Source organism: Grampus griseus, assembly GCF_964374135.1.
Source record: "Grampus griseus genome assembly, chromosome: 13".
Taxonomy (NCBI): domain Eukaryota; kingdom Metazoa; phylum Chordata; class Mammalia; order Artiodactyla; family Delphinidae; genus Grampus; species Grampus griseus.
Window position 1 is genome coordinate 70,191,406 of NC_139007.1, and position 288,358 is coordinate 70,479,763.

The 288,358-nt window shown below is 37.6% G+C and overlaps 1 protein-coding gene and 2 pseudogenes across 4 annotated transcripts; all 3 read left to right on the forward strand.

Moving 5' to 3' along the window:
- Positions 1 to 7,022: 7,022 nt before the first annotated feature.
- Positions 7,023 to 176,034, forward strand: ADGB (androglobin; the record flags this gene model as incomplete). 2 transcript variants are annotated; one of them, XM_082669389.1, is made up of 36 exons in its annotated part: positions 7,023 to 7,096; positions 37,624 to 37,780; positions 42,407 to 42,499; positions 45,463 to 45,534; positions 47,490 to 47,699; positions 58,441 to 58,580; positions 61,524 to 61,610; positions 73,027 to 73,274; positions 77,333 to 77,473; positions 81,295 to 81,389; positions 86,823 to 86,997; positions 89,882 to 89,972; positions 94,660 to 94,789; positions 101,493 to 101,526; positions 102,398 to 102,581; positions 103,775 to 103,838; positions 107,520 to 107,622; positions 110,033 to 110,174; positions 111,522 to 111,636; positions 113,745 to 113,912; positions 121,123 to 121,258; positions 121,885 to 122,022; positions 123,776 to 123,869; positions 128,454 to 128,588; positions 129,135 to 129,288; positions 135,096 to 135,283; positions 141,673 to 141,857; positions 149,678 to 149,874; positions 151,949 to 152,060; positions 160,854 to 161,026; positions 165,514 to 165,690; positions 166,423 to 166,529; positions 168,397 to 168,527; positions 173,989 to 174,079; positions 174,772 to 174,955; positions 175,849 to 176,034. In XM_082669389.1, the coding sequence occupies 36 exons, from the start codon at positions 7,023 to 7,025 to the stop codon at positions 176,032 to 176,034; spliced, it is 4,911 nt and encodes a 1,636-aa protein (XP_082525515.1). The 2 variants fall into 2 exon arrangements, with proteins under 2 accessions (XP_082525515.1, XP_082525514.1); XM_082669388.1 differs by having other exon boundaries at positions 166,423 to 166,525; positions 168,312 to 168,527.
- Positions 27,593 to 29,258, forward strand: LOC309831952 (copine-4-like; annotated as a pseudogene). The gene has a single exon. The product of its transcript is annotated as a copine-4-like (transcript).
- On the forward strand, positions 161,913 to 163,579 carry LOC309831818 (calcium-independent phospholipase A2-gamma-like; annotated as a pseudogene). The gene has a single exon. The product of its transcript is annotated as a calcium-independent phospholipase A2-gamma-like (transcript).
- Positions 176,035 to 288,358: the final 112,324 nt, after the last annotated feature.

Below are 288,358 nucleotides of genomic sequence, written 5' to 3' on the forward strand. Positions count from 1 at the left end.
AGTTTTGTTTAGGGTGAAATTTTCACCACTACGGACGGGGCAAAACTCCATATTCTGTCTCCTGTGAATTCTGAGGTTTTTCCGGTCATGCTGGTGAGAACAGGCCCCTTGTGAGCTTATGCCCCTTCTAACCCTTTCATGTGGTTCTTTCCATGGCCTCAGGGCATTACCACCTGTGCTTGTGCAGATCAGTGCTCTGACAGACACTGATGGCCTACCCTCTGAGTATCTCCTCTTTGTGCTTCTCTCTCCTCCACATACTCTGCTCTGAGAACTTCAGCCTCCTAGCCCCCCTGGATTCCACTTCCATTTCCCTAAACCGGGGACACCATCAGGCTCTGCCTGGGCTCACTTGCCCTGTGTCAAGCCCTCATAGTAGGCTGAGACAATTATAAAGTCCATCAGGTTTTTTTGTTTGTTTAATTGAAGTATAGTTTATTTACAATAGTATATAAATTACAGGTATGCAATATAATGATTCACAATTTTTAAAGTTTATACTCCATTTATAGCTATTATAAAATATTGGCTATATTCCCTGTGTTGCACAATATATCCATGTAGCTTATTTTATACATAGTAGTTTGTACCTGTTAATCCTCTACCTCTATATTGCCCCTCCCCACTTCCCTCTCCCCACTGGTAACCACTAATTTGTTCTCTATGTCTGTGAGTCTGTTTCTTTTTAGTTATATTCACTAATTTGTTGTATATTTTAGATTCCACATATGAGTGATATCAGAGTATCTTTCTTTCTCTGACTGACTTATCTCATGTAGCATAATACACTCCAAGTCGATTCATGTTGCTGCAAATGGCAAAATTTCATCCTTTTTATGGCTGAATAGTATTCCAGACACACACACACACACACACTACATATTCTTTATCCATTCACACACACACACACACACACACACACACACTACATATTCTTTATCCATTCATCTGTTGATGGACACTTAGGTTGTTTCCATATCTTGGCAATTGTAAATAATGCTGCTATGAACATTGGAGTGCATGTATCTTTTTGAATTAATGTTTTTGTTTTTTCCAGATATATACCCAGGAGTGGAATTGCTGGGTTATATGGTAGTTCTATTTTTAGTTTTCTGAGAACATTCCATACTGTTTTCCACAGTGGCTGCACCAATTTACATTCCCACCAACAGTGTAGGAGGGTTCCCTTTTCTCCACATCGTCACCAACACTTGTTATTTCTGTTCTTTTTGATTGTAGCCATTCTGACAGGTGTGAGGTGATATCTCATTGTGATTTTTATTTGCATTTCCCTGATGACTAGCAATGTTGAGCATCTTTTCAGATGCCTGCTGGCCATCTGCATGTCCTCTTTAGAAAATGTCTATTTGATTTGATTTGATTTGATTTATCTTGCCGCATCACATGGCTTGCAGGATCTTAGTTCCCCGACCAGGGATCGAAACTGCACCTTCAGCAGCGAAAGCGTGGAATCCTAACCACTGGACCACCAGGGAATTCCCTATTCATATTTAATTGGGTTGTTTGGTTTTTGATATTGAGTTTTGTGAGCTGTTTATATATTTTGGGTATTAACCCCTTATTGATCATGTCATTTCCAAGTATTTTCTGCCATTCAGTAGGTTGTCTTTTCATTTTGTTGATGGTTTCCTTTGCTGTGCAAAAACTTTTAAGTTTAATTAGGTCCCATTTGTTTATTTTTGCTTTTATTTCCTTTGCTGTAGAATAAACATCCAAAAAATATTGCTATGATTTATGTCAGGGAGTGTTCTGCCTATGTTTTCCTCTAGAAATTTTATGGTTTCCACTCTTACATTTAGGTCTTTATACATTTTGAGTTTATTTTTGTGTATGGTGTTAGGGAATGTCCTAATTTCATTCTTTTACATGTAGCTGTCCAGTTTTCCCAACACCACTTATTGAAGAGACTGTCTTTTCTCCATTGTATATTTTTGCCTCCTTTGTCCGTAAGTGCATGAGTTTATTTCTGAAAAGCTCACCTTTGTTTGTTTTTCATCTCTGGGATCACTGATTTCATTGCCTGAAAGCCAATGTCTTCGTATATTTTATTCATTTTATCAGCTATTGCGCGTGAGAAGGTAAATTCATTCCCTGTTATTTCATTTTGTTTGGAAGCTGAAGGCTTACCAAGTCTCATTTTAGAGTCTGCTTCCTGCAGTCAAACGTGCTATTAACTGTTCTAGGGTAGTTCCCAGGAAACAGACTCTCACACTCTGAGACTTGTGTACACGATGTTTATTAGTGAGTGTTCTCAGTAGTATCTCTAAGAGGCTAAGACAAGAGGGACTGGGCAGCAGAAGTTAAACTGCAATGCTGTTGTGAAAGAGGTCTCTGCCAATAATGAGGGAGCTCAAAAGGCAAAAGGATCTTTCAGAGTTGTCCCAATTATATCCCTTTCCTTACACATACACCACTGAGGTGCAGGAAGCTCTCAGGGAGAAGACATAACCTTGCGTTGAGTGAGGAGCTTTCTCTGGTAGGGAAGTGAGTATCTCTGTCCAGGCTGAGTACCACCACATCCAGTGCCTAGGTGACTGCAACCTTACACAAATGCACATCAGTTTGCGTCCTGATGAAGTGTTTTATTACAGTCAGGCAAACTTGTTTCTTATTTAAACAGCTTATCGAGATGGAAAGTATTTTTCAGCTAGTATCAGGAAAATATCTTTTCCTTATTATCCCACTTTTTACGCATCTCTCTTCAGAATTTCCTTTCAAAGACAATTAAGACTGTAAGTTAAGGTCTGCCCAGCATGACGAGGCTTTCTCTGGCAGGGACAGGGAGGTTTCATATCTGCCGGATCCAAATCCTCGATAACTAGAGGGCTCTGAAGAGACTGAACATTAAGGGACAAAACTGAATCTAAGTTGCAATTTATAATAATTTTTTCTAGGACCGATAGTAAACATTTTTCTGTACTCCTTCTGTTTGAAGGAGGCAATGTAGCATAGAACTTGAGAGCGTACACAGAAAGTTTCAGTGATGCAAGATGAATAAGCTCTCGAGATCTGCTGTACAACATTGTGCTTACAATTACCAACACTATATTGTGCTCTTAAAAATGTATTAGAAGGGTAGGTCCTGTATTAAGTGTTCTTACCACAATAAATAAAATAAAAATCATAAAATAAAATAAGTGTGCACTCTGAAGCCAGATGGCTGACACTTACATTCTGGCTCTGCCCCCTCTGTGCTTTGGACTTTGGGCAAGGTGCTATGCTTTTTAAAGCTCACGTTCCTTCTCTACAAAATGGGCTAATTATAACCCCGGACAGCGTTGCCACCACTGAGGCAGTCAGAAGCGGAATAAGGTGGTTATAAAGAGTGTGGATCTGCCACCAGACCACATGGGCCTGAATGCTGCCTGATACTTACTAATTTAATTTAACCTCTGTTTTCTTATTTAAAAAAGAGCGATTGTAATCATAGCACATCCCTAGGGTGTTTATGGGGATTAAGTGAGTTATTACAGAAAAAGCGTTTAGTAGTGCCAAGCAGATAGTAAGTGCTCAATAAATGTCAGTTCTGATTACAAGATGTTGAGGAGGTTTGCAAAGGTTGTTGTGAATTTGGTGAAGAAAAGTAGAACAGGTCCTGCTTTAAGTGCCCTTACAGTTTAGTAAATGAGAAGGTCCAGGGTCTAAGTAATGATAAAAATAAGGTGGAACATTATCAGAATTTTAAAAAATGAACAAATAAAGCTCTGTGGAAAATAAAGGAGAAGGATATTAATTTCTAGTGAAAAGTGGCAATTGAAAGACGGAACTTGTAAAGGCAGTTAACCTGAACCATAAGCAGAGCAGGCAGAATTTACGCTTCCTCATTTATTTGGTTAAAAGTAGGCAACTTCATAATTGACCTAACTGCAAAAAGGGGGCTGGGCAGCACCATCCGTGTAATTTCCTGAGGCTGTGGGACCAAGTGTCTAAAGCTGCCCAGAGCTATGACTTTAAGAATCTGAAACACTGCCCCTCTCCCTGCCCTACCTCCTACTCAACTCCAGTCATCTAGGGCTCCCAAGGTGGGTAGAGAAGTGGTTACCAAAACTCACTTCCCCATGCAGTCCAAAGAGAGAGCCCCTGGCGATTCTGTTTCTGCTGGCATGAGGAAGTAAGTATTTCTCACCACTTCCCTATGGAGCCGGGGTTACTGTTGTCTGAAGTCATAACTCTTCCTCAAAACGTTAAGTACAGACTAAAGAAAGGCTCCACTCTGTGTAGCGCTAATGAAATACAAGCCCTGTTTCTCAGCCTTTGAAAGTGGTTAAACAGCAAGAGAACTTGGACATCCCTAAGCTGAGCAGCAGGGCAGTCATCTGAATTTGCTGTGCTCAGGAGCATCTCCGTAAGATTACAGCCTGGATGTTAGTCTGGAGGATTGCAGAGGCAAAGGCCGTGGAGGCAGGCTACTCTTGCCGTGCCACTGGCCCCGTGTCAGACAAGTCCCTTTACCCCGCTGCACTTCAGTGTTTTTACCTGTGAAATAAGGAAAGTATTAGCTGTCGTTATTTGAGTGCTGATAATGTTCTAGACACAACATTTCAGGTAAGCAGTAGTATTCTTTCCTTTTCGCAAATGAAGAAAATGGAATTCAGAGAGTTTAAATGACTTACCCAGGGTTACTCAATAAGAGTCAGTATTTAATTTTCAGGTCTGTCTCTAAAGCATGTGCTCTAAGGAGCTAGCAGCCCTCCCTAAGCCTGGCATGTCATAGGAACTCAATAAATCACAGCTATTATTAACATTTCAAAATGACATTGACCATAATTACCACCTGCACCTAAGAATATGGATTTAAAAAAAGATAGATATAGGGCCTATTTTCCTTTTTCCACTGGCACGTACAAATGCCATCTTATGGTTTATAGAGGAATATATTTGCCTCTTAGAATCGTGACCAGAGTTTGGCTTCAGAAAAAAAGAGAAATTCCATTTCTGCATGCTGCATGCATAATGTAATAATGGAGAAAAACACTGGACGAGGAATTAATAAGCGCTTCATACTTTAAAAACAAATTTTTATTATCTCATTATATCCTGATACCAACTCCCTTAATTTATTTTTGTCCTAATTTAACAGATAAGAAAACAGTCTCTGAGTGGAGTAGTAATATGTCTGGTTGAAACCTGTGCTTCTGTTTTTAATGCCTCTTGTCCAAACTCTACCACTAAGTAGCCAAGCAGCTTCTGGCAAGGCGTTTCTCTTCTCTTTGTCTGGGGTTCTTTGTCTGTAAAATACGTGTGGGCTGTAGATCACCTGATTTCCAAGACATTTCTTCTCTAATGGCCTTGGCACCTTTCAACCATTAACTGTGGCTTCAGGGATGGCCTCTTGTTCAAGAGGAAACTCACCCGTCCATGGGTTGGTTGCTTAAAATTGTGCTATGTTTACCCAATAGTCTTTGTGTATGCAACGCTTATGGCATTGCATTGATGACTCTGATTAGATTTAGTATTAAATAGTATTTTCTTGAAGTTTGATCCTTTACTTTCATTCAGGAGAGCTCTCTGGAAATCTCAATCCTGGGATAAATGAGGCAGAGTTCTCAAGGTGTCTTTACTTTCTTCACACATACAGCTATTTGTAGGGCATTTCTTCAGTCATAACATTAACACTGCTGATTTACAAGTTATTTATCTTGCATATAGAATACAGAGAAGTTGCTCTCTGATTGTCATCTATGTAACACCCAATAATAAGATTGGGATAGTCTGACAAGGGAAAAGCTACGCTGAGCAGAGTGGGCTAGGCATTCATTCCTCAGAGCAGTTGAAAGATTTGCTTTGCAGGAAGCTGCTTCTCCCTTGTAGAGTTGGGCCACTGAACAGTTCCAAGAACAGAGGGAATGTCTTTATTTAAAGATGGTTAATTATCTCTAGGCTAATGGAAGAGACCACCTGGTGATAGGGGTTCTAAACCTCAGGCCTGTGCACGGTTAAATCTCTCTGAAGTGAGGTTGTATTGGGCCGGAGCAATATTTGGTTTTATTTTAATGCACTTAAAATTCTTCCCAGTCTAAGCATTTCTCAGCTTCATTTATTCATGTTATCTGCCTGCTCCTCAAAGTCATTTTGAAACAGAGGCCCCTACTTTCTGTGCTTTCATTATGTTCTAAATATTTTACATACATCTTATTTATCCTCAAGATAGAATTGTGTTAGCTATTAGCATCTCCTGTTTACAAATGAGTAAACTGAGGCTCAAAAGGAAGGACTTGCCCAAGGCAAGATAACTTATAGATACCATCAGGATTGGCTGACCATTAAGCTAGAGGCTTAATGGGTCTTGTTTTGCTTGGATTCGTGTCATCTGGCTCCAGTGCCTTCTCAAGTGAGCTTATCAAGGGCCGCTCCATTCCATGACCTGGATTTATTCTTTCATGTGAACAACCTAAACCCACAACTTATTTAAACACAGACACCATGATTAGCGATACTTAAGCCACTGAGGGTGTCATGGTCTTGCCTTTGCTACAGGGATCCCCCTGCACCCACCGTATTCACTACTGAACCCACGATTTTCAAGCCATTGGCAAATTACTGTGTCTATAATAGTCTCTTTAATTATTACTAAAGGAACTCGTTCAGCAGAGAGAAGACCTGGGGAAAGGGGACTTGCATAGTACACGTCTTCAAATCCAAAAGAGAGTCGATATATGTCCATGGTTCCGAAGGGCAAAGCCTGGCAGTCAACCTGATAGAAAAACTCCAGTTTATCAGAACTGCCCATCAATCGTACGGACAAATCCATGCCAGGGGAGCCTTCCTCCCCGGACACTCAACCCCTAGGTTACCACCCGCCTGTGGAGCGCCCGAGCTCGCATCCCCACTGCGACCTAAAGCCACCTCCCCGAGAGCCTCCCCTGCTAAAGCCCTGCCAGCGCCTGCCCCACGGCTGCAGGAAGCTCACGGCCGTCTCCTGGCAACCGCAGACGCGGAGCCAGGGTCGCAGAGCCGGCTCCTAGCTCAGAGCTCAGCCGCTGCCTGGGTCCGCCTCTGCCATGAGCACCAAACAAACCAGAAAGAAAGAGGTGCATCCTATCAGCTCGGCGCACGGATCGGATAAATCTAAAGAGTAAGGGACCTCTGCCTGCCCATCCCACCCCTGGCCTGACCCCTGGCCTGACCCCTCGTCCTGGCGCTGCTTCCTGTAGCGAACCATGCCAGGACGCGAGTTCAGATGGCCTCTTGGGAGCTTCTTTCCCTTCTGTGGTAACCCAGACTCGGGAGGTTCTTGCCCTCATTCTTCCTCCATGCCTGCCTCGATCCACCTCCTCCCAGGTTTCCCTATTTCAGCTGCTCGGCAGCTGCACTCTGGCTGCCATCCATGAACCTCCCACCCCTTCCTGCCCCTCCTCTCCTTCAGAGTCCACCCAGGCACTTGGAAAGGCTGCTGCTTCCTTGCCAAAGAGGCGAGGCTCAAAGTCAGGACCACATCTGCATGGCCCCAGTACTAGCAAAAAGAGACAGAGACAGAGAGAACTTTCAGCTCAGTGATGATTGCCTAGTTTGTATCTGCCCCTGTCCAACAACTAAAGACTTTTAGTCAGATTATATCAGACATAAAATGGTTTTTAAAAGTTAAAACTATATAAATATGTAATTCACGTTACTAATGTTTACTCCAAGAAAGTGTACAGACTTTAGCTCATGGAATCTACATGATGCCTCTCTACCTGGGGTTTGTCGTGTCTGTGTATGTACCTCTTTATTACTTTTTTCCCCCTCTAAAAATACCTAGTTATTAATAACACAGATTTGGGGCTATTATTTGAACTTACAGATTTCTAAAATGTATCCCAGCTATAAGAGAGTGCCAGCTGCTAAACCTAACTCCGTGGGGTCGTTCGCGTTTTCCCACTGTGCCTGTGAGGGGTGGACAGGCAATGCTATTTAGTTAGGTTTTTCGATTTCGGTACTCCGTGGGGTCGTTCGTGTTTTCCCACTGTGCCTGTGAGGGGTGGACAGGCAATGCTATTTAGTTGGGTTTTTCGATTTCGGTACTCCGTGGGGTCGTTCGTGTTTTCCCACTGTGCCTGTGAGGGGTGGACAGGAAATGCTATTTAGTTGGGTTTTTCGATTTCGCTGGCCTAATTCTTCATCTCCTTCTTTACCTTGAGAACCCCACATTGAACTTCTGTTCACCGATGCCTAGTATTTAAACTCTTTCCCTCCCTGAACTCCTCTCCCGCACTTATTCCTATGTCTGTGAGTCTCTCTTCCTAGTTCTGTTTTCTCTCATAAGCAGGCTTCCAGCTTCCTGGCAGATAATCCATTCATTTTTATTAGTAACTTAAATTGCAGATCCTATATTACCTACGTAAGTGATTTTTAACAGAATTGCTCTCCTGCTACGTACCAGTGTAGGGCAGGTCATTTCAGTATTTTCTAGTTGCTTCCATTCTTATAGGTCCAAGTTCTACAAGACCCTACAGGATCAAGGTCTTTCCCCTTTTCCCCTATTCCTTTTCTGACTTTACCTCCCCCTTGTTCATGTACTGTCCTCCTTTTCACATCCTGGAGCACCCCAGGCTTGTTCCTGCCTCAGGGCCTTTGCTTTGCTATTTCCTCTGCTAGAAAGTCATTTCCATATGGTTTTCTCCCTCATCTCCTTTAGGTATTTAGCTCAATGCCATTTTCTCATGTCAGCTTCTTTGGCCAACTGGTTTAAAATTGCTATCCCCACTTTCCTGCCAAAACCAGAAACTCCCCGTTTTTCTTTTGCTGCTTTATTTTTTGTCATTAATTGCTTTGCTCATTAACATACTATATATTTTGCTTTAAAAATTATGTTTATGCATATGTCACCTTAATAAAATGTAAGTTCCATGAAGGCAAGAATTTTTCCTTTTCTATTTTATACGCTGTTGAGTCCTTAGTCACCTTTGGGTCATATGTAGTAGGCACTCAAAAATGTTTATGTAATGAATAAGTGAATGACAGTGATGAAATAAAAGACTATAACAGGGTTGCAATACACCAAAAATAGAAAAGCAAACTTAGTAATGGTTATAATTAATGTACATCAAAGGCTCACAACTCTTAAGGAGCTTTGATTTTAAAGAGTTTATATCCTGAAAGAGATGAGATTGTTAACGCCCATTAAAAAAAAAAAACTGATCAAACCAGATACCATAAAACACAGTACCTGGCCTGGTTTTGTGGTGATTTTATCACATGATAGAGATAAGATCCCTGCTGATAAGATGTTAACCCTTTCCTTACTGGGACGTCCCATTTCTTTTTGAGATGATGTTATTTCTAACAGTTTTTTTTTCCCAGAAAATGTCTGAATTGAATTATATCAATAAAAGTACATGTGTATATTTATGAAAATACAAGAGTAAGGGCAAATAGTTATACAATATCTAGGCTTTGCTAGAAACTAGCTATTGAGTATTAAACATCAAATCATTAGGTTCTGCTGTAGCATTATACGATAGAATGTGAAGTCCGCTGTAAATCATGTTTATCCTCTAAGTTTTACTGAAGAACTAATTATAGATATCAGGCTAAGTCATAGATTTAGGTGTCACCTAGCCTGGGGCCCAGGGATCAAAGTCTAGCAAGGCTCCAGTGTAATTGTCATTTGAAATATACTGGGGACATTTAGAGTAAGTTTTTATATGTCATTATTTTACCACACCTTGTGGTTATACATCCAATAAATGCAACTAACTCTACATAGTCCTGAGTACGGAAATGAGAGAAAAAGTGTTCGGAGCCTTGAAACTGGCTGTCCCATAAAACCTTATTCTCCTACAGCTGCCGTCTGTAGCATATCTCTTGTATTCCGTAAACTTATGTGTCAAATTGGGTACAGGACCAGGTCTGGCTTTTGCCTAGTCTGGTGGCTGGCACATAATAGCCACTCACGATTTGTTTATTAAATGAGTTCATAGTTTAGTTACCTAGCTTGGTTTTCATTCCTTCTAAATTTGATTGAAGCCTGGTTCTCCCTCCTTTTCTGATTTGATCCACTGTTGGCAAAATTCAAAAACTGAGATGTTTCAACTGAGAAAGCAGAACCATCTATGTCCAACTGTGACCAAATTCATAAGTAAATATGACTTTGAATTACCAAGAATAAGTATGCCAGGTAACTGAGCTGACAGTTTTTACATTAGATTAAGGTATTTCTATTTTATGTATTCTGTATTTCTCTGTATCAGCAAGAATGAAATCTCTGATATAGGGTTCACCCTTGCACTATTTTTTGTGACATTAGATATGTCATTTTTTAATTTTGACATTCAATTTTTTCTTCTTTAAATGAAGGACCATCTACTTAAAATTGTTGCCATTCCAACATTCCCTGTCCTCCCTTCTCTACTTTATTTTTTCCTACAGCTCCAAACTATCATGATTCTTTCAGCATTTTTTTTAACTCTGCTAGATCCATAAGTGAGAGAATTTTGTTACAGTAAAGTGTTCAAAACTTAGATTTAACTTATTGTTCTAATTGGGGGTGTCATCTTTTTAAAATTTCATCTTTGAGAATAGTATTTTTTATTGTCATAGCAACTGTCACAAATTATATCTTTCATTAGTAGTACCTAATGATAATTAGAAATTACAAACCAATTTAAATTAATCAATTTGAAAACTAATGTGTACTGCAAAGATACCATGGAAGGATTTGTAGTGACAGCAAGACAAAAATTTGATCTTCTTTGACGTACTGAATATAAGTCTTGGTGTAGATGATAGACAACTTAAAAGAGGGAAGAGAAGGCATGCAATTTAAGTATTAAGAGTTATTAGAAGTGTTCATGCTTACACTTGAAATGCTAAAATATTTGAAACTTGAATGGGAAGTTTGAGATAGGAATACAATTTGGTGTTTATAGTCACAAAGTTTTGTTCCACTTCCAATAGCACATTAAAATCAAGATCAAACAGATAATTTGAACTAATAAGAATTATGCAACCTTCTAGATTCTTAGAGATGATGAAATATCATTAGACCTCTTTTTAAAAAATGTATTTTATTGAAGTATAGTTGATTTACAATGTTGTGTTACTTTCTGCTGTACAGCATAGCGATTCAGTTATACGTATATATATATACGTTCTATTTCATATTCTTTTCCATTATGATTTATCACAGGATATTGAATATAGTTAGACCACTTTTAAAAACAGAATGAAATATATTTCATAAAGCTCAAGTTACTCTATACTTACTGAAGTGTACATTTAAATTTCATAGAATTCTCAAAAAAGATCAACATATTTGTCTATACAAAACTTTGAAAACAAGACTATTACAAGAGTGGAATCATGATTAGTACTATGAAAGCAACATAAAATAGAAGAATATATATCTTACTGAGGATTAAATTAAGTGAATTCTTGGTTATACCAGGTCAAAGAGAGAGCTGCTTCAATGAAACCATGCAACAGTGGTTAATAGAAAATAGATAATCTATTCCTCTACCAACAGAAATCAAAAAGGAAAAAAATGTGTGTGTGCACGAGAGAGAGAGAGAGAGAGAGAGAGAAGGGAGATGCCTTTTGTAGCTCTAGGTATAGTCCTTATAGCTCCACAGAAGAAGGCAGAGAGGGAAGAGGAGAAGCGGGGCAGGATACAACCCAGGGTTCACACTCAGTTTTGTGACTTACCCAGGTCACCTCTGAGAACCTCAACAACTAAGGTCATAAGTACTCACAATTTAAAAGGTGATCTCTGGTGACAAAAACTTCCCTAGAGGAAAGCCAATTCTTTATGTTCATTTCCCAATGATTCACTGAGCGCTTCTCATGCCCAAGTCACTGGTTGGCTTGGGAGAATAAGGAATTGCAAAACAGGGTACAAGTCCAGGGATTTGTAATCTAGGGGAGAAAAACTAAGATTCAAATAGAAATAACTAGGAAATACACAGTAATGTCAGATTTGTCAGGGAGAACTTGTTGGAAATAATGGAAGGAACCATGTATTGGCATAGGGTTAGATTAGAGAAATTATGACATTTCTAAAATGATGGTTATGTGAGTTAGAGGATAAGAGGGTCACTTCCAACTGGAGCTGGTCTTTCATCATCCCCCTCTAACAGCCACTCTCCAACTTCGAAAGGCACAGCTAGTGAGATGGCTAGGGCAGGTGATGGAGATGTTTGAGGCACAGAAAGTCATCCAGGTTGGCTGGAGAAGAGGGATTTCATATGAATGTACTGGCACAAAGAGCATCAGAGGTGAGTATGCAGCACGTGAGAAGGACAGATTAAGGAATTTGAACTCTGTGTGATGGGGAAACATAGACTGTTTTCAATGTCAAAATGATGATTTATGAGGTACAGTTTAACAATTGTCTGAATGGAATTCATGCTGAATTAAGAATCAGGGTAGCAAGGAATGAGTGATGATAATGGGAGATAATGGGGGGATGCTTGCTTCTGGGAGCTCTCCATGAGAGTGAGGAACTTTTTTAAAGAAGGGTGAGTGGGTACAGAGCAGACCTGTAAGATGATTGTGGTCAAAGACCACAAAGCCAAGTTACTGACCTTCAGTGGCAGTGGTGATGGTGTCCAGGTGATGATGCCACCATGTCTGAAAAGGGAAGGGAAAAAAGCTTAAATGAAATTCAATGACAAATTTCTGAGGGCCTTCCCTGGCTTATTTTTGCCTTTTCTTCAGGGCTTGGCACGATGTGTGTTTAATAAGGATGTGTGTACTTTGAGTTAAAATAGAAACCTGGTGTGGCAGCTTGGCCATAAAACCCTCTGTCTCAGAACCAGAGAGAGACTATGAGACCCAGAGGGAAGAGGCCCTGTCAATCATCCCCAGGACACCAGGCAACACTCAGCACGGATTAGGGCATCATATAAATGTCTATTGCATATTTCTTAAATATAAAAATCTCAGCCAAAAAGCCCTGCTTAATGAGGCTAGGAATAACCTGTTAGTCTTAGTGGGATCTGTCACTAGTTCTTCCTTTGAAATAATCTTAATCTGAACATTTGTTTAATAATTTGTTAAAACTTGACATGGGTTAACAATTATTTCTGGCAATGAAAAAAATTTTTTTAATCAACCAATTTTTATTTTGTTTCCTTTTGGAGGAGAAATGGTTCCTCCTCAGTTTACTCTGTAGCATTATTAGAGGAGTAGAAGATGTTAGATTAAAAAGATTTAAATTTACAAACTCACGGAATTCGTACTTCAGCGTTACCTAAAAACAAAATCAAACTTATACTTTGAAACTCACAGCACTGTTGCTAGTGCTTCAAATGAGCAAAGTAATATTGCCTCAATCAAAAGTGATTATTTAAAAATATTTTAGTTGGCTTTACTATTATTTTGACATTTCCAGGTCACAGATTATTGAAATTAAGGGATTAAATAATCTATAAACTGATTAGGCTACTTAATGTGAGATAAGAATGACTAAAATGACTAAATCCAAGATGTTAAAAATATACCTTTGATATGATTTGTATAATTTGATAAAATTTGTATAATATGAAGTATTGGATAGAAATATTCCTAATCTTTCTTACTTTGACCCTTGACAAAGAAGACGTGCATATGTTGTCAGAAGAAGTATTCAACTAGGTGCTTTGAAATTTTATTACATTCTTTCGTAGGGTAGGTTCAGGCTAATTAATTCCAGGGTCTAGGGCTATAGGCGTGCTGATTTGTATAGCTGAATTAACATATGGTACATTTTAAAAGTAGACTTTATATATAAAGTATATATATATATATATATATATATATATATATATATACACACACACACACACACATGTATAAAGTATATATATAAATATATAAAGTATATATAATATATATATTTATATTTTTGCTGGTGCCAAATGAATACCATAGTCTAAAGATTTTGTGATTATTTTCATTCCATCCTCTGACATGATGGGCATCAGAATTACATACATTACTTCAGTTGAAGTCCTCAAAATGTCAATGTGCCCTTTCTGCTCCCATTTCTTCACCTTTCAGTCTTCAATTCAGGGAAGAAATATGTCTAGTTTAGTTATAAATTAATAAAAAAGGCTACTACAGGTCATCAAACCTTGTGGATACACAGGCAAAAGGAGAGGAAGCAGGAAGAACTGTGGCCTGTTTTGCCTGCTTTCATCCCAGGTATGAGCCAGAAACACCGTGAGAGTTTAACCAGGTGAGGTCATGGTCAAAGGTGAAGCCTGTGCTGTACAATCTGCTAACAGAGCTCTTTCCACATACTATTGTAACGAATTAATTAGAAATTGGAGACAAAGCCACATGTTTGCTCCACCTTGGATCAAAGTCTAGGAGGGATTTGTGATCAGTTTGCTCCATAGACAAAGAATAAGTTTAGGAAGAAAATAGTTGGAGTTGTATAAAAAGAAGAAAAAAAAATGTTTAATTGGAGCTTGTGCATGTACTCACCCAGGGTGCTGAGGACCTGTTGTTTCTTTCATGGATTTTGGTTAAAGTCATTAAGGACATTATCTCATGTATTTGCATATCATGTTTTGTCCTTGCTCTTTAAAATATCAACTTTGCTGCTGGACAGTGTTAGATCCCGGTAAAAGGCAGAAGCTTCAGATACTAGGGGCCTGTGTTCATTGGGATCAGAACAGCAGAAGAAGCCCCCTCCTATTCTGCTCTCTCCCTTTGTTCCTCCGTCTCTCAAGAGGGCTCAGGGGAACATGTGTCACTCCAGCTAAATCTATCCTCTCTTATCCTTTCCTGGAGTTCTCCTTTCCTTCTGACCTGCCCCTGCTTTGTTTTCTTTCTTCTACCCCCCAAATTAAGTCATTCTCTGATGGTCTTGCTTCACTCCCCTCTCCTTTATCCCTTTTGATTATCTAAAACAATGATGATTAAAGATGACTGAATTAGCACCCGTGGTCCTTACCATGTAATTGAGCTCAAGTTCAAGGGGACAAATCCACTTGGATGTACTCTCCTACTCCAAGTTAAATATTTCCAAGATGGAGGTCATCATTTTCTCTTCCAAATGTGTAGATTTCCCATGTTTATTTTAGAGAGTCTTACTACCATCTTCCCTGCCACGTTGAGTGTCAAGCAGCTATCTTTGACCTTCACCCTCCTTTGTCTGTTATGTCCAGTTGGTTTCCATGTTCTTTTGATTTTCCCTTCAAATTGCTTCTCTACCCTGGCTCAGTGTTCATTTCATAATGATTTGACTTACATACGTCATGAAATGATTACCATAATAAATTTAGTGAACATCTGTCACCTCATGTAGATAAGACATTAAAGAATTAGAAAAAAAAATTTCTTCCTTGTGATAAGAACTCTTAGGATTTAATCTTTTAACAACTTTCATATACCGAGTTGACCAAAAAGTTTGTTCAGGTTTTTCCGTAACATCTTATAGAAAACCCTGAATGAACTTTCTGGTCAACCCAATATAATGTACAGCAGCGTTAATCATATTTATTATGCTGTACCTTACATCTCTAGTACTTATTTATCTTATAACTGGAAGTTTGTAACTTTTGGCTACCTTCATCCAGTTCCACCTCTCCACCCCCACCTATGGTAATAACAGATTTGATCTCTTTTTCTATGTGTTTGGTTTGTTTGATTTTGAAGTATAATTAACCTGCAACATGCTGTTATTTGCTGGTACACAGAGTAGTGATTCGATATTTCTATACACTTCAAAATGATCACCATGATGAAGATGTTACATAATTATTGACTATACTCCCCACACTGTACATTTCATACCTGTGACTCATTTATTTTGTAATTGAAAGTTTGTACCTCTTAATCTCCCTCACCTATTTATGTTCGTATTCACACAAGCACAGTATATTAAAAAAATAGATAAATGTTGAACTTTTAAAGTTAAATGCCTAATTAAATAATTTTCATCAAACCAAGAGAGTAAAGGTTGGCATAACAATCTGACTTTAACTCTTTTTAATTTTTACATTTTTTAGAGGTTGCAATTTATTTCTTCACGTATTTAATATTTCTGAAGAATATGGCTCAGAATGCCCCTAATGCAAATTAAGTCAATTGTGTATTCTGATTCCTTCAGGGTATTAGCTGATGCTACTTCATAAGGCATGCTGATTACACACTGCGTAAATAAACTACCTCCCACTATGAATAGATCATGTCTTTACCCTGAGCAGCATGCTCAAAGAAAATAATAGCAAAATTCCAGATCCTCACTTTATTGAAATTTTAACATCCTCGCAGGGGAAGTAATCTAATTAAAGCATATATAGGAGTGTGTATGGCCTGTGTGTAAATAAGATTCTGCTTCTTTTAAAACTTTTTCTTAGAAGTGTCTAATGATTTTGTGCCAGCTAAAGTTTTCTTTGGTTTTCAGCTCTTATATATATTTTTCTGTTGTATTATATAATCTTGTTAACTGACCTAAGAATTTTTTAAAAATCATTCTGTCATCTTTGCTAGGGATGTGATTAACAAGGGCTTTTAAGTTTTAAAAAGTTATTTCATTAGTGTTATTAATAACCAGATTATAAAATATATATTAATGCAAATATGAACTACTTTTATTACATATAAAGACAATTTTGACTTTTTCGCAAGTCCAAATTATACACGGTTTAATTTACCAGGAATAGGTATACATGAAAGACAGACAAAATACATTTTGTTGAATATGACTTGGCAGTCAAATATATCACAGAATCTAGATTTAATTTAACTATGTATTATGACTCTAGGAACAGATAATACTGCTATCACAACGTGATGTTTGGATTTTCCTAAATTTGCCTTTTAAAATCCCCAGCTTTTCTTTTTCTTTCTTTCTTTTTTAATTTTTTATTTTTTTTGCGGTACACGGGCCTCTCACTGCTGTGGCCTCTCCCATTGCGGAGCACAGGCTCAGGACGCGCAGGATCAGCGGCCATGGCTCACGGGCCCAGAGGCTCCGCGGCACGTGGGATCCTCCCGGACTGGGGCATGAACCCACGTCCCCTGCATTAGCAGGCGGACTCTCAACCACTGCACCACCAGGGAAGCCCTCTTTTTCTTTCTTTTTAAAAAACAGGTTTATTGATGTACATTTGACATACAATAAATTGCACATATTTAAAGAATGCATACTGATAAGTTTTGATGTACATCCACATACATGAAAGCATCAACACAATCAAGATAATGAACAGATCTACCGTTCAAAAAAGTTTCCTTGCCTTCCTTCTGTCTTTCCCTGACCCCAGTTCCCAGGCAATCACTGTTTTATTTTCTGTCACTATAGATTAGTTTACATTTACTAGAGTTTTATATAAATGGAATAATAAACTTCCTTTTGTATGGCTTCTTTCACTCATAATTATTTTGATATTCATCCGTGTTGTTGCCAATAATTAATGTAGAATTAGTATTATTTCTTCCTTAAATATTTAGTAGACTTTACCAGTGAAGCCATTTGGGTCTGGAGTTTTCTTTGTAGGAAAATATTTAATGCTAAGTTCACTTTATTAATAGATACAGACAAGGGTATTCAATATCTCTAGTCCAATCTACCTCCTCTTTACCAAGGATTCTTAGTTTGTATTCTTCAGGGAACTGATCCATTTCATCTAAGTTATCAAATATATGGACATAGAGTTGTTTGTAATATTTCCTTATTATCTTTTTAATGTCTATGGGATCAGTAGTGATGTCTCTTTTTCCATTCTGATTGGTAGTTTGTATCTTCTCTCTCACATTCCTGATCAATCTGACTAGAGTTTGATCAGTCAGAGAACTGGCTTTTTGATTTATTGATTTTTCTCTGTCATTTTTATGTTTTCTATTTCTATTAACCTGCTCTAATTTTTTATTAATTTACATTAGATTTAACTTGCTCTCTTCTTCCTAGTTACTTAGGATGGAAACTGAGTACATTGTTATGAGACTTTGATTCTTTTCTAATGTAGACATTTTGTGCTATAAACTTCCCCTATCTATTGCTTTAGTGGCATCCTATACATTTTAATGTGTTATATTATCATTTTTATTCAATTCAGATATGTTTATAACTTCTTTTTTTATTTCTTCTTTGACACATTGGTTAATCATAAATATTTTATCTAGATTCCAATTATCTTCAAATTCTCCAGGTGTTTTGGTTAGAGATTTCTAGTGTAATTTCCATTGGTCAGGTAACATATCTTGTATGACTTGAATTCTTTCAAATTTATTGAGACTTGTTTGATGTCTCAGATTATAGTATGACTTGGCAAATAAAATGTATGTTCTGGAAAAGAATGTTCATCTGAAGCATGAGGGGCAGAGCCTCAGGTGCTCCAGCATCATCACAAGTTGTGGCAGAGATAGGGGAGGATGGGGGAAACGGCTGCTTCTCCTGGGCACTAGGGAATGCAGCTAGACCTGGATCCAAAGCAGGCTCTCCATATCGACCAGGCTCAGAAGACAACGTCTGGCAAGAGGACCGAGCAGATGCAGAAGGCCAGCCACCCTGTACCTTTGGATTGGAGAATTTATTTAACACATTTACATCTAAGCCGTGTGGCTGACAGGGTCTTGGTGCTCCGGCTGGGTGTCAGGCCTTAGCCTCTGAGCTGGGAGAGCCGAGTTCAGGACACTGGACCACCAGAGACCTCGCAGCCCCACGTAATAACAGTTGGGGAGAACTCTCCCAGAGATCTCCATCTCAACGCTAAGACCCAGCTCCACTCAATGACCAGCAAGCTACAGTGCTGGACACCCCATTCCAAAAAACTAGTAACACAGGAACACAACACCACCCATGAGCAGAGAGGCTGCCTAAAATCATAATGAGTTCACAGACACCCCCAAACACACCACCAGACGTAGTCCTGCCCACCAGAAAGACAAGATCCAGCTTCATCAACCAAAACACAGGAACCAGTGCCCTCCACCAGGAAGCCTGCACAACCCACTGAACCAACCTTACCCAGGGGGGGCAGACACCAAATACAATGGGAACTAGCCTGTGAAAAGGAGACCCCAAACACAGTAAGTAAAGCAAAATGAGAAGACAGAGAAATACACAGCAGATGAAGGAGCAAGGTAAAAACCCACCACACCAAACAAATGAAGAGGAAATAGGCAGTCTACCTGAAAAAGAATACAGACTAATGATAGTAAAGATGATCATTCTAAATCTTGGAAATAGAATGGAGAAAATACAAGAAACATTTGACAAGGACCTAGAAGAACTGAAGAGCAAACAAATAATGATGAACAAAACAATAAATGAAATTAAAAATTCTCTGAAAGGAATCAATAGCAGAATAATAGAGGCAGAAGAATGGATACCTGACCTGGAACATAAAATAGTGAAAATAACTACAGCAGAGCAGAATAAAGAAAAAAGAATGAAAAGAATTGAGGACAGTCTCAGAGATGTGTCTGGGACAACATTAAACGCACCAACATTCTAATTATAGGGGTCCCAAAAGAATAAGAGAAAAAGAAAGAGACTGAGAAAATATTTGAAGAGATTATAGTTGAAAACGTCCATAATATGGGAAAGGAAATAGTCAATCAAGTCTAGGAAGTGCAGAGAGTCCCATACAGGATAAATCCAAGGAGAAACACACCAAGACATATATTAATCAAACTATCAAAAATTAAATACAAAGAAAAAATATTAACAGCAGCAAGGGAAAAGCAACAAATAACATACAAGGAAATCCCATAAGGTTAACAGCTGATCTTTCAGCAGAAACTCTGCAAGCCAGAAGGGACTGGCAGGCCATATTTAAAGTGATGAAGGAGAAAAACCTACAACCAAGATTACTCTACCCAGCAAGGATCACATTCAGATTTGATGGAGAAATTAAAACCTTTACAGACAAGCAAAAGCTGAGAGAGTTCAGCACCACCAAACCAGCTTTACAACAAATGCTAAAGGAACTTTTCTAGGCAAGAAACACAAGAGAAGGAAAAGACCTACAATAACAAACCCAAAACAATTAAGAAAATGGTACTAGGAACATACATATAATAATTACCTTAAATGTAAATGGATTAAATGCTTCAACCAAAAGACATAGACTGGCTGAATGGATACAAAAACAAGACCAGTATATATGCTGCCTACAAGAGACCCACTTCGGACCTAGGGACACATACAGACTGAAAGTGAGGGGATGGAAAAAGATATTCCATGCAAATGGAAACCAAAAGAAAGCTGGAGTAGCAATTCTCATATCAGATAAAATAGACTTTAAAATAAAGACAATTACAAGAGACAAAGAAGGACACTACATAATGATAAAGGGATCAATCCAAGGAGAAGATAGAACCATTGTAAATATTTATGCACCCAACATAGGAGCACCTCAATACATAAGGCAAATGCTAACAACCATAAAAGGGGAAATCAACAGTAACACAATCACAGTAGGGGGCTTTAACACCCCACTTTCACCAATAAAAAAGAAAACACATGCTTTAAATGACACATTAAACAAGATAGACTTAATTGATATTTATAGGACATTCCATCCAAAAACAATGGAATACAGTTTCTTCTCAAGTGGTCATGGAACATTCTCCAGGATAGATCATATTTTGGGTCACAAGTCAAGTCTTGGTAAACTTAAGAAAATTGAAATCGTATCAAGTATCTTTTCTGACCACAACGCTATGAGACTAGATATCAATTACAGGAAAAAAAATCTGTGAAAAATACAAACACATGGTGGTTAAACAATACACTACTAAATAAGCAAGAGATCACTGAAGAAATCAAAGAGGAAATCAGAAAATACCTAGAAACAAATGACAATGAAAACACGGAGACCCAAAACCTGTGGGACACAGCAAAAGCAGTTCTAAGAGGGAAGTTTATAGCAATTCAATCTTACCTCAAGCAACAAGAAACATCTCAAATAAACAACCTAACCTTATACCTAAAGCAATTAGAGAAAGAAGAACAAAAAAAACCCCCAAAGTTAGCAGAAGGAAAGCAATCATAAAGATCAGATCAGAAATAAATGAAAATGAAATGAAGGAAATGATAGCAAAGATCAGTAAAACTAAAAGCTGTTTCTTTGAGAAGATAAACACAATTGATACACCATTAGCCAGACTCATCAAGAAAAAAGGGAGAAGACAAATCAGCAGAATTAGAAATGAAAACAGAGAAGTAATAACTGACACTGCAGAAATACAAAGAGTCATGAGAGATTACTACAAGCAGCTATAAGCCAATACAATGGACAACCTGGAAGAAATGGACAAATTCTTAGAAAAGCACAACCTTCTGAGACTGAACCAGGAAGAAATAGAAAATATAAACAGACCAATTACAAGCACTGAAATTGAAACTGTGATTAAAAATCTTCCAACAGAAACCCAGGACCAGATGGCTTCACAGGTGAACTCTATCAAACATTTAGAGAAGAGTTAACACTTATCCTTCTCAAAGTCTTCCAAAATATAGCAGAGGGAGGACACTCCCAAACTCATTCTACGAGGCCACCATTACCCTGATACCAAAACCAGACAAAGATGTCACAAAAAAAGAAAACCACATGCCAATATCACTGATGAATATAGATGCAAAAATCTACGACAAAATACTAGCAAACAAAATCCAACAGGACATTAAAAGGATCAGACACCGTGATCAACTGGGGTTTATCCCAGGAATGCAAGGATTCTTCAATATACACAAATCAATCAATGTGATACACCATATTAACAAGTGGAAGGATAAAAACCATATGATAACCTCAATAGATGCAGGAAAGCTTTTGACAAAATTCAACACCCATTTATGATAAAAACCCTCCAGAAATTAGGCATAGCAGGAACTTAACCTCAACATAATAAAGGCCATATATGACAAGCTCACAGCCAGCGTCATTCTCAATGGTGATAAACTGAAACCATTTCCACTAAGATCAGGAACAAGACAAGGTTGCCCACTCTCACCACTATTATTCAACATAGTTTTGGAAGTTTTAGGCACAGCTATCAGAGAAGAAAAAGAAATAAAAGGAATCCAAATCGGAAAAGAAGAAGTAAAGCTGTCACTATTTGCAGATGACATGATACTATGCATAGAGAGTTCTAAAGATGCTACCAGAAAACTACTAGAGCTAATCAATGTATTTGGTAAAGTAGCAGGATACAAAATTAATGCACAGAAATCTCTGGCATTCCTATACACCAATGATGAATAATCTGAAAGAGAAATTAAGGATACACTCCCAGTTACCATTGTAACAAAAAGGATAAAATACCTAGGAATAAACCTACCTAAGGAGACAAAAGACCTGTATGCAGAAAACTATAAGACACTGATGAAAGAAATTAAAGCTGATACAAACAGATGGAGAGATATACCATATTCTTGGATTGGAAGAATCAATGTTGTGAAAATGACTCTACTACCCAAAGCAATCTACAGATTCAATGCAATCCGTATCAAACTACCAATGCATTTTTCACAGAACTAGAACAAAAAAATTCACAATTTCTATGGAAATACAAGACCGCGAATAGTCAAAGCAATCTTGAGAAAGAAAAACGGAGTTGGAGGAATCAGACTCCGTGACTTCAGACTATACTACAAAGCTACAGTAATCAAGACAGTATGGTACTGGCACAAAAACAGGAAGATAGATCAATGGAACAGGATAGGAAGCCCAGAGATAAACCCACGCACATATGGTCACCTTATCTTTGATAAAGGAGGCAAGAATATACAATGGAAAAAGAAAGCTTCTTCAATAATTGGTCCTGGGAAGACTGGACAGCTACATGTAAAAGAATGATATTAGAACACTTCCTAACACCATACACAAAAATAAACTCAAAATGGATTAAGGAGCTAAATGTAAAGCCAGTCACTATAGAACTCTTAGAGGAAAGCCTAGGCAGAACACTCTATCACAGCAAGATCCTTTTTGACCCACCTCCTAGCGAAATGGAAATAAAAACTAAAATAAACAAATGGGACCTAGTGAAACTTAAAATCTTTTGCACAGCAAAGGAAACCATAAAGAAGACAAAATACAACCCTCAGAATGGGAGAAAATATTTGTCAGTGAAGCAAATGACAAAGGATTAATTCCAAAGTATATAAACAGCTCATGCAGCTCAATATCAGAAAAACAAACAACCCAATCCAAAAATGGGCAGAAGACCTAAATAGATATTTCTCCAAAGAAGATATACAGATTGCCAACAAACACATGAAAGGATGCTCAACATCACTAATCATTAGAGAATGATTGCAAATCAAATGCAGTCATTTGATGCAAATCAAAACTACTATGATGTATCACCTCACACCAGTAAGAATGGCCATCATCAAAAAATTTAGAAACAATTATTGCTGGAGAGAGTGTGGAGAAAAGGGAACCCTCTTGCCCTGTTGGTGGGAATGTAAATTGATACAGCCACTATGGAGAACAGTATGGAGGTTCCTTAAAAAACTAAAAATAGAACTACCATATGACCCAGCAATCCCACTACTGGGCATATACCATAATTCAAAAAGAGTCATGTACCTCAGTGTTCATTGCAGCACTATTTACACTAGTCAGGACATGGAAGCAAGCTAAGTGTCCATCGACAGATGAATGGATAAAGAAGATGTGGCACATATCTACAGTGGAATATTACTCAACCATAAAAAGAAACAAAATTGAGTTATTTGTCTTGAGGTCGATGGACCTTGAATCTCATACAGAGTGAAGTAAGTCAGAAAGAGAAAAACAAATACTGTATGCTAATACATATATATGGAATCTAAAAAAAGAAAAAAAAATAGTTCTGAAAAACGTAGAGCCAGCACAGGAATAAAGAGGCAGATGTAGAGAATGGACCTGTGGACACGGGAAGTGGGATGGGTAAGCTGGGATGAAGTGAGAGAGTGGCATTGACATATATACACTACCAAATATAAAATAGATAGCTAGTGGGAAGCAGCTGCATAGCACAAGATCAGCTTGGTGCTTTGTTACCACCTGGAAGGTTGGGATATGGAGGGTGGGAGGGAGACACAATAGGGAGGGGATATGGGGATATATGTATACATATAGCTGATTCACTTTGTTATACAGCACAACCAAACACAGCATTGTAAAGCACTTATACTCCAATAAAGATGTTAAAAGAAAAAAAAAAGAATGTTCATCTGTTGTGATGAAGTGTTCTGTAAATGTCAATTAAAGCAATTTTGATGGACAGTATTCAATATTTTATATCTTCTACAGCCCTGATTGATTCTACAAGCTGACTTATTTTTGGTCAGCTTGTTCTATCAGGTATTATGAATGATATCTGTATCTTCTATTATATTTATGAATTTACCTATTGATTCTTATAGGTCTGTTTTTGATTCATGTATTAACAGAAGTTTAGAATTGTTATTTCATCTCAATGGATTTTCTTTTTTATCATTATGAAATTTAAAATTTTAATCCCTGATAATATTGTTTGTTCTGGAATCTACTTTTCAAAACATTTGTTTTTGTTAATGTTAACATGATAAACATTTTTACATCTTTTTATTATTTGTTTATATATATAAAATATTTCTTATAGATAGCATATAGTTGGATTTGCTTTTTATCTAATCTTACAACCTGTCCCTTTTAATTCGGGTATTTAGACTACTCACATTTAATGTGATTACTAATATTGCTAAATTGAAATCTGTTATCTTGCTATTTGTTTTCTCTTTGCTCTATCCTTTGTGTTCCTTTTTTTTCTTCTTCCACAATATTTTGGATATTTTTAAAATTTCTATTTATCTCCTTTGTTGGCTTCTTTTGGTGGTCACTATAAACTCTTTACTGTTTATAGTACACATTTTTAACTTATCCTCTACCTTCTTTTGATATTGTATCAATCAAGTCACATTTAATATAAAAAATTGTAATAATGTATGCATTCACCTCCAAACTTTAAGCCTTTGTTTTCATACATTTCACTTTTATATATGTTATAAACCTTATACTGCATTATTTGTGTAAGTAATTTCATTACAAAAATATTTAAATAGTAGGATAACTTGTATATTTAGCCATGTAGTCACTACTACTGATTTTCTTTTTTCTTTGTATAGATCCATATTTCTATCTAGTATCATTTTTCTTCTGCTTAAAGGCCTTCTTTTATTTTTTATTGTGGTGAATTTTTCTACTGATGAATGCTTTTAGTTTTTTTATGTCAGAAAAAAATAGTGTTTATATCACTTTCATTTAAAAGAATATTTTCACTAGGTGTAGAATTCTAACTTGGCAGATTTTTTTTTTCTTTTAGTCTTTTAAAGATGTTGCCTATTCACTTATATTGTTTTTAAATGAGAAATTTGCTGGTTTCCTTTTCTTTGTTCCTCTGCATGTAATATGTCTTTTTTTTCCTCTGGCTCTTAAGGTTTCTTTTATTACCACTACTTTTGAGCCATTTGCTTATGTTGTACCTTGGCATGATTTTCTTTATGTTTCTTGAGTTTAGGGTTAATTGAAATTCTTGAATTTGTGGGTTTATAGTTTGCATCAAAAATTTTAAAATTTTGATCATAGCTTCTTCAGATATTTTTTCCTGTCTCCCATCCTTCCTTTAATAAGAACAATAATTATTAGACTGTTAAAAGTTTTCCCAGAGTTCACTGATACCTTGCTCATTTTCCATTTGTGTGTGTGTGTGTGTTTCATTTTGGATCACTTCTATTGCTGTCTCTTCAAGTTCACTAATCTTATTCAATCTCTAATTTACCACTAAAACCCTTCTTATGTATTTTTTTGTCAGACATTTTAGTTTTCATTTAAGGTATTTCAATCATTTTTTTAAATCTCATGTGCATGAGATTTATAAGACCAAAGAAAAAAGTACCCAAAAGAATTGGAAGACTTACATAGGGCCAGGACTAGTCCTATTTTTATCAGCTTGAAAAGCCAAAGCTAGCAGAAAAAAAGAAATAATAAAGATTACAGCCAAGATAAACATAACAGAGAATAGAAAAATAATAGATAAAATAAAAACTCAAAAGTTGGTTCTTTGAAGAGGTCAACAAAATTGACAAACCTTTAGCTACATGGACTAAGAAACAAAAGAGAGAAGACTTAAAATCAGAAATGAAAATGGGGACATTATGACCAATTCTACACAAATAAAAAGAATTATAAGAGTTCTATGAACAAGTGTATGCCAACAAATTAGATAATTTAGATGAAGTGGACAAATTTCTAGAAACACAAAATTTACTAGACTAAGTCACGAAGAAATAGAAAATCTGAATAGGCTATAACTAGTAAGGAAATTGAATCAGTAATCAAGTATCTCTCAACAACAAAAAATCTCTGGACCTGATGGCTGCATTGGTGAATTCTATCAAACATTTAAAGAGCTAATACCAATACTTCTCAAACTTTTACCAAAAATTGAAGAGGAGGGAATATTTTCTAGCTCACTCTATGAGGCCAGCATTACCCTGATTCTAAAGCCAGATAAAATCACTACAAGAAAAGAAAACTACAGATCAATATCTCTTAAAAACACTGATACAAAATCATCAACAAAATCGTATCAAACAAAATTCAGCTACATAGTAAAACAATTATACACTATGGCCAAGTGGGATTTATTCCTGGAAAGCAAGGATGGCTCAATCCATAAAAATCAATAAATGTAATACACCATATAAACAGAATGAAGGAAAAAAACCACATAATTATCTCAACTGATACAGAAAAAGATTTTGACAAAATTTAACATCCTTTCATGATAAAAAAAAATACTCAACAAACAGGGATAGAAGGAAACTACCTCAACATAATAAAGCCATATATGAAAAATCCACAGAGGGGCTTCCCTGGTGGTGCAGTGGTTGAGAGTCTGGCTGCCGATGCAGGGGACACGGGTTCATGCCCTGGTCCGGGAAAAACCCACATGCCGTGGAGCGGCTGGGCCCATGAGCCATGGCCGCTGAGCCTGCGCGTCCGGAGCCTGTGCTCCGCAACGGGAGAGGCCACAACAGTGAGAGGCCCGCGTACCGCAAAAAAAAAAAAAAAAAAAAAAAAACCCACAGAGAATATCATACTCAATGGTGAAAGACAAAGTATTTGTTCTAAGATTAGAAACAAAACAAGAATGCTCGCTTTTATTATTTCTATTCAACACAGTACTGGGAAATCTAGCCAGAGCAACTAGGGAAGAAACAGAGATAAAAGGCATACAAATTTTGAAGGAAGGAGTAAAAATATCTGTTTGCAGATGATATGATTTTATATGTAGAAAAATCTAAGTATTGGAGCCGGCAGCGCGCGGGCGGCAGGGCGCGTGGGTTTCGACAGACGGTGGAAGCTCTCAGCGAAGCCACGGTCCCCGGCTGCCTGGGTAGCGATCCGCTTCCTCCCTCCCGCTCCGCCCCTCTCTCTGGCATCCCCACGTCTCTCCCCAAGTGACTGAGGGCCAAGCGGCCCTGCCCTCGCCGCCCGGGTTGGGGTCCGTGTCCCCGCACAGCGTCTCTCCCCTCCGCGGTCGCTGAGCTGCCCCCGGAGCCCAAAAAGAGGGCGGCACGACCCCCTAGGCCGACCGTGGGCCTGCCCACCACCGCGTCGTTCTGGTTGGACCCCGCCGGCTGAAGGCCAGTCTGCCCTCATGTCCCTGCGCCAGAATGAAGAAGATGAGCAACATTTATGAGTCAGCTGCCAATACACTGGGAATCTTTAACAGCCACCAAAGTTGAGCTGCATGTGGCACGCAAAGGCACTTCCGACAGAGATGCCCTTTCCAAACCAGACCCCTGTGTCATCCTCAAGATGCAGTCCCATGGGCAGTGGTTCGAGGTTGACAGAACAGAGGTGATTCGCACCTGCATCAACCCAGTGTATTCAAAACTGTTTATGGTGGACGTTTATTTTGAGGAGGTGCAGCACCTGTGGTCTGAGGTCCACGACATCAGCAGCAACCACGATGGGCCGAAGAAGGCTGACTTCCTGGGCGGCATGGAGTGCACCCTTGGCCAGATTGTTTCCCAGAGAAAGCTGTCCAAATGCTTGTTGAAGCACGGGAACATGGCAGGGAAATCCTCCATCATGATGATTGCTGAGGAATTATCTGGTAATCATGACTACATTGAACTTGCCTTCAACTCATGGAAATTGGATGACCAGGATTTTTTCAGTAAGTCTGACCCATTTCTGGAAAATTTTCGAATGAATGATGATTCAACTCCACAGCTTGTGCACCGAACTGAGGTTGTGATGAATAACTTAAGCCCAGCCTGGAAATCATTCAAAGTATCAGTAAATTGTCCATGCAGTGGAGATCCCGACCGCCGACTGACATGCATAGTATGGGACTGGGACTCCCATGGCAGACATGACTTCATTGGAGAATTCACCTCAACATTCAAGTAGATGAGAAGAGTGATGGAAGGAAAACAGGTGCAGTAGGAGTGCATCAACCCCAAGTACAAAGCCAAGAAGAAGAATTATAAGAACTCAGGCATTGTGATTTTGAATCAGTGCAAGACCCACAAGATGCATTCTTTCTTGGACTACATCACGGGTGGCTGCCTAATCCAGTTTACAGTAGCTATAGATTTCACGGCCTCGAATGGGTACCCCAGGAACAGCTGTTCCCTGCCCTACATCCACCCCTGCCAGCCCAATGAGTACCTGAAGGCCTTGGTGGCTGTGGGAGAGATTTGCCAAGACTATGACAGCAACAAAATGTTCCCAGCCTTTGGGTTTGGTGCCAGGATACTGCCAGAGTACAGGGTATCTCATGACTTCGCAATCAACTTTAATGAAGACAACCCAGAATGGGCAGGGATTCAAGGAGTTGTGGAAGCCTACCAGAGCTGCCTTCCCAAACTCTAGCTCTAGGACCCCACCAACAGTGCTCCCATCATGCAGAAGGTCGCCAAGTCAGCATCAGAGGAGACCAGCACCAAGGAGGCATCACAATACTTCATCCTGCTGATCCTGACCGACGGGGTCATCACAGACATGGCCGACACGCGGGAGGACATTGTCCACGCCTCCCACCTCCCCATGTCGGTCATCATCGTGGGGGTGGGCAATGCAGACTTCAGCGACATGCAGATGCTGGACAGAGACGACGGGATTCTGAGGTCACCCAAGGGAGAGCCCGTCCTTCGTGACATCGTCCAGTTCGTGCCCTTCAGGAACTTCAAACACGCATCTCCAGCTGCCCTGGCAAAGAGCGTGTTGGCTGAAGTCCCAAACCAAGTCGTGGGCTATTACAATGGCAAAGGGATTAAGCCAAAATGTTCATCAGAAATGTATGACTCTTCCCGGACACTGGCTCCATGAACTCTACACACTTTTACAGAGTCCTCAAATACTATTCCTGCTGATATTTAATACTTCTATTATCCTGTACTTAAAAAAAAAACACAGGTACACACTTAAAAATAGCACATTTTGGTGATTTTTAACTAACAATTTTTTTTGCATGTGTAGCCCTGAGGCCTGGATCTGCTAAGCCCTTGTATTGTTAAAGACGTTTTACAAAGAAACACAGATAATTATAACTTACTCTTTAAATTACAGCATGTCACCTTGAAATAAAGTGTTATCTGTATCTGTTTTTTATACAGGTTTGTTGAAATTTTGCTAAATTTCTTATTATCTTTACACTGTAAAGCATTTTGAAACATTTCTTGAACGTTGATAGCCAAAGCATATTTGGTTTTATCTGCTACAGGATGAGAAACTTTTTAAAATGGCAGATGCATGGACTGTATTTTACATGTTTTAAAGAAAAAGAAACTCCAAAAATCTAAATATTCTGTAAAAAACTGTTAGAACTAATAAATGAATTCATCAAAGCAGGATACAAAGTCAACACACAAAAAATCAATTGTATTTCTATACACAAACAATGAACAATCTGAAAAGTAAATTACAAAAACAATTCCATTTACATTAGCATCAAGAAAAATAAAATACTTATGAACTAACTTAATCAAGGAGGTGAAAGACTTGTAAAGTGAAAACTACAAAACATTGCTGAAAGAAATTAAAGACATAAATGGAAACACATCCCATGTTCATGGATTGGAAAACCATTTTAATGTCATTACTAGCCAAAGCAGTCTACAGATTCAATGCAATCTTTATCAAAATCTCAATGAATTTTTTACAGAAATAGAAAAACTCATCCTAAAACTTATAGGTTTTTATTATTTTGTTATTATTTAAAAATTATTGATTTTTAAAATTCTACCTTCTAAATCATTAGTTCTCTTCAGGTTTATTCAGTCTACTCTTTCAACATTTGAAATTTCCATTACTAAAATTTTCCAGTGTCTCTTTTTTATATTGGTCTTATTTTTTTGTTTTCTTGTTTGACATCTTCCTGTTCTCATTGCAAAGAAGAAATTTTATTCCTTTATCTTTTTGGTAATTCTAAATATACTCATTTTAAACACCTTTTAAGTTTGCTACATTATTTCTCTTTCCTTGGGTGTGATTTCTTTCTTTTGCTATATTTACTGACTGTCCTTTCAGTTTTAAGTTTCTTTTTTTGCTTTGTAATGTTAGTTCTTTAGTTCATATTTTAAACTCATGCATGCTATTTTCTGCCATGAGGTTTGGATGGCTTTTAGGATGATTCCCTCCCTACCCATTCTGACATCCAGTAGGGATGCTCTAGTGAAAAGGACAGGATAGTTGTTACATTATTGAAATACTTCCTATCAGTTGGCAAGTAGCTGCTTTTCCAAACTCCCTGAAGAATATTTCTCTCCCATTGAACGCTGACTCCTTTTTGAGAACCCCAGGACCTATCCACAATTCAGTTACTAAATGGTTAAAAACCAGCTCAGGCGTCTAGCACTCTGTTCCAATACAAGAGCAAAGTCCTTTCTGATTGGTGGGTGCATTTTTATATCACCCCTGCTTCCACTCAAGTCTTAACATGGGGAGGTTGGAGGCTTTTCTCCCATGCAGGAAGTGCTATCCCTGATACCACATCCATGGTGGTAGAGGGCCACCCCCATCCCCATTTTTTCCCATTTGGCCAGCCGATTTCCTCATGGAATCATAGGAAAGTGGCATATTGCCTCTGACACCATAAACTATAAGGGGAGTTATTCCAGCCTTAGTTCAGTGCTAGGAGTTCATGAATACTCTAGCCACTTGCTCACTCACAAAGCCTATTTCTGGTCTCCTGACATTTGCAGGGTGAATTCAGCTTCTTTTCCAAAATAGACTTTTAAGCTTGCTCAATTCCAATTCCCAGTACCTGCTTGTGGGTTACACTATTCCAGCCCCCAATCCACCACTACAGGTTTAGTCCATTGACTTTTTTAAACTGAGATATAATTGACATATTGTTTCAGGAATATACCATTATGATTTGATATTTGTATATGTTTTGAACGATCACCACAATAAGTCTAGTTAACATCTGTCACCATATGTAGTTGCACATTTTTTTCTTTGTGATGTGAATTTTAGCAACTTTACTCTTTTAACAACTTTCAAAGATACAAGTGTATTATTAACTACAGTCACTATGCTGTATTTTACATCCTCGTGACATTTATTTTTTAACTGGAAGTTGGTACCTTTTGACCATTGTCACCCATTTTGCCCAGCCCTCACCTCCTGCCTTTTGGTAACCACCCACTTACATTTTTCAGTGGCTTCCAATCATGATCAATTCGCTTTAGTAATGAAAACTGTATATATATAATTATTTTAACACCTGTGTATCTGTTGCTTACATTATGCATCATTTTCACGTCAGACTATTCTGTTTGACTTTGCCCGCTGTTATAAATTTGCTTCTTTTACGCTTCCTCTCTTTTCCCCTGGAGTACCTTTATATTTTATATTTCTACTCTGGAAATCAGCCCCTTGCCTGGCTTTCTGGAATTTTTCTTCCCTCTAAACATCGGTTTCCTCTGGAATATAATTTGGCATTTGGAATATACATATTTTATATTTTCAACATTCCTCACTGATTTTATTAAATTTTTTTGAAATAACTTTCCACAATTATGTTTTGTTTATAAATTGCTAGCCTCTCCTAAATGCATCAGCGACACTTCACTTATCTCAATAGCATATTTAGACCTACTATGTGGAAGAGAGCATTTAGCCATGTAGCAGAGAATATACTTATCTTCAAAATCTTTTATACAACTTGTAATTTTAATGAATTAAATCATTTACTAGTACTTGGGTATATTGCTATACAAATAGAGTAACTCTGTATACTCCTGAGTTTTTTCAGGGGACGGTTTGATTTCTTTGCATGTTTGAATTTTCTAAATGTTCAGCATTTATTTCCCAATATTACCAGTTCCTAAATCTTCAAAAGTCCTGGGTTACCTTTGTGTTGAAAGATCATCTTGTTTTCAGAATTGATGAAATCAGGAATAATGTGATACGAATATTTTAAAGGATCCTGACTATGCTAGAACAGTAGGTACATTCTGGCAATGAAATTCAAAGAGATACCGTGCTGAGAGCTTCAAAAGCAGCAGTTGTACATGGTCATTTGAAGTTTACAGTATATTTGACATTGGACTGTATTTGACTCTTGCTTGTACTGTGTGTGTAGCACAATAGGGGAGCTACTGAGCTGGTGTAAGATACCTCTAATGAGATTCTTTTTAAGTGATCTTCAGTATAGATGGAAACAAAGTTGACATGTTACAAGGAAAGTAGACCAATTAGTAATAAGGCTTAACAGTTTGAGGGAGTCAGAATATACTTACACTTGACAGAATGAAGAGGAAAGCAAAACAGTCTCAACAGAGCCCTTATTTTTTAAGAAATTAAATCTTCCTTTTACAAAACAGCCTTTAAGATTTTTGAGCTTCCTGAATGAGGTAATTTTATCATGGTTTTGATGGATACAAAATCACTAATTTCTTTTTATCTGTAAGGTTGTACCAACACTCAATAAAACAGAGGTACTATAATACACTAAGTTATGCCTTGATTTTTAAAATTAATACTATGAAAAATTGCCCTTTTTCCCTGAAAACTGTTCTAGTCTTCCTTCGCTTACATGTTACTTAGGACCACCCCTTTACGATGTATATATTATCAGACTTTCTTTTCCAGCAAGATGGTGGATCACAATTTTTAAAAATAACAATAATACCTAGAAACACCTACATAAAGAAATAAAAATGTTCAGGATCCAGAAATAAGGATGGAACTGAAAGTCAGAATGGCATGGCTCTGAGGTGAAGCTGCTGCATTGCCTTATCAGTTGATGAAAGTGGACTCTTGTTTTATCGCATATAAGGCAAGATCTTGAGCCCAAATGAGTAAATGGATTGCTCCCACATTAGATGAAGGCATGGCTTTTCACGAGTTTAATTCTCGGTAAAAAGGTGAATGAGAAAAATCCACCCAAGCACAGAGAGATTGATAAGAAAGCTAGCATTTCTCTGGCTGGTGTCTGGCTGAAAAAAAAAGATTTTTTCCCTTGAGAAATGGAAACCCTTGGACTGAGACTTACATTAGTTTGACGTCTGATTTTAAAGTACCTGTAAGTTTCTGGATGGCTTATTCATTTGGGGTCTGTGAAAGAAGAAAACTCAATACTGCATGCAAAGAACATTCTTTCAACACAGGATTGTCTTGGAGGAAGGAGATTGGAGGGAAAGAAAACCCTTATCCTAATGAGGATAAGTTCATTATAAATGTGTCCTAAAACACAAGAATATAGAAAAGATAGGCAGAAGTTACAACAAACAAGAGAATCAGGTGTCACAAATTTGATAATAGAAAAATGATCTTTATGTAATTTACCATGTATATGTTTATAATAATTAGAGATATAAAGGAAGAAATCCAAACCCTAAGAAAAGAATTACACTCTATGTTAGTCAATGTTAGTAATCAATGCTAGCTGCAATGACAAAGTAGCAAATAGGAAGTACTCAATGCTCGCTTCAGTGTCAAACAATCCCCAAATCTCAGTGACCTTACACAGCAAAAGATATTTCTCATTCATACCAGAGTGTGATCAGGAGTTTAGTGGTGCCTTTGCATGTGCTACCACATGGATTCTTGGCACCTTCCATCTTGTGGTATTACCATTTTCTAAAGTCTTCTCATAAGGACTGAGCCATACATCAAGCAGGAAGAGAGTAAGAAGTATCTCAGGAAATGTTTTAGGAGCATAAAGGTGGGATACAACACACTCCCCACATGCTATTTTCCAAAACACCATCACAAAATACCAGCCAACCTGCAAAGGAGTATGGGAAACATAGGAAATGGAAAACAGGACTGGTGAACATCTGGTCAATCTCTACCTAAATATAAAAATTTGAAACAGTTCTAATTAGAAATTGTAGAAATATAAAGACATATATTCTTCTATTTCATGTAAATAGGTAGATGACAGAGAAATATATAGATTGCCCATGTTGTCCAGGCACTGTTCTAGTTGGTGGAGATAGAGGGAGTGAAGAAAAACCCAGTGTTCCTGCCACTGGAGAACTTACAAACCCTATGTTTGGAAACATACAATAAGCACATAAATGATTAGTGAGAGAATTGTCAAGTGCTATTAAAGATGAAAAGATGCACAGAGGTGAGGGTTGCTATATTAGGTAGGGTGTTCAGGAAAGTCCCTCCCAAACTTGACCTTAGAAGATGAAATTTGCAGAGACCTTAACCTTCTTGTTGCTAAGTTCAATATTTATTTGTTAATAATTCATCTTGTTTGATCTGTTAGGAGCATTTGGATCTGTTGCTCATTCTCTCATTTTTTAAAAACTCGCTTTACTTGGCTTCCAGGGCGTCACCCTCTACTGTGTTTTTCCTACCTCACTGTTTCTTATTGCTGCTGTAAGAAAACACCACAAACTCAGTTACTTAAAACAGTACAAGTGTATTATTTTGCAATTCTGGAGGTCAGAAATCCAAAATGGGTCTCACTGAGCTAACAAGTGTCAGCAGGGCTGCATTCCTTTCTGGAGGTTCAAGGAGAGAATCCATTTCTTTGCCCTTTCCAACCTCTTGAAGCTGCCCACCTTCCTCAGCTTGTGGTCTCCTTCCTCTGTCTTCAGAATCAGAAGTTTTGCATTTTTCTGTCTAGTCTTCAGGAGTCACATCTCCCTCAGACATCTTCTGTCTCCTTCTTCCAGTTTTGAGGACCTTATGATTCCACTGAACCTACCCAGATAATCTGGGATAATCTCCCCACCTCAAGGTACTTAACTTAAGGATATCTACAAACTCTCTTTTACCATGGAAGGTAACATATCCACTGGTTCTGGGGATAAGGATATGGACATATGGACATATTTGAGGGACCATTATTCTATCTACCACACTCACTGACTGCTTTTCTCAGTTTTTTGGTTTTTTTCTTCTCTTTTAATATGGAGTACTAGGGCAGATATGTAGCTGTACTGTTTAATAGAATATTGAAATGTTTTTATATTGATTCGTGAGTAGCCTTAACAATAACCTCACCAATAACCCTGATCCCCAGTCTTTTCTGATTCTTGCCCTGGGTCCCTGACCCACCCTGAGGACCTTACATCCCCGACCCTACTACTTAGTAAAGAATAAATGTCTGGTGGAGCTGGTGGCTTTGAAGACCCTGATCCAGGATCATGGACAGCATCTATTTAGACCAGTCAATGCTCATTCCTTCCCCGTTGTTAGGCATTTTGAATAGCACCCGTGGGACTGCCTCTTCTTTATGTATGATCATTTTCTTGGTGATTTCACCAAATCTTAAGAGTTTAGATATCATTGAAATGCTAATGACTCTCAAATTTTCCCTTTCAGTCTATTTCTTTCTTCCAAACGTCAGAATTCTATATCTAACTACCTATTTAATATCTCCATGAATGTATGATAAACATCTAAAACACAACTCATTCAAAAGTGAAATGTTGCTTTATTGCCTACCTCAGTTTTGTCCCATGCCATAATCTTCTGTCTTCCAGGCAATATCAACTCAATATCTACTTGTTCTGCCTTTAAAATATACACAAGGGACTATTTCTTGCCTCCTCTACTGTTACCAACCTGGTCCAAACCACCGCCAGCTCTCACCTATTGTTTCAATGCCTTCTGAGTTGTCGCCCTTGTCTTTTCTGACCATAGCAACAAAAGTGATTATAAAATTTCAGTTATGTCATGTTATATCCCTGCTCAAAACCCTCCTTTGGTTTCCTGTCTTACTCAGACTAAAGACCCATGTGCTTCCCTTTTTCAGATCACCTTTATTATCTTTGCCCCTCCTGTTACCTCTCTGAAATCATCTCTTTTTAACCCCCTCTTCAGCCTCACTGATCTCATTATTATTCTTCAAATAAGTTAGGATGCTCTTTGCATCTGGAATACTATTCCTTGTTTGTGGAACATTCTTCCCACATGTATCCACATAGCTTGATCCTTTATTTTCTTTCACTATTTACTTAAATAGAACCCTATTATAGACATTTTCCATTAACTACTGTATTAAAAATTGTGCAACTTAACTCTTCAGGTCCCCTTTCCTCTTTTATATTTCCCTTTAGCATTTTTCACTTTATAATATACCATTTATTTTACTCAATTTATGCTGTTTATTTTGTGTCTCCACTGCTAGAGTATGAACTCAATAAGGGTAGAGATTTTAGTCTGGTTTGTTCACTGCTTATCCCGGGGTCTAGAGCAGGCTTCCAGCCTCACAAGTAGCTAAAAACTTGAATAATTAAGAAGATGCCTTTTTCAGATTTTACAATTCATAAAAATGTAGAAAAAGCAAAAGAGGTTTAGAGATAGGAAAACACCAATATACTCACAGTGAGAGTATAAAGTAAGTCCAGCTTTTCTGCAGAAAATTACTCAAAATATATCACAGACTTTAAACCTGCATATATTTTGATTCAGTAAGTCTCCTTATTAAAATCTATCCTAAGGAAATAATAATGTATGCAAAGATTTGGCAACAAGGATAGCCATCACAGTCTTGTTTATAATTGTGAAAATTTTTTTAAATCAAACCCCTCAAATTTCCAAATATAGAAACTTAGTTAAATGAAAGACAATATATCATACAATGGAAGATTATGCAATCATTCAATTAGTATTTAAACACTTATTGGCATGGGAACTATCCACTGTCAATGTACTGATAAGTGGAAAAAAGCAATCTGTAAAAGAGAATATGATGAATGATGTCATTTTTGAGGAAAGATGTATATCCTTGTACAGTGATCTGAGAGGATGGATAATTTTTAACAGTGTGGTTTCTAGAATGAGGTGAGTATGCCTTTCTTATTTATCTGACTTGTATTTTTTAATTTTCTTTTAAAATGATGATCATATAGCACTTTTATATTTGGGAACATCCAAATTATATTTTCACTGATCTTCAAAAAGCAATCACTATTATACATGTAAAGGATTTTCGTTGGGTATGGTTTGTATATAAATATTCCCCTTCGTGGCATCTTCTGTGTTTATGATGAATGTCCTGCCTTAATAAGTAGGGGCTAATGCTCAAAATTTGCTTACAGAATAATCTCTGGGGTATTTCTGTCTTTAGAACCTTAACATGTGGAAGGTGTCCATCCACTGTATTGAAAAATATGTTTAACATGATTGCTAACCAGATAATTAAATTTACATCATGAAATTAATCCAGTATTTTACCTCAGAGATCTGAATGAAAACCACCTCCCCGCTCTGTCTCTAGTCAGTTCCCTTTTGGCAGTAATGTGCAACCCAGTGAACAGAAGAAGGGGAAGTTTCCAATCTGGCCAGAATGGAGCGAGGCAGACATAAATGCTGAGAAGTGGGATGCAGGCAAAGGTGCAAAAGAAAAGGACAAAACAGGGAAAGGCCCTGTACTTGTAAGTAGACTTGACTATGACTAGATTTCATTTTGGTGTTTAATCGTATAATGGAATAGGATTTGTTAACGTGTGCACGTGCTCCCTCTTCTCCACAGCCTCCACTCAAAAGATAAATTTTGTCTTTGTCCACCATGCCTCCCCCCATCCTACCTTGTCTTTCCAAGCCTTAGTCCTGAGCTTTGGTGAATCACATTTGAGTAAATGGGAGGAGAGAAATGACCAAAGAGTCATAATGAAAGAAAGGGAAAACTGATAGAACAGGCTAGCAAGTGGATTTTGAACAGAATTGGGAACGAGACATTTAGAGATGGTGGTTTAGAAAATGAGAGCCCCCCACAAAACTGTGAGCTGTTATTTGGAGATTACAGGCAAGATAAATCTTTAAGAGATGTTACTATAAGAATTGAATCCTTCTTAATATCTGCACCCCAAGATATTTGGGTAAAAATCTAGGTTACTCTTCATTTACCTGTAGCTTTTAAACATGTTGTGTCCCTGAGATTGGAGCTGAGAATGGGGTTCCTACATTTTCCAGTTAAATTATTTTAGGTTCTTTTGCTTACTTAAAAATGTCTTTCTTCTAAAAACTTCTTTATAGAAGGTACCGGTCTAGGTTGCATTTTAAATATAACCCATTTATTTGGTACAGTAATTCATTCAACAAAAGTACTTTTAAAACACAATACACGGAGAGGGAGGGGATATGGAGATATAGGTATACGTATAGCTGATTCACTCTGTTATACAGCAGAAACTAACACACCATTGTAAAGTAATTATACTTCAAAAAAGATATTAAAAAAGAAAACGCAATACAATTTTCAAAACACAAACAAAATTACCGTAATGGCTAGGTTGAACTCTAGTGTTTTTATTTGCATAAAGCACTCTGAAATGGTACTTATTAGCATTTACATTTTGTTCACAAAATGCAGTCACCAACTGCATGATTCATATCAGTAATTTGTTTACAAAAGATGCTCAATAATTATAACTAATTGCTGACACTGTTACTATTTGAACAATTTCAAATAACAATATGTGAGGGACTGCATTCTTTGTACCATGCCTAAGGTGATTATGAACTTTTAGATGCAAAGGACTTTTGAACTCTCTGGGTTCAAAATAAAATGGTCATATTCTACATATTTTATAGAAATTCAGATCTTATGGGGATTGTCTGTGAATTTTCATCAGTAAGATAGATTGTGTAGATCCTCAGTTGAGCAGCTGAGCTCTGGAGGAGATCCAGAGATGAGTCACTCCAAATTGTGAAGGATCAACAGGGAAGGGAAAAGCAAAAGTACCTGAAAACTTTGAAATAAGAAATAGCATATAAAACAACATTTTAAGGACCTTAGAATACAAACATATCTTTATTAGATGACTATGAAAAATTCTTACAGATCTCTGGAAGTTCAGGTATCAAATTCTTGAACTTAATGTTATTGAAACAAGGGCAAGTCTGTTAGAAGAACATTTGTTGGAGGAAAACCATTGAGACTGGAGCAGTAATAAGTGCGCTGGTCAAATGGACAGTTGACGTCCATTTCATTTGGGGTCAACATATAGGACTATTGCTAGCTGCTGTATAAAACTGCATGATTTGGGAAGCACTAGCCCTACTCCTGCTGTGAATAGGGGCTATTCCAATAGGGGGTGACACTTCAGAACCTTAACTAACACCCCATTCTGCCACCACAGCTTTCACAAGGTAGGAGAGCACAGCTCAAGTCCTGGTTGTTACGACGGTGCAGAGTGATGCCATCTGGGATAGAACCTTGCTTTCCACCCCCGGTTCTGTTCCACAACCTCAGCATTCGTGGCTCAGGAAGCAATAGTTTCCCCACTGGAGTGAGTCATGGACCCTCCAAGCACTGTGACTGCATTTCTATGATATGGTGGCACAGTAGCTCTGAGCCATGATTTGCAGCATCCATATTTTACCAGGATAAATTGCCTTAAGCATGTAACCATGGCAGTTATCCTTGGAATTTTACAAAGGCCACGTCTTTAGATGTGAGGCTAGTGATCAGGAAATCAGCCTCAGATGCCCAACCCTCCCCTATAAGTCCAGCATTATGTCTCACTTCCTCAGCAAGAAAAGGGTGAACCGAATTAAGACGTATACGATAAAGTACTGTAAGGTGGATGTAAGAAATATACCTAAAGCAAAATGACATGGAAAGATTAGCATTAACAATAAGAGGGGCTCAAATCCTGGAGAAAAGGGAATCACAATGGGATGAGCCCCACTATTTTTTTTCCTCAAAGACATTTATTAATTCAAGGCATGGAAATTAGAAAGCAAGCACAGAGTAGTGGCCTGGAGCTTATGTCAGTTTTTCTGGGCTGAAGGGAAGGAGGATATTGTCTGGGACTGCGAAAGCAGCCAGAACTTGAACCCAAATCTCAGAGTAACTACAGAGAAGTGATCTGTAAATTTTGCATTCAATTTTATTTTGAGACATTTGTCTACCTCCTAAGCTGTGAGTGTGAAGCTTTTGCTGCTGAGCAAATGAGTAAAAAGCAGCAGCCTGGAAGCTTAATAATTGAGAAAAGATTTCAAGATGATAGGTAGAGAATGGGATTCAATGCACACCAAGTGAAGGGACCTTGCTAAACACTCCAGACTTTTATAGTGCCTCAACATGGCTACAGAATTCCACATTGAGTAAGAACAAACCAAAATCACACCAGTCCTGCCAAATCCTAAGACCCAGTGTTGATTAGGTCAAATTCATCTTGTGCTCTGCCTGTCAAAAGGCAATAAAATCCTCCTCTCTGGATGAAGACATCATCATTTAGAACGTGTATAAATTTTTATATCCAGCATATATCATACAATCAAAATTTACCAGACATGAAGAGAAACAGAACCAAGTGACTAAAAATCAAGAGGAAAAATCAGATAATAGAAACAGATCCAAAGGAGACTCTTTTGGAATTGTCAGATAGGGGACTTTAAAATTACTAAATTAATATTTGCAGGGAAAAAAGCAATGTGAGAGAAATCCGGAAGTCTAGTACAGCTCCTGAAAAAACATCAGTTTGTCTTTTAAGGACTCATTTTTCCATCATTTTGACTAGATGTTAGGGTGCCTTTATCGTCATTTGAATTATTCCAGTATCTTAAATTTGACAATAAACCACATGCTCCAGATATACATAGACACTTGTTATGTTTAACGCTTAGACAATGCCCTAAACATATACCCTATTTCTCAAGCCACACCAGCATTAGGGTAAACACATAATTATGATGAAAATCACAAAACAGTATATTTTCCCCTGTGCCTATTAACTGAGGTGAAATTTGATTACGTTTCTTTTTCCCATACAGGTAGTTTATGTTCCTTTAGCATTTTGTTTGTAATCCTAGAAATTGTCGTGTTATTTCTTGTAAAGATCCCCCCATCCCCTACCATTTTATGAGCTATGAGAATTTTTACATAGCAGCTACCTGAAGTCTCTCTGACTTGCTAGACTGCTTGCATATGGATATCATTCTTTCTCCAGAACTCACTAATTGACCCATAGTTGGGGCTCAGAAATTAAAGAATTAATTGCATTCTTGAGCATTTATCCCAGAAAAATGGAAATTCACATTCACACAAAAACCAGTAACCTATACACAAATGTTCATAGCAGCTTTATTAGTAATAGCCTCAAACTGGAAACAGCCCAGATGGAATTCGATGGGCAGGTGGTAAACAAACAAATATCCATAGCATGAAATATTACTCAGCAGTAAACAACAAACTATTGATACATGCAACAACTTGAATGGATTGAATCTCCAGGGAATTAGGCAGAGCGAGAAATAAAGCCAATCCAAAGGGTTATAGACTATATGGTGGGTTCCATTCATATAACATTACTGAAATGGCAAAATTATAAACGTCAAGACTAGCGATTGCCAAGTGGTAGGGATTAAGCACAGACTGGGGAGTTGGAAGGTGGGTGTGGCTATAAAAGGGCATAAGAAGGATCCTTGTGCTGATGGAAATGTTCTGTATATCTTGGCTGTGTCAGTGTCAATATCCTGGTTGTGTTCTATAGTTTTGCAAGATGATACTGCTGAAGAAATTGGGTAGAGAACATAGGAACTCTCTGTATTATTTCATGCAATGGCTTATGAATCATGATTATCTCAAAATAACAAGTTTAATTAAAACAATAAATGAAAGTCAGATCAAAGGTACAGATTTCATTTACATATCATCTTTTTTATGATTCTAACTGAAAAATAAGTAAATACTTTTCAATCTTCTCTGCTCAGATTAAAAAAAAACATTTTCAGTGGAAAATGTGGCCGTATCTGGCCCATCCAAAATCCCCACCATACCTAATTCACATTCCCAAGCCACTCATGCTTGTTTGGATTGCTTCCTCTGCAGTCAAACTGCTACTCATAATCAAGGTTTCATTAATTAAATACAGTATTGTTAATTTCAGTATTCTCCAAGTACTGCATGAACTCGCTCTGAGAACAAACACACAAATTACTCTAAATGCTTATTTATTGATCAGATCAATGCACGTATTCATTTTTATTAGATAGAGTTGTTTTTGTTTTAATAAAACTATATGGAGAAAATACTCAATACGTTTTTTATATAGCATTTTTTTGAAGACCCTGAAGGAAAGATTGAATTACCACCATCATTGAAAATTTATTCCTGGAAACGTCCACAGGATTTTTTAATTAATCAGGTAAGAGATATTTTTACTATTATAATACGTATTAACTATGAGATATAATATCCTAGTTATGAAAATTTGCATTTTAAAAGCTGTTTAGGGTAATTTTTTCTTGGTATTTAGTAAGAAAAAGTAATTACTTTTTGGACTTTAAATTAGAAATAAATATTTATCGATATAGTTTATATTGGTTTCCAAGAGAATAATGAAATTTTGTTCAGGGTCTCAAGTTTCCTTCTTCTCTTCATGATGTCAAATTTTAACCTAAAATGTTGCAAAAATTTATTCCTTAATTTCTGACAGACTTTCTCCTTTCTGCTTCTTACATGGTGTAGGTCTGTTTACTCTAGTGTTAATAAGCATTTATTTTCAAGCCCAAGAGATCTGCACTTGAATCTCTCTATTCCATCTATAAGTACAGAGTTTATATTCCATGCAAATGAAGGATATGAATTCCATGAAGTGAGTGTTGTAAGTTTGAATAAGTAGGAAAGTTTTATACCTTTTACTCTTTTAGCATACCTTAGTTCTGGAATATACACTTGTACTAAAAATAAATTGATTCATTGTTGTTAATGACACTTCCACCTGTATTTATCGAAATGCTGCCATTCATCCCCTTACCTCTCCTCTCCCTCTGCACTGACTCCTTCTCTTGATCCATCATGCTGAAGTGTGAACCAGAATAGCCCAAACTGAAAGTCTAGCTAAGCAGGAAAGTTTTAGAATAGTGCTTGTCAAGTTTTAGTGTATGAGACCACAGTGATAAATACATTTTACATTGAGATTCATTAAATATGGACATATATAGGGCTTCCCTGGTGGCGCAGTGGTTGAGAGTTCGCCTGCCGATGCAGGGGACGCGGGTTCGTGCCCCGGTCCGGGAGGATCCCGCATGCTGCGGAGCAGCTGGGCCCGTGGGCCATGGCCGCTGGGCCTGCGCGTCCGGACTCTGTGCTCTGCAACGGGAGAGGTCACAGCAGTGAGAGGCCCGTGTACCGCAAAAAAAAAAAAAAATATATATATATATATATACATATATATATATGGACATATATAAAGTTTAGACAAAAATATTACAAAACAATAATGACCTTTCTATATGAAATTTACTCTATTTCATTATAGTCCATATATATAAAGATATATATATATATATATATATATTCCTGATACATCTTATAGATATATCTATGTGTGTATATATATATATAGTCCTGACCCATTAAATGATTTCATGATTCACTAAATACTTGCAACCCACAATTTAAAGAGCACTAGAAACATACCTCAGAACACTAAGTAAAATATGAAGTCAAAGGACATGATTTAAGTCAAAGAGAAGCTAACTTACTAAAAAACTTAAAAGCCTAAATTTAAGATATCAGAGTCAACATGGACCATTCCAACCAAGGGGGTTCACAAGCCCTAAGAGCAGAGTGAATAACCAGATTGGTTTATTTCTGAGAACCAGATATTGGTGGCCCAGGTCCTTCAATATTGATTATATTAAACAGATGTAAGATGTCTAAAACTTTGTCTTGCCCCAGGTATAGGTGTAGGGGATAAAGATGCTAAAATACCATTGCAGAGACCTCTGTCTTAATATTTGTTGTCTTTTAGAAACTTTCAGTTCCTCCTTTTCATTTGTCAGCAGATGACTATTGTCTAACCCGTCAAACCTTAGACATCTAATACATATTTAATCTGTAGTCAATTTTAATGCATTTGGTACATACTGAAAGGTATAGGCATTTTAGAAGTGTTGCATCACAATCAGACAAACCAGAATAATATATATATATATATATATAAACATAAAGTTATATATATGTAATTTTATAAATTATATAAATTATGTTTATAAATTATGAACATAAGAGTCAATTCAGGCCTTCAAGGTAGTTTTAGGTAAATTTTTCTCAGACATAAAAATATTTTATTGAGTTTTCAAGATGCTAGTAATACAGATGATTGAGAGTAATTGATGGCATTAGTTTCTACAAAAATCTAGTTTGGGGGCTTCCCTGGTGGCGCAGTGGTTGAGAGTCCGCCTGCCCATGCAGGGGACACGGGTTCGTGCCCCGGTCTGGAAGGATCCCACTTGCCGCGGAGCGGCTGGGCCCGTGAGCCATGGCCACTGAGCCTGCGCATCCGGAGTCTGTGCTCCGCAACGGGAGAGGCCACAACAGTGAGAGGCCCGTGTACCGCAAAAAAAAAAAAAAAAAAAAAAAAAATCTAGTTTGCTAATCAAAGCAACTTTCATTTTATTTTGATATGTTAAATATATAAGGTTGATATTAATTGTAACTAATTTTAAAAACTGTTACAAGTCATATTTTGGTCTAAATATAAAAGGTGGTCTAAATATAAAAGCAAACTTAGATATATACCAATTAATTAATGACCACCATATTAACTTTAAAAGACATAGCAATATTTAAAGTTGAGCAAGATTTTAATAAGCTGTCTCAGCTAATATTTTTTATCCAAGATGAAGACATTTTTCTAGCTACCAGATGTTAACTAAACTTCAGGTTTAACTTGAGTGGTTAATTTAAATTTCAAATCAGGTTTTAAACTTTCAGTTTGTGAGTTTATGCATGCTAAATTTATCTGCATATATCTTACAACATTTTATTATATTTTAAAATACTGTATTTTATAGGTATTACATTATTAAATTAATGTCACCTACAGCTCTAACAGGGTTATCTTACGGAATAATATGCTTATTTTTTTATTTCTTCTAATTCCTCCGGTTGTGAGAAATGAAATCGAGTTTGGCCTGTTTGCAGCACATGAAACTATTTCATTAAGCTACATTTCCTTTACTTTTCCTAAATAGTAATCTCTCTCTCTCTCTCCCTCTCTCTCTCTCTCTCTCTCTCTCTCTCTCTCTCCCTCTCCCCCTCTCTCTCTCTCTCTCTCTCTCTCTCTCTCTCTCTCTCTATATATATATATATATATTTCAGGCTCCAGTGGTTGTGAAAAACGAAATCCTGTTTGACTTGTTTTCAGCAAATGAGCATTTACTCTGCAGTGAGGTAAGTAGGGGAGTATCAACCTAAGAAAAGCCTGGCTGCAGAATGCCTTTGGGACCCGCCCTTAAGCAATTCCCAGTCAGTCAGTTTCATTGCTGTCTTGCTCACCTTTAAGTTCTGGTATAACTGAATATTTCATAAGCCAGACACTCAAAGAGGAAGAGAAGGCTCTTTAATTGAGTAGAGAGAGAACAGGTGGGGAAGATGTTAATATTAGCACTGCTTATGCCCCTGTTCTCCCGCCCATGGACCAGGGTAGCCCAGTACACACCATCTAGGCATTTCTCCTGCGGATCCATGTGCCTAGCAATTGACATAAAGTTGTTGCCAGTCTGGCCCTACATCATGTCCAAGAGTAAGGTGTTCGGTGTTGTTTGGCTTGCTAATGTGGAGAAATCGGGGTGCAGCTCAAATGCAACACCTCATTGAAACAAACCAGATTTTCAGTGCAGCAGTCTTACAGCACGTGGGAACACACCTCCCCACTCTCCACCCGGGGTTCTATCCATCAGAAGCAGACCTGTTCCACTCCCCTAAGGTAGTTACATCAGAAACAGGCTTTTTGATTATTTTCTCCTAAGGTCCAGTCAGAGGAGTGGGGCATAGTCATTATCCATTTAAACATTTTGTCTTTCTGATCTTTAACATCTTGACCAATATTAAAATCAAAATATGTTTTCTTCAGCCAGGTTGTACTGATTAGTATAAAATTATCTCTGAATTGTTTTATGTTTTATGGTTTAGTCTAAAATACGCTTATTTTATGAATTCTAAACCTACATAGACTTTAGCATATCATTTTTCAAGGGAAGTGTAAAATATTTATGTATTGAAATATAGTTGATTTACAATGTTGTCTTAATTTCTGTGGTAGAGCAAAGTGATTCAGATATATATATATATATATATATATATATATATTCTTTTTTATCTTCTTTTCCATTATGGTTTATCCCAGGATATTGAATATAGCTCCCTGTGCTCTACAGTAGGACCTTGTTGTTCATCCATTCTGTATACAATAGTTTGCATCTGCTAAGCCCAAACTCCTACTCCATCCTTCCCACATCCCCCTTCCCCTTGGCAACCACAAGTCTGTTCTCCATGCCTGTGAGCCTGTTTCTGTTTTGCAGATCGGTTCGTTTGGGTCATATTTTGGATTCCACAAAGGAAGTATAAAATAATTCGGTAGTAAAATCTCCAGGTATACAGGAGGATATCTGATTTGTCTTTTTCAACTTCACCAAACTTTAAGAAATTTTCTAGATAACCAAATTAAGGAAAACATAAATCTTACGATGTTAGTCTCAAGTATTTAATCTCCTTACAAACCAGGCAGTAAAACATACTCTGAAGTTCAACTCTCCACTGTTCCTTGCTGCCTGTTGAAAACCCTGCAGTTGGGAGCTTTACTTGGAGCACTTCTGCACCTGCAGATCAACACATGAATATGAGACTCAGAGTAAAGTGTGTGTGTAATTTTAATTCTTTCCCATGTCTCGTTGCTTGTCTAATTGGTTTTATAGACTTAAAGGGATCATTTCCTTCTCAAACTTCTCAACATTTACAGAAGAGTAGCTCAATCCTTTATATAATGTTAATTCCAAAATAAAATCATCATTGCTCTCAGAAACATTGTCTCCCTCTCTCCTCCCTCCTTTTCTGTCACACACATGCACGCAACTAATGTGGAGGTCAATGTCAAATCACTGACGTTTACTCTGGAAGACAGCTCTTAGCTAAGACTTTTTAGCTTGTATTATGACTATATTTTTTGAAAATAAAAGCAAGATCTATGACCATTCTGTAGGTCAGAAATCAAAATGTGGGATATACTACATGTAGAATCTAACATTACCACTGAAAGTAGATTTCCAACTGTTCTCCCCACCCCCTTTCAAATTACAGTGCCAACAACTGAAAAATAACTAATGAACTCTACTGGCTTTTATCTCTAGCTGATGAGATGGATTATCAGCGAAATCTACGCCATGTGGAAGATATTCAATAGGGGTGCTTTGAACAATTATATTAAAGGGACTGCAGGGGAACCTCCTCTTCTGGTCTGGAAGCCCTGGGAACACATTTACTCTCTGTGCAAGGCTGTGAAGGGTCACATTCCCTTGTTCAATAGCTATGGAAAGTATGTTGTGAAACTTTACTGGATGGTAAGTTTGTGTTCACATGCATTAAAAATTTGTGTGTCTCTCATATTGAAATATAGTTTTCTTACATGCCAATAATGAAGCTAGTGGAAGATGAGGCAGTTTACGAAGGCTATCCGCTGAGTACCTACTGGGGGGATGTCCTGCATATGTAATTTGAGATTAAAAACAACACAGTTGTATCCCCTGTGATGCTAGTCCCCTGTGCTTTTTAAACTGATGCTGCGAGGACCATGGAGGGGTGGCCCTCTGCTGCCTCACCCGTCCCAGGTAGGCGGGCTGGGTAGGCAGGTGGACGCACAGGGCTCTCCCCTCTTTGATGTGGCATCAGGGTCATGGACAGGAGAGAGAGCTTGAGCTTGAGCGTGGTGCAGTCCTCTCTTGGTATATGCTACTGACAGGCCTGATCCGATCCGTTTTTTGTCCTGAACTTGAGATGTGTTTTAGTGTTAGCAAATCTCACTCTGACACAGGAAGTATTTTACCTCTGCCTGAAAAGAAGCAAACGGGATAGTAAGAAGCACAAATAGAAAATTCAAAACCTCTTAGTTAATACGGCAAAGTAGACCCGCACCACATTTAGCAATGCTAGGTTACATGAAACACCTTTGGGTTCTTAATGGTGGAATGAATGTTCTTTTCTAAAGGCCCAGAGTCACAGGCAGGCCCAGCCACATGATTTGCAGAGCGTTTTGTTCAAAAATTGTTAAGGATTTCAAGACAGTGATATCAGCACTTTAAACAAAGCATGAGGTCCTTCTGAGTGTGGGCCTCCATGTGACTGCACAGGTCACATACCCATGAAGTTGGTCCTGGTCACGGAGAAAGAATCTTTGAACATTTGAGGGCATGAGGAAAGGGGATCGTTCCATTGTGTATTTCTAAGAACATGACTTTTTCCTTAATGAGCCGGAGCCATCTGTCTTCCTGGGATGGGGACTGTTGAAAGGCCAATGCTTAGGAATTAATAGGATCACCTCAGTGGGAAGGTAAAGAAGGTAATCTTAGCCTCTGATACCCAAAATAGGAGTTTTGTTGTTTTTGATAGTCACAGAAAGACCTTGAAAGTCAAAACGTTGTTAGGAGAGAACATAACTTCCTAATTTCCTTTATCTTCGCTGCTTACCAGTCAGGAGGCAGGTTTGGCCGAGTAGACTTTAGAGTATTAAGTGTGTTCGGAGGAGTGACAGGGAGGATATGGCATTAAGAGCGTGGGTACACAGAGGACAGGTTGTAGAAGGAAAGTAAACGCGGGAGGAGTGACGAGGTCGGATGCCTGGGTGTTTGGATCCACTTCTGCACATTTGCCTAAACTTGAGGTGGGACGAAGTTCAAAATTATTAAGACTTTTAAAACAGCATAAGCAGAACATTAAACCAACCCTGTTAGTTTCTCCCCCATCACCCTCCTCTCTCTCTGCTTCCTGACATCCTTCCTTCTTTTCCAATTTCCTCCTGGATAGGGGTCGACGTTTATTAACAGTATATTCCATTTTGCAAAGAATATGTGATTTATTTCTCTTTAACTGTACTGCTTCCTCGGAAACCCAAACCTACCTAGATTCAGAATTTTTTTTTAATGTATTTAGTCCAATTTGGAAATGTCAGTCTGCTGCCGTCATTTAACCTGTGATAGTGTAGTCCTTGAGCGAAGAGGTCTGGGAGTCAGAAAGACTGAACCTCATGTCCAGTGGCTTCTTCTGGTTCCTCTTTGGTCTCACCTGAGGAATGGCCTGTGAGGGATGCTGCTAGACTGCTGAGCACTGAGTGATTCAACTGATTCCGTATGAATTATTTTGCAGGCCACTTGCTGGCACTCATCACTGAAGTGCATGGTCGTATTCATGCTCACTGAGACTTGACAGAAAGCTTTGCTGGCCCTCTGCATTTCTAGAGCCACTCGTAGGGCCACATGGGCCTCTCAGGGTTCCTTGCACGCAAAGGCAAAGGGACCTCCTCTCTCAAGAGAACAGGCATGTAATATATCATGGTACAAATACAGGTGACAATAAAATGTGGTAATCACGTAAAAGAACGTAGCAAAGGTCCTGACAAATAGTAGACTCTCAGCACTATTAGTTTCCTTCCCTCTTTTCCTGTGTTCTTTCCTTCCTTCTCTCTCTCCCCACTGCTGCCTCCAGTTGTGGAAGCCAAAGAGATGGTTTGTTCTTCCTCCTGCCCCTTGGTAGAGCCAGGGGAAAAGCACATGATCGGCTTCCCAGACGCTCTCTTGCCCAACAGTGGTTCTTAAGTCAAGATGCAAAAATAGAGGGGATGCACAGTGATCATAGGCAACGCTCTGCCTGATTCTCCTGAAATACGACTTTGCTGTGGTTCCTTTGCCCAAACTTGCTTAGTTCTTCTGGTATCCCATCAAACGTGTACATCCTTTATATACTTCTTAAATTGCCTATATCTTGCCTACTTATAAAACAGGTTATTTAAAGTTTTGTTATGGGATTGTAAGTGTTCTTTTATATGTTGTAGGTAATAATATATGTGAATATAAAGGAAGCATTTTTTAAATTGGTCTTTTAGCTATGTGTCTTGCACCCAACGGAGACTTGTAATTTTTATGTAGTCAATTATGTCATTGTTTTTCTTTACAGAGTCTAGGAATTTTTATCATTTAAAGTAAGATACTGTTTCAAGAAAACAAAAAATATTTCCCCTTAGTTTTATTTTAATGTCTGGATCTTTTGTTTTATCTACTGTGAGAAATGAAGAACTGGTTTATTTTTTATTCCAAAACCTCAGCCAGTTGCCCCAGCATTACATACTGAATCTTCTACCTTTTACCCACTGATTTTAAAAACCATTTTTATCATAAACTAATTTCCAATTTGACTGTGTTTGGTTTTGGATTCTATTTTCTTTCACTATCTTCCTTATCCTATTCAGATACCATATTGCTTTAATTATTATGAATTTATAGTTTGTTTTGGTTTTTTAGAATAAAATCCACCTAATACTCTTATTTCAATGTTTTCTTGGTATATATGTTTTTTGAGTAAACATTTTTTCTAATATTTATCTTTGAACACATAATTATTTATCCCTTATTCTATATATAAAAGGTATGTTTTTTGAGTAAACATTTTTTCTAGTATTTATCTTTGAACACATATTTATAATTATCCCTTATTCTATATATAAAAGGTATGTTTTTTGAGTAAACATTTTTTCTAGTATTTATCTTTGAATACATATTTATAATTATTTATCCCTTATTCTATATATAAAAGTTATGTTTTTTGAGTAAACATTTTTTCTAGTATTTATCTTTGAACACATATTTATAATTATTTATCCCTTATTCTCTATATAAAAGGGTTAGTCCTCATCATTGTTTGTTTTTTTTTTTAATACAGTTTCCTCTCTCTTGAGTATTTTATTTTGATTCATCTTTCATTCAGATGGAGTATGCATTCCAAAGTTTTATTCACTTAGAATATACATGTGATTTATTTGGGGTAACTTAATATTGAGGTCTATTTTCCTTTATGTATGATTCTTATGTGAATGATAATTTGGTTACATATGGAATACATAGATAACAACCTTTCTGTTTTAGAATGCCCGAGTATCTCCTGGGTTTAGTGTTTCAGACACTCATTCTGAGCCTTTACTCTCCACCCTATCTGAAACCGTGACACTCTCTCCCCTGTCTCTGCTTCATTTTTCTCTATAGCACTGAGTATGAAGCATCCAGCATCCCATCCACTTAGTGTATTCATTAGTATATGGAAATATATATAAGAAGCTATTACCTTATAGATGTTTTCTTTTTCCAGGTCTTTTGTCCAAATATATATTTCTTGTTTTCACAGTTGGTCCAATCTGCAGTTCTTTTTGTAAAGTAAATACACACAAGCCAAATTACAACACTGTACTGCTGGTCCTCCTCTCCTTTGATGCATTCTTCAAAATTGGGACTGTAGTCCTAGAAGGCTATAGAAGAGCACTGATAGCAATGATAATAAATAGATAGACAGATGCAATTGTTAAAGGGACCAAAACAAGAACTTTGCTGTTTCAGAGGCTGTGTTCATGTGATAGATATGGCTACCTGGTTTTCTGGCTGGTAGAAATCTGTTCTCTCTGGGCTAGGAGCAGACATTTCTACCTCTCTCTCCCTAATTCCCAGATGGTGGGGCTGAGTCAACACCTCTTTGCAGATGAGGTGTAATAAAGTATTAGAGTAAATTATTTCCGACAAGATAAAGTATATTGCTACTTTCTTTTCTTGTCCCTTTCCAGACACACAATTTAATTTTTGATTTTTTTCCTCTTCCAATTCTAATTCACTATTTACATGTATATCCTTTGGTTTTCACTGCAAATATTTAATAAAGGTGTTCGTAAGAATATTCTTTGTTACCCTCTACTGCTTGATTCAGGATAATGTACTGGAGGTACATCCTCTACCCTACATCTATTTTCCTTCCACTTTCCCATCTTGTACACCTTAAGGCATACACCTCACTGTTTGTTTTCTTCCATTTATTGCTACCTTCTCATTTGTTTCTTATTGGACATTGATTTTTTCCTTCTCTGCCTTATTACATATATTCTCCCCCTTTCCTGTTGTCTCTTGAAGCAATCACCTTAGTCATTTCTTCAAAGTAAACCAACCAATGAGAGCCTCTAGGCATAACATTTAAAGTTCAGATTTTTACACCAGCCTATTGTTTCTTCTGTAACAGTTTTTCCATTTTTTCCAGTTTGGATTGTAAGTAAATAGCCTCAAGTTTCTTTGATGTCAATCAAAAATTTATTGGGTAGCATAAAAACAGTATTATAAAACAGAGGTTTTCTCTCTTCCTTCACCGGGCAGTGATAACACTGCTACTGGGCCACATGTGGTCTCCTCAGGTGCTTTTCAATGTCAGCATTCCCTGGGCTCCTTGAAAGAAGCAGTTAAGTTATTGCTCTCCACTTCAGATACGTATTGCTCTTGGCAGCCTTTCTCTGAGTGCTTTCAGTTATCTCTGAGTAAACAGAGAAACTCACACCTTGACACCAATCCTTTTCCCCTGTTGCCATCTGTCTATCCATATAAAAAACATATTATCTTTTATTTCTGATTAACCTTTGTTTAACTTATTAAGTGCTTAACCCTTTAAGCACTATATTATCGTAGAATTCAGAGTTCTCAAACTGTGGCGTGCAGAACACGCCAGCATCAACATCACCTATCCTGTTTCCCATACCCCCCACCCCGCGGTCTCTGGGCGGAGCCTGCCATCAGCATTTGAAACAAACTCTCTCCCACCCAGTGACATGCCATGACAAATTATTTTTCCATCCTTCAGTTACATTTTTCCAAAATGGAAATGTTTTTGTTCTCAGTTCATTATTATTAACATTATATATGCTTTTATTTAAAAAATTCAAACATTATTAAAATGTTTAAATTAGCCAATGGAAGTTCCCTATGACTCTACCTACCCAGACAATCATAGTAAATGATTTCTGTATACCCTCCTAAACTTTTTTTTACAAATATATGTAAACCTACTATATATAATCTCTACCGACAGTAAGATCATACAGTACTCATCATTCTGTATTTTTTTTCCTAACCACGGACATTTTTATGCTAATATTTATTGATCTACCTTGCACTCCATTGTTTAAAGATGACAATAACTATAGTTGACCTTTGAATAACATAGGTTTGAACTGCTCAGGTCGACTTATAAGTGTATTTTTTTTCAATAAATACAGCAGTATGGTTATGATCTGCCCTTGGTTGAATCCTCAGATAAGGAGGGTCAACTATGGGACCTGAGTATCCCCAGATTTTGGTATATGTGGCTGATTCTGGAACCAGTCCCCCACAGATACCAAGAGATGACTCAATACGTATTTTGCTAATTTCATATTGACAGACATTTAAGTTATGACCAGTGTTTTACCAATACAAACAATGCTCTAAAATAGCGTCTTCGTGTATATATTTTTTCCCATTTGTGTGACTTTTCTCAGCTTTCTACATGTGTAATTTTTCTGTCAACATATATGCAAATTCTTAATTTTGATAAGTATATCCAAGTTACTCGTGTATTTTGTGTGTAATTTATATTTGATACAGTTGGGTCTTGTCCGCAATTTTGTCTACTCTGTTACTTGTTACATTTTATACATTTCCTTTTTCTGTGCTCTTATTCATTTCCTGAACATTCTGTAGGATTCCATTTTGTTTATCTCTGGTGTTTTTTTTTTTTTAACTATAGTTATTTACAATATTGTATTAGTTTAAGGTGTATAGCAAAGTGATTCAGTTATATATGTATATATATATTTTTTTCAGATTCTTTTCCATTATAGGTATTGAAGATGTTGAATATAGTTCCCTGTGCTACACAGTAAATCATTGTTTTTTATCTATTTTATATATAGTAGTGTGTATCTGTTAATCTCATCCTCCTAATTTATCCCTCCCCCTGTTCCTCTTTGATAACCATAAATTTGTTTTCTATGTATGTTTCTGTTTTGTAAATAGATTCATTTGTATTATTTTTTTAGATTCCACATATAAGTGATCTCATATAATATTGGTCTTTCTCTGTCTGACTTACTTCATGTAGTATGATAATCTGTAGGTCTATCCATGTTGCTGCAAATGGCATTATTTCATTTTTTTATGGCTGATTAATATTCCATGTATATATGTACCACATTTTCTTTATCCATTCATCTGTTGATGGACATTTAGGTTGCTTCCCTGTCTTGGCTATTGTAAATAATGCTGCTATGAACATTGGAGTGCATATATTATATCTTTTAGAATTAGTATCCCTAGTGTTTTTGAGTATATCTCTTTGTATAAATTTTTTTGTAGTGGTGGCTCTAGGGATTAAAATATACATGCATAGCCTATCACAGTCCATTAATATCAACATTTTACCTCTTAAATTGGACTATAACTGCTACCTTTTAGGCCCCTTTACACCCCTCCCTCTTTAGTATCATTGTCTTAAATGTTTCTTGAACACATATTGAGACCCTCATGAAAAATTTTGCTTTTAAATGTCAAAAATAATTTTAAAAGCTCAAGAGGAAGCTAATACTCTATCATTTAGCAATGTGCTTACTCTTTCCTTTGCTCTTTCTTTATTCCTAATGTTCCATTTTTTTTTCTTTTTTTGCCTTTGAAGAATTTCCTTTTGCCACTCTTTTTGAGCCAGTCTCCTGGTGACAAATTATTTTATCTTTCCTTTACCTAAAAATATTTTTGTTTCACTTTTATTCCTAAAGAATATTTTCACTCAGTACAGAGTTCAGGGTTGACAGTTTATTTCTTTCCGCATCATGTGCTACTTTCTTCTGGCCTCTGTGGTTTCTGGGGAGCAATCTGCTGTTCTCCTATCGGTAATGTGTCTTTTCTCATTGGCTGCTTTCAGGCTTTTTTCTTTGTCTTGTTTTGTAGGATTTTGAATTTAACATGTGTAGATTTCTGGGTGTAGATTTCTTTGGAATTATCCTGTTTTGGGTATTCTGAGCTCCATAAATCTGTAAGATTATGTTTTATGATAAATTTGGGAAGTTTTCAGCCATTATTCCTTCAAACCTACTTCAGCCCTACATTCTTTGTCCCTCTTTTTTTTGGACTCCAATGACTTGAATGTTATATATATTTGCATTGTCTGAGGCTCATATTATTTTTTCAATCTATATCTCCCTTATTGCTCATAATTTCTATTGATATAACTTGCAGTTCACTAATTTCTGTCATTTGCATTCTGCTATTAAGGGGTTTGTTTGTTTATTGTTTAATTTTAAATTCAAAATTACTATTTTTTCCTCTTTCATATTTTCTGTTTCTTTGCTGAGATTTTCTATTTTTCATTTGTTTCAAGAGTGTCCATAATTACTTGTTGGAGCATTTTTATAATAGCATATTTACAGTTCCTACCTAAAAATTACAACCTCTCTGTTATCTTGATTTTGTGGTCTGTAGATTGTATTTTCTCATTGAAATTGAGATGTTCCTGGGTTTTGGTATGATGAGAAATTTTGGACAGTTTCCTGGACATTATTTGTGTTATGTCTTATGACTGTGGTTTCTAATTAAAATTTCTATTTTAGCAAGTAGTCAGCCTGTTTAGTTTTGGAATGCACACCCTGGATCACTTTTGTGGGCTTTGTTTCAAATCTCAATTTAGTTTGTAACACCTGTATAGTGCTATTCTGTTACCCAGAGGATAGGACTCCATCCCACAATCTCCTTATCACCACCTGAGGAGGGGGAAGTGTGCTTCATTACTGCCTGGGTAGGGTGTGGAAATAAGAGTTCCTCCAATAGGTTCTACCAGGCCAGGCACCTCCTCTTTACTGCAGGAGGAGGATGGAAGTCAGTTCTTCCCACTGACTCTTCTGGGGAGAGAAACTGCTTTGTTAACTTCAGAGCAAGTGCAGAAGTCAGAGCTCTACCCTGAGTGGGAAGGTACCACCTATTACTGCAGTAGAAGTAGGGAAGTGAAGTCAGAATTCCATAGCATTCATATAATTATGACCATTCAGGTTTTTGCTGAAATCTCTGTCCACTTATTGCTCTTTTCTTGATCTTTTGTAATTGTGATTTGAAATTGTGATTTATATTATTTATAAAACAATTTTTTCATTTTCCTTTCAGGGTGGTCATAGGAGGAAGAGGGTATAAATATATGTAGCCATTTAGTTATTGTGACCTGGAATTGAAGTACGGAAAATAATAAAATTTGAACATGACTGTATTCTAAAGTATCTTTTATTAATCTGTGTTTATCTTAACAAAAAGGTATCTTTCTTTACAAGCATTCTATAATTAAACATTGTGATGGTCTTTTAAAATTACGTGGCACTAACACAGTAAACTCAGTAAAAATGTCCAATATACATCATTTACATGCAGTGACAAAAAAATACCAAATCCAATAATAATTCAATGCCCTATGATGAGGTTTCAAAAATTATTTGTGTTTATGTATACATAACATTTCATTTACTCATAAATTTAAAGGAGACAACTAACCAATGTATTAATATCAGTGAAAATTATAACCTTAGTCAAATTATGTTTTAGATATGTAATGTTGAACATTCATCCTTGTGTATTTTTATGTAACAGCTTTATTGAGATACAATCCACGTACCATACAATTCACCCATGTAAAGTATACAGTTCAACAGTGTTTAGCAATCAAAGCATTCTGTATTGAAATATGTAATCACTGATCAGCTGGAAGCAGATGATACTTGTTAAACTGGTATAACAAAGTTCTTATGGCTACTTAAAACTTTTCCTTTGTAGGAATCCAGATAGCCCCTTTGAAATTTTTTTTCTGAAAATCAAAGTGTAAGAAGGGACCTACTATTGCTATTTTTTACTGTGGTAAATTATACATAACATTTTAAGCATTATAAATGTACAATTTAGAGACAGTATGTACTTTTACAATGCTGTGCAATCATCACCACTATTTATTTCCACATTTTCATCATCCCAAATAGAAATTCTGCATCCATTAAACAATATTTTCTCATTCCCCTCTCCTCCAGGCCCTGGTGGCCTCTGTTATACTTTTTGTCTCTATAAATTAGATATTTCCTGGTACTTCATGTAAGAGGAATCATACAATATTTGTCTTTTTGTATCTGGCTTATTTCACTGTGTATTCTTTTGGGTCGTTTCACTTAAAATTAGAAGAGAGAGTAGCTAAACACCTGTGACTTTAAACCTGTCTTGCCCTACATCATCCATAAGGAAATAAAGAAAAAGTCATATAACCACTAAATAAGGCAGTATGAGTTCAGTTACAGGTGTCATAAAAAGAAAGCATTTTTCACCCTATTGTTCCTATCTACCTGGGAAAATTATACTGTTCCTTGAATCTTGAGTTCAAATGTCACCTTCTTGTGAGGACATCCCCCAAGCAAAACTAGTCACACTTTCCTTTCTGGTCCTAGAGCATTTTAAACATATTACATTTTATATTTGCCTATATGCCTTCCCTCACTAGTCTGTAAGCAATTCAATGGTATAGATATAAGCCATGTGTTACAGATCTTTGGGTTCACAATGCTTGCGTCACTGCTGAAATATTTCTTGGGGGAAGAAATGAATTCAAACTAAAATTTCACATGTAAAACCAAAGTTTAAAAAAATATTTGAGTTCACAATCATTAATTTTATCGTTTACCTCAAGCTTTTAATAATGAAATAATATATATACAGGTAAGTATATAATGATTTTATTAAATAAATTATTAATTAGCTTTATGTTAAAACATAGATCTTTAAACAGGAGTAGGAGTAATATGGTAATTGGAAGTATAAGATCACTGAGGATATAAGGATAAAAAATAATTACTAAAGTTACATTTGCAGAATTTGCATTATGACTGTATTAAGTTATTTAATCATGTCCAAACTTTCCATGATTGTGTGGTATTTTGGTTTTGCTATTTGAAACGCTTCAATTTACTGCATTATGTAGGATGGGGCACCCTAGAATGTGCTAAAAGACCTCATAAATAATCATACTATTGATATAGATATAGGCATGCTATAATTACATTAAACAATAAGGTAAAATGCTCAGACAGAGTAGTATTGAATACCAGTATGTCAGTCATTAGATGTAAAATGCTAAAATAAAATTATAAAACAGTAAATAATAATGTCAGCAGTGTACAATAATGTATGAGAAAAAATAGTGTTAATCACTGATAATATATTCCTTTCTTCTCATCTTTAGGGTTGCTGGAGAAAGATAACTATTGATGACTTTCTGCCTTTTGATGAAGAAAACAATCTATTGCTTCCAGCTACAACCTGTGAATTTGAACTTTGGCCAATGCTTTTGTCTAAAGCTATCATTAAGCTGGCAAATGTGGAGTAAGTAGAATAAAAAATTATCGCTCACTTGTATAAAAACAAACAGGCAAACAACAGCAACGACAACTGTAGTTCTGTATTGCATAGCTTTATTTTTCAAAAACTCAATTTTAAGAAGCCTTTTCTCCAAACAATGTAAACTTTCTAATATAAAAATAAATATGCCAAAGCCACTGATGTGAAATATTGCGTTAGCCACAATAAGACAAAGTTCCTCCAGGAAAAATACGAAAAACTGATTCTACATCCAGTGTTTCCTTATAATGAATGGAAAGTCAGTCATGGAAAATTAATCTTCAGCTTAATGAGAGAAAGAAGTTGTTTTGTAGGGGAAACTATTGGTTCATGTAAATACTGAATAATGTACACTGGAATCCAGTTAAAGTTTTAGGCTCTGTACATGCAGCAATCATTTACTAATCTTGAAGCCCTGAACTCTTCTGAAGGATGTCAGTGTACTCCTCATACTTTTGGTAACATTGTTCCTTTTTATACATTCAGGATGAAAATTACTCATGTTTCCTTCAATATTCTTGTGAAATCTGCTTGTGTCTTATATACCTGCATGCCTTGTAAACTGCAGACATGTATGGGACATGTCTGCTATGTTTATTCTCTTAGCTTCCACTTGTAGAGACCTGTGGTCCTTCCGTTCTGGCCTGAATGATGCAAAAAATCTTTGATGCCTGACTTGCAAATGCATGGCAGCTGTGTGTCTCTGCTCAGTGGGAGAATTCTCACACACAGTGCACCAGCTTGAATTTGACACCCTTCCCCCTCCTGCAGTGTGTCACCGCTGCTCCTTTAAGAGGCCACTCCAGCCATTTGCTCAAAGCTCAGCCCCCTCCCCTTCTATTATTACACATAGCGCTGTCAGTCAGTAGCCTGGTCTGATTTTTTGTGGATTTTCATTTAGCTCAGCTTCCTTTTTCTCTCCCAAAGCCACACAACGAAAACAACCCCTCCTACTGCCATCCTTTTCATCTCTCTTTTCTCTTACCAACCCTCAATTTTCTATTGGAAATTTGTTTTACCCAGCTTGCAACACTTAATTGCAATCATTTTTAAAAGCTCAGCTCAGATCATTTTAGGTAGCTGAATACTACCAAGTGTTCAAAATGGTGACAACTATGTTTGTTTATTTTTGAAAGAAAATAATGTTCCTAATTCTCAGACCTAACTTGAAGTTCTGAGAATTAGAGCCGCAAGGCCAGTGAAGCAGTAAATGTGTGACCTGGATAATTGGAGGAGCATTTTATCTTTCTTAAAGCTACAGTTCAGTAGAATTTTGTAGCAACTTGAGTAATAGAATTATTGTTATTTTTGAAAAATAAACAAATCCAACTTGAAAATAAAGGACCAGACTTAATGTAAGACATTTCTTAGGCTTACCAGTGGAAATCACTACATGGTCCAATTTATATTCGTCCAAAAGTTTTTCTCAGATTTTATAGTAGATAGTAAATATTTTATGGGAGTTTTAGCTTTCTACATTAAAAAATTAATATTTAGTAGTTATTTAAATACCACTAGGAAATATGCAAAGGAAAAAGAGTTACTTTTATGGGGTTTGCACCGTCACATCCTGAATATTAATATGATTATTCAAAGAGGAGTTTAGACTGTGAATTATCCCACAGTCTAAGATATTAGTTATCTTAGACTTAGCCTATAACTTAGTTATATCTTAGACTTAGACTATAACTTAGTTATAACTAAGATATTAGTTATCTTTGAGATATATAGACATATCACAATTTATAATCTGTAAACTAGAAGCCAGTGTAAATTTTTAAATGATGGAGCATGTGACTAAGATAGTAAGATTTCTTTCTGAAGAAAAAGACATGTATGCCGGTCAATACCATCAGTCATCACCGTTGGCATAAGGTGGACTGAAGCTCTGATTCCTGAGCAAAACATAGATATGGCATTTGTGTGTGTTAATGAAAATAGACTAATCACTTCAGAAAAAAAATTTTTAACAAAAGGATTAAAATGAGAAGAGCAATATTTGATCAATCACGGCCTCATTTGACTTTATGCTATGGTGGCAGATCCACTCTTTTGTACAGGATAGAATGGATGTTTCTGGTTCTCTGAAATTATCTAAGGATTTTATTAAAGATGTCTGATGCCCATCTTGTCCTGCCATGTGTGAGACTGACTTAATACACAGCCTCATAGGAATCTTAGAATAATTACCGAAACTAGAAAGATGAAGGACACTGCCCTATTTTTAAAAGACCATGATAATATATTGAATATATAGAATAGATTATATATCATCTATATATATTTCCCGATATATAATATGTATGGATATGTTTATGACGTTATGCTTTATATATATGACATTTTAAAATAAAGCTTGTGGGCTTCCCTGGAGGCGCAAAGGTTAAGGATCCGCCTGCCAATGCAGGGAACATGGGTTCGAGCCCTGGTCCGGGAAGATCCCACATGCAGCAGAGCAATTAAGCCCGTGCCACAGCTACTGAGCCTGCACTCCAGAACCAGTGAGCCACAACTACTGAAGCCCGCGCACCTAGAGCCCGAGCTCCACAACAAAAGAAGCCACCGCATTGAGAAGCCCGAGCACCGCAACGAAGAGTAGCCCCCACTCGCCTCAACTAGAGAAAGCCCGCACGCAGCAACGAAGACCCAACGCAGACATAAATAAAATAAAAGAAATACATTTATAAAATAAAGTTTGTAAGCATGTTTTGTAATAGATATGAAATTTTATCTTTGGATCTATTTAAGTGCCTTATCAAAACAAGTCATCTGACTGTTGGAAAAGTATATTCTTGTGCTCTAATGTATAACCAGTAGGACCCCTACATTTATTATTATATCACTGCTTATTAGAGATTCCTGTTTTTTATAGACCTCTCTCTGTTTTCAAATGTTATTGACCATACTATTGTGTATTTGCTTTTTTAGCATCCATGTAGCGGAGAGGAGAGAACTGGGAGAGTTCACAGTGATTCACGCACTCACAGGATGGTTACCAGAAGTCATTTCTCTCCAGTACGTTTGACCATTAAGTACTCATATATTTTTTTCTCTCTTCCCCAGTAAGGTTTCTTTAACTAAAATATTCTTAGTTTTTAAGAAAATTTTAAAAATTGTCACATTTTACAAAATGTTTGGAGAATAACATGTTATAGTATTATAAAAAATTCCTTGAGAATACCAGGATAAATTCTGTTTCCTTATATATAGTAAATTTAATCCTTAAATATCTGAATTACAAATATTAAAACAATGTTAATTATTTATTATGATAAAATATTTACAGGTGTCCCTTTCTACTTATACACTTATTCAATACAGAAAAGTACAAGCGACTTTTAATTAGCTACCCATACTAGGGAATGAATAATATTAAAATGCCTATTAGGCCTTAAGCACTTTAATATATTATTCTAATTAACACCCACAGTCCTGAAAAGATTATCTTATTTAATTATCCATATGACCCTATCAGCTAGGTGTTATATGTCATTAGAAATGAGAAAACTGAAGCTCAGAGTGGTTGAATTCCCTAAAGCTGTGTACATTGTACCTGGAGGTAATATTTGAATGTAAATCTTTCTGGGTCCAAAGCCCACCGTCTTTCTCTCATATGATTCTAGATATATAGATATTGTTTGTCTATGTTCAAAGAGAGAGGATTTAATTTAATACTTACTTAAAATTTCACAAATATTTTTTGTTTCATGAATAAATGTTATAGCCACATAATTTGATCATATTACCATTGATACTGGAAATTAATCAGGTTAAGTACATAAAAAATAATTAGATCAATAGATCTGAACATGCCATCAATCCAGATGCTGAGTTTTATAAGATCAAATCCACAGTACAGTTATCAATTTGGATCATCTCTGATCTTTGGTGTTAGAAAGCTACCATTCCCAGTGTCCAGGTTAAAGGAGACTGAAGACAAGTCCTAGTGACTTGGATTCTACCACCTAAAGCGTCCTTTCAGCAGGATAAACTAGCCATTGTTTAGTTCAAAGAAAATATATTTGCAGGGAAAAAAATGGGAGGGTAGACAAACTCCTCTAAGGACCACTTTCCTGAAAGAGAGCTGATTTTGCTTTTTACCTTTGGGAAAGGTCCAGATAGCACCCTTTTAGATCGTCTCATGGAAAATCCTTTTCTGATATCTAAGAGAAGAGGATATTTATTGACATGATATGGTCAATGTTAGTGGAGAGAAATAAAGAGAGAATGGGGTTTATAAGTATGGACTTTTCTAAATTTTTATCTTCAGTGTTGATGGAATGCTTAAAATTTTGCCTTAATTTTCCCTGCAATAAATAAACCAGAGACGTGAAAACATCAGAAGTCTATCAGAGGGTGGTAAAGAAACAGGAGATCAAAATGATTTGTGACTAGAAAAGTAGTAAATTAAAAATTGGGAATTGTCTCTTGCTAGAATCATACAGTGAAATCATACATGAAAACTGAAAACACTATTCATATACTTTCATGATTATAAGACCAGTTTATTTCTTTTGTTTTAAAGACTTTTTTTTTTATATAGACCATTTTTAAAGTCTTTAGTGAATTTGTTACAATATTGCTTCTGTTTTGGTTTTCTGGCCATGAGGCATGTGGGATCTTAGCTCCCCAATCCCGCACCCCCTGCACTGGAAGGTGAAGTCTTAACCACTGGACCACCAGAGAAGTCCCAAGACCAATTTAATAATTAAATGAAAATTTTGAAGGATTTTAGATGCTCAATTTGCATCAATTTATGGTTGCTTATAAAATGTCTATGAAAATGATATAAGGGGAAAAAGCTTGAGCTTTGGTGTCAGAACTATATAGCTAAACTTACATTCTTATAATTCCAATTTCAAGCTGTGTGAATTTTGCAAGTAATATAACATTTTGGGGCCCTAGTTTTTTCATATGTAAAATGCAGGTAAAAACGACCTGTCTTATAGGGTTGTTCTCAGGATTGAGTAGGTCAGAGTGTCAGAAAAAGTAACTGATGTATGGTAGAGACATAATTAGTGCAAGTTTCTTTCCCTCTAATGAGTATCACTGTATTATTTAATATTATATAGATATATGTATGGTAGTTAATAATCAACCTTTGGAAACAGAGAAAAGTCTAAAAAAATGAGACTGACTCAGATGTTCAAGTTTATCATTTTACTTCTAAATGTACCCAGAAAGTAAAAGATATATACTCTCTTTGATTTATGTCATGATTTGTAGGATTTTTTGTTATGAACATTCTGCTACACTATGCATGTAATTTAAAATTACAATTACACTATAAAATCACAGTGTTAACTCATGTGTATATAAGTGTATAATTTTAAATGAAAAGAATGTCATGGAACAGTATAATAGTGATTGTCAAGAAATGTTTAATTTGAAATCACCATCTGCCAAGGATGCAGGTGGAGGTCACGTATGGCATCATGGAGAAAGTTCTGACTTGATCTGAGCCTTTACCATTGACTGGGTTTGATTTGAGGGGACGGAAGGAAAGGGACAGGGAAAGCAGGAGAACAACATGATCAAAGCCATGGCATGTTCAGAAGTGGGATGTCTCTCTTCCTACAAAGGATTCGATTGTGCAGAGACAGCCCCTGAGGGGCTTCGCCTGTCATGGTCATGGTTTTACAGAGGTCCAGGAGAATTAGAGTACTCAAGTTTCATACTTGTGTTCACTACTGACTTTTTCCATATGAAAATCAATTAGGGTGAAAAGTGTTTTGTGGCATCTTCAACAGACAGCCTTTCCCTTCCCTCTCCCATAGAAGTACCAAAGGGAGACATTGCTCTATTTGCAACTGTTGACCTGCCTCTTATGTTTTCCTACAGTTAGCACTGTTTTATCATTTGGAAAAAAAAAAACACCTTCTAACTCTCCGTATTATACTAGAAATACAGAGTGGCTATTAGAAGTCTGACAATTTCAAATGAAGAGATGATGCTTTTCTCCACAAATTTCTCTGATCTTGGTGTAATTCATTTGTGAATAGAGCGCTCCACCACCCCATATTTAAGCCTAACTGTCCAACATGTTGTATAGTCTCATCCTTTGGTGTATGAATATTTCTTTTTCACAGCATAACATTTTTTACATTGTAGGTGGGAAAAAACACAGGGGTTTTGGATTCAGAAAGATCTATTTTAATCCTGATTCTGTCATTTGGTAGTCTATCATTTGTGACTGCATAAAATTTATAACCTCTTAAACTTCAATTAGGATTGTACTACCTATGTTGCAGAGCTGTTATGGGGTTAAATGCAAAAATGAAAACTGTCTTGGCAACCACTAGCTGGCCACCCACATCTTCATTCTGTTTCTCAAATGTGCTAAACTCATTTCCCTTAGGGTCTTTACATGAACTGTTCTTTGTTTATGCCTGGAATGATCGTCCATCAGATATTTACTTGGTTGGATATGTCATAACATTTAGATATCACCAAGCTTAACTATCAGCTCCTCAGATAGGCCTTCTCAACTATCCCATCTAAATTATTTCTTTCCCGAATGACTCCATATCCCATTGTTTATTATTTTGTTTTCATCTTGAAAGTTATAGCTGCCTGTTATCTTCTCTCTCTCTCTCTCTCTCTCTCTCAGTTGTATCCATCCACTGGGATGGTAAGATGCATGAGAATAGGGACCCTTTTTGTCTTTCTCAATGTTGAGACTTCTGTGCTTAGAGAAATGACACTGAATGGCCATTACACAGTATGTTCTCAATAAATGTTCGTTGATAGAGTAATTTCAAAAATATTTTAAAAGGCTAAACTAGAAGTTTGTAAAAGATTCTTTGGGAATCCAGGACAGGAATGTATAGCTTAATTTCCCTAGAAGTAATGCTTAAACTGACCTCAAAGGATTAGTTGAAATTAGTGCAGCTTATTGAGGTAGGAAAGCCAACTCAGAGAAGAAGGAATAGCCTGAAACTACAAGGGAGCAGGGTGTAGTCCCAGAAAGGCACATTGTCCTGCAGGACTAGATTATGTGCTGGGTTCTGGAGGATGGATGGATATGGGGTGGAGAGGTATGCTGGAACCAAATAGAGAAAGTTAAGAAATCTTCACAACAGAATGTCACTGAGGGATTTTAGACAGGAGGATGATCTTATCAGACTTGTGATTTTGGAGGATGGCTCAGGACTGGAGCAGGGGAACTGGTTTGTGCAGTATTGCAGAAGTCTTTGCCAAGGGCTTCTACAGAGAAAGTGGTGATAGGAATGGAGAAAGGAGATTAATCCTTTGTCAGTTGCTTTGTTTGCAAATATTTTCTCCCATTCTGAGGGTTATCTTTTTGTCTTGTTTATGGTTTCCTTTGCTGTGCAAATCTTTTAAGTTTCATTAGGTCCCATTTGCTTATTTTTGTTTTTATTTCCATTACTCTAGGAGGTGGGTCAAAAAGGATCTTGCTGTGAATTATGTCATAGAGTGTTCTGCCTACGTTTTCCTCTAAGAGTTTTACAGTGTCTGGCCTTATATTTAGGTCTTTAATCCATTTTGAGTTTATTTTTGTATATGGTGTTAGGAAGGGTTATAATTTCATTCTTTTACATGTAGCTGTCCAGTTTCCCCAGCACCACTTATTGAAGAGGCTGTCTTTTCTCCACTGTATATTCTTGCCTCCTTTGTCAAAGATATGGTGACCATATGTGCGTGGGTTTATCTCTGGGCTTTCTATCCTTTTCCATTGATCTGTATTTCTGTTGTTGTGCCAGTACAACACTGTCTTGATTACTGTAGCTTTGTAGTATAGTCTGATGTCACGGAGCCTGATTCCTCCAGCTGCATTTTCTTTCTCAAGATTGCTTTGGCTATTTGGGGTCTTTTCTCCAAAATATACAAGCAGTTCATGCGGCTTAATATCAAAAAAAACAAACAAATCCAAAAATGTGTGGAAGACCTAAATGGACATTTCTCCAAAGTAGACATACAGATTGCCAACAAACACATGAAAAGATGCTCAACATCACTAAACATTAGAGAAATACAAATCAAAACCACAATGAGGTATCACCTCACACCAGGCAGAATGGCCATCATCAAAAAATCTACAAACAGTTAATGCTGGAGAGGGTGTGGAGAAAAGGGAACCCTCTTGCACTGTTGGTGGGAATGTAAATTGATACAGCCACTATGGAAAACAGTATGGAGGTTCCTTAAAAAACTAAAAATAGAACTATCTTATGACCCAGCAATCCCACTACTGGGCATATACCCTGAGAAAACCATAATCCAAAAAGATACATGTACCACAATATTCATTGCAGCACTATTTACAATAGTCAGGATTGGAAGCAACCTAAATGTCCATCAACAGATGAATGGATAAAGATGTAGCACATATATACAATGGAATATTACTCAGCCATAAAAAGGAATGAAATTGAGTTATCTGTAATAAAGTGGATGGACCTGCAGTCTGTCATACAGAGTGAAGTAAGTCAGAAAGAGAATAACAAATACTGTATGCCAACACATATATATGGAATCTAAAAAAAAAACGGTACTGATGAACCTAGTGGCAGGGCAGGACTAATGATACAGATCTAGAGAACGGACTTGAGGATGTGGGGGGGAAGGGGAAGCTAGGGAGAAGTGAGAGTAGCATCGACATATATACACTACCAAATGTAAAATAGATAGCCAGTGGGAAGCTGCCCCATAGCACAGGGAGATAAGCCCTGTGCTTTGTGACCACCTAGAGGGGTGGGTTAGGGAAGGTGGGAGGGAGGCTTAAGAGGGAGGGGATATGGGGATATATGCATATGTATAGCTGATTCACTTTGTTATACAGCAGAAACTAACACAACATTGTAAAGCAATTATACTCCAATAAAGATATTTTAAAAAAATAAAAGAATGGAGAAAGTGTTGTCAATTGCAGTAGGAGGAGGTAGGATCTAAGGGACGTACTTTTTATTTGATGAGAGTTTCATGGAGAGAGACTTGGTCATTCTCAGTTTTCTAACTTGATTGAAAACTAGAAGATGGTGGCAGGATATTTTAATTGATTGATTTGTTTGTTTTTGATTTCTTTTCTATAAATTTATTTTATTTTTGGCTGCATTGGGTCTTTGTTGCGCTGCGCAGGCCTCTCATTGCAGTGGCTTCTCTTGTTGTGGAGCACAGGCTCTAGGCACGTGGGCTTCAGTAGTTGTGGCAGGGGGGCTCAGTAGTTGTGGCTTGCAGGCTCTAGAGCGCAGGCTCAGGAGTTGTGGTGCATGGGCTTAGTTGCTCCATGGCATCTGGGTCTTCCTGCACTAGGGCTTGAACCCGTGTCCCCTGCATTGGCAGGCGGATTCTTAACCACTGCACCACCAGAGAAGTCCGAGTTGTTTGTTTTTGGATAGATGTCTATTAGGTGGTTGTACACAACCTCTTCTCTTCTGGAGAGAGGTTTGAGCTGGAGCTAATGATTTGAGGGTTACATAAAAGTACAGGTGAACCTAAAATATGGTTGTGCTTATTAACTCACTGAGGAAAGGCTATAGGCTATCAAGAGCATATTGAGGAGAACTCTGGGGAAGCAGCCCTAATTGGTCAGCAGTGAGCAGAGGAAAGGGAGTGTTCAAAGGAGTCTGCAAGTGATTTCTATAATAATAGAAACTAGAAAAGAATGATGTTGTAGAAGCCTCAGGAAAGAGTTTAGAGAATGTAAAAATATTGTTAAATTCCACAGAGAAGTAACATAGAGATCATTTATTTAAATGATAATATATAGGAAAGTGCCTGGCACTTAACAGATGCTCAAATACATATTCTTTCCGTGTCATGTGTGTGACATGCCTCTCTCCCCTCCCAGACTGAGTGAGCCTTGAGACTAGGGCCATATGTTTGGTCTCTTTGTTTATTTTGGTTTCTTTGTTTCTTTGCTTGTTTATTTATTTTTATTGAGATGTAATTGACATATAACAATATATTAGTTTCAGGTGTACAACATAATAATTCAATATTTGTATATATTGAGAAATGGTCAACACAAATCTAGTTAACACCCAGCACCACACATGGCTATCATTTTCTTTCTTGTGATGAGAACTTTTAAGACCTACTCTCTTAGCAACTTTCAAATATACAGTACAGTATTGTTAACTACAGTCACCATGCTGTGCATTACCACCCCATGACTCATTTATTGTATAACTGGAAAATTTGTACCTTTTGAACACCTTCACCATTTTGCCCAAATCCTACCCCTTGCCTCTGGCAACCACTAATCTGTTCTCTATATCAGTGAGTTCATTTTTGTTTGTTTTGCTGTTTGTTTTTAGATTCTGTATATAAGTGAGATCATACAATATTTGTCTTTCTCTCTCTGACTTATTTCACTTAGTATAATGTCCTCAAAGTCCATCCACATTGTTGCAAATGGCAAGATTTCCTTCATTTTTTATGTCTGAACAATATTTCATTGTGTATATGAATACCACACTTTCTTTATTCATTCATCCATCCGTAGATACATATGTTGATTCTATGTCTTAGCTATTGTAAATAATACTGCAGTGAACATGGGAGTGCATCTGTTTTTTTGAGTTAGTGTTTTCATTTCCTATGGATAAATACCCAGAAGTGGAATTGTGGGATTATACAATAGTTTTATTTTTAATTTTTTGAAGAAACTTCATACTGGCTGCACCAATTTACATTCCCACCAACAGTGAATGAAAGTGCCCTTTTCTCCACATCCTTGCCAACACTTGTCATTTCTTGTCTTTCTGATGATAGCCATTACAACAGGTGTGAGGTGATAACTCATTGTGGTTTTGATTTACATTTACCTGATGATTAGTGATGTTTAGCACGTTTCATTGTACCTGTTGGCCATCTGTATATGTTCTTTGGAAATATGTCTATTCAGATCCTCTGCCCATTTATTAATTGGATAGTCATTTTATTGGGTTAAATTAGTTCTTTTTATATTTTGATATTAACCCTTTATTAGATATATAATTTGCAAATATTTTCTTCCATTCAGTAGGATGTCTCTTCATTTTGTTGTAGGTTTGTTTTGTTTTTTTGCAGAAGCTTTTTAGTTTGATATAGTCCACCTGTTTATTTTTACTTTTGTTGTCTTTGCTTTTGGTGTCAAGTCCAAAAAATTATCACCAAGACTGATGTCAAGGAGCTTAACATCTATGCTTTCTTCTAGGAGTTTTATGGTTTCAGGTCTCACTTGTAAGCCTTTAATCCATTTGGAGTTAATTTTTGTGTATAGTATAACATAACGGTCAAGTTTTATTCTTTTGCATGTGACTGTCCAGTTTTCTCAGCACCATTTATTGAAGAGAATGTACTTTTCCCCATTATATTCTTGGCTCCTTTGTCATAAATTAATTGACCATATATGCATGGGTTTATTTCTGGCTTCTCTATTCTATTCCATTGATCTATGTGTCTGCTTTTATGCCAATATCATCCTCTTTTGACTACTATGGCTTTGTATTACAGTTTGAAATCAGGAAGTGTGATGCCTCCAGCTTTGTTCTTCTTTCTCAAGATTACTTTGGCTAATCAGGATATTTTGTGGTTCCATACAAATTTTAGGATTGTTTATTCTACTTCTGTGAAAAATGTCATTGGAATTTTGATAGGGATTGCATTGAATATGTAGATTGCTTTTGGTAGTATGGACATCTTAACAATATTAATTCTTCCAATCCATAAGCCATGTATATCTTTCATTTATTTATGTCTTCTTTAATTTCTCTCATTAATATCATAGTTTTCAGTGTACAGGTCTTTCACCTCCTTGGTTAAGTTTATTCCTAGGTCTTTTTGCTGCACTTGTATATGAGATTGTTTTCCTAATTTCTCTTTTAGATCATTATTAGTGTATAGAATGCAAAAGATTTTTGTATATTGATTTTGTATCCTACAACTGTACTGAATTTGTTTATTCTAACAGCTTTTGGGTGGAGTTTCTTAAGGTTTTCTATATATATAATATTATGTCATCTGTAAATATGACTCTTTTACTTCTTCCTTTCTGATTTAAAAGCCTTTTATTACCTTTTCTTGCCTTATTGCTCTGGCTAGACTTCCAATACTGTGCTGAATAAAAGTGGTGAGAGTGGCTATCCTTATCTTGTTCCTGATCTTAGAGAAAAGCTTTCAGCTTTTCACCATTAAGTATGATGTTAGCTGTGGGCATGTCATATATGTCTTTTATTATATTGAGGTGTGTTCCCTCTAACCCCATTTTGTTGAGCATTTTTTATCATAAATGGATGTTGAATTTGTCAAATGGTTTTCTGCATCTATTGAGATGACCGTATGATTTTTATCCTTCATTTTTTTTACTGTGATGTATTACACTGATTGATTTATGCATGTTGAATCATTCTTGCACCCCAGGAATAAATCTCACTTGATCATGGTGTATGATCCTTTTAATGTATTGTTGAATTGTTTGCTAACATTCTGTTGTGAATTTTTTGTGTCTGTGTTCATCAAGGATTTTGATCTGTAGTTCTCTTTTCTTGTGATATCCTTGTCTGATTTTGATATCAGGGTAATGCTGGCCTCGTTAAATGAGTTTAGACATTTTCCCCTGTCTTCTATTTTTTGAAAGAATTTGAGAAGTATTGGTATTAATTCTTCTTTAAATGTTTGGTAGAAGTCACCAGTGAAGCTCTCTGATTCTGGACTTTTCATTGTTGGGAAGTTTTTGATTACTAGTAATCAGTCCATTCAGATTTTCTATTTCTTTGTCTTGGTAAATCATATGTTTCTAGGAATTTATCCATTTCTTTTAGGTTGTCCAGTTTGTTTTGTATATTTGTTTATAGTAGTCTCTTATGATCCTTTGTATTTTGTGGTATTAATTACAATGTGTCTGTTTCATTTCTGATTTTCTTTATTTGAGTATTCTTTTTTTTGTTGGTGAGTCTAAAGGTTTGTCAATTTTGTTTATCTTTTCAAAAAACCAGTTCTTAATTTCTTTGATCTTTTCTACTGTCTTTTTAGTCTCATTTATTTCCACTCTGATATTTGTTATTACCTTCCTTCTACTAACTTTAGGCTTCATTTGTTCTTTTTTTCTATTTCTTTTAGGTGTAAAGTTAGGTAGTTTGAGATCATATTTCTTAATGTAGACATGTATTGCTACGAACTCTCACAGAACTACTTCTTAGAACTATCTTTGCTTTGTTGTATTTGTTGTCGTTGTATCTGTTGTATTTTTGTTGTGTTGTACTTCCATTTTTATTTATCGCAAAGCATTTTTTAAATTTCTTCTTTGACCCATTGGTTGGTCAGTAGCATATAGTTTAATCTACACATAGCTGTGAATTTCCCAGTTTTCTTCTTGTAATTAATTTCTAGTTTCATACAGTTGTGGTTGGAAAAGATGCATGGTATGATTTCAGTCTTCTTGAACTCATTAAGAGTTGTTTTGTGACTTAACACATGATCTGTCCTGGAGAATGTTCCATGTACATTTGAGAAAAATGTGTATTCTGTTGCTATTGGGTGGAATGTTCTATATGTTCTAAGTCCATCCTATTTGATGTGTCATTCAAGGCCAATGTTTTCTTTTTTTTTTTTTTTTGGCCATGACACGTGACATGTGGAATCTTAGTTCCCTGACCAGGGATCAAACTCACTCCCCCCGCAGTGGAAGCACGAAGTATTAACCACTGGGCTGCCAGGGAAGTCCCAAGGCCAATGTTTTCTCATTGATTTTCTGTCTGGATGATCTATTCATTGGTGAAAGTGGGATATTAAAGTCTCCTACTGGGTGCTCTTCGATGGGTGAGTCCTGGGATGGGTGAGTCTGTGACAGCCCTTTAAGAACTCTTTCTGAGTTTGCTATAGCCTTGTGGGCCTCATGGATGCAAGCCCTGCTGGCTTTCAAAACTAGATGTTTTGGGAGCTTGTCTCTGATCTGCAGGTCTTAAAAGTTGGGGTGCCATTATGTGGGGTTCAAACCCTTCACTCTTCAGGGAAAAGCTTAGGGATGTGAGCTCCCTCCAAACTGTGTGTGCCCACACTGTGTGAGGTTTATGGCAAGACTGTGTCTCAGCCTCTCCTAGCCATTTCACTATGTTTTTTTTTCTCATTTGCCAGATATGAAGGAATTCCTCACCTAATTTTTTTTATTATTTTCAGAGGAAATTGTTCTGTATGTAGCTGTAGATTTGTTGTGTCCATAGGAAGAGGTGAGTTCAGAATCTTCCTACATCACCATCTTTAATTGGAACTCTGTGTTTGGTCTCCTTGCATCAGCAAAGCCCACCACAGAGGAGGCACTCAATCAAAGCTTGTTGAATAAATAAGCACATAATGGTGTTTTTAACTAACATGTGAAGAAACTATTGTAATTGGTTTTTTGAAGTAGCAAGTTAATTTTTTTCTGTCAGCAATTCTTGATGTGGAATACAAAGCTTAATTTGGAAATTAATGTTGTTTTTTACCTAAGCCCAGGATATATGGACAAAGTTTGGGAGCTCTTGAGAGAAATATTGCCCGAGTTTAAGCTGTCAGATGAGTCCAGCTCTGAAAGCAAAATAACAGACACAGATGCCAAATTAAAAGAACAAGGAAAAGACATGAAGGATGGGAAAGAAGTGAAAGATGGCAAAGAAATGAAAGATGGCAAGGAATTCAAACCTGAAGTTTCAGCAACAACACTAAAATTACCTGAGAAAAGTGACAGAGTTTTAAAGGGTAAGACATTCTATATCATGATGTTATTCAATATGGGTATTATATATAAACACTTTATAGTTTAGTCATTGCTTAATTTAATGATTATTTATTGTCATTATATTTATATAAGTGTTGTGAAAACAGTCATGTAATTAAGGTCCTTTCTAAGATATTAGAACTTGCAATGGTGTTTACCATATGTTAATTATTCTACTATATTTTGCTCTCCTTAAAAATCAAAGGCAATTATATATTTTGATGATACTCAATTAATATATTTATTAATATAGAAAAACACATTAAGTTTTCAATTTCCCTTAAACACATCTTTCTTATATGTTATATGTAGAGTGGAAAGGACCAGAATACCAAAGGAGAAAAGTTGTCCTGTTTTCCTTTTCAGGAAGTGTGAAATAGACACAGATTAGATTATGCTTTGCAGGTTATTGTAAGGTGAAAGTTAAAATCTGGAAAAAAATTTTTTGCGTTATTTTACAGAGTGTAGGAGCATTTCTTCTTAAGTGGGAAATATATTTAATCATTATTTATTTTATATTTTCTAAAATATTTCATATAGTCATACATATGAACAATAATGCTTGTATAGTAGAGTTAAATATACTAGAAGATACTCAGCTTTTTTATGTACTGTGATAGCATCTATAATGATCTTTCAAATGTTTATGTTTTATAAGATATTGATATTTTGTCCTTATCTAGATCTTATCAACCAGCATTTCTAACCATATACTGCCCAGAAATAATTACTGTAAATGTTCCTCAAAAATATACAAAAAAATTGTGTGTGTGATATCTGCCTATCATCAGTGCCATTTAAAATGATCTAATGTGCATTAGTTTATAAAAGAAAGCAAAAAAAAAGCCAGTTTAAATTCGTTTTACTCAGTGTATCCTAAATTAATTTGAACCTGGAATCCCTTTCTCATGTATCACAAGTTAACTTCTGTCTATCCATCCCTCCATTTAACAATCCATTCAATATACTACTTGCTGAGAATATCGGTTAAGTGTTCCAGGAATTAGTGATAACTTGATGAACAAAATCAGGTGTGGAACTCACTTCCTAGAACTAAGGTTTAGTGAGTGGGACTAACATTAATTTTAAAAATCATAAATACATACCAATACATGAGTCTTGAAGGGAAATACAGGAAACTTTAGGAGTTCATATGAAAGACCTAGTCTGGGGCATCAAAGAAGAATTCCCTAAGGAATTTTGAGCTGTGTTTGCAAAGATGATAGGGATATCTGGAGGAAGATTAAGGACTGAGAAGGGAAGAGCATTCTTAGGTAGAGGAGACAGCAGATATAAATATTATGAAGAAGTAGCAGGAATGACAATGATTTGGAAGACCTGGTAGAAGATATGTTTAGCTGGAGGAGAGGATGTGTGGAATAAAGTGGCTTAAGAAGAGCCTGGAGAAGTAGATAGGAGACGATCATGTCAAATCCTCCAGGTCATGTTAAGATGATTGATCTTTACCAAGGAGCAATTGACGGCTAATGAAGAGTTTAGGGTTGAGTCATGATCTATTTCACATTTTCAAAAGGATATTCTCGTTCTCTGAGAAGAAAATAACTTGGTGTGCACATGGGGGTGGAGAGTCAGTGACATGAGTGGACATAGAAAAAACAATTTGGAGACCTTTGCATCAGCTCAGAAAAAACAATTTGGAGACCTTTGCATCAGCTCAGTTCAGAGACAATAGTAGCTTGGCGTAGGGTAATAGGACAGTCATAGTGGAGAGGCAGATAAAGTAAATGATTGAGAGATATTTAAAACGTAAAAAATGGCAGAATGTGGCAAAGATGATGTGTAAAATTCTGACTTCCAAAACTGGATAGATGGTAGTACCTTTTATTGAGAGGGGTAATGCCAAAAGAGGAAAGGCTTTATGAGGAGAGATCACAGAATGACTCAGAACATATTGAATTCGAAGTGCCTTTAAGAAATCAAGTGTACTTTCATGTCAGGAGTTCCAGGCTGGTGATATACTTTTGGGAATCATTGACAAATGCGTGCCAAATTAAACAATGAATGATATTCCCAAGGAGATGGCGTAAAGTGAGAAGACTAAGAAGCTTAAGACTCAGCCTTAAAGAAGCTAAATATCTGAGAACTGGGTACCAAATAATGAGCTGGCAAAAGAGGTTAAAGGATGACCAGAGTAACAGGAAGAAGACCAGCAGAGCATGTTGCTACTGAAGTCAAAGGAAAAGAGTGTTTTAAGAATCAGGGAGATTGTGTCAAGTAGTGTTGAGAGTTGAAATATGAGGAGAATTCAAGTTTCTCTGCTGGATTTTGTGATATGGAGGTCACTGGGCACTGGTAAGTGATGGGAGTGGAAGACACGTTGGAGAGGTTAAGAAATAAGTGGGAAGTAAGATAATTTATAAACACCCCTGTTAGGAGTTTGTCTGTGAAGAACAGGAGAGCGACAATGTGGAAGCTGACAGGGAATGTAGGGGACCTGTGAGAGATATTTAAATTTTTACCTGATGAAGTATTTTTAAGTGATTGGGAAAATGCAGTTGAGATGACAGCCATAGTGTAAGTTTCCAGAGAGCCCAGGTGAAGGGATTGGACCAAACCAGGGAGCAAAGTCTCCTCCATCCTAATGGGTGGGCACAGGGCATGGGAGAGGACAGATGCACATTCAGTGGATGAATGGGTTTGATAGGGAGAAGCTGAGGGTTTCTGACAAAAGGCTTCTATTCTCTACAAGCTAAGAGTGAAGTGGAGGTGGAGATGAAGGTTCTCGTTGTTATTTAAAATAGATGTGGCAGAAGCTTGCAGAACTAGAGGAAGGCCATGTCCAGTAGGACTCAGCTGCTACTTTTATTCAGAGGGGTTGGCCAGATGGGTGAAATGACGTGACAGAGGAGCAAGAGATTTACTCATGGTATTGGCAAAAACACATTTTGGTAAACATTTTTGCATACTTTCCAAATTTCTATGTGAAAAGTGTGTTTTTCTATTTATAATTTTTATTATATATATATTATATTTTTAAAATTATGAATTCTGAATAGGCATTTAAAGGCTTTTAAAACCCCATTTTTAAATCATACATGAAGTCATATATTATTACCTATAATTAGTTTTAAGGCAAATATTTATAGAAAAGCCACAAAATAAAATTCTGATGTTTTTGGACTTGTTTCCCAATAAAATATCTCATCCTACACTTATAGTTATCTTTGCCTTTGTATCTAACATAGATGTTAAATCTACTATAAAAGCTATGAGATAGATTTACTTTAGAAGCTAAGGAGCAGTACAAGTTGTTAATGTTATAGTTTTCATTTATGCAAATTTAAAAAAAAACAAACAACCTGATCAATGGTGATTACAAGTTTAGCAAATGATGAAAGAATGAATGGCAGAAATTTGAAATTTCTGTTTTAGAATTGGAAGGGATTTATTAGGAAATAAAAAAGCTTAGGGGTAAGTTGAAGGAGAACATGTTTCATAGAAATGTAAATGTGAATGGAAATTCAAATGATGGACGGTTCTGGGTACTGGGTTTTACTACACACAACATGTGGACAATCAGATGTTGGTTTGTGGACATTGGTTCGTAGCCAGTTTCCACCAGAAGATATTCTGGAGGCAGAAAGCTGTGTTTCTTGAAATGCAAGCCCCAAGTAAAGAAGATCTAAGAGGGCTCCACATTTAGGACTCAACTTTAAGCACTTTCTTTGCTGGTTTTTCTTTTTTCTTTTTTAAATGAGAAAATCAGCCTGACACCATGATTTTATATGAATAAATTATATTCAGCTGATCATCTACATTTAACATAAAATTATGTGTAGTCAATAATAAATAATGCTGCATGTCTTTCACAATACATGTCAATTTTCAAAGTTTTGCTTTATTTTGATGTTACTAATTTGAGGTGAGTAGTACTTGGGGAAATTTATGGCTATTGTTTTACATTTAAATAAGTTAAATACTACTACTATTTAACTTTCTTTTCAACACAATGACTTAATAAGCGACATACACTGAGGTTTTGTAGTTAAAAGATTTATTACATTTTTTTAATATGTTGGAAAAGCCGATGCAAAAGACCTTGGAAAGAAGAGGAGTAAAGATGGAGAGAAGGAAAAAGAAAAGGAAAAATCCAAATGGTCTCTTCATGGTTCAAGGCCCTCATCAGACGTACAATATTCTCTACAGTCTCTGTCAGATTGTAAGTTCTCAGTCTCCTAGAATAATAATTATTGCACTTATTTCCTAAAATGCTGGAAAACACTGGAGCATAGAAATGTATTTCCTGTTTAGACATGTCTAAATAAGCTTTTCAAGGTTGCCCATAATTGTTAGGCCCTCAGGATGGTTATGCATAACAGAGCAAGATCCTACATATGAGACAATGTTATCCAAGTTCTTATGGTACAACAGTCACAGAAGTGTTTACATGAAGGAGAATATATAATACTAATAAAAATATATATTATATGTTAGTACACATATTTTTATTATAAAATATATAAATATATTTATATAAACATATAATTATATATTAATGTGTATTAATATATGTCCTCCTCTGTAAATTTTATATATATGTTGATATATAAAATATATATTTTAAACTTTATAGTCCTAACATTGGATCATCTGTCTTGGTGCTTCCAGAGTGTATATCATAATTCTCAGTTCATCCTTCTTTACATGAAAACATGTCCATTTACCTCCAGCACTATGCTTTATCTAGTTGTTTTTCTTTTCATTTTGTCTTCTTTCTTAATACATTACTATGCTTTTTTGTGAGAGCATTTTCATAGTTCTGGCTTTGTATTTTTACAGAAACATGTCTGGTGGTTTGGTAGAGAAAATACAAACACTAGTCATTATATTTTTAATTTTATACAAAAACTTGTTTTCTTATAGTGATGCCTTAAGCAATCTTTGTTGATACTGGATGACATAACAGTCCCAAAGTTACTGATAATTATTCATGTTTGTGAGAATGGCTAAACGTTTCTTTGAGTTTCTTTCTTTGTGAAAATGATGGTAACAATGCCTCTTTTTCTACCAAACTCATAGTTAAGTCAACCTCTAGATACAGAATGTGGTTCAAAGTTTGGGCTGTGGAGTAAAATTGCCTGGGTTCAGATCTCTGCTGCATGAAAAATATGTTAGAGAAGGAAAAAATTTCCCTCTACTCTCTCCAGGTTCTTCTAGCTGGTGTAAGAATTAAATTGACATGAGACAGATTAACAGAAGAAAAAGAATAATAATTATGTATGTATGAGGCCTCATAAGAAAAATGAAACCCAAGGACAAGTTAGGCAATTGAGGCTTATCTACCATCTGAGAGAAAGAAAAGGGGGTCGGGGGTTTGTGACTTCAAAAGGGAGGAAGGCAATTCACCTGGAGATTGAAAAGCAAATGTTTGGTAAACACATGTTGGCTCTACCATGCAGAGGCAGTGGGACACAGAGAGGACTCTTGTCTCTAGGCCCTGCCCTACCACACTTAGCCCATATTCTTTGTAGGTGTCTCTGGTGGTAGTGCTCTTCCTGGACCAGGCCCTTTATCTGAATTCTTTTAGGCAGTTAAGGGGGAGGTAAAAAGAAAGAATTCCTGAGTACTCTGTTCTTAAAAAAAAAAAAAAAAAGCCCAAAATAATCCTCATGACAGAGAGATACATTTTAAGGTGACAAATTTTGCTCCCCTACATATACAAAATTTACTTTTTAAATGTAAAAACATATTTTTACAAGTTGGGCATAGTTCACATCTTAATCCATTTTAGAGTGATCCAGGGTTAACATCTAATTTATATATTGCGGTTCTAAAGATATTATTCTTCAATAAACATATTATCTAGTGCAGTGAAATGTAAGTGCGTGAATTTTTTTTTAACATCTTTATTGGAGTATAATTGCTTTACAATGGTGTGTTAGTTTCTGCTTTATAACAAAGTGAATCAGGTATACATATACATATGTTCCCATTATCTCTTCCCTCTTGCATCTCCCTCCCTCCCACCCTCCCTATCCCACCCCTCTAGGTGGTCACAAAGCACCGAGCCGACCTCCCTGTGCTATGTGGCTGCTTCCCACTAGCTATCTATTTTACGTTTGGTAGTGTATATATGTCCATGCCACTCTCTCACTTTGTCACAGCTTACCCTTCCCCCTCCCCGTGTCCTCAAGTCCATTCTCTAGTAGGTCTGTGTCTTTATTCCCGTCTTGCCCCTAGGTTCTTCATGACCTTTATTTTTTTTTTCCTTAGATTCCATATATATGTGTTAGCAAACGGTATTTGTCTTTCTCTTTCTGATTTACTTCACTCTGTATGACAGACTCTACGTCCATCTACTGCACTACAAATAACTCAATTTCATTTCTTTTTATGGCTGAGTAATATTCCATTGTATATATGTGCCACATCTTCTTTATCCATTCATCTGTCGATGGACACTTAGGTTGCTTCCATGTCCTGGCTATTGTAAATAGAGCTGCAATGAACATATTGGTACATGACTCTTTTTGAATTATGGTTTTCTCAGGGTATATGCCCAGTAGTGGGATTGCTGGGTCATATGGTAGTTCTATTTTTAGTTTTTTAAGGAAACTCCATACTGTTCTCCACAGTGGCTGTATCAATTTACATTCCCATCAACAGTGCAAGAGGGTTCCCTTTTCTCCACACCCTCTCCAGCATTTATTGTTTGTAGATTTTTTGATGATGGCCATTCTGACCAGTGTGAGATGATATCTCATTGTAGTTTTGATTTGCATTTCTCTACTGATTAATGATGTTGAGCATTCTTTCATGTGTTTGTTGGCAATCTGTATATCTTCTTTGGAGAAATGTCTATTGAGGTCTTCTGCCCATTTTTGGATTGGGTTGTTTGTTTTTTTCATATTGAGCTGCATGAGCTGCTTGTAAATTTTGGAGATTAATCCTTTGTCAGTTGCTTCATTTGCAAATATCTTCTCCCATTCTGAGGGTTGTCTTTTGGTCTTGTTTATGGTTTCCTTTGCTGTGCAAAAGCTTTTAAGTTTCATTTGGTCCCATTTGTTTATTTTTGTTTTTAGTTCCATTTCTCTAGGAGGTGGGTCAAAAAGGTTCTTGCTGTGATTTATGTCATAGAGTGTTCTGCCTATGTTTTCCTCTGAGAGTTTGATAGTGTCTGCCCTTATATTTAGGTCTTTAATCCATTTTGAGCTTATTTTTGTGTATGGTGTTAGGGAGTGTTCTAATTTCATACTTTTACATGTAGCTGTCCAGTTTTCCCAGCACCACTTATTGAAGAGGCTGTCTTTTCTCCACTGTATATTCTTGCCTCCTCTGTCAAAGATAAGGTGACCATATGTGCGTGGGTTTATCTCTGGGCTTTCTATCCTGTTCCATTGATCTATATTTCTGCTTTTGTTAAGTGTGTGAATTTTAAAGGAATAAATCAAAACCTTTTAATTAAAAATAAAAACAATAGAGGAAAATAAATTCTATTATTTTGGCCAGAATCTTTAAAGAACAAAAGCATCATGAATCAAATGGGGTAATTTCAGGGGTATTAAGGAACACATGAATAAATATTGATGTTCAGGAGCAAATCTACAGGCATTAAACATTCCAAACTAAGTTACCTTCTTAGTTTCCATTCTTCATGGGAGGATTAATTTATTTATGTTTTCTTTCTACTTGAAATGACACAGAAACTCTCAGAATTCCTTAAATTCAAAATTAAGATTCTATGAAAGGTAAGTTACATTGACAGATAGCTAGAGTGAGTTTATGTAATAAGTGTTTTACAATGAAGTAAAATGATTTCTTAATGAATTATATGGTACTATTGTGAAGGTAAAACTGATAAGACATTCTATAAAATAGATGTACATTTGAGATTTAACATTTATTATATGCATGCAGAGTTATTTACCTATATTTCATCAGCAAAGATAAGTTCATTAAGGAATTTGAACAGTCTACTAAGACCTGCCAGTTCCATTTTGTCTAGAATTTCCATGACGCAGTATGTGTTTGGTTTTACAGGTTCTTCAGCAATACAGTCCCCTCAGGTAGTTGTATATGCTACCTTTACACCTCTCTATTTGTTTGAAAAGAATATCTTTTTATTAGAGAAGATGGTAAGTACTCAAGGCCAAGAAATTCAGTATAATTTATGGTGTGTGTGTGTGTGTGTGTGTGTGTGTGTGTTGTAGTAAAAGGTATATCAGAATTTAATCAAAATTTCATTCCTGAATTTCAGTCCTGTTATCTCTATAATTAGGCACTTAGGTACAGGGACCTGGAACATCCAAAATTTTCTTAGATGACTGCAATAGTTTTAACTACAAAAAAAAAAAAAAACAAGGATGTAGTCTCATAGATTTTTATCAATTCCTTTCATTGTAAACAAAAGGCATCAAATTATGTATTTCAGTGAGAAGTGTGTAAGCCATTCCTAAGTAATAAATCATCTTTCTATAAACAGGTCATACATATTTTCTTAACCTAAGACAACTTAAATAAATGCATATTGAGGGCTAGAAAACCACTGCTATGAGCTCCTTGTATCTTAAAGTAATACACACAAAAATGTTAATTGCTTTTTTCTTATAAATCTAACAACTTATAGAAAACTTAGAAAATATGGACAAAGATAATAAAATTAAGCTATTCATAGTATAAACACCTAGTCATAGACACTATTAACATTTTGGCGTATACACTTTGACTGTTTTTCTTGTCTGCATATTTTCTATGTGTACATGTGTATAAACGTTTTTACTCAGGGGAATTCTATTTTACTTTCTGTTTAGAAACCAGCTTTTTCACTTGACACTGTATCATTAACATTTTCCCATGATGTGAAATATTTGACAACATAATATTTAACAGTTACATGGGATGCATTGGTTTGCCATAATTTTTTAAGTTATCTTTGGTTCTGGGACATAAAAATTATTTTTCTCCTTCCCTTTTAAAGAGTAAAGCCAGATTACTCTTCAGTCTACTTAGAAAACAGCCTATTGTATTTGTATTGATTCCTAACACTTTGGGGAACTTTTAGACATCCAACACTTTATTGCTAGAATTTTATATGTTCTGAAATCACTACATCAAAGTATGAGAAGACATACTTCCTCCCTCCCTTCCTCCCTCCCTCCCTTCCTTCCTCCCTACCTTCCTCCCTCCCTCCCTTCCTCCCTCCCTTCCTTCCCTGCTTCCTCCCTCCCTCATTTCCTTCCTTCCTTCCTTCCTTCCTCCCTCCGTTTCACCCTCTCTCTCCCGCCCTCCCTCCCTCCCTACCTCCCACCCTTGCTCCCTTCCTCCATCCCTCCCTTCCTTCCCTCCTCCTTCCCTCCCTTCCTTCCTTCCTTCCTCCCTTCATCCCTCCGTGCCTTCCTTCCCTCCTTCCTCCCTCACTTCCTCCCTCCCTCGCTTCCTCCCTCCCTCCCTCGCTTCCTCCCTCCCTCCCATCCTCCCTCCCTCCCTCTCTTCCTCCGTCCCTCCTTCCCTCCTTTCCTCCCTCCCTCCCTCCCTTCCTCCCTCCCTTCCTTCCCTCCTTTCTCCCTCCCTCCCTCCCTTCCTTCCTCCCTCCCTTCCTTCCCTCCTTCCTCCCTTCCTTCCCCCTTCCTCCCTCCCTGCCTTCCACCGTCCCTCCCTTCCTCCCTCCCTTCCTTCCTTCCTCCATTCCTCCCTCCCTTCCTCCCTTCCTTCCTTCCCTCCTTCCTCCCTCCCTCCCTCCCTCCCTCCCTTCCTCTCTCCTTTCCTCCCTCCCTTCCTTTGTCCCTCCCTTCCTTCCTCCCTCCCTCCCTCCTTCCTCTTCCTCCTTTTCCTCCTCCTTCTTTCTTTTTAGATAGGAAGCATTCCTTCCTGTGAAAATCTGTAATATAACAAGGGTAATATTGTCAAGACAACAGAACATAATGTGCCATTATGAATGTAGAGAAAGGGGCAGTGTCTCTGTTTTTATTTCAAAGTTATTTACCTTTAGCCATGGTTAAATCCTAGTGTGCTTCCCAGGCTTCCGAGTCTTCCGAGTTAGGATTTCAGCTGCCTGTGTCAGCCCTGATTTTTTTTTAATCTCCTTACCCAGCCTTGGCCTAGGTGTTGTCTTAGATATTCCAGTAGTCTAACATCCTAGACTACAAAAGAACATGAGCCGTGCTTTATGGAGTGTCCTGGCCTCACGTATGGGAAGTACTTAAACACTTCTTAAAACTGAAAAATATAAAGATAGAATTTACATCTTCATTACACAAAGAAGGTGCAAAATAATCCACTTGAACTTTTTGCTGTTCTACTGAAAAATTAACCTGTAAACACAAAATTTTTAATTGAAAAAACAAAGAAACTCTCATGTTTATTCATTAATTCAACAGATGTTTATTAATTGTTTATTAATTGAATTACCCCACATGTCCTAAACAATGAGCTGGGATCTGAGGACACCATGATGAACATGATTAATAAGGATGCTCCCCACAAAGTTTAGAGTCAATGAGAAAGGCAGTAATAAAGTTAGAAGACTCTCATGATAGAGAGTGCCTGGAACATGGTAGATGTAGCATTAAAATAAAATAAAGTTGAATGAGTGACCAAATAAATGAATTAATGAAGGAGCGGATAAATGAGTATTGGACACATAGCAGAAACACATCTTTCTCTCCAGTGGGTGACTAGGGAAGTCTTCCTAAAGGGGGAAAAAAAATGTTTAAGCAGTGGCTTTAAGATGTTAGCCTGGAAAATAGGAAAAAGTGTGCTTGAAGCAGAGGGAAGCTTATGTGGGAAAGTCTGAAGGTGAAGGAGAACCCACTGGGTTCGAGGGACTACTAGAGGTTGAACAGATTGCAAAGGGAGAAGTGTTAGAGGCAGCTTGAGATGTGGGAGGGAGCCAGGATGTGCAGAGTATTATAAATCCTCCTTTTGGGGGTTGAAATGACTTAAAGGGCCCAGAGTTTCAGAAATGAGCCCAGTGTCTATAACAGTAATGAAATGAACTTCAAGGCTGTAATGAATTGACTACAGTGTTACAGTCTCCTGCTGATTCTTTTACATTATTTATTAGGATGAACACATTCTCCTGGTAAAAATCAGAATGTAAAGATGATATAATATTTTCAAGCTAAATCTACAGAAAACAAGTTCTGTTCTCGTGGAATTTTGTTAAATGGAGTACATTGCAAAAAATTCTAACCCCAAAGACAATGAGACCAGGCTGTAAAAATAAAGTCAATACTTTTATTTAAAGAATTGGTAAAGAATGCAAGAATAAAAGAAAAAAAAATCTTGGGAAGAAACAAAGTGTTAAGAATTACCCCACATTTTCCCCCATCCTCTTTCTCCTGGATCTTCTAAGTGGTTTTAGTTTTATTTAAATGGGTGAGCTGGGAGTTCTAAAAAAGCCTCTCCTATCTACTCAAAATCCTACTTTTAGAATGTCTGAGGTGGGATGGGGTAAGGGAGTGAAAGGGTTTTATGGACAAGGAAACTTCTAGTTTGTCTTACATAATGAATTATTCAAAAATATTTCTTGAAGGCCTATTCAGTATTTCACTAGAATGTTTCACTATTCTAAATTTCTCTGTCCCTAATTCTAATCTAAGGAAATTTGTGCCCCTTGAACAAAGTTTCTCAATATCAAACTATAACTATTATTAATAGCATTACTTTATGTCATTCAGAAGTATTGTGTAGTATGTTGGAAATAAAATGAAGTAAGAGAAACTGGCTTACATACCTTACATCCAGCTAGTACTTTTGTGGATTATTCAAACAATACAATAGGTGAAAATACCATACTTAATTATTTGACACAATATCTTACATTTTCTAAATGCCTTAAATAGTTTTATTTTCTGATGCTCTGCAGCTCAAAAAAGAAAGCAAACAGACTACAATTGTGATTGCAATTGTAAGAAGGAGTTGAGATGTGTAGACCAAATTTTTGAACGGTAAACTCTCTGGGAATTATTCAACTTATAAATACTACTTTGGATATTATTTAAATGTAAATTTTACAGTAATGTATTTTTATTACTATACCGAGACATTAACTTATTGAATAACAGCAGTGTATTCTTCCATAAATTCTTATTGGAAAGGGTTCCTTTCAGGTGTTGGGAAACTTCTAAAATTTGACAGAGTTAAAGTTTAGCCTTTATAGCATCTATACAAAAAAGGTTTAGCCTTTATAGCATCTATGAAAAAAAATTTTTAAGCCACTCTAAGGCGTAATTCCAGGGGTTTCTGAATTTTTCAGTGAATTGTTAACATTCACAGATGGGATAAAGGGGATGTGGCATTCTCCTCTCCTTTAAATTAGGCCTTTTTTAAAAAAAAAAACACAAAAACATTGAAGTGCTTTCCTCTTTATTTCACATACTTACAATGCTTTTAAGTGGCTCTACTGGACTTAATAATGCACTGATTAACTCTTTCTTACAATTATTAATTATTACCGTCATAATTAATCTCTGGATTCAGGAAGAACTGTTCTAGCTCAGGGATACCCCCGCCTATTTTGTGCCTCAACTATAGATTGAGCTACAGTTTGAGCTATAGAAAAACAGCCCCAACAGCAAGGCATGTTGTAGCTGAGGCAATAATTTAGAATAGGCTAAAAGGTGGGTTTCTGATCCCAATTTAAATGACTGCTTTATAAATTTACATTTTCAAACATTGGTATTTGCATAGAAATCAATGATGCAAAATCACTAGGAAGAAAAATAGTTACTGGCAAAACTGACTTTAAGGTAGTTAATATTTTATTTTACTTTAAATGTTTCAACATTTAGACCGTGAACATGAGAATCCGACTACAGTGTACATTACTTTAACTTTCACATACTTTTTGATTACTTATGGCATATTTCAGCCATCAGTCAGTAACTGAATTTCTACTTAAATCTTATCCTGAATTGTTCCAAAGCCAAGTGGCTTCAGGAGATCTGAACCGTCAAATATGGAAAGCATCTGCCTGGGAAACGACTTGATCTGGCAGGACATAGGGCAGCCTCTACCCTCTGTCCTTCTGTGAATGCCTCCATTGTCAGGCGTGATCATGAGGATTTCGTGTGGGCGGAGCAACCGCCCACAAGGCAACCACTTACCCTCATGGACCTGACGCCTAAAGGCAGTGGGTTTTTTTGAACACTATGTAGCAATTGCTGGTGCTTAAAAAACAAACTAACAAAGACTTTACATGTTAAGGACTGCATCAAAGCTTTAACCTATAAAAATAGTAGCTGATTAATTTTGGACCAAAACTGATATACTAAGACTTCTGCAATCTCATAGAATCTTAAACTCTTAGAACTGAGAAGTGGCTTCTGGTTCTAGTCTCTCATTTTGTAAATAAGGAAAGGGGGCCCCAGATAACTTAAAAGATGGAAAGAAATACAAAGAGTAATAGTGCTTATGTTAAGGGATGTAGAAATACGGGTGGTTATTTTTTTTCTTATTATCACTATGTCTCTCTAGTGGTGATAGTATTTTTATAATGACAAAAAGTATTATCTTAAGTGCATGAAGCAAATACAAGAATCCTTTTAAATCTGCCTTCTACCTTTTAGGCTGATTCTGCTGAGAAGCTTAGGGAATATGGGCTTTCCCATACCTGTAGCCATCCTGTGCTGGTGACAAGAACTAGGTCTTGCCCCCTTATAGCACCACCAAAACTACCTCCTATACCTCCGTGGAAACTCCTTCGTCAAAAAAAGGAAACTGTTATAACAGATGAAGCTCAAGGTATGAATAAATCTTATTAACATTTCTCTCTATGAAGTTCTAATAGTTTCATTTGTAATGAGATACATATCAAGGCAAACAACTCAACATTACAGTTAAAACCTTCATTTAATTTTATGTCCGAATTTTATGTCTTTAAAGGATTAATTCTGCACATCTCAGACGCCAAGCAGTTTGGTTTTCATGTCTAAACTGGCCAGATATATAAAGGCCATTCTTTGGGTGATGGCATTGTGATTATAACTGTGATAAAAAAGTGGTTTGTAGTAAATAACATAGAAGGTTAAATAGCATATACGTTAGATCACTGGTGTGAATTTCTAACATGGGCATCATTCTACAGTGCCCTGTAGGACATAATCTTTGAATTGACTGATTTCTGTTTGAAACTCCTATAGGAATAGGACTTTTACCCTGGGCTGGTTCCTGTGTCAGTGTTGTCATGTAGCCACAGTGAATGGCAGTAGTGCTCAGAAATACACAGGTTCACACAGGTTGAGAATGGGGCAGGGAGACTGTTCCCACCTTGTTCTTATTCTCACCTTTTATTTCTAAATTCCTCATAATCCATGTCTAATTCTTCGCTCCTTCAATCATTTTCTCGACAAGTCTTCATTTTTACTCCTTTTTCCATGAGCACCACGTTTGAATGGAAGAGAGACCAAGATGGCAAGAGAAGAAATGAGCGAGACCATAAATGAAAAATCAGGAGGAGAGGGGATTAGAAAAGAAAAATAATTAAAAAATTATGGCTTAGAGGAATAACTTAATTTGTTTATATTAATTCAACATAAACATATGGCCTTTCCGTAGCTAGTTTATACTTAAGATTTTTAATGAAGGGTGATAGAGAATTGTGGTGCTATGGTCTACATATGTGTATGTGTGTATATATATTTCCCATTCCGAAAAGTTTAAATTATCTTTGTTCAAAAACAGCTTTTTTTGTTATCTTTTTTGTGTTCATTTCCTTGCTTTCGCATTTTCTTCCTTTGTCTTTTCCAATACCTCAGTATCTTCTAATTGTATCCATCCAGTAACAGGTCATCCCATTCTAGAAGTTATTGCATTAGGGTTCACAGGCCTGTCCTTGAATGAACAATGAAGACAAAGCCATGATGAACATACCTAGTGCCAGTTTACTAAAGGCATCCCCGAGAAGCATATAAATAAGCTTTAAGTGGCTGGGCTCATGAACCATGGCTTGTACCCTTATTGATGGTGCTTGCTGTGGCTTCTGCTACCAATTCAAGTGTTGCTGATCCTTCAGTGCAGGGGAGAGGAACCATATCTCAGTCACAGGGTAATACGTAAGTCTCGTTGGTACTCAGGATCCTAAAACCGCATTAGCCACAGAGATTGGAGTATTCACCTGTTCCTTGCCTCCTACTTCCAACCATAATTTACACGTTTTTAAGATATAAATAACAACTGTTAACCATGTAATTTTCCTCACATTTGCTTTCTGCCTACGTTTAAACAACCAGTACAGCTGGTGGCAAAGATTTTCTAGCACAACATGTTTTATCCTGGCCAGAAAAGAACAAAGATTAAAGAAATATCTGGTTTAGATATACAGGAGAAATGGTCAGTTCATCTCTTTTTTTTTTTATTAGACTTGTCTGCCTCTCTCCCTCCTGCTTGATTATTTCAGTTACTTCCTTACATTCCTTGAGTTTCTGCAACAGGCTGCTTGTGCCACCAAAGTGCCAACTGTTGCTTTGGATTCCAAGAACTTTCCAGTTTCCTCCCTCCCTCCTTCCCTTCCCTCCTTCCTTCCTATCTTCTTCTGTCTTTCCAACCAAAGATCAGCATTCACATGATGCTTGAAAGAAAATCTTTTACTACTGAATGCTATATTTTAGTTAAATGCATAGAGCCACACAACCGTTCTTCATTCAGAACATCAGGAATAGCTGAATGAAAGGAAAAATATTGAACATTCAGCTACTTCCTGATTTTGATATTGACTGTTGTGTAATTCTGTGTAATCTGATAGCTCCATTGTAAGCTGGGAAAGAAAACCTACGGATTGATGGGATTCCATAACCGCAGTGTCCTGCTTTGAGGCTCACCACATCATTGTCTTTCTTCTCTCTATTGGATTTAATATTTAAAGTGAAATTAAGAGGAAACAGAGAGAGAGAGAGAGAGAGAGAGATCAATATAGAGGTTATCACAGAACAAGCACAGAGAAGTCATGTGCACTGTGTCATAGTCTCACTTCTCTTCGTCCTGTGGTCATCCTTTCTACTGCTATAGGAGCTTATTTAAAATAATTATACCTAATGTTTAATTTCAATGTTCACCGTGTTAGTGCATGGGTTGTGTGCTATATCCATTGAGAATTTACATCTGTGTCAGCTTCAGATGTCTTTAGGAATACCCACAACATTTTTCTTGACTACTGCTTTCTTTTCTACTTATGACCTTTACTTTGTTACATTTTCTGTTCTTCCACTATCTCCATGTATTAGTCCACATTTTTTTTCATGTCTTGAGCAATTGTGTTGTAGAGGTTAACTAAAAGAACACATTTTTAGCAAAAGACTTTTATAGAAAGTCTTTTGTGTATGTGAAATAGCAGCAAATGCCAAGTAATAACTCTAGAAGACATTGCTGACTTTCTCCCTTGAGACTTCATTGTTTCACGTTGTAAATCTGGAAAGCAACTGAGAAGTAGACTAAAGAAATCTCATATTGGTAGGATCTATAAAGTCCTTTTTAATACAAAACTTTATGTATCGTAGTACATTTCTATTTAACTCTATTGAAGTTTGCTGGGTAAATAGTTAATCTAATCAGTACTGCATTAAATGTCAAATTTTACATATAATCTTGGAAAATTTTAAAAAAGTACATCACACTACCTTTTTCTTTTTAGAATTAGTAGTAAAGAAGCCTGACCAGTTTCTTGAGATTTCAAGTCCGTTTCTGAATTATAGAATGACTCCATTTACAATCCCAACAGAAACGTAAGTATAGAACATTCTTTCCCATGAATTCATCTTGTTAACAGATGAAGCATTTTGTGATTTGTGCAGTTAAAAATGTATCCCTTGGTGACAAATGTATGAAAGTTTGTGTCAATGCACTGATCATAGGAAAATAAAATTTTTAGGTACTATTTCACAGTAATAAACAGTTAAGATAAATTTTGAATTGGTCGAAATGAGGCCTAAATATGTCTGGCTTTACAGTTTTGGCTTCTGTTTCAGAACAACACAGTATTTTGTTATACTTTAAAACTTAGCACTGGGGAATGTTTCTGGTTATTACCTGATAATTAAATCACAAGATCAAATGATTGTCATAAAAACCTGGGAGATGAAGTCTGTCACTCTTAGAGGAGAAAAAAAGAGCTAACTAAATACAACAGCAAAGACAATGAAGAAGAAAAAGGAGGAAGGGGAGGAAGAATCCAAATTTACTAATATTTGAATGTGACAATAGGGGTAGAAATAAAAATTATCATCCTGGGTCTAACATTTTTAATGAGTTCACAGTGGTGAAAAGGAAGTCCACAGATAGCAATAATGAGAAGGAATAGTGGTGATACGATTATTACCACTAAAAGTGTGGTGATTTGTTATGAAGCAATTGACAACTAACACATGAATATATACATAATCAAGGATTATCAAAACTATTCTTTAAATTTGTGCAGTTAAATGTACTTCAATAATCCCTCAAAGTTGTAAAATATAAAAATAAATACTAGTATTTAAAATGGTTAAAAAAAAATAGGGATTCTAGAACCAAGGAATGTAATGACTGAAATTTTAGAATTCAGTGGATGTGTTTAATCACAGATAAGATACAGCAAAAAAAAGACAATTAGCAAAGTGGAAAATAGGTCAAAAGATAATATCCAGACTGAAGTATGGTGACCAAAAAAAAAAAAATGAGGAAAAGTATAATAAAAGACATGTAAGAAAAGTTGAAAAAGACCAACATACTTGCAAGTGGGTCTCAGAAGTAGAGGAGAGTTTGGGGATAATCATGAAATAAAAATATAATGGCCAAAATTATCCCAAAAGTTAAGAAAAATCAAGTCAAGATTCAGCAAGTTCTGAAAAAAAGTCAAGTAATGTAAATGCGGAGAAAACTGCAGCTAGATAATCATAGTAAAACCATAGACAAACATAATACAATAATATATAGATATAAAGCAAAAGAAATACTGCAAAAAAATCAGCATGGATAAATGTCACACACAAACATATTAGACCAAAGAAATCTGGTATAAAAAGTATATAGTTTAATTATTCTATTAATATAGATTTTAAAAAGAAAAGAAAAAGCAACATATGGTGTTGGAAGTCTTGATAGTGGTTACCTGTGGCGAGGAGCGCTAGCTGTGATTGGGAAGCACGTCTGGCAGGGTTTGTGGAGTGCTGGTAATATTAGTATCTCTTGATCTGAATCTGAATATCTCTTGATCTGATATGGCCATATTTACTTGGTGATTTTTCAGCAAGTTTTACATTTATGATGTGTGTACTTTTTTGAATTTTTTTTAAACTTTACTAGAACATCATTAAAATTTTTGAATGGCTTATAGGTCACAAATATAATGACAATTAGATGTGTTTCATCCTCCTCTTGGATATATTAAAATCCACGATAAGAATATAAGCTGATGGGGTTTCCCTGGTGGTGCAGTGGTTGAGAATCTGCCTGCTAATGCAGGGGACACGGGTTCGAGCCCTGGTCTGGGAGGATCCCACATGCCGCGGAGCAGCTAGGCCCGTGAGCCACAACTGCTTAGCCTGCGCGTCTGGAGCCTGTGCTTCGCAGCAAGAAAGGCTGCAATAGTGAGAGGCCCACGCACCACGATGAAGAGTGGCCCCCGCTTGCCACAACTAGAGAAAGCCCTCGCACAGAAACGAAGACCCAACACAGCAAAAATAAATAAATTAATTAATAAACTCCTACCCACAACATCTTAAAAAAAAAAAAAAGAATATAAGCTGATGAATAAAAGCAATCAAAATTTAGATCAGAATTCTGTTCATTGTACTGTCCTACTTTTAGAGCTTCTTTACATCATAGCCTGTTAATTTAAATTTTATGGACTCTAGTTAAGTTGAAAATATTAGAAACATTATTCAAATGTTTTAACTTAAGCCTCCTGCAGTTCTATGCATCAACGATTAAACACTGAAAAGTGGGTGAAGAGGGACCCCCTAGGCAGCACTGGTAGACAAACATGGCATTTAGCCATGTCAAGCTTTATAAACAGAAGAAACAATTTGCTGCTTCTTTGGTTTTAAAAATTTGTTCTGTTATGTATTTGCAAATCTAGTTTTCCTCAAACTTTCATTTTAACTTATAAAAAATCTTATTTTATACATAAATTATTAATTTCTATAAAAGTTTTAAATAAATTTAGTTAGCTGAATTTAAACATTTTAAATTGCATTTACAACCGTACTATATATTATTTTTGCTTTAAGTAATTCTTGAAAAGCCAAAAATCATCATAAATAAAATCTTGCCAATTATATAAATCATCATTAAAAGTTCAAATAATCAAAATGTTTTTTGGTAACCTTGGTTTTTCCTATGTACACTACTGGTTTTTACAAACCAAAATTTTCTTATACCTATAACTTAATTATAAACCTAAAATTAAATATAAAGCTACACATTGTATAGCCTAATTTGTTGGATTATGTAACATGCTACACTTCTTTCACCTGTTACAAATACAAAATACCACATAAAGACAGAATTTTCTTAAACTTAACATAAAAATACTAATGCTTTATACTTTTTCCAATTAATTTTATAGTTAGTGTTATCCACTAAGATGATGATTTTACCATATTCCAAATAACTTCTGATTATCTCTTAGCTTACTGAGATTGCATATTACTCAAATATTTTGCGGATTGTATGAACCAGAGCTGCATACCACCAGGACAGATTTTCTCAGGATTCAAACTGTCACACGCAGGCTTCTAGAATCCCTATGCCCAGAGAGACCACAAATGCGTTGGTTTCATAACCTGAACTTCCGACATTGACTCTCTTACTTAATTTTCGTATGCTTTCTTTCAGCGTTTTTACCTAATTAAGTTGCATGAAATTCTTTAACCCAGGTCTAGGTGACTTCAACACTTGATTGGATTCAATCAAGTGATTGGATTCAGTGAACTAATCTATCCACTGCTTGAACCTGTTATGAATTCCCTAGTATATCCATTTTATCTGGCAGAGCCCAAAGCAAAAATATGTGAATGGCATTTCCTTGCACCTGACTGCTGGACAGAGTTCTCAGGTCAGCATAAGAGCAAGCCGGTTTTTTGGCCAGCCTTGGAGAATGAGTGCTACACAACTGCCTCTCCTTGGAACACTGTCACTGTAGTAACAACATGCCCGGTTTGCCCAGTCCTGGCTCCTGGCCTTGTTTTAGAGAATCAGAGCCTCACAGATATGTTTGTGCTACCCTCTAGTGGCAGTTTCAGAGACACTTAGCTTGAGGTGAACCAAGTTTTACAGAACACGAGCAAGGAAAAATCCAAAAGTATGGGAAGTTCTGTATACATGAAATTTAATACTATCTTTGAAAGACCTAATATATTTGTACTATAACAAATATCTTTTTATTGTACCCATAAACTTCTAGCTGTGGCAACACTGATTTGGGGTCATGTCAGCAATAACTTGAAAGAAAATACTGTACGCTTGGGTAGCTAGTATAAATATCACAGTTGTAAACGTAAGGGCTCAACATGCATCATTAAATTTTTGACTCTAAGCCCTATTTCACTGCTACATTACTCTGATACTTAATTAAATCACTTCTAAATGCCAGGTTCCTATGTGTTCTGATCATCAACATTCAAAGATGGCCACCATAGCTTTAAAATAAATAGCGTTCCAGAAAAGTTTTACACCATTGCAGTGACTGATAGAGAATATTGCTCCAGTAGTATATATAGCAATTAAATATTTTTTAACATGAAGCAAAAGAAATTACTGGTTGTAAAGTAATGAGAATGATAAAATGAAAAAAATCAGAACTTCCTATTGTTGACCAAACATCACTATGCAACGGAATATTATTCAGCCATTCAAAAAGAAGGAAATCTTGCCATTTTTGTGACAACATAGATGGACCCTGAGGACATCTCAAGTGAAATAAGTCATACAGAGAAAGACAAATACCATATGATCCCACTTATACGTGGAATCTAAAAAAGACAGACAAGCAAACATACTCACAGATACAGAGTACAGGAGAACAGACTGATGACTGCCAGAGGCAAGGCATGGGGGTGGATGAAATGGGTGATGGGGGTCAAAAAGTACAAACTTCCAGTGGTAAAATAAGTAAGTCCTGGGGCTATAATGTGTAGCATGGTGACTATAGTTAATAATACTGGGTTGTATATTTGAAAGTTACTAAGAGAGTGGACGTTAAACGTTCTCATCACAAGGAAAAAAAATTGTAACTGTGTGTGGTGACCTACGTTAACTAGAATAGTGGTGATCATTTTGCCATATATACAAATATTGACTCATTATGTTGTATACCTGAAACTAATATAATTTTATATGTCAAGTATATCTCAGTAAAAGCTGCAGTTATTTATTAGTAGCTTTAAACAAGAGATTAAGATAACAAAAGTTTTTTTCTTTTTTTTCCATTAGTCATTTTGTACGAACTTTGATTAAGAAAGGGGTGCTTCCAGGATCTGGTTTATCTTCCCTTACTGAAAATGATGAAACTACAACCGTTAGCCAGACAGACTTAAGTCAATTGACAAGAACTATGTCTCAGGTAACTATGTTACTCTTATTATTAGCCTGATTCTTAACTATAAAAAATTTTTTTCTTAAATTGTGAAATATATTATACATAAATGCATTTGAGCAGAATAAAGAATACTGAAACTAAACTTCTTACGTACCCATCTTCTAGATTAGAAAGTGGAATATTTACCTCTCATAGATGTCTCCTGTGTTCTCTTTTTTTTGGGAGTGTGCACTGCATGGCATGTGGGATCTTAGTTCCCCAACCAGGGATTGAACCCGTGCCCCCTGCAGTGGAAGCACAGTCTTAAACACTGGATCACCAGGGAAGTTCCACATGTGTCTCTTCTGAATTGTATCTCCTATCTGCCATACAAGGTCTGGTATTTGTCAACTGCACGCTCTTCTAATTTTGTCAGTTATGTACACGTTTATGAACAATATATAGCTTGGTTTCATTGTCATCCTCATTTTATTTTTGTGGGCTCTTGTATTAATTCTTCTGGGATTTCTTAATGTTGCTTATGAGATTTGTCTCTTTTGCCACATGTTACAGTTCATTTATTTCACTGGCCAAAGGTATTTAATACATAACTAGTCTACCATTTAAAAACATCTTTCACAGTGTTAATGGCTACATTCATTGCTTTTTGTTTCTTGCTATTGCAAGCAGTGGTACCATGACTCATCTTGACTGTCCCTGTACACACACGCAAGAGTTTCTGTAGTTCCAGGGTTTGTGAACTTTTATGTGTTATGTCTCCCTTTGTCAATTTTCTAAAACATATGATGAATACAATTTATCTCTTTCTGCATATGAGCTGAGTATTGGCAACAGGGAACAGTGGAAAGCAGAACAGCTGTCTGGGTTAGCACTGTGTGAACATACAACTTCACGATTTGGTGGTTGAAGGTATACTAAAGGATAGCTCCCAGATAGTTGGGCAGTTCAGGTTACAAGAGTGTCTGTAGACAGGAAGATGTGACCACATGGAATCTGACAATGGGCCTAATAACTGCTGTAACTTCAAGCATATGTGACATTTTGGATTTTGCAACAACTCTAATATAATGTAAAATATTGTGATTTTTTTCATGGATAAAGTCACAGTTATTGCCAATAACACTGTAGCTACTCACCTGCATTGATAAATTGAAAACTGAAGAAAACTGAATGCTGAACTTCAGCTAAAGATGAAAATAATCTTTCAAGCAGCCATGTTCATGGATTCCTAAAATCTTACCATGGGCCCCAGTGGATACTAGCCTAGGAAGCTCCGTTCTAGGATATGAATCTGGGAGCATCACTGATGGGTAATAGGACATTCACCTTTTAACCTTACAATAAAATGCACTGGATGAGAATTTTCTCTGCACCACATTCTGGCCAACCCATATATTGTCTGATGTTTCAACTTCTGTCAGTGTGGTAGGTGGGAAAGGGTTTTAATGCATAATATATTTGCATGTTCAAAAATAAAATTATAAGGCACACATCAAGAATTCTTGTTTCCATGTAAGTACTTCTCCCACTTTCACTGCTTTGCCCTCTGTAGGACACTTTCAGGGTGTCTTTATGTAAATATAAAGAAACACACAATATTCCACCTTTTTCTACTCAAAACTTAATGAAATTTTTTAAAGTTTTTACTTAGTAAATACTGGAGATAATTTCACTATGCCTAAAGAGCGTCTTTATTCTTAAAGTCACATACTCTTTCATTATGTGAATGAACCAGAGTTGATTTCTGCCAACCTCTATAAATGGTATAAGATACATTGGAGGGCAGAGAATCACATGCAGGTAAACACATTTTTTAGAATTAGTTGAAAAGGAGAGACTAACAGATGAGAAATCTTGCAAGAAGAATGAATAGACTTAAACATTGTTAAACTTTTTTTCTTAATTTCAAAGTATTGTATGCAATAGTTTTAAAGAGTCAAAAGTTACCAAAAAGATAATCATAAAATAACCAACCTGTATTACCCCTCCTCATTCTTTAGCCTTCCTCCCCAGAGTCAGTCACTTTTATTTAAGCGTTTCTTCTGCTATGTGTCTCCATATTTCTAAGTAGCAGAGGCTTTATGAAGGCAGAGATCTTGATCTTTTATCATATACTGTTTCTCCCTCAGCACCTGCAAAGATGCCTAGCACATGACAGACACTGTTACGTATTTGTTGAATGGCTGAATTCCGTTCTTTCTCCATCTATCAATGAAACATTATCTCTCGACCTCTTGCTATAGAAGATAAGGATTTAGCACTCCTGTATTCGCTTACCATCCCATACCTCCACTTTCCTCTGTCTTCAAGATTTTTTCACTTCACAAGTTTTTGTCCAATCAGTACTCTAGCTGTGAGGCTGGATACCAGAGCAGACCCCGTTGAGATTTCGTGAGCTGTTACGTAATGCTTCTCACCTAACAGGGATGAAACTGTTGGGGAAGCTAAGAGTTCTACGAGCCGTAAGAGCTGGAGCCCTAACGGTGGAAATGAAGGGCTCTGCATTGTGGCTTGATTGGCAGGATCTCTGACTGAGATGCCACTGCCTCCTGGGAGTCTCAGTGCCCCCTGTATATTTCCCAGGCCTCTCACAGGTCTGGCTCCTGGCTCGTAACTGGGACTGGCTGCATAACTTGTGGAATGAAAATGCAGGGCCCCTTGTTCAACAGTTATTAAGAATGTCAAGAGAGTGACAGCAGAGCATTAAAACAAACACAGGGCCCTTCTGAGCCCAGCGCCCTGAGTGATCACACACTCATGAAGCCGGCCCTGCTCTTGATCTTGCCTTCGACACACAATCTGGCTGATAGACCGCAGGCATTAGTGACGTGTGCCATTTCAGGCCGAAGCACTTAATGAGTCTGCACGTGGCTTTGCAGCTCTCTGCTTCTCCCACAACCATCAGGAAACTGCGTATCCCAGTGGCAAGGCTACATGGTACAAGTTTCTAGATCCCTACATCACAACTGGGAAAGGAATCCCTTGAAAAGGAGCCCCCCAAAATAGGCTGAATATGAGGGAGAAGTTAACCCTATGTGTTAAGCCATTGAAATTTCAGGATTGGTTTGTTATCTCAGACTAGCCCAGCCTAATATAGTTCATGTTTTTAAACAGCAAAATTACCCTACCTTTGCCCTTAAGATAGATACAAATATTAGGGACAATAGGCCTGTTTTCAGACCTTCCTTAGGAATTAATATTTAGTGCAAGTCAGGCATTAATTATTTACCTGTTTCCTTTTCCACCTTCATCATTACTTCAAGCTGTAATAGAAGGATGGTAATAAAGAAAAGTATTCTTCCGTTAAAAAATATTCTAGCTGTGGAAGGATTTTTATTGGAGAGACAAATTTCTTTTCTTACACAACTTTTTGTACAAACCAATTACTTCATTTTTTTTCTATGACACATTAGGAAGCCTTCCCAAACACTCTTTTTTAAGAAAAAGGAACACCATTGAACAAATACCTTTAAACCCCATTTACCACACAAACACATCAGATTACCAATGCCACCTGTTTTCCTGGAGATATCACCCTCTGGAATCCTTTGCTCTCTTGCTCTTGTTCCAGCTGATGGAAACTTGCGCCTGTCATCATTGGACTTTCTTTTCTCTCTCTCCTCTGATGGATTTTCTAATTCTTGGAAACGATGCTCTCCTGCTACTTGATACCCTCATTTAGGTGGTGCACATCTTCTAGTACTCCCTGAGAAAAACTGCGTGGGAAGTGAAAATGATGAGGGGTTCGTATGCCTGCAGATGTCTGTATTCCACCCCCTCCCCTGGTTTATATTTTGGCGTGTTGTAGGATTACAGTGTAGATGTTCTTTCTTTCAGAATTTTAACTCTGTTCCTTAACTTTTGTCTTTTACCTTCAACCATTGCTCTTAAGAATACAGATAACATTTTGATTCTTGATCTGTTCTGTATGACTCTTGTTTTTCCCCTCTGGGAATGTTTTAAGACATTCCTTCCATTCTTGAAATAAGAAAAATTTACAGTGATTGGCCACGTAAATGAGTCTGTTTACATGAACTGTGCTAGGTACTCCATGAGCCCGTTCAACCTGGATACTCAAGTTTTTCAGTTCTGCAGAATTTTCTTATACTTTTTCCACAAGAATTTCCTTTTCTGAGAACAGTAATATTGAATACATTCACACTGCTGTGCCACTAACCTCCAGAAATCATTTCATCTTACAAAACTAAAACTTTATACCCATTAAATCATTCTGCATTCCTGCCCCTTTTCAGCCCCTTAAAACCACCATTCTACTTTTTGTCTCTAGGATTCTGATTACTCTAGGTACTTCATATAAGTGAAATCATACAGTATTTGTATTTTTGTGGCTGGCTTACTTCACTTAGTAAAATGTCCTCATCCATGTTCATGTGTCCATGTTCATCCATGTTGTACCATGTGTCATAATTTCTTTCCTTTAAGGCTGAATAATATTCCATTGTGCATATACATATACCACCTTTTGTTTATCCATACATCCATCAATGGATACTTGGTGAATAATGCTGCTATGAACATGCGTGTATAAATGTTTCTTTGAGATGCTGCCTTCAGTTCTTTTGGGTATATACTCAGATGTGGAATTGTTGGATCATACGTTAATTCTATTTTTAGCTTTTTCAGGAACCACCATACTGTTTTCCATAGCAACTGCACCATTTTATATTCCCACAGAAAGTACAAAAAGGTTCCAATTTCTCTACATCCTCACCACATAACAGTAACAATAACACTTGTCATTTTCTGTTTTTTTTTCTTTTTTCTTTAACAGTAGTCATCCCAGTGGCTGTGAGAGGGTGGTATCTCATTGCAGTTTTGATCTGTATTCCCCTAAGGATGAGTGATGTGGAGGACGTTTTCCATGTGCTTGTTGGCCATTTGTATATTTTCTTTGGACAAATGTCTATTCAAGTCCTTTACCCGTTTTTAAATTGGTTTTGTTTATTTTATATTGTTTTTGTAGAAGTTCTTCATATATTCTTGATGTTAACCCTTTACTAGACATATGAGTTGCAAATAATTTCTCTCATTCCATAGGTTGCATTTTCACTCTGTTGATTATGTCCTTTGAATGACAGAAGATTATTTATGTAGCCCTATTTATTTTTACTTTTGCGGTCTGTGTTTTTATTGTCATATCTAAGAAACCAATGTCAAATCCAATGTTGTGAAGATTTTTACCTATGTTTTCTTTGAAAAGTTTTTTAGTTTTCTTCTCTGAGTCTTTTGTATCAACTTTACATCCAAACTTTCTATTGAATTTATTTCACTTTCCTATTTTTAGTTTCCAAGAACTGTCTCTTGTTCTTTATTGTATTTTTATAGTTTATTTGATAAATGAATATCTTCTTAACTTTCTGATATTACTAACTTAAAAATTTCTCCCTATATTATCATTTCTGATTCCTGTGACTCTCCCTACCCACACCCATTAGTTTATTTCTTTTATATGAGACTTTTTCCTCAATTATCTAGCAATTCTTTGTTGTACACATATATTTAAGGAATTTATGAAATTAAAGAGCTGCTGATTAGAAGAAGCTTTATGGCATGGATAGAGCTTGTCAACTGGAAGCTTTAATTTGAGATAATTGGGGGTAAATGAGCCTCATTTGGGGTGGGACTAGCTCCAAATATCAGATTCCCTGAGGATTTTCCCTGGCTCTGTTCAGTGTCTCAGGTTAAGGGTCCTCTAATCTCCCTGCTGGGGTGGAATGTGGTCATAAGGATTGTTATATCCTTACCCACCAGAGTTATTAAAGCTGAGCAGCACAGGGTTCCTGAGAGTCTCAAAGTTCAGCATGTGGATGTTCACTTAATTCCTCTCCTCTCTGTGTAGTAAACTTTCTTGCTTCCCACAGTATCCGTGAACCCAGATCTGGAGACTTTTCATTTAATTTCTCTACTTGAAGCAACTTCCAGTGTCCTATTTAAGCAGAAGAAGGATAGATGCTAAACCAGAAGGGATTAGGGAGAAGTGGGGATTTGTCTGTTCCTTATATAGACATTCAACCCATCCCTGTATTTCAACCTGTATCTCATTCTGTCCTTCCCAGTGCCCGCTAATTGTTTCTGGGGTCCTAAGGTGTGGAAGGGCTTGCTTCTCACCAGCACTTAGTGTTCAGTTTTGTCTACTCTGTTGTCTTCTCCATACACTTTACATCGTCCAAAATATCACCCATCAGTCTGTATAAATTTATACCATTTTATCTTTTATACTTATTTTAATTGTGTCCCAGAGATAACAGAGTTATACATGTGAAGCTTATTTTCCCTGTTAAAAATTTGAGAAAACATTTTTATAATTTGAAATAATCCTTAGGTTCCATACACTAATTATCAATCATAATCTCATTTTACTCAATCTGTATTAATTATAGGTGCCTCATACCAACTAGTATATCTACTCGGGGATATTACTGTTTTTATTTAACTTTTATTATAAGATTCAAAGGTTTAATACACTCATATCTTCTGTATTTTAATGTCACAAACTTAAACTCTCAGCCAAATTCACATCTTTTGAATTTTAAGGTTAAAAACAAATTTCGTTTTGCTGTAGGTTTTAGTAAGTATTTGTAGAAATCTATTTCTTCAGTGTTTAAAAGACTGTATTAACTCTTTTAAAAACTGTGGTGCTTTAGAGAGCTGTAATGTTTTGTCGAATTTATAAATGGTTTCTTAGCGTGTTCCTTTCATCTCACAGGGTAATGCTGCTTCACAAGCTATACTCAGAAAAGGTAAATTAATAATCTTCTCGTGACTTTTTTTCACAGACATCAAAGCACAAAGGGGTCTCTGCTTCTTGACAGCTTTTTGCTCTCCCTCCTCCTGGCTCTCAGCAGCCTCCCTCCAGTGCTTTCTCTGATGTGTTGAGTCTAATCTGCTCTGGGCTAGAAAAATCAGATAATCTCACTTGTTAAATTCAAGCTTAAAGTCAAAATAAAAGACTATCTGATTAAAGTCCCATGAGTAAAGTTCTTGTGTCTTAATGCATGCATGTTATGATCAAAGCACTGAAACCACTGCAAATTCCTCAGATCCTAAATAAAGACTTGACCAAGGCTAAAATCCAAAAAAGTGTTATGTGGCGTGTGTGTCTATAACATTTTGGTTCAAGAAAAGTGTATGAGAACTTTATGCCATTTCTTGATAAACATAAAATAAGATTATGGAATCACTGACTGCAGGGCTTACAGAAATACATCAATCACAATAGATCTTTCAAGTTTTTGCTTCTCCTTCTGTTGTCTGCGTTAGCCCCTCTTACATGAATATGTCTGTTTACAGCAGATTTTAAATACATAAACCAGCTAACTTCTGTTATAACTTTAGTCTCTAAAGAATGTGTGCACAAATTTATGAAAGTGATTTCAAAATTTCTGGACACCCTGCATGTAAGTTATGATTAAATTCTCCTGAGGGTATGAAAATGGGTCTTTGTATGGACCTCTACAAATTTGAGGCCTGCATGTGAATTATTATCTCAGTAAATATTTTCTCAAAAATAGATTTTGATATGTGAGCTCTCCTCTACAGTTTTTCATATCTTAATAATTTAATATTTAACAATTAGGTATGTTTGACATGGCTGTCTTCTGCTGTACACAGATGAACTACCAGACTATGGATTGAATGATGCAGCCCATCCAGCTGAAGGAATCAGTCTGGAAAGAGATTTGGTCAGCCAGACAACAGCAACACAGGAAAAATCGAAGGAGGAACTTGCAACAGTAAATAATGGTGTTTCTAAAGAAATATGGTTAGATTTTGAAGACTTCTGTGTGTGCTTTCAGTAAGTATACATTTTTGTGTGCATTTACTACAGTGGGTATATAAGCTATTCATTTTTAGCTTTCATTTAAAAGAGTTAAGCCAATATTAGTCTAGTGTTGATATAATATCAAACAAAACTATTAGAAGGATATTTACAATAGCCAGGTCATGGAAGCAACCTAAATGCCCATCGACAGACAAATGGGTAAAGAAGATGTGGTACATATATACAATGGAGTATTACTCAGCCATAAAAAGGAACAAAATTGGGTCATTTGTAGAGATGTGGATGGACCTAGAGACTGTCATACAGAGTGAAGTAAGTCAGAAAGAGAAAAACAAATATCATATATTAATGCATATATGTGGAATCTAGAAAAATGGTACAGATGAACTGGTTTGCAAGACAGAAATAGAGACACAGATGTAGAGAACAAACGTGTGGACACCAAGGGGGGATAGTGGGGGGGTGGGGGGATGAATTGGGAGATTGGGATTGACATATATACACTAATATGTATAAAATAGATAACTAATAAGAAAAAACAATATTAGAAGGAAATATGTATGAGTTGATTGTCCACATGAAACATGAATAGCCAAACCAGTCTCAGGCCAGTTTCAGCTTATCCTCAAAGACTTATTTGTTTATTAAGATGAAGGCAGTTTATCCACTGAAGGAGATCATTTTTGTCCCTTTCAGACAACTAATTCAATACAGTTATTATTTTTTCTCAGCTTTATTGAGATGCAATTGACAAATAAAATTGTAAGTATTTAAAGTGTACACGGTGATGAATTGATACACATATATATTGTGAAAGATCCCCCCCATCAAGTTAACTAACATATCTATCACCTCATATATTTATTTTTTTATTGTGTGTGAGAACATTTACGTTCTATTCTCTTAGCAAATTTTAATTATACAATATAGTGTTATCAATGATAGTTTCCATGTTATACATTAGATCTTCAGACCTTATTCATCTTATAACTGAAAGTCTGTGCCCTTTTTACCAATCTCTCCCTGTTTTCCTCACCTCCAGCCCCTGGCAACCACTTTTTTCCTTTCTGAGTTGTTATTATTTTTTTAACTTTCATCTGTCTTTACCTGTTTTGCCTATAATTATTTGCTTCTGAGAAACTTAGCATGTAGTACTGTTTTGTTGCATATGATGACAATAACCTGTTATAAATAATGTTTTTCAGGAATATATATATTTTCCACAAGCCAAGTTCATATTGCCTTAACTTTCAAAAATCAGAATTCAAGGTAAATAGATAATGATCTCTTTTCTTTCCCTTCTTAAATTTTTAATGGAATCATGCTAGTGAAAAACACTTTCAAATTTATCAAGCATTTCTAAACTTCTAACATAATTATATTTAAAAATTTAAGGGACTTCCCTGGCGGTCCAGTGGTTAAGACTTCGCTTTCCAATGCAGGGGGTGCGGGTTTGATCCCTGGTTGGGGAGCTAAGATCCCACATACCTTGCGGCCAAAAAAACAAAACATAAAACAGAAGCAATAGTGTAACAAATTCAATAAAGGCTTTAAAAAATGGTCCACATCAAAAAAAAATCTTAAATAAAAAATATTTAACTCTTAGGGTCTTCTGCTAATCTCTGATACAGACAATAAGCAAAAGTCCTCTACCTCACATCCCCAGGTGTGATCCATCTGACTGTGTTGCACTGGTTCAGTGCTGAGCCGCATTATTATATAAATTCACATAAAGGAAGTTTTGACTTATGAATAAATGAAGGAAAAGCACAAGTAAATTCACTACATTTGATTTCAATTAGTGTTTACTGACTTGCGCGCAATTCCTAAAATATAAGCACATTTTCACTAACATTTCTGTTATTTTTGTCCACGCTCTTCCCTCTGTCTGGAGTTCATTCTTCTTCATCCTTATGGCCTTCATCTGGCTAACACCTAGAAGTCCTTCAGAACAGCATGGATGTCCTTGACCCTGTGAGACCTCCTTCCCTGCCTGTAGAGTCTGGGTCAAGTACCCTGACTCCATGCCCTCTGTATGACTGTCCCCACCCAGACACTTCCCTCCCTCCATCCTAACTGCATGGTCACTTCTCTGTGCCCCTCTACCTACCCACCCACTTTCTGTCAGCATCTTAAGGACAACTCTGTCCTTTTCTTTACTTTTGAAGTACAGGTCCTGGTATGAAGTAGGAAATTGGTAAAAAAAAAAAAAAATTGTTGAATGAATTAACGAACAAATGTCACATTGAGTGGAATTTTGTGGAAAACTATGAAACATATCCTGGGAAACTAAATTGCGCTGAAACTTGCATGTCGCTTGTATGGGGCCCTGCAAGCCCCCAGCGATACTTCCCCAACATCTCCATGAGCTGCATGCAGAGCTGGAGGGGGAAGTAGGAGGTTTGGTGATGACTTCTCCCTTTGCACTTGTACTAGATGAAAATGCAGGCAGAGAAAACCGTTTGTGCATCCCTCAAGAGGTGCTCTGTAGCTGGTTGCCTGCTCTGAAAGTAAGAATCAGGTCTGTAGTAGTGACTGGGGTGGGGTTTGCAGGGGTGGCAGAATGGGTGACCAGGTTCTGAAGTCTATCTATAAAATCACCCAGAGGAATGCTTTGATTTTATGAATTTTACAAAAAACAAAACAAAACAAAACAAGCCTGTTAATTGGGAATAGCAGAACCCAGAGTACAGTATGAGAATAATATACCGTTTACAGTTAACTTAGGAATGTTGTCATATTCAAAATATTGGCAATATTTAAATGATAGTCATTTATAGGTGCTGACTCTGTTCCTAGCCCTGACCTAGGTTCTTTATTACATCAACTCCTCATAGCAAACTCAATGAAAGGACAATTATTATTATCAATTTTCAGGTTAGGAAACTGAGGCAGACCAAGTTTGGGTAAAATGCCCAAGATCACCAAATTAGTAAGTGGCGCAAGCATCACAAGAACTGCGTTTATCCGATGTGAAACCTGCGCGTTTCTCACTAGCACACCTTTGGAGGAAGCAGATGAGTGGCTCTGGAGCTAGACTGCCGGGTTTTGAATCTAGATTGCATCTGAGGTGGGACTCTGAGCAAGCTATTTAAGTTCTCTTTGCCTCAGTTTTCTTATTTATTCAATGGCAGGGACAGACCAACATCATAGAGTTGAGAAATAAATGAAAGAACATGTGTGAAACACTTAGAAGACTGCCTAATACTTAGTAAGTGAAAATAAATGCTGGCTGTCGTTGTTATTACTAAGAGCAGTTAGCATATGAGTTTGTTATACATCACCACCCTAACATATATGTGCATGTGTGTTCGGAAAATGGCCAACTGTTCTTTGTTCCGATCCTATTTTTATGAAGTGATGGTAAAAGGAGAATTTTATTTTCCTTTTAAAGTCCCAGCTTAGCAAAATAAAATGACGGCATCCATTATGAGTCCCTTCATTCCCCTGAATTTTTTTTTTAACATCAATGGTCTGAGAAAATGATGACTTTTTCTTAGAGGATGTTTTTGGTACCCAAACTTAATGGCCTTTAATATGGATTGTTCATGGTCTGAGGCCAGACAGTCCTGATTTTAGTGGCCACTGGCGCTACCAGCTGAGCTGGAGACACAGAGCCTGAGGCCTGTCTGCCGCACATCCCTTAGCTGTCCCCTGGGAGATGTCATGGCGGTTGGCAAGGGGCTCACAAAGGTGTCTGGTCCCTGCACCAGAGCAGAGCCCCTGAATGTGGCCTCGGGGGCCATCTCACCCTCAAATTCTCAGGCTCTTTAAAATGACAACAAATGATCTCTAGGCAGAATCCCCTCCTCAGCCACACAGGCTGCGCTGGCAAATGCAGGGCCCTTCATAGTTTTAGATAGTGTTTGAAACAACTGCCTCTATCACCAACATGTGGCAGCCAAAAGAAAACAAATGAAATAAAGTCTAATGCTAACTATTGGAAGACACTGAGCGAAGCGATCATCTTCATTAGTTACATTGTACCAAGCATTTCTAGAAATCTTGTTATATTTGATTAATAAGGATTTCTTTTTTCACAGTATTGCTAGAGATTTTTCTTTTGTATTGCAACTTGTGATTTAAATATTGTTGTTCAATAGTATAGAAAGCTTTTAAAGTATAATGACAAATTAACACATTTACAATATATCATCAGTCAAAATTATGCTGAAGCACTGGGAAACTGAAATGCAATAATAGCCCAAAAATTGTGATCAGTATTGGAGTCAGGTAGATAGACAGACCTACTCTTGAATCTCAGCTTTTCTACTTGCAAGTACTGTGACCTTCGGCAATTTACTTACCCTCTCTGTGTTTCAGTTTCTCCGTCCATAATTATGGATATTAACGGTACCCACATAAGATGGATTAAAATCATATTCATGTAATCCTTATGTGGCTGTCCACTAAAGGACATTCCAGTTGTGCTCAGTGCTTTCTTGCATGCCCAAAACAAAAATCCAGTTTGGTTCATTAGCGTACAATGGGTATATTTCTGAAGATCTTGTAGAAAGAAGGAATAGAGGGTTTATATCAAAAACCACCAAGTAGCATACATTTCCATTCTCTGCCAAAGTTACTCCATGGACTGTTTGCTTATTAAGGACCTATCCTCTGAGTACTGCTCAGCTCTGGGCTCAATCTCTTCGTCTATTTGTCATTTCTGGAATAAGCATATCCCTTTTCTTTACTCACGGGGAAGAGCTTTGGCTCTCTCTGATATGGTGGCCAGTCTCACACAGGCCCTGCAGACCCAGCTTCCGTGGACTGCTGCCAACATTCACCGGTGTGATTTTCTCCCTATCATTAAACCTGTAAAGTACTTATCATGGTGTCTAGAACACAGTAAATTCTCTATAAATGTTAGATATTGTACTTTTAATAGAAGTGGAAAATACAGCATTAATAGGCTGATATGAAATACAATGATTGGTCTCATTTCTGCAGTTCTCAGATGAACGTGTGTCCTACTATCTATTTGTGGACAGTCTAAAGCCCACTGAACTACTGATTTGCTTTTCTGCATTGGTACGCTGGGGAGAATCTGGAGGTAAGAAGGCTATGAGAAAATTACTGTCTGAGATCCCAACTCACTTTCTGTTCAGGGAAAATGTATAATGTGTGAAGGAACTTATTCCCTCTCCAGACCTCCTAAGATCTTCCTACTCCTCTGACATCAAGGATTATACTCACTCTTGCCACCTGTCCCTCTCTGTGTTGTGGTCTTATGGTCACCTCTTGAGCACACCTGGTCCCTCTGTTTTGCTTTCTACCTATACAAGTCATCATTCTTTTTTTTTTTTTTTTTAAGATTTTTTGATATGGACCATTTTTAAAGTCTGTATTGAATTTGTTACAATATTGCTTCTGTTTTATGTTTTGAGTTTTTGGCTGCAAGGCATGTGGGATCTTAGCTCCCCGACCAGGGGTGAAACCTGTATCCCCTGCACTGGAAGGCAGAGTCTTAACCACTGGACTGCCAGGGAAGTCCCACATGTTATCATTCTTGATTCTTTCAAAATCTATTGAAAATCATGAACTCTTTCTTCTTTGATTTGACAATTCCAAAGATCTTTTCCTCCATCCCACCTTGGCCCCCTAATTTCATGGTTATATTTTAGACGTTATTATACCAATAACTGTATTATCCTAATCAAATTTCAAGTCCTCTGACCCCCACCCCTGAATCTCCAGTTCGCTCTCTCTAGAACTCCCACCCCTACAGGTCTTGGACTGAACTGGGATCTCCATCCCTCAGCCTTACCACTTCTTTTGTGTCCACTCTCCCCACATCTTTATTTCTCTTATTCCCAACGTAGTTTCCATGGTCCATGATTGTATTTATATCCTCACATATGCCCTCAACACAAGTGCTCTTCTTACCCTCTCATCTTACACTCCTGGCAAAATCCTAATATTGGTTGAAGGTATCTCTGTGCCTAACCTGGGGTTTCATCAGAACAGCTGAGTGTAACTGGAGAAAAAAAAATCCTACTACCTAGCCCCACTTTAAATTGAGGACCACAAATCTCAAAGCAAAGCCCCTAAGCACTGCCAACATTTCCTGAGTTCATTCATTCTCCCAGCTCTCATTCTCATGAGTGACTATTTCAAACCTTCAAATCTCTCTCTCTCTCTCTCTCTGCCTTCAAATCTCCAACTCCCACTCTCATCCTTCCTCATTTTCAGCTGATGACCTTGCTGCTGTCTTCACTGAAGAGATAGAAGAAATTGGAAATGACCCACTCATCTTCTCATAATGAACTCTCCCAAGCTCTTGTCACCCTTCCCTCCTGTTCTAACAGATGGACTGTTCCTTCTCTTCTCTAAGGCCAGCTTCTTGCAAACACACGCACATATGCACAAAACAGCATTCTTCGTTTGGCTTATTTTACTAAAGCATTTATATTTAACTCAAATTAGCAGTACCTCACACTGTACAGGTACAAATATTTGCTGAATGCTTAGTATTGAATTTTTTGCCCACTCTGAGGGCACAGACTATGATTTTCCATCAGGATGTACCCAATGTTTTGAATGGTGTCAGATGTGCAGCAAGTGGACAATAAATATTTGTTGAATAAACTTTCCAGACTTCAGTGGTGTGAGCTTAGTATGTCCACTTCACCAGTAGCTCCTAAGCCACACCACGTCCTAGAACACTGAAACTCTAAATGCATAGAGGTATTTCAGGTCATGGGTGGCCTTGCATCCCTAGCTGGAGTGTTATCTGGAAACAGGGTAAGAAGTCTTCTGCTCTCAGCTGCTGATGAAGAGGAGTCATTATTTTCTATCAATTTCAAGATAAAAAAATTATTAATTAAAGTTTAATTAGATAAAATTTTAAATTTATAAAAAATAAAAGTTTTAATTAATTTAAAATTTTGGTAATTATTTTTCTACACAAAGCTAAGGATCAAAGCTCAAAACTTAAATAAACAGTGGCATCTTTTGCCCTTGCTTTGCCACTATCTTAGGAAAATCTCTCATTTTCCCAGATGTGGTATTTTTCCTCCTTTAAAATTGTATCTAATGGGATATTGTTATTACTGCCCTACATAAGAAAAGCAGTGGTATACTACAGTGAAATACCCCTATCTGTCCTCTTTTTCCTAACTTTGTCATTCTTGGTTTCTTCAGCTGAGGGGATGGCTATGAGGAGAAAAGTAGGCTAGGGAGGGAAGAAGGTCTTGATTCCTCTTGAGTATTATTTCCAGTAATTATTTACTCAGGTAGTTTCTAATGTTTTATGAACGTCTTCAGAATAGGTGTAATTCTTGGTTGTTGTTGTTAATATTATTGTTATTATCATATTATTAATGTCATTATTGGTAAAAAGCAATACCAGTGAAAGCCAACTATACTCTCACAGTCAAATTTCTGTGTGTATATATATATATATATATATATATATATATATATGTGTGTGTGTGTGTTTTTTCTTTTAAATTTTCCTAAAGCTTTAACAAAGAACAGCCCTCCCATACAGCCTGGACTACTTACAGTTGAGAGAGTTTCTTGGAAATCTCTGAGGCCACGTGATCTTGTTGTGACAGTTCACACGTATGCCACCAAGGCTACAGTGGTTCGCCTGCCTGTTGGGTATGGAGTGACTTCATTTTTCCTATACTAAGAATCATTTGAAGACTTGTAAACTTTTGACTACTAAATAATGAAACAATATGGAATCTAATATGTTGTTTCCTGAAGCAATTTCATAAAGCAGAGGTCTATCATCATGATTCTTGAGAAAAATAATTCTGTGAACAAATAAAGTGAAGAAATGCTGTACCTTTTGGAAGATTCATAATTGTTAAAGAATCTGGTTGTTTCTTTAGTAAAGAATACAGTTTAAACTTGTTTAACTCAGCATTTCCTAAAATTAATTTATTAAAAGATCTTTTTTGTTTTATTGTAAAATTTATTCAATTCCTTAATAAGAACCATGATTTTATTTAAAAACAGATTGAGAAACAGCATTTTCCCCTACAAATCTGTAGTTTTACCTGTAGTTTGTTTTTAATTTTACCTGTAGTTCTATTTTGAGTTAAGATAAAATTGGTTAAGCACATCACATTTTTCATTTTAAAGAAAATGTGTATAATTGAAAAGTTTTCATGATTTTGATAAATAAAATTCAAAATATTACCTCATATTTCAGATGAAATAAATATTTTTGCTGAATTTCCCAAGATCAATCATGATAATTCTATGTGATCAACGAAAAGCTATGGCTCTTGTACAAAAGCAAAGCCCAAGCAACAAAATGAAATGCTAGGATAATCTGTGGCAAGCGTCCAATATTTCTAGAAAAATAATGAATTTTAAAACTTCTATACTTTCACATCTTCCCTAAAAACTCTGGTATGGAGAGATTCTCCCAGAAATCATTATTCTGTCTGAGTGCTCATCCATCAGGACAACCAAGGATGGGGAACTGATAAAGAATCTAGTATTTTTATCTGCTTTTCCCCCGACAGAGCCTAAGCTCTGTCTAAGCTCTAGACAGGTGGGTTTTGGACATGCTCTCAGTATTCTCCCTGATGCCGCAACCTTGGTAGGAGAGACACAATTAACACACATGAAATTATGCATTTGTGAGAAACTATGAAATCTACAGAGCACTAGGCCAACATGAATTATTACTGTTGTTAGGGGAAAAAGCCAGACGAGTGTTTCGCAACGTGTCCGCAGCTTATGGGAGATGTCTCCAACACGTGCAAGTTTGTCATTTACTGTAATCGTTTTTTGTCCAGCATAATCAGTGAGATATAGATTCCATGATCTCAGAGGGTTCTTTCAAAGTGAAAAATTCATCAGTCTTTACCTCATCTGTGTTACAAAATTCAGCCCTTAATAACGTTTGACTTATTTGAGCACAAAGTATCATCAAGAAGCTAACAGAGGCAAGGACTACAACAAAGGAAACCCTCGGTCCTCTCTCTTTAGGAGACACATGCTGCTCTTCACCGCATACTCCCCCGTGGGGCACTCCATACACATCTGCAGCATGGTGACCTTTGTCGTCGGGGATGAAGATGTCGTGCTACCCAACTTTGAACTGGTAAATCTTTGAGCAACTGTGATTTTTTTTGTGCCTTATTTTCAAAGATTTTGAACTAAATCATATTGCTATTTTGTTTTCAACTTACCGATTTTTTACTTTTTTTTTTTTACGTCTTTATTGGAGTATAATTGCTTTACAATGGTGTGTTAGTTTCTGCTTTATAACAAAGTGAATCAGTTATACATATACATATGTCCCCATATCTCTTCCCTCTTGCGTCTCCCTCCCTCCCACCCTCCCTATCCCACCCCTCTAGGTGGTCACAAAGCACCGAGTTGATCTCCCTGTGCTATGCGGCTGCTTCCCACTAGCTATATCACACCTTCTTTATCCATTCATCTGTTGATGGACACTGAGGTTGCTTGGCTATGGTAAATAGTGCTGCTATGAACCTTGGGGTGCATGTATCAAACTTAAATGCTTTTGCACAGCAAAGGAAACCATCAACAAAATGAAAAGACAACCTATGGAATGGGAGATAATATCTGCAAATGATGCGACTGCCAAGGGGTTAATTTCCAAAATATACAAACAGCTCATACAACTCAATGTCAAAAAAACAAACAACCCAATCAAAAAATGGGCAGAAGACCTAAATAGACATTTCTCTAAAGAAGACATACAGATGGCCAACAGGCACATAAAAAGATGCTCAACACTGCTAATTATTAGAGAAATGGAAGGCAAAACCACAATGAGGTATCACCTCACACCAGTCAGAATGGCCATCATCAAAAAGCTTACAAATAATAAATGCTGGAGAGGGTGTGGAGAAAAGGGAACCCTCCTACACTGTTGGTGGGAATGTAAATTGGTGCAGCCACTATGGAGAACAGTACGGATGTTCCATAAAAAACTAAAAATAGAGCTACCATATGATCCAGCAATCCCACTCCTGGATATATATCCTGCACATTTATTCAAAAAGGCACGAAAGGACACGTGCACCCCGATGTTCATAGCAACACCATTTACAATAGCCAAGACATGGAAGCAGTTTGTTTCCTTCTTTAGGTGATTTAACTCCCTAGGTGTTTAGTTATTTTAGTCTGTGAACTCATATTTCCCTGGCGTTACCAACTCCTCCATCTTATAAAAATTACTGGGGCTTACATCCAGGCCCCAGTATTCTTCAGTTCTAATGAAGAAGCAAAAGGGGATATAGACTGGCCCAAGAACAGAGAGACTCAAGCTCCTCAAAGCCATACATGATCATTCCCAAAACTACCATTTAACCAGACAAGTTTTCTGGTCATGGTTTTATCTCAGGGAGAAACACCGTTAAGAAGAGAGTTTCCCTAGGCTTCGGGGAGGTTGGGAGAAGGTCAGCAAGAAGTAAATGTGTTAAGGTGGCAAGTCAGTTTCATCTGTTCTCAACAGTTTCTCACCCCATTTTCATACCATTCCTCAAAATTTCTGCAGGGAACCGTGGAGCAATGATTGCACCATGGTGCCCCTAGGAAAGGGCAAAAACAGACTTTACAACGTTTTCCTCCTACTTGACCCTCGTCGTGCTTCCTTCAAGCACCCTCTGCTCTGAGTAAGTTCTCCACCAGCCACCAACTACCCACCACACACAAGTCAAGATAATCTGCAAACACCTCAGTGTTTTCTCCATTTAAAAGAATAAGTTCCTTCCTGACATCCCTATCTCCTTGTTTTTATCGCTTCTTCAGAGTTTATAGCAGAAGGGAGCCAGCAGCCCATGCTAGTTTACCCTCTTGTATTTTTTATTTTATTGCTCTCTCCCTGAACACTTCTCTGCCCTTCAGTCGTCGAACTCCACACAGCTGTCAGACTAATTCCTAGACACTCTTCAGAACAAAGGCTGGATATTCATACTGTGGGGAAATTTCCCCTGGCCCCCGAAGTGAGGTAGGTGTTGTTTCCATGCGTTCCTACTAGAGCAGGAATCATGTTCCTTGTTTTATATCCCTCAGACCATAGCACCTAGCAAAATGCTTTGATCAAGTAGGTCCTCCATATAACTATTGAGTTAGTCATATAACAGATGTTTAATATATTAACAGAAATTAAATTGTTGTAAACCTAGTTACACCTAAATAAGCAAAAGGGAGGCTGACCGCTATGCTTTGTCTTCACAGGAGAGCTACCGATTTACAGAGCGGGCTTTAACAATTTTGAAAGCTGTTGGACATGGCATCGCTAATTTCGAAGATAAGGCTAAACTTTCTGCAGCCCTGAAGGATCTACAAACAGCTCACTACCCTATTCCCCTCCAGGATAAAAAACTAACTGCACAGCACTTCCGGGTAAGCGTGTTCAGGCTGTAATGTTCCTAGAAGAGTATGTTCTGTTTGTAATCATGTTTCACATATTCGATGACCCCCAAAATCAGCCGAGAAAATGTTCTGGATGAAGACAGTTTATTTGGGAAGTGACGTCAGCAAGCAGAATCGAGAGAGTAGGAAGAATGAAATGAGAAAGAGGAGAATATTCATGAAAGGACGTGGTAATTATTGCTGTGGGCTACTGGGGCTCAATGCTCCAGGGAATCCTGATAAACTGTGTAGGACATCCCTTAGAAAGGTCCCCCTAGAGGATGAGGCGATTGTAACGTTTATCCACTGATAGATGGGTGCTCTCAGGGGTATGTATTTCCTCACACTTTCTTGGGGTTGAGTAGCATCCTGGCTTTACTGAAAGCCTTGAGGGAGTGAAGCAAAACGCCTTTGTGGTACCCCCTGTACACTACTGACATTTTGAGCCAGATGATTTTTGCTGTGGTCCTGACCTGTCAGTGGCAGCATGGCTTGCCTGCATCCTCTAAATACCAGTTGTCACAACTAAAAATGATTTCAGACATTGTCAAGGGTCCCCTGGGGAGCAGTGTTGCTAGAGTTGGAAATTAAAATACAGGACACCCCGTTAAAATTTGTTTTACTAAAGACTTAATTTTTAGAGTAGTTTCAGGTTCATTGCAAAATTGGGCAGAAGGTATGGAGAGTTCCCACTTATCCCCTGACGCCACACGTGCCTTCCCCATTATTTATCAACACCCCCCATGAGTGGTACGTTTGTTACAATCGATGAACCTACATTGATACATCAGTCACTCAAAGTCCACAGTTTACACTAGAGTTTACTCTTGGTGTACATTCTGTGGGTCTGGACAAATGTATAATAACATGTATCCATCATTGTAGTATCATATATAATAGTTTCACTGCCCTAAAAATCCTGTGTGTTCTGCCTAGTCATCTCTCCCCTCCCCCAAGCCCTGGCACCCATTGATCTTTTTTATTGTCTCCATAGTTTTGCCTTTTCCAGAATGTCATAAAGTATGTAGTCTTTCCAAATTAGCTTCTTTGACTTAGAAATACACATTTAAGTTCCCTCCATGTCTTTTCATGACTTCATAGGTCACTTCATTTTCATGCTGAATAATATTCCATTGTCTGGATGTACCACGGTTTATTTATTTATTCACTTACTGAAAGAAATCTTAGTTGCTTCCAAGTTTTGGCAATTATGAATGAAGTGGCTATAAACATCTGTGTGCAAGTTTTTGTGAAGGCATATGTTTTCAGCTCATTTGGGTAAATACAAACGAGTGTAATTGCTGGATCATGTGATACGAGTATGTTTAGTTTTATAAAAATTATCAAACTGTCTTCGAAAGTGGCTGTACCATTTTTCATTACCACCAAAATGAATGAGAATTTCTGTTGCTCTATATCCTAGTCAGGATTTGATGTTGTCATTGTTCCAGATTTGGGCCTTTCTAATAGGTGTGTAGTGGTATCTCATTTTAATTTGCATTTCCCTGATGACATACGATATGGAACATCTTTTGATATGCTTATTTGCCACCTGGATATCTTCTTTGGTGAGGTGTCTGTTAAAGTCTTTGGCCCATTTTTAATCAGGTTGTTTGTTTCCTTATCATTGAGTTTTAAGTATTCCTTTGCAAATATTTTCTCCCAGTCTATGACTTGTTTTCTCATTCTCTTGACATTTTCCTTACAGAGCAGATGTTTTTAATTTTAGTGAAGTCGGCTTATCAATTCTTTCTCTCATGGGTCCTGGCTTTAGTGTTATATCCATAAAGCCATTGCCATACCCCGGTCATCTAGATTTTCTCCTATGTTATCTTCTAGGAATTTTATACTTTTGCATTTTGCATTTCAGTCTACTGTCCGTTTTGAGTTAATGTTTGTGAAGGGTGCAAGGTCTCTGTCTAGAGTCATTTCACCCAATTAAATTTTAATTTCATATAAACAAACAGTATGTGCAATATATAGCACATACTTATGTTAAAAATTACACTAAAAATTTATTTTCCCTGTTATTCCACTTTAACTGGGTATAAGGTGTTGTTGGGGATAGATAATTAAAAACAGAATTAAAATAAATTTTAATTTCATATAAACAAACAGTATGTGCAATATATAGCACATACGTATGTTAAAAATTACACTAAAAATTTATTTTCCCTGTTATTCCACTTTAACTGGGTATAAGGTGTTGTTGGGGATAGATAATTAAAAACAGAATCTCCTTCAAACCAGGAAGACCTCCACAAAGGTAGAAGAAACAGAAGATTGTTGAATAAGCGTTAAACCAGAATGTGATACCCGTCAGGGCAATCTGCTAAAGAGATAGCAAAGAGCCAAAGAAACCTTACCCTTTTGTATAGCCCAGCAGATACTGCCCACTACCTACATGTTCTCAAGATAAATGATAATTAGTCCCTTAAGTAAAGGGATTTGATAGCACCATTTGTTACACATAGTGAATCCTAAATTCACCTGCTATTTGGAGTGACCATTTGCATTACCTAACTGGGTTTATCCAAAAGAAACATAAACTTCTCATGCCTTTATGGCAGGAGGTATTTTTCCAAGTTGGTGGGAGCCTTCCACCAAGGTTAGGTTCCTCCCCTTCCACAGAAACTGGGGGATTGGGGTGCTATCTTCCTTGATGATTACATTTCAAAGAGATGACTTCCAGGTCCTTGAGAAAGATATTCCTGGATCTTAAAGCTGGCAAGATAGCTATTTAGCCTTTAAAAATATTTACATATATTTCAAAGAAGAAGAGAGAGCGAGAACTTAAAATTATAAGTTTTCTAAAGTGAATGCTCTAAGAAAAGGGAGGGGAAGAGTCTCTTCCCTTATTTTCCATAAGGAGAATTGTCTTTTGTTTAAACTGGTATTTGCCCTTACAGTTTCTTGTATCTTATCTGTCAACCCTACCTGGGACACAAATCATTCCCAGTTGAAAACCACTCACCTCGGGCATGAGCAGTCTCCAAAAATCTGCCATGACTTACCTCTTTAACTGTCTGATCGGTCCTTAAGTTAATTCTGTCCATCCAGTCCTCAAGGTGGTGGCTCTAGATGGCTCTTGGTGGTGGTCACAAGCTCTAAAAATAAATAAATAATCAAATTATATATAACAAGAAAGCTGTAGTATCCACTGCTACAGCTGGCCCTAAGGCCAGATTTGGTAGTCAACATCTCTCCTCTACCACCTATTCTAGATTTCCCTTTCTTCCAGCTGCTCTAGTTGCTTGCCTGGTTGGTGCCCCAGACCTTCAATCTTGATGGGTACAGACCTTGATTGCCTTATTCTCATCAGGCTGAGATGGTTGTAATTAAGCATTCACTGTGGAAGCACCAGGAAGTGTCCCAGCAAATCCAGACATAATTCTTCTTGTACCCATTATGTAGCAAAAACCTAGCCCCTCATGACAATGAGGATGAATTCTCCCACCACTCCATTATATTAGTTTCTTTTTTCCTGCTTGTCCACCAGGATGAGGATCTCAAAGCAACTAGGAATATATCAGAATTTAGGTTTATTGTAAATCATACTGTGTTCCCTGGTGAAAATATTTCCTGCTATCCACCCCCAGGAATTAGGTCCTCCAGTACAGAAAGTCCCTGTTGTGGGGACAGAGAACACTAATTATTGAAAGTGGATCACTGGAAATGATGGTGAGAGAGGCCACTCCTACTTCTAATTTTTGAACCTCAGGCCAGTATATTATAGCTATTACAGTCATAGTACTGTGTATTGATCTTTGGTTTTATACAAATATTCTGTATTCTGGAGGATACTGCCTCAGTTTTGCAGGATGTCATCACCAGGCTGGCTTCTTAGCTGAGCCTTTTATATGCCTTTCCAATCTGCCAGGAATTTTATCAATCCTTTCTATGGTATATGTTAGGACCAGTGAGTCTCAAACATTCCCCAGTGATTAAATGTTCACTGTATTACTTGATCCTTGGTCCAAGGGGAATGTTAGGCTGGATCCATGTCTCTGTAACCCCTAAGATAACAATGCTGGCAGAGGCACCAAATACAGGGAAAACAAACTCATATTTTAGGTAAGTCTCAATTCTAGTAAGGATGAATCACCGCCCACCCCTCCTTGACAGAAGTCCACTGATATCAACTTGTCATGAAGTAACTGACTGTACACCCCGGAGGATGATACCATATTAAATAATGAGTCAGTTTTTGCGACCGACAGTTGAGACAGCTAAGCCTGGGTGAAAGAGAGCCCATACTGTTGGGCCCATTCGTCGTCACCATCTCTGCTATGAAGATTACTTTTGTATAGGCCTTTTGGTGCTAGCCCAGATCTAATATGTAAGGGGTCTTTGTGCATGTATCACTTACACAAAAGGGAGCTATTTTGGTAATGAAACATCTCCATTTTATACTTGTATATTACACAGTTACATGACATTTTTCAGAGAGCCATGCTCCATAAATCGATTCCAAATTTGTCTACTGTAAACAATTCTAGACAGATGAGGTGCATCATACTATAAAGATCCCATACATAAGGACTCTCTCAGTAGTAAATAACATTTGTGCATCTGCTGGGAGGTGTTTCAGTGGTATGTTTACAACAGAATTGGACCAGGTGATCTTTCTTTCTTGGGATGCTCAAGTTTCCTGCAGATGCCGCTCTTGCATTGGATCCCACTCAAAGCTGATGGTCTTCAGAGTCACTCAATGAATGCACTGAAATAATACTCCCCAAAGCAGAATATTCTACTGCCCAAATGCAGAGAGGACCAGCAAACACTGGCCTCTTTCTTAGTTATGTCTTAGCCTTTACCTTAGAGAGGATGTCCCAGCATGCCTAGCCTTCTGGACTCCTAAAATCTCCACGGATGTGGTAAGTCCATGAATCTCTGTAAGATTTATTCCCCACTCTCTAGCATGCATGTGTCTTAATGAAGGATTAAGAGTACTGGCCACTTACTGCCCACGGTTCTGAGTTCACTGTTGTCACCCATATTCACGTGTAGACCAGACTCAAGCACTACCAAATGTCAGTATCACCAAAGACTCTGAACACTAATTTGTAACAGAGAGTATGAGGATTAACATTATCATGATTTTTTCAAAAAAATTTTACCTTAGGTGTTGAACTATTTAGGGCATTTTATTAGGCATGTCACGAGGACACATCTAGCTTATTTAAGCCACAACGAGGAGCTGGATGTGCTGATTTGTTATAACAATACAGGGACATCTTCTGGACACATAAGAACAGGAATGACTCAGTGAGGAACTTTGAAGAGGGAAAAGAAGGCCCTCAGAACTTGTCTTCTCCATTTTTTCTCTTTATAAACATGTTTTCTCTCCTCTTAAGTTCACATCATGGAAAACATGGCTCCTGAATTTTATATTGTTTTCTCATACAAGGCCAGTTTAGAATATCTTGATCCTGGTATCAAATTACTGGCCAAAGCACAGGGAACTCAATACTCTGTAATGACTTATATGGGAAAAGAATCTAAAACAGAGTGGCCATATGTATATGTATAACTGATTCACTTTGCTGTACACCTGAAACTAATACAACATTGTAAATCAACTATACTCCAATAAAAATTAAAAAAAAAAAATATTGGCCGAAGTGACAAAGATTTGCTCAGCTTGGGTTAGATGCTTGCTCGCAGGCTTGTCCACCACTGCTAGCTGATGGGGCAGGTACAGATACAGACTGTGGGACTAGGTCCCTGTTTCTATACATATGAAGAGAGGTGAGGAGTTGTCAGAAAATGTAGACTAAGCAGGAAATGCAATAGTCATATGCCTTTGCAGAGCACTGTATTTCACCAATTCTAAGACGAACATTGCTTTTCCCCTTTAATATCAGAATGAAATCAGAGTGTCTTATCATTGGTGGTTCCTTACAATCATTGCTAGCCAGGTGACCTCCAGAATTCTCTGCACACACATGGACATGGACTTGTTCATAAGAATTCATATCGTCTCCGTTTCAAAAGAAATATGTTTGACAAAAGCCTAATCCTTAGGGTAAGAGAATTAAATGGCATGGTAGAGCCTCTCGAAGAAATGTGAAGGGAAAGGGGTTCTCCTCACACCAGAATGACTCCCCCATGGCTCAGGAAAAGAGAGAGAGGGAGAGGTATGACTGGCTGAAAGTCACCACAAATAGTGCCCCAGGAGCCCTACCTAATTCACCAAGCACTTTACTCCCTGTGAACATGTAAATAGCTACAAGTAAGCAAGCAGAAATGTGCAAGTGGCTGGTTGTTATTCCCAGTGGTATGACTGGATATATGGAATCCATCAGCATTTCAGGATAAAAGCCATGAAAAAAAAACTTGGAAGAAGGGATATGTGTTCTGCATGCAGTCTAAAAACCTTCCAGTGGTCCTCTTTGGTGAGATCAAGAACAACTCAGCATCAGCACTTCCTGAATGAGGGTTGGTGGCTTGAGAAAAACCCCAGGAAGAAAAGGAGAACACTCTTTAGGCAACGGTGCATTTTCAAAGCCTTTGACAACACGAAGGACAAAACTGCACAGAAAAACACACGTTTAAACAAACAAACAAACAAACAAAACACACGTTTAGTGTTTACAAAAAGTGATTTACAAGAGTAGGAGTTTGAGTATGAATAAGTTTTCAGAATACTTAACCAATTTATGTAGTTTATTTTTTCATGTACGTTTAAGTGTGATACATGATGAAAAAGTTATGCCTAAATAAATTTAAAAGAGCTTTTTCAATAGGAATTAAATACTCGTAAGTGACACGAAAGTGATTAAAAACTTTGAGTGGCATATTTTCTTTCTTGAAGCACAGGAACTAATAGTGTGTCTTATAATGGGTGGCATCTTGGGATAAAAGAAATCTGGTATTTAACTTGCTTAGGCATAAGAACCTTATTTTTTATCTTACACTATATCTCCTCAATCCATTTAATGTTATATTTTAATTGAATGTACATTATAAACGTTGTGGTGATTAAAGCTTATTAAGTTAAAATTAGTCAAATGATAAATAATTTTCATCTTTTACCAGATGAGGGAGTCTGCAAAGAGTTTTCTGCTAGATGGTGTGTATATCTGAGAAATACATAGTTTTTATTTTTAGAGTATCTCAAGTTTTTTAGAGCCTCTCTGGCCAGGTAAGGGTATTTTCTTGATTTAAAAAATATACTAGTGCATTTTATCTTTTTCAGGTTTTTCATATTTCTTTATGGCATTTAATGAAAAAAGCTCAAATAGCAAAACCTCTTCCCAACCTCAAATTTGCATTCCGTGCTATGGTTTTGGACTTGGACTTACTTGATTCTTCTTTGGAAGAGGCTTCTTTAGGTACTGATTAATTTTAGATATTTATGTGACAAAGGAATTCCTAGCCTTATATGGACTAAATAATTTGAGAAAAGTATACTCAAAATTTTTGTGGAGTAGGTAGAATGGGTCTATATTAACAGTTGTAGAGTTCAGGCTATGCCCTGAGAAGCTCAAAAGGTTCCAAAGATCTGACGTGTGTCCCCTGTCCCACATACATCCAGGGCAGCCCAGAATTTCCCAGTTTTATTTGTTCCTGACCTTAAAGAGCATGACAATCACTATATATACAGTAGCACTGGAGTAATTCAGGGAAGATTCTCTGATCTAAGTAACCCTCATTTCCTCCTCTTCCGATGTTCTATTCCCACCATTTTAACATTTTCTTTCAATTTTAAAGAACCTTCATGCTACTTTCACATAGGAATCAACACTAGATCACTAAAGTGTCAATATTTAGTGTTTCCCTTCTCCAGAATGTTTATATTCTAAAAAAGAACCACCTGCAGAAGGCAATGTTAAATATAACAACAAATCTATCGTTGTGGCACTTTATACATTAGAGGGCTTTAATAGTTAAAGGCAGTGAAAATTGGGGTAGAGATTAGATATAACTTTCAGTCCAAAGTTTGTTTTTCTCTTTCCAGCGGAATGCTTAGATGTTAAATGTAATGTGCCAATAAGTGACAAAGAGTATTCTCCTGAGGAAGTAGCAGCAGCAATTAAAATTCAAGCCCTGTGGAGAGGGACGTACGTCAGATTACTTATGAAAGCTAGAACACCAGGTATACTCTTTCAATCATTTATAAAATGAACTTGCATAAATAAGGATGAATATTTGTTTACGTGCTAACAAAAAGCATTTTAGAGTCATTCTACTTTACGGCTCAGCTGATTCTTTTTAATTCTATCAATATTGAATTTCCTTGAGTTCAGGATGCATGTCAGTGCACTCGTGCTTTTTCGTTCCTGGAATATAGTGCAATGCCTGGCACAGACTGAGCACACAACAAATACTGGCTGAAGGAATGAAGGAATGAAGGAATGATCAGCTGGATTTTCCCAATCTGTCATGCGTTCTTTAAAAAACAGGAAACTGGCCTTTTTCTCCATCCATCCCCTTTGCCTAGCAGAATGCTTTAGCAGTCAATTTCAGCTAGGTCATGGACAGTTTTTACATTTCTAGACCATTTTTCAAAGAATTGAATGAATGAATGAGTGAATGAATGAATGAATTTAATGAAGAAGCTTCCACATATGCCTGTGGTGACATACATTTAGAAGGCATAAAATGCTTTTAAAGTATATTATTATATTTATTAAATCAAATATATTTATGCATATGAAGTAAACTTTCGTGAGGTCTATTTTAACAGCTCAAAATAATACATGCAGAGGCAAAAAAATTATATTCAATTATTTTCATTCTGCAATTTTTGTTAACGCTTTTAGAGAAAGCGTTAGAATTCTTTGAGTTAGTTAGTTAGTATTCTTTGAGTATTTTGAGACATTTTGTTGTAAACATATCTCTGAAACATTTAATGAGAAATATCAAAATGTTCATCTAAGCAGTAAAAACTATAGATACACAAGTGTAAAAAGAAACAAACTATATTGCATAGTTTTGTGGTAGAAAAATATTGCTGTCGCTTGATTTTTATATTTTTTTCTATCAGAAAAAAACTAATTATAAATTCATCCAATTAAATATGTGGTAACATACACATGTTGTCCATATATGCTGTAAAAGTTATATTCATACAATGATTGTTTTCTCTTTATAAAGACAAAAATCAGCAGCTTAATAATATTTCAATAGCATTTGCATTCTTTCACTCAACACATTTATTGAATAATTTTTGTGTGCACAGAACTGTTCTAGATTCTGGCCTTATAGAAAGAAATCAGTAAAACTGACAAGGTTTCTGCTCTGATGAATCTTGTGTTGTAGTGGTCACAGGCATATAGCAGAAAGTACATATATTAAGATACTGATTTCAGATATGAGTAAGTACTGTGAAGAAATTAGGATAATTAGAAAAACAGTCAGTTTCTGACATGTTAAATTCGAGGCACTTATTATGGATTTGCATTTTTCTTGCCAAATCAGCTCTTAAGCCATTCGTGGATTATGCTTTAGATTAAGCTTCAGTGAGATCCTATTAGCCATTGTTTTTTAGAAAAATTGGATGGATTATTTTTTCTGACACAAGAGCTTTCATAAGGTTTTTTTTGGTGTGATAAATTATCTCTCATTGTAAATGCTTTGATGAGTATCTTCAATTAGATCAAAGAGCATTTTATAATTTTTAAACTAAAGATGAAGGGAAACAGTATATAATTGTGAGCAGAGCTCTTGACTAGAGGTTCATAGCTTTATGTTTTAAACATGGTTTACTGCTAGTAAAGCTTCAGACTTTGGATATTACCTTACTGGTGAGTTTCAACTCCCTCACCTGTAAATGGAGGGCTTAGAACAAAATGATTTTTCAGGCACCTTACAGCCTTGATATTGCTATTTTTTATTGTTATTTTTAGGCACAAAGGAAAATACCAGTGTTGCAGATACTCTTCAGAAAGTTTGGGCTGTACTGGAACAAAATATAGAACAATATGCGATTTCTCTCTTAAGGTAAAGCAGTGTAATGATGTTTCTTATTGTAACCTTTCTTATTGTTTCTTACAGTAACCTAATGATGTACCTTTCTTAAGGTAAAGCAGTGTAATGATCTTACTATAAGTTCCAGTTCAAATGCTACTATATTTGTTGAGTTTTTCCTAATCATCGCAGCTAGAAACATACCATTGCTTCTGAACTTCCACACTTCCTACTTTTTGTTTGTCTTCATTGCACTTATCTAATACCCTAAGCATAAAACCTCTGAGAAGCAAAACAGAGTTTTTTTGAAGTCTTTTGGTGCTAAAGAGATAAAAGTTAGAGTTTAGAACCTGCTAGGGGAGAGGACTCCAGTAAACAATGAAAGTTGTCAGTTGAAATCCCTGGAGGACAACATTCTAGAAACAGGGACAAGTGTGAAGTAGATTGAGCCTTAGGAAAACTGCATTTTAACCACAAACCATGTTCAAAGCAGGATAATCTGAAAAAACTAAGAGAAAATCATATATATACATATATATATATGTGTGTGTGTGTGTGTATATATATATATATATATATATATATATATATATATATATATATATATAAAAGAAGCAGACCACTTGGTGATGTAGGAGCTAGCAGACCAAATCTCTAAAGGTAAGTATTATGGAAATGCCCAAGAAAATAAAGGTTAAAGAAAGAGAAAATAAATTAAAAGTCTAGATTAATAAAACACAGTTAAATGGAAATTACATAAATAAGATTTTTAACAACTGAAATTTAAAACTTTTTAATTAGTTAACAGCAGATCAGGAAGAATAGAGGAAGAGATTAGTGAAATGGGAGATAGGTCAATAGAAAAATAGTGGAAAATAAGGAAAGAGCTAAGGGACATGGGGAACATGCTTAGACAGTCTAATATTTGTATCATTATAGTCCCAGAATGTAAAAAGATAATAGCTGATAAATTTCCAAAACTGATAAAATACATCAACCCATATTTTCAAGAGACTCTGCATGCACACTCCATGCAGGAAGGACACGAAGAGAACCATACCCAGGCTCATCGTAGTCAAATTGCTGAAAACCAAAGGCCAAAAGAAAAACCTTCAAAGTAACCAGAGAAATAAGACACACTATTTTCAAAGGACAATCACACTAAGAGCCATATGTACGAGTAAATTCTTAACCTTAGCAATGCAAAACGCAGAAGTTGGGTAATAAGCTTTAAAGAGTTCTAAGGTTCTAGCATTATTGCAGAAATGGTAAAAGTAATAATCTAGATGAAACACTGGTAGGGCAAGGATACATAATACATTCGCTAGCAATATGCTAATGGATCCACAAGTGAATTTAAGAAATAAAATTAATCTTATACATATTCCAGAGAACAGAAAAAAAGAGGAGACATTTACCAACTCATAACCTTGATTTAAAAAACTCAACAAGGACAGTAAAAAAAAGTGAAATTGCAAACCAAATGCCCTCGTGAAATTAGATGAAAAAGTGTAATAAAATATTAGCAAATCAAACTCAGAATTATATTAAAAGAATAATACCTTATAACCAAGTGGCTCTCCCAATCTAAGACGTGTAATAGTGGTTTAACATTAGGAAATTCATCAATTTGGCGCATTAACAGGGAAAAGGAACAAATCACTCGGTTCTCTGGCTAGGTTCAGAAAAAAACATTTGAAAAAATTTAACAAAAATTCAAAAATTTTAAATTTTTTAGCAAACTAGGATTAGAGAAGACTTTCCTTAATATGTTATGGTATCTACTATTTTTAAGCAATTACTACAAACATGATTAGTGGTGAAATTTTGAAAGCTTTTTCTTAAGTTTGAGAATGAGACAAAGACACCTGACCAAACACTTCTATTCAAGATAGTCCTGGAATTTTGTGAAGGGCAAAAAGGCAATAAAGCAAAATAAAATCACTAGAGTTTGAAGGGAAGAAATAAAACTACTGTTTACAGGCAACATGGTTATATATGTAGAAAATGCCAGAAAACCTACATGAATTTATTAGAATTAATGAGAAAATTAAAGAAAAGTTTCTGGATACAAGGTCAAAATGAAATAACGATTGGACTTATATTTATAAGCAAGAGACAAACAGAAAATTATGCATGTAAACATATAAACCTAAAGTTAATGAAAAAAATTTCATGATGAGCCAAATGTCAAAATTTTTAATCTGGAAAAAATCCAAATTTGTATTTTCCCAACCCTGAGAGTGAGTACCTCACTCACCTCACCCAAGTCCTGACCTGTGGATACTGCTATCACCTGATAATTCAGCTTGATTAAACTTTTGCTCCAGAAGCCTGTTTTCTAAAACGGGTACTCTTCTGCCTAAGACCCCAATTGTTTGGACAGACACAGAGAGCATGAAGAACCTCCTTCTCCAAACTGCTTCAACATTGTGAGGAAGATTTCTGGCCCAGAAATTACACCTAATTTTCATGCAAATGGAGTGCTAAAATCATGTGTTGCCCTATTAGGGACTCAGGTCAGTTCACTATGGAGGTGTATTTGAAACACAGGCATAACTCCTTCAGGGAGCTGGCTTTCCTCTCCATGTGTTCCTTCTACCATAGCCAAGAGCATTTCCCAGAAAGAAACTCAGCGAATATCCAATGCAGATATTGGCCATGCTCTTTCAATAGTTTGAGTTGCACACCCCAATCTATTGAACGGATGAAACTCACAAGTCTCACCCATCTTTAAACTTAAATGTCAGGAGCATCCAAAGCTACCTCCTCATCCTAGAAGGCATTAATTACACGGTCAAAAGCACATCTTTTAGTATAAGACCTAATGCTAACCCCACTTCTACTAATTATCAGATGTGTGACCCGGGGTAAGTTTCTTATCCTCTCTGAACATAAAATTAAGTTTTTTTCATCTGTAATATAAGGATAATAATATCTACTTCATTCCTTTATAAAGCTGAAAAGATAAATTAAGGTAATCCTGGAAAATTATTTAGCACAATGCTACAGACTGAGCCATTACACAACATTAGCTATTATAAATATTGCTATTATTAGTAGTAGTACATGAGTAACTTTGAGGTCCTTGAGCCTAGCCTTGCATTCTCAGACCTGTAGGGGCACAACTTCAACAGTTGACTTTGGGCAAGGCTCAGTTTTCCAATATAACTTTCTCTCTGTCCTAGGATGCAAAGTTAAAACTAAATCTTTTGATTATGTCAGGGATATCTCTCTATGGGTCATTTAAGATATTCCACATGGTACATCAGGATTTTGATGGTCCTATACTCATTAGAATTTCCTGAGGTATATGAAAAATAGTAGAACGTGTGATGGAAACAGTGACAGTCTGGAAAGCCTTTAAATTGCACCCTTCTCTTAGAATCGTGGTGGGACCCACGATTGCACTCAGTTCCCTATGTGGCCTGCTTAGTTCCTGTACTGGCTCAGCCAGCTCCTGCACTTAGACTCAGCCAGCCCCCATATGATTGACAGGGGTACTCTGCATTGACTGACCATCACCTCATACTTCCTAGTGAGGGTGATCAGGTTATTTATCAACCAACCTGGGACACTTTGACAGGGAATGAGGGAGCACTATTAATAATTATGCCAGGGATATGAGCCTACACCAGGACTGCCCCAGAAGAATCAGAATATATAATTGCCCTGGTCTTTGTTCTTGTCATTATTTTGAAAAGCTTTTAAAAATCCTTCCGAATATAAACCTGTCATTTTCCTCCCACCACCAAAGACCAGTGATCAAATGGAGCATGTGAATCCTATCCTCTGTGAGGATCTCTATGGCTCTGCTTCCCCGTGACAGTACAGTTGAGCCATCCACCTTCTGGAAGCCAAGAGCACCTCTAGCTCTGTCTAGACCTCTAACAGAGAACCATTCCTATGGCCATTATAGCTTCTGTCCCAGCTAATACCCAAGACATTGTATAAAAGACCTGAGATTCCTGGTGCTACTGAGGCTGGGTCCGGTTCCTGGCAGAGTGGGAGGTACAGGACCTGGAGGATCTCTCTCATCACTTCCATCGTGTTCTGGAATATGCCACAGGCTTCCAGGGGTCAAACATGGAGAAACCTCAGTTGCACCAGAAATCATGTAGAAGGAAAACTGGCACTATCCCCTTGTTTGTGGCCTCTATTTTCAGGGGTTTTTTTAGTCTTTTTTTCCAAATCCATTCCTCACTTTAAACTCCATTCTAGTATTGAGTCTCCAGTCAACCCCAGACCTTCAGTGGCTTCCACCCAGTTTTATTGCTAGTTTGCCTGCTTCTGGTTTCATCACCCTTATAGGTTGAACTTTAGTGCTGATTTCCCATCTATAAATTTCAGTTACTCCTCAGATCATGAATTAGGTTCTCTCTTGACTAAGAACTTCAAATAACTTTGGGCACCTTTGATAGACATCATGGTTAATCTGGAATGGGCTCTCCTGCTTTGGTGCCGTGCACCACGAGCCCCCATTTGATGAAGGACTCAATCTAGCCAACAATGTACTACGATATTTTATGCTGTTTTTTGCCTATTTCTTTTTTGTAAATAGAATTTATTTTAAAAGTTGTTTTGCCATTGGTACTTAAATTATTTTTACATTTTTAGACTAATGTTTAAAAGTAAGTGCAAGTCTATGGAATCTTATCCATGCTATCAAGATGAAGAAACTAAGACTGCTTTTGCTGACTACACTGTGACTTACGCAGACCAGCCACCAAATACTTGGTTTATAGTATTCAGGTGAGGCTATCACATTGGCAAGTAATATCACTCTTAAGTGGCATGAAATATTCATATATACAGAGCTTTCTTTATGAATCTTTATGATAGTAGTAAAAGTATTAATATGAACGTTTAAGTTGCTTTCAGAAGTTAGTTAAAATTTCTTCCATATCTGCTATGCATAAATGAGATATTATAGAAATTTTTATTCATGTTTCTTTAAACAAAATATGAAGACTATGAAGTGTTGTTAGATCTTTTTATGAGTATGGAAAACATAATAAAATAAATTGAGACGCTTTCCGTATATAAATAAATTTACTCATTTTGAAGCAACAGCCTATTAGGTAAGAGTCACAAACTACTTATAAATGGGATTTCTTAAAAGGTTTGCATCTGCATGACAAAATAGTGTATCAATAAGAATTTTAAAGGAAAACAGTATGCACGCTTTTAAGTTATTTGCAACTTTAAACTTATGTTTTTATTTCTTAGCATCAAACCTAATTTCAAACTTTCTTTATGATTCATGTCAAGGGAAAGTTCATGCTTTTGTAATTACAGAGAAACATTTTTGGTTCCTCAAGATATGACTTTGGTTCCCAAAGTATATACTACACTTCCAGTCTGTATGCTCCACGTTGTTAATAATGACACCATGGAACAAGTGCCAAAGGTATTCCAAAAAGTGGTGCCTTATCTTTATACTAAGAATAAGGTAGGTGTAAAATTTATTCTCCTCATATGATAGAATAGCAGTGAGAAGTCAGCACCCTGAGAGGTTCCAACAGAAGGTAGAACAGATGTGTTTTCAATCTACATAACAGAGGAATAGGGTCCTGGTCTTTCTCCATGGAAGTCCCATGTATTTGACAGCAAAAGGTAATTAATGCGAGTGCTAGAACATTCACCTTTTAGTCCTCCTTCTTATCTTTTATCCAAAGAAAATATGACAAAAGGAAAAGTTAGAAATTCTCATTATTAAAATCATAAAATCATACAAACCCTTAAAATGAAAATAGAGGTAAAGAGCACATTTATTCCTATCCCTAAACCAAACCAAAGCAGCAGGTTTTCTCAGTTTCCCAGTGGGTTTTTTATTCTATTCCTAAACATGTCAGAAGATTGTGATTACACAGCCACTCACCATCCCAGCAGCCCCAGTCTTTTCCAGGGCTACCCAGATTCCTTCAAGAATAGACACTCTTGGCACATTACTCCTGCTGAATACAGACCCTGATGGTTGATGTCCACGCAAATCATGTTACTTCTCTATTTACCTGAACCTCATTTTTGTGTTTCCAGTCATTCCTTCTAAGAGGGAAGCACGATAAAAGCTAGTGTATACCTGCACTGTAAATCAGATCTCCTGTAGCTCTGATGTTCCATTCTCTAGCTGTATGGCTTTGAACCTCTTTATTTTTCTCTTCGAGCTGTGGTTGTGACTGACTTCTATGGTTCTATGCATTATTTTGTATAAATTTAGACATATCTACCTGATGAATACTGGTTTATAGGAATAAAAGATATAGAATATCATTCCTTAAAAGAACTCGATAATTCTTTTGAGTTATTTTAAGAATTTTTAAAAATAAGACTTTATTTTTTAGAGTCAGCAAAATTGAGAGGAAAGTACAGAGATAGCCCTTATACCCTCTTCTCCCCCACATGCACAGCCTTCCTCATTATCAACATCCCCTACCAGAGTGGTGCATTTGTTACAGTTGCTCATTTTACATTGACACATCATCATCACACAAAGTCCATAGTTTACATTATGGTTCGCTGTTTGTACCTGTGTTGTACCTTCTATGGGTTTAGACAAATGTAAAATGACATGCATCCATTATTATGAGATCATGCAGAGTATTTTTACTGCCCTAATAATCCTCTGTGTTCCACTTATTTATCCACCCACCCCAAGCCCTGCCAACCACTGATCCTCTTACTATCTCCATAGTTTGTTTTTTTGTCTTTTCCAAAATGTCATAAAGTTGGAATCATATAGTACATAAGAAAACTTTTCAGATTGGCTTCCTTCACTTTAAAACTTGCATTTAAGCTTTCTTCGTGTCTTTTAATGGCTAATAGCTCATTTATTTTTAACGCTGAATAATATTTCATGTCTGGATATACCACCGTTTATTTATCCATTCACCTACTGTAGAACCCCTTGGCTGCTTCCAAGTTTTGGCAATCATGAACAAAGTGTGCATGTTTTTGTATGGACATAAGTTTTTAACTCCTTTGGGTAAATAACAAGAAGCATAATTTCTGGATCATATAGTGAGAAACCGCCAAACTGTTTAGTTTTGTAAGAAACCACCAAACTGGCCTCCAAAATGTCTGTAACGTTTTTCATTCCTGCAGCAATATATGAGAGCTCCCATTGCTCCATACCCTCCTCAGCATCTGGTGTTGTCAGTGTTCTGGATTTTGGCCATTTTAATACCTGTGTAGTGTTATTTCATTGTTGTTTTAGTTTCTCTGATGTCATATGATGTGGAGCATCTTTTCGTATGCTTATTTGCCATCTATATTTCTTCTTTGACGAGGTGTCTGTTAAAATATTTGGCCCATTTTTAAATCAGGTTGTTAGTTTTCTTATTATTGAGTTTTAAAAGTTTTTGTATATTTGGGAAACAGTCCTTTATCATATGTGTCTTTTGCAAATATTTTTTCCCAGTCTATGGCTTGTCTTCTCATTTTCTTGACATGTTCTTTGACAGAGCAAAAGTTTTTAATTTTAATAAAGTCCAGCTTCATTAAAATTCATGGATCCAGTTTCGTGGACCATGCCTTTTTTGTTGGATCTGGAAAGTCATTGCCATACCCAAGAGATTCCTAGGCTTTCTCTTATGTTACCCTCTAAGAGTTTTATAGTTTTGTATTTTACATTTTGGTCTGTAATCCGTTTGGAGTTAATTTTTGTGAAGGGTGAGGGTCTGTGTCTAGATTCTCTTTTTTGCTTTGGGTGTCCAGTTTTTCCAGCACCATTTGTTGAAAAGACTGTTTTTGATCCATTGTATTGCCTTTGCTCTTTTGTCAAAGATCCGTTCACTATATTTATGTGGGTCTATTTCTGGGTCTATTCTATTCCATTGATCTGTATGTCTGTTACTTTGTCAAAATGACACTGTCTTAATGATGGCAGCTTTATAGCGAGTCTTAAAGTCGATTAGTTTCAGTTCTCCAACTTTGTTTTTCTTTTTCAGTATTGTGTTGGTTATTCTTGGTCTTCTCCATATAAACCTTACAACCAGTTTGTTGGTATCCATAAAATAGCATGCTGAGATTTTGATTGAGATTGCATTAAATTTATAGATCAAGTTGGAAATAACTGAAATATTCACAGTGTTGATTCTTCCTATCCATGAACATAGAATATCTCTTCATTTTTTAGTTCTCCTTTGCCTTTGTTCATCAGAGTTTTATAATTTTTTTCATACACATTTTGTACATATTTTGTTAGATTTATATCTAAGTATTTCAGTTTTGTGGATGCTAATGTAATTTGTTTTTAATTTCAAATTCTACTTGTTCACTGTTAAACTATTTTAGAGATTTTAGGATTTTAGGAAACTTTTTAAAAATCAGGGCAATTAAATTTTTCATGAAATCATTTAATCCATTTATATCTATACATAGAGGTGTGTGGCTGTGTATCACTATTGTTAAAACTTTATATTTTACTAATGAGTTTTTATACTATTTCATTATAATTTAAAAACTCTTATTAAAAGCTTATCATTTTTTCCTATTTTTCATGATACAAATTTTCTCAATAATGCAGTCTGGTTTTACTAAATTTGAAGATATTATCAAATTGTAAACTGGACTTGAATCATTTTTAGTTTGTATTAAATTTTGCACATTTACTTCACATTTACATTTTATTAGAAAATCTGATAGACAATATTTTTGTGTGCAGTTATGTATGTTTGGAGTTATATACTTAAATGTAATTTTTAAAAACTCAAAGCCTGTGCACCAATATGTTATTTTTCTCATTGCTTTGAAAGAGTATTTATATTTCAATTAAAAATAGAAGAATTTGCCAATAAAAGACAATTTCTGTACATCAAACAGGTACTCAAAAACTGAATTTATTTGACCCTAATATAATTTGACCCTCCATACAACTCCCTTTTGCACTATATTTATTCTCCCTTATGTCCTAGTAAATAGCAATTTATTAAAAATTATAGCTTGGGAAATTTATTGATAAACCTTGCCTCTCTCCAGCAGAATATCTTGGGTTAAACCAAACCCTATAAGAGATAACTAGTTCTTTGTTAACAAACTTGTCTTCACACCAGGAACAATTGATGGGTTATTTTTATAATGTCTGTTTGTCAAGTTTGGCCTAGATTTCCTTTTGAATATAAAAATTTATTTCATCTGTGATTGGAAATCAAAAGTCCCAAAGATCCATATGAAAAAGATGATATCATTCAAAGGGAGACTCTATCAAGATCATAGATGTCATTAAATTCTAGAGATGAGCTCTTTACTTCACTAGATAAGTATACTAATATTAATATATTAGCCACTGATACTTAATTTTTGTAGCGATCTTTAAGGATATTTAGTTGAACCACATAAGAATCTGATTCTTGTTTATATCTAGCATATAAACAAGAATCTGGTTCTTGTTTATATCTAGCATATAAATTTTGGGTTTGGTTTGGGTTTTGTTTAGTAACCCCAGTGAAGACTTCCCTTTCTAGACTAAACTTGAATTTGGGGGGTAGCTTTAAATGACACATTTTGAGTCAGTATGCAGAAAAACACTCTATCTCCATTTAACTATTATTTCTAAACTGTAAATTTAGGATTGCAACAAGCATAGCCATTCCCTCTGTCAAATACCTCCTTCTTCTAACCTCTCACTGTGGGTCTTTTTAGAATAAAATAGAATGAGGAGGAGAATATAGAGCTGTATGAATACAAGAATAGCTTCAGTCATTCTTCTTGTAGTATGGTTTTCCTTTCGTCACAATTCTTGATCTTTGAACATTTCTCCAAATTATCTAAGTCTCCTCTAAAATGTAGTTCCCAGAACTAAATGCAGCCTCTAAAGGGAATTCCAGCCCATCTGAAGGAGGATCATTACTCCATTGTTTTGTAGCCCATGACTGCATTCGCATTTTGGCACTTGCCAGGCATTTGCCACATATGTAGCCTATTTTAGGTCAACTTTTTCTAACATATGTCCACAGAACTAGTGTCTAAGGTTAAAAAAAAATAAAAACACCTGGTTACACAGTTAATTCTTTAGAATTGTTTGACATATATTTTTTCATAATTTTTCAAAGACCATAACCTGTGATTTGAAATACTTATCTATGAGGTTTCTCAGTACTCAGTACTCGATTATGTTACTCTTCTATTACAGGGTCTTGAGGTCGGTTTAGAGTCACCAGGTCCTCTCAAAATCCTATCACTGGTTTAGCTTTAGACTTTCACTTACCAATATCTATCCTACCATTTTATAAACTTTTATTCCTCTCAAAACTGTTCTCTGAGTCTAGACAAACACAAGATCAGAGTCATGTAACTTTATTTTGCTTCTTTAACAGATTACTACCACAAGCCCAAATAATAACAAAAACAGCAATAAATCTGCACTTTCCTGATAAAAACACTTTAGCATACATGATTTATCTTCCTTTTCTTCTTGCCCCAAACGTAATGTCAAAGGTCCTTATGGGTGTTGCAATTCTGATCTTATTACAGGTTTTGGAATTTTGGTTAACATTCCTAGGTGTTTTTTGCAATGTTATGAATTCACTCTGTCTTGTGTATTTCTAATTTTTGTTCCTAAAAATCTAGACACATTGGAGAGCTTCCTCTGCATCAGAGAGCAACTGGAATACAAATCTATATTCTTCTGTCTTGTTAGAAATGTATGGAATTATAAACTCAGAATTACTTTGAACTTTTGTCTGTTAGCACTTTCCCAGGTTCCTTAACCGCTTCTTTTCTCCAACCTAAAGAGCTCATCTCCAGGCTCACATCTGGGTTCCATGGAACCAGATCTGCTGCTAATTTGATAGCTTTACCTGCTAATGGTCATCCTAAGGGCACTACATTTCCATAAACTCTTCTGCCTTTTTCATCTCATATTTAGAAAGATGATACTGAGAAGACAGGGAAATCAAGTAGGAAGCTATTGGGCTAATCCAGGATGATATAATGATAAAAATCTGCCTTAGGAAGCATTAGGAGAATTAGCAGGAAATGTAGTAATCATCTACCACAGTTAAGCACTTTTTTTTTTATAGCTAGGGAACCATACGAACAAAAGTGTTAGAGTTTTCCATTTTCTCCAAAAACATGTAAGATAGCAATTTTTGAGAGGGATTTCAAAACATGCTAGTGATTTGTTGATTATCAATAGATTTTAGGATCTTTATGTATATTAAGATAATAAAGACTTTTAATACTGTGAAATCATCTGTTGTACCTTTGAGAGACTAGTGACAATGTCACTTACTTCTGTGTAATTCTTTTTTCCTGTAGAAAGGATATACATTCGTGGCTGAAGCATATACTGGTGATGTGTATGTAACATCCTCACGATGGAAAATGCGCCTCATTGGTTCTTATCATCCACTCCCATGTCTGTCTCGAGATCCTCCATGTAATACCTTTACCATAAAGGAAATCAGAGATTACTACATACCCAATGATAAGAAAATTGTATTCAGGTATGTGACAGAAAGGAAATGCATTCCTTTGAAAATATTAATAATTTTTGTATTAAAAATTGACTTTAAATTTAAATATTTTATTTTAAATATTAATATTACCAAAATCAATAAATTTTCTGTAAAATCCTTGGTGAATTTTGAACTTCACTTTTATACTCTTTTGGAAACAACACAGAGAGTAATGTGATTATATAAATGTTATATAAGATCAAGCCTATGTTGCACATAATGGTTTCTTAGTCCTCATCGTATTTGACTTTCATTGAACATCCTAACACTCTTCCCTCTTTTTACTCTCTCCTCGTTCTGTTCCATCTCTAACTCTTCTCTTGTGTAGGTTTCTCCTTATCTGCCAACTCATCCTTCTTTTCATACATATTTATATATTCTCCATAAATAGCCTCATCATGGACTCCACTCTCTTTCATTAATCAGCCCTTCTGATTCTCATTCCCTCATACCTCTCATCTCTATGCCCTCCTCTTTATTCTCAATGTCCTCCACTACTTCAGGGCCTCATTATATTTTGTCTATAAAAATGCTGTGTCCATGTCTCCATTATATTCACTCTTCATTTTTAACTATTTCTCTGTCTCTCTCACCTTATTCATTTACATATCCATCCTTTACTACCAGAGTAGTTATCTAACAAACACATTTAAATATGTGATTTCCCGTCTTTAAAATCTGGACAAATTTCCATTGGCTGTAAAGTAAAATCCAAACCACAAACACTCCTGCCCAGCCTCCCAACACACTGTGCACTCTCTTGATGGAGCTATGGACCAACTCCTGACATATTTGTGATGTGATTTTATCTTGCCCATGCCTTTCCTCTTATCTTGTTATATTCTGTCTCCATTTTTCCACCTAGCAAAATTTATCACTTTTAAGGATCAGTTTCAAGAGTCAAATCTTTTATACCCAAACCTCCAAATATAACTAGTTAGTCCTGGTCGTGTTTCTATAGTCTTTGGTTCTTTCTAAGAATGTGACATATCAAATTTTATCTGGTTAATTTCACATCCACCTCCATGAGAATTAACATTTATTGGAGGCAGGAACCATGTCTTATCAATACAGGACGTATTGATATATGCCTGACACGTAGTTGGCCTTCATTAAATATTGTTAAATGTTCATTAAATGAGTTGTTAGAATACTTGTCTTCTCTTTTCATATATTTTTTCTATGCAGAAAGTTTGGCAAATATGTTATTAAGGAAATAAAAATCACACATAACCTAGAAACTATCATTGTTAGTATTCTATTGTATTTTCTTAGAATGTTTTTTCTATTCACAGTTTAACATTATTAAAATCATAACATAATTAAAGTTTTATAATCTGACTTTTTACTTAACATTATAGTGTTAACATTTCCCAATACCATTAAGACATTTTGTGAACTCTTTTTCATGATTATCTAATAATTATTCATATGAATATACAAGTTTTTTGGTTATTGGTTATTCCCTGTTGTTACAAATTTCCTTTTCTACTTTTTCTATAGTATTAATAGAGATATGATGGGCATATTTTATTGTAAATATTAAAGAAAATTTCTGATTATTGTCTAAAGATTTATTGTTTTAAGGAGATTAAATATTTTAAAGAAACCATACATATTGGTAAATTGGTTTTCAAAAGTAAAACCCAAGTCTTTTTGACAGTATAGGCACAAATAATAATTCATTGTATTCTGGCTGATTTTTCTCTATAATTAATATTTATTTGCTCCTTAAAACCTTTTTCCCTTTAACAAACATGCTCACATTTTTTGCAAAGAAAGATAATCAACAACAAAACTAAATTACAGAACAATATATACAGTATATCCCAAGTATATTTTCTTTTTTTTTTCCTAATATCTTTATTGGAGTATAATTGCTTTACAATGGTGTGTTAGTTTCTGCTTTATAACAAAGTGAATCAGTTATATATATATGTTCCCATATCTCTTCCCTCTTGCGTCTCCCTCCCTCCCACCCTCCTTATGCCACCCCTCTAGGTGGTCACAAAGCACTGAGCAGACCTCCCTGTGCTATGCGGCTGCTTCCCACTAGCTATTTTACATCTGGTAGTGTATATATGTCCATGCCATTCTCTCACTTTGTCACAGCTTACCCTTCCCCCTCCCCATATCCTCAAGTCCATTCTCTAGTAGGTCTGTGTCTTTATTCCCGTCTTGCCCCTAGGTTCTTCATGACATTTTTTTTTTCTTAAATTCCATATATATGTGTTAGTATATGGTATTTGTTTTTTTCTTTCTGACTTACTTCACTCTGTATGACAGACTCTACGTCCATCTACTGCACTACAAATAACTCAATTTCATTTCTTTTTATGGCTGAGTAATATTCCATTGTATATATGTGCCACATCTTCTTTATCCATTCATCCGATGATGGGCACTTAGGTTGCTTCCATGTCTGGCTATTGTAAATAGAGCTGCAATGAACATTTTGGTACATGACTCTTTTTGAATTATGGTTTTCTCAGGGTATATGCCCAGTAGTGGGATTGCTGGGTCATATGGTAGTTCTATTTGTAGTTTTTTAAGGAAACTCCATACTGTTCTCCATAGTGGCTGTATCAATTTACATTCCCACCAACAGTGCAAGAGGGTTCCCTTTTTTGCACACCCTCTCCAGCATTTATTGTTTCTAGATTTTTTGATGATGGCCATTCTGAGCGGTGTGAGATGATATCTCATTGTAGTTTTGATTTGCATTTCTCTAATGATTAGTGATGTTGAGCATTCTTTCATGTGTTTGTTGGCAATCTGTATATCTTCTTTGGAGAAGTGTCTATTGAGGTCTTCTGCCCATTTTTGGATTGGGTTGTTTGTTTTTTTTGATATTGAGCTGCATGAGCTGCTTGTAAATTTTGGAGATTAATCCTTTGTCAGTTGCTTCATTTGCAAATATTTTCTCCCATTCTGAGGGTTGTCTTTTGGTCTTGTTTATGGTTTCCTTTGCTGTGCAAAAGCTTTGAAGTTTCATTAGGTCCCATTTGTTTATTTTTGTTTTTATTTCCATTTCTCTAGGAGGTGGGTCAAAAAGGATCTTGCTATGATTTATGTCATAGCGTGTTCTGCCTATGTTTTCCTCTAAGAGTTTGATAGTGTCTGGCCTTACATTTAGGTCTTTAATCCATTTTGAGTTTATCTTTGTGTATGGTGTTCCAGGTATATTTTCTTATGTTTATAGTTGTTTATATATTTTATATACAGGTAAAATTTTAGAGAAAATACTAAACAAAAGCACATAAACTGAGGGCAATAAAAGGGTTGAAGAATTCTCTTTTTAATCTATCTGCTTCTTGTAATATATTTGCATACTGCCTATTAGAAGAAAGCAAAAAAAAAGGAGAGAAGGAAGGAAATGTGCCAGTAACTAAAAATAACAATTGTGATAAAGTATTTTAACTACTATGATAGGAAACCATTGTATCACACAGCAGGGCCAGTATTAGACTCAGTGATATTGAACCCAATACCTAAATTAGTCATAGCAGCTGGTCCTAAATCTGTCAGGATGAGTTGAGAGGAAGGTGAGGAGAGAACTGCTTGACTAGCACATGTAAAAATTCAGAAATTAGAGAGAATATGACCTTTTCAGTATGATCTTTGTTTTGTTTGCAAAATGGGGTTCTAGGGTGCTATAGCAAGAAGTAAGATCCAGAGGTTGGCAGGGCCCTTTCCTGAAGGGCCTCAAGGCAAGAGGAGATTCAGATTTTACCATAGAGGCACTGAGATGCTTTGGAGGATTTTAAGCAAAATGGCATTAATAGACTGTGTTAAAACATTATGTCTGCAACTATGAATTGAAAAAGTACTCTAAATATAATTTCTAAGAACAGAAAAAATGTTAGAACCTTATTGTTATGAAATTATATGTAATCATAAAAGGTACAAAACATGAAAAAAAAAGGAAAAAAAGCTCACTCGGAAGACTGCAGTGTGTTGTATGGATGAAGGGAAACATAACTGGAGAGAGGGAAACCAGCCACGTAGAAGTTGCAGAATAACCCAGGTGTGTGATCATGGCAAGTGAAATAAGTCAGTGTATTTGTTTACCAAGGCTGCCATAACAAAGGCCCACAAACTGGCAACGTAGGTAGCTTACGCAACAGAAATCCTGACTGCCACAAGTCTGAGATCAAAGTGCCAGCTGGACTGATTCCTACTGAGGGCTGAGAGGGAGAAGATACTCCATGCTTTCTGCTAGCTTCTAGGGGGTTCTAGTCATTGGCATTCTTTGACTCATAGATTTATCACCCTGGTCTTTCTGTTCCTCTTCACGCACCATTCTCCCTGTGTCCCTCTGTCTCCAAACTTCCCCTTTTCATAAGGACCTCATTTTAACTTGATTATCTCTGGGAGATAATCTCTCTAAGAATGGTGACATTGTGAGGGGCTGGGGGTTAGGACTCCACCATGTTTTTGAGGGGGACACAATTTAACCCATAACAGGCAGTGACAATGAATCTAGAGGAACGAGAAAGGATTTTAAGGTACCAAGGAAGTAAAATTGAGAGCGTTGGTTGATTGGGGTTTGACTTGGGGAACTGTTGGACAGTAAGTGTCATTTACTTAGTTAGAGGTTACAGGAAGAGAACCCCATTGGCTGGTTGGGCAACAGAAAGACAATAAATTCTTTTTTTCTTTTTCTTTTTTTAAAATTTTTTTGGCTGCACTGAGCCTTCCTTGCTGCGTGCGGGCTTTCTCTATTTGCGGTGAGCGGGGGCTACTCTTCGTTCCAGTGTGCGGGCTTCTCATTGAGGTGGCTTCTCTTGTTGCAGAGCACAGGCTCTAGGCACACAGGCTTCAGTAGTTGCAGCACATAAGCTCAGTAGTTGCAGCAAGAGGACCCTAGAGTGTGCAGGCTTCAGTAGTTGTGGCTCACGGGCGCTAGAGCGCAGGCTCAGTAGTTGTGGTGCACGGGCTTAGCTGCTCTGTGGCATGTGGGATCTTCCCGGACCAGGGATCGAACCCGTGTCCCCTGCATTGGCAGGCGGATTCTTAACCACTGTGCCACCAAGAAAGTCCTAAGTCATTTTTAGGTGTTAAACATGGTAGGCCAGTGAAATGTCCAAGGGATACTGCATAGGGGAGTCGGGCTGGAGACACAGATTTGGAACTCATTATGCTGTTTCTGCCCATGAAGTGCCCAGGAAAGTTTGTACAAAGAGAGTCAGATCCAGGACAGAATATTAAGATTCTCTGATATGTATCAGTGAATGTCAGTGTGAGAGAAGTCTAAAAGTAGCACCTCTGAAATAGGAGGTACAAAAGTTATTATGCTCATGGAGAAAAGTTTTTGAAGAAAGAGAAAATGAGGGTTGATTCGACTTTGTCAGATTCTCCTAACAGTTCAGGAAGATGAGAACTGAGGTTTCTATAGGGTGGTGACAAGGTGCTTGACACCATGGCAAGAGCAAGTTTAGCACCTTGGTTGGGGGCAGAGTGGAGCGCTGTGAGCGAGTGGGAGGTGATGAGCCAAGGACAGTGGAAGTTGACAACTCTCCTTAGATTGTTAGCTGGGGAATAAAATAGAGCCGAGACTGGTCAACAGGGTTGATTGAAGATTTTTTTTTTTTTGGTTTGTTTTTTGTTTTGTTTTGATCTGTCTTTCAGTGGGTGAGAACTGCACAGGTACAAAAGCCAATATCAAGGAGAAATAAAGTGGGGAAATTTAAGATAAGGAAGAGAGAAGATAGAAAAGCAAGTTTCTAGAGAAATTGAAAGTTTTTATAGGGTCCTGAACATTTGCAAAGATTCACCTAAAGTAGGAAAGAACCTCAACAAAACAAGAAACCTCTTAGACTGCATTAAGGGAGGAGTTGGGAAGGAATTAGACTGCACATTTCCAGTCTTTTTTGTAAGAGGTTCCCAACCGGCTTGGTTAAAGGGTGAGAGCACAAGCGACAGGTACTACTTCTGACTTCTCTGTATTTTTGTGAAAGAAAATACTGTTAACAGTATTTAACAAATGCTGTTAACAGTGAGGTTTTGAAAGCTGCTGCCGGTTGTGCTTTTTGTCCCACTAGAGAGGAGGGGCGTGATGGAAAGGTTTGATGTGGCAGTAGTTTGCAGTCTATCAAGTTTTATAAGTGAGTGCTTATTATATCTAAATAAAACGTTACATTTCCTGTTTGGGATATGATGATAATAAACATCCGATATTTAACTTCATTTTACCACAGCATACTGGGATCTTTTGCCAAAGTCTATAATAGCACTACTATTTCCAGGATTTTAACTGACTTTATAAAGTGGTTTTACTTGTAGATTATCATATCAGAAAATGATACAGTTTCTTTTAGCTATTTGAAGGAAAGACCAGCATACTTGTTTATAAAAGTGAATGTTTTTCTTTATAGGTATTCAGTTAAAGTTGCATTACCACATCCTGTTACAATACAGGTACGCACATCCAAACCAGATGCATTCATCAAGCTACAGATCCTAGAAAATGAAGAAGTTATCGTGAGCTCCACTGGGAAGGGCCAAGTTATCATTCCAGCAATTAACCTCTTGGGGAATGAGAAAGCCTTGAGCTCCCAGTGTAAGTGTGGCTTTTAGAATTGGTTATTTAGATTCATAAACAGATATTTATGTTTATGTAACTGATTTTCTAAATGTTTTAAGATAAAATAGCAAGTAAACATTTAATTGCTAAAATTTGATATAATGGGAAATATTTTTTAAAAACTATTGCTTTTGTGTGCCAAATTAGTCTCTGAAGATCAATAGATTTGTTATAACTGTGCTTTAAAAATTATTACCTGAACCTTCTTAGACTTCTGAATAAGAAATAGATTTTTATTACTTTGAAAAATACTTTTATTACTTTTATTCCCAATTAATTATTTTTAGAAAATATTCTACTTATTAAAATTAACAGAAACTTTGAAGTTATTACTTGCAATGTAATAGTCACAGGAGCTTTTTTTTTTTTTAATGGCGGTATAATTGCTTTACAATGGTGTGTTCGTTTCTGCTTTATAACAAAGTGAATCAGTTATACATATACATATGTTCCCATATCTCTTCCCTCTTGCGTCTCCCTCCCTCCCACCCCCCCATCCCACCCCTCCAGGCGGTCACAAAGCACCAAGCTGATCTCCCTGTGCTATGCGGCTGCTTCCCACTAGCTATCTACCTTAGGTTTGGTAGTGTATATATGTCCAGGCTTCTCTCTTGCTTTGTCACAGCTCACCCTTCCCGCCCCCCCATATCCTCAAGTCCATTCTCTAGTAGGTCTGTGTCCTTAGTCCTGTCTTACCCCTAGGTTCTTCATGACATTTTTTTTTTCTTAAATTCCATATATATGTGTTAGCATACGGTATTTGTCTTTCTCTTTCTGACTTACTTCACTCTGTATGACAGACTCTAGGTCTATCCACCTCATTACAAATAGCTCAATTTCGTTTCTTTTTATGGCTGAGTAATATTCCATTGTATATATGTGCCACATCTTCTTTATCCATTCATCCGATGATGGGCACTTAGGTTGTTTCCATCTCCGGGCTATTGTAAATAGAGCTGCAGTGAACATTTTGGTACATGACTCTTTTTGAATTATGGTTTTCTCAGGGTATATGCCCAGTAGTGGGATTGCTGGGTCATATGGTAGTTCTATTTGTAGTTTTTTAAGGAACCTCCATACTGTTCTCCATAGTGGCTGTACCAATTCACATTCCCACCAGCAGTGCAAGAGTGTTCCCTTTTCTCGACACCCTCTCCAGCATTTATTGTTTCTAGATTTTTTGATGATGGCCATTCTGACTATTGTGAGATGATATCTCATTGTAGTTTTGATTTGCATTTCTCTAATGATTAATGATGTTGAGCATTCTTTCATGTGTTTGTTGGCAGTCTGTATATCTTCTTTGAAGAAATGTCTATTTAGGTCTTCTGCCCATTTTTGGATTGGGTTGTTTGTTTTTTTGTTATTGAGCTGCATGAGCTGCTTGTAAATTTTGGAAATTAATCCTTTGTCAGTTGCTTCATTTGCAAATATTTTCTCCCATTCTGAGGGTTGTCTTTTGGTCTTGTTTATGGTTTCCTTTGCTGTGCAAAAGCTTTGAAGTTTCATTAGGTCCCATTTGTTTATTTTTGTTTTTACTTCCATTTCTCTGGGAGGTGGGTCAAAAAGGATCTTGCTGTGATGTATGTCATAGAGTGTTCTGCCTATGTTTTCCTCTAAGAGTTTGATACTTTCTGGCCTTACATTTAGGTCTTTAATCCATTTTGAGCTTAGTTTTGTGTATGGTGTTAGGGAATGATCCAATCTCATACTTTTACATGTACCTGTCCAGTTTTCCCAGCACCACTTATTGAAGAGGCTGTCCTTTCTCCACTGTACATTCCTGCCTCTTTTATCAAAGATAAGGTGACCATATGTACATGGGTTTATCTCTGGGCTTTCTATCCTGTTCCATTGATCTATCTTTCTGTTTTTGTGCCAGTACCACACTGTCTTGATTACTGTAGCTTTGTAGTATAGTCTGAAGTCAGGGAGCCGGATTTCTCCAGCTCCGTTTTTCGTTCTCAAGATTGCTTTGGCTATTCGGGGTCTTTTGTGTTTCCACACAAATTGTGAAATTTTTTTTTTAGTTCTGTGAAAAATGCCAGTGGTAGTTTGATAAGGATTGCATTGAATCTGTAGATTGCTTTGGGTAATAGAGTCATTTTCACAATGTTGATTCTTCCAATCCAAGAACATGGTGTATCTCTCCACCTATTTGTATCATCTTTAATTTCTTTAATCAGTGTCTTATAATTTTCTGCATACAGGTCTTTTGTCTCCTTAGGTAGGTTTATACCTAGATATTTTATTCTTTTTGTTGCAATGGTAAATGGGAGTGTTTTCTTGATTTCTCTTTCAGATTTTTCATCATTAGTGTATAGGAATGCCAGAGATTTCTGTGTATTAATTTTGTATCCTGCTACTTTACCAAATTCATTTTAGCTGTAGTAGTTTTCTTGTCACATCTTTAGGATTCTCTATGTATAGTATCATATGTCATCTGCAAACAGTGACAGCTTTACTTCTTCTTTTCCGATTTGGATTCCTTTTATTTCCTTTTCTTCTCTGATTGCTGTGGCTAAAACTTCCAATACTATGTTGAATAATAGTGGTGAGAGTGGGCAACCTTGTCTTGTTCCTGATCTTAGTGGAAATGCTTTCAGTTTTTCACCATTGAGGATGATGTTGGCTGTGGGTTTGTCATATATGGCCTTTATTATGTTGAGGAAAGTTCCCTCTATGCCTACTTTCTGCAGGGTTTTTATCATAAATGGGTGTTGAATTTTGTCAAAAGCTTTCTCTGCATCTATTGAGATGATCATATGGTTTTTCTCCTTCTATTTGTTAATATGGTTTATCACATTGATTGATTTGCGTATATTGAAGAATCCTTGCATTCCTGGAATAAACCCCACTTGATCATGGTGTATGATCCTTTTAATGTGCTGTTGGATTCTGTTTGCTAGTATTTTGTTGAGGATTTTTGCATCTATGTTCATCAGTGATATTGGCCTGTAGTTTTCTTTCTTTGTGACATCTTTGTCTGGTTTTGATATCAAGGTGATGGTGGCCTCGTAGAATGAATTTGGGAGTGTTCCTCCCTCTGCTATATTTTGGAAGAGTTTCAGAAGGATAGGTGTTAGCTCTTCTCTAAATGTTTGATAGAATTCGCCTGTGAAGCCATCTGGTCCTGGGCTTTTGTTTGTTGGAAGATTTTTAATCACAGTTTCAATTTCAATGCTTGTGATTGGTCTGTTCATATTTCCTATTTCTTCCTGATTCAGTCTTGGCAGGTTGTGCATTTCTAAGAATTTGTCCATTTCTTCCAGGTTGTCCATTTTATTGGCATAGAGTTGCTTGTAGTAACCTGTCATGATCTTTTGTATTTCTGCAGTGTCAGTTGTTACTTCTCCTTTTTCATTTCTAATTCTATTGATTTGAGTCTTCTCCCTTTTTTTCTTGATGAGTCTGGCTACACAGGAGCTTTAATAAACAAATTATTTCTGAAATAATGGACAACAGTGATACTCTGAGATATATTCAGTTTTTTGTTTTTTGTTTTTATGGTACATGGGCCTCTCACTGTTGTGGCCTCTCCCGTTGCGGAGCACAGGCTCCAGACACGCAGGCTCAGCGGCCATGGCTCACGGGCACAGCCACTCTGCAGCATGTGGGATCTTCCCTGCCCAGGGCATGAACCCGTGTCCCCTGCATCGGCAGGTGGACTCTTAAACACTGTGCCACCAGGGAAGCCCTATTCAGTTATTTTAAGAACTTGATTCTGAGTATAAAAATAACACATGTCCAATGTAGAAAATTTGAAATATAGAAAATTTGAACAATGCAACAAGAAATCCCTTGTAATCATGCAGAAAAAATACTGTTAGTATTTTAGCTTTTATGCCTCCATTGTCTATTTTTGCATTTTCATTTTAAACAAAACTATGATTTTACCAATTTTGGTAACGGGTATTTCTTCTTAAAAGTCTAACTTTTTATTTGGCATTGGTTGGGAATCTCCAAACCTATGTTAAATAAGAGTGATGATGATATATTTCCTTTTCTTAAATAGAAAGGCTTATAACATTTAAGTATTATGTTTGTTGTTGACTTCTAATAATTGCCCTTTTTAACATTTAAGAAAGTTTTTCTACTGACAGCTTAGAATTTTAATATGGGATGGGTTTGGAACTTTATTAATTACTTTATTGTTGTTTATAGAAATCATCAAATGTTATCCCTTTGAATTTCATAAATTAATTTTTAATTTGGAATCATTCTTGAAATAAAACGTATTTGTCTATAATATTTTAATAAATTCCTATGTTTAGAATATACTGTTTTATTTAGTTTGTTAGATCATATTTTCTCTTTAACTTTTAACATTTATAATATTTTTACAATTTCCAAGTAACTCTTTTGGCTAGTCTTTTCTTGTTAACATCTTAATTAATTTTTTGGAGTTAGAAAGTGTGGCTGTATATTTTCTATTTTGAGGATTGCGTAGATGTTTTTACTGTGGTGTAATTCAAATCAGTTTTGGTTAGTGTTACACTTAGGTTTATAAAGAACACATGCTCTATTTTGAAGGTAAATAATTTGATGTCTAAATACACACACACACACTCTCTGTACACTTATATATGTACATATATATATAAAATAAAACTTGGTAGCTGAAATATCTAAAAATTTAAATTGTCATTTACGTTTCATCTTATTGGCTTGTAAATTTCTGAAAAAGTAAAAATCTATCTCTAATATTTTTCATTTTACATATTTCTATACTACATTGCTAGTTGCATAAAGTTCTACATTTGCTTTATATTTATTGATATGTTGTATTTTTAAAATGAATGTAAAGCAGTCTTTTTTCAACTTTAATAGATCGTCTGACATTAACACTTGTTCTTCCATTTGTTATCATTTGCATGTTCATTTTGGTTCATACATTTAGTTTTTCAACCTTTCTCTTATAAATGGGTATTTTTTTCCACTCAATCAAAGACTCTAGTCTCTGAAATAGAGTAATATAATCCATTTACATTTTTCTCTCTTTTTTTTTTTTTTAGAAGATGTTGGGGGTAGGAGTTTTTTGCTGTGTTGGGTCTTCGTTTCTGTGCAAGGGCTTTCTCTAGTTGTGGCCAGCGGAGGCCATTCTTCATCGCAGTGCACGGGCCTCTATCGCGGCCTCTCTTGTTGTGGAGCACAGGCTCCAGACGCGCAGGCTCAGTAGTTGTGGCTCACAGGCCTAGTTGCTCCGTGGCATATGGGATCCTCCCAGACCAGGGCTCGAACCCATGTCCCCTGCATTAGCAGGCAGATTCTCAACAACTGCGCCACCAGGGAAGCCCCTCCATTTACATTTATTTTGATAAATATGCTTTTTCTGAATTCTGTCATCATGTTTTGTTTTAAAATTTATTATATCTTCTAGCTGACCTTTACCTAACTATTTGGTGGCCGGTACTCTTCCTGATCTCTCATTTTTCCCAATATTGTTTATGCTGATTATCTCAAGTATATAAGCAAATTACTGAAAAGAACTGTCTTTTACCTATTTTCTGTCTAATATTGATACCTTTTCTTTTTTTCCTTTCTAAAATAAATGCAAACAAGGCAGGGCTCTTTTTCTTCTCTCTTATTGACCCTGGAAACAGTGTTTGAGTTGTCATTGCAGCCCAAGGATATTCCTTTTCAATAAGAAATAAGAATTTGGAGGAGCGGAGAATTGAGTCCATTTAGGACTAAGAATACACATAAATTTTATCATTTGATAGCTATATTCATTTACTAGGGCTGCTGTAGCAATTTACCACACACTGGGTGGCTTGAAACAACAAAGATGTATTCTCTCACAGTTCTGGAAGGCAGAAGTCCAAAATCAAGGTGTTATCAGAGCCATATCTCCATCAAAGCCTCTATGAGAGAATCCTTCCTTGCCTCTTCTAACCATTGTTGGCTCCTGGCATTTCTTGGCTTGTGAGAGCATATCTGTGCCAATGTCTGCCCCTGTCTTCACATGACTTTCATTCTGTGTATCTGTGTCTTCTCCTTTTCTCTTTTAAGGATGCTCATCATAGGATCTAGGGTCCTCTTTAATCCAGGTTGATCTCATGGTGGAATCCTTACCTTAATTATAGCTGCAAACACCCTTTTGTCAAATGAGGTTACATACTGAGGTTCTAGGTGGACATATGTCTTTGGGGGGGGGGTCACTATTCCACCCACTACAGCATTGTACCATGGGTCACTTAGCCTCTGTTCAGTTTTTTTTCTTTATTCTTTGCTTCCATTTAGATCATCTCTATTGCTTTTTTTCAAGTTTACTAATCTTTTCTTCTAAATTTGACAATGTTTAAGTCGATCCAGGAATGTCTCATTTCAGTTATAGTCAACTCTAGAATTTCTTTTTATTTTTTATATAGTTCATTTCTCTGTTAATATTCACCATTTGTTCTTTCATTATGTCAACCTTTTCCCTTAAATCCTTAAACACATTTTTAATCACTATTTTAAAGTCCTTGTTTGCTAAGTCCAACATCTGTGTCAGCTCTAAGGGTATTTCTATTGACTTTTTTCTATTGGTTACATTGTGCACTGTCCATTGTATTTGCTACGTTACCAAGACTCTAGATTATGCTGTCTTCATCAAAAGAGTGTTGAATTTTGTTCTGGCAGACAGTTTACTGACAGTTTAGCTTAATCCTATCAAAACTTTGTTCTAAGCTTTCTTAAGTCAGGTCTAGAGTTTCCATTACTCCAGGGCTAGGGTAGCTCTAAAGAATACCCTTTCTTGAGTTTCAGCTGAATGCTCTGTGTTTTCATTAAATTTTCTTCATTTTGGCAGAACTCCAATGTCTCTCAACTCAACACTGCAACCTTCAGAATCTCCATTAAACTCACAATCTTCCAGTAATGTCTACCAGGCATCGTTAGGTATTTGTACAAACGAAGTTTAAAATTCAGCTAAAGACTCAAGTAGACCCCTATGCATATTTGTGAGTTCCTTTGCTGCTCCGATGCCTGCTTTCTGGTACCCTGCCTCACAAATTCTAATTGTCTCAGGAGCCTCAAATTCCAATCTTTGCTTCCTAAATCTGACAACACAGCTGTTCACTGTTTGAACTCTATTTCCCTGTGCCATGGGTGAGAAGATCTTCACGGGCAGAAATGTGGGAAAGTGGAGAGATCATCTTGAATATTGCCCTTCTCTCAAGGATCACAGTCCTGGGCTGTCTATTGTCCTCCGGCTTAAAGCAGTTGTTTTATGCATTTTGTCCAAATTTATCATTTTTATGGTATAAAAATAAATCCAATGCCCATTATTCTGTCATGGTTGGAATCCGAATTTCCCTGTGTGCTTCACTTATGTTTCCTCAATACATGTTTGATGAATTAATTAACATCCAGCACATATCTATTTGTATCCCTTCCAATGGTATTTATATTATCTGTTAATTAAGAAATAATGACTGTAAAAATTAAAAATTACAGTAACATACACACACATAGTATTAAACGCTGAAGAAGTCAGAGTGTGTGGTATTAGTTTATTGTCATTCGAGCGGCACAGAATGAATGAGAAATTGTTGAATTGTTGTATAATCTTTTATCAATCAGTGGTGGCTCAGAATATGCATTGCTCTATGCAAGTCATATACCATTACACTAAGTTTCTTTAAGACCAGAATATTTTCAAGAAGCCAGTGATGTTGGTTTTTATCTCATTAAAACAAAACAAATTGACCTGTCCCTTTGAGTGTTCTATAAGGATATAACTAAATAACACAGTCAGTAATAACTATGCATTCCACATATCTTAACTTAATCCTAATATTTCTCATATTCAGCTAGCAAGCAAGTTCTTTCAACTCATGCTTCATTCAAGAAAGAGCAAGAATTTTACGTTAAGAAGAAATCTGTCCCAGGAGGTCATAAATCCTATAAAAGACCTGGAAGTGCAATAGTAGACACTGGTCAGCCTATTTTGGATGAGGAAACTATCTCTGTACCCACTATAGAAGAAAATGCTAGCACACCACAGCAGGTAATTTACATTTAAAAGAATTATTTAATGGTACTGCTCATAAAAATTTAACGTAAATTGCAACAATTATTTTCCTAAAAATTGTTCATGTATAATACTTTTTATAAGTAGTGCCACTAGTGTATAACCAGAATTGAAGAATTATTGAAAATTTTCTCTGTGCCAAGATTTTAAAATATGTGGCAAATTTAATTTTTACACTAACCCTATAATGTAGATGTTATTATCTTACATTATATATGAGTTAGTGGTTATGAGACTTTGGAAAAGTTCATATATTAAGAAAAACATATTTGCATGTGCCTTAAATTGAAGAAATAAAGGACAATGCATATAATTTAAGGCAGCAAAAGAAAACATGATTTATCCATTGAAAACCAAGAAAATAAATTAACTAATTAAAAGAAATAAAAACAAAATGCCAAAAATAAATCCTAATATGGCAGTAATTAAAATAAATGCAAATGGATTATTAATCAATTAGAAGGATAAAATTTTAACGTTAGATAAAAAATAAGATCCAACTGTAAGTAGTCTAAAGGTGACACTTTTAAACAAAATAGCACAGAAAGTTTAAACTTCAACCAAAAGAGAGCTGTGATGATATTTTAATATCTCAATACATAGGATTCATGGGGGATATTATATAAAAATAAAAGGAAAAATAAAGCAGTATGACCATAACTAACTGACATATAGGCACCTCACTGCCTAGACTCAATAAATAAAAAGCAAAACTATTAGAGCGGTAGAGAAAAATAAGTTAACAATTGAGTTGAATATTTTAACACATATCTTTCAGAAACAAGTAGATCAAGCTGAAAAACAATATATTTGATCATTAGGATATGAAGTATTAAGTAGAAGCTTAATCTTTTAGATATCTATATAGAACACTCCACCTAATAAAAGAGAATATACTTTTTCATAGAACACACAGGAAGCCTCAATAAAAACCAAACTATACTGTGTAAATGTTATCTGAACATAATGCAACAGTAATTAGTAATTAACTGCTTAAAATCCCATAAATGTGAAAACACAGTGAAATATACTAAATAATTCTTTAGTTTAAAAAAATCATTAAAAAAGAAACTATTAAATACAAAGGACTCCATAAAAATAAAAAACTACAAATCAAAATTTGTAAGCCACATCTAAAGTAGCATTCAGTGGAATGTTGACTTTCAAATTAATTCGTCAGAAAGTATGAATGATTAAACAAATGAACTAAGCTATTAAAACAAAAGGTTAGAAAAAGAGTAAAAGAATAACTCAAAAATAAGAAAAAGTTTTAATAAAAATGAGAGTAGAAATTAATGAAATGGGGAAGAAAATTTAGGAAAATTAATAAAACCTATGCTTTCTTATGATTAATAAAGTAAACATGCTTCTTGTAAGACTAATCAAGTAAGAAAAAAAGAAAGAAAATATAAATAAATCAAATACAGAACAAAAAATTAGGATAGAGGTATAAATGCAAACAACAGGTTTTAAAAAAAGTTTTATTATATACAACTCTATACTAGCAATTTAAAACTGACAAAAATTGTTTCAAATGTAAAATTCCTGGAGTTGGGGGAGGAATGGCATACCTGCTCCAGTAAAAAAAAAGAAAATATAAAATAATAAGAATAAATAAGAATAATAAAACTGAAATGATAATCAAAGTCTTACCTTTCCAAAAAGCTATAGGCCTAACTGCTTTACAGGATAGATCTAACAGACTTTTGAGGAGTAAATTGTTCTAGAAAACAGAAAAAAAATACAAACCTTCCAATCCTTTCTAAGAGATTAATGTAATTCTGATTCCAAAACTGATAAGTAGCAAAAGTAAAATAAGTAAATTTCATTTATAAACATGAATGCAAAAGTTATAAATACTAGAATATATGATGGTAAGTATTCGTGGGGTTGTGAGGATAAACTTTTATAGACTGTGGTATTATAGAATTTTGGAGAACATCTGACAGTATCTAATTAAAGTATTATTATATGATCCAGAAAATATGCATTTATTATGTGCCTAAAATCCTATGTTTATTTTTATTGTTTATTGAATTTTATTTCCTAGGTATACAAGTATATTATACAGTGTTTGGTGTTGTATAACAGTTGGCCTCTCACTGAAAGTCAACTGATGTTTGTTCAAGCACAAAAAGACTTAGAGAAAAATGATAACAAAGGTATGTCACCCTAAATGTTATTCATGTGTTTTATATCTTCTAGAAATATTTAACAATAAATTTATCATGTAATTATTAAAACCTTATTGCTTACAATTTGTGCTTTAATCCAGTGGCATTTCCTGTTCTGTTAATTGATTACATGTTTCAAAATCTTGCTGTTTGGTTTATAAAAACCAAAAATATATGATTGTTTAGGGCTAGTTTAAACAAATCTGTCCAGTTAGTAAAGATTACTAGATGATTATCTAACAAAGGTACAGGAAACTTTTCTAGTTATAAAATTATGTTTGTCCAAGTTTGGGGGAAAGTATAACTTTAAAGATAAGTTTTTAAAAATATTTAAAAGGAGGAGAATCTCCTACTGAAAGAAGATTCAGGTTTATTTTTTAAAATGTAAACTACTCTTAATATTCCTGAGAAGGAAATGATAGTTTGATGCTTTAGACTAAAAAAAAAATTTGAAATAGCCTCTACTCCTAAGCACTATATCACATTATGCAGTATAATAATTAAATCTGAAGGAATGAGTATTTTCAATGTATATTCTTTTCAAATTTTAAGCAAGATTGCCTAATCATAAAAATTAACATATGTACATTATTTTTAAAATAAAACTATACAATACAAAAGAGCATACTACAACACCAAAAGCTGGTGAGGATACAGAGCAACAGGAATTCTCATACACTGATAGCGGGAATACAAAATGGTACAGCCAAGTTGGAAGACAAGTTTCAAGGTTTCTTTTCTTTTAATTAATTTTTATTGGAGTATAGTTGATTTACAATGTTGTGTTAGTTTCTGCTGTACAGCAAAGTGAATGTTATACATATATCCACTCTTTTTTAGATTCTATTCCCATATAGGTCATTACAGAGTTTTGAGTAGAGTTCCCTGTGCTATCCAGTAGGTAGGTCTTTGTTGATGATCTATTTTATCTATACTAGTGTGTATATGTTAATTCCCAACCCTCAATTTACCCCACCCCCACCCCCTTTCCCCTTTGGTAACCATAAGTTTGTTTTCTATATCTGTGACTCTATTTCTATTTTGCAAATAGGTTCATTTGTATCATTTTTTTAGATTCCACATATAAGCAATATCATATGATCTTTGTCTGACTTACTTCACTCAGTATGACAATATCTAGGTCCATCCATGTCACTGCAAATGGCATTATTTCATTCTTTTTTATGGTTGAGTAATATTCCATTGAATATATGTGCCACATCTTCTTTAACCATTCATCTGTCGATGGACATTTAAGTTGCTTCCATGACCTGGCTATTGTAAATAGTGCTGCAGTGAACAATGAGGTGCATGGTTTCTTATGAAACTAAAAATGCATTTACTGTTGTGAAATAAAATTCACATTGTATGGCATGACAAGAAATATGTGAACATAAAAAATGTTCTCTGCCCTTTGGTCTCCTCTCTCCCCTCTACTGTGCATTGTGCATCTGCATTATACATCTACCAAACCTCCCCCATCAGCAGAAATACCTTCTCAACCATAAAAAGCAACATTCTCCTGGCATCAACAAGACAACTCCTAAAGGATAACATTCCTTCTTGATCTTGTAAGGGGACAAGATGACACTTAGATCTGGATTGTGTAAACTGTCAATAATTCATCATTTAATGTACAGCCCTCTGTCTCAAAAACCTTATATAACTATGCCTTGGCTTCTAATGGGTGGAACAGTTTTCAGAGCTTTCTGAAATGCTGTTCCTGGGTTATAATCCTCAATTTGACTCGAAAAACTTTTCCATTTCTTTCTTAGATCAACTAATTAATTTTTCATTGACACTATGTAACCAGTAACTGTGCTCTTTAGTATTTACACAAAAGAGTTGAAAACTGAATTCTGGTTTAAGATGGTGACACAGGATGCTCCTGAATTTACCTCCTCCCATAGAAACAGATACACAGCTGATTACCTCCTACACATCAGGCAAATGGAAAAACTCACACCAAAACGTATCGTAAAGGTTGAGATATACTCTCGCCATAAACCCCACACCCAGCATAGTGACATACAATTGGAAGGGAACTCACAACACCCAAAGCAAAGGGTTTGGACTGAACGTCTAGTGCTCCAGCTATTAAAATTTCCACATGAGTGACTGGCACCCAAAACACCTAGCTCTAAAGGCCAATGGGGTTTTGTCCACCAAGACCCATAAGACTATATAGCAAATAGTTCTTAGTAGGCTTCCAAGGATGCTCTGGCCTCCAGGGCTCAGTGCAGAGACAGCAGACAGAACTGCCCATCTCCCAGTTTTTCCCTGAAAGGTCTATCTGCATACTTTAAAAGCTACTGCCTGAAGGTCTGGCTTCTAATCCAATATATTTTTTTAATGTTTGTACTACCCACAGACATGTGTACATTCAATGTCGTCTCTATCAAAATTACAGTGGCATTTTTCACAGAAAAAGTAAAATCCTAAAATTTGTATATAACTACAAACTAGAAGAAAACATAGGGGATAAAATCCTTGACATCAGTCTTAATGATAATTTTTTGGCATCGATACCAAAAGTATAAGCAACAAAAGCAAAAATAAACAAGTAGGACTACATCAAACTAAAAAGCTTCTGCACAGCAAAGGAAACCATCAATAAAATTAAAAGCAAGCTATGGAATGGGAAAAAATATTTGCAAACCATATATCTGATAAAAGGTTAATATCCAATATATATAAAGAATTCATACAATTCAATATCAAAAGGAGAAACAATCCAATTAAAAAATGGGCAGAGGACCTGAATAGACATTTTTCCAAGGAATACATACGGATGGCCAACAGACACACAAAAAGATGCTCAACATCACTAAACATTAGGGAAATGTAATTCAGAACCACAATGAGATTTTACCTCACATTTGTTAGGATGGCTATTATCAAAAAGATAAGAGGTAGCAGGTACTGGCGAGAATATGGAGAATGGGGAACACTTTGTACACTGTTAGTAGAAATGTATATTGGTGCAGCCATTATGGATGGAGGATGAAGTTTCCTCAAAAAATTAAAACTATAACTGCCATATGATCTAGCAAATCCACTTCTGGGTATATATCCTAAGGAAATGAAAACATTATCTCCAAGAGATATCTGCACCTACATGTTCATTGCAGCATTATTTACAATAGCCAAGACATGCAAACAGCCCAAGTGTCCATTGATTGATGAATGGGTAAAGAAATTGTGGTAGGTATGCACAATGGAGTATTATTCAGCCATAAAAAGAAGAAAAACCTGTCTTTCACAACAACATGAATGAAGCTTGAGGACATTACGATAAGAGAAAATAAGTCAGACAGAGAAGACAAATGCTGTATGATCTCACTTACATGTGGAATCTGAAATAATGGAACTCATAGAAACATTGAACAGATTGGTGGCTGCCAGAGAGGTGGCTGCGGGACATAGAAATTGAGTAAAAGTGCTCAAAAGGCACAAACTTCCATTTACATGATAAATAAGTCCTGGGAATGTAATGTACGTTTCTCAAGTTCAAATTGTCCGACACAGATGGATTTTCAGTAACGGAACACGGTAGTATAATTTATGAACTAGAGTAATGTAAAATGTAGATCTTGATTATGGTACAAAATTAATAATATGAATTAAGTTTTTAAAAGGAAGTTAACATTAAGTGGAGAAATAACAGTAGAGTGGCTAACTACTGTACATTCCACTACCTGAAACTGGGTTATCACCTGCAAAATTAGAATAACCCCTATATTATATAATAACTCCTCTATTTCAAAGTTGTTTGGAAGATTCAAGATAATATATATAAAGTTCCTAGAACCTAGTAGCACTTCAGAAAACGGCTTTATCATTATTGTGTATTCCAACTAGAAAATAAGTCTTTAGGAATAATTATATGTCTTCTTTTTTGACATCACATTTGACAAGTTTATGTGTGAATGATCAGCTGCTAAAATTAAATGACACCTTGTGTCACCTAATACATTTTTTGCTGAAAGTAGAAAAGCAATTCAGGATTGAATTGTATTTAAAATGAACCAGGAAAATTATCTATTTGAAAGAATATGTTTCAATCTGTTTGAAAGTTAAGTGGCTTTTGAATTCAGAATAATCCTTCTCTAATTTCATGTTTATAAATATGTTTTTTTAGTTAGCCAATTTGTTTAAATTAAAACATATCAATATGCCCACTTCCACTTGTCAATTATATTTACAACTCATAACCTACAAACTTTAACCTTAAGAGTGTGATATATTTTAGAGAAATTAAGTTATTAATGTCTTAAAATTATTCACTTAGCTTGCTTTTCAATTTAAAATATATCAAACATAAATTGGTCAAGTGTTTTTTTATTTGTACATTGATGACCCAATTTAAAATTTTATGTAGATTAAATGGAAATGTTGCCCTATTTACTGATTTAATTTATATGAGAAATAAAATATATAATTTTTTAAAATATATAATTTAATTTTTTTCAAAATTTTACATCTTTATAACTCATGATAAAATATAAGGCCTGAAACATGGTACAACCTAGGCTATTTCTATTATAAAATTTTAGGAAGTTTGGCCTCTGGTTAACATGAAGCAACAGTGCCACCTTTAGTATATTTCAATACTTAAGTTTCAGTAAAAATTGCTTACTTTCACTTAAGAAAATAGAAAATGGAGAACCTTGAGCAGGTAATACTTAGTGATATCATCTGCCTTTATACATAATTAGCGGTCTTGTTATTTTGAGTCCTTTTGTTTATATTGCTGGCCTGCATACTTGAAGTTCTAATCTATTCGCATTAAACTTTATCATTCTCAAAAGTGTTTGGTTTCAAGTCCCACTGCTAACTTTGTTAGCAGGATTATAACATTATTTCCTGAACTCTAATAAATATTATATTATTGCTTTTTCTTAGGCACAATACATGCATGGTGTATCCAGTTCAGAGTATTTGAAGAAACCAAGCATTGTAGATACTATATATATTTACTATATATATTTATATATTCATATATACATGGCGTTTCTGTTTACATTTACCAAGTGTGATTGTAGTTGGTAAATGTATACTTTGTTGTAAACAAGTTTTCTAGTTGAGAAATTATATTAATGTTCAAATCCCAACCACTTTTAGTTTCTGGATATATAAATCTAAGCACTGAATTTTAATCATAAAATCAAAATTATATTTCTGTAATTCTCCTAATTACATGACTATGCAAAGCAGGGTCACATTTTTCACAATTTTGACCTACTAGGGTATTTATTCTTGCATCTTACTGACATATATGCTCCCAACACATACAGATTCCCTATAAAGCTTTACATATTAAACTTAGGCAATCTGATAATTAATACATACTATGAGTTCAGCCCTACACTAGGTGAAATTAGGAATTTAAAATGAAGTATGTAATGATATCCTCACCTTTGTTGAACTTGTAATTCCTGGAAGAAAAAGTTACCATATTGTAAGCCATTAAATAATATGGAAATTATTTTACTGTATATATTAATAATGTAAAGAAAGAGGATGGTATACACCTGCTGTGTGCCTCACACTCTAGTAAATGTTCACATATGTAAACTTGAATATTAGAGTATGTTAATTTGAGTGGAATCAAACATGCCTAAATGTATGACTCAAACACTAAGAATTATGGGTAGTGAGAAAAAGAAAGCACCAGAAATACCTAATGGAGCAGCTTGAGATTCCATTTCATCTGACATCTGTTAACATCTTAAAAACCTGGGGTGTATGATACTAGGTAAGATCCTATTTTAAATGTTTTTTATTGATTTTTTTTAAAGCCTGTGGCACAGTCTTAGGTTTCAAGTTTTATGAATACAATAAACCTGCCAAAGTTAACCTACAGTGGCTGATCCAGGATTCACTTCTAAGTCTTTTGATTATTTGACCAAAGGATTTTCCCTAGCACAACACTTCTCAGCAGGCTGGGATTGTTGGCAGAAAGGCAAGCTGCCCCCTTGTAAAATCACGGTGCTTACAGTCCACTTGCGGTTGTGCAGTTGCTCTGTGCCCACTTTGAAAGCAGCCAATAACTGGCACCAAGTGAAATAAGATCTGGATTCTTCGCAATTACTGTTTTACTTTGCTGATGGGGTGACTTACAAGACTCCGATTTTGAAAGGGACTGACATGTCCTTTGAACTGTTACTTGAATGCTGATTCAATTTATCAGTTGGGAGAGTCTGAGTAAATTACATAAACTCTCTGAACCTACCCTGCTGGGATTCTTTGAGAATTAAAAGAGAAAGAACATCGTAGGGATTCAACAAATATCATTTGCTCTCCCAATACTTGGGTATTTGTTAGAAAAAATAATAGAACATAAAGCGAAATCCTTCATATTGGGAAAAGGTAATTATACCCTCCTAAATGTAAACCCGTGTTTCTCTAAGTGCAGTCCTTGGACCAGCAGCCTCAGAACTACCTGGGTACTTGTTAGAAAGCAAATTTGGGGGCTCCGCCTCATACCTTCCAAATCAGAAACTTTGGGGGGTGGGGTCCAGAAATCTGTTTCTTAACAAGCCCTTCAGGTGGTTCTGACACAGGCTAAAGTGTGAAAACCACTCTTGTAAAGGAACCTTCAGCTTCACTGAACTCTAATTCACTGGTATTCTTCCCTTCCGCCCATCCCCTTGCAACATTTGCTTCCAAGGAAAGGGAAAACTGTATACATTTCTTAAAGCAGTGTTTCTCTCAGTATGAATCAGAACCACCTGAGATAGTTTTTAAAGCTGTACATTCCTGGGCCCCATATCAAACTCTAAGGGGTTGGACTCTCTGGGGTTTGGGCTTCAAGACCTACATTTTCCAGACTCCCTAGTGATTCATACATTCATCAAATTTGTGAACTGCTGCTTTACAGTAAGCATAGCATAACTGGCAACACAGCTGTCTGGCTGCACAAGATAAAAAGAATGAATTCTTCTACTCCGGTTTTTATGAGGTACTATTATGTAGCATTGGCCACAGATAGATCTCTAAACTGTAGTTAACTCCTGATTTTGCTGGCATTGAGATCTCTGGGACCTGGATTTAAGTGAGGTGGTAGCTGTGGCCACTGAGACTGGTCGAAGCCCAGTCACCTCATATTGGGCAAGATGAAGAGCTGGTACTGCACCATCTCTATATAGCAGAGACAGCATGAGGAGCCTCTGCAGGGAAGCGGTGCTGAAATAAATGGGCTTCCATTTCTGTGCAAATAGTGTTTCTTCAACCTCAAAGTTTTTGGTTAACAAAGGATATCAAAGAACCAAAGAGAAAATATGTCCTTTGCAGCCTCTCTACATTCTATCCTGGGTTTCTGATAAAAGGTGATTTTACTGTGTGGCTTCCTATAAAAATCTTTGTCTTCTTTTCTTCTTTCTTTTTCTCTTGATTCAGTTTCTATGGCTCATCATTTCTACCCTTGTGCCTCATTCTTACTCTTAACCTTATTTTCATTCTGTGGTCTCATTATTTTCACTTTTCTGCTCACAAGTTAAATCAGTCCACTTTTTTCTTTGCCTACTCATCACACTCAAGAGCTGAGCTGTTTAGTATGGAATCTCACATACTCCACAGAGTTTTTTGATATTTCATGCTCTTATGACAAGGTCTCCAGGCAGCTGTGAGAGACCTGGCCTATGTGAGTTCTCCGTTCTCTCAGGACTCTGCCCCAGGCAAACAGCATGCAGAGATAACTCAGAAGCTTCAAATAAGAAGAGAAATCCAGGAGGACACCAATGGAAATAGCAGGAAAAAGGACTCCAAAAATTTACTCCTCCATAAAAACAATGAAAAAACTGGCAGAGATGATCAGAATCAACTTTTCAGAATTCTGGAAATTAACAAAGGCTTTATTCAAGAAAAACAGCCATATCTCTTTAAGAACAGTAAGCTTTATGACATTTTTACTTGCCCCAGTCCCATCCCCTGGTCTCCAGCCAGCAGTAACCTTAAAAACTAACAGCCTGTATTCCTGGTACAGGAAAATGGAACTGAATCTCTTTCAAAGCCTCATTCCCAGAAAAACAAAAACTGAAAAAATTTGTCACTGACAAACTTGCCCTATGAGAAATACTGAAGGAAATCGTTCAGGCTGAAATCAAAGGACACTATGCAGTAACTTGTATCCACATGAAGAAATAAAGTGCACCATAAGGGAAATTTAAAAATACTTAGAGATGAATGAAAAACAACTAACAACATACCAAAACTTATGAGATACAATGAAAGCAGTACTAAGAGGGAACTTTATAGCTATAAATTCTTACATTTAAAATGAACAAAGATCTCAAATCAATAACTTAATATTCCACCTTAAAAAACTAGAAAACTGGAAAAGAAAGAAAAGAAGTAAACCCAAAGTAGGCAGAAAGAAGGGAATAATAAATATTAAAGCAGAGAATAATCAATTCAATATTGTACTGGAGATACTAGCCAAGGCAATTAGGCAAGAAAAATGAACTGAGAGCATCCAGATCAGAAACAAATTAGATAGTAATGATCATTATATAACCTTATGAATAAACCAAAACCATGATTTATACATTTCAATGAGAAGTTTATAGTATGTGAATTATTTCTCAATTGTATAAAAGAGAGTCACACAGATCTTTATAAAAGGGCTGTCTGCTTGTTTGCTCACCTGCTTGTTTAAAAAAAGAAAAAAAATCCAAATGCCTTAGACTAACCATTTTTCTGACTTCTTCCCTTTTGCCTACATGACATGATTTTATTATTATATCATAACTCACTGGTTTCCTTTTTTTGTTTTTCTAGCACATGGAGAGAAACATGAGGAATTAATTACCTTTGGAAGTCCAGATTCCCACACTATTAGTGAGGGACAAAAATCTTTAGGAACTTCCAAAACAACAAGGAAAGGCAAAGAAAAGTCTTCTGAGAAAGAAAAGATAGCCAAAGAAAAACAAGTGCCTCGCGTTGAGCCTCAGGTGGGTGTGATGCTTTTTTTATTGGAGTCATTTAATAAACTTAGATTCATTGGGTCCCTATTTTCCCATATCTTTTGAGTAAAACCTGAAAAATTCCATCTCCCTGTTTCCAGCAATCATCTAGATACCTTAAAGACATTCCTTGGGCACCTTCTGTAAGCAGTCTTCCTTAGTTTAGTGTCAAAAAGTGTTAACTGAGCTTTTAATATGTAAGACACTGTTTTGGGGACTTGGGTTTCTAATATTAATATTATAAAGTCCCTACCTTCAAGGAACTCACAGTCTAATGGAGGAGACTGAAAGTAAAGAGAGAGTTGTAATGTTAGATATGGTATGCACAGGGTAGAAAGGATAGGTACCTATTTCAGCCTCTGCCTAGAGGAGTCCTGAACTGAATCAGTGAGCAAAGACATTCAGAGGCAAAAATCCAACACAATTTGGTTTTTGAGCCACTAAGGTATGGGGTATGAGGCTGGAAGGGTAAGTAAGGGTCAGGTGGAGGGGAGCCTTTTAGAAAGCCTGGTTAGAAAGCTGAGACTCTATCTACAAGCCAGAGGTCCTGAGTCCAAATTTTTTCAGGACCAGATAGGTAATCCCAATGATTAAGGGTAAGGAAGAGTATGTGGGTGGCAAGTTTGAGGAGTGCAAGCAGAGTCCTAAAGATACTCAAATTCAAGTTATTTTAAAACACTGAACTCAAAACAAATTACCTGTGAGGACAAAAATCTTCCTATCATTTGTGATCACAGCTTAGGCTACACAGGGCTGGGAGGTGGGACTTTGAGAAGTGTACTGACTTTAAGAAGTGTACTGACATGATCAGATTTACATTTCAGATACCTTGGTGACTTTTAAGGGTATGAAATTAAAGGGGAAAAGATAAGAGATGGGAAAACCACCAGAAAGCACTGCAATAGTCCAGACAAAAGAGTACAAGCTGTACCAGATACAGGTCAGAGGAAGGAAGAAGAGGACAAATGAGGTTCTAGTTTCTACTAAACAAAGTACAGCTAACTCTCTTTCTCATCCCACTGAAGGTGTACAAACTTTAGTGTAGGTGGTTAAATTGGTGGATACATTCCCAAATTAAAGTATGATTCAGTCCAAAGAACAGGAAGAGGCAGTTAAAAACTGAGCAGACTATTAGCAAAGACAAAAACGGAGAGAAGAAAAAGCGTTTATCTCTTCAACAAGACAAGATTGCCAGGATGAGTACTGATGACAGAACCTGGGCATTTATTCAAGCATTAAGAAAAACTGAGCCAAAGCTCTGCATTAATAGGGTTGAACAACTGACTTTTCATCTTCAAGAATTTCCTGAGGGAAAAGGAGTGGCTGCCAATGAAAGAATTATTCCATATTTATTATGACTGAGACAAATTAAGGATGGCATTCTTCAGGCTGCAGTTAGAGAAATTCTGGCCTTAATTTGGTTGCATGAATCCAGTGAAGAAAGAGGAATCCTAATGCGCACAACTGATGATGGAAGAACAAGGGGTGTGGTTGCTTTTTAGACATTGCGGAAATCAGGTGAACTCACTCAGAAGCCAGTTCACCAGCCCTCTGACTGCATTTGTGGTGGAAGTACAGGTGCCATATTAGCTTTCATGTTGGGGCTGTTTCATATGCCCTTGGATGAATGTGAGGAACTTTATCGAAAGTTAGGATGAGATGTGTTTTCACAAAATATCATTGTTGGAACAGTCAAAATGAGTTGGAGCCCTGCATTTTACGACAAACTTGGGGAAATATTCTTAAGGATAGAATGGGATACACACCAATGACAGAAACAGCAAGAAATCCCAGAAGTCCTAAGGTAGCTGCAGTAATTACCATGGTAAACAGAGGGAAAGTGCCAACAGCTTTTGTTTTCTGAAAGTATGGTCATTTTCCTGGAATCAACTCTTACCAGTTGGGAGGCTGTCAGTATAAGATGTGGAAGGCCACTAGAGCCATATCTGCTGCTCCAGGCTACTGTGCAAAGTGTGCATTTGGAAAATGATCTTCATCACAATGGAGATTTGCTTCCGAATAACCCCTCAGCATTAGCAATGCATGAGTGTGAATGTCTTTGGCCAGACATACCATTAGAGTGCCTATGACATTGGACATCATGAAAGTGATGTGAGAAACACGGTGACATACACAAGCTTGAACTGTCTAAAGTTATCAACAGTGCTACAGATAGAGAAGAAGCCCATATAATACTTGATGATCTATTATATTACTTCCTGACACCTATTTTTAGATTCAGTCTTGCCATGCGTAAAATCTTTACCTCTAGATGAAAGTTAAAATGAAAAGCTGGATAAGCTGCAGGTAAAAGAGTTGAAGTACATAGAAAGAAATGAAGAAAAAAAATTTAAAACTTGCAAAAATATTGTCAAGAAAAAAGTTCTTCAGAAAACTAATGATTGGATGAAACTAAAAACTGACATGTGTGAAAGCCTCTGTTCTTTTCAAAATTTTGAAGAATGTATGCATATTCTCCAAAATGAAAGCCTGCTCAGAAGATCCACCAAATTTAGTAAGGAATTGTGGGATTCAGTTTGAGTTAACTTTCAAATACTCATGAATTCTAGGGAATCCTGAAAGAGACAATGTTTAGAATATCTTGTGAAGCACAAAAGGTATGTTTGGTTACAGAATTCAAATGGGAATTGGGTTTTTATGACATTAAAAATGAACTAAGCTTTAGGAACCTTAATATTGTGCTAGTTGGTTTTAGTAGCTATTAGTATTATATTGTTTGATGTTTGAAAGTTTAACATATGGGCCAAACAGGAAACCAAAAACTATAATAATATACTTTGTAGTTTTGCTTTAGTCACCAGAATCATGTTGAATTTATTTGATCCTTTATTTTATTTCATATGGAAAAGCTAATTTCTTCTTAAATTTATATTACTTATGTTCTCACTAGCTACATTCTACAGTCCAAATACTGCCTTTTAGTGTAATATCATCTAAACAAATGCAGACAAATGGAACGCTCTCTGTCAAATTACAATTACGTTTGAAATATGAAAGAGCCAGATAAAATTTTCTATTCAAAATGTGTTTCTTTCAACATTGTTTTGCTCAAAAACATAGGTGAAGTTCCAGTCAACCACTTTTTTCCCCTTGAAACTTCAAGATAATGCTGTGTGTTAACTTTTCTAGATGTAACTCCAGTTTATAAAATCAATTATTTGAATTTTCTGAGAAAACAGTCCTATCATTAACAACAACAAAACCATTCAAGTTTAAAGCAAATAAGCTAAATTCAATCCATAAATTCTTATAGACATGTGGCCTTCCCTTAGTTCTTCATAGTGCTCCCTTCCCTAATCAAAACTTGATCCCAGAGAAGTTTCTGAAAAACTCACTTATCAAGCAATATAAAAGGTGGTAAAAGCTTATGTACTGTGTTTTAGAAGGAAGAAATAAAAGAATATCCAATTGTGAGATTTAAATTTTCATCAGAATATTAAGGGAATATTGTAGAAAGCTAGGAGGTCTTTTGATAACCTTAAAACCAAACTACACGTGAAAACTTTATTCAGTGGCCCCCCAATCTCCACTTCCCCATCTGCGTTATGTAATATGGATTACTGACATTGTCTCAGTCTTATGTAAAATGCTAGTAACTCATCAGACTCAAGCTCGTCTCCTTAACAGACTGCTACCAATAAGCCTCACTTATCTAGACATTTTCAAGTCCTATGTCAATCTGCTCCCAGCCTAAGGTCCATGAAAGTGATCCTACAAGACAGCAAAATGTTAACTTTCCTAATGAATATATATCAAGTATATCCAGGCTTGGAAATGATCAACTATTCTTGCCCTCATTCTTGTAAAGAGATGGTATGAGTGAGCCTAAGTGCAATTTAGGATTATTTTTATTTACAGTTTTTAGGTGAAATTTGCATAGAGTGATATGCAACAATCTTAAATGTGCAATTCAGTGAGTTTTGACAAGTGAATTCACCATGTAACCCACATCTCTATCAAGGTTTAGATTATAGACCATTTCCATAAGCTTAGAAATTCCCTTAAACCTCTTTGCAGTGGATTCTGTCATCCCCATACCTCTGCCCCAGGCAAGTTTTGCCTGTTCTGGAATTTCATACAAATGATTCATACAAGAAGTACTCTTTTGTGCTCAACTTCTTTATTCCTGTATAATGTCTGTCTGTGGAATTCAACCACACTGTGGTATGCATTAATAGTTTATTACTTTTTAATGTTAAGTAGTAGTCCATGTATGAACATACTACAATTTGTTTATCCATTCATCAGTTGACAGATATTTATATTGTTTCCCCTTTTTAGGCTAATAAGAATGAGGCTATAATAAATATTCTTTTCAAATCTTTTTGTGAATATATGTTTTCCTTTCTCTTGGCTTAAATACCTAAGTGAAATTATGGGTCATAGGGTAAAATCTAGATCCTTTTGAAAGGAGGAAAGCATCTGACGCCAAGGTTTTTACTTTACTTTGCCAGATACCCACTGCTCACCCTCAACAAGAAGACCCAAATAAACCCTACTGGATTTTGAGGTTGGTCACTGAATACAATGAAGCAGACTTTTTTGAAGTGAAAAAAGATACAGAACGAGCAGATGAAATCCGAGCCATGAAGCAGGCCTGGGAGATGACTGAACCAGGAAGATCGATCAAGGTTACCTGAGTTTGAAAAGTTGTCCTTTTACCTTTCATTCCTGGGCGTGGTCTGAAGCAAGAGCCATATTGGTGAAACAACATAGTCTTTCCTTTAGGAAATATCTGGAATTTTGTCAGGCATCAACTAACTAAATATTAAGACCACATTTGAACACATAGTGAAATGTTATTATCCGGATACCCAGATGACTTCCAAAAGCAAAGCACATAATGGTGCCACTTATGGCCCAAACTGTAGGTAGCCTTGTCCTTTCACATCATCTGGGATTAACACTCTGTCCTTAACACTCCCAACTAAGAAAGCATAAAAATGTTTAATATGTGCTTTCATGTGCTTAGATAGAGAAAAATCATGTGCTGCCCTTGTGGAATACACATATCTCATGATTCCTCCTCTCTATATTTTAGATAAGAATCATTGCCATAGTGAAACATTATTATTTATATGTGCTTCATGTCCCCAACTCAGGGTTATTGAGGCAGATGAAAAAGGTTCAAGAGCACCTGGATCTAAGCTAGCATGCACAGCGTATGAGTTTTAGGACTTCTTCATTAGTTCTCACAAATCACTGTCAAGATCATGGATGGTTCAGAATTGGAGTTTTTCTTTGGTAATTCATAAGAGCCGGTCTGGTTCAGACTGCCGTATTCATTCACATTTTCCTGTGTCTTTTGAGTACTGTTGAGATGGTGTTGCCTGTAATGTGTGTTGATAATGTCTGTCCTTTAGGCTGCCCAGGCGCGTCTCCATTATCTCAGCCGGTTCATTAAGAAAACACCTGATGCTGAGTGTGTGCCTATGTCTGAAAGCCAAACCAAAGAAGGGGAAGAAGGTCAGTGAACTCTACCCCAGCTGCCCCAAGCACGGAGCTGTTACTTGCACCTCTTCAAAGCTAGTCAGCAAGTCATGCTTGGTAAAAAGAAAAATTTCAGAATCTATTTCATTATAGGATTGTAAAGTTATAGACAGTTTTGTAAGAAAATAGATTCTCAAGCATTTTCTTTTTACCAAGCAGGTGTTCACTTTGTCCCCAAGTAGATATAATCTTCCCCATTTAAGAAAAGATGAAACCAGAAATAAGATGAAAAAAAGATGAAACCCTCATTAGAAGGTAGCAGTATGTGAACTTGAAGGCAGGCTCACAACTATAAATCTGGCACCTTTCTAATCGCAATAGCAATAAACAATAGCAATAAGAATCAAAGTAAGAAAGCTAACTACTTTCAGTGAACAATTTGCCATGGGCCTGGAGCTATAAAATACTAATTATTTCATCCAATACTCACATCAACTCACTGATATAAATATTATTTCCAACTTGCCAGTAAGGACCCAGGCCCAGAGTAATTTGCTAAATTCACAAGCTACCCAGGGACAGAGGCAGCATGCAGACAGAGCTCTCCATCACCCCAGGGCTCTTCCCACAAACACTTGGCTATACCTCCATCTATCACCATGCTGAGTTGTCCAGGGAGGCTGAAGACATTCACATCCCAAATCGTGCTTTTCCACTTTTACATCTTCAGGAGTATAACTCAATAATTGTTATAAAAGTAATGTCCCTTAACATTTCATGTGAAGGGGATAAAAAATAAATATCACCCCAATCCTGTTATTCTGGGATGGGCACTGCTCAAAGTGCTTTATGTTTATTATCTCACTTTAACCTACAGCAACTATGAGGTAGACCTTACTATTTCCATTTTGTAGATTTAGAGACCAAAGCTCAGATGGTCACCTTATTCTTCCTATGCCATACATCTAAAAAGTGACCAAGTTGGGATTTGAAATATTTCTAACTCCTAAAGTACTCACTCCTCTAATTGGTAGAGTTTAATGTAATGTTAGGAATATAAAGGTGAATAGAATATAAAGGTGAATAGAATACAGTTCTTTTTCTTTAGGCTCTAGATTTTATTATTAATTTTTTAAATGTTGTGCTAATTTGTATGTAAAAGGAAATTTATTGCACTGGACACGTTAAAAATGTCAAAGAAGATTTTATTTATGACTATTGCAATAGGGGAGAGATTGAACTCAACTCTGAAAACAACAGAAACAAGTGAGGATTTATAACTAACTAGCAGGGAGTGGATGAAAAATTACTTACAGGAATTTGGTTAGGTATCAAACGTCAGGGAAGAGAAATTTGATTAAATATCAAGTGTGGAGGAAGAGGAGTTTAATTGGATATCAAGAGTAGGGGGATTCTTGATAAACTAGTTCGGCAGGATTCCTGGCTAAAACTGGGATTCATCACAAGTCAAGGACAAAGCCTAGTGGAGAACAGAGCTCAGAGAAGGCTGACCTTATCATGTAACATACAGGCAAAAAAGGTACAAATCTTAATTGCACAGCTTGATGTATTTTCATATGTGTGTATATTCAGGAGCCACCCCATTTAGATCAAGATAAAAAACCCTTAATACACCCCAATAGTCCTCTTCATTCTCTTTCCCAGCCTTTTCCTTCCTGAAAGTAACTATTTGATCTCTATGACCATGAATTAATTTTTCCTGTTTCTGAGCTTTACGTATTTATGTATTCTATGTCTCGCTATTTTTGCATGTGATTTCATAGAATGCAAGTTTTTTCGGTAATGCATATATCATATTTAGTAGAAACATCTTCAAGTGCCATAAAAGAGTCAGATACAAAGAGTTCCATGAGTTTAGATAACAGAGAGACTGTACTATCAGGGAGTATGCTGTGGAAGCAGTGGCAGACAAACAAGGGCTTCAAGGATCTGGCAAAATCAACAGGTAGTGAAAGTGAAGGATCATCCCCCACAGGGAAGGAAGAGCGTGAGCAGAGCATGCAGAAGGAAAATATCAGTAAGTATTGCTTTTATTGGTAGGATAAACACATATCTTAAAATAAAAATTCTGGAAAAGATAGTTAAGCACATGATGGCTAGGGTTAAACATAGAAAAATATGTGTACAGGTCTTCATTTTGATTATCAGAGTTGGTAATCTGCTCAAGGACCTGATTACTAAATACTTAACCTAAAGATAAAAGTGGGAAATTTATTTTTAAATTTTTAAGTAGCAGTTATATTTTCACATAGTTTTAAGTAGCAGTTATATTTTCACAGTTTTCTGTGTCTACGAATACTAAAAATGCACAGATCGCATATACAGTTGTCACTAAAAAGTTTGATCTATAGTATACTACATCTTTTATAACAGATTTTAAATATTTGGTTTCTAAAATGTTCTAAAATCTCTATTCTAACACAAAGTTTTCCATTATATATATATATATATATATATATATATATACACACACACACCCCACATCTTCTTTATCCATTCATCTGTTGATGGACACTTCGGTTGCTTCCATATTTTGGCTATTGTAAATAATGCTGCTGTGAACATGTGCATATTGGGGTGCATGAATCTTTTTGAAATAGTGTTTTCATTTTCTTCAGATATATATGCAGGAGTGGAATTGCTGGATCATATGGTAGCTCTATTTTTAGTTTTTCAAGGAACCTCCAGACTGTTTTCCACAGTGGCTTCACCAACTCACATTCCCACCAGCAGTGTACAAGGGTTCCCTTTTCTCCACATCCTTGCCAACATTTGTTATTTGTAGTCTTTTTGATGATAGTCATTCAACAGGTGTGAGGTGATACCTCATTGTGGTTTTGATTTGCATTTCTCTGATGATTAGCATATTGAGCATCTTTTCATGTGAGTGTTGGTCATCTGTATGTCTTCTTTGGAAAAATGTCTATTCAGGTCTTCTGTACATTTTAATCAGGTTGTTTGGTTGTTTTTTTTATATTGGGTCGTATGAGCAGTTTATATATTTTAGATATTAACCCATTATTGGGGTGTATTTTGGGGTAATAAGGAGGGGTCAGGAAACAGAGAAGAAAGATAAGAGTGACCAGGGGTGGAAGACCTAGAGGCCAAAGCAGCCTGTCCTCAAGCAAAAAATGCTTCAAAGCATTCTTAAGTATGTTTTATTACAATTTTATTTTAATATATTTTAATTTTATATTTTAATATTTTATTAGTTTTATTTAATATATTTTATTTTTATTTTAATATAACTTAAGTATGTTTTATTACAATTTTATTTTAATACATTACAATTTTATTTTAATTTTTTGCTGTCCTCAAGCAAAAAATGCTTCAAAGCATTCTTAAGTATGATTTATTACAATTTTATTTCAATATATGATAAGTTGAATTACACACCATCAACAAGAAATTTACTCCCCCTCCCACCAAGAAGAGGTGTGCTATTGTATGGTTCTAGTACATCCTATGGCACTGAAACACTGCCATGGACCCCACGTACTGTTGCTCTAGAAGGAATCCTGCTTGAAAATCATGGGTCCGGCTATCTAGCTGTTCTCTGGAACTTGGTGTGTTGCTCTCACCTCTGCTGTTGGTGCACCACAGATTGGCCCTCACTCCTGAGGAAGCATCGCCCATAGGCAATTACAGTCCTTGTGAGAGATTTACATGCTCTGGCCTCTACATTTATATACATATATACATATATGTATATTTATGTACTCATTTATTTGTGACTCCCAAAATGCTACCTTATTCTTGCTACTTTCTATTTTCATATATAGTAGGTAACTTAGAACAACCTCCTTCATAATGCCAGAGGACAGGTAAATAATATCATTATGGATTTCACTCTTATGCATTCTTTCTCAACACCAAGCCATCATCGAGGTAAAGAGTTCAAACTTTGCTTTTTCAACTTCCCTTTTATTTCTGGAGGCCTCTGGAAAGTGCCTCTTCCAACGGTTGGAGGTGATCTTTGTCTTTAGTCCCAATCTTTTCCCCAGGCTTCACAATCAATCAGTCAAACTATTCTTCACCATTTCTTTTAAACAGCTATTTTCTTACAATCTATGATGAAAGAAGTTTTCTGCCGATTCTGTTGCAAACTGAAACTTTTATAAAATATAATAAAACGACCCAGTGATGACCAATTGCTGTAAAAATATCTCTAAATGTATACTCTCACTTTCAGAGCTTATCCCACAGAGTACCAGTTGGCAGACGGACGATGCGTGCACACACACACATGCATGCATGGGCACACACTTGGAGTTGCACTGTTCTAGAGGTCCAAGATCATACTACACTTACACCCTATTCTGATACAACAATTTTATAAGTGAAAATGAAGATTAACCTTCTCTTCCCCTTTCATACCCTCCCTGTTTAAATACATATTATTTGGCAGGATGCAAGAGAACACAAATATCCAATTAATCAAAAACATTTTCTTTCCAGTCAGAGTCAGCGGAGTTGGTGTCTTTCAGAAACAATTCAAGTTTGAAATGCCAAAAATATATGCAACAAAAGTAGATAGGTTCATAAGAAAAACAAATGAACTTTAGAAATCTAAGATCACAGAGCAACCATGATGAAAAAAGAAAAGTTATTAACCACTGGTTTCTAGAAGAGTCATATTGTATATAAGATGCAATATTTCAGGAATGTTTTATTTAATGTTATAAAGTGAAAAACATGACTGAATTTATGTTTCAATAATGGTGCAGAGTTAGGGTTTGTCCTACTATATTCTTTATTTCTCAAGGGTATCATGCCTATAAAAGCATGATATTTTTGAAAAAATAGTTTTGAAAAATTTGATGTTACTGTTTTTTACATTTTTAAAGTTTTACATTAGATTATATTTCTATGAATAATCCCTTTTAACAAGTTGTTATAAATTAAACACTTTACAATATTCCTGGAGACTATTCCAACCACACGTGAAAAGCAAGATTAAACAGCCAGTGGGAGGGCAGGATTTTTTGCATGGCAGAGTGAAGACTTGACATATCCTCTCCCCAAAAGCAATGATAAATGGGAAAAGATTAAGAAACATTTCAAAATTCTGAGGGTGTACAACTAAATGAAAAATATTTATTAAACAAAAAAATAAATTAACTTAGTTGGATAAATTTCTTGTTACTTCGGTAAGAAATAACCACAAATTTAGTGACTTAACACAAACTTCTTGCAGTTCTAGAGGGCAGAAATTCTAAAGTTAAGCTGTTGGCAGGGCAGCATTCCTCCTGGAGGCCCTTGGAGAGGATCGGTTTCCATTTTCAGCTTCTAGGGCCATTGACTCTGGCTTACGGCTCCTTCCTTATATTCAAGGCCAGCAGCAGAGCATCTTCAAATCCCTCTGTCTCTCTTTCCTTCCCCCTCTCTCTCTTTCCTCTATGACCATCACTTCATCTCCTTCTTGGATTCTATCTTTTCTACATTCCTCTCTTTCCCTTACAAGGGTTTAGTCCAGCTGACTAATACAGCATTATCGTCCCATCTTGAGATCCTTAATTGCATCTGCAAAGTCCTTGTATGGTAGCATATTCATAGGCTTCAGAGGTTAGAACATGGATATCCTCGGAGGTCCATTAGTCTGTCTACCACAGTTAGCCTACCAACTATTGCATATTAACGTGGGGTTCCCTCAGCAGCCCCAAGGTCTGTAGCGTGGTAGCCAGGAGAACCAGCAGTCTTGCTGCCAGTGCTAAAAAGGATTTACCTGATTTGAGGCTCCATGGAAAAGTTCTATGCCCATGGATATTGTTGCAAGGAATAGTGAACTTGGTGGCAAACAATTGGAATAGCCAACATCACAGCTGCTTGAGACTGTGACACTGGTCAGGAAAAGCAAAAAGTAAGCCAAAAATTAAATAAAGAGATCTGTGTAACAAAGCAGATATAGTGATTTCAACCTTCAGGAACATAGGATGTCCACTTTATCCATACATCCATATCAGAAAGGAAGAAATAAAACTGTGTTGTCAGACAAATTGATCCTGTATATTGAAAATCCTAAGAAATCATGGGAAAAGAACCAAGAATATCATCTAGAACTAACAAGTGAGTTTGGTGAGGTCACATGATAGAAGATTAATATATTTTTATTTCTACATTTCAATGAGCAATCAAAAAATGAAATTAAGAAGACAATTTCATTCACAATAGCATCAATAATAAATATATGGAACTAAATTTAACAAAAGTGCAAGGCCTGTATACTGAAAATTACAAAACATTTCTGAAGGAAATTTTGAAAGATCTAAATAAAGAGAGAGGCAGTCCATGCTTTGGGGCTAGAAGACTCAATATAGTAAGATATTAATTCTCCCTAAATTGATCTATAAATTCAGTGTATCTGAATTTAGATACTGAATTTAGATAGATCAAATTTATAGTGATCTATAAATTTCTATCAAAATCCTAGTAGACATTTTACAGAATTTGACAAGCTGATCCCAAAACTTATATGAAAATGCAAATACCCAGAATGACCAAAATAATTTTCATAAAGAACCAAGAGGAAGGATTTTACCTTCATGATTTCAGAATTTATTATGAAGCTAACAATAATCAAAACACTATGATTTGACAGTTTCTTAAAAAGTTAATTTTTTGATTCCTACTTGCATGAAATATCCAGGAAAGGCAAATCTACAGAGACAGAAAGCCTGGGGCTTGTGGTGGGAATGCAGAGTGACTTTAAGAGGGCACAAAAGAATTTATTTGGATAACTGAAATGTTTTGAAACAGGGTTTTGGTGCTGGTTGCATAACTCTGTAAATTTACTAAAACATATTGAATTATACTTTTAAAATTGGTAATTTTTATGGTATGTAAATTACACTTCAATAATTTTTTAAAAAGAGAGACTAAATGGGCTGGAAAGGCTGAATGGTTAATATCTTAGTCTCTAAAATTTCTTTCTTAAAACTATTCTTGTGGGTTCTTGAGTCCGTGGGGTAAAAATCTCCTGATATTTGATTTTCAGCGTTCACCTGTTATATATTGCCTACTCTACTGGACTAAAACTTTCTTGAGGATAGGATACTGTGTCTGAAAACATTTTTATATCCCACCCCACATAGCTTTCACGGATATACCAAGCTCTTTAAATATTAGTTTATTTAACTTGTTTATAATGAAATTTTGTAACAAAATATGACCTTTTTAGGTCTCTGCTTTCATTTAACTGTAATTAGAGTAATTTTGTTACTCTTCTTATAGAGCATATTTATCTTTTTCTGTATTCATTTTGTCATCTCCTTCATTTAACTGTAAGTATAGTTACACCAGCTAGAGGATAAACATAAAATATAATTATGTTTCAATAAAGTCATTAAACCACATTAAAATCGTATTAAACAAGGCAAGTCCAAAATATTGTCAATTTAAACAAGATATACAATCGTTTAGTTAGTCATTATTGATTCTTTCTTGAAAGCCTAGGACTTTTTTTTTTTTTTTTACAACAGGGCCTCGTTCACGATCCCCAACAATTTTGGAAATGCCTCCCCAACTTATTCGAAAAAAACTAGAATGTGTAGACTTAAGTCAATATGTACGGTAAGTTTTAATAAACATGGTTAATGCACACATCTGTGTTCATAGAATTTTGGATAGATTGTCAATAGGCAGTTGCTAAACAACAGAAAATTTGAAATTAAATGCTTAATATATTTTAAGTGTATTTGAATTTTTAGAAGTACAGAATTTATATATTAAATTTAACAAATGTTTTATTAAGTCAGTTATAAAAGCATTTAAATGTTTTCTGTAAAGATTTAATTTGTAGCCTAGTTAAGGTGAGTTGAGCTGCAGAAAAATCCCATCATACCTGCTGCTATTATTTAATTAGATTGAATTTTCTTAAGAACTAAACAATAAGATTAATAGAGATAGTTACTCAAGCACATTTATCAATTTGAAAACATTTTCAAATCTACTTAGCTTCATAAATTAAAAAGAAAACACCTACAAAATATTCTCATAGCTTCGCACACCAATTCCACAAACACCTCTTCAAATAGTACATCTAATTTTGCTGGTATTTTCCTAAAATAATTTCCTAAAATATTAGTGACTTAATAAATGGAGCCTAGCCCATGTAAAAATAATGATTTATTCTTTCTGTTCCTGATATTTGATTTGATTCAGACCACCACCCTACTGATATGATTTTAAATTATTTGAGTGCTAAAGTTCATGCTAGAGTTCCCAAATGACTTATGTATCTCTTTTGATGTTTTTATATCAAGAAAAACAAATACTGATCCTCTGCTGCAAACGGATGAGCTGAATCAGCAGCAAGCAATGCAAAAGGCAGAGGAGGTCCATCAGTTTCGACAATATAGGACCAGACTCCTTAGCATTCGTGATATTGAGCAAGAAGAAAGGCTTAAAGTAAAGGGGCGAGTTCTGGAGATGTACGGGGAGATGCGGGTGAGTCTAAAAGGGCATATACTTGGATCACAATTGACATATTCTTCTGTAATATTAAAAAGGTGTCATAGAATCATATTGTAACCAGGTAGAAAGAAGTCTTGAAAACATTTAGTTCCCAACTTCTCAGAAAATTGGCAAATTAATTATACAAATCTATTTTACTCACTCCCTAAAATCCCTCTAAAATACACTATTGAAAATTTATCCACAAAATGGGAAGAAGGGAAGCAGAGACAATAGCAAAATATTTGTGAAGTCGGAAAGTAGCTGAAGGAAGATTGCATTAACAGGCTTGAAGTAGCCAAATCCTAAGCTGGCAGTAGAAAAACTCTTAAGAGTCAACCCAGTTTGCTACACAGAATGCCCCAAAGGCTCAGAAATCGCTGGCACCAGCCACGTTAAGAAGTGAAGCTGAAGTAAGTGAGAGGAAGAAAAAAGATACCACCTAAAGTTCTTCAAGTACAAATCAGATATATTTTGTCAGGGTTAGAATACGTATGGGGAACTAGTAATTTACTGAGCACAGTTACTGTGAGAGACACACCGGCTGCATATTTTATACAGATTAGGCCTGAATTCATTTAAAGCAGATAGTTGCTTTGTCAAAATCCCTGCTCATTTCTTTCTTCACCTTTCTCTTTATTTTTCTCCTACTGACTCTTTTATTTACCATTCTGTAAAATCTCATGTGCCCTTTGATATCTCACGTTTTATGCACTAAGAAACATTTGCGACCATAACCTAATTTTCATCTTTCTTCAATAATTTCCTACATGATTCTGTTGGCCTGAGGAAAGGGAGTGCAGTTTTTTATGGAACCATAATAAGGCTCTATCAGTCGATCATATTTGCTTGGGTTTTTTGTTTATTTGTTTGTTTGTTTGGATTAGGACTCCTTAGATGAAGCCCGGCAGAAGATCTTCAATATCCGGGAACAGTACAGAAAAAAGTTACTGGAAGCTGAGCGGCAAAGGTTGGAGTCTCAGGCTGCGGAGGAAGCCGCGATCCGGCTAGAGCCAGAAAAGAAGGTCCCGGCTCCAGACACACAAAAAAAACAGAAAGGAAAGAAAAAGTGACCAGGACATGCCCAATACTCCCTTTCCTCCAAAGAGGGAAAACCTACTTTTAATTATCTATAACTTTGCCTTTTGACGAGAATAAGGTATTAATTAGGCCAAATGAAAATAGACGTTTTCCCACCTTAGAAGTACTTTCTGTGTTTTGACGTTAACTTATTGGTTGTTCCCAGAGAGCTATGATTTGAGTATAAAATTTCAATAAAAATAGTCTCAAAATATTTGGAATGTAATAAAATGTAAGTGTCTCACTCTGAATTGCTTCATTTTTAGTTAGTGCCAGAACAGGATCATAAGTGAACCAATAGGATTGCCTTTGAAAAATTCAACAATGAGAAAAATAGCTATTGCTCTTTCATCTCTAACTTTAAAGACTTTAATATATTAAAAAATATGTTTCAAAATCATTAAATAGGGTAGAGATGATGCTCTGTATGAGTTTAGATTCAAGGATGAAAAACACACTCAAAAAAAAAAACTTCCAAAAATAAATAAAACTTAAAAACAAATTTTAATAAAAAGTATGCTTCAGACAGCCACCCCCACCTCTGCAGGAGACCTTCCAACTCTAGCAGCAAAAACAGAAAGAGGCTGGTCTCTGATGACATTATGGAGCTGCCATACTGACCCTGTGCTGCTCATTTCTGGAGTTCTCACTATATGAGATAAACAAAAGAACAAATTTATTTCAGGAAAACTAAGAAGGAAAGAATGGCAGTGGATTTGCTGCCTGCTCAGGTGGCACTGTGTGGATGAAAGGCTCTTGGTGCTCCAGCCAGGAGTCAGTGCTGTGCCTCTGAGGTGAGAGAGCCAAATTCAGTACACTGGTCCACAAGAGACCTCGCAGCTCCACATAATATCAAATGGTGAAAATCTCCCAGAGATCTCCATCTCAACCCCAGCACCCAGCTTCACTCAACGACCAGCAAGCTACAGTGCTGGACACCCTATGCCAAACAACTAGCAAGACAGGAGAACAACCCCACCCATTAGCAGAGAGGCTGCCTAAAATCATGATAAGTCCACAGACACCCCAAAACACACCACCAGACGTGGACCTGCCCACCAGAAAGACAAGATCCAGCCTCATCCACCAGAACACAGGCACTACTCCCCTCCACCAGGAAGCCTACACAACCCACTGAACCAACATTAGCCACTGGGGACAGACACCAAAAACAACGGGAACTATGAACCTGCAGCCTGCAAAATGGAGACCCCAAAAAAAGGAAGATAAGCAAAATGAGAAGACACAAAACTACACAGCAGATGAAAGAGGAAGATAAAAACCCACCAGACCTAACAAATGAAGAGGAAATAGGCAGTCTACCTGAAACAGAATTCAGAATAATGATAGGAAAGATGATCCAAAATCTTGGAAATAGAATAGACAAAATGCAAGAAACATTTAACAAGGACCTAGAAGAACTAAAGATGAAACAAGCAACGATGAACAACACAATAAATGAAATTAAAAATACTCTAGATGGGATCAATGGCAGAATAACTGAGGCAGAAGAACGGATAAGTGACCTGGAAGATAAAATAGTGGAAATAACTACTGCAGAGCAGAGTAAAGAAAAAAGAATGAAAAGAACTGAGGACAGTCTCAGAGACCTCTGGGACAACATTAAACGCACACAACATTCAAATTATACGGGTTCCAGAAGAAGAAGAGAAAAAGAAAGGGACTGAGAAAATATTTGAAGAGATTATAGTTGAAAACTTCCCTAATATGGGAAAGGAGATAGTCAATCAAGTCCAGGAAGCACAGAGAATCCCATACAGGATAAATCCAAGGAGAAACACGCCAAGACACATATTAATCAAACTGTCAAAAATTAAATTCAAAGAAAACATATTAAAAGCAGCAAGGGAAAAACAACAAATAACACATAAGGGAATCCCCATAAGGTTAACAGCTGCTCTTTCAGCAGAAACTCTGCAAGCCAGAAGGGACTGTCGGGACCTATTTAAAGTGATGAAGGAGAAAAACCTACAACCAAGATTACTCTACCCAGCAAGGATCTCATTCAGATTTGATGGAGAAATTAAAACCTTTACAGACAAGCAAAAGCTGAGAGAATTCAGCACCACCAAACCAGCTTTACAACAAATGCTAAAGGATCTTCTCTAGGCAAGAAACACAAGAGAAGGAAAAGACCTATAGTAACACACCCAAAACAATTAAGAAAATGGGAATAGGAACATACTTATCGATAATTACCTTAAATGTAAATGGATTAAATGCTCCCACCAAAAGACACAGACTGGCTGAATGGATTCAAAAACAAGACCCATATATATGCTGTCTATAAGAGACCCACTTCAGACCTAGGGACACATACAGACTGAAAGTAAGGGGATGGAAAAAGATACTCCATGCAAATGGAAACCAAAAGAAAGCTGGAGTAGCAATTCTCATATCAGACAAAATAGACTTTAAAATAAAGACTATCAGAAGAGACAAAGAAGACACTACATAATGATCAAGGGATCAATCCAAGAAGAAGATACAACAATTGTAAATATTTATGCACCCAACACAGGAGCACCTCAATAAAAAAGGCAAATACAGCCATAAAAGGGGAAATCGACAGTAACACATTCATAGTAGGGGACTTTAACACCCCACTTTCACCAATAGACAGATCATCCAAAATGAAAATAAATAAGGAAACACAAGCTTTAAATGATACATTAAACAAGATGGACTTAATTGATATTTATAGGACATTCCATCCAAAAACAACAGAATACACATTTTTCTCAAGTGCTCATGGAACATTCTCCAGGATAGATCATATCTTGGGTCACAAATCAAGGCTTCGTAAATTTAAGAAAATTGAAATTGTATCAAGTATCTTTTCTGACCACAATGCTATGAGACCAGATATCAATTACCGGAAAAGATCTGTAAAACATACAAACACATGGAGGCTAAACAATACACTACTTAATAACGAAGTGATCACTGAAGAAATCGAAGAGGAAATCAGAAAATACCTAGAAACAAATGACAATGGAGACACGACGACCCAAAACGTATGGGAAGCAGCAAAAGCAGTTCTAAGAGGGAAGTTTATAGCAATACAATCCTACCTTAAGAAACAGGAAACATCTCGAACAAACAACCTAAACTTGTACCTAAAGCAATTAGAGAAAGAACAAAAAAAACCAAAGTTAGCAGAAGGAAAGAAATCATAAAGATCAGATCAGAAATAAATGAAAAAGAAATGAAGGAAACAATAGCAAAGATCAATAAAACTAAAAGTAGGTTCTTTGAAAAGATAAACAAAATTGATAAACCATTAGCCAGACTCATCAAGAAAAAAAGGGAGAAGACTCAAATCAATAGAATTAGAAATGAAAAAGGAGAAGTAACAAATGACACTGCAGAAATACAAAAGATCATGAGAGGTTACTACAAGCAACTCTATGCCAATAAAATGGACAACCTGGAAGAAATGGACAAATTCTTAGAAATGCACAATCTGCCAAGACTGAATCAGGAAGAAATAGAAAATATGAATAGACCAATCACAAGGACTGAAACTGAAAAAAATCTTCCAACAAACAAAAGCCCAGAAACAGATGGCTTCACAGGCGAATTCTATCAAACATTTGTAGAAGAGCTAAAACCTATCCTTCTCAAACTCTTCCAAAATGTAACAGAGGGAGGAACACTCCCAAACTCATTCTACGAGGCCACCATCACCCTGATACCAAAACCAGACAAGGATTTCACAAAGAAAGAAAACTACAGGCCAATATCACTGATGAACATAGATGCAAAAATCCTCAACAAAATACTAGCAAACAGAATCCAACAGCACATTAAAAGGATCATACATCATGATCAAGTGGGGTTTATTCCAGGATTGCAAGGATTCTTCAATATACGCAAATCAATCAATGTGATACACCATATTAACAAATTGAAGGAGAAAAACCATGTGGTCATCTCAATAGATGCAGAGAAAGCTTTCAACAAAATTCAACACCCATTTATGATAAAAACCCTCCAGAAAGTAGGCAAAGAGGGAACTTTCTTCAACATAATAAAGGCCATATATGACAAACCCACAGCCAACATCATCCTCAATGGTGAAAAACTGAAAACATTTCCACTAAGATCAGAAACAAGACAAGGTTGCCCACTCTCACCACTCTTATTCAACATAGTTTTGGCAGTTTTAGCCACAGCAATCAGAGAAGAAAAGGTAAAAGGAATACAAATCGGAAAGAAGAAGTAAAGCTGTCACTGTTTGCAAATGACATGATACTATACACAGAGAATCCTAACGATGCTATCAAAAAACTACTAGAGCTAATCAATGAATTTGGTAAAGTAGCAGGATACAAAAGTAATGCACAGAAATCTCTGGCATTCCTATACACTAATAATGAAAAATCTGAAAGAGAAATCAAGAAAACACTCCCATTTACCACTGCAACAAAAAGAATAAAATATCTAGGTATAAACCTACCAAAGGAGACAAAAGACCTGTATGCAGAAAATTATAAGACACTAATGAAAGAAATTAAAGATGATACAAATAGATGGAGAGATATACCACGTTCTTGGATTGGAAGAATCAACATTGTGAAAATGACTCTACTACCCAAAGCAATCTAGATATTCAACGCAATCTCTATCAAACTACCAGTGGCCTTTTTCACAGAACTAGAACAAAAAATTTCACAATTTGTATGGAAACACAAAAGACCCCGAATAGCCAAAGCAATCTTGAGAATGAAAAATGGAGCTGGAGAAATCCGGCTCCCTGACTTCAGACTATACTACAAAGCTACAGTAATCAAGACAGTGTGGTACTGGCACAAAAACAGAAAGATAGATCAATGGAACAGGATAGAAAGCTCAGAGATAAACCCACGTACATATGGTCACCTTATCTTTGATAAAGGAGGCAGGAATGTACAGTGGAGAAAGGACAGCCTCTTCAGTAAGTGGTCCTGGGAAAACTGGACAGGTACATGTAAAAGTATGAGATTAGATCACTCCCTAACACCATACACAATAGTAAACTCAAAATGGATTAAAGACCTAAATGTAAGGCCAGAAACTATCAAACTCCTAGAGGAAAATTTAGGCAGAACAGTCTATGACATAAATCACAGCAAGATCCTTTTTGACCCACCTCCTAGAGAAATGGAAATAAAAACAAAAATAAACAAATGGGACCTAATGAAACTTCAAAGCTTTTGCACAACAAAGGAAACCATAAGCAAGGCGAAAAGACAACCCTCAGAATGGGATAAAATATTTGCAAATGAAGCAACTGACAAAGGATTAACCTCCAAAATTTACAAGCAGCTCAATAACAAAAATACAAACAACCCAATCCAAAAATGGGCAGAAGACCTAAACAGACTTTTCTCCAAGAAGATATACAGACTGCCAACATACACATGGAAGAATGCTCAACGTCATTAATCATTAGAGAAATGCAAATCAAAACTACAATGAGATATCATCTCACACCAGTCAAAATGGCCATCATCAAAAAATCTAGAAACAATAAATGCTGGAGAGGGTGTCGAGAAAAGGGAACACTCTTGCACTGCTGGTGGGAATGTGAATTGGTACAGCCACTATGGAGAACAGTATGGAGGTTCCTCAAAAAACTACAAATAGAACTACCGTATGACCTAGCAATCCCACTACTGGGCATATACCCTGAGAAAACCATAATTCAAAAAGAGTCATGTACCAAAATGTTCACTGCAGCTCTATTTACAATAGCAAGGAGATGGAAACAACCTAAGTGTCCATCATCGGATGAATGGATAAAGAAGATGTGGCACATATATACAATGAAATATTACTCAGCCATAAAAAGAAGCAAAATTGAGCTATTTGTAATGAGGTGGATGGACCTAGAGTCTATCATACACAGTGATGTTAGTCAGAAAGAGAAAGAGAAATACCGTATGCTAACACATATATATGGAATTTAAGAAAAAAAAATGTCATGAAGAACCTAGGGGTAAGAGGGGAATAAAGACACAGACCTACTAGAGAATGGACTTGAGGATATGGGGAGGGGGAAGGGTAAGCTGTGACAAAGTGAGAGTGGCATGGAAATACATACACTACCAAACTTAAAATAGATAGCTAGTGGGAAGCAGCCGCATAGCACAGGGAGATCAGCTCGGTGCTTTGTGACCACCTAGAGGGGTGGGATAGGGAGCGTGGGAGGAAGGGAGACGCAAGAGGGAAGAGATATGGGAACATATGTATATGTATAACCGATTCACTTTGCTATAAAGCAGAAACTAACACACCTTTGTAAAGCAATTATACTCCAATAAAGTTGTAAGAAAAAATAAAAACTTTAGGTACCAAAAAAAAAAGTAGTCCTGTCTTTTGAGCAGTAATAAAAAAAAAAGTATGCTTCAGACTTCTGTCTTTCTTTTTCAAAGCAGAATGCCAACAAACTCCCTTCACTGGGCAAGAACTTTTGTAGGTTAAGCACACACTCAAAGTGCTAAAAGTTAAAATCCTAAGAATGAGTCAGAGCAACCCAGGCATAGAGAATGTGATCACACACATCCTTTGTTATGTGTACCAGCATTGAAGTTTTTGTAACATAGAGCATGTTCTTGTATGCTAGTTTAAAAGAAAAAAATACAGTGAGTGCCTTAACTGAGACACATGGTAGGAAACTGCCCCCCAAGCACACTTCCGATTCATGACTTTCTCAGGTGAAGATTCCCATAGTATTTCTGAACCAGTCAAAGCTGTTCCACTTTGATAGATCACTTTTTTCATTTATTTAAATTCTTTATTATTAAAATTTTAATTCTTTATACATATGTATGTGTAAATCTACTTATTTAAATATGCAAACACATGCATTTTTCCTCTATTACTCTTTGCCTGCACTTCCTTCACAACCCTCTGATCTACCAGCCCCTCCCAAATAATCCATGAGAACAACCTAGTGTGGATGTTACCACACTTTTCACTTATCTCATGTCATTATACATCAATATTTATATTATACCATGGCTTGTTTTACAAACTGATATTTTATTATACATACTTCACTTTATTTTGATTTTTCACACCATACAATACAAAATCTAGTCAAAAGTAATTTATTATTTTTTAACTGCTGTGCAACATTCCATAGTATAAATATACCATAATTTAACCAGCTAATTACTTTGCTTTTAGATTTTTACTATACAAGCTATCCACATGAAAATGTGTGTGTATGTGTGTGTATCAGGACATTCAAGTACAGTTGACCTTCAAACAACACAGGTTTGAACAGTGCAGGTCCACTTACACATGAATATTTTTCAATAAATATATTGGAAAAATTTCTTGGAGACTTGCACCAATTTGAAAACCTCACAGATGAATTATATAGTCTAGAAATATAAAAAAAATTAAGAAAAAGTCAGATATGTCATGAATGCATAAAATACATGTAGACACTACTCTGTGTTATCATTTACTACCATGATGTCACAAATCCATTATAAAAAGTTAAAATTTATCAAAATAAACACTTGAAGATCATACCTGGTGCCTTTGGCAGTCAAGAGAAATATAAACAAACATAAAAAGGTAGTATTAAATCATAACTGAATAAAATTATCTGTAGTATTAGTTTGGCCAAAAAGTTCCTTCCAGTTTTTCGTAACATCTTCCGGAAAAACCCGAAGGAACTTTTTGGCCAACCCAATATTTACTGTAATAATTTTGTAGCCACTTCCAAAAAAAAGCAATTTTGTTGCTTTTGCAGTGAGCTCAAGTGTTGTATCTGCTTAAAATGCCATGTGATGCTAATCATCTCCATGTGAACAGTAGTCTCTCCAGTAAAATGCATATGGCAGTAAAAAATGATCTCTCATGGAATTTGAGTATTTTTCACTGCATTCAGCGCAATACTGTAAACCCTTAATAACATCAGGGGACCCATACAAAGTGTCACTAGTGATGCTGAAAGTGCTCCCAAGAAACAGAGAAAAGTCCTGATGTTACAAGAAAAAGTTGAATTGCTTGATAATGTACCATAGATTGGGGTCTGCAGCTGCAATTGCCCAACATTTCAAGATAAATGAATCCAGAATAAGGACAATTGTAAAAAAAAAAAAATGAAATTTGTGAAGCCATTACTGCAGCTATGCCAGAAGGTGGGAAAACTTTGCAGTTTTTGAGAAATACCTTTTTATTTTGTATTGACAAGGTAGCTTTTCTGTGGGTGCAGGATTGCTCTAAGAAAGGCATACCTATACACTCTAATATGATTCAAGAAAAAGCAAAATCATTATATGACGACTTAAAGCAAAAGGAAGATGAAGGATCTAAAGCTGGAAATTTAATGCCAGCAAAGGATGGTTTGATAATTTTAGAAAGAGGTTTGGCTTAACAAATGTCAAGATAACAGGAGAGCAGCTTCTCCTGACCTAGAGGCAGCAGACAAGTTCCCAAAAGCCATTAAATAAATGAACAGAAAGGATATCTGCCTGAACAGTTTTTAATGCAGACAAAAGTATCTATTCTAGGGGAAAAAAAATACCACAAAGGACATTTATTAGCAAGATAGAGAAGTGAGCACCAGGCTTTAAAGCAGGAAGGGATAGCATAACGCTACCGTTCTGTGCAAATGCAGTTGGGTTTATCAGGACTGCCCTATATAAAGCTGCTAACCCCCAAGCCTTGAAGCGAAAAGATAAACACCAGCTGCCAGTCTTGGTTGTATCACAAGAAGGCCTGGACACTGGAACCCCTTCTTCTGGATTGGTCAGTCAGGAAGTACCTTGCCAGTAAGTGACTGCATTTTAAAGTTCTTTTGATATTGGACAATGACCCTGGCCACCCAGAACCCCATGAGTTCAACATCGAAGGTGTTCAAGTGGTCTACTTGCCCCCAGGCACAACAGCTCTAATGCAGCCTCTAGATCAAGGGGTCATAATGTAACAGAGGAAGAACAGAACTAACACCCTGTTGAAACTGCCTCCCTCATTCTTTAGCCTATATATTCTATTACTTTAGTCCTGCATGTCAAGAGTTAAACATTAGAGAAACACTGCTTGTGCCCAAATAGTTCAGTAAGTTTCCCGAAGAAAGTTCCCATCCCGCGGTCCAGCATTAGTTATGGCTATTACTTGTTGTCGATAAGGTTTCAGCCTAGAAACCTTGCAAATAAGCAGATATAAGAATGGTAAAGTAAAAATAACTGCTAACAACTTGAAGTTTTTGCAGGAGCCTTGTGATCCGGCCTACATGAGCAAGCAGAAGCACAAAGAAATGTCATGCTTCCCTTGAAGGCCAGGCATCTCCAAAAAGTCTGCAATCTGCCTTTACCCTTTAATCGTGAGCCCTCCCATTTCCCCTTTTCCCTTAGCATAAAAGAAGCCTGAATCTACTCCAAGTTAAGATGGTTCTTTAGGACATTATTCCACCACCTTCTCGGTTTCCTGGCTTTCTGAATACAGTCTCTAGTCCTTGCCCCAGCACCTCGTCTCTCAACTTATTTGCCTGTCGTGATGTGAGCAGTACAAGCTTGGACTCGGTAACGATAAGGAATTTAAAGGCTTATTACACACAGGACTCTATGGAAAGGATTATTAATGCTATGGAAGAGAACTCCAATAGAGAGAACATCATGAAAGTCTGTAAAAATTACACCATTGAATATGCCATCGTTGTTACAGAAGAAAGCTGTGAAAGCCAGAAGGCCCAATACAATAAATTCCTACTGGAGAAAACTGTGTCCAGATGTTGTGCGTGACTTCACAGGATTTACGACAGAGCCAATCAAGGAAATCATGAGAGAGATTGTGAATATGGCCAAAAAAAATGCGGTGGGGTGGGGTGAAGTGTTTCAAGATAAGGATCTTGGAGAAATTCAAAAGCTAACAGATACCACACCAGAGGAGTTCACAGAAGACAACTCGGTGGAGATGAGTGCTTCCAAACCAGTGCCAGATGAGGAGGAAGAAGACACAGAGGAAGCAGTGCCAGAAAACAGATTGACATTAGACAATCTGGCAGAAGGGCTCCAGTTATTCAAAACTGCTTCTGACTTATTTTACAACACAGACCTTTCTATGATACAGGCACTGAAACTAAAGCAAACGGTAGAAGGCGGCTTGGAACCATACAGAAACTTTTAGAGAAATGAAAAAGCAAAAAAGTCAGACAGAAATTAGAATGTATTTCTGTAAAGTTAGACCTAATGTGCTTGCCCCGCCTCCTCCCCTTCCACCTCCTCCAGCGGTGCCGCCTTTGAGACAGCGAGACCAACCCCTCCTCTTCCTCCTCAGCCTACTCAACGTGAAGACGATAAGGATGAAGACCTTTATGATGATCCACTTCCACTTAATGGATGGTACATAATCATCATGCCTTACACTTTTTTTTTTTTTTTTTTTGCGGTACGCGGGCCTCTCACTGCTGTGGCCTCTCCCGTTGCGGAGCACAGGCTCCGGACGCGCAGGCTCAGCGGCCATGGCTCACGGGCCCAGCCGCTCCGTGGCATGTGGGATCCTCCCAGACAGGGGCATGAACCCGCGTCCACTGCATCGGCAGGCAGACTCTCAACCACTGCGCCACCAAGGAAGCCCTCTTATACTTTTTAACCTTTTAACTTTTTTTAAACCTTTTAACTTTTTAACCTATTGCTTTTCTGAGCTTTTCTATTTTTCTATTTCTGATTTTTCAAAGGTCTAAAATTAAAAAAAAATTTTACTATACAACATTTTTCTTCTGATTAAGACACACTTCTCTGGTATGTTCTTATTTTCTATCTGAATGTTATTTGCTTCACCTGAATGTTATTTGCTTCACTTTCATCTCATTACCTTTAATAACTTATATAGAGTTAGACAGATTTTACTCACTATTCTTTTTTAAGCTTCTTATGGTGGTCTTTATTTTTCTTTTCAAACAACTTCACTGCTTTGTCTATTATAACTATACATGTCCACTTTAGAAAAGACTTAAAGCATAACAAGTATAAAAGAAGGGAGAAAAAAATCATCTGAAATCCTGCCACTCAGATAAACTACTGACATTCTGCTGATCATCTTCCTAGATATATTTGTGTGCATATATACACACAGAGATGTCCAGTTTTATACATATTAAACCATACTATACATGTTTTTTAAGAGTCATGTTGAAATGTTCTTTAACATTTTATGTCAACAGAAGTTTTTTAAAATACATCAAACTATTTTCCTTCCTTCCTCATGTTTAACAGCTTACTGAGGTATAACTGACATAAACTGCACATACTTAAAGAGCACAAGTTGTAATAGGTTTTGATGTAATAATAAACATATCCATCATTCACAAAACGTTTCTTCCTTTTTGTTATGCTTCCCTTTTGCTCATCCCTGCAACCACTGTTCTTTCTGTTACGATAGATTAGTTTGCATTTTCTAGTTTTTTTATATAAGTAGAATCATACTATATGTACTCTTTTTGTCTGGCTTCTTTCACTTAGCATAATTATTTTGAAATTTATCCACGTTGTTTTATGTACCTATTAGTTCATTTCCTTTTATTGTTCGGTAGTATCCTATTATATGCTTATAAAACGATTTGTTTATCCATTCACCTATTGATGGACATTTTAGGCCGTTTGCAGTTTTTGGCAATTACAAATGAAGCCATTGTAAACATTCGCGCTTAAATCTTTGTATGCACATATGCTTGTATTTTTCTTGGTGAATACTCGGAGTGGAATGACTGGGTCATGTCATATGCATATGATTATTTTGTTTAACTTTTTACCTGTATTCCAAAGCAGTGGGATAATTTTATATTCCCAAAAGTTACAGTTCTCCCACATGTCCACCAACACTTGGTATGGTCAATCTTTTTCATTTTCGCTGTCTAACAGGTTTGTAGTGGTATCTCTTATGGTTTTAATTTATATTTCTCTAGTGACTAATAACATTGAGCATCTTTTCATGTGCTTATTTTCCATTCACATAACTCTTTTGGTGATGTGTCTGATCAAATATCTTGCTTATTTTTCATCAACCTGTTTTCTTATTATTGACTTTTTAGAGTTCTGTATATATTCAGGATACAAGCCCTTTGTTGGACAGATGATTTGCAAATATTTTCTCCCAGTCTATGGCTTGTCCTTTTATTCTTCTGATAGAATAAATAAAAACTTTTTAATTTTGATGAAGCCCAATTATCAACTTTTTATGGATTATGCCTCTGTGTCACACCTAAGGAATATTTGTGTCATCCAAGGTCATAAATATTTTCTCTTACGTTTTCTTCTAGAACTTTCATACTTCAAGTTTTATATTAAGGTATATGATCCACTTTGAGTTAATCTTTACATATGGTTAAGGTAAAACTGCATTTGGTTAAGGCCTAAAGTTAATATGTAAACATGAACTTATGTTGGATAGTAAAATTAAAGGTGGTTTTCCTTGTTTCGATTTTTTTCTTTTAGAATATTATAATGCTAACTTTTTAATGAACATACCATTATAAAAAGGAAATACTATGGGGTCAAGATGTGTTCCTAAGCTGAGCCCTAACCTAATCCACTGAAATGCTGACTTGATAAATGCAGCTGATACAGTAGGGACATCAGCTGCCTCTCAGAGAGAGTGAGTTAGATAACCTGAAACGTATCTGGAAACAGTGACATACTGTCTTATTGGTGGAAGACAGTTCTCCATGGGTTTCCCATATTTCTGAATATATTGTGAGCAGAGGAACTAAACTACCTTTGTTCTAGACTTTTTTTTTTTTTTTTTTGATTTATAACAACAGGAATTTATTTCTCAGTTCTGAAGTCTGGGAAGTCCAAGTTTAAGGTGCTAGGAGATTTGGTTTCTGGTGAGGGCCTGCTTTCTGGTTCACAGACAGCTGTCTTCTTGCTGTGTCTGCACTTGGTGAAAGAGACCTAGACTATCTTTTTAAGGATGTTTGTACTGAGAACAGCCCTGGGAAATAGAGAATATTTCCCTTCAGAGGACAGAAGGTTTGTTTGCTTTCCAGCAAAATAATGTTTCCCTCTGGCACAGAGGTTTGGCAGATTTGCTTGTATCTCACTATAAAATATGGGTGTTGGATTTTCTAAATTTGGGATTCCTCAGCTGTGACACAAACCCACCAAGTGCATAGCACGTATCTGTGCCTTCTGCCGCCCCCATGGAACTTGGGGGCCAGGGTAACGGACATGAGCTTGAAGCTCATCAGCTTGCCATGCCATGAGTAGCAAAGTCTTTTGTGCCTGACCCAAGAGTCCTGTATATTCTTCTAGGCCACCTTGATAATTTTCAAGTAGGGTAAAGTCTCAGGCCCTTCATAGCTCTTGACACTTACCTCTACTCTTTAGGCTTGAATACAGATCCCCTAAGAGCATATCTGAGTCAGTTTACTGTCAGTGATTCTATCCCACTATTTTTAAAAAGATTTGTTTTTATGAACTATTAGGAGAAGTTTCCTATGTATGATCGATAGTATAGAATAACTTTCCCAACTTTATAGATGGAGGACTCCCTCCCCTATTGTAATCATCAACTATGGCCTTTTATCTAGCTATAATGCTCTATCTCAGAGATAAGCTTGGCTTATGAAGGTTTTTTTGTTTTGATTTGGTTTGTTTTTTGCCACTACACCTCTGTTGCCTAACTCTCTGTAAACCTTGGTTTTCAAGGTAGAACTCTCATGTTTAGATATTTTATTTTGCTGCTACAATACTCTGGTCCCCCACCATTGTGCATTGTTGATGGGGATGTAAATTGGGGCAGCCACTATGGAAAACATTGTGGAGGTTCTGTAAAAAATTAAAAATTGAACTACCCCATGACCCAGTAATTCCACTTCTAGGTATATATCCAAAAAAAAAAAGACAAAATCACAATCTCAAAGAGATATTTGCACCCCCTTGTTCATTGCAGCATTATTCATAATATCCAAGATATGGAAACAACCTAAGTGTTCATCGACAGATGGATAGATAAAGGACAGATATATAGATAAAAGGACATTTAAAGAAAATAAAAAATATATATACATACGTATATTTCAGCCATTAAAAAAAAGGAAATTCTACCATTTGTGAAAACATGAACCTAGAGGACATTACGGTAATTGAAATAAGCCAGACATGGTAAGACAAATACTGTATAATCTTACTTATATGTGGAATCTAAAACTCGTAGTCAACTAAAACTACGAGTCAAACTCGTAGAAGCAGAAATTAAAGCTGTGGTTACCAGGGACTGGGAGGCAAAGGAAATGGGGAGGTGTTGATCAAAAGGATATGAACTTTTAATTATAAGATGAATATGTTCTGGGGAATCTAATGTACAGCATGGTGACTACAGTTAATAATATTGTATTGTATACTTGAAATTTACTAAGAGAGTAGACCTTAAGTGTTTTCACCACAAACCAAAAAAAAAAAAAAAGGTAACCACGTGAGGTGATGGATACATTAATTAAGTTGATTATCATTAAGTTGGTTATCATTTCACTATACATATATGTGTACATATATATAATCATCAAAAGGACAGGGAGGGCTTCCCTGGTGGCGCAGTGGTTGAGAGTCCACCTGCCGATGCAGGGGACACGGGTTCGTGCCCCGGTCCGGGAAGATCCCACATGCCGCGGAGCGGCTGGGCCCGTGAGCCATGGCCGCTGATCCTGCGCGTCCGGAGCCTGTGCTCCGCAACGGGAGAGACCACAACAGTGAGAGGCCCGCGTACCGTAAAAAAAAAAAAAAAAAAAAGAGCACAGGGAGATAAAAGTACACTACTGTAATGTTCTTACATAATACACAAAGTGTTAGAATATTATTTGAATGAAGGCTCCAACAAGTTCACAAAGTATATTGTTAACTTTAAAACTTTAAGCAAAAACTAAAACAAAGGAAATAAGCTATTATTGAAATGAAATAATAAAAATAATTCAATTAACCCAAAAGTAGGTTAGAAAAGAGAGAAAAATAACAAAGAAAAACTGGTAAGGAGAGAAAATAGATAACAAAATGGTAGATTCAACAAAGTATTTCTACTAAATAAAAAATAAATATAGAGTGCAATCTTTAAAATAAAGGAAAAATAAAATCAAAATATTTTGTAATAAGGTACTATGAATATTGATGTATAAATGCTTGGAGTGACTATACTAGAAATACGTGGTACATGAAACACTAGTTACGATGTTCATACCTATACGTGAAGTCACTGAAAATGCAACATGTACAACTTCAGACTGATATACAGGTGGTGTGTAATTGTCACTCAAATATTTGGAATGAGGTTGCCATTGGTGATACATTTTCCTAAACAGTGAACAACACTTTTCAGAGATAACAGTGTTTAGTCTGCCCTTACAGTACACAATGGTTGCATTCCTGAAATATTCAGTGAACTTTAAACCATGCAAGAGACACTTTGGTTTTATTTATCTTACAAAGTTAGGTTCTTGGTTCACCAACTTGCTTTTAGACTACATGAATGTTGGGCCATTCAAATCATTTATAGGAGGAAAGATAATTCTTTGTTCCATGTAACTTTAAAAAATTGAGGGATGTCTAACATAGTTTGGTTTCAACCAATAAATAGCAGTAGTTCTCTCCTATTATTGGGACAACCTGAAATGCCCCCCACCATATATTTCCTAAATATTCCCTAAAGGTGGCATTTTCCCCACTCAGATCATCCTCATGTAGAAAAATAGTAAAGACTGCTGGGACGGTGAAGATAGTAATGTCTGTGGATCACAGTTAACAAATAACTCTCTTAGAATACATAGCCATATAAATATTCTCCGTAGTGTGGAGTTAACCAGGGTAGAGCTATAAAGCAGATCATCGTTCCTACGATCCTTAGGCTGTTGTCTTTGACAAAGTATATGGCTTACCATTCAGTTTCTTTCTCCTTTGTTTCTTACCATCTACCTATTTACAACACCCCCAAGTACTTCAAGGTCAACCCCTCCTTTCTCAGAACCGCTTGTGAAAGCAGAGAAAACAGTTTTCCTCTTCTGCAGTCACAGGCTTGCCTCTGAGTCAATAGTAATAATCCCCAGGGTGCAATTCCGGTGATAATGAAACATCATTATCAGAGCAATGTAATTCCTCAGTGTCTCCAACACCTCCTCTGAAGAATAGCATTGTGGCTTTTCCGTTTGCAAAATCAAAGCATCCATTAAAGTACTTTTTGAAATGTAACCAGGGACAGTCTTCATTTAAGGGGATCAGAAAATTGCTAACAACTTCAATAGACTTTTAACTGGCTTCTAGAAATCAAGTTTCCAAAAACATAAAACATTGACTTCTAGTCTCGAGCCCCCTGTTAATATAAACTATTGGCACATATTGGATATATTCTGCATGTGAAATGTTGCATATATTCTGATATGTTAACTGATATTTACCTTGTGTCTCTGTCTCATTCAAAAGAAGCCCTTGCATCCACTGATTCTTGAAAATGGGAAAATAGAGGGAGAAGTGGCAAGAAGAGCCACACAGTAATGGACTGCACCCCAGAGAAGAAACACTGTGCTGCCACCCTCGACCCCTGGCTTGGGTCATATCCCAGGTGGGATTATTTATACCATATTAATTAAAATTTTCAATGACCTTCGCAGAACAGTTCTGAAATTAACATTATGAAAGAACTTTGTTTCAAGCTGTTGTTACAACATTTTTTGTCTAATCAATTATAAAACAGATTTTATTCAGCCTAATTTAGATAAAGTAGTTTCCAACCACAGGTGTGTTTTCATGTAAGAGCTTCATTACATACTGAAGGCTTTGCAAGTGCTTGGAACTTTAGGCTAAACATCCCTGTTTTTGGTATGAGCACAGATGGCGGTACCACCACACAGTACGATTTGTTTTTGAAATGAACCTATATAATAAATCACTCTACTATATATATATATATATATATATATATACACACACAGAGAGAGAGAGAGACAGAGAGAGTATGGTATATATATATACGTGTGTGTGTGTGTGTGTGTATATATATATATATATATTCAATCTATAACTTTAGACAATTCTAACTTATTCAAATAAGCCCAACACTTCTAATACATTTTGTAATTATAAAAATTCACTAATCTGTAAATCACTTCCCCATCTGCTATATAATATAATGACACTTTTTAATTTCAATGTTTATCAAACTGTTGATTCAGAATCACCAATTCAGATAGCATATGGATGTCTCTTTCATTCCACTGTAGGTGGTTGATATATTTTGACAGATACAAAGAAAACATAAAAAATGATGTTTGCTTTAGTGGAAACTATTCCAAATTAATATGTTACATAGTAAAGACTTATCAGTTAATATAAAAATGGTTAAATAATATAAATCATGATTATAGCTCATGGGTGAAATTGGGCTAAGTCGGTTATCATCTTTATAACATTTTATGAATTTGAGAAAAAATTTACATGCCATTTTCACCAAGAATATTAAACTTGTACAAATGGCCAAAATTATATTAGATACAACCTCATCATTGACTATTCCACTGATTAATAATATAATACGAAATTGTTCTTATGTGTTTTTTTTCTCACGGACCTTTGAGGTTTTCATGTATTTCTCCACAAACTCAGCCAATTTTTAATTCAGTTGCTTCTGAAGTAGCATGTGCCCAAAGTCTGCATATTCTACAATAAGATGTGTGGAAAACAACCTTTGGCAAATAATATAAAAGGCTGTATAAGGACCTTCCTTTCCATAGCAAATCATTTGAAGTCATTAAACTTTTAAAGTTACACTCTATGAAAACAATTTTTAGAATAGTCAATTTGAATTCAAAAGATGCTTTTTTCCAATTTACAATTCATACAGCTCCTTATATTTACCCTTCCTTTTTCATTTATGAACATTTTAGTCATCTCTGTATCCATAAAGACAAAGAAGAAGAAAGCAGGAGAAAATCCAAAGAGTTTCATGTGTGGTTTACTGATTATGATTTAAAAATTTCCTGAAGGGAAGTGAAAGTGCCTTATGAGAAGTTCATGTATCATCCGCACATTTTAATAACCCTGGACCTTCAGTACCAAGGATACTTCAAACTTGGCCGATAAGCTTTATTTCTTCAGCTGTGTCATTATTGTTTAACTAGCCTGTCACATTAGGATCATTTATAATACTTTATAGAAAGACTTTTTCTCTGTTATCTAATGGTTTATAGTCTCCTGGAGTGCCAGAACTACATCATAATTGTCATATATTAAGCATCTTAATTATCCACAGATTATAGCACAAAACTGTACAGAGTAGGCTCTCAGTAGATTATAGTTGAATAAATGTGTATTTGAGCTATTAGGCTGATGTTAAAATGGGCCTATATCAATGCTTATGATCATTTTCAAAAATGTATCAGATTGGCCTTCAAGTGAAAATATTGAAAAATACAGTTTACAGAGCTTAAAAAAAGATTTACACCCTTAAGAGACTGTGATAAAACCAGATGGCAGGTTGTCAACAATGGAATTTTGCAACGTTCACAGAAGACATGTATTATAGGCTAGTTGAGACAGCTTCATTCTCCAAATAGGATCTTAAATTATACACCACTAAAGCAACCAGGGAACTCATATTCGTGCAATTAAAATGAGAATGTTCTGGGCTTCCCTGGTGGCGCAGTGGTTGGGGGTCTGCCTGCCGATGCGGGGGACACGGGTTCGTGCCCCGGTCCGGGAAGATCCCACATGCCATGGAGCGGCTGGGCCCGTGGGCCATGGCCGCTGAGCCTGCGCGTCTGGAGCCTGTGCTCCGCAACGGGAGAGACCACAGCAGTGAGAGGCCCGCGTACCACAAAAGAAAAAAAAAAAAAGAGAATGTTCCAAACTTACAACAGCATATATCTTTTACTGATGTCTTTGTCTAGAAGAGCATCCCTTTATTTGATTTTTGCCCCTTTCCCCCACGCAACTCCAATATACAACTATATGCAAGTGTGGATCGGAGAATAAACAATGAATGAAAATGGAAGAACAGGAGACACACCCATCACTGCTTCATAGCAATTCTGAAATCCCTCAGGGTAGACATTGTGAAGGCCCCACCAAGCAGTGGGAGAGATCCTTGATCAGGTCTGATTTTGCACCCCAGGAAGACTTTGCTATTCAGTTGATCTCCATGATACCTGGTTCAATAGAATTTCTTCTTGTCTATTATACTCTTTGGCTATAACTGAAGTGACTGTTTGAAAGTATGTCCTTCTTGGAAGCTGACCAGTGTTTGTATCCTGGTTCCTCAAAATTCCTATGGATTTTTTGTATATAGATATAAATTAATAAGAATAGAATAATTGGGGCCATAATAAAAATAGCAAAGGCAGTTAAAATAAGGGATAGCAATAGTTTCCATTCCTATCTTCTTAGGAGTCTGTGGATCCTACAATGTACATTTCATTTCTTGTTTCTGCCTGCCCTGAATCCCCTCTACTGGTGTGTGTGTGTGTGTGTGTGTGTGTGTGTGTGTGTGTGTGTGTGTGTGTGTGTGTGTGTGTGTGTGTGTGTGTGTGTGTGTGTGTGTGTGTGTGTGTGTGTGTGTGTGTGTGTGTGTTTTAGCAGCAACAAAAGAGCTAAAGCTGGGTCATGAGCATCTCAAAGGGACTGTCCATTATATTAGTATCTGCTACCTCACTTTCTGTCTTTTCTGGTCTGGGTTTTTCTTCAAATCTGTGAGTTATTCAAATATCTCTCCAATGACATTTTTTCTTAAGATAACCAGAGTTTGTTTCTGTTATATATAACCAAAAGAACCATAACTCATATACTCAAAGCTCACTTTTGCTTCTACTCCCTGAAATAGTTGGATTCTGAAATTTAGAAGAGACCCTTTAGAAGTTTTTAAAAAACAATGACCTCATTCCAGAGCAAGCATTCTTAACCTGGGGGGTTTTAGGTGATCCCTGAGCCTCCTGCAATTATATATGTTGTCTTTTGATGAAATCTATAGCTTTCATCATATTATTAAAGAAGTCTATAACCCATAAAATTCTAACAACTACTGCTCTAAAAACTTATTTCAGTTTTCATTTAGCATAAGGGATAGTAAAATACTTAAATATTTTCTTTTAGTGCAAATTATTTTTTTCTTTGAAGAATAGCTTAATACCTAGTCAACTTGGAGACATTTATTTCAAAACAGAGTTATTCAACATTAGAATGTGTCTGCAATAGTTATCATGAAATTTACTCCTCTGGAGGTTCTTAAATCTAGTGTAAGTTGTTTAGTTTAAATTTGTCCTCCTTAAAAAGACTGAGTTGGACATCTTTTGAATATATAACTCTTTCTAACCCTATATTTTTAAGATTCTGTATTTTGAAAAAAAGGAATGGCATCTAAATACAAAATACTGTATGGTGTCAGAGCTCTGGGCCAGCTGTTATTAAAGAAGGAAGTAAGGGCAAAGAGATTTAACTGTAAGATGTTCAGCTGAGAAGTAGAAGTGGAGACTCTTTCTGCAGTAGAACTATCACATGGGAGGGTAAAGAACTGGGGTGTGTACAGATTCATTGGCAGGAGCTAATACATTCATCCAAATGTTGCACTTGAAAATGTCAACATGATTTTTTTTTTCATCAAACAGATCTCTTTATTTTCATAAAAGCATTAAACAGATTCAAAAACAATGAGAAGAAAAATAAGAGGGTTTCAATTAGAGAGAAAAACAGAGTGCTGATTCAAATACACAGCTTGGTGGGCTTTGGCGTTATTGCAAATCTGGTGGGATAATTAATTGGAGGGTGTTTCATCTCTAGGCAGCTCTCAGTAGAACTCGGCATCTATCTCAGTGTGCACAGCCGTCTTTTCAACTAGCTAAGGACAGCACATGAAGAAAACTGCATGTGATTTACACTGCCAAGGGAATTTGGAAGATCAGTATACTTATTCAAATTGGAATTTAGCCCAGACTCTATTTTTGTCAAAGGAAAAAAAGAAAAGAAAACAAGTTTAAGCATTTTAATAAAGGACAAGAACACTGGTTCATTGGGGATATGGCTCAAGTTCTCCAGGCTCTGAAATTTACATTTCATTCTGCATAAAGGTTCAAGTGGTGCTCTTGATATACCAGTATCTTTTTTATTTAAATAAGCAGTTGCTTATCTTGTTGGGTTTTTAAAAAAATATCTGTTTGATAGAACCTGGCTTACAGTCTTGCCCTTGCTCTACCCCACTAAGCAGACCTCTAAAATCTGGAAAGGATGCCAGAGACAACCAAGGAGATAACTGGAGTGTCGTAAGAAGGTGAACTGGTTTTGGACGCCAAGGGGTGGAGGGAGAGTACAGAAGCAAGGCTATCCTCCTTCTCCCCACACAACAAGGAAGATTACCCAGACCCCTTGTTCTCTGATCACCAAACTAGCAAAAGAAGGCAATCAAGGTAGGTTCATTTTCTCCCAGTTAGAATGGGAATCCTTCTGACAACATCAGGTAAGCTGACACCACAGGCGAGAATGATCAAATGGGAGCCCCACCACAAACAAGCAGCTAGAGAAAGCATTATACTCCTTGCCAGGCCTGTAACTCCCCTTTTTCACTGAGATACTGAGGCAGGCCAAGGGATCTGACAGGAGGAACTCAGCTAGCTGGTACCTGGTTGAGGAAGCATCTTTGCTCCCAGGGGCCCAAGATTCTCTAGGGCATAATCCCTAGGGTAGCTGAAACTATATTGACAAAGGAGGAATTACTCTACCCAATATTAAGGTTAACTATCTAGCTATTATAATCAAAACAATGTAATATTGGTAGCATGATAGACAGTAGATCAATGGAATGGAATAGAGAACCGAGAAATAGACCCACACAAGTATGCTTAACTAATTTTTTTCTTTTTTTTTTTGCGGTACGCGGGCCTCTCACTGCTGTGGCGTCTCCCGTTGCGGAGCACAGGCTCCGGACACGCAGGCTCAGCGGTCATGGCTCACAGGCCCAGCTGCTCCGCGGCATGTGGGATCTTCCCGGGCCGGGGCACAAACCCACGAACCCGTGTCCCCTGCAAAGGCAGGCGGACTCTCAACCACTGCGCCAGCAGGGAAGCCCTGCTTAACTAATTTTTGACCAAGATGCAAAACGCTTTCAATGGAAGAAAGATAGCCTTACAACAAATGGTGCCAGAGCAACTGCACATCCGTAGGCAACAAAAAGGAGGAGGAGAAGAAGAGGAGGAGAAAGACAAGAAAAAAAGAAAAGAAAAAGATAAATGAACCTCAGCCTAAAACTCTTGCCTCAAACAAATTTTAACTCAAAATGGATAACAGATTTAAATTGGAAACATAAAACTATAAAACTTTTAGAAAAAACATAAAATAAACTCCTTGGGATCTTTGGCAAAGAATTCTTATATCTGATATCAAAATCACAATGCATAAAAGGGAAAAACTGGTAAATTGGGCCTAATCAAAATGAAAGACTTTCTCCTCCAAGCATCATATGAAGAGATGAAAGGTCAAACTATACACTGGGAGAAAATATCTGCAAACCACATATCTGACAAAGAACTAGTATTTAAAGTATGTAAATAAGTCTCAAAACTCAACAGTAGAAATTAGAAAATGGGCAAATGACATGAAGAGACATCACCGAAGAGGGCAAAGAGATGGCAAATAAACACAACAAAAGTTGTTCAACATCATTAACGATCAGGGAGATGCAAATTAAAACCACAATAAGATATCACTTCATAGTTTCAGAATGGTTAAAATAAAAAATATTGACGACACCAAATGCTGGTGAGGATAAGAAGAAACTAGATCACTCACGTATTGCTGGTGGTAATATAAAATGGTACAGCCACTTTGGCAAACAATTTGGCCGTTCCTCGAAAATGCTAAGCATACAACTGTCATATAATCCAGCACTTGAACCCTTGGGCACTTATCCTAGGAAATGAAAACTTGTATTCACCCAAAAACTTACATGAATGTTCACAGTAGCTTTATTCACAATAGCCAAAAATTGGAGTCAGACCAAATGTACTTCAACAGGTGAGTGATTAAACAAATAAATGCTGCTAGACATACACCTTGGTTATACTATTCAGGAATAAAAAGGAACAAATAACACACAACAACTTGGATAAATTTCCAAGGAATGATATTAAATGAAAAAAGACAATCCCCAAAAGTTACATACTGTATGATTCCATTTATATAACACTGTAGGAAAGACAACATTTTAGAAATGGAGGACAAATTCATGGTTGACAGGATTTGGAGAGGGGAGCTTGGTTTCATTTTAAAATGGCAACACCAGGTACCCTTATGGTGTTGAAAGTGCCTAGCATCTTGGCTGTGGTAGTGGAAACACAGATCTACACAGAAGATAAAATTGTATAGAACTAAATACACACACGGAGAGTTGAGTACAAGTAAAACTATAGAAATCTGAATAAGGTCGGTGGATTGTATGAGGGTCAATATCCTAAATGGGACATTACATTACAGCAGAAGACTACATCCTTGAGGGCTTTGGGGTGTGCGGCTTGTTTAGAGTGGTCCTGACTAGCTCTGATCTTCTTGCTTTATTTCTGTGCATGAACAGGGTGGGTAGACAGGCACCAGGCTGACACCAGTAGTGTGTGCCGCTCTCACGAGCAGTGAGCAGTGCAATGCCCAAGCAGGAGCTTGATACCTGGGGTGGTGATGATGATACAAGATGATCATGATAAGGAACCAGCTGAAATGGGAAGATTTGCTTACAGGCTATTTTCAGTCCAATACCTATGTTCCAAACTCCAAGGATTTGAAATGAATCCTCAGTTATTTGAAATCAGTATATTAATCCTAGCTTTCCAAGGGGAAGTGAAATTGCTTCACTAGTGTTCCTTTCCAAGTGACTTTTCCCATCTGTTGTACTTTAATTTGGCTGGAATTTCATGTGTTAAAACACACAGTGGAGACAAGTCAATTATGAGATAACTTGATGCCACATTTAAAGCTCTGTTGAAGTGTGAAATGATTCCCAAGCCTCAGATACAAGGCTGAATAATACAGCACCCAGAATAACTGCTAATCTGTGATGACCTAAAACTAAGGAAGGCTAAGGGGAAGAAAGTTTGATGTTGCAAACTGATTTACTTCAATTCCCCACAAAATTAGACTTCCTTATGTAAATTTTCTAATGAATGAAACAGGGGGAAAAAGCTACATCTTTATAAATCTGCAGTGATTCAGAGTCCTTCCCTCAGCTCTCTCAATAGTCTTCCCCTTTTAATTTTCACCTTCCATCCATTCTCCTCCTCACAATTGCTCGGGGACAATATTTGATTATATTTTAAGGCAAAGAAGACTTCTTTGCTCTTCGAGTACTTCATACATAGACCACACTCTACCAAAGGATGTTGTCACTGGGTAGATACTTGAAGTCTAGTATTATTTTGCTTTCCCTTAACCCTCAAAGTTTGCTATCGCATTTCCAGGAGCTTCCCAGCTTCCCCCAGCACCAATCTTCAATGTCCCCAAAGGCAGGTAGGTAGAAACCATGGACTCAGGGTTTCTACATTAAAGTGTTCTCATTACCAAGTCTCTTCTCCCTCAAAAATGAAAACAGAAAGCAACAAGACAGAAGCAAAAATTGATAAATAGTGAGTATTTATACCTTATGTGAAAACAATATCTATTCCATTTGTTATTTAAAATTATAGTGCTCCAAATGTATAGGTGAAATAGGTAAAGATGAAAAAAAATATTTTTAAATTATTGTACTCAAAATGAAAAAACATGCTTTACTCAGGAGTCCAAAACTGGAGAAGCATCTCTATCAGGCAGTAGCAGCAGGGTGGAAATGCAACCAGTACTAGACCCAGGAATCCATAGTTGGTTCCTATAAGCATTCAAATTTATTCAAATTTATACATTTATTCAAAATTTTCAGGAAAGAACAGTCATATGTGGTATAGGAAAATCAATTCCAAAAGTTTAGCACACCTTATAGATTTTAATTTTTTTTTAAAAAGTTAATACATGTTCATTTTTAAATAAATTTGAACAATATAGATATATGTATACCTGTATACATATATACAGCTGCAAAGTGTAGTCTATCTACTATGTCTGACAATTAATTTCCTTATTTAATTATAACCTCCCTGTGAAGTAGAATAATTATCATCCTGGATATTCAGGTTTAAAAAAAACAGTAAGGCTAAGGAGGAGATTATGTTACCGAAAGTTTTACAGTAAATTATAAAGCAGGGATGCGATCTTTTGCATCGTGTCTCAGGATCTTAAAACTAGTAACTAGTATGCGACATAAGCCCAGACATAATCATGATTCATAGTGTCATTCCTGATCATTTTTGCCAAAAGGAGGTCATAACTTATAAAGTATTCAGCAACTTTTTTTCACTCACCAATCATAGAAAACCTCGCACATCATTATGCATAAACGTCTTTAATACATTCATTCCTTGTTAACAACTTTTATCCATAACCAAAACTGTGCCACTAAGTGTCAAGTCATTAAATTGCAAAGAAAAACAGAGTTGCCATATGATCTAGCAATCCCATTCCTGGGCTAATACCCAGACAAAACTCTAATTCAAAAAGATACATGCACTCCTATGTTCATAGCAGCACTATTCACAACAGCCAAGACATGGAAACAACCATGTCCAGTGACAGATGAATGGATAAAGAGATGTGGTACATATATATATAATGGAACATTACTCAGCCATTTAATGAAATGACACCACTTGCAGCAAGATGGATGGAACTAGAGATTATCATACTAAGTGAAGTAAGTCAGAAAGAGAAAGACAAATACCATATGATATCACTTACATGTGGAGTCTACGACACAAATGAACATATCTACGAAAACAAAAAACAGACTTACAGATATAGAGAACAGACTTGTGGTTGCCAAGGGGGGAAGGGGGTGGGGAGGAAAGGAATGGGAGGCTGGGATTAGCAGATGCAAACTATTATATATAGTATGGATAAACAACAAGGTCCTACTGTATAGCACAGGGAACTATATTCAATATCCTGTGATAAACCATAATGGAAAAGAATATGAAAAGAATATAACATATATATGCGTATAACTGTCACTTTGCTGTACAGCAGAAATTAAACACAATGCCATAAATCAACTATATTTCAATAAGAGTTTTTTAAAAATTCAAAAGAAATATGTATACTAATTTTAATGAGAAAAATTATGATTCCTTTCAACCTAACCTAAGATACCAAAACTATTTTCACAGAGAAAAACAGATTGACAATAAAACCAAGTTTATATTAGCAATAAAAAAGTTTGAGAGGACACAAAATCAGCTTTTCATAAATGAAGAAAACATAATAATGTCATGAAAGTTTACTGTGAGAAGGAACATATAGTGAACAGTGAGGCAGAAGAGAGGTGCAAGGAAGGCATTCTAAGGAAGACACAGAGAGGTTACGTAATCAACTTTCAGCCAGGCATTCCATATCGTATGTTAAGTAAACTACTTTAAAGGACTGCAGAATCTTTATTTCCCTCTTCCTCTTCCGTCCTCTTTTATCACACCTATCCTTTGCTCCATGATTAAAGTTTTTCTCACTTTTCTTTCTATAACATTTACTTTGTCAATTTTTTTTTTTTTTTTTGCGGTACGCGGGCCTCTCACTGTTGTGGCCTCTCCCGTTGCGGAGCACAGGCCCCGGATGCGCAGGCTCAGCGGCCATGGCTCACGGGCCCAGCTGCTCCGCGGCATGTGGGATCTTCCCGAACCCGTGTCCCCTGCTCCGCGGCATGTGGGATCTTCCCGAACCCGTGTCCCTTGCATCGGCAGGTAGACTCTCAACCACTGCGCCACCAGGGAAGCCCTACTTTGTCAATTTTTGAGCCATTTGGGCACTCGTGGTTAACTTATAATTCAAAGTAGACTTGAAAGTAAAGGCTAAACACAAGAGTAGGTCAAAACATTTGGAAATAGGAATGCATGTGCATAAAAGCCAAAGTCATAGAAGTTGCTACTCTTTTATCCCTCTTGCTCTGTGTGCCTACAGAAAGGAAGATGTCCTGGGATTAGACAAATCTGACAACAATTCAAATGTGTCCTGTGTATGTATCTCCTCTGCACAGAAATTATTGTGTTGACTAAATTTTGAGCGTGTCCTTGTCTAAAATGATAAAGTCAAAATATTCTTTAGATTATGTTTCTTTTGTAGGTTTTTAGGTGAAAGCATTGTTATAAAAAAAAATAGTCACCCAAAAAGTGGTAATAATTTTCAAAAAGCAGTATGGTGAAAAGTCAGTAATTGAACAATCATTTTGTGAAGTAAATCTATAGTTTTGGCAGCTTAATTGTATATGACTAAATTCTGAATTAACTAGTCCCCATTAATGAATATTTCAGTTAGCACTTATTTCATACTATTACAGACAGTGTTGAAATGAGCATTCTTAAACTTAGTTCTTTCAGGATCTGTATAAGTATTCTTCTAATGTAGATTCCCTGACATGGAATTGCTGAATCGTAAGACAGACATATATAAAATTTTAACACGTCACATCAAATTACTTTCCACAAGGTTTAAGGTAATTTACATTCCCGCCAACAGTATGTGAACCTAATATCTATTTCTCTATAACTTTACTGGTACTGGAAATTATCAATTTTAACAAATTCTGTAGTTCTGATGGGTAAAATTTTTCACTAATTCGTAGTCAGTATAAGCATCATTATCAATTTGATTACCACTTCTATAAATATTCTGCAAGTGTCTTTTCTCCATTTTATTGTTTTGTTTTTGTTGTTGTTATCCATTTATTGGAGCTTACTTATACATTAGGGACATTAACATTTTGTTACTTACATTTCAGTTTGTTTAGATTTGACTTTGTCTATTGTATTCCTTAATACACAATAATTTCAACATATTTTGTAGTTAAATTTGTCATTTTTTTCCCTTTATGGCAGCTGAATTCCTTATCTTGCTTAAATAGGTTTCATACACCATTAGTTTATCACAAACAGTAGCCAAAATTTTTCTACCATGGTTACAATATGTAATTTATGTTAGCTCTATCTAAAAATTGTTTTATTAAGGTATGTGTGATAGACTTCATTAGTGCCCAACAATATCTGATTCTCCTCTCTTGTCTAGGCAACCAGGAAAACGGTACTTCCCAGCCTTCAGGCCGGTAAGAAGCGCTTTATGACTCACTGTGACAAATGGATGTGAGTCGATGTGATGTATGTCACTTCCATGCTGGAATAGAAAACTGGCACTCTGTGATTTCACATCCTTTGCTTACCTTTTGGTAGCAAGTGTGGAAGCCATGTATTGAAATATCAGAGCCATAAGACCCAAGCAGCTTGGGTCTATGAGTCGTGTGTGGAAGAAGATAGTTATAGAGATTCACCTGACCTGCAGTGCATTTTGCATGAGCAAGAAATAAACACTTTGTGTTAATCACTGAGACTTTATGGGTGTGTTTTACTACTGTTATGTTACTAACATAAGCTCAACGTATCATGACTAACAGAATATGATACAATGCGACTCCAAAATGAACAGATGATAGAAGATTCATAGATAGGTAGATAGATAGATAGATAGATAGACAGATGATAGATAGAATTTTCCTCCAAATTAAGAGATAGTTAAACCCAAATCAATACATCACAAATGTAATGTTGAACAAAAGAATGAAGATATAACAGAATGAATATTAAGTGATTTCATTAATATAAAGTTTGAAAACAAAACTCAACTACAGTGTTAGAATAGTGGTTACCTTTAGGAAGGGGAGAGTTTGTCAGGGGACAAGAGAAGAGATTGTGAGATGATAGTATTAATATATTTTTGACATAAGTGATGGTTACATGAGTGTTATCCTATGTTCAGCATGGTTTTAAAACTGAATTTATATGGCATCTTTATTAAATATTCCACAAAATGATTTTTTCACTCGGATGCTGTATGTATGCCAATACACATACATTTAGATTTAGTTCATCCAAAATTTTGTTCTCAAAAATTTTTAAATATTTTATGGCTTTTTGCAGACTTAAGTATTATAGACCAAGTAAAATGCACTTTCCAAGTTTTTTTCTTCACTACGGTCTTTCATATTATGGAAAAAAATGGCACAACTATAGGACAAAATTGCTCTCTTTTCCTTAAAACAGAAGCACAGGGCTTCCCTGGTGGCGCAGTGGTTGAGAGTCCGCCTGCCGATGCGGGGGACGTGGGTTCGTGCCCCGGTCCGGGAAGATCTCACATGCCGTGGAGCGGCTGGGCCCGTGAGCCATGGCCGCTGAGCCTGCGCATCTGGAGCCTGTGCTCCACAACGGGAGAGGCCACGGCAGTGAGAGGCCCACGTACCGCAAAAAAAAAAAAAAAAAAAACAAAAAAAAAACAGAAGCACAAACACACTTGTATTTCTGTCACTGTTGTTCCTGATATAGTCTCACTCACCCATATTAATTATCATTTTAATCAACTGACTTCCTTTTCCTAAAGAAACCCGGGGGATATATAATTGAAGATTATCTGTCACACATCAACATTTTAACAAACTAAAAAACCTCATGAATACACACAGCTCAACTTTTCCTGACATACTTAAACAGTTTTTCTATACTTGCTGCATTGTCTAGAATTGTTTCCTCTGGGCTGACTTTTTCTTGTAGTAATAAATATTATATAGCCTTCAATAACTATTTCAGTAAGAGACCACAGTTGTAAACTTTCTCAGTCCATTTATCACCTCTGGAAGAGTCTGACCACAAAGGGAACTCTGAGTAGACAGTTAAATTCCTGTATCATTTTAAAGATCACTGACTTTTGGCATCCATTTTTGCTCATAGGTGGCTTGGCTCAGGTACTGGTTGTGTTACTATATTTTTCTTCCCATCATGCATCTTGGACAAGTCACAGCCCTTGACAGTGAACTGGCTCATTTCTCAGTCTCCTTCCATTGGAGGGAGAACACTACCTTAGCTCCCAACTGTACACCCTGACCCTGGCTCTGGTTCTTTCCTGTCTGTGGAGTGTGTTTGGTCTCCATCACTCTACAGAAGTCAAATGCCTATTTCTGTTCCTGGAAGCTGATACATGCATAGATTCAGCTCTAGTTTCTACTGTGTGTTTCTGTTCTTTTATTTTCCCAAAAAGAATTTAAAATTTGAGTGGGCCACAACCTTCTTATTAAAAAAAAAACAAAATCTTTATCTGTCATTTTCTAATTATTTTTTCCTGGGAGGGATAGTGGGGGGTGTCTGGGGGGTGCAGTGGAATTTAGCTTAATGCAGCTAAAAAGTAAATGTTAAACACCATCTTGACTAGAAAATACCAGAAGCTTATGACTAAGAACTTCCCACTGTGCCAGAAATAAATTCACGCTAAGCGAATAGATACTTCATTTTGTGAAGCTAAAATGCCAACACCATCCCAGAACCTACACCAGAGCTCTCCTGACAGCGTTAGATTCAAACTCGCTTTCCTGCCATGTTGTTTTCCCCTTTCAGACTTTTGTAGGGTTTGATTACCTGAGATGGACAGTTAACAACGGTAGCTTACTAAAGATTGTTGAGTTTTCTTTTTATAAACAAAAAACTGCTAATTGGTATAATGTTCTACAGCTAATTTTGCAGCTTATTTGGAAAATGTTCATAAATTACACATTTGACCCCGTATATTTTGCAAGTAGTTGAAGTTTTAGGGCACAAATAAAAAACATTCTTCTTTGCCCTTCTTGAATACTGAAGTAATTTGGGAAAAGAGACAAGAATCATGAGAGCAGTTTATTGAAGAGAGGACTGAATTGGAATCATAGATTGATCTATATCTGCAATCAAATTACCTAAAACATCGAATCCCCACTGAGCTTGCCAAACCCAAGTCTCAGATACCCCCCTGCCATGGAAGAGTGTGTCCTGGTAATCACAGAATTGGCTGCAGAGTCTGTGGGCATCTTGAAGACAGGACACACACTGACCTTGACACACTTACCTCTGATGAGAAAGCCCAGCCTTGACTGAGGTACCCACACTCCACTCCTTCTCTCAAACTCACCAACCAGCTCAGTCCATCTTCCCCAAGGGAAGAGAATACAGCGGGTGGGGAGAAAGGGGGTGGAAGGAAAGAAATCTAGGTTGAGTGTCCTCAGAAGCAGATCCTGAGGCAGAATTTGAGTACAAACAATTAATGCTTCCCGGAAAATGATGGAAGGAAACACTGGCAGTGGAGTGAGAAAGTGAGACCTAACAGGGAAGGAAGCCAATGTAGGGCATCAGTGGGCAGGTTACTCCTGTGGATGTGGGGGCTCCATCCCGCTGGGGACCCTGAGATACTGAGTAGAGCACGTCTTCAAGTTGTCCCACCCACGAGCACAAGCAGCTGAGGTCATCCCATCAACCCTTTCCGTCATTAGAGGAGAGCTCTGCTGGAGGCGATAACTCCTCAGTCGTTCTTGGGTACCCCATTCAGGTAAGCAGGCTCCTGGGACCAGAGGAAGCCCTCAGGTGCAGAAAAAAAGCAGTAGTATTGACACTGATGGGAACAGGAGGTCTTACGGGGATGTGGGTGGGGTACTGACGGTTTCGTCCATGCACAAGCAGCTCCCCCTGGTAATTCTCAAAAGGTGAACTTCCTACTTAAGGGGCCGTGATAGTGCAACAAGATCATAAGTACGACTCACAATTTCTGTGGGTCAGAAATTTGGGAGCAATTTATCTGGGTGATTCCAGCTCAGGCTGTCTCACGAGGTTGCAGTCAAGATGTTGGTTTGGGCTGCAGCACGTGAAGGCTTGACTCGGGATGGAGGAGCCACGTTCAGGGCGGCTCGCTCAGGTGGCTGTTGTCAGGTAGTTTAGATCCTTGCCACGTGGACCTCTCTGGAGGGTTGTGTGAGTGTCCTCACAATATAGAAGCGGGTTTCCCCGAGCAAGTGATCCAAGGAAGAAAAAGAAGGCAAGCAGGAAGCCACAATGCCTACTTATGACCTTATCTTGGAATTCTCACATTATCACTTCTTTTTATTCTATTTTCTAGAAACAAGTCAATAAGTCCAGCCCACTCCCAAGGGTAAGGGAATTAGGTTCCACTTCTCAAAGGGAGGAGTATACAAGAGTTTATAGATGTATTTTTAAACTGCAAGAGGCCCCAACCATCCCTATACTCTAAAGTGAGGTGCTAGACCTCACTTGCAACTTTTATAAGAGATTACAATGGACAGGTCCAGAGAAAATATTTGGAGCTTGTTGTTATGTTCCCTAAGTCCTCCCAACATGGGAAAAGGGATGAACGCCCCTGTGTTTTAAGCCCAAGTGAAAAGAGTTTTATGGAGACTTTTAGGAGAGCTTGACACGTGTGTCCTGGAATATAAAATCTAAATTCTGAGATACAAAAGGGACCTCGGACTTTCACAAGTGTTATAACAAAACTAAGGCACTATAATTTTGCAGATACACGACATTCTATAGTTGCCAAAGTCTGGCGTCTACTTCAGAACAGAAAACTTTCTCATGCTCACAGATGATGTCTAGGTGTTACGATACTTAGTTTCTATTCCAATTGCTTTCTTATACTTCAGGTGTGACTTTGGCTAACCTTCCCCTACTGTACCAGCCACTCAGGATTATAGTTACTGTAATAAAAACTGAAAAAAAATCTATTAAAGCTACTTGAATGTACTATTAAAAATAAGAGTTTGTTCTTAAAAAAAAAAAAATCTGAGCTATGCTTGAAAAGACTAAAGCCAGAGGCAGTGTGCATAAGCCCCAGGGAGCAGAACGAGGGGCTCAAGCCTCAATCAGAGCTAGCTTCCCCTCCCTGAAGCAGGGCAAAGTACTCAACTGCGACTCCAGGGACAGAGCCGGAAGGCACAGCTGACTGCCAGATGACAGGTGACAGGCATTTCCCATTTCTAGGGAGTTCCGGTCAAGGTCTCCAGAGGGAGGATCTCCAAAGACTCCCAAACAAACATCCCCCAAGAGAGCTTCAAACATCTAGTGGTGGCCAGAGGTCACCAGACTAGATGACAACTGTACCAGCTTCTAACCCTTCACCCCTAGCCCCATTGATCTATCTCCAATCTCAGTGGACTTTAAATGACAGCAACTAGCAAGTGAGAGGGCTCCCAGGCTCTCACCCGCCCCTCTGGTCTCCCAGGCCTGGGTGAGGCCCAAACTGGTGGAAGGAAGATGCTTTAAGTTGTCCGAATGTTCAGAGTTTGTATTATACCGTGGACTGGAACTATGTCATGATTAGACTGGACAAGGCTCTTGAATGCCAAACCAGGGAATGTTTGTTAGTGTCCAAGACCTCACCAAAGCCCCCCCCCCCGCCACACCCCAGGATAGAAGAACTTTTTCCTTCCACTTTTACCTAAAAGTTTCCACATTCACCTAAAAACTCCGTTGCGTTAAATAAATCAGTTGTATTTGGAATGTTAGCTGGGAGAGAACCGATTCCTTAGAGTTATGAAGCAGATCATTCTGAACTGACTCATAAAGACACATTGCTTTGCCCCAACCATTAAGAGAAACTCTATGTTATTAATTCTAGTTTGACTATGGAGAAGCTGAAAATGAGAAAGGAAATAGTCTTGGTTGTGTAGGAAAATTGGTCAGCTGCCAGCCCGGAGATACAGTTCCGGAGGGCCAAGCTCATCCTATCAGAGACCGATTTTCCTTCTTAAAAAATTGGCTCTTCTCAGCCATGCAACTGCCCCACCCTTCACTGCCTGAATTTCAGCCATTTACAATCCCACTGAATTTTAATTCCATCCTTCACTTTTCTGTCGGTTCCCCGATTGCTTGCACTCACTTGAGAAGCCAAGTCCACTCCCACATATATGGGAAATTAGAAACTTTCCAGAACAGGTCTGAGAAAGATACTGCTCCTGGTCTCAAGAAGGCCACTGTCTAGTTCAGGTGGGAGACTGGACTTGCCTAGCCTCCCCGAATGTGTATTCTTGCCCCTGCAAGAATCCCATCTCTTTGATGGGTTTGTGTACTGCCCCCCAAACACCCCTTGGTCCTGTGTTTCCACCACCCCGAGCACCCCAAGTTCCATGTGCTCTGTGGGCTCAGCAAGGGCTTCTGGCCGACTGACTCCCTGAAATGCAGGCAGCAGCATCCTCATCTTTTGTTAATCAGTTATGAGACATCAAATTCTTCCCCTGTCTCCCACTGTGTCCTGGCCCTGTCCTACTGCCCTTACCCTCCAAGGGGAAAGGGAGGATTTTACCAGACCAGGACCAACAGTAAACACTTTTGGGCTTTTTCCCTTCAGCGTTAGCTACCTGACCCATCTCTTTAAGCCCGTCTTTGCAGCCTTCCACACCTGGTTTTGGGACTGCCTTTATTGTACGGTCTACTATCAATATAATTCATTAATCACAGCATTTTAGCATATTGGTCATAAAGTCGGCCCTTCTCAGACGTCATTCATTCATCCATTCACTCATTCATTCATCAAACGCTTCTGAGTTCCTATTTTGTATAAGGTCATGTCCTACAAGCTGGGAAGTTAAGGCTGGGGCAGTGGCTCCAAGCCTTAGCTGGTCTTTGTAGTCAGTTGAGGATCTTAAAACAAAACTACAGATGCCCTGGCTCCACTCCCCAGAGATTCTGATTCAAGTATTCCAGGGTCTGAGCATCAGTGATTTTTAAAAGCTCCCTGGGTGATTCTAAAGTACAGCCAGGACTGAGAACCGTGAGAAAACAAGAGCATAAATAACGTGGACCAAAATTAAATGGCAAGGATTCCGTAAAAGATCCAGATGGTACTCTGGGGACCCACGTCCTTCCCTGAAGGAACACTGTCGGTCCCGCGATCTCTGCTCAACCCAGCCACACTTTAGCCACAGCTCGAGCGAGAGATGTGTCACATCCATCGCAAGCTGAGCAAAGGGAAGATGACAGTATCATTAACTTTTTCTCAGCTGAACAATAGCGATGCCACCTTCCTCTAGTGAAAGTGCACGGTGGTATGGGAAATTTTGTACTGCTAGGCCCACCCAAGTTCTGGGGTCATAAAACTAAAAGACGATTTAGAGGCAAGACTGAATACCTCTGATATTCTTATGGCCAGGTGAGGGCAACAGCTTACACTTCTAGGGAGATCACTGCGATCGACAGAAGTGACAAGCAGTTTGTCGCGATTGGAGAAAAGGGAAAGAAAGATATGAAGCGGAGTTAAAGGCAAGAGAAGAAATGGGACCTAATGAAACTTAAAAGCTTTTGCACAGCAAAGGAAACCATAAACAAGACCAAAAGACAACCCTCAGAATGGGAGAAAATACGTGCAAATGAAGCAACTGACAAAGGATTAATCTCCAAAACATACAAGCAATTCATGCAGCTCAATATCAAAAAAACAAACAACCCAATCCAAAAATGGGCAGAAGACCTCAATAGACATTTCTCCAAAGAAGATATACAGACTGCCAACAAACACATGAAAAGATGCTCAACATCACTAACCATTAGAGAAATGCAAATCAAAACTACAATGAGATATCATCTCACACCGGTCAGAATGGCCATCATCAAAAAATCTAGAAACAATAAATGCTGGAGAGGGTGTGGAGAAAAGGGAACACTCTTGCACTGTTGGTGGGAATGTAAATTGATACAGCCACTATGGAGAACAGTATGGAGGTGCCTTAAAAAACTAAAAATAGAACTACCATATGACCCAGCAATCCCACTACTGGGCATATACCCTGAGAAAACCATAATTCAAAAAGAGTCATGTACCAAGATGTTCATTGCTGCTCTATTTACAATAGCCAGGACATGGAAGCAACCTAAGTGTCCATCAACAGATGAATGGATAAAGAAGATGTGGCACATATATACAATGGAATATTACTCAGCCATAAAAAGAAATGAAATTGAGTTATTTCTAGTGAGGTGGATGGACCTAGAGTCTGTCATACAGAGTGAAGTAAGTCAGAAACAGAAAAACAAATACTGGATGCTAACACATATATATGGAATCTAAGAAAAAAAAAAGGTCATGAAGAACCTAGGGGCAAGACGGGAATAAAGACACAGACCTACTAGAGAATGGACTTGAGGATATGGGGAGGGGGAAGGGTAAGCTGGGACAAAGTGAGAGAGTGGCATGGACATATATACACTACCAAACATAAAATAGATAGCTAGTGGGAAGCAGCTGCATAGCACAGGGAGATCAGCTCGGTGCTTTGTGACCACCTAGAGGGGTGGGATAGGGAGGGTGGGAGGGAGATGCAAGAGGGAAGAGATATGGGAACATATGTATAACTGATTAATTTTTTTATAGGGCAGAAACTAACACACCATTGTAAAGCAATTATACTCCAATAAAGATGTTACAAAAAAAAAATAAAAAGAGTCATGTACCACAATGTTCACTGCAGCTGTATTTACAATAGCCAGGACATGGAAGCAACCTAAGTGTCCATCAACAGAGGAATGGATAAAGAAGATGTGGCACATATATACAATGGAATATTACTCAGCTATAAAAAGGAATGAAACTGAGTTATTTGTAGTGAGGTGGATGGACCTAGAGACTGTCATACAGAGTGAAGTAAGTCAGAAAGAGAAAAACAAATACCGTATGCTAACACATATATATGGAATCTAACGGAAAAAAATGGTTCTGAAGAACCTAGGGGCAGGACAGGAATAAAGACGCAGACATAGAGAATGGACTTGAGGACACAGGGAGGGGAAGTGTAAGCTGGGACGAAGTGAGAGAGTGGCATGGACATATATACACTACCAAACGTAAAATAGATAGCTAGTGGGAAGCAGCCGCATAGCACAGGGAGATCAGCTCAGTGCTTTGTGACGACCTAGAGGGGTGGAATAGGGAGGGTGGGAGAGAGGGAGACGCAAGAGGGAAGAGATATGGGAACATGTGTATATGTATAGCTGATTCACTTTGTTATAAAGCAGAAACTAACACACCACTGTAAAGCAATTATACTCTAATACAGATGTTAAAAAAAAAAAAAGGCAAGAGAAGGCTGTAATCTCGCCCCCTCAGGTTCCCCCAGACACTAAGAAATCCTGCCTGACCCATTCTCTGCTCTGTCAGAGGGAGGCCTGGCCCGTCCATCCCTCAGTGTACAGGCTTAAGGCAAGAACCCGAGCCACATGGGGAAACTACTGAGAATGACCCCTTCCTCCCACGGAAGCTGTCTACTGACAAATGCTCCAGTGGATGCTTTGTGCTGCGGGGTGAAGGTTCATTGCTTCTCTTTCTCTGCAGAAAATTCCCTTCTCGTGCACAGTGAGAAAATACTAAAGGTGGCGAAATCCTGGGGTAAGGAGATGTCAGTGAGAGAGCCGTTTTCCTGTCTGTCCATCAGGTGGCGCCTCCGACAAAGCGCGGGCAGGAGGCAGCCCCGGGATGATTACGCAACGCCGAGAGCGCACGGTCAGGCCGGGTGACCACCCCGCCTGCCGGTGCTGACAGTCCGGAGAGAGAGGCGCATTTGGGGCCCAAGCCTCCCATTTCCCCAGAGGGGAGATGGGCTCTCAGGACTCTTCCTCCTTCCCGTGAAACCCTGGAAACGGCTCAGTAGCTCTTCTTGTTGACTGGGTGCTGCGTACAGATGTCAGCTGCCTGTGAACCGGTGACGCTAGCTCAGTGCTCCTGTTTGTTTTCCAAAGAGGGCTGTCCTGATTTTTCTTTTCTTTTCTTTTCTTTTTTTTTAGACCAAACGATAATAGTTATAATAGGCACCTTTCCCTGAGCAGCTCCTATGTGCCCTCACCGTGCACTGTGCAGCAATTTCCTGCTCTGCGTTTTCTATCCCCTCATCCTGCAGCCAGGGGTCCGACCAGCGCCTTACTTCATGCCTTGCTGCTGCGTTAAATACAGCTTGTTTTTAAAAGGGCGAGAGGGAGGAAGGAAATATATCCCTTCCCAAATGTACTGATCAGTGAGCTTGAGTTTCGAGAAGGAACAGGAAACTGAATAGCGTTTGATTTCCCTCTTTTGGAAATCGGCTGCATCTTGCTGCTATCTTACCATTTAAGGTGTGTGTGTGTTTGTGTGTGTGTTTGTATGCGTGTATTTTGTTTTTAACTTCCCTCCGATGTGTCCACTATCTTTTCTGATACCGTATTCTAAAGAAAGGTACTGGTTAAAAGGGAGAGAAAGGTATTGTGTAGTTCCTTCTGGTCGGGAACTAGAACTAACTTTTTGACCTCTTTCCTTTCTTAATTATGTCATAAAGGAAAACCATGAAATTACTTTTAAAAGAAAAATACGTAAGAGGTCAAAACTAAGCTTACTTTGTTGAAAACATGTTAATTGTAGAAAATTTGGAAAATATAGATCTAGAAATAAAGGGAATAAAATTCACCCATAATCACTTAACCTAGAGATAAATGCTGTCATTTAATTTAATATGTGAACTAATGACCTTTTTTCCTAACGTTGTATATGCTATCCTACAAAGCATTATGACATTAAACGTAACTGTTAAAAATCTATTGTTTTCCTCATTTAATATATTGTGATCATTTTAATATGTGCATAATATTCTTTATCATATATAAATATAGCACAATATATTCAGTTAATCCCATAGGGATCAACATTAAAGCTATTTCCATTTTTTATAATAGTACATATCACTGGGATAATAATCTTTATATACATTTGTATTTCCTTAGGAAAAATCCTAGAAGAGAAATTGAAGGTCAGTGGATATTTTAAGATACTCAGTTAGTGTGTTTGCAAATGCCCTTCTGGAAACGTGGTGCCAATTTGTATTTTCACCATTATGAGCCAACACGGGTGTCGCTCCTTTTTGTATGCTTTGCCAGTTTTACAGGTTACAGGCAGTATATCATTGTTTTTCTAATTTGTATTCCTCTGCCACTTTCTTTTGAACTTCTCAGATTTCCTTTAAGGACCTTTCCAACAGGCTTAGATTCTGATGGAAGCAATAAAAGATAAGAATGTGTAGCAGCCAAAGAAACAAGGAACATACAGTGGGAGACACTGGCATTTAAGACATCTGAGACTTGAGGGAACAATGACCTTGAATGCTTTTATAGAGCCTCAGGACACTTAATGGGAAAGATTCACAGCCAAGAAAATCAGAGAGGGATTGTGCCTGGGGATACAGGTTGGGATAATTCTTAAATTTGATTATTCAACTTTAATAACTAAAAACCCACTGTGGTCAGAAAGACTAAACACAAGAATTCTGGTGATTTTTGCTTCTAAGCTGCCTCACAATAAGGCAAGATTGTAGCAGTGGCGAAAGCGATGACCTTTGAGAAGTCTTTCTGCACCTTGAGACTCAGATTTTATAACTGGTTTGTACACCCAGGTATACTCGTGTCATCTTGTGGTGTGCATAGCTGGGTGTGCATGTCTTCATAGATCTCATCCCTCCTTATTTTAACTGAGTGTGAAAGAGACAGGAGCCCGTGCTAGGAAAGAGAGGGACAATTAAGAAATAGCTCTGCTTTGGGGAAGCAAGCTAATTTACTGAACCACTGATTTACACTGAAAAACAATTTGCCCAAAACAATTTGCCAAATGCCCAATTTGCAAAATTTGGAGGAATGTTTAAAAAGTTTTAGTTTCATCATCGTCCTGTGCTTTCCCTTGCCCCGTCTCAGAGGTTTGCCCAGGCTCCTTTGTTAGAGAGGCAGGGTCAAGTTCAGAGGCAGGAGCGAGGAGAGGCAGAGGTAGCGGCAGGAACTATACTAAAACTTATAAACAAAACCCTCATGAGTCAGGAAATTGGTCATTCATGAAGTTAATTTTAGTAAACTGGCTTTCAACAAATTGGCCCAGAGCCCTGCTTTAGCACCTTCTTCTGGAAATAACTCCTTTTCCTTCTCCAGTCCAAAGCTGTACTTCACCTAGACCTTCAGATTGTGCCATTCCTAAGTAAAACACCAACACTCACCACTTGCTATGGGACTTAAAGATTTAACTGTTAGCTGCCTAAATGTTAACGTGGAATCCTAGAGGATCTTTAATAATATTTAATAACACATTCAAAGTCCACAAGATGATGGTGATTTGGAAATAACTTCTCTCACCTATTCCAACCTGCCCTCTAGCTCCGTCCATGGTCATAGGGCATTCGTGAGCCCCATTTTTGGATAGAGAACACCCCCAATCTTCGACCTGCATACCCTTTCCCGCAGCCCCTTTACAGCCTTTCAAAAACAAATGAGTAAATAGCAATCACGGCTGTCTCCACTTACCTCTGCCCCTGGGTGAGTTACTAGGTGTTTGATCCACTGCTGGACAGAGGCCTTTGAAAGCTGGGAGATTGGCACAGAAGGCGGGTCCCTTGAAGTGATCTGGCCTATAGAGCAGAGACAAAGGAATAAGCAGATATTTTGCACTAAGATGAGCTTCCTGCCAGTTTTCTCATGAATTTTTCCTAAAATAGAAGTGCATCTACTTTTCAGCCTGATTACATTTTAAAAGCCCTCTTCTACCATCATAGCTTGATAGATGCTAGACTCTACGGAAGATTAAAGATGACAGGGATGGTGAGTAGGGTGAATCTCAGATAAAAGCTGTCCCCACACACATTGGGGCATAGCAAATATTGGTTACACCCACATTTTTGCAGTGCAACATTATGGTCTCCGTTTGGGAAATGTAAAGTTGGTTAAAGTTACAGTGTTCAGAGGCATAAAAATATATGTGTAAAAACTTCAATAAAAAGTGTTATGTGTAGGGTGCGAAAATGGTCATGAACTTGATTGGGATGCCAAGGATGTTGGCAGACGTGGCAGAAGAAGCAAGTGAGTTGCGTGCCAAAATGATTAAGGAAGATGGAAGAGTGAACTGAAAAAGTGTCAAGGGTGCATTAATGTATGGACTGAAGTGTAAGAGGAGATATAATTGACTAATGGATGCAGGACACTTTCATCTGTCATGTTGGAAATCTAGCAGGTGCCTATTTAAAGTCAACCCTATAGCATTCCAGAGCTGGGGATAATTTATCTGCAGGTTCAAACCAGATTTGCTCTGGACCAAGCATGAAAACATAGTAAATATGTAGCCTTTTATAGAATCTTATCGCTCTAGATACAGGTATAGGTAGATATTTGTGAATTGAGGCAGATCATAACATAATAAAGAGTAAACTATTTGTGTTTTTTCTTTTTTGATCCTCATTCTGCCCAACAGAGGGACCAATTTCATACTTTACAAAAGGCAGTGTCACCTCAGATCTATGAACCATTTTATTTCAAACACAACTTACTATGGCAATTCTGTCTACTGCTTGGTTGGGAAAAGGCCTTTCCATATCTCACTCACTGCAGAACAATCCGATTTTCTTATAATATCCATCTGGTCTTTATATCTATCTCTTGAAATCTTAGGGCTGTTAGAATTAGATCAGAAATAATCCATGTAGTATGGAGCTGAGATTCATGTCACTGACAACTAGAGAGAGAGAGAGAAGCTAATAGCATCACAGGGACAGAATGGACTCCCTTACAGATCTCTGGAAGTCTAGCACCTTATGTTTCCTGAACCATTCACTGCAAGGCTAACTCTGAGGTCCTGGATGGCAGTCACCTTCAGCCTGAGCAGCAGGGCTCCTGACCATCTCTGATATAGGCCACGTGGCTAGTCTCTCTTTGGAATCACCAGAATAGCTGGATTGGTTACACTGTGTCATTTCAGAACACCCACCTCAACCCTCACCCTGTTTATTTATTGACACTAGGGATTCTTTTTTTATTATTTAAATTTTTTATTCAATTTATTTAAACTGAAAAAAAAAATTCACCCATTTGTCTCACTTCCCACCCTTCACTTTTGGCAACCACCAGTCTGTCCTCTGTATCTATGACCTTTGGTGTCTTTTCGTTTTTCTGTTTGTTTACTGTTTTAGATTCTACACATAAGAGAGATCATACAGTATTTGCCTTCGTCTGACTTATTTCACTTAGCATAATATAATACACTCTAGATCCATCCATGTTGCCGCAAATGGCAAGATTTACTTTTTAATGGTTGAATAATATTCCATTGTGAATATATATATATATATATATATATATATATATATATATCCCATATCTTCTTTATCCACTCATTTATCGATGAACACTCAGGTAGCTTCCATGTCTTGGAAGCAATGAACATGGGGGTACATATATCTTTTTAAGTTAGTGTTTTCATTTTCTTTAGGTAAATACCGAAAAGTGGAATTCGCGGATCTTATTGGAGTTCTATATATTTTTAATTTTTTGAGGATTCTCACTAATGTTTTCCATAGTGGCTGCACTAGTATGCATTCCCACCTATAATGCACAAGGGTTTCTTCTTCTCTACAACCTCTCCAACACTTGTCATTTCTTGTCTTTTTGATAACAGCCATTCTAACAGGTGTGAGGTGATATCCCATGGTGGTTTTGATTTGTATTTCTCTGATGATTAGTGATGTTGAGAATCCTTTTATGTACCCATTGGCCATCTGTATGTCTTCTTTGGACAAATGTCTATTCAGATCTTCTGCCCATTTTTTTAAATCAGATTGTTTGGCATTTTTTTGCTATTGAACTGTGTAAGGGTTTTTGTTTTGTTTTGTTTTTTAATATATTTGGGATATTAGTCCTAAATAGATATATGATTCACAATAATTTTCTCCCATTCATTAGTTGCCTTTTCATTTTGTTAATGGTTTCCTTTACTGTGCAGAAGCTCTTTAGTTTGATGTACTTCCACTTGTTTATTTTTGCTTTTGTTGTTTTTGCTTTTGCTGTTAGATTCAAAAAATCATCACCAAGACCTGTGTCTAAGAGTTTACAACCTATGTTTTCTTCTAGAAGTTTTATGGTTTCAGGTCTTACGTTCAAGTCTTTAATCCATTTTGAGTAAATTTTTCTGTATGGTATAAAATACTGGTTCAGTTTCATTCTATTGCATGTGACTGTCCATTCTTCCCAACACCATTTATTGAAGAGACTGTCCTTTCCCCACTGTATATTCTTGTAATTTGTCATAAAATAATTGACCATATATGCATGGATTTATTTCTGGTCTCTCTATTCTGTTCCACTGATCTATGTATCTGTTTTTATGCCAGTACAATACTGTTTATAGTTACTATAGCTTTATAATATAGTTTGAAATCAGGGAGTGTGATGCCACCAGTTTTGTTCATCTTTCTCAAGATTGCCTTGGCTATTCAGGATCTTCTGTGGTTCCATAAAATTTTTAGGATTGTTTGTTCTAATTCTGTGAAAAACACCATTGGAATTTTGATAGGAATTGCACTGAATCTGTCGACTTCCTTGGCTAGTATGGACATTTCAACAATATTAATTCTTCTAATCCATGAGCATGGAATCCTTCCATTTATTTGTGTCTTCTTCAATTTCTTTCATAAATGTTTTGTAGTTTTCAATATACAGGTCTTTTACCTCTTTGGTTAAAGTTATTCTTAGGTATTTTATCTTTTAATGCAATTGTAAATGGGATTGCTTTCTTAACTTTTCTGATAGTTTGTAATTGGTGTATAGAAACACAACAGATTTTTGTCTATTGATTTTGTATCCTATAACTTTACTGAATTTGCTTATTAATTCTAATAGTTTATTGATGGAGTCTTTAGAGTTTTCTATATATAATATCATGTCATCTGCAAATAGTGACAGTTTAACTTCTTCCTTTCCAATTTAGATGATTTTTCTTTTTCTTGCCTAATTGCTCTGGCTAGGATTTCCAATACTATGTTGAATAAAAGTGGTGGGAGTAGACATCCTTGTCTTGTTCCTGATCTTAGAGGAAAAGCTTTCAGATTTTCACCATTGAGTATAATGTTAGCTATGGGCTTGTCATATATGGCTTTTATTATGTTGAGGTATGCTCTCTCTATACTCATTTTGTTGAGAGTTTTTATCATAAATAGATATTGAATTTTGTCAAAAGCTTTTTCTGCATCTTTTGAGATGATCATATATTTTTATCCTTCATTTTGTTAATGTGGTGTGTCACACTGACTGATTTGTGGATTTTGAACTATCCTTGCATCCCCAGAATAAATCTCACTTGGTCATGGTGTATGATCCTTTTACTGTATTGTTGAATTCTCTTTGTTAACATTTTGTTGAGGAATTTTACATCTATGTTCATCAGGAATATTGAACTGTAATTTTCTTTTTATGTGATATCTTTGGTTGGTATCAGGGTAATGCTGGCCTCATAAAATGAGTTTGAAAGTTCTCCTTCCTATTTTATTTTTTGGAAGAGTTTGAGAAGAACTGTTATTAATTCTTCTTTGAATGTTTGGTAGAACTCACCAGTGAAGCCATTCTGTCCTGGACTTTTGTTTGTTAGGAGGTTTGTTTGCTTGTTTTTTTTCTTTTCTTTTTTTTTTTTTTTTTTTTTTTTTTTGCGGTACGTGGGCCTCTCACTGTTATGGCCTCTCCTGTTGTGGAGCACAGGCTCCGGACGCGCAGGCTCAGCAGCCATGGCTCACGGGCCCAGCCGCTTCGCAGCATGTGGGATCTTCTCGAACTGAGGCATGAACCCGTGTCCCCTGCATCGGCAGGTGGACTCTCAACCACTGCGCCACCAGGGAAGCCCTGTTTGTTTTTAATTTTTAATTTTATTTTTGGCTGTGTTGGGTGTTCATTGCTGTGTGTGGGCTTTCTCTAGTTGCGGCAAGCAGGGGCTACTCTTCGTTGCAATGTGCGGGCTTCTCATTGAGGTGGCTTCTCTTGTTGCAGGGCATGGGCTCTAGGCACACGGGCTCAGTAGTTGTGGCATGCAGACCCTAGAGCATGCAGGCTTCAGCAGTTGTGGTGCATGGGCTCAGTAGCTGTGGCTTGCAGGCTGTAGAGCACAGGCTCAGTATTTGTGGCACATGGGCTTAGTTGCTCCGGGGCATGTGGGATCTTCATGGACCAGGGATCAAACCTGTGTCTCCTGCATTGGCAAGTAGATTCTTAACCGCTGTGCCACCAGGGAAGTCCCTGTTGGGAGGTTTTTAATTACTGATTCAATCTCCTTACTAGTCATCATTCTGTTCAGATTTTCTATTTCATCATTATTCAGTCTTGGTAGCTTGTAGATTTCTAGGAAATTATCCATTTCTTCTAGGTTGTTTAATTTGTTGGAGTATAATTGTTCATAGCAGTCTCTTATGATCCTCTGTATTTTTCTGTGGTATCAGTTGTAATATCTTAATATCTCCTCTTTCATTTCTGATTTCTCAGGAATTTTTTTTTAATAAATGTTTTTATTCTGGTTAGAAATAAAGCTTAAAAATGGTTGGGAATGGTGACATGTTGCTTTAAGCTCACACTTAGCTCTAGAGGTGGGTAACAGAACTTTGTCTAGAAGCAGACTTCCATACAGGAAAAACAGCTCACTTGAGGGAGGAGGAGAAGCTAGAGGTATCAAACACATTCAGCACTTGGACCAGGGCCTTTATAGTCTATGGCCAAACACCTTACACTTTCTAGGAATTCAATATAAGTATTAAACCCAAAACTACTAAAACTGGAATTATTTAACATTAATAATTTGAGTCTTTAAATTTTTGGTTTGTGAAGGACTGCATCAGTCTGTATCTGCAAATCAAGTGTTTTTCTTTCAAATCAGGTGCCAATGTTTCCCATGGCACATGCCAGCCCTCCAGCAAGAGTTATGAGTTATGTGTCGAAACAAGAAGGATCATCTCATTATAGAATTATGGCATCATTGAGTAGGAAGGGAGCTTCAAGTTCCTCTAGTGCAGTCTCCAAGCTGATACAGGAATTCTCTTTACAACATCTCTATCAGGTGGCCATCAAGTCTCAACCTGTGTATTCATCCAGACCTGGGCTGTCCAAAACCTCAAGAAAAGCTATTATGCTCTCAACAGCCTCAATTGGAGGAAAAGTTTTTGTTATTTTGAATCAAAATATACCTTTGTATAACTTTGACTGCTTCGCCTCTAGCAACTCAGAAAACAGTGTGCTCCCTTCGACATCATTGCCAAGTCAATCATAAAATAAAAAGAACACTGGAGTAAGTTTCCAGAGTCCCAGATTTGCTCCTTAGCTCTGCTGCAAATCAAATGTGAAACCTGTGCTTAAATTCAATTACCCTTTTACTCGATTTATTTTTTTTCCTTCTTGGTAAGTTTCTTTTTTACAGATCTGCATCTGTACATTTCAAGTGGAAAAATTTTTTAGCAAATTAAAATATTTTATTTAAAATTGAGACATAGGTTTAACTTTTACTTTCGTATTATGAAAATTTTCAAACATGTACACGAGTTGATTTGTAATAGAATAATGAATGCCCTTGTAATCAATACCCAGCTGTAAATATACCAAGTTGTGATCAATCTTATTTCATCTTTATCCTCACCCACTTTCCCTCTTTCCTGGATTTGTATCGAAGCAAATCCCAGGTACCATATAAAACTATCCATAATGATTCACAATTTCTCTAAAATATAAGGACTGTGACTTTGTAACAACAAATAATTCCTAAATATCTTAAACTATACAGGCATTGCTCACATTTCTCCAACATGTGCATCCTCTCTCTCTCTTTGTCTCTCTCTGTCTCTCTCTCTCTCTCTCTTTCTGCTTGTTTGAATCAGGATGCAAATGAGAGCCTATCATTGCAGTTGGTTAAGTCTCTTTTAATCTACAGATTCCCCTGTCCATCTAACTTTTATTTTTTCCTTAGAATTTTATTTCTTAAATAAAATAGGTTATATGTAATTAGTGTACAAATGATAGCTTTGTGAATTTGTGCTCTTATATTTGTTTCTTTTTTTTCACCAGTGTATCTTTTTAGTAATGTAGAAGTGGAGTTTCTCGGTCAAAGGGTAAATGCATATGTAACTTATCAGAATATTGTCAAATATTGCAGTATTGCAAAATAGTGTCTCCATAGGTCTCATACCACTTTGCATTCCCACCATTCCTGAAAGGCATTAGTGATTTTGGAGGCTGCTAAAGCTCTAAAATTATAGAATAAGTATTTGATGAGACCTCCCATGTTTCCATGAGCCTTCTCCTTTCCAGGCTAAATTTATTCTAGTTCTTGCACATTTGATAAATAGACCTGATGGGTCCTCGGCCATTAATAAAATTCTTAAACAGAAGTGGATTAAGACACCTTGACAAGTACCAAGACACTTCCTTCCAGGATGACATTGGCTGGGCAACTTGAACTTATCAAAATGCCCATCTATCATTTCTCCACTCTGCTTTTATGAGATTGTATCCAATGCACAAAAAATTAAAATTCACTTGTTATCTGTGTCTTTCCCCTCAAAGTGTAGTATATGAACTAAGATAGTGACCTCTACACTCAGGCTCCTTGAGCTTGTATCTTGTCTCCATCAACTGTGTTCTACTGGATCAGTTATTTAAACCTCTCTGCCTCTGTTTTATTGTTTGCTATATGGGGTTTTTTAAAGTACCTGTTGTGATGATTACAAAAGATAATACACGTAAGGGATTTAAAACAGCATCCAGCAAGTAGTAAGTCTTCCCAAAATGTTGGTTCTTAAAGAAAAGCTACTAATCTGATAACAAGGTCCAAAAAAATTAGCATAATTTAGCAAGAATTATTGTTATTGAATGTGCCCTGGAGGATTTTTCCTGGAATTTACACATGCTTATCTCTAGTCTCTGAAAACCATCTCTAGTCTCTGGAAATTTTATCAGTTAGGGTTAAGTTCAGCTGCATAAGAGATACTCCAAAATAACATAATCAAATAGAAGTGGGTTTTTTTTTCCTGAAATAGAAGAAATCTAGAGGTAAACAGCTCAGAGTTAGGTACAATGGCTCCATGGAGCCATCAGGGATCCAGGCTTCAGCATATAACTTAGACTCTAAAAGGGCTTCATTACAGGATGGCAGTAGTCCGAACAGCAAAGAGACAAAAGGACCACTCTTCCTAGCTAAGTGATCTCAGTCAACCCGGAAGTCACGTTAATACCAGATCTTATATTTCACACTAGCACATTAATAACTGGCTGTTATAATTCATTGGTCAGAATATAGTCACATGGCCCTAGCAAGCTGTAAGACAGGCTGAGACGTGTATGCTTTTTTTTTGGCCGTGCCATGCATTATGAGGGATCTTAGTTCCCCAACCAAAGATCAAACCCATGCCCCCTGCAGTGGAAGTGTTGAGTCTTAACCACTGGACCACCAGGGAAGTCCTTGTGTATGCCTTTCATGGCATGCATTACCCCCAGATGAAATCAGAGTTCCATTAACAAGGAAGAAAAGGAGACTAGCTGTTGGGGTGATCAACTAGGTGTCTCTGTCACAATATTTTTGCATCTTTTGACACCTCTCTTATTCTCCATGTTTCATTATGATTATCCACAGTGATGCTGGGATCACATCAGCACCTTATTATAAGAACCTGGGATAAACCTTCTCCAAACTGCAGAACCAATGAAAGAAATGTGGTGACCCTAGCATTACAATAGGTGCTAAAGTTATGAAGATGAATAAAGTAGGGACACACTTCAGTCTTTTTGGAAAACACTTCCCCTTACAGGTCTGTAAAAATTGGTCTTCTTTATGCCCTGGTCCTTCCTTTTTCTAATCAAAATCCTAAAAGTAGACAGTAGGCCTTCTCCTGCTGCACTAGTTTCTTTTGAGCGGTCTTTACTTTTTAAAGCCTCCAGTCATGGAACTGTACCTATTTTTCTCTGATAATTAAAAATCTGTATACTATATTATTCTCTATATTTTCCTCTTAGTTTATTTTGAACACTAAGATAACAGGGTTACTTTTTCCCACATTCTTCACCATTTCACTTTATCTTGCGTTTCTTCCCAGTCACTCAAACTTAAGCCCATGATGGTACATTTCTTTTACTTTTTTCTGCCTGCTGAAAGTTGAGCCTCGTGACAAAGTCAGTTAACAATTCCTCAGAAGATCTGCGTTCATCAGAAAGAATCTTTCTCCCAATATTAAGATGATCACATTTTAAAATTCAGCCTTGAACATGGTTCTGTCACACCGTCTACACTTATAAACAACAGGGGAAAAACCACCACCGTGTGCATGGGGTAAAGAAATCAGACCAAGTGATCATTATGTGATAACGTATTAATAATAGATGGTATAATGAACCAAAAATGAGCTTGGCAAAACTCCCAGTTACTTTTCATCAAATAATTTCTATGATCTGCTTTGCCTGTGAAAAGTAGAACGAACACATTATCCCACATTTACCTGGGGGTGGAGTTGCTGGCACAAATCCAAAGACTGGAACAGTAACTCTGTGCTTGGCTTTACACCTTTCCAAGGTCCTTGCCCTCTAGAATGTATGTGTCTGTGGGAAGGAGCCCGAAAGCCTGATTATGCTTCATAGACTGGACCCCCATGTCCCTGAGTTTCCCAGCAAACATGCATGGGAGCCCCTCTGAGAGCTGTAGAAGTTCAGCTCCTGGGAAGAGCAGATGAGTTCCTGGTTTCCAGTTAGATGGTATGGAATGAGTACACAGACAAACTGCATGAGAACAGGTGGTGTATTTCCTGGCTACATTATCCTGTGCCATCCTGAGGTGGACCAGGGGAAGGAGCTGACCTTCAGAGGTCCAAGCTTGGCATGAGGCACAGTCAATATATGGGAGAGAAATCACACAGTTACAAAAGGGAAACCCGGGGCTTGTTCCTCACTCCACATCCTGCCCTCTACTGCACAGTGGGGCATGGCACCCGCTCAGGTTGGACCAGTCATCAGGCACTCTAAAGAGTTACAGCCTGTGTCCCTAAATCTTCTGAAAATGAATCTATGTGTGAAATGAAATAACACAGCACCGGTCATGGCGAGCATAGAAGAACCATGACTGGAGTTTCATGAGTATTCTGGTCTGGATATCAGAAACACGGAATTGCCTACAACACCCCCAGAAGGAAGGATCATTTTTTTCTCTGCCTCACTCTGGAGCTGGGACATCTCAGCTCATCTTCTCTAGCTCCTGCACTAGGATTTGTACCATCAGCTCCCGTGGCTCTCAGACCTTCAGACTCAGACCAAATTACACCACTGGTATAAGCCTAGGTATTGCTTACAGATAGACAGAAGATCATGGGACTTCTTAACCTCCGTAATCATGTGAGCCAGTTCCTCATAAGAAATTAATTAATTAATTAATATATATTAAAGAGAACTAGCCCTCCCCCACTTACTGCCCATATGACCTCGGCAATTCACCTGATCTCTCTGAGCCTTAGTTTCCTCACTGATAAAATAAAGAAGTTAGATGATCTCAAAGCTTTTCCCACTTTTCAAACCTATGAGTTCTGAATGCTAAGGTCCTTGGACTCTCCCAAGTTCTTTAGAGTCACCCCTATAACTCCTTGCAAACAAGTATTAGCACAATTATAACCATTAGCGTTTCTATAATTTACATGCAATTCAAGTAAGTCAAGCACACTGGGCTTGGTGCCACTTACTGTAACCTATTGTCACCTATTACAGTTATCTCTGTCCATAAAGTTTCTGCCTTTCTCTCTAAAATCGACAACACCATGTATTTCAGAGCCACAGGGTAACAACCTGGATTTGAGAATGGAAGTATTCTGGAAGTCAGCCAAGCAAGACTTGGATACTAGTTCAGCTCTGAAATTGTCTACGTGCCTTTGGTTTCATCACTTAGGTCTTGTGTGCTTCATTCTTATCAGCTGAAAGTGGACATAGCAAAACCTTCACTACCTACCTCACAGGATTGCTGTGAAGTGCTGAATCCTAGAAGCTGACCTACCAGACCAGACCTACACTCAATCACCTTCCACCAGGCACCACTGCCATAAGTTCACCCCAGACCAGAAAACCCCCTCATTCTTGTTAGGGAGGGCTGATATTACTGAAGGGTTAGAAATCCTATTCTTATCCCAGCTTACCTTTGCAGCTTAATCTCTTGCTTACTCTTAAGACACACTCTCTAGCCTTATATCTAGGATATATATCCTAGCCTAGCACATAGTAGAAATTGCAAATTAGTAGTTTTATTATAACAGTGATCATGTTTAGCATTTTCACACCTTTGTTTATGTCATTTCTCCTCCTGAGTATCTTTTTCTTCAAAGCATAATTATACAGCAAAATCCAAACTTTTGTAGAAAAAAGTGAATGTTCTGACCTCTCGTGTTTACACATCTCTGATAAGCAGTTTCCACACGTACGTTTACTGTGGTAAGTTTTGCACGTTATATTTTTTTTTTTACTATGCATATGTTCCTGGAGGTCACCAGACTGTGTCTGATATATTTTTAAATAGAGTCCCAATGCCAGCTAGCCTACAACACTTCGCATAGGGAACTCAATAAATACTGAATACATAATTAATAAAGAGTTAATGAAAACAGACCCGTGAGCCCAGAAATCATTTCTTGGCTGTGTAGCTTGCTTGATTTTGCCTTGCCATTTGGCTTAAGAAGGGCAGAAAGGGTATTTTCAGACTTGCCTAAAGTGGGAGTCGCTATGTACCTGATGTCATTAAACCCGTAGCCCTGTCTGCCCCAGAGTCCATTCCATTTCTGAGCATGTCTGTTGGGCTGAAAGCAAAAATCTTTATAATAGGACTAGACATTTTAATAGCCCCTGGGGAAATAAAAGCACTTCTTGAAGGTTATTTTTTTCTGAATAAAAGTAGTCTATGCATAGAACAGCTAGAAAATATATAGTAATTAGAAAAAAATATATTATTCTGTGCCCCTGAAATCATAATACTGCTAAGTGATATTTATTGGATTTTCATCATATGCTGCATCATCAGAGGCACTGTCTCACTTCAGCTTCACGATAACTATATTGTAGAAATCATTATTATTTGCATTTTACAAATAAGGAACTCGTGATAGAGAGATGGCAAGTCAGTTGTTCAAGGTTACACAACTAGGAAGTGATGAAATAGATAACTACTTGGTCACGACCAGAGCTCTCTACCCGGACATAAACATTTGAAGAATTTAAAAACAAGATGACTTCCCTATTCTGAGACTCTTAACCTTTGGTCTCCAAGGTATCAGAATATGAAAATGGATAGGAGCTTTCATGGTCACGGTGCAGCCTCCATTCAATTAGCCTTGAACTTAGAGGCTTCTCTTTCTCTCTTCCTCTCTCTGTCTCTCTCTCTCTTTGATTTTCTTTGGGAAAAAAAACTGAAAGGAAACTTGGTTTCCAATGGTTTTCATCAGTGGTCACTACAGGGCTTTCCCAATGCTCAGGAAAAACAGGTCCTTGTGACCTTTTGCCAGGGATTCTCTGTGCATGACTCAGGCATCAGCAGCAGTCAAAGCCCAAGCACAAGGATGCCTATTGGCAGGTTGCACTGCCCCAGGGTGGAGCGGGGGCTCCTGGCTTGCCTGTACCTCTCTGCCAAATGCTTGAGGTGCAAGGTCCTTCATAGCACTTTCCTCCTCCAATATAGGCACCAAGAAGCCCATCAGTAGAGCCTCCCACCCAACAAAGGAAGTTGAGAGGCAGCAGCTAATCAAGCCAGGTGCCGGAGAGCAGAGAGGGAGAGAGGACTGAGGTGGGAGAGGGAGCACGTGGGGTGCGATACTACAGGGAGCCAGCCCCCTCCCCCCATTCGTAGTGCACTCTGTTATGAACAGGACGTACAGATGGGAATTCCTGTCAATGAAAAGGCCACACACATGGCACAGCAAACCTAACTAGATGCTGAATCTTCCGCAAAAGGACCTCAGTGTGACTGAGTGACCTTTAAACCATCACACCATGACAAACTGCTCCAATCTGGTTCAATCACCTAGCTTTCCCTAATGAGTGGAAAGTTGAATGCACTGTGTCTATTCTCCAAACAGCCCTGCAGGATCACTTTTATTACAACTGTTTCTTTTCTACTTTTACCTGACAGCTTCATCTGTAACTTAGCCATAAGTGACGCAGACTTTTGTGCATTTCATGCATTTTATAGATATTGGCATCGTTGGGCATTGTTTTGTTTATGCCTCTCTCCAGCATTTTTTTTCACTCCCTTTCTTAGGCAGATATTTCTTTCTTCTAATAACACAGGTGAGACACACAATATTGATCTGACTGCAACACAGAACCCTCCTGAAATACTGAGAGCCAATGACCTCGTACTGCACCATACAGTAAAAGTTAGGATAGCCTTAGCAAAAGGAGTCAGTCAAGTGTTTTATAAGACAGGAAACTATAAAAAGAGTGTTCTTCAGATTCTTCTCTCACTATAATCCATTCAGGTCATATTTTATTGGGGCTTATTACCAAGTTAGAGAGTGATAAGTGTGGAAACTGTGGAAATGTCTTATGGCCAAATTGATGTTGCTTCGAAACCCTAGTGACTCACGCTGCAGAACACTACACATTATCCATTAAGGTGCCTTTCTCGGACTTTTGTCAGCAGGGCCTTTTACAAGCTCATTCTAGGTTCAAGTTCAGCCACAAGCTCACTGGGAGAGTGGGTGTGATCTCTGCTGTAAAAGGTACTGCAAGTCACTAGATTTTTTTCAGAATTAAGGAAAAGACACCACAAACTGCACATTATCCTTCATCGACTTTATTCAATTAAATACCTTGAGTTATAAGATATATTTAAATGTTCCTAAATGTTTAAGACATTTACAGTACTCTCTTTCTCTCTCTCTTTTAAACCCAATGATTTGCCTCCACTTTTTTAAACTTCAAATAAGAATATGCCTTGTCAATGTCATCATACCCATGAACATGTTAGATTTCATTATTCTACATCTGAAAAAGAATAAATAAATCCCAGTGGGTCATTAAATTTTGTAAGGTTCCCAAACCTATAACAGATAAAGTCATACCCTACTTCAAAGAGTGTCACCAAAGCAAGTTAAAACAAGGATTCTCCGTTTATGTATAGTCCTGAAGGTTAAATCTATATCTTATCTAATTTATGAAATCAAAATAGAGCATTAAATAAACAAACTTCCAGGTCATTGTCATATAAATGATAGTTTTATAATTCTGATTATTATTTTTTGTCAGAATCAACGATGGAAGATTTTTGCAATATAAGTGAATAAGAGTAGGGATTTTCAAAATAAAGCATTAAATATTTATTGGCTGTGTACAAAGTACTTCTTAGTCAGGTGATGCCATCTTGCAGAGAGCTGAATATTTTCCAGGTTTGCTGGCAATATGTTTTAGAGAAGGGGAGAGAAATCAGCAGATCTCTGACTTTTCTTGGGACTAGACTCAACAGATTTTTAAACCAGGTACATTCAGCTACTTAGGTACATGGAAACTGCTCTCAAGCTTTATTGAATTGCTGGTTCATACACAGGAACTAAATTAGGTCTATAATTTCAGATGCCCTTTTTTAATGACTCATTTTTCTGTCAATAAAATTGACAACAGAGACCAGTACAGTTCCTTTGCCCACCTCTGAGCTGCCCTGTTGAGTCACGTGACACAGTCAAATGTTGCCAGATATAGGCTGTCACTTTCTACTGGCGTTTTCATGGAAATAAGATTAGAAAAATGGAGCCTGCACATGCCCAGGGAGGTTTTCAGCAGACATGAGGGATGGCATCAATCATTCACCAGAAGGTCTGAGATTTTCATTGATAGTGCAGACCTTATTTGTGTAACTAAAGTATGTTCTTTTTCTGGTAAAAGTCATCTCCTTTGGTGGGGGCTTCTTTACTGACCTCAGAACCCCCTAAAAGATTCAAATAGCTTATCTTCCTTCCCTTCCTGAGACTAGAGAATTTCTAAAATGAAATAGGGAAGTTAGGTTTAACTATGAGTTGAAGTCACATAAAGAATTTGCAAAATGTGCTCATCACAAGGGAAAAACTCTAATGATCCTTTTTTTTTTTCACGGTACGCGGGTCTCTCACTGTTGTGGCCTCTCCCATTGCGGAGCACAGGCTCCAGACGCATAGGCTCAGCGGCCATGGCTCACGGGCCCAGCTGCTCCGCGGCATGTGGGATCTTCCCAGACCAGGGCACGAACCCGTGTCCCCTGCATCGGCAGGCGGACTCTCAACCACTGCGCCATCAGGGAAGCCCTAATGATCCTCTTATAATCATTTTCAAAGGAAAAAATGGATAACCCTCAGCTTTATTCTGACATTTTCCCCCATTGATGCCAATCAAGTCATTTATTGGCTAATGTAACCAGATAGACTGTACTCATGAATATTTTGACACTTAAAGACAGATAACAAAGGAACAAATATATAAGCTTGCCAAAGAATATAGAGACATGCTGAATAAAAGCCACCTTGGTGTTAATACACTCCTCCACTTTAAGAAAAGTGAAGAGGCCCAGAGAAAACTATGAGAGTTGAAGTGTAAATGTGACAATTTATATAAGATGTAAATTATTAATACATTTTAAGCTTTGTTAAAATTTTTAAATTTTTAATTAATGTAATTAAAAATTAAATTAAAATATAGAAGTTAAGAATACTTTTAAAAATGATGCTGGCTGTTCAAGAAAAGAAATAAAATAAGAAAAATAAAATACTGAGGTAACATTTTGCCTGAGTAAATTGGCAATGATTTTTTTTTTTACTTTAATATCATGCTCATTAACCAGAGCATGGGAAAACTGGCAATTCTCATTCTTTGTTGTTATGTATGTAAGTTGGTAGAAATCCTATAAAGAACAATTTAGCTATATCCATCAAAATTACAGATGCACCCTACTGTTTTACCCAGAAAGTTCCAACTTTAGGAATTAATTCTACTAATATACTCTCACTCATGCAAAATGTCTTTGAGCAAAGATACTAATTGAAGCCCTGCTGGAAATAAAAATAACAAAAATTGGAAGCAACTTAAATGTGCATCAGTAGAGGGTAATTAAATATATATCTTTAACTTATAAATATGGACAATGAAATGTTATATGGCATCTAAGACAGATAAGGCAGACAATTATGTAAAAGTTCATATGGTACAAATGTAATTACATAACCAAAATGCAGAATAATGTGCAATATATAATTCTATTTGTGCATATATGCTTATCAGTGTACAGATTAACTCTAGAGGTATACATAAGAAACCAACAAAAGTGGCTATATGGGAATAAAAATCGGGAAACTTTTTAATTTATATCATGCACAAGTGTTACCAAGAGGGAGGATAAAAAAGAACAGAAAAGGAAAGAAAAAAAAGAAAAAAGATAATAAAATAATTCAAGAGAGAAAGAAATAACAAAATTAATTCTCTGTGTACAATTTAACATGGTTAATAAAGTGCTTACTACGTGAAAAGCAATAGGTCTATATTGGTAATTATTCTCTCCATTTTTATAGGATTTTAGAGTTTGAAAGCATTTTCCCAGAGTTGATGCCAAGAGATCTATATTGCAAAACTTGGACCCATGTTGACTCATTGCCTAATAGTAAGGAAGTCGTTTTTATTTTTTTATACTTTTATATCTGACTCTTTGTACAATGATTATAAGACTTTTACCTTCTTTTCAAATCAAATGTAATGCCAAAAAATAAATCACAGAACTGAAAATTTTTTTAGCAAACATGCACCACAGTTCTAAAAATTGTTTCCTTAGGACCCTTAGAGGAGTAGAATATTTTCATGTTAATCCTTTCATTTCAAAGAATTATTTTCCTAAACCATTTCTTTGTCTTGTGTTTTCTCTGATTTTCATTCACATATTTTAGCTACTTCTGTTCTCACTTGAGTTTTTGTTGACAGACTTCAAAAATAGCATTTACTGGGCTTCCCTGGTGGCGCAGTGGTTGAGAGTCCACCTGCCGATGCAGGGTACGTGGGTTTGTGCCCTGGTCCGGGAAGATCCCACATGCCGCGGAGTGGCTGGGCCCGCCGGCCATGGCCGCTGAGCCTGTGCATCCAGAGCCTGTGTTCCGCAACGGGAGAGACCACAACAGTGAGAGGCCCACGTACCACAAAAAAATATATATAGCATTTATTTAGCTCCTTTTGCCAGTGCAGTGAGTTACTTAACTTTTTAACCATGGACAGTCTAATCCATGTAACTACAGTGTGCCTGCCTAGCCACTCCTTGGGTTCCCTGGAGATACTCTGTCTCCTTATAATCTCACCCTATTTTCCTTTCAGATTCCCACCAAGCCAGGTTCTCATTCAGACTGTTAGTTCTGCTAAGGCTAGGAGCACTGTCAGCTCTAATTAGATTCTATTCCTCACTACAAGCCTACTGTGGAATGTGCTTCCATAATAAAATTTAGTCTGAAATAGACTGTGTGCTAAAGGTCAACCTAAGATAGCCTTTGGCTTCCCCCTAGATTCTAAATTGATTTTCTAGTTCATGAATCTCCTCTTTTATATTTGTTTGCTGGATGGCATGACCTTAGTGGAAAAGAGTTCTGATAATCCACCCATCTAGCGCCATTGTTTCTGGTGGCTTTACTTGGGATGGGCTGGATTCTGGGAGTCTAAATCCTTGCTGCCCTAAAATCAGGTAATCTAGGTCATTGTATCTCTTTGTCAGAGCCTCCTCTGATACCTTTTCCCTTAATCATCTATGCAGACCCTTTCCCTTTGGTTAACATAGAGTTCTACTCTTGGGTTTGTCATTGACACACGTCTGTAACACTGGCATCACAGGGGAATGGGGCAGCTCTTCAGGATATTGATTTGCAAGAGAAAACTAGGATCCCAGTGAGTTCTCGGAGATTATAGTAGAAGTGACTCTCAATTAACAGGCTTTTAAGTACCTATTATGTAGACTCAAATAGCATATAATGTAGTTGGGGAGATAAGTCATGGACTCATGATTAGGCTAGGGAAAGCAGTAAATGCCATGTGCCAAATAAATGGTACATATATTAAAGTATCATGGGAGCCCATAATCAGATAGCAACCACCTCCAGCTGGGATAAGCTTGGAAGACTTTTTGGACAATTTCGATTGAGTTTTCAAAGATAGGAAGCATTTACGCCATTGAAGTGAAGAGATACTACTGAAGGAGGAAAAGGCATAAATCAAAAACAAAGTATAAAATAGGTTTGGGATGCACTGAGCACACACAATGGCTGGAATGGAGGTGTCTCGCGTATGGAGGTCAGAAGGTTTGTCATACTCAGAGATCCCTTCTTTAGGAAACTGCCCAGCCCATAGCCTTCTGCTCAGGGAAGAAGCCCCAGCACCATGCCCCGCCCCCCCGCCCCCGCCTTTATGTCCTAATTGCATGGATGGGCAATCACTGGTGAAACTGGACTTGGGCAAGTGACTCAGAAGCAGCCAAATCAATTAGCACAGTGATGTCCTGAAATGATAGTCTCTGTCCAGAAGAGATGAGAGTGCTTAGCTGAGTTATTTATACCAGCTGCCTTTGGATTTTTTTTTTTTTTTTTTTCGGTACACGGGCCTCTCACTGTTGTGGCCTCTCCTGTCGCGGAGCACAGGCTCCGGATGCACAGGCTCAGCAGCCATGGCTCACGGGCCCAGCCACTCTGCGGCATGTGGGATCCTCCCGGACCGGGGCACGAACCCGTGTCTCCTGCATCGGCAGGTGGACTCCCAACCACTGTGCCACCAGGGAAGCCCTGCCTTTGGAATTTGAAGACTGATCATATGATAGCAAAGGGAAACAAAGATGACATGACAGAGGGACCATACAGGATGATGACCCTTCAGCCACTCTTCTTATATCTTTTTTTTTACATGTTTTAAATTGAGATATAGTTGATGTACACTCTCCTTATATCTTGAGTTTCTCTTTGCATCTACAAGGAGTATCCCAGGGCATCCATATTTGAGATGGGGAGGTTAAGGATTATGGGGCAAGGCCCTGGCCTTAACCATGGCCTTGGAATTTGCAGAAAGATCCATAATGCCTCAATTCCCCCACCCCTATGGCTGAAGAAAATGTGAAAGTGGGCTAACATGAGGGGAAGATGGAGGTAGGATGGAAGCTTTGCTGTCTTTCAACATATGAAGCTTCTTTCCAAGTTTACAAATTGCAGGATTTAATCTGTTCATAACTAGCATTACCTGGAGGTAGACATATCTCCATTTTCATTCAGAGAGAGAGTACAACCCCCAAATCTGGAACCTGAGTGCTTGGAATTGAACCCCACCCTCCCCAGTATCAGCTATATAACCTAGGGCAAGTTATTTTTTTTCTCTGTACCTCAGTTTCCACATCTGAAAACAATAAGGAGGAGGATAATAATCATATCTGCCTTATAAGGTTGTTATAAGAATTAAATAAAGTGCATGGCACATAGTAGGAACTATATAAACACTGTTATATAAACTTAGCATATTTTTATTTCCAAAGATTCTATGTAAGTTCAGTGGGTACTGTATGTCCCCCAGTGTAGGCCCCTATGGACTTAGGTAAAACACTTAGGATCATTTTCATAATGAATAAATGATATGATGGTATAAAGAGTCCTGTTTGGGTACCATGCTAGCATAATATAACAAAAAGATAAATTAAAAAACAGGGTTCTAGAATTTCTTTCTTCCCACAATACTGAGCAGCAGGGAGAGAAAACTATGGGACTTTGTGTGGAGAATAGGAGGCCCATACAGGGACACAGTTCCAGGGCATCACAGCACCCACTGCATCTTCTCTGTGTGCCCATACCTAAGGTTGTGCCATGCAGCATGTTTGAATTGAAGGAGAACATTGCAGGGGACTCCATGCTTTCTTTGCAAGGAGAATACAAGGGCCAGCAATACAGAGATTACATCAGTGAGGCATTTTTAAAATCACTTGCTATTTGAAATTCTCTGAAACAAAACAAGAAGAAAAAACAACAGCCATACCTAAAATGCGTGCCTCAGCAAACTGACAATCACTGACCTGGCACTGACTCTGTCCGGGTAATGGGAGACCGCAACGGGACGCCTGGAGCCCTGCAGCTCTGAGATGGAGAGAAGGTTCTTTCACAGCAACTCTGGAGAGAAAGAGAACGAGAGAGCAGAAGACAGTGATCAGCAGATTTCCGATGATGGCTGCGAGAGACAAGATCTCAAATGCACCGGATTTTAATGCCAATCTGCTTTCCAGTCTCATCTAACACACTTGAGTCTCACATAGGTCCGTCTTTCTTTTCAGGCTCCCAGGGGGAATCGTTTCTGCCTTTAGATCCCTTTTAGCCTTCTTTTGTTCCCACACACCTAAGGTCTAGCAAAAGCCTTACTTCTTGAGCATTTGTCCCAGGTGTGCTCTCAAAACATCCATTGTCTCGATCTTAACATCACAGACCAAAGCAAGATCTTTATTTCCTTGAATCTGCTCTATTTTAAAAACCTCCTTCCTCTTCTGGTTTCAATTGTCCACAGTCTATTCAAAACACTTGAAAAGACTTCATCTTCCCAAGCATCACTTTATCACAATATTGCCTTTTCTTAGAATCCTATAGTTGCTCTTTACTGCTTCCTGAATCCCATTAATATCTAAGACTAGGGGCTTCACTGCCTTCCAACTGCTGGACCTCCCATCCTCTCACATTTTATTCCAACCCTGACTGCCATGTTTTCTATTACTTTCCCATTCTGCTGCCAGCAGAGAGTTTTTTATCCTCCTCTCATTCCTCATCACACATGTGACATCTTCCCTTTGAACACAACTGTCCTACTCTTTGCCCAACCATGTCTTGAAAAATCTTCAATATGATGGCTTTCACTCAAAACTTATAGTTTTCCCAAACAGTAAATAATTTTTCTTCTTTCTTCCTCAATTCCTGAATATTCCACCATTGTAAACACAGAGGAGGATGAAGACAATGATGATGGTAACTTTGATGAAAAAAATAATAACAGCTTGTGTATGGCTAGAATTTTGCAGTTTGCATAGCAATTTCACACAAATCTTATATTGTTGCTGTTCCTGTTATTATTATTTAGTTAGCAGAAACTATCCAAAACTCTTTTCTTCCTCACATCTCTCTATATTTCACACAGTGCTTCATATACATGGAGTAAAAGGAAGCTAGAAGGATAGACTGAGTTTTTATTGCATAGTTTTAGAAAATAATTTCCCCATGATTCCTCCTGTTTTCTCACTTTGCAAGCTGGGATGATAAATAATTTGCCACTCTCTTCCCTCTACCAGGGGAGCTTTGAGGATTAAGGGTAGAATTATGAAAATGACTCATTTTACAAAGTGACCAAGAGAAGAAGTGGAATTCAAGAGAATCATGGCCCAAAGGGTCACGATTTGGGAATCATGCCCCACCTGGCATATTCCTTCTGCCTCTTTCCTATATCCATTCCAGCTTTAAGAGTATGAAGTAGGCACAGCAAAGAAAAGCTATCCCAGAACTCCTGAGCTTTTATCCTAAAAATCAAGACACACACTGGCCATGAGTTAAGCTGGCCAGTAGATTTAGCAGAAATATATATTTCTGCCATAGTATCTAATTTTGGCATAGTATCTAATTAACTGTGCACATAATTCAGACCCCTGAGGCAACTTCCAAATAAATGTTCGTCATTTCCACAGGCATTAACACCTATTACTTTGCGGAGAAAAGCTCCAAGAAAAGATAATCTTGGTTTTGCATCGCTAAAGCAGCACTCTGAAATAAAATATTTGCTCTATTTCGGTATTTATTGAGAAATGTTTATATTCTGGGTATCTTTTTTCTAAACTACTGATTTCTTCCTCTTAATTTTGCAAAGTATTTAACATGCAACACCGTGGGATGCCCCTTTTGGAGAACAGAACAACCTTGCAGAGCGGCCAATTAGTGCCACTCGGGGCATTTTTACAGCACTCGACCTTTTTTTGTGCTTTATGCTTTTTCAGAAGCTACTTTTTATTTTAGGGCAATGAAACTAGACCCAAGGTATATTTAGACAACCATAATGAGGGTTTATCACAACTGGGGGAAAGTGAAGAAATGTAGAGGAAAAAGGAGGGAAAAGGTAACCAACACAAAACGAGCACAGACACGGCACCTGATGTGATGTATTTTACCTGTGTAAATACCTGTGTATTTTAGTTATTTACACGGTTAACATTTTATTTTGAAAATTTTGAAAGAATAGTCCAATAAACACATATAATCTTCACTTATATTCATTGATTGCTAACATTTTGCCCGATTTGCATGCCATATCTGCACCATACATATATATATATATATATATAGAGAGAGAGAGAGAGAGAGAGAGAGAGAGAAAGATATATATGTATATATATAGGACATATATATGTTTTATATAATACATATATATGTAGAGAGACATATATTTATGAGAGAGAGAGAGAGAAACACATGTACACATACACATATTACCTGTGTGCATATATATGGCACATTTTAAAGTAAGTTGTACATAACACTTCACCTCTAAATACTTCAGCATGCATCTCTCAAAAAACAAGGATGCTCTTCCACAAAATCTCTGTATCATTATCACACTCTTTGGCCATATTAAGTTTGATCTCTTGGATATGTGTCAATTTTAAGATCACTTGTAATTTCTCAATTGTAAAGATACATTTTTCCTTACAATTCAAATGTAATATGGGGGGGAGGACAGTGCTACTTTGAGAATATCACTTTCTTCAACAATGTTTCATCTGTTTTAAGCATCAATTGATGACCCTGAATTATAAAAATATGATTCCAATTTTACCAATGAAGAAACCAGGTTTTACCTTCTTTTTATTAACTAGCTAACATGTAGCTGAGCCAGCCTTCAGACCTACCCAGGGCTATAGATTCGTAATCAGCTGCCCTCTGGGGTCATGCTGCCTCGTTAAGATCTTGGTAAAATTGGCCCCAATTCCTATAACACAGTTCAGAGAAAACGCATTGCCTTTTTTAAGATTCCTGTAACTTCTTCCAGGACTTACACTGTCAGGGATACTCCAGCCTCCTGGCCCTGATGAATCAGAGCTTCCTGTTCCATGCTAACCCAAAAGCTGAGCCCAGTTTTAGTTTCTTTCCTTGATTTCTATATTAAAAGAGCTTCTGAGTGGGTAGTAGACTTTCGTGAAGAGATGTTAAAGGAAAAGATTTACTTTGCCTCTTCACCAAAAATCTAGAACTGAATATTAGACATTTCTATTCTAAAAGTCATTTGTCTCGTCTCCATGTCCCTAGCCTCACCCACCCCAGCTTCTCAGTATTCTTCTTGATGTGAACACAAAGATTAACTTCCTCTCATATTTTTATGGAGAATAATTCAGCACTCCCCAAGCCCTTATAGTAAACTCCGCTGTTCCTGCTTCCCTATGCGTATCCAGACTCAAAGATTTAAATTACACCTGATCAAAATGTGATCAAGCATTGAGCTTCCAATTCTCTCTCAGTCATTCTGAGGGGGACTGCAGGAGGTAGAAGGAGTGGAATTCTTGTTACACGGTATCTTAGGAAAATCAACCAATTAGCCTAAGGCCTTAAAATAAAGTCAGAGCCTAGTTTATATGCCTTTGAGTTTCCATGGAGATAAAACATTAACTGGAATGGGCCACTGTGAGGATGGTAAGAGGTTGACAGTCTCAGTAAAAATGATACAAGTGTTGGGTTTCATATTTACAGTAACTGGTTTGGGGCTATACATGGAGTTACTCTTTCCCACAGAAGAAAGTGGCCCTTACATGCATAAAAAGAATAAGAGAAAGGGGAATTTTCATAGAGATATAAAAGAGTAAATATAGATACTTGGGAAGCAATACCAAGCTAAATGAGTTATCTTCTGCCTTTCAAAGAATCAAGACAGGATCTTGTAAGAAGAGAGAAGCACCAAATGTCCCCAAGCCAGACGGAAACCTCCACCGTGTCCTGCTAACATATGAGAAAAGAAAGATATTCAAGATGGCAGGAGAATTAGCAATAGTCGTCTTAATTTTGTAAATATTTTTAGAATGCTTTATGAGATTAATCATTTTTTAAGCAGGTTTTTTGTTTGTTTGCTTGTTTAACCACAAAGACTATAATACAGGAAAAAATACCAGAACTTTAGGCAAATTCTATGCATGTTTTAAACTTTGTACACACATCTCTGGAGACCTTTGTGGTGTTAAATATGAATACGTTTTATTCAAATGACATTGCCAAAGTGTTCCCCCAAACAGGACCTGTTCCCAAAACAACCAACTTTCCCAAAGCAGCCACTTACTGCAGGCTTTTCTTTTATACTGTCCAACCTTGGGTCATCAGTCTGTGAAGCATTCAATTCATTTCACATACAACCTTTTACTGCTTTGAACTTGAGAGCACAATGTCAATGTCTATATTCTGTTTTGGAGTGGAAGAGACTACAAAAGATTTTGCAATAGGTTACCCCATCAGCTTGTCACAGGAGAACAAACACAACTTGCGGCAAGGGACAAGGTCCCTGGTTCTGTCTGCACAGCTCTGAGAGATGCCACTTGGCGATGACTTCGCTTTGCTTCTCTGCAGCCTGTCCATACCCACTACCCACCTCCTCTCCCCTCCCAGTTCTCATATCTCTTTTTTGTCAACCATTGGCTGCTTCCTAGCTTTTTGTGTGTGTGTGTGTGTGGTACGCGGGCCTCTCACTGTTGTGGCCTCTCCCGCTGTGGAGCACAGGCTCCGGACGCGCAGGCTCAGCGGCCATGGCTCACGGGCCCAGCCGCTCCGCGGCACGTGGGATCTTCCCGGACCAGGGCACAAACCCGTGTCCCCTGCATTGGCAGGCGGACTCTCAACCACTGAGCCACCAGGGAAGCCCTGCTTCCTAGCTTTGAAAGAGTTTTCTGCTCTGCGGTCAGGCCTGTGCCAGAGTTAATAAAGGTTTCACCACTGCTGTGCCTCTCTGTTCACACCATCTCAGGAGAAATAACTCAGACAACAACTGTTCCGAAGAGGAAAAGAAGAAAAGCCAAAGAGAATTAAACTAAACGTAAGGCACTTGTCTTTTGAAGATCTCCTCTCCTTTGCCAGGATCAGGATGAACTATTTCTTCCCACAGCACCCCTCCTCTTCTAATCATTGTTATCATCTCCTGTGGACAGACCTGCCTCGTTTTTATCTATGTCTAGCTTCCAGAAACCATGTGGACTACAAAGAAATAGCAGAAAGAGCGTAGTGACAAAGTCCAATCTCACCCAGAGGGATGACTTTGAAAGACTGAGGAGAAGATGTAAGAAAGTGTCAGGAGTTTTTTTGAAGAGGAACTTCAGAAAAGGAAGTAAGAATAGGCAAAAGTGGCATAAAGCTGGGGAGATGCTGTTTGCTGCTCTTAACTAATTGAAATGGTTCCAGGGAGTCACAGGCAAGCCATTTTATGGTTCTTAAGGAAGGTTCTATTTTTTTTCTAGGAGTAGAAAATAAAACAAATTATAAAAATTTTTCAAAAAAGTTCAAAGGAATCCATTAGCCTGATAAAAAGATCCAACCTCTTTTATATATTTAATTATCAAATTATAATTGCTCTGAAATAATAAACAGTAGTTCACAATTTTTTAATGCTTGGTATAAGCTAGGCATTATTTAAGTGACTTGTTTGGATTACTCCCATTTTATAGACGAGGAAACTAAAATTTAAACAAAACAATTTGCTCAAGTTTCCAAACTTGCATTAGTAAGTGGTGAAACTGTACAAACTACTGCAACTACTCAAGACTCCATACTTTGAAGCGGGATTAGCCAATATAGGAAAATGCCAAAAGGAAGATTCAGGACCATGGAGGATCAAGACTTACACAGTCTTAATATTACCTATGGCTCTACCAGATCCTCAAAAATCAACTTCTGGTAAATTTCGTCATAACTACTTTTAGGCAATTCAAATAAAAATGTCCAAAAAAAAAGACATCAAGGGCTTCCCTGGTGGCGCAGTGGTTGAGAGTCCGCCTGCTGAAGCAGGGAACGCGGGTTCGTGCCCCGGTCCTGGAAGATCCCACATACCACGGAGTGGCTGGGCCAGTGAGCCATGGCCGCTGAGCCTGCGCGTCCGGAGCCTGTGCTCTGCAACGGGAGAGGCCACAACAGTGAGAGGCCCGCATACCGCAAAAACAAAACAAAACAAAAAAACATCGAGAAAGGGAAGGAGAGTTTTACCAGTCCTAGGAAGCCAGAAAGCTAGCCAGCTATTCTCCCATAGCTGTGAATGCACTTGGCCAAAAGAGATGCACCTGCGAGGTGGAAGAGGGGTGGACAGAGGGGCCAGGGGTAGCAGGAATAACTAAAGGTTGTTTGCTAGAGAGAGAGCACTACAGACTTGCCAGATGGTGAAAATGCTCACTTTGAGGAGGTCCCATTTGAATGAGGTAAAAAGAGAAGTAGGAGCTCTAAGGACAGCAAAGCAAAGCTGCCTCTGTCTCCCTAGAGGAAAGGACATGGGGAACCCCTTGGTGCTGCCCATAGGTAGTAGCAAAGAGTCTCTGCCATTATAACTGGAGCATTTCAGTAGAAATGCATATGGGCTCTTAAGTGTTTCCAGATCCCTGCTTCATTTAAGCCTTCTAGGGTAAGTAAACACCAGCAACACTTTCCAGTCAAATTGGCAAACATTCTACCTTTCTGTTTGTTGACTGTCAACAGTTTGTCTTCGATATTTCTGATGGATCAGTGTTGAGAAATGGGACCTTGGAGAATCAAGGCCTTTCGCCTTGCATTAATTCCTCTGCCTGATCAATAAGAGAAATAACAGTGCACTGCTCAGAACCCTGCTGCAGATAAATTAGATAATGTCTACAGAGGATAATGAAGATTAAAATGGTGCACGTACCATTGTCATGAATAATGAACACATTAGCTATACACTGTTATCCCAAACATACATTTTAAAGCTTATCGACTACAAAACCGGTGACATTTTAGTAGATGTTGGTTCAACTTAAAAGGAGGCCCTTTTGAAAAATGATCGACTATATTCAAATAAGACTTTTAAATAATTTTCATATTTCTATTAACTGTTTATTTAGGATCACATTATACATGGTCACTCATTATCACTAGGCCATTCTGAGCTTTTCACAAAAGGATTTCAAATAGGACCAGGGTTTTTTTGGTCAACCTAGCCAGTAATGACTCTTTCTTCTTTTTTTTTTTTAAACATCTTTATTGGAGTATAATTGCTTTACAATGGTGTGTTAGTTTCTGCCCTATAAAAAAGTGAATCAGTTATACATATACATATTTTCCCATATCTCTTCCCTCTTGCGTCTCCCTCCCTCCCACCCTCCCTATCCCACCCCTCCAGGCAGTCACAAAGCACCGAGCTGATCTCCCTGTGCTATGCGGCTGCTTCCCACTAGCTATCTATTTTACGTTTGGTAGTGTATATATGTCCATGCCACTCTCTCACTTTGTCACAGCTTACCCTTCCCCCTCCCCATATCCTCAAGTCCGTGCTCTAGTAGGTCTGTGTCTTTATTCCTGTTACCCCTGGGTTCTTCATGACTTTTTTTTTTTCTTAGATTCCATATATATGTGTTAGTATACGGTATTTGTTTTTCTCTTTCTGACTTACTTCACTCTGTATGACAGACTCTAGGTCCATCCACCTCACTGCAAATAACTCAACTTCGTTTCTTTTTATGGCTGAGTAATATTCCATTGTATATATGTGCCACATCTTCTTTATCCATTCATCTGTTGATGGACACTTAGGTTGCTTCCATGTCCTGGCTATTGTAAATAGAGCTGCAATGAACATCTTGGTACATGACTCTTTTTGAATTATGGTTTTCTCAGGGTATATGCCCAGTAGTGGGATTGCTGGGTCGGATGGTAGTTCTATTTGTAGTTTTTTAAGGAACCTCCATAATGTTCTCCATAGTGGCTGTATCAACTTACATTCCCACCAACAGTGCAAGAGGGTTCCCTTTTCTCCACACCCTCTCCAGCATTTATTGCTTCTAGATTTTTTGATGATGGCCATTCTGACTGGTGTGAGATGATATCTCATTGTAGTTTTGATCTGCATTTCTCTAATGATTAGTGATGTTGAGCATCCTTTCATGTGCTTGTTGGCAATCTGTATATCTTCTTTGGAGAAATGTCTATTGAGGTCTTCTGCCCATTTTTGGATTGGGTTGTTTGTTTTTTTTGTTATTGAGCTGCATGAGCTGCTTGTATGTTTTGGAGATTAATCCTTTGTCAGTTGCTTCATTTGCAAATATTTTCTCCCATTCTGAGGGTTGTCTTTTCGTCTTGTTTATGGTTTCCTTTGTTGTGCAAAAGCTTTTAAGTTTCATTAGGTCCCATTTGTTTACTTCTGTTTTTATTTCCATATCTCTAGGAGGTGTGACCCCTTCTTTTTAAAATTTTTTTCAGAAAATTGGAAAGCATTATTAAGAAAAAGATAAATAAACCCTATCTATGAAGTTCTACCCACTCTTTGGACCTTGCAAGTCCTCCTGCCACTGCCATTTACCCAGCCACTGGCATGACCCACCTGATGTGCTTCTCCCAGCTAAGCCTCACCAGCTGCTTGCCCCTCCATTTAACTGCCTAACCCACCCCAATTTAAATGCCTGGATCCATGATGAATCTCTTAAATTTTGCTTTGTGGTTATGTGATCAATCAGTCAATCTATGCTAGTGAATTCTAGAGTAACTAATACATAAGTAACAGCTTGCAACTTTTACCTGGGACCTCATCACATGATGGTTGTTCCTAAATCTCTGTGTACATAACAGAGGTTGCTGGAGATGTAACTACCTCGGTACGTACTGACTCTGTGACCCGCTCAGTCCTCACTACTCCAGAGCATCCTCCGCGCTCACCTCCCTTCAGGCTTCTTCAGCTCTTTATTTATTGTGCGAACTGTAAATCTGTTGTGGCATGTCCCTTGGCACTTACACTGGACGAGCTTCTTGACTAGAACAAATTTTAAACTAATGTGCTCTCTCTGGCCACTAGTTGGGAATTTTATCATTCTGAGAGACAGAGCCACAGAGACAGAGCCAGAAACAGACGCTCCAGTGACTCATTTCTGAACAAAATCCTAAAATAAGCAAGCTTTCCAAATGTGCATAAAATTTCAACTGCATCTGTACGTCCTGCTTATCTCTGGTACAAGGAAGCTTATTTAAATTGCCTCCAGAACTTGCCCCTACCCTCCAATAATATGGACAGTGCCAGTGCAGGGTGGCAGGGCAGGGGTCCTTGCGGAGAAGGAGAGAGAATGTTTCAGAGGGCAAACTGGAGAATCCACCCCTTAGGCCCTGCTGCTTACCGTTTGCAAATGCAGGGCTGAGTCTGGGGCCTCAGAGGGGAAGGTGGGGGAATTAGGTGGCAATTATTTACACGGGATTCATGGTGGAGCAAAAATCTTTTCCTAAAGAAAGTCTTTAGATGAAAAGGATAATTTTGGGAAGGAAGTTTTTTCATCCACAGTGTTAGATGAGCTTATTTAAGCAGAAATTCTTAACCTGGGCTCTATGGAACCCCTAAAAGTTCCTGAGGGTATTCTGCAATTCGATGCAGAATGATGTGGTATGTGTATTGCATGAGAATAATTCAAGACTACAACTCTTAAATATTTTCAGCCTCAAAGAATAATTCATGACCTCAAAACATTTATAAAATTGAATTATAAACTGTAAACTTAAAAGACCCAAAGAGAGACATTCTGAATTACTGTATGGAAATATTGTACCTAGGCAGTGATTTATTCAGGTATGGTAAATGATGACCAAAGTAAGTGAAAGATACTATTTACTTATCATTATTATTTTTTTATATCACCTTTTTGTATGCACAAACCCAGTGAAAGTGGGATGCTTCATGGAGGACAGAGAGAAAACAATAGGATTAACAATGCTCTGAGATCCAGGGATTCATGTAAACCTTCTAAGCTTCTTATTTCAACTCTAAGATAAGAATTCGATCTGATGACATTTCAAGTGAACTTTCAACTCTGAACTTCTATAGCAAAGCCTTTATCCATGCTATAATTTAAATATTTGTTCTCAAAGGTACAATCAATACAAAACAAAATTTTAAAATAAAAACAAATACACAAGGAAAAATACGTAAATTTTGTGTTCTTTTAAAACCTGTCCCAAAATTAAGACACTTCCTTGTCAGAAACCACACTGGAATATCTACAGAATTTGTCCAAAAGCACAACTTTCTTATGATTTGGTGACAGTCATTGAAAAAAGAATTGTAGTTTGCGGGACTGCCTAATTTGTTGATAACTAAACACTAGCAGTTATTCTTAAACTTCAGCCTGCATCAGATTCACCTCAAGGGCTGATTGAAATAGATTTCTGGGTACCACCCCCAAAATTTCTGGTTCACTGTGTGGGTGTGGAGCCTGAGAACTCGCCTTTCTAACATGTTCCTGGATGATGCTGAAGCTCTTGCACCAAGAACGACAGTCTACCCTGCAGCTGCATCCACCCTGCACTACCCTCCACCCTGCACAGCCCTCCACCCTGCAGCTGCATCCACCCTGCACTACCCTCCACCCTGCACTACCCTCCACCCTGCACTACCCTCCACCCTGCACAGCCCTCCACCCTGCACTGCCCTCCACCCTGCACAGCCCTCCACCCTGCACTACCCTCCACCCTGCACTACCCTCCACCCTGCACTACCCTCCACCCTGCACAGCCCTCCACCCTGCACAGCCCTTCACCCTGCACTACCCTCCACCCTGCACTGCCCTCCACCCTGCACAGCCCTCCACCCTGCACAGCCCTCCACCCTGCACTACCCTCCACCCTGCACAGCCCTCCACCCTGCACTATCCTCCACCCTGCACTACCCTCCACCCTGCACAGCCCTTCACCCTGCACTACCCTCCCCCCTGCACAGCCCTCCACCCTGCACAGCCCTCCACCCTGCACAGCCCTCCACCCTGCACTACCCTCCACCCTGCACAGCCCTCCACCCTGCACAACCCTCCACCCTGCACTACCCTCCACCCTGCACTACCCTCCACCCTGCACTGCCCTCCACCCTGCACAGCCCTCCACCCTGCACAACCCTCCACCCTGCACTACCCTCCACCCTGCACAGCCCTCCACCCTGCACTACCCTCCACCCTGCACTACCCTCCACCCTGCACTACCCTCCCCCCTGCACTACCCTCCCCCTGCACTACCCTCCCCCCTGCACTACCCTCCACCCTGCAGCTGCATCCACCCTGCAGCTGCATCCACCCTGCACTACCCTCCACCCTGTACTACCCTCCACCCTGCACTACCCTCCCCCTGCACTACCCTCCACCCTGCACAGCCCTCCACCCTGCACTATCCTCCACCCTGCACTACCCTCCACCCTGCACAGCCCTTCACCCTGCACTACCCTCCCCCCTGCACAACCCTCCACCCTGCACTATCCTCCACCCTGCACTACCCTCCACCCTGCACAGCCCTTCACCCTGCACTACCCTCCCCCCTGCACAGCCCTCCACCCTGCACAGCCCTCCACCCTGCACTACCCTCCACCCTGCACTACCCTCCACCCTGCACAGCCCTCCACCCTGCACAACCCTCCACCCTGCACTACCCTCCACCCTGCACTGCCCTCCACCCTGCACTGCCCTCCACCCTGCACAGCCCTCCACCCTGCACAACCCTCCACCCTGCACTACCCTCCACCCTGCACAGCCCTCCACCCTGCACTACCCTCCACCCTGCACTACCCTCCACCCTGCACTACCCTCCCCCTGCACTACCCTCCCCCCTGCACTACCCTCCACCCTGCAGCTGCATCCACCCTGCAGCTGCATCCACCCTGCACTACCCTCCACCCTGTACTACCCTCCACCCTGCACTACCCTCCCCCTGCACTACCCTCCACCCTGCACAACCCTCCACCCTGCACAACCCTCCCCCTGCACTACCCTCCACCCTGCACTACCCTCCCCCCTGCACTACCCTCCCCCCTGCACTACCCTCCACCCTGCAGCTGCATCCACCCTGCAGCTGCATCCACCCTGCACTACCCTCCACCCTGCACAACAATCCACCCTGCACTACCCTCCACCCTGCACTACCCTCCACCCTGCACAACCCTCCACCCTGCAGCTGCATCCACCCTGCACTACCCTCCACCCTACACAGCCCTCCACCCTGCACAACAATCCATGCTGCACTACCTCTGCAACAGAAGGTTGTCTGAGCCAAGGAACATCCCATTTGATTGTCACAGAGGAAACAGACGTGTCTTGTTTTTTATCTCTGAGAGCAGACAGATAATGTTTAGAAATTCCTAACTCTCTCATGAAACCTTGCTCCCGACATCCACATATAGACTCATTCTCTGGTAACTCAGTAAGTTTCACTGACTTATTCTGACTTCTGGGTGGCAACAGCTCTAATCTCTCAGATTTCTCCAAAGAGAAAAAAAGAGCCATGTGCACATTTAAAAGAAAGGAAGAATGGAAGGAAGGAAGGAAGGAAGGGGAGAGAGAGAAAGAAAAAGAGAGAAAGAAAGAAAGAAAGAGAGAGAAAGAAAGAGAGAGAGAAAGAGAGAGAGAGAGAGAAAGGGAGAAAGGAAGGAAGGAAGGAAGGAAGGGAGGAAGGAAGGGAGGAAGGAAAGAAGGAAGGAAGGAAGAAAGAAAGAAAGAAAAGACAGGGTTAATACCACTCACTGAGCCTTAGGTCTTAACCAGGCAATTGGATGCCTTGTCTTAGGAGGCATGAAATGAGTAGAGTCCATGCCTCCAGGGAATACTGAGAAGTAGACAACACATGCTTGGGTCATATCTGTGCCACTTATTCATTACAACTCATTTAAAATAAATTGGGATTTTTTTGGTTGTTGTCCTGAGCCTGAACTTAATATTTTCTTAATGTCTGTTATCTACTTCCGCCAAAAGTGCTACTTCTTCTGGGGAGGAACCGGAAGTACAGCAGATGAGCAAGGGAGACTAAAGACCGGACAGAGCCCGGGTCCTGCTACATCTTTGCTATGTGACCTTTCTGAGCTCCCATTTCCTGGTGGGTAAAGTGGAAACTACTTATATTGCCACGAGTGTTGGAGAAAAATGTGCAGTTTCTTTTCCTTTCAGTTCCCTATAGGTAGATCTTCATTCACCACGTGCTTTATCACCCACTTTCAAAGGTCCAAATACACATCAGAACTATTTGGATGACACTAACACGTAATATGTCAACTTTCAGAGATTATATAAACTCCACTATCTTACATACCTGTAAGTGACAACCATGATAATTTATATTCTTAGACACAATGCTAAAAGTCTTAATAAAACACCTGCTAAATTTTCAATCCATAAGTATGGCTATATCACCTACCCAATTATCCTGTTGAGCCTATGATGTGTAAGGCATTAGGCTGGGCCCTATGGTGCAGGGGTCCCCTGACCAAGACCATCAGCATCACCTGGGAACTTATTAAAAAGGTGGATTCTTGGGTCTCACGCTACAACTACTGAATCAAAAACTCTGGAATGGGGCCCAGCAATCTGTGTTTTAACAAGCCCTCCAAGTAATTTTGATGTTTGCTAAAGTTTGAGAATCACTGCCATAGGAGATTCAAGAAAGTATCAAACAATCTGATTGTAATGCATGGGAGATTAGACAAGAGTTCAAATAGCAACCGCACAGAGCAGTATGCAGCAGCTGTGTAAGTGTGACAGAGCTTGGGAGTTCCATGGAGGGAAAGAGCACTTCACACTGCAGCATTAATAGAGGCTTCACGGAGAGGGTGTAGTAGAGTGAGGACTACAGAATCTTAAAATGCAGAGCAATGCGGAAGGCAAGACAAACTGCAGAAACAGCCTGGAAAAAGCTTTGGAGGGAGGTTAATGATTAATTCAGAGAAGCTCTTGTGATGAACCAGGTGAAGCAAAAAGTTGCTACATTATGGAGAATTTGGAACACTGTGCTAGAAATGTACTCCCAAAGCAGTGGGAAACCATTGCAGGTTTTTGAGGAGGAAAGTTACTCAAGCTGACCTGTGTTTCAGAAAAAAAGCTCTTCGAGTGACGTGAGGGATTTGGCATAGAAGAGTTTAGAGGCAGATAATGATGTGTTATAGCCCTTTCGTGAGGGACTCTGAATTCTAATTTAAGATCCCCAATGTTGTTTAAAAACCACTGCATTAGAATAAAGACTGTTTTGTTTAAATGAGAAATGCTGCCATCTGATCACATTTTGATCCACACCATGCATTGTTTCATAGCTCTAACTCATTCGATTAATTTAATAAATGCTCATTTGAATGCTTTTTCTGTGCTACAAAACAAATGAAATTCAGTAGTATGGTGTTTCTTTTCCCAAACCTTCTTGTTAAGCAAAAGGATGCTTTCAAGTCAGGGATCTTGTGCTTGTGCATCATCCTAGCTTCCTCTTTTCTGGGAAGATGACACAGCCTTTGTTGTTTATCAGCACATCCAGCATGTCTGTTGGTCCCTTCCACTTTTCACAAGATGGGTCCTGTTCAGAACTTCCCTACTGGGTACAGCAATCGTGTCTCTCAGGAAGTTCAGTCCACACATCACTGGCAGGTCAACCAAGACCTCGCCTCTTCTTTGCTAAAACTGACCCGCTCCAACTCCCAGAAGTCATCCTTCAGCAGGGAAATATCTATGTGACCTGGTAGAACCAATCAACTCAGTGGAACTTGATGGACGGGTAGGACTTGGTGGGCACAGGGGAGGGAACACAGGTGTTTGAAACACACTGGAAATTGCATTTTTTGTTTGTTTTTTAACCTGTTTTTTAACCTGCCGTAATGTTCAGTGTTTAGGTACTGATGACCCTGTTTTTAAATCTCAGCCAAACTACTTATTGTGAGATCTCCTGGGTTTCTTGTTTTCTCTCAGTTTATTCATATTCAAAATGGAGAAAATCCTTGGAGCTGTAGTGAGATAGGATGGTTAGCACAGGAACTATTATTATCATTTTTGAATTGTTGCAAGCAAATTGAAGTTTGAGAAAAAGTATCACTCTTGATCATTAAATTAGTTAATAATAGAGAAGACACACATCAGCTGTTATAATTCAGTGATGTATATTTTATTCTAGATATTTAAAAGGAGAATAGGGTGTATTTTGTTCAGGTAATACAAAGGAGAAAGGCTTTAAGTCTCTAGTCAAGGAGCTGAGTCACAGAATTCTTCTTAAACAGCAATACACACTAACTTTAGTTTTTATTGCTTATGTTTCCAGTATAGGGAATATAACACACCAAATTATGCAGAAAGTAGATTTTAGTTTACTCCTGTAAAATGAATGAGAAGCATAATTTGGCTCTAAAAATAAAGTTTTTAAATTGCTTTCAAATTAAATTTTACTCTAGAATCAGAGTACTTTAACCAACACTGGTTAAAGTTGTCACTGGGCTGCGGTGACAACTATTCCATTTCACATTGAAAGAGTTAGAGCATCCAAAGAGAAGGAAGTAGCTTAAATTCACATATCAAATGAGTGAAATCTCACAGAAGAACTAAAACTGATTCTTGAGGTAGAGGGAGAGATGATAGGCAGAGCACAGAGGATTCTGAGGGCAGTGAGAATACTCTATATGATATTATAATGATGGATACATGTCATTCTACATTTGTCCAAACCCACAGAAGGTACAGCACCAAGAGTGAACCCTAAGGGTGAACTATGGACTTTAGATAATTATGATGTGTCAGTGTATTTTTATCCTTGTTAAAAAATTGTACTATTCTGGTGAATGCTTTCGATAATGGAGGAGGCTATGCATGTGTGAGGGGCGAGGGTATCTGGAAAATCTCTGTACCTTCTTCTCAATTTTATTGCAAACCTAAAACTTCTCTCAAAAAATAAAATTTGAAAAGAAACTGACTCTCTCTTTCCTTAGGATGGAGCTCGGGCTGACTGGGCCATAGGGATCCCTGAGGGTGGAGCAGAGACTTCCAGGAAATTCAATCACAGAAGGAAAAAGAGCAGAGAATTCTACGGAAGTCAAAGCCTGTTGAAATAACCAAGATGAGATTTTAGAATTATTCACTGAAGTAAGCATATGAATGTTCATACTAATCAGTAAGTTCCAACACAGTATATTTCCAGGACATTGTGGGATAGGAAAGGATGAGAACCACAGAGAAGTACTCACCGTGTACTCAAAAGTGAGAAATATATTATCACCCTCTAGTGTATAAAACCACAAATCTATGGTATAAAACCCCCCTCTACTGTATAAAACATAATGGATCACAGCAGAATATCAAAGACATTTAAAAGATCTAGAGTGATTCCAGGCCCTTGAGACTAGACAACAACCCGATATGAACTCATATTAGACTAAAACATGTCTCATTAGAAGCAGGGGTGACCTATCATGGAATCAGAGAAAAGGGAGTCAATATTTAAAGCAAATACTGAAAAGGCAAGAGTGGGATTGGAGACCATAATACTTGAGGAGCATGAATACATATGGCTGTGTAACATTCACGACAATCATCAGTGGTGAGGTAAAAACTGAGAAGACCTACAGCTAGATTGATCAAAGGTTGAGATTCAGCTGGGCAGGTAAAATGGGAGGACAGGCAAGCAAGGACATTAAAAGGAAGTGACTAAAGTGATTTACAATGGGGTCTAAGTTGGATGAGAGAGCAGTATAAGTAGGAGGAGTTGATGGACAAAAAGCCAGGAATCGTGGAGGGACTCAAGAGTGATGATGCTGGAAAAACAGAACCCTATGGGTTTTGTTTTGTTTTGTTTTGTTTTTTGCTTACGGTACGCGGGCCGCTCACTGTGGTGGCCTCTCCCGCTGCGGAGCACAGGCTCCGGACGCGCAGGCTCAGCGGCCATGGCTCACGGGCCCAGCCGCTCCGCAGGCATGCAGGATCCTCCCGGACTAGGGCACAAACCCGTGTCCCCTGCACTGGCAGGCGGACTCCCAACCACTGTGCCACCAGGGAAGCCCAGAACCCTATGGTTTGAGAAGCATAGGGCCCTGTGATCAGAGAAGGGTCTTGCTGAGTATGGGATCATAAGAATGAGGTGCTGAACTGAGGAAAGTTGAAAGTTATTGGATCTGGAAAGATGAAAAATTCAAGAGGCCAGGGTGTTGCATGAGGAATCCATGTGAACAGGAAAAGTAACCCACAATGGAGAATAAGGCTGTAAGCTAGGTGCTTCCAAGAATGAGAGGGAGACCGAGAAATTTGGTAAAGGAGTGAAATAAGGAGAGATGGGGATTTAGTTGGATGTTCCAAGTCACCAAAGAGCAAGGATTTTTACATGACAGAGAAGGACTCATGCCTGAAATTAGCCTTGAGAATGAGGAGTACACTACCCAAGTTACTGGAGCTGGGGAATTGGGCCACCTCCATTTGGGGGCAAAAAGGTCCTCAGGGAGAGTCAAACACCAGCTAAGGCAAGGTTGTGCAGGGAATGTTCAGTGGAGGGGCTGAGGGCAAGGGGAATTGTGGATATAGGATAAGAGTGGACACAGAAGAAAAGTGGGAGAGGGAGGGGAGAAGAGAAAAGTTGGGTATGTAATAGGAAGAAAAGCACAGAAGCGTTTGGGGATGAAAAGATGGGAGAAGACAGAGGAAAAGGAGCTTACACTTTGGACAGTCACAGAAGTAGCAGGGGCAGGAGGCAATTTTTACATCCAATCCCCAGTGAATGGGAGGAGATACTGTCAAGGAGGGATGGGGAAAGCCTCCACGGAAGGAGTAAATCATGACCTGTGTTGATAGGACTTTTAGGGAATTGGAGAGGTTGGGCTAGCTTTGTCCCAAGAGAGACATAAAAGGTGGGGTGGAGTGGGGAGAGTTAAACTGGGGCAAGATACTTTTGCTACTGTCTGTCCTTAAATAACCCTGAGCACAAAGACAAGGTAGCTAAATGCCTCCATCAAAGAAAGCTTAACCCACTCTCCGTTTCCTCCTGGGTTTCACTATGCTCAGAACATTTCCTCATAGGAGTACACTACAAGCCACTTGGGTATAAAACAATACAGATCACAGAGTAGTGCAAGCAGCAAAAGAAGGAGGGAGTCTTACAATATGTCCACAATGGTGTAAATGTTTTAAAGTTGAGCTACCAGGGGGTCAGTGTATTGAATCCAGGGGAAAAACAATATAGTATGTTGTTGTAGCTCCCCATAAACCTATAAAGCAGCACCTCTTCGTGTAGTCTGCATTCTTTGGAAAAGATAGTGGTTCTCTTCATTTGTGCTTCTGTTCCTCTCCTTAAAGCAATATCTTACAAACAGCAGACTTTCTGAGAAGAGATAAGAGGATTTGGGATTGTCCCAAATGCAGTCTGTGCAGACTCTTATCTACTCTTATCTGCTCAGATTATCTGGCCTTCATTAACTATTAAACGCTAACCTTTCCTATTCAACAAGAGGAGACTAATTTTCACAGCCTGATGAGAGAGATGTGGAGGTCCCTCAAGGCCACGTCTTTCACATTTCTGCCTTCTGGAAGATACGCCCCCAAAAAGTTTATTAAACACTACTAACCATTCTCATGACTGTATCTGCCATTCTCTTAACCTGGAGCTAGCTGGCTGAATTTGATGTTCTCTGCATCTGGAGCAACTGTGTCTACAGTGCTCAGGGAAGAGGGTGGAAACGGTCCTCGTAGCTACTCTGGCCCTTTGGCCCGGTTTGGTAAAGCCCTTCTGGATAACTCTCACTTTGCCCTGGGGGTGGCCGGGGGTCCTGAGCTGTGACTCAGTCCATTTTCTTTGGCATTTCACTTCTTTTCAGTTGTGTGTTTTCCTCTCCTAAGTCTTTGAACATGTAACATTTACAATTCCTGAAGCAAAATTAGATGACATCATCCGGAGAGTTAGATCTTTAGAAAAGTGTCAGTAAAGTGTTCCTTTACTTTCTAGTAATCTGCTTATAATTTTAATTTTTGCAGATTACATTCTGAGACCCAGGGCTGACTTAATAATTTGTTGTCCCTTCAGACCGATGGTTTAAAAATATTTGTTCAATATGTACTAAGGAGAGGAGTTATATGTTCTGTGGGTGAGGCTGATTGCAGGGGTGCTCCAGCTGTGCTGAGCTGATCTGAGTAATTCAGTTCTCATCCCAGATGAGCTTAACACTCCACAAATGTCTCCTTGCCCTTACCTGACCCACCATCCTCAGCATCAGGTTAGAGACTTTTTTATTGTAACGTGAGCATGAGTCTTGGAAGTCTTTATTCTCATCCCCAGAGTCTTATCAAAGTAATTCTTGCAACTCCTTTCCCCTAGAGGAATTCTGGTAAATATGATTCCTTCTTATTCCCATTGATGTCTCTGCACCCAGTGACCTTTACCTCTCTTCATATATGGATGAGCTGTCTCATCCCTGGACTCAGCCTAGCTAATAACTAAGGTCCCAAAATATACATAAATGTACAACTTTGATGCTATAGCAGTGACAGAATACCAAGGGAATACTGTTATATGTGACAAAGTTTTGGCCAAGATTGGAAACCAAACTAACAGAGATTTTAATAACTTTTTAATGTTTCTTTGTCATTTAATTTTTTAATGCTTAATTCCAATTTTGGAGGAATTCTGAAAATTTGCCAGACAATTAACTGAGAGGGATGTTTTTGACAAAGTGTATTTTGATTTCAGCAAAACATTGGGCAAAGTTTTTGCTATATTGTTAGATGAGATGGTTAAGGCTAGGTATAAACAAAAATATAATATATGGGTAATTTTTAAAATTTTTATTTTGGAAAATTTCATGCATATGCAAAAAATACAAGATGGTAGAATACGCCACTAAGTACCTGTCACTTAACTTCAACCATTTTCATCCCATAACTAATTTTGTTTCATCAGTTCCAGAACCTTCCCCACTATCACCAAGATGAAAAAACACCTGAAAAAGCTGAGAAAATAGATTAACCAAATAAGTCAGACAGAGAAAGACAAATATATATCACTTACTTGTGGAATCTAAAAAACTGATACAAATGAACTTATTTACAAAACAGAAACAGACTCACAGACATAGAAAACAATCTTATGGTTACCAAAGGGGAAGAGGGAGAAGGATAAATTAGGAGTATTGGATTAACAGATACACACTACTATATATAAAATAGATAAACAACAAGGACCTACTGTACAGCACAGGGAACTATATTCAATATCTTGTAATAACCTATAATGGAAAAGAATCTGAAAAAGAGTTTATATATATATATCTAAATCACTTTGCTGTACACCTGAAACTAACACAGCATTGTAAATCAACTATACTTCAATTAAAAATATTTTTAAAGCTGAGAAAATATATTTGATATTAACAAGATAAAATACTATCAGTGTAAACAGAAATTTCTCCCTTTGAGAATTTTTAAATGTGTGTCATTTAATTTAATTGATTTTAATTTTAAGGATAAAGAAAAAGTTTTAAAGAAATTTGGGAGAAAAAGCTGAGTGTGATAGCTCAATATAAACCAATTCCTGGAGAAAACTGATAAACAAGTGGACACCATCTAAGCTAAGACAAAAAGTGGTTTCCAGATCAACTAGATGATCATGAACTCTTGTCTTATGGGCCCCCACTGAGATACTGTCTTTAACTCTGAACACCACATGTTAAGAAAGATAATGTACAAGTAAACCACATCCTGGGAGAGCTACAGAAAAGGTATCCAAAAATCATAGGGGGAGCAGGTAAAGAAACTAGGCATGTCTCATTTCAATTAAAAATAATTAAGAAGTTAAAAGACAAGAAAATTGCCTTCAGTCACTGAATCAGTGTCTATGGAAAAAGGACTAGTTTTGCCATTTAAAGATATGCTGAGTATCTCGTGACACTTTGCAGGCTTCTGTTGGTTTCATTTGGTGACAAATTTTAGACTCTTTCATGTCCTTTACTTCAGTATAAGCTTAATACCAGGCATACTAAATACCATCTTTCAGATGCTTACCGTTCTCCAAATTACGAACAGATCAAATCTAAATTTGAAAAATTCAGTCAATATTGGGCACGGGAATGAAAAATTTAAACATCACTAGTATCTGATATCATAGGATTCTGTTAAGGTGGGATGAGAATTATTTTTAATAAGAATAAAAAGGAATAGATCCTGGAGACATTGCTCCACAAGTCAAACTTTCCAGAAAAGGATAGGCTATTAAGGAAGGGAGAAGGGAAGTGTGGTTCTTAACAACCACACTATCATGTCCAGAGCCTCGCACAGAGCTTGACAGATGTGTTCCATAAATGCTTGTTGAACAGACATGCACAGGGCAATACACTGCATAAGGGAAAGATGCTGAGAAGACCCCGTAAAAGAAGACCCCCTGCTATTTTACTCCCATCCTCTCCAACGTCTGCAAGTGTCTGGAAGTTCAACTTTGGAACTCATCCCTTCACCTTTTGAATATGATCACAATCAAAATGCAAGTGCTTCTGGAACAAGTCATCACCCAGGCACAAAGTGGTTGCACAGTATGTAAGAAGGATGGGCTCAGAGTCTGCCCAATTTGGGTTTAATTCCCACCTCTGCCCCTTAGCAGTTGTGTGGCACTGGACAAATCTCTTAATTTCTTTGCACTTCTTTTTTTATATGCAAAAAGCTGGATTTTTAAAAGGATTAACAATAGGCAGTGTTTAACTGTCACACATGCTGAAGTTAAGGCAGCTGTTGTTAGTACTATCTCTTATCCGAAAATTTTGAGAGAGAAAGAAAAGAAAGACCCTGAGGAAAGCAGGACCCAGGGAGGGGGCAGGAAGGCAGGACAACCAGAAGAGGAGGGAAAAGAAGCCGCTTCAGTTTGGGGCTGGGGCCAACAATAGCCTTTGTGGAGGTCCCACCCCTGAGGCAGGTCACTCCACTTCCCTCCCGTGTTACCCGAGTCATTTCGTTATATGGCCACCCCTGCCCCCCCCAATTGCTTCCCTTCTCCATACATACCATTTGGTATAACCACACTTATTGCAGAATCTCCCATGCTAAAATTGTGTATATACCTTTAAATCAGTACTGATTCTTTAAATAATGAGGGTTTCTTCCGATGAGATATAAGGGAGTCAATGAGATAAGAGAACCAAAAAAAACAAAAAGTCAAAGGAAAAGGCCAAGATAGAACAGGACATATTTAACATCTATCACTTTTTAGAACAGAAAGTATAAAATGTGATTTCTAGATCTTACTGTGAGGTGAAACCAGATTCTTCAGGACAACTGAATGGTTTTCAAGCAGTCGGTGAATTAACTTCAGAAATTGTAACTATTCTTTTGAAAACAGAAGGAAAAAAAAACTTTAAAGGACAGCAAGAAGGGTATAAAATGTTCCAAACACTTTTCTATTATTGCTGTTAAATATCGAAATGGGGAATCAAAAAGGTTATCAAATCTCAGAAAGACTTCAGACTAGAATTGACTCTCACCTGTGTGGATGTGGGCTGGAACTTGGTCAGCAGAGGAGTTCCCAGGTCCCCGTGATGACCAGCCTGGTGACACTCTGAGGGTAGTGAAACCAGTGATCTTCAAGCGCTTTCCAAAGAGTAATGAGACTCATAATGTTTAAGCAGCTCCGATTTGCTTCGTCCCACTCACTGTGGGCAAGCTGATCTGGGGTCCGCCTGGGGGAGGGAAAACAAGAGCTGTGTAATGGGACGTCCACAGGGGGATGCAGCAACACCAGGCGAGCAGCCTACTTCAACACTACCCTGGTTGGACTGCTCCAGCCGTGGGCGAAAGAAACCCCTCCTAGGAGGCAGGGCAGGCTGTAGGCAGTGCCGGTGTGGTGGCTGTGCTGCCTGTTCCCGATGCCAAATGGCTGGTGGTGTGAGCGCTGCGTCTCCTACCCTGCGGGCAAGGGGAGTACTCAGCCCACATGATAACTCTGCAGCATCTCTGCTCTGAGCATGCGCTGTTGGGCTGGGATGCGTTTCCTCTATACATTGACCATGAATCTAATACTCAAACCATCTGATATGGCTGGACAAAGGTCAATTCCTCTGTACTCTGGTAGGCACACAGTTACTTTATTTTCCTCATTCCTCCCGTTCAAGAACTCTGCAAGAACCCAGGTGGAGCATCACCAGATTGGTAACTGAAGTTACGGGTTCATGTGCTGTTATAATATTCGATTTTATTTATAAGGTCTAATTTAAATACGAAAATGTGGAATATCAGATGAGGTCACATATTAATATTTTATTTCTTGGATTTATGACAAGAATATAGTCTGTAGGGAAAAGTACCAATTATTTTTTACAAAAAAAAAATCCTGAGGTATTTCTAGGCTCTGTCCCTAATAACACTCTTTCTGAGCCTGCCACAGTTCCTCCTCCCTAACCTCCAAAAGAGACCCATCTGATCAGCTACTGGGTTTAGCGGGTAAAAGTATCTAGCCCAGGGCTAGGCTGGGTTCCCACCTAAATCCACCAATTACCGGCTCTGGCACATTGGGCAATCTCCTGGTGTGCTGGATTTTTCACTGTCAAACAGGATTTCTATCAGTGTTGTGGAAAAAGAACCTAACCTAGCACTTGGAAACCTATTTCTTGGCCTGCCAGGCATAGGTCTGTCTCTGGCTCTTTGCTTTTTGCCGTGCACATCTGCAAACCTTGCTCTCTTTTCTCCAAGTTTCAACAGAAGTGTCATGTTCTCATGAGGCCTTCCCTGGCAACCTTCTGTAAAACTGTAACACTCCCCACCCTCAGCATTCTCTCTCTTCTCTGCTTTATTTATCTCCTTAGTTCTTATCGTCCTCTAACAAACAGAATGTTTCACTTACTTATTGTCTATAATCCTGACTAGAATGGAAGCCCTTTGAAGGTAGGGAGCTTTGTCAGTTCTTGCCTGGTTTGATCGCTTGCATTATCCATAGTGCAGACAACACACAGAGCACTTTATAATATTTGCTGAATGAGTGAATGAAAGGGTACCTGTAAGCTAGTCTTACTATTAGTGCCTTTTTTTCACTCATTGCCAAAAGTTCTGATGCGGCTACCCTTCTGCATTCCCTGCTTGTCTAATAGCTACAAAACGCTTTCTTCTCCTGCTGAGTGATGAGAGGGTGTTAGTTAATCATGCTCATGTAGTGTTTGGCAGAAATCCCATTTTACCATGGACTCTCACACTCCCGGGAATGAGAACCTATGTCCTTGGTCATGTCTGCAGCAGGAAGAAGTCAGTTCACCTTCTTGTGCATACTGAGATACAACAAGTAGGAGCAGGCATTGCGTATATGTATGTATCTCAGGCAACTGATCCAGTAGAGCATTAATATTGCTTATAGAAGTACGCATGTAGCTAGGCTACGAGGCTGTGATGCCAGTTAACTGAGGGAAAGTAAAAGGCTTGATCAACTGAGCTTTGAACGTGGGCAGACTGTGAACAATGTGATTGGATTACATTGTGCAAAATGGTGGCTGCAGCAACAACTGGTCACAGGACGGTGTCATGTATAAAACGCTGTGAGTCCTGGAGTCCGTTATCAGCTTTGTCACTGACTGTCGTAACTTTTGAGACGTCTGCCTGAGCTGGGGTCAGTAGTGAATGCATCTCTGCTGATTCACCACAGTGCCCATCTCCATGAGCACGGTGCCGTCCCTAAGGTGTATCCTGGCACACTGGACCATGACACTGTGTATGGAGTGGACACATTATGATTTGGATGAACAACTTGGAAAGGTAGGAAGAAAATCTTTACTCCAAGCAATATCGGCTTGGCATTTAAAAAATGTTTGTTGTAGAGATAATTTGGGAAATGTAGTGGTTGGGCTCTCCACGAGATGGCACTCATCGTCTTCCTTACCTTTTATTTACAGTTTTGGACATATTCTTACAGAACAGGTATGTATATATATGTGTGTGTACATATGCACATATATGCATGAATATGTGTATATATACATACATGCACACATTTATTCACATATGCATATATGTGTGTATTTATCTAACGTTTCGTAATTTACCTAGATCATTCACATTCTTGACAAAAGTGTCATTTACTTTGGCCTCTTGGGGCCACTGGGACAGGGCACTTGTGGCGGGTATAGACAGGAAATCACTGCCTTTGTCCTCTTTATTTCCACTCCATGCTCTGCTTATGCCAAAGGATGAAAATGCAAAGCTGGCTTTGAGCCTAGGAATCTATGAACAGCAGGCAAGGACGAAGCACAAAACCATCTAGACAGAGAATAAACAAGAATGTAATGAGATAAGCTATTTATAGAGAGGCTACTATTAGGTTGTTAGGGGACTGAGCAGGCTGGTAATTTGAAAAGCTGGACACTTTTTAGAAAAAACATTGAGGTTCCCTTCCCCACAGGAAGAACCTTGCTCCTGTTAGCATCTGAGGCCCAAGAGGAACTGTTTTTTCCTTTGTTGGTAAGTTCCAATATGAATTAAAATAAGACTCTTTTTACTTGAAGTTCTCCCACTAACCATTGCAGTCCCGTGCTCTAGTTAGAATGCTCCACCAGCGACAGACTGCCCTGTGGATTTTGAGGTCAGAGACTCACAATTACAGTCAGTGGGAGAATTAACTAGGGCTTTGGATTGCTATGAAATAATTCTGTTTTCATTACATTAGCACTACGAGGGGGAAAAGATCAGGAATTCAGAATCTATAGAAAAGCGTATCAAATCATCTCTGGGGGAAATACAAGTTTCTCAGCAACACTGACATCAACACACATCAGCACACTGGAAATTCAACTCAAATTGACCTTGTGGGCACTCAAACCAAGTGGCCACTTGGGAAACAGAGGTGGAAAAGGCACTTATACCACTGTCTCATGCTACCTGCCTTAAATAATGCAGCCAGTCCCTTCTGCCTTTTCAGGAGCCTCTTCCCCACTAGGAGGAAGTTCTGCCCTTTCTAGTTACATGCATTAGTTTTCCTCTGTGTAAATCCCTAACATCATGGCTTATATTTGTAAAGCGTTTTGTTAATTTCAAAATACTTTGAAATCTAAGAATCTTCTTCATGCTTTTCAACCACAATGGTATGGAGATCAATATGTTCATCCTAATTTTACAGATAAGAATCCTGAATAGGGGAGGTGACTTGTCTAAGGTCACAAACTAGACAGAATCAAGGTCTAAAACGGAAAGAACTTGGTCCCCAGACCCATAGCCCACTCTGCCTTTTGCCTGATCATGTAAAAAGCCTGAAATTGACACATCATAGGAACTAAAGGCTCCATTTTCTTCCCTTGCACATGCAGGAGTAGTGTAAATTAAAGCTGTCTTCCCAGGGCATATTTTACACGTGATGCTTTCCAGCCTTAAATATGATCTGCTATAACCTCCTCGAGGATAGAGCCATGACCTCAGAGAAAAGATACAGTATATTAAGTTTCTCCCAGTCCTAAAACTGGATTTTCATTAAGGCCACTGCCTGATTCTTTTTTAGTGCTGCCTCAGGCATACTGGAGTGAGCTTATTTTCCTGGTTAGCAAGGACATCATTCAAAAGACAATTTGAATGTGGTCATTTAGGAGGGTTTGTTTTCCAAAGCTACTGTTTGGATAACCTGCAGGGAAATCTTTAAAATACCCTGAAAATAAATGCCATTCCTAATCTTGTAGACACACAACACATATATATAGAACAGCAGATAATTCTGAGTGCATGTGTGTGTCTGTGTGTGTCTTTGTGTGTGTGTCTCTGTATGTTTGGAGGAAGAGGTGAAGGGTCCTTTGGGAAATAGCCTAGAAACTCTTATTAATTCATAAGCCAGTAAGTCAATTACCTATTTTCTATCCCTTCTGCAGTAGATTTAAGGAGTTTGAGGATATAGAGACAGACCAAGAAAAAAATCTAGAAGTCTGAGGTATAAATACTATTCAAAGAAACCTTTGAATTTGCCTTCTTCAGGTATTTGGTTCTGAGACACCCAGAAATGCTTGAGACATGTCAGACCATCAAGACATGGCTAACTCGACTCCATCAAGTTGCTTTCCACTTGCTGTGTGGGCAACCAAAATGTCACTGTGCACACACACGTGTGCGTAGATATACAAAAGCATCTCTCCCATTCTCATTCTTTGCACGTTTTCTCTGTCACATGTATGTTTAAGAGTATTTTTCTATTTGCATTTTTGTTGCTTCTTCTTTTTGAAAGGCCAATGGAAAAGGGTTTAAAGGCAGCAGATTGCATAAAAAATCAATTTCACCAAATTGGCTTCAGTTTCCGTGTACGTGTACTTACGTGCATGCACACACACACACACACACACATATTTACACACGTGAACTTCTTCCATCCCCCCTGTAGTAATCTAAATAATTAATAGCTGCTTTCTCTTAGGTCCTTTGAAAGAAGCATTCTTAGGCATTAGAATCGCCACCATTCTTCTGCCAAAATGCAACGAATTCCTCTTCAAAGCTGTGACCTTGTTGATTTTGCTCACTGCCAAATTTCACATCATGAAGAAAAATAGCTTGATATTAGAGTGATTAAATTTCAGGGAGAGCTGACAGAATGGTGTTCTTCAAAACTAAACTCTGCCAGTTTTGATGTCTCTAATTTATCCCAACAACCGTTTAGGTCTAAATGCCTCAATTTTTTTTTTTTTTTTCTTTTGCGGTACGCGGGCCTCTCACTGTTGTGGCCTCTCCCGTTGTGGAGCACAGGCTCCGGACGCGCAGGCTCAGCGGCCATGGCTCACGGGCCAGCCGCTCCGCGGCATGTGGGATCTTCCCGGACCGGGGCACGAACCCGCGTCCCCTGCATCGGCAGGCGGACTCCCAACCACTGCGCCACCAGGGAAGCCCTCTAAATGCCTCAATTTTAATCACATTAACGGTATATTACAAAGAGACTGAACACCCAAAGAACTCCAGTTGCAAAATGAACTTGGCTCTTCCACATCCTCTCTGTTTGTAATGGTCAAATAGCTGCTAGCAAAGGTCATTTGCTGGAGCCAACCCTTTGGTAACTTCTCTCTGACTCCCTCTGCTTAGCCAGAGGCCTGGACCTGGGCATTTGCCCAGATACCAGAGGGGAAGTAAACACACCTACTACCCACCCAAGCAATAGCAAATGTACTGAGCTCCTAGTGTCGGCACTTAGCTCATGTCGAGTACTCACATTTTTCTTGCATTTGACTGGTGCTACAGAAAATTAGCTGTATGAACCTAACCGACATCAATTCATACCAAGCCAGAGCCCAGGTCTGAATGGCATCATGCTCTAACCAGAGAGGCAACAGCAGTGCCCCCAAGAAACTGTGTGCTCCGGCTGCCCCTCCTGGGTCCGGCGAGATGTTAATGTATTAGGCCGTCAATGGGGTCAATGTGGAGATTTGTTCATACCGAGCCTGAGCCCTTGCCAATGTGCCAATTCCTTTGGTACTGTACTCGCATAAAGCTTCAAAAAAGCTGAATATTTAATGCAGATATTTTATTTGAAACCAAGTGCTTCCATTCTCCAGGGTCTACTTTCTGTCACCAGCCTACATCCTAGGAAACAGAATAAACATTTTTTGGCCCTGCACAAGGTATTTTAGAAATAAAGCAATGTCTGTCTGTAGGGGGAGGTGAATGCTGAAACTAAATAGCTACAGTGGTCTGCGGAGCAAACATAAATAAATGTACAGACTCTTAAGACCTTAGCACAGAGAATACAATCATGAGCTGTTCTGACAAGTCCAAAACATGTCTCTGTCTCTCCTCTTTCCTATGATTTGGCACCTCCTTTACCCCATACTGATTTGGTCCTCATTTCCCTTGCAACAAAATTTACCTTCTTACAAACATATCATATGGTATTCTTTCCACAATGACTATTTCTAGCACATCTTCCTTCTTCCTAAATGATTTACAACTTTTTCTTTCCTACACTTTATTATTCCTCCTGAAAAACCAAAATCAAAAACAAAAATTTGACCAGAATAGAATATTGAATTTTCCCAGTTATCCAGGGAATGAAGACGAAGATGGTCATGGAGTTCTGTGTGGACGGCCACCTCTACTATACAAGATGAATACTCCCAGAGCTCCTTTCAGCTTGAAGTCCTCGTCTCTAAGTCTGTCTCATAACTGGATTGTTAATAACTGTTCCTCCCACATTTCCAGGTCCCTGTGGGTTGACGGGCTCCTTCCTACTGCTTCCAGTCTCTGAGTTTTCCCACATGCTCAGCTACAGCTGAAAGCCAGGCGACTTCGAAGGGGAGATGCTGAATTCAGGCAACAGAATTGGGAGGAAGAAGGCCCGTATCATTCTTGACACTTAAATCACACTTTATTTTTTAACATTTAAATTCTATCCAACGTTTCCTGGCTAGGCATTCCGTTCCATTTCAAGTGCTAAGCTCTTTCTCAAAGATAAATTCTAGATCACCTTATTCTCATCATCTTCACAAGGGTAAATGTTTCTGGTTGTAAAAGGGGCCATTTGAATAAAACATGTGTCTCCTTAGGTAAAACACATGTCCTCCCTATGGACTGCAGAGCAGGGTGCTATGTCCTTCTGCTTTTTTCTCTCCTCTGGAGGAGTCATATTCTTTTGTTGGAAACCATGATTTTTTGAGAAATTAAAGCTGATTGAACTGTTCTCCTGATTATTAAGTGATCAGTACCCCAGATTTTCTGATTTTTTTCATTCACCACTACATAAATGAAATAACTTTCCTATAGTTTCATAGATACGTATGTGAAGATCATGCACACTCACTGAATGTGTTTAAATCAACCTTCATGTTGAGAAATCTCTCATTCCATCTCTGATGGAAGGGCTATGGTATTTCCATCAGAGCAGAGCAGTCCACCAACGCCATGATGAACTCTTTGTCCTCTAGTTAGAAAAGACTGCTGACATTTGCACAGCATTCTACCTTTATCAAGGGCTTTCACACCCATGCTGGCATTTACAAGTTTGATATTATTAATATTTATACTTTATGGATGAGGACACCAAACATTCCCAAGTAGACACCTACCGATTGCTCAAGTCACATGACTTTACATTCAAGTAGACCTTGCTCTAGCTTGGGATCCATACAGACCCCATTCGAAACAGGTAGATATGTCCATACTTTCTTAGTTGGAGTGCCCTGAGAGAGGAGTCCTAATGGATGAGAAGCAGCAACAGCACAATCTGACTTCACAACTGGCCAAGCATACACGTGTGCTTAGAAGTAAGTTTTGATTAAATGGTGCTATAATGATTGGCCCCCAAGTCTCTAACATTTATGATGATGAATCCTACATTGTGGTACACTTGTCTTTAAATTTTAAATTGAATTTGGGTAAAAGCAGTTACCATTCTTATTAAATTATTTTTGACAAAAACATTTTATAAACAAACAAGCATCTAAATAAATACTTGTTTTAACTTCTAATTTATGAATCATTTAAGAAATGCACACAATTCGTGGCAATTTTTCCCCCTCTAGATGACTTTTATCTATACTTTTACATCTTCAAGAAAATTTTCAATAATTTATAACCACATTTTATAAAGTTGCTTTGCTGCTAGAGCCAACATAAATGTGTATGTGATTTATTGTCACAATATTTTACTTCTTTCTTTACCCATATGAGGTCTGGTTTCCCAAGAGGACTGTTCTACCATAAGTGGATTGTCTGATAATTCTATTGAAGCATACAAAAATATTAATATTTTTTCTAAAATAAAAAATAAATGTATTGAAGGCAGTTTTCAATGTACAGTTTGTTAGAGGTACACACAAGTGGTTTGTGCTCATTCTGAGAGGAGACCCAAAATATGGCCACCTGACTTGAAAAATAAATAAAAACTCCCACTACTCTAAGGGGCCCCAATGCAGAAAGAAGTTTATATTCAATGCATTCAGCTAATCAACAGCATATCATTAATAGAAACATTCTTTGTATAGAGCCATCAAAATAGTCCCATCGGCACAGAGTTGTGGGCATCAGAGCATCACCTGGATGAGCCACAGAAAGATGACACCCCACACAGACCAGGGAGAGAAGGATGGCCGGGGCAGAACTGCAAAGTGGGGTGCGGCCTAAGCATTGCTCACTTCCCTCCCCTGCAACCCCTGCCATGAATACTCAGGGGTCCTGCATCCACATGCCACCCATGCCCACCTCCTAAACATCATCCCGTTTCTGCTCTGATTCTCATCTCTCCTTTAGAGGGTAGTCCTGGAGGCAACTGCTCTCAATTTTCTGACTCCTTAGAAAACAGTCTATGCGATGAAGCCCTTCAAGGGGTTCATGATTGATCATGGGGTCAACTGATCCTTTGCCCCTGATCACAGACTCCCCATGAAATGCAGCGCTTTAGCCCAAAGTCTTAGCCCAAAGTGCTGACAGGGGTAGAGAGTTTTTGACTGATAACCTTGGTAGCTGTGGTGTAGCAAGAAAGCTCTAAAAAAATCTGGAGGTCTGGGTTCAAGACCTAGCTTACCATCAAGCAACTTTCCTCACTTTAGATCTAAAAGTCACTTGACCTGCCTGTGCCTTCATGTTTCCAGCTAAGAAATGAAGATTTAAATGTTGTTTTGTGAGACAAAAAAGCAGACTGTCCATTATCTATATTATTGCCAGCATTACAGGAGTTTAAAATCATTTTTGCAGCTCTCATACATTTATTGTGCATGCCATAAATCAGCCACACTAGTATTGGTTTCATATATCAATGATATCAAATGTCCAAAGCAAATCAGAGTAAACTAATTTTCACCTTTTTTTCTATTTCTTTCAAAAACAAAGATTCATATATAACTACTACTGTCAAATGTACGTTTTGCCCTTACAGTTGGTCCTTGTTAAAGGACTAGGAAAATGCAGATGCATGCGAAGAGGAGTTTCTGGTCCTGTGTCTCCCCACCTGCGTTGGTAGCCAGGGGCGGATGCAATGCACGGTGGATGCGGCAAAAGTGGATGCGGCAAAGCTCGCCCGCCAGGCAGCAGAGAGTTCCCCTGCAAGCTCTGCTGGCTCCCAGGCCTGTTTCTTCCCCAGCTGTGCAGTTCAAAACTGCTGACTCATGTTCTTGCTCCAAGCCTAATGACCATGAACATACTCTGATTTTCTTCTTCAGGCACATTTTCTTGGTAACCAGGCGGATGATGTGCTAATGCAAATTGGCAGACTTGAACTGAAACTACAAAAATTGGATCTGCCACGTGGAAGAACAAAGGACAAAAGAGATTTCAAGGCTGCCCTTTTGCATTGGGTTTCCATTTCTGTTGCAATGGCACACAGTAAGTGCTCAACAAAGATGGGGTATTGAGGGGAGGCCTGTGGTGACCGCTGGGATTTTAAAACATGATGAGCAGTCATTCTTTTTATTTAAAATAAATTTCCTTTGAGTCCTTTTAGTAACCTTGCTTTCAGAGACTCTCTGCTAATTTTTCTTTTTGTGTGGAGTAGCTCTGGGTCAGCAGCCTCTACTGAATTCAGTGAGGTAGAAAATTCAAAATTCGCCTTTGCTCAAAATCCATCTTGGCCACAACCTGGCCGCATCTTGCTTCTGAGTCACCCAGCAAAGGTTCATTGGAGGTCACCCTAGTTCCGTGGACTGATTTGGAGCTTTAATGTATAGCTGTTGAAATAAGGTTTAATCTCTTCTTGTCAGCTGGCTGTATGATACAATAATATTGCCCTGTGTTGCTGCACAAGTGATTAAAGTACAAGAGCACAGCAAGTCCTGCTTTTCTACAGCCGTCTCACAGGAAAGCACAGAAGATTCTGCAGAAAGAACAAGCCTCCTGCAACATACAGATATTCCCAGAAAGACAATTCCGAATCCAGTTTATTAGTGCCTGAGTTTTCATTGCACTGCTGAGTAGAATGCCAGGGCTGTGGGCTCCTGCTTTATTAAGGTTCTCTTCTATCAGACTGAGACTCACCTATTTTCTGACCATGGACTTGGAATTAACTGTAAAGTGAGTGAACTGATGTGAACCAATCGAAATTCTGCAAGCAAATTCAGCTCAGATTTGCAGTTGTTTCTATTCTGAAATGAGCTTTTTCTTTATTATCCAGGAACTTGTCAGTTTGGTGGGTCGGGGTGAGTCTATTTTAAGATGTTAAAATTAGTAATAAATAGTAAATAAATCATCTTAGGTAATTTTATTTAGTAAATAAATCACCTTAGGTAATTTCATGCTGAAAGCCAAACCTCCCGTTGATGAAAAGATGTTTGGTTTCAACTGGAAAGGTCACGGTCTCCGTTACTCTGCTAAGCTGATTTTAAAAGTGATATGGCGATAAGCATAGAAAACGGTGGAGAAATTCCTTACAAAGCAAAATGAAGATGAGGACTTTTTCATCACAAAGGAGTAAGATTCAAAGTGAAGTCCTAAAAAGAGGTCATTTTAAGATACAGAGAATTAAAGGCTGGCTAAATGGGTTTAAGTTTTTTATTAACAGCTTATAAATGGTTGTTTTCTTAATCAGTTAAGCACCTAGAACAATCTTGAGGTGGTTATTACTACTCTATAATGAAAATACTAGAAATGAGAATTTTCTTTTCTCTTCTGTACTGTAGAATGCCAAATCTTAATGTCATCCAAACAACTAAATGCCAACTTTATCTTTTGAAGTGATTCAGAGCCAACCGTCTAGCCATAAACCTATACTGTTTATAAGGATGGTCGTCAGATTAGTCCCAGAGCTCTCACTGGATAAAGATCCAGGAAGAAGCAGCCACAATCGCTCCCAGTCCCCAGGGCTGTCACTCAGTGGCACTGCGGGCAGTATCTGAAGGCCAATCACCATGAACTTGGAGTGTTCTGAGCACCATCCACAAGGAGTGTCCAGAGTGAAAGCGTCCAGACTGGAAGTTGAAACGAAGTTGTATTAGAGTTACCATCTCCACTATACAGATAAAAAAGCGAGCAAATCGGTAACTCCTCCACATTCCAACAACCAGCTGAACTAGAATCCATCTTTTCTGCCCTTGTGCCTTAAGTTGGATATCCATCAGACCATGCCACTTCTTTTGAGGAAGGGAAAAGAAGAGATAGAAAACTGGATAAACAAGCACAAAAGCTGAATTTTGAGGTTAAAGAGAAAGCCAAGTTGACACAATAGGAGTAATTTTCCAATGATTTGTTGTTTGAAGATTGAGGAGTTCTTCCAGGGAAGAACCAAGAAATGAATTCCATTTAAAAAGTAATGTTTGACTCAGAGCAAGGATATTGAACAAAATTCTGAAAAGTTGATCCCGACATGTATTTCCTTCTTCTGGGTTAGGAAAGGAATTAAATTCCTTATTCTTCCCCACTAAATGAAAGGTTAATTCAGTCCTTCACAAGTGTGTTCTCATATCCCAAATGGCTGAACAGCAACAGCTGATTAACATGGAAATGGTCAAACACCATGTGTTTCATAAAACAAAAAAATGACTAATAAAAGAAAAATGTCTTGGATTGAAATTTTGCTTGTTTTCAGACAGAATATGTGAGAAAAGAAAGAATAATAAAGGCCAAGGTTAGGAAAATATGGAAAAGATGGCAACAAGAGAGGACAGGGCAGACCTAGCCTTGGCCTAGCAGCACTGACCTCTCTGATCTTGCCCTTGACAATGGTCACCTTGAGATTCTTTGTGCCCAAGTCCAGTGAATATATTGTTCCCTGGAAGCTCTTGTTCCCATTAGAGTATTGGAGCTGTGGCCCAGCTCCATTCAGGAACCCCCAACCCAAGCCCAAGTTTTAAAAAAATGTAGAAATGTAACAACTGAAACTGCCCACTAGGTAAGGGTTACTAAAATTAACTCTGGGCAACTGACCAAGATGTGGGAAAGAGCAAGTACTTATTGAGCATTTTATTGAGCAAGTACTATATGTCAGTTATCATACCAGAAACTCTACCTGTTTTCTCACTGAATGTTAAGAAGCATGTAAGATCTGGAACTATCCCCATTTTACTAGAAACTGAGAATCAGGGAGGTTCAGTTTCTTCCTCAAGATCATACAGTTATAAGTGAAATGACTGGGATTCATTTCCAGGTGGGTTTTAATTTCCAACGAATAAAGACACAAATAGAATTTCAGCACATATAGTACTGTATGCAAATATTTCAAAATGCATGATGATTAACTAACATCTTTGTTATGAAATTGTAATAGATTATCACAGGACAGAACTTAATAAGGCAAAATTTTCAATTAATATATCTGTAATTTTAAGTACAGTGAAATATCAACAAGTAATTATTCATGAGCAGAGTCAGGGAAGAGGAACACATCAGAATCACTTGAACAACCTGTTCAAGCATGTCTCCCATGCCTCTCCCCTCCCCGGCCCACTTTACTTCTCTTGGTCAATGTTATTGGGTTAATGTGTTCTTATTTCTTAGAAGTGCTGGGACAAGAAAGATGTGACACCACTTTGTAAATGTCCACACAAGCAAATGTTTCTATGCCTCTTCATTATCCTTTATACCTCAAGTAAAGAAATTTCTGGATGAACACATTCTCAAGTTTTTTAGGTCATTATATGTTTTGGTAGTTAATTTATATCACATACAATTTTACATGTAACCAATATTCTCACAAAATATGAATATTTACATCTCTCATTTGCTTCACTGACATAGCCTGCATGTACACGTATACTAACAGCATCATTGATGTCCTGATTAGATCAAAAATAGAGAAAATTAGTTCAACAGAAAATATCAAAATTCCTAAAGATAGTACAGGAAGTGATTTCAATGGATCTGGCTACTATCATCATCTATTCACTAATTTATTCATCTATTTACTACCAAGTACCTGCAACATGCCAAGTGGTTGGCTTTTACCAGCTAAAGTAGAATTTACCCCCTTATTGAGATAATAATCATTTACTTATGTTGGAGAAACCGCTTTCAGAACAAGGATGCACTCAATGATACTGAAGATGTTCTGAAATGTTAGAGTAACTGTTGTTTTACTCTTGAGTGACTCTGTTTATTGGACATAAAGCATTCATGCTTTTCAGGTGACACTTTCCAGATGTCAGCAATTAGTAATAATTATTAATAATTATTTAAGTCACTATCACTTATCTTGCTATGTAGGCTGAAATTTGAATGATATTGGGTTGTTTAAACTCTAATGAAAACATGGACCAAGCATAAATGGTCCTTATGTTTGGAGTCTAAATGGGCCCTTTAGACTCCAAACACCTTAGTGGTGCTTTTTTGGGGAATTCATAGTAAAACTCATCTGTAGGTGAATCTATACCAGTAGCCTGCACTATACTACCCAGGACACCAGAAGAATGAGAAGGCACCTGGGAATGGGAATCTTAAGGCCTGCATCCAAATCTCAGTTTGCAAGTTTTGGAACCATAAAGAAGTCACTCATCTAAGTTACAGCTATTTCATCTGTAGAGAAAACAATGGCTTTGCCCATATCATTAGGATATTATAAAGATCAAATAATCTAGGGTTTGTGAAAATGTTGCAGAAACAGTAAAATGATATATTAATATAAAATATTAATTTTGTGAAAATGCTTTAGGAACATTAAAATGAAATATTAATATAAAGTATTAGTTTTGCTATTAGACGTTAAAATTTTATTTTTGATTTTATAATCATATTTAGGTAATATAATCTACTTGCTCATTATAAACAATCTACAAGATTCAGAGAGGAAGTAATCTTGTATAAAGGCAAGAACTCAAGGCTGGAATTGGCTGAAATTGAATCTCAGTTAGAGAATTTATTGGCCAAGATCCCTTGGCCATGTTGCTTCTCTGAACCTGTTACTTCATCCATAAAGCATACATAACAATACCTACTTATGTTAAAGGATAGAATGCAAAGCATGTGGTTCAGTTGCTTACTACATAGATTCAATTAATGAGAATTACCTGTAATACTACAAAGTTATAATAGTCTTTGTTCTCTTCACTAACCATAGTTATGAATGCCCATATGACTCAAGGATTGTATCATATTCTTCTAGTTTTGTGGTCTCTTTATTTTGCTTTCCTCATCCCCTTCCAGAAGCAGAGGATTTGCAACTACCATAACTGTTAGGTGATTAACAAGTTAGTGTTATTTTTTGTGCTAGAGTTTATATGCCACTGAGATATCTGAACAGTGAGTCTGGTTTAAAGATAAAGCAAGGAGAGGGTCACGCATGGTGGGAGACATGTTCTTGTCAAGGTGACTCTTATCAAGGTTACAGCCATACTTTTTTGTATTTTCTTTTTCTTGAAATGAGTATTTTGAAAATATTATCCCACCTGGAAGAATCTGGTAATTGGTAAAAGGAAGGCCTGTCTGAGAAACAAAACACTGCTGCAAAGAATCTGACTTAGTATCATGATTTTTAATCATTTTTAATATAGAATTTTATAGCTCATCAAGGGGTAAGCCAGTCTATCATAAGAAGTTGTCTTTTTGTTCATTTTAGAAATGTCCCTGCTGTTATTGTGTGTATGCTTTTGAAAACTCAACACAGTTTGAATGAAAGAGGGCTGATGCTCTGTTCTCTTTCTCCTCCTCCTGTCCAAGTTCATTGTCTTTTCCCTAAAAGTCCCTCTCACAGTTTTACCAATTCCTTCCTGCAACCCATATTAATGAGTGTCATAGCTTAGAACAATCATATTTTCATATTAAATTTATAGTTCAGCTAATGTGATGGGATGATCTGCATGCCAGAATCTCTTAGTTTCTTTTCCTTTCCTTTACACGACTGCAGACTGGAACCAAATGCTCAGTCAAATATCTTTCTTATGTAACTAACTGGAGGTGAGTGTTTTCCGGTTGCTCTTTTCTCTCTCACCATTATTCTCTGTCTCCCTCTGTATTTATAGAACCAGCTTTAATTATAATTTACCAGGGTGCTGAGGGCACATCAGTGATTCTCCAGATGGCTCAAACCAACCCATGAGAGTACATTTCATTTCACATTTGATCTTAGAATAGCCAAAATGTTCCTAGCAAGCACTGACTAAGCAGTTGACCTGTCTATTTGCAGTTAGTTTCCATTTACCTGCCTTCTGATCACAAATACTAATATTCCTTGATATTATGGGCCCCCTACACATCTCTCTATATTTTCCCCTTTTAGATTTTCCTTTATGCTTAAGCTGTGGATCAACAGGAGGGAAGCCTTCAGTTTAATATATATATATATATATATATATATATATTTCATTATTTAAACAAGCTTTTCTTTCCAACATATGTTACAGCTTCTGTAATGAAGGTCTTAAACTTAATGTCAAAGAGTGCTGGGTATTTATTCTAAAAGCATTTCTGAGAAAGTGAAAAGCATATCTATAAATAAATGAAGAGAAAAGAAAGATGGGGAAGAGAAAGGTATTATGTTTTACATGTTCTTCCATTTCCTCTGAACAAATTCCCTGTTGAAGTGTTTAAAATAGTTATATAATACCAATAAGACTACTGTAACCAAGAACTCATCCCATCAGTACAGATTTTGCATTTCTTTAATTCCAAAATAATAGCAAGTAAGTGCTCCAGAATGATCCTAAGAAAATAAGGCAGTGATGGTGAAGTGTTTATTAGAAATGGTAATTTGTGTATATATACATATATGTGTACATATATATTATATGTATACATTGTAGGGAGCAGTATAGGATAAAAGATTCTCATCCCATTGCCTTTTCTGGTCTAAAACCAACTAAATAAAACAGAATAGTATATTATTATAGGCGAAAATATTCTTTCTAAGTTTATTTGAACTCTCAAAATTTTTTTATTAGGCCAAATTAGAACTATGGAAATGGAAATACTATGACAATTCTAATAGAAATTAAGAATGTTAGGATGTTTATATTCATTTGTAAGTAAACATAACAGTTTTAGTTTTCAATACTATTCTGAGTATTCATGGTAATTCTACTCTACCATTTACTCACTTAGTTTTTCACCTGACTGCCTCCTGTGTCCAGCACTATGAATGTGTCTTGGGGGTAGGAGTAGGTAAGAGGAAAATTAAAGGAATGTTGAGAAAATTTCAGACAGAGAGTATCAAATGAATGGGGAGATGAAGCAACCTGCTTCATATGGTGATTATCTTAGTTACTTCCTGGCATAAGAAGAGGGTCACAGTTGATGTAGATGGAGAAACAGAATGTAGATGGCTTTCTATGCCATACTCTGGAACTTGGATTTTTGTCCCTTTTCGGTAGGTAAATGGGAAAAATGATATAATTTGAGTGGGTGAGTATCACATATTATTGAATTTCCTTAGATATTCATAACAGCTGCAACGTGAAGGGTGTCATGAGAGGGTGTGAAACTACAGACAAATACATATTAGGAGACCATAGCCATAGTCAAAGATGAGAAGGGCCTGAATTAAGACTAGAAAAGTAGTCATTTAAAAAGGTATAATTTACAAGACTTAGGGATGATTAAATACCAGAAGTGAAAGAAAGATACAAGTCTAGGGTGACTCGGCTTTTTGGCTTGAACAGCTTGGTGAATTTCCAAAATGAGGACTGCAGGAGGAAAAGTAGGTTTGTGGAAGATGATGAGGTCAGTTTGGGACATGTTGTGAAACACGTCTCAGAGGCAGATAGTTGAGACTCATAAGTCTTAAGCTCAGGAAGGAGAAGCCTAAGATGGATAAAAAGATTTGTTTGTCAGATTTGAGAGTCATCAGCATAGGTGACTATTGAAACCCAGAGAGTTACAGCTTGCCCAGAGAGCCTCACTGGATGAAAAGGTCCCAATAGCAGAGCCCTGGAGAACACAAATACTTAAACCATTATTAGAAGAAGAGAAATTAAAAAAGAAAGATTTTTTAAATAGGAAAGAGGACTACGAGAAGAGAGTCATGATTCAGAAGGGAAGGGAAAAAACAATTTCAAAATTAAATAAGATGAGGACTGAATGATAACACTGTCTTTGCCCATAATTATGTCATTGGTAACTTTGCCAGAGCTGATTAGTATAGTAGATTGCAGAGGCTATGACCAGTAAAATTTAATATGCACCAATTTTATCAACAGATCAAGTCATCACTTCTAAAAATTATACAGAAATAAGTTATTCAAAAGAATAGTTCATTTAAAAATGAAAAAGTGTTTGCATATGCAACATTAAAAATTGATTTAGAAATTACATTTTCTAGAAGAAAATGCCTTCACTTTAAAAAAATTCTGATTAATTATATTTTGGGAATATAAAGCCCCACCTTTGGCCATCATGGATCAACTGATGCAGGACTAGTTCTCCTGCTGTACACAACTAGAAAGCTAAACAAAATATATAAAATAATGTTTTCAGACATTGGACAGTAGGCAACATAAGGCAGTGTCTCTAAGGGAAGGAAAACAAGAAAAAGGTAAGTCCTGTGATGACCTAGGCTTTCTGGCAATGGCAGAGGCAGAGGCAGGAAGATGAATCCTAATCAGACAAGATTTGTAGAAGTTGAGGTGTTTGGAGTGGCAGGACAGAATAATGGAGAGAAGGGAGTACACATAGCACGAGCTCGAGAAAACTGCACAGGGCTATCCTTGAGACTTTGGTGTACTACAAAATTGTCCATGCCTAGGGACACTTTGCAAGGTTACAAGATAACTACCAGGGAACTATAAAGTCAACAACTATTGGAGCTTGCACAGAACTGGACTACATTTAAGTTCCAACCAATCAGAGTGAAGAGACTTCAATGCATACTCTGAATATTCAGTAGAGATCAGAGAAAGGCCATGACATAGGATAAGGCCTAACCTCACTGGACAGTAAAAGATGCTCTAGACCAGCCCAAACTAAGCTTAAAAACAAACATTGAAAAGATCTAGCCAATTCCCAAGTAAGTAGATTTCCGACCAAAACAAACTCAATACTCTTTAAAGGAAGACAATAAAATCCAGAGTGTCAACAATTAAACATTCAAAATGTCCAGCATCTGATTAAAAAATTACTAGATATGCAAAGAAGCTGGGAAACATGACCCATAACTATAAGAAAAATCAATCAATAGAAATAGGCCCAGAAATTACTGAGGTAATGGGATCAGTAGACAAGGTCTTCAACGGTTTTATAAATACATTCAAGGATTTAAAGGATGAACAAAATGAGAAGAGAAATTGAAACTATTAAAACAATCAAATGGAATTTCTTGCATTGAAAAATGCAATAACTGAAATTAAAAATTCACTGGATGAACTTAAAATCAGATTAGATACTGCAGAAGATCACTGAACTTAAAAGCAGAACAATAGTTAGACTTTAAATAGAAACACATTGAGATTTATACCAATAACTTTGATACTTTAGACGAAATGAAATTCCTTGAGAAACCTAAACTGCCAAAGTTGACATAAGAAAATCCAAATTGCTCTGTCGATTAAAAAAATTAAAGAAATTGAAATCTCAATTTAAAACCTTCTCACAAAAACAAACAAAAAAAATGTAGGTATGGATGGCTTCACAAAATTTTACCCAATCGTACATATGTTCTTTAAGAAAATAGAATAGGCAACACTTCTCAACAATTACAAGACAGTAAGAATCATTTCAACACAGACTTACACCAGTTCTTAAGAAGAGGAGATCTTGGGAATTCCCTGGTGGTCCAGTGGTTAGGACTCTGTGCTTCCACTGTAGGGGGCACGGGTTGATCCCTGGTCAGGAACTAAGATCCTGCATGCTCCGTGGTGTGGCAGGGGTGGAGGAAGAAGAGATCTTTTCTGGATATTATGATGAGGAATAGCGCTATAGAGAACCTGAGAGTTAAACCTATATTTAAAGGATTTCAATAGGTGGGGAAAGAGTCATTCTAACTTGGAGGAATGACATAATATGATATGAAGCAAGGAAGCATATGTGCGTGGAACAGTTAGTACAATATGATGATATAATTTGGGTTCATTTCAGAGACTTTTAGGGCTGGGCTTAAAACATAGATGATGTCATAACCATGGACCCACTTCAGTTCCAAGTGAGAGAGTTTGGATTTTATTCCATAAGTATTTGCTAAGTCAATGAAAGTTTCTGAGCATGAGAGTGGCACAAATAGAAAGTCTGAAATCTTGATCTCATAAAAGCTATTTGGACTGGAGGGAAGAAAGTTCAGTGACAGAGAAAATAGAAAAATCCTGCAATAGCTTGGTATGGTTCTTTGGGAGTGGAAAGAAAGACACAGTGCCCAGAGGAACCTCAGGGTAGATTCAATGGACAGTAGCCACAAAACTAATCACATTTTCTAAATATTAAGATTAAAAATATGTAAGCTACTGCAGACCATACTTTCTAAGCTCAAACAGAACCTCAAATGGGGTGGAATTTTACTAGTAAAACCTTAACTATATGAGAAGATAAATATTATTTCCATTTATGTTATGTTCTTGGTCTTGGATATATAAGTTCAATTTATGCCAAGCTTCATGAAAATTATATTTTAGGGAAGAGTCATGAAGCTCTCTCCCACAATTTTTAAACATGAAGCTAGTTTCAAGTAAATTTATAATGGGAAGCAACTGACTTATATACACTGTATGTTCACCAGATTTTAATTGATTCTAGGGAGTCTGATGATTTGAAAATGATCAAGGCTGATTAAGTCAGATATATTTGATGTCATCCCTAGTTTTATTTTTTTTGCTCTCAACATGGAATTTGACTAATGCATTTTTCTCTCCTCAATTAACCAAAGTTCATGTACACAAATCTCTGAGGTAGCTTCTAATCCCCTGTGTTTCTCTAGTGAACGTTGTCTAGGGACTAAGGCAGACAAGAATTTGATATGTTGTGATTTAGCAGCAGTAAATAAACCACAGTAGAGAAAGCAGCAATTAACATTGTGAATCTGTTAATACTACAATTGATATAAAAGAATTTTTATGACAACCAGTCTGGAGAAAAACTCGCTATTTCCATGCTAGTTTTCTTCAAACAAAAATCAAAACAAACAAAAAGTGCTTAATAAATAAATCGTTAAGACATGCAGGACTTTTTGAATATTTTAAGAGTTTGTTCGTTTGGCTGAATATAGAGAACATTCACTCGCCCATTTGTCCATTTATTCACCAAGCATATGTTGAACATTGCTCTCTCTTGGACACTGCAGTGGTCTGAAGTGAGTGAGATCCAGAGTCCGCCACAAAGGGAAGAACAACATGTACTCATATGACTCCAAAAAATTACTACAGGCAACACTACAAGCAAAAGCTTCCCTTAAAACATTTCTCTTTGCTTGCAAACAATGGTTCTCAAACATCGTGGAAACGAAAGACTGCAGAAAATCCTAAAGATTCTGTTTTACTATTCACATCAAGCCTTATAAATTTTAAATATTTTCCCTGCCTGGTGCAAACGTCCTCTCCTTAAGAATTAATATTGCACAAAGCTAGTGAGCATTTACTGTCTGACAGGTAAGATTGTGGTAAGACCTGCCCCTTCCCCGGAAAAATTCACAGTTAATGGTTGGACACCTCCTATTTGCATTGGAGCCCTTGGAAGCCAAGTGGGGAGGGTTATGAAAGCACCAGATGCTTAGCCTGAGGCAGGAGAGGGAATGGCCAATGGACATCCCACAAGGAGTTCTCAGTGCGGAGAGGGAGGTGGACATGTCACACAGGATTATACTGTCGCGTGGCACGTGTTCGAAGAGAGATGTGTGCGTGAGTCAAAGAAGGTTCACAGGAAGGCTGAATGACTTTACCAGGGTGGGGAGTGAGGTCAGAGAAAAGACATGTCTGAGGAGACAGCGCCTAAAGAACAGGTGGATCACCAGGCAGCAAAGGGGTTATAGTTGATTTCCAAAGTGTTCAAAAGGGTAAAATGCTCCAAGCATTTTAAACAAGGAATAAAACATTTTATTTTACTATTAAAGATAAAATATTTCAAGAAATTATCCAAATAACTGATAACAGACTCTTTTCTGCCATGAGTTTGAATTGATAACAGACCACCCACAAGGCACCAAGAGTAATGAGAAATGGGGGGAGAGGACCTCTCTGCAGGAGAGAGCAATTAATGAGCTCCTGTCAGGCAGTACTGTTTTTTGCTTACATCTTTTCATTGAGTTTTCAAAACAACGCTGTCTGGTATTTTGCCCATTTACAGATGAGAAAACAGAGAGAATATCTGTCATCAGTAAGAGGTAAATCTAAAATCTGAATCCAGAGAAGTTTGTTTCCAAAGTTCATGCTCTTTATTAGAGGGCATTGTCTGCTTCATTCACCCTGAACTTTTCACTCGAACCTCTTCAGGAAATACAGATATGAAAGTTCCATCAAGGACCTAAAAGAGCTTCCTGTACCAATGCCCAGCAAACCCTTGCTCAGTGTTGGACAGTGGAACATTGGGAGGAAAGAGTCAGGGGATTACCAAGTCTCTCTTCCTCCTGCATTCTCTTGGTCTTGGTAAGAGTTGGAGCAAGGTGTTCCTTTTGCTGCTGTATGTGTTCAGCTCTGGAGATCTGGATAAGAGTCAGAGGACCAGGGAGGACAAAGGAAAAGGGGCTACTTAGGACTCAGATATGCATAAGGCTTTAAGAGAAAGGGGAAAAGATCCTGGGGTTTCTATATTGCCCAACTGAGCTCTCTAGGGCAGAAGGTAAAGAAAGTCTCAAAGCAAAAGCCCCAGGTAGGAGAAAGTCTGAATTTACTGGTATTAGCACCTAAGCACAATTGTAGTTGGCTGGATAAAGCACAGGTCTCGTAGAGCTGAGGGTTCCATGGTGTACATCATCAGAGGGAGGGACTGCTGCAGCAGCAGAGACACATGCAGCCAGTCTTCCCAATCCTTCCGAGCATCCTAAAGAGAACTAGAATAATGGAAAGTTCAGGTCTTTGGAAAGGAGACCTACCCAGCTGGAACATCAGAAGGGAGAAGGAAAAGTGTGCATCAGAACCAGTACTGAGCAGAGATCCAAAGAATTGGTAAATGTCAAGGAAATTCATGAGAGTGATGCCCATCTGCCCATCCCTAGGTTAAGGGTAGATTGTTTTCATTCCCTCTGATCTGGGCTCTTACTCTCCTTTCTCCAGCATTCTCCTCCCTCTCCTCTTAACCAGGACCAGGATTCTGCTCTGAAGTTTTCAACAGCTTCTTTTTGCTTACAGAATGAGCCAGGCTCTACAATGTGGCACATTCAGTGTGCTCTACAGTGTGGCACAACTTCTTTTTCCTAACTGGTCTTCTACTCTGACTACAGGAACTCTCTACCACATTAAATTTGTATGTGTCCCATTCCTAAACAGTTTTTCTCCTATCCCACCTTCATGTTTTTCTCTCCGTATTACCTCTATGCAAATGCTTCTCTTTTATTTCCCACTCTCTTTTTCTCTCTGAACCTTATTCACAGTATGGAGCACACAAAAGTTGTCCCATGGAACCTGCAGTGGGGTTACACATTATGCCTTATCTCCTTTATATTTTGTAAACTCTCGAAGGCCAATATAATATCCATATAACCCATTATTCCAGGGCATAATTCCTTGTACATAGTAGGCAGTTAATATATAACTCATAAATGAAAATATTAGAAAGAAATAATGACTAGATTAACTAAGTGAGCTGAAAGGGTCATTTGCCAGCATCTAGTCCAATGCCTTCCTTTTAGCGATGAGAAACTGAATCCCAAGGAAGTTAATGATCTCGATCTGCACAATAACTAGTTGAGCCACAGCCAGGACCAAGAGTAATAGCTAACCTCATTTGATTCCCTACCATGTATCAGGCTCAGCTATAAGACTTTACCTGTTTTAACTTTTTCAAACTTTTAACAATAATATGAGGTACTTAATAGCTCATTTGATAGGAAAATAGAGTCACACAAAGATTGAGTAATACATGCCAATCAAATAGCTTTGTAAATAGCAGAATAAAGATTTGACCACACAGACTTATTCCATAGTACTGGTATTTAACCATGACTCCACTCAATTGAACCTCTGTTAATCTAGCCCCCATTCTTCTATGCCATTCCATCTCCATTTGTTAGCTCAGTAGGGCATAAAGATATTGCCTGACCCAGGTTCTTGCTATAAAATGAAAGGCTTGGAAAGATCACACCCATATAGGCATTCACTGGTATCACTGATAAAGCTAATTAAAACATGAGGTTGGACGAGGGGTAAGAGTAAGATGCGGAGATCATCTTCCTCCCCACAGATACACCAGAAATACATCTACACGTGGAACAACTCCTACAGAACACCTACTGAACGCTGGCAGAAGACCTCAGACCTCCCCAAAGGCAAGAAACTCCCCACGTACCTGGGTAGGGTAAAAGAAAAAAGAATAAACAGAGACAAAAGGATAGGGACGGGACCTGCACCAGTGGGAGGGAGCTGTGAAGGAGGAAAGGTTTCCACACACTAGGAAGCCCCGTTGCGGGCGGGGACTGCGGGTGGCGGAGGGGGAAATCTTCGGAGGCCCGGAGAAGAGCACAGCAACAGGGGTGCGGAGGGCAAAGCGGAGAGATTCCCGCACAGCGGATCAGGGCCGACCGGCACTCACCAGCCCGAGAGGCTCGTCTGCTCCCCCGCCGGGGCGGGCAGGGCTGGGAGCTGAGGCTCGGGCTTCGGTAGGATCCCAGGGGGAGGACTGGGGTTGGAGGCATGAACACAGCCTGAAGGGGTTAGTGCGCCACGGCTAGCCGAGAGGGAATCTGGGAAAAGGTCTGCACCTGCCGAAGAGGCAAGCGACTTTCTCTTCCCTCTTTGTTTCCTGGTGCGCGAGGAGAGGGGTTTAAGAGCGCTGCATAAAGGAGCTCCAGAGACGGGTGCGAGCCGCGGCTAAAAGCGCGGACCCCAGAGACGGACATGAGACGCTAAGGCTACTGCTGCCGCCACCAAGGGGCCTGTGTGAGAGCACAGGTCACTATCCACACCCCTCTTCCGGGGAGCCTGTGCAGCCCCCCACTGCCAGGTTCCCGGGATCCAGGGACAACTTCCCCAAGAGAGCACACGGCGGGCCTCAGGCTGGTGCAATGTCACGCCGGCCTCTGCCGCCACAGGCCTGCACTGCACTCCGTACCCTTCCCTCCCCCCCGGCCTGAGTGAGCCAGAGCCCCCGAATCAGTGGCTCCTTTAACTCCGTCCTGTCTGAGCGAAGAACAGACGCCCTCCGCTGACCTACACACAGAGGCGGGGCCAAATCCAAAGCTGAGCCCCGGGAGCTGTGCGAACAAAGAAGAGAAAGGGAAATCCCTCCCAGCAGCCTCAGAAGCAGCGGATTAAAGTGCCACAATCAACTTGATGTACCCTGCAATCTGTGGAATACATGAATAGACAACGAATCATCCCAAATTAGGGAGGTGGACGTTGAGAGCAAGATTTATGATTTTATCCCCTTTTCCTCTTTTCGTGAGTGTACATGTATGCTTCTGTGTCAGAGTTTGTATAGCTTTGTTTCCACCATTTGTCCTAGGGTTCTATCTGTCCATTTTTTTGTTTTTCTTTTCTTTAAAAAAATTTCTTTCTTAATAATTATTTTTCAATTTTAATAACTTTATTTTATTTTATCTTTTCTTTCTTTCTGTCCTTCCCTCCTTCCTTCCTTTCTTCCTCCCTCCCTCCCTCCTTTCTTTTCTTTCTTTCCTTCCTTCCTTCCTTCCTTCTTTCTTTCCTTTTCTTTCATTCTCTCCCATTTATTCTGAGCCGTGTGGATGAAAGGCTCTTGGTACTGCAGCCAGGAGTCAGTGCTGTGCCTCTGAGGTGGGAGAGCCAACTTCAGGACACTGGTCCACAAGAGACCTCCCAGCTCCACATAATATCAAACGGTGAAAATCTCCCAGAGATCTCCATCTCAACACCAGCACCCAGCTTCACTCAACGACCAGCAAGCTACAGTGCTGGACACCCTATGCCAAACAACTAGCAAGACAGGAACACAACCCCACCCATTAGCAGAGAGGCTACCTAAAATAATAATAAGTCCACATACACCCCAAAACACACCACCAGACGTGGACCTGCCCACCAGAAAGACAAGATCCAGCCTCATCCACCAGAACACAAGCACTAGTCCCCTCCACCAGGAAGCCTACACAACCCACTGAACCAACATTAGCCACTGGGGACAGACAACAAAAACAAGGGTAACTACGAACCTGCAACCTGCAAAAACAAGACCCCAAACACAGTAAGATAAGCAAAATGAGAAGACAGAAAAACACACAGCAGATGAAGGCGCAAGATAAAAACCCACCAGACCTAACAAATGAAGAGGAAATAGGCAGTCTACCTGAAAAACAATTAAGAATGATAGTAAAGATGATCCAAAATCGTGGGAATAGAATAGACAAAATGCAAGAAACATTTAACAAGGACCTAGAAGAACTAAAGATGAAACAAGCAACGATGAACAACACAATAAATGAAATTAAAAATACTCTAGATGGGAGCAATAGCAGAATAACTGAGGCAGAAGAACAGATAAGTGACCTGGAAGATAAACTAGTGGAAATAACTACTGCAGAGCAGAATAAAGAAAAAAGAATGAAAAAAACTGAGGACAGTCTCAGAGACCTCTGGGACAACATTAACCACACTAACATTCGAATTATAGGGGTTCCAGAAGAAGAAGAGAAAAAGAAAGGGACTGAGAAAATATTTGAAGAGATTATAGCTGAAAACTTCCCTAATATGGGAAAGGAAATAGTTAATCAAGTCCAGGAAGCACAGAGAGTCCCAAACAGGATAAATCCAAGGAGAAATACACCAAGACATATATTAATCAACCTGTCAAAAATTAAATACAAACAAAACGTATTAAAAGCAGCAAGGGAAAAACAACAAATAACACACAAGGGAATCCCCATAAGGTTAACAGCTGATCTTTCAGGAGAAACTCTGCAAGCCAGAAGGGACTGGCAGGACATATTTAAAGTGATGAAGGAGAAAAACCTGCAACCAAGATTACTCTACCAAGCACGGATCTCATTCAGATTTGATGGAGAAATTGAAACCTTCACAGACAAGCAAAAGCTGAGAGAGTTTAGCACCACCAACCCAGCTTTACAACAACTGCTAAAGGAACTTCTCTAGGCAAGAAACACAAGAGAAGGAAAAGACCTACAATAACGAACCCAAAACAATTAAGAAAATGGGAATAGGAACATACATATCAATAATTACCTTCAATGTAAATGGACTAAATGCTCCCACCAAAAGACACAGGTTGGCTGAACGGATACAAAAACAAGACCCATATATACGCTGTCTACAAGAGACCCACTTCAGACCTAGAGACACATACAGACTGAAAGTAAGGGGATGGAAAAAGATATTCCATGCAAATGGAAACCAAAAGAATGCTGGAGTAGCAATTCTTGTATCAGACAAAACAGACTTTAAAATAAAGACTATTACAAGAGACAAAGAAGGACACTACATATGATCAAGGGATCGATCCAAGAAGAAGATATAACAATTGTAAATATTTATCCACCCAACACAGGAGCACCTCAATACATAAGGCAAACACTAACAGCCATAAAAGGGGAAATTGACAGTAGCACATTAATAGTAGGGGACTTTAACACCCCACTTTCACCAATAGACAGATCATCCAAAATGAAAATAAATAAGGAAACACAAGCTTTAAATGATACATTAGACAAGATGGACTTAATTGATACTTATAGGACATTCCATCCAAAAACAACAGAATATACATTTTTCTCATGTGTTCATGGAACATTCTCCAAGATAGATCATATCTTGGATCACAAATCAAGCCTTAGTAAATTTAAGAAAACTGAAATTGTATCAAGTATCTTTTCCGAACACAACGGTATGACACTAGATATCAATAACAGGAAAAGATCTGTAAAAAATACAAACACATGGAGGCTAAACAATACACTACTTAATAATGAAGTGATCACTGAAGAAATCAAAGAGAAAATCAAAAAATACCTAGAAACAAATGACAATGGAGACACGACGACCAAAAACCTATGGGATGCAGCAAAAGCAGTTCTAAGAGGGAAGTTTATAGCAATACAATCTTATCTTAAGAAACAGGAAACATCTCTAATGAACAACCTAACCTTGCACTTAAAGCAATTAGAGAAAAAAGAACAAAAAAACCCCCAAAGTTAGCAGAAGAAAAGAAATCATAAAGATCAGATCAGAAATAAATGAAAAAGAAATGAAGGAAATGATAGCAAAGATCAATAAAACTAAAAGCTGGATCTTTGAGAAAATAAACAAAATTGATAAACCATTAGCCAGACTCATCAAGAAGAACAGGGAGAAGACTCAAATCAATAGAACTAGAAATGAAAAAGGAGAAGTAACAACTGACACTGCAGAAATACAAAATATCATGAGAGATTACTACAAGCAACTCTATGCCAAAAAAATGGACAACCTGGAAGAAACGGACAAATTCTTAGAAATGCACAACTTGCCAAGACTGAATCAGGAAGAAATAGAAAATATGAACAGACCAATCACAAGCACTGAAATTGAAACTGATTAAAAATCTTCCAACAAACAAAAGCCCAGGACCAGATGGCTTCACAGGCGAACTGCATCAAACATTTAGAGAAGAGCTAAAACCTATCCTTCTCAAACTCTTCCAAAATATAACAGAGGGAGGAACACTCCCAAACTCATTCTACGAGGCCACAATCACTGTGATACCAAAATCAGACAAGGATTTCACAAAGAAAGAAAACTACAGGCCAATATCACTGATGAACATAGATGCAAAAATCCTCAACAAAATACTAGCAAACAGAATCCAAGAGCACATTAAAAGGATCATACACCATGATCAAGTGGGGTTTATTCCAGGAATGCAAGGATTCTTCAGTATACTCAAATCAAATAACGTGATACACCATATTAACAAATTGAAGGAGAAAAACCATATGATCATCTCCATAGATGCAGAGAAAGCTTTCGACAAAATTCAGCACCCATTTATGATAAAAACCCTCCAGAAAGTAGACATAGAGGGAAATTTCCTCAACATAATAAAGGCCATATATGAAAAACCCACAGCCAACATCGTCCTCAATGGTGAAAAACTGAAAGCATTTCCACTAAGATCAGGAACAAGACAAGGTTGCCCACTCTCACCACTCTTATTCAACATAGTTTTGGAAGTTTTAGCCACAGCAATCAGAGAACAAAAGGAAATAAAAGGAATCCAAATCGGAAAAGAAGAAGTAAAGCTGTCACTGTTTGCAGATGACATGATACTATACATAGAGAATCCTAAAGATGCTACCAGAAAACTACTAGAGCTAATCAATGAATTTGGTAAAGTAGCAGGATACAAAATTAATGCACAGAAATCTCTGGCATTCCTATACACTAATGATGAAAAATCTGAAAGTGATATCAAGAAAATACTCCCATTTACGATTGCAACAAAAAGAATAAAATATCTAGGAATAAACCTACCTAAGGAGACAAAAGACCTGTATGCAGAAAATTATAAGACAATGATGACAGAAATTAAAGATGATACAAACAGATAGAGAGATATACCATGTTCTTGCATTGGAAGAATCAACATTGTGAAAATGACTCTATTACCCAAAGCAACCTATACATTCGATGCAATCCCTATCAAACTACCACTGGCATGTTTCAGAGAACTAGAACAAAAGCTTTCACAATTTGTATGGGAACACAAAAGACCCCGAATAGCCAAAGCTATCTTAAGAACGAAAAACGGAGCTGGAGGAATCAGGCTCCCTGACTTCAGACTATACTACAAAGCTACAGTAATCAAGACAGTATGATACTGGCACAAAAACAGAAAAATAGATCAATGGAACAGGATAGAAAGCCCAGAGATAAACCCACGCACATATGGTCACCTTATCTTTGATAAAGGAGGCAGGAATGTACAGTGGAGAAAGGACAGCCTCTTCAATAAGTGGTGCTGGGAAAACTGAACAGGTACATGTAAAAGTATGAGATTAGATCACTCCTTAACACCATACACAAAAATAAGCTCAAAATGGATTAAAGATCAGAAACGATCAAACTGTCAAACTCTTAGAGGAAAACATAGGCAGAACACTCTATGACATAAATCACAGCACGACCCTTTTTGACCCACCTCCTAGAGAAATGGAAATAAAAACAAAAATAAACAAATGGGACCTAATGAAGCTTCAAAGCTTTTGCACAGCAAAGGAAACCATAAACAAGACCAAAAGATAACCCTCAGAATGGGAGAAAATATTTTCAAATGAAGCAACTGAGAAAGGATTAATCTCCAAAATTTATTAGCAGCTCATGCAGCTTAATAACAAAAACACAAACAACCCAATCCAAAAATGGGCAGAAGACCTAAACAGACATTTCTCCAAAGAAGATATACAGACTGCCACCAAACACATGAAAGAATGCTCAACATCATTAATCATTAGAGAAATGCAAATCAAAACTACAATGAGATATCATCTCACACCAGTCAAAATGGCCATCATCAGAAAATCTACAAACAACAAATACTGGAGAGGGTGTGGAGAAAAGGGAACACTCCTGCACTGCTGGTGGGAATGTGAATTGGTATAGCCACTATAGAGAACAGTATGGAGGTTCCTTAAAAACTACAAATAGAACTACCATATGACCCAGCAATCCCACTACTGGGCATATACCCTGAGAAAACCATAATTCAAAAAGAGTCATGTACCAAAATGTTCATTGCTATTTACAATAGCCCAGAGATGGAAACAACCTAAGTGTCCATCATCTGCTGAATGGAT